The 245,749-nt window shown below is 38.8% G+C and overlaps 6 protein-coding genes and 1 long non-coding RNA gene across 15 annotated transcripts; 3 read left to right on the plus strand and 4 right to left on the minus strand.

The window, feature by feature from the left end:
- Positions 1-41,188: 41,188 nt before the first annotated feature.
- LOC129727442 (uncharacterized) lies at positions 41,189-113,978 on the minus strand. Of its 2 annotated transcripts, XM_055685294.1 has the most exons (3): positions 113,863-113,978; positions 113,022-113,195; positions 41,189-46,433 (listed from the first exon to the last, which is right to left on the minus strand). In XM_055685294.1, the coding sequence occupies exon 3, from the start codon at positions 46,424-46,426 to the stop codon at positions 42,650-42,652; it is 3,777 nt and encodes a 1,258-aa protein (XP_055541269.1). In that variant the 5' UTR covers positions 46,427-46,433; positions 113,022-113,195; positions 113,863-113,978; the 3' UTR covers positions 41,189-42,649. The 2 variants fall into 2 exon arrangements, with proteins under 2 accessions (XP_055541269.1, XP_055541270.1); XM_055685295.1 differs by lacking the exons at positions 113,022-113,195; positions 113,863-113,978 and adding an exon at positions 47,549-47,678.
- Positions 113,979-127,508: 13,530 nt separating this feature from the next.
- LOC129732495 (ralA-binding protein 1) lies at positions 127,509-131,224 on the minus strand. Of its 2 annotated transcripts, none has more exons than XM_055693419.1 (6): positions 131,015-131,224; positions 130,788-130,939; positions 130,595-130,727; positions 129,296-130,138; positions 128,382-128,565; positions 127,509-128,321 (listed from the first exon to the last, which is right to left on the minus strand). In XM_055693419.1, exons 2-6 carry the CDS (start codon positions 130,876-130,878, stop codon positions 127,632-127,634), a joined length of 1,941 nt encoding a protein of 646 aa, XP_055549394.1. In that variant the 5' UTR covers positions 130,879-130,939; positions 131,015-131,224; the 3' UTR covers positions 127,509-127,631. The 2 variants fall into 2 exon arrangements, with proteins under 2 accessions (XP_055549394.1, XP_055549395.1); XM_055693420.1 differs by having other exon boundaries at positions 131,044-131,061.
- Positions 131,225-134,523: 3,299 nt separating this feature from the next.
- LOC129732496 (golgin-84) lies at positions 134,524-230,456 on the minus strand. Of its 6 annotated transcripts, none has more exons than XM_055693426.1 (5): positions 219,583-220,970; positions 219,357-219,531; positions 219,225-219,300; positions 219,077-219,168; positions 134,524-136,582 (listed from the first exon to the last, which is right to left on the minus strand). In XM_055693426.1, the coding sequence occupies exons 1-5, from the start codon at positions 220,764-220,766 to the stop codon at positions 136,538-136,540; spliced, it is 1,572 nt and encodes a 523-aa protein (XP_055549401.1). In that variant the 5' UTR covers positions 220,767-220,970; the 3' UTR covers positions 134,524-136,537. The 6 variants fall into 6 exon arrangements, with proteins under 6 accessions (XP_055549401.1, XP_055549399.1, XP_055549398.1 ...); XM_055693424.1 differs by lacking the exon at positions 134,524-136,582 and adding an exon at positions 186,811-186,972; XM_055693423.1 differs by lacking the exon at positions 134,524-136,582 and adding an exon at positions 230,379-230,456 and having other exon boundaries at positions 215,027-219,168; positions 219,583-220,874.
- On the minus strand, positions 166,499-169,850 carry LOC129732493 (uncharacterized). 2 transcript variants are annotated; one of them, XM_055693417.1, is made up of 2 exons: positions 167,236-169,850; positions 166,499-167,176 (listed from the first exon to the last, which is right to left on the minus strand). In XM_055693417.1, exon 1 carries the CDS (start codon positions 169,848-169,850, stop codon positions 167,529-167,531), a length of 2,322 nt encoding a protein of 773 aa, XP_055549392.1. In that variant the 3' UTR covers positions 166,499-167,176; positions 167,236-167,528. The 2 variants fall into 2 exon arrangements, with proteins under 2 accessions (XP_055549392.1, XP_055549393.1); XM_055693418.1 differs by having other exon boundaries at positions 166,499-167,051; positions 167,110-169,850.
- LOC129732497 (uncharacterized) lies at positions 186,792-187,630 on the plus strand. Its single transcript, XR_008729276.1, has 3 exons — positions 186,792-187,010; positions 187,262-187,369; positions 187,431-187,630. It is a non-coding gene; the product is annotated as an uncharacterized LOC129732497 (long non-coding RNA).
- A 1,485-nt stretch (positions 230,457-231,941) lies between the features above and the next one.
- LOC129727734 (GDNF-inducible zinc finger protein 1-like) lies at positions 231,942-233,868 on the plus strand. The gene is made up of 3 exons (XM_055685844.1): positions 231,942-232,111; positions 232,193-232,316; positions 232,428-233,868. Exons 1-3 carry the CDS (start codon positions 232,053-232,055, stop codon positions 233,646-233,648), a joined length of 1,404 nt encoding a protein of 467 aa, XP_055541819.1. The 5' UTR covers positions 231,942-232,052; the 3' UTR covers positions 233,649-233,868.
- Positions 233,869-241,150: 7,282 nt separating this feature from the next.
- On the plus strand, positions 241,151-243,519 carry LOC129727692 (uncharacterized). Its single transcript, XM_055685745.1, has 4 exons — positions 241,151-241,475; positions 241,539-241,653; positions 241,713-242,504; positions 242,741-243,519. The coding sequence occupies exons 1-4, from the start codon at positions 241,354-241,356 to the stop codon at positions 243,317-243,319; spliced, it is 1,608 nt and encodes a 535-aa protein (XP_055541720.1). The 5' UTR covers positions 241,151-241,353; the 3' UTR covers positions 243,320-243,519.
- The last annotated feature ends 2,230 nt before the right edge of the window (positions 243,520-245,749 follow it).

Raw genomic sequence — 245,749 nt, forward strand, 5'->3', positions numbered from 1 at the left:
GGCTCTTATATAGGCCAAATAGCATGTTTTCAATTGCAAGGTATATGATCCTGTCGACCGTGCTTGGGAAGCAAGCATATAACGACCAATCAGAGGTCGAATTTTTCGTTTTGACAAGGCTTGACTATTTTCAATAGTACAATAGTGTGGAAAATAAAATTACAATTATCTTATTTTGGGAAGAATCTTAGAAGATTTTCCAATCTATTGCTGCAAGAACAAAGGAAATCCATCAAATACTAACTGATATATTAGCATTTGAAATTGGACATATTTTTCACTTTTTTCGGTTTTAGATTTTCATTTCACATCCCTATGTAGCCGAACTTCCTGAGAGAAGTATTCTACTTCAAAATTGAAAAGGTCGTGCTGCCCTGGTCCAGATGGTATACCAGCTACAGTTTACGCTCGTTGCGCTTCAGCGTTAGTAGAGCCTCTGTGTTGTATTTTTAACAGATCGTTCGAGCAAGCTAAATTTCCGACGATTTGGAAGCAGTCGTATATGTTTCCTGTTTTCAAAAGTGGAGACCGTAAGAATGTAAGGAACTATCGTGGTATCACGAGTCTTTCTGCTGCGTCCAAGTTGTTTGAGATAGTCGTAAGCAACTTTATTCTTGCACGAACTAAGTGCTATATTGCCTCCGAGCAACATGGTTTTATTCCTGGCCGATCCCTTTGTACAAATCTTTTGGAGTTCACGTCAACCTGCTTTTCTCACATGGAACAGAAGGCGCAAGTCGATGTTGTATACACTGATTTAAAGGCTGCATTTGATCGTATTGACCACAAAATTCTCTTACGAAAACTTGCACGGCTTGGCGCTCCTCGAAAACTTACGGAATGGCTTAGCCCTTATTTGTGCGACAGAGTCCTTCGTGTGCAGATTGAGTCCTGCTTCTCGATACAGTTTACTAACATTTCCGGTGTTCCTCAAGGCAGCAATTTGGGACCTCTGCTGTTCATATTATTTTTTAACGACATTGTCTTGCTGCTTGGAGTCGACTGCAAATTAGTGTATGATGATGACCTAAAATTATATGTAGTAGTTCAATCTGTTGACGACTGCTTACATTTACAAGCGCTGTTAGACACGTTTGTTGACTGGTGTCGACGAAATCGGCTCGTCCTTAGTGTTCCCAAATGTCAAGTCATGACGTTTCACCGAAAAAGTAGTCCAATACTCTCAACTACCAAATCGATGGGCATTCCCTCAATAGAGTGGAGCAAGTTAACGACCTTGCTATCCTTCTTGATGCGAAGCTCACTTTTAATCTACATCGCTCTGCTGTTATCTCAAAAGCTATACGTCAGCTAGGATTCATTACAAAAATTGCTCGAGACTTCAAAGATCCCCACTGCTTGAAAACGCTTTATTGCTCGTTGGTAAGGCCTCTGATCGAGAATGTCTCTCTAATTTGGTGCCCTCTTCAGCTAATGTGGAGTTTACGTATTGAACGTGTACATAAAAGGTTTCTGCGATTTGCATTGAAAGATCTACCTTGGCGGGATCCTGTAAATCTTCCTCCGTATCGTTGTCGTCTACTTGGCCTTGACACACTGGAACGACGAAAAAAAATTCAACAGGCTGTATTTATTGCCAAGTTAATGAACAACGAAACTGACTTCCCGAAAACGCTGTCCATTTAAACTTCCGGGCTTCACAGCGAACCCTTCGCTCTACCGGACTGCTGCATCGAAACTACATTTGTCAGTTAAATTACATTAAATAAATAAATAAATAAATAAATTTGGGGAAGTGAAAATTTCAAAATATATAAATTCCTAAGAACAAAATAAAGTTTTAGTGTTTTTTTTTTAAATACAAAATTATTATCTGCAATTTTGCAGAGGATACTATACTGAACGGTGTTTAAACACTAGAAATAATATTTTTATCAGAAACTCGAACCAGAAAATAGTCTCAAAGTTTGATTTATGTAAGTACAAAATCCTGAACAACCAATTGCTGGTTTATCTCTTACGTTGAGTGTCTATTAATGATAAACAATATTTTTAGCTTCTAAACAGTTCATTTGATCGACATAGTGTGTTCGGCAAAGTAGTAGTTGAAGATAGACACTTTTAAACAGCAGTCCTAAGTCAAAATGAAGAACTGATGTCATAAAACAACCTTTCTCAAATTCTTATTTACCTTTTTCAGGTAAAACACAAACTTTTTACGTCACCGCAAAGTTCAAAAACATTACGAAGGCCATTCTGTTTTGAAATTGATTGAAACTTGTTGGGTAGGGCATTTTGGTGCTTTAAGTTCCAGTTTTAAAAACTATGTCCATGATTTTTACACATTATCTTGAACCATCAGTGCAGCAAGATTCATGAAGACGTAGCATTGACAGTCGGATTGTACCACATAATAGCTCAATAGTATTAGGCTGACCTGATTTTCTCGGGATAAAAACGGGACAAATGGGTTAAAAAACGGGACATTTGATAAAATTGATTTTTGATAATTTTTACCAACCAAAGCATACAAACAATTAGGTACTCATTGCTTTGATGAACTTGCCCGATCCTGAAGAGTGTGATTTTTTGCAATGAGTTTCTGAAATTTGTCACATGATGATCGAGATTTTGACTAACAATCATCATGGTCTCAACTTTCAATCGCGACTTTTTCATCAATTCACGATAGGGGATTTCCTCCCTGTGGTGCGGTACTGTCAGGAAGGCACAAAACGTACTCAGTAATATTAGAAAATCCTGCCTGCTTGGAAACTTATTTTCCATTTAGAAAAACTTCAATTCAAAGCTCTATTTAAGATTTTCTAAGGAGTATCCGAAAACGGTACAAAATGGCAAAAAGGCGGGACGGTTGAAAACAGTCGAAAAACGGTACTGTTCCGTTCGAATAAGGACGAAGATTTTTCAGGATTTTTCTTTGAAGAGGCACGTCTGTTTGTCTGTGGTTAAAGTTTGACCGACTGAATTTTCGTCAATCTGGCAGCTATTTTAGAATTTCAAAGAACTACCAACATTGCAAAAAATGAAAGTCATTACCTGCTACTCGTATTTTCAGTTTAATTTTTTTTTGTTTCAATTTGTTTTGCTATATGTAGTAGTGAAAAAATGAAATGCTGCTTACTATTTTGTTCAAATCGTACATCAAACAATATCACCGATAAATATCATCGAAGAAAATGGCTTAAGTTTTGTGAATTACCAGAGAATTTTTTTGAAACCAGGAACGACACGTTTTTGTAGCGTAAGTTTGGCGTTTTAAAAATATCAATCCGAATAAAAAAAAATGTTTTGCAGTTCCACATTAATCACGATGATTTATACTTCGCGTCGGAGAATGGAACAACACTAAAAGTTACCGGGACCTGTGTATAAGTTTGTGGCTCAAGTGGCAAGTGAGACACCGGATAATATGTCGATTAATTACGGGCACTCCGAACAAGCTACCCAATGTCCGTTCGAAATTACATGTATCACCAACAGCCGTAGTAACTAAGAATCTGATCCAGTTGTCAACAGTGAGGAAAAACAAAATAGAAAATTAATCGGAAGCAAAAGATCAGAGACAATAGAAAGGAGGTCTATGGCGTTATGATTTCTGTACCATTTAAAAAATAAAATATCGTAAAGATTTTTGGAATTCATTGTTTTATTTTTGTTACAATCGAGTTCCATCTCTAAATTTTTCGCAATTTGATATTGCTAAATCACAATACTTCCCATCTTCTAAGCCAAACTTGACATGTCAAACATTCTTATGTTCGATTGGAACGAGTTTTGACAGTTCGATTGGAACATTTCAGTGACAGTCATCCAAACTTTAACCACAGACTAACAGACGTAACACTGGAACCCAACTCCATCGCCACAAAAAAACGTTCATTTCAAATTTTCAACCGAATAACAGGCATCGCGCAATCTCATACATATTTTATAGTTCCCCTTTTGACACATGCAGAAACGTTGGCGCTGTTGCCGAAATACGAGATACTGCGCGAATACGACAGCAGATGGTGCTAGTGTTACTAACGTAAAGTACTGGAATCATCCTAACGATGATTTTATTGAGAATTTGTTCGAAGTGTTATGTCTGTTAGTCTGTGCTTTAACTCTAGCTTTATTTAAATGGGGTCTTGATTCAAGCCGCCCATACATAACACTGGTCAACACAGGTGTGGCCCTAAGGCTCAAACTAGAAAAAAATGAAAGATAGATTTGTCATTCCTGTAAATTTTGTGCCCCCAGCCACCAACAATTTTTCTGAGACTTAAACTGCCGTTCCAAGCATAGTTGTCCCAGCGTACATGAGGTTTGTATAGAACATAGGACAACTATGTTTGGAACGGCAGTAGATGAGATTTCTCGTAAACATAACATTGAAGCGACGAACCAGGCGAGCAATTACTATGTGTACTCTCACATAATTTGACGGGGTTCAGTAATGGTAAGGGGCACCAAAATCCCCAAAAATAGCTAAAAAGTTATCTAATCTTTCTAAAGAAGCTATTTCGAACTTTAGGGCAGCATTTCTTCCGCTCTTGTCGACCAGTGTAATCAACATCAAAATTAACAATATCAACGAAATCTGTCATCGAAGAAATACTGGAAGAACGCATGCCCCACTCTTTTCAGAGCTACACCAGTCATTAGCGATATAAACCTCTTTAAAAAAAACTGGAAGAATTCATAATAAAAACTGGAGAAAACTAGATAGAGTATCGAACGTCTTCGTCAGTGGTTTTCTTCGGCCTCCTTTTGCATAAGATTACTGCAGAAAAACTGCCGAAGAAAACCACTGACGAAGACGTTTGATACCTTATATGAATCTGAAGCTTTTACAGAAATTTGTTTGATTTTCGGTTTAAAAATGTTGCACCATATTATTGCATGTAAACAAGAAGAAGGAAATAGAATTTTTAATGATCTCCAGTACATGAAAATTTGAAGATGTGAGTGGTGTTTAATAAAAATATAACAACTGAGGAGCATGAATGCACAAAATACTGAGAAGACTAGCGTATTTTTTCTTCCATATAAAATTTTCATATTTTTAAATTAAATGTTTTTTTTCTGCGTACTGCAAAATATACAAAAATGCTTCGATTATCAGAAATCTCTTCTAGGTAATCTAGAAAAAAAAAACATTATATAACAGGAAAAAGATGTTATATAGTTTTCAAACATATTCGTTGTTTATGCCACTTAACGGTTCAGTTTCTGTTGTGACAAATACGTCGTTAATTTGAACAATAAAAATATATAATGCTAAGTGCGGTACCCCTAAATTGTTGATCAAGTTCGAGATATTAGTAAGAGTCATTTTTCCTAGTGAGTTTTTAATAAAAAAACATGGTTCGATAAAATGTAAATCGACATAACGTAGCGAGTTGAAAAAATAAGTTACGTTATAACGAGGAAAACCTGCATTAGGGTGTAATGGGATGTATGAGAAAAATGTCACCGAACCGACCTTGTACATTTTGTTTATTTCCCTTAAAATAAAAACCTGTGCAAAATATTAGCTCGTTCAGACATGATTTAGAGATGCCTCAAAGCTCCTAAAATTTTAGTGTTTTGATCCTCGGAAATTAAGATCCCTAATGATAAATTATGTTTAGGATGCCTAATAAACATTGAAATGATTTGCATGTGGTTTGGTGAATCATTTAATAAGTTTTAGGCATCTCTTACTAGATTTTTTATTGGGAATATCAATTTTCGAGGGTCAAAACATCAAAATTTTGAACACTTTAAGGTACCCCTAAATCATGTCCAATTGAGTTAAAATTTTGCACAGATCATTTTTAAGTTCGGTGAATAAAATGTACATTGTCGGTTTTAGAAATGCGACACGATCATTTACGCTGCCACCCTAACCTGCATTCTCTTCCGTACCTTACGACCTAAGACAAGACGCGACAGCTGGCTTCTTATTTTTCTTTTCGTAACGGCCGTCATTCCCGTCGAAATTTTTTTGAACGTTCCATACCGTTGATGCCAGACTGATTATTTTTAACAACTTCTGCAGGTCAATGAAAATAAAACAAATCAAATTGCAATACATAGGCGAATAACACTCAATTCTTATTTATTATTTTATGTTCAATAAAGCATACTTCTACTATCAAATATTTTCTTCCTAATTTTCTTGGTACCCAATTTTTTTCTCTCTAAGTTTCTTGGACTTTAACCGAAATAGTAATAAACGATTAATCAATGCATTTTTAAAGTTATAACAGTGAAATACATTACTCGGTAATATCATGTACCTTGCATACTTTTGCATCATTATTTATGAACAATTATAATAGCTAAATTATGACTCTCCAGCATCACTGCTTTACAGTGAAAACTAACCTCGTTGTATTTTCTACGTGACGATTGCGTTATCGAATTCAGCCAATCAGCAGCCGGTTCAAATTGGTTGAATGTAACGGTGACCAGCTGTCACGTCCTGTCTTAGCTTACGACCTTTTTCTATAGTATCTCGACTGATATAACAGGTGGCGTTATGTATTTTCGGTTTCATTTCTGCATCCGGTCAACAAGCTTTCATCGCAGTTTATAGAATCCAACTAATCTTTGTTTGAGGGTTTACGTCCATGCTTTTCCGTCATTTCATAAGGAAGAGATAGTTATTACTTGAGATGTCGCTTTTTATATTTGTTTGGTTGGAAAGTGAAATTGCTGTTAAAGATTTTGAAAAATTCGAAACGAAAATAGTTTATTAAAATTTCTATTTCTATGAGGACAATACTATGTTTTTCTTCACTAGACAATAGTACAACCTGCGAGTAACCCAAATGAGCACGTAAGGTTCTAGGGGTGAAAGATTTCGAACGCGCATATCATGGACAGAAGTTCAATCAACAACAACAAAAAAGCAAAGCCTTGGTGCTACATTCCGTATCGGAATTCGACCTTCTGTTTACTAGACACAGACTTCAAGAACAGAATCAAGAACAACATTGATCGAAAATTTCGCGTAAATTTTAAAATAATAATACTTCTTAATCACTTTGCGTTAGTTCCCCAATGTGACCTTATTGCTATAAGAAATTTTTTTCGCAGGTGTGTCATACAATTGAACTGAATGTAATATTTTATTCAAAAACCACAATTTTTATAATATGATAATTATTATCACCATTTCCTTGTAATTCATAGATTAAATATCTCTATACATTATTTATATGTTTAGCTCATTTTCTAACGCAGACATTAAAAAGGTGGGTGGTTCATTAACTAGCAACACTGAAACCGGCATTTCATCGATATCCGGAAAAGGCAAAAAAAAAAAATCTGATCGTGAGACGGTCCCTTTTTTCTGATAAAATTATTGAGGCTAGCAACATTTGAGGTGACAGAATTGCAACATTTTGTACAAAATTTAAAGTGGTCACCTTATTTATGGAAAATCCAGAAGATTGGACATCAAACCTGACTATCTGGATACATGTTCAAAAATTATTTAAAGAGTCATATGCACGTGCTTTTAAAATGTAACAGAGAAGCTCAAAAAAATTGGTAAAAATAGGGAGACTAATCCTGCACGCCGATTGAAAAAAGGTTGTTTTGTTTTGAGTAAACTGCATTTAAATATTTTGAAGTACACAGTGGATTGTAGCAAAGTTGAAAAATAACAAGATACACAGGTGTTAGATAGACGACAGAAAAGTGTGACATTGACTATCAGAGTGGGGGTTTATATTGAGGGGTAATATTTATTTTCAGATCCCATTCTACCAAAACTTAAAGTTTGATATGTCGCAAGCCTGGTTTCAAAACCATTGTGCATATGGTCAGGTTCACCGAGGCACCCGATTTTTGCTTTATTCCAAGAGTGGTAAACTTGGCTGTAGAGCGTGCTCATAGCGGTTATCAGGAAGTTCTGATGGTACGCTTAATTTTAAATGATGCGTCGATTATTCTTGATTCTTTCCGAAAGTTTCATGTTTGAGAACTAAACATTCGGACACATTGTTATCATTTTTCGGATGGCAGCACCGTACAGTCGTCCACATGGATACTGAAAAAAATGTTTCACCTTTCAGCAGTAATGTCTTGGCCTTGTCGTCAGTTGATTTTGACGTTATGTATACACCATATTAACAGTGTATAAATTAGTTCGACTTTTGCTCACGAGCAGCGACAATCATGTCCGATGAATTCTGCAAGAGTCAGGTATCTTGTTCTAGTCATCTTTGGTGTCTTGCTATTGCTCGTCTTAGATTGCAAGTAGAACAAGTAGAAAAATATGGTCGATTTTGGTTCAACTGTAGATGATTCAAGCCTTACAGAAAAAAGCACGTTTCATGATTTGTGAGGAAACATTCTAATTTTCACTCCTACAGATCATCTTCAAGTATTGTCAAAACTTGAGATGCCCTGTGGTTATATTTTTCGATAATCCCAATACAGTCCAAGTCTTCAAAATGGTTGCTAGTAACATAAGTTGCATAAAAATCAATATCTATTACGATTTCCGCTCGTTTTGGGGGGAACTATTCAAGCTTTCATTTGCATATTAAGAAAAAACCACTCCTTGAACATTGAAGGAGAGTAACTCAAAAATTAATCCAACGATTCTTCTAAAACTTGGCTCAGAGGTGTGGTATGACAATACAAACCAACTGGCTTTCAACTTTTGATGGTGTATTTTTTATAATAATAACAAAGGAATAGCGTGGACTTACCTTAATCAGTGATGCGTAGTTATTTAAGTATTTGAATTCCAAAAAGAATCATACACTTATTTGTAGAATATCGAAAACGCACAACAAATGTTCAGGTCATCCTATATCAATGAAACAAGCTAAAAGTTCTTCCAAACATTTTTGTAAGTATATTTTTGTAGTTATTTTAGTTACAAATTACAGTACATACATATTAATATAACCTCAAATATAATATACGTTTCTGTAAAGTTAAGTTGTCTTTATGCCTTCCTCTTAGTCACTTTTTTGCTATTATTTTCGGCTTGTTTTGTATGTTGGTTGCGGATGGTTGAAACTTAAATTTTGTTGAACTAACCGATTCTATTGATTTTATTGACCTGCAGTTAAAAGAATTAAACATACGGAAAGCTGCACTTTGTTGTTAGCACCGTTTTGTGTGACAGCTTCCCGCGATTTTGCTTCTCATGTTAAATAAAATGTTAGTCGCTTGATACATTTGGTAACTGGTTGCATTATCTTACAGGTGGCATTCTCAGAGGTAGTTACGTTTTCACTTTGTTGCTCATGCTTTATTGGCATTTCACCAAATCATGTGTGTGTTTAATGTATGTGTCTATGACTAGTTATAAAATTTCAGAAATTGTGGAATGTTGCGAGGTTTACTGGAAACATTTCTTAGATTTTTTTTTGTGATGACATCTTTCTTTTTCATAACCCTCGGTGCGAATTCAGTTCAAGTCAAAGAGAGACCGCTAGATATTTCAAAGAGCTAACTTAATACGTATGGAATTCAACTTTTCACTTTACGAATAGCGACGAACAAAACGGTACGAGGCAGCTTCCGATTTTTATATGAAGGAATTTATTCCGAGGAATTTAATAAATGTTCCCCTTTGGCATGACTTTTTTTCGATCCCATTCACATATATATATTTCTTGTGGCCCCCGTCTGCTTGAGATGTCACTTACAATTTCCAATCTCCAGGTTCGATTTCCTACAACAGCTACTACAGTGTTACTCGTTCCAGTGGTTTGCTGTTCGTTAGGTAGCTTCGAAATGTACCTGTTGTCTGCAAATGTTTAGCTTTTTATTGGCAACCATTTTTATCTGTTTCTGACATTGCACATATTACATGGTACGTAACGGAAAAAGAGATTTTACTTCGTCGCGCTACCTTTTTTATTTTCTTCGATATTCCGTGCTTCATGTATAAGGGCTCTTGCTTGAAACAGTGCTTTATTGATAAATTTAGACTTTGTGTTTGCGTCATAAATAAAAAGCAATAAGCACAATGTGAATAATAAACAGAAAGAATGCTGTTCCTCACAACAGCTTGGGAGTCGAGCAACGGAAAATAACGCCCCAACTTTCACCGAAGTCATTGACGTTTGTAGAGGATGAACAAAAAGGTTAAACTTTAATTCGATGCACTAATTCAATAAATAATAAAATTATAGTTATGATTCGTACCAGCAAACAAACACGTGAAAAAAATGAAACATAATTCGATTGCCGGTTTTGAGTCCAGCCTTCATTTGATCAATTAAGAGGTACCAGCAATAAAAAAAATCACATTTCTTTTTACCTGCCACCATCTGCTGTCTTTTCTGGTACACTCACAATTAGCAGTTTTATCGTCTCTTCTATCAGTGTGAATGAATAAGTAAATCGAAACACCTTTCTGACCAGCACGCGCTTTCGTCTTCATTTGAATAAAAATGTAATTACCATAAAGGAAGAAATGCTTTTCCAAAACACAAAACCAAAGCACACTCGTACTGAATATAAATAATTTAATAAATTAATGTTACATAATTCAACCAGGTATGAATAAATTGAACTGAATTAAACTTTCGACTAAAAATACGCCAAGTGTCGAATAAAATTAAGGGAATTATGTCCTGCTTTGTATTCTAGGGCACACCAGCAATCCGATGGCCTTTCAGCTACCGCTGACTTAAAGCAGATGTCGCTCTACTTGCCGCAACATCCAATGTCGGCCTAAGAATTCATTGAATCTCTTGGTCACCCTCTTACTCAGCCCCCGCCGGTAAAAGTTGGGGCTGTTTTTCGATGCGAAATCGACGAACAACCGAGGTAGCCGAGCTCGCTATGACTTGTTTCCTATTAACGTACGAATCGCTTTGAATTTCTAGGGGAATATTTTTTCATATTTGGTTTCATAGCCGGTTTAGCGTTTCGCACTGTCTTACAAATGTATTTAAAATCCAATACACCTAAAATATTTTTAGTTTTTTTGTTCACTAAGTACTAATTTTGATTTTGTGCCTCCGATATAATTTTTATCTTTTTACGCTAAGTTTGAATGAAAAATAATTTTATGATGAAACAATTTGGAACAATAAATAAATATAACCTTAATCATTGAATGTAAAATATAGACAGATACTTTTATTCCAGAACTATATGACTTAATATATTTTTGATTAGTTTTTGATTGATTCTAAAATTGGAAGTGGTGAAAATGTTAAAACTTAGCAGCATACCTCACTACATAATTCTGCAAATCAATATACGATAAATCTACACACTCCCATTAACAAGTTTTGATTTTCCGCTCATCTTACATCTAGTTATTTTTAGCTTATATTTTTCACCATTTCAACATTCACAGTCTGTAAAATATTTGTGAGAGAATAATAATTTTTTATTGTAAGTTATTTAAAAAAAAATAATGCAGAAAACGATGGTAGTTAGCAAGTAATGAACAATTCATGTTTACAGTTTTCAGGTAATAATAAACCACTTGGCGAATTCATTTAATTAAAATGTCATTTACTGTTAGTTGTTTCGAGAGAAAGTTTATTGATAGAAAAATCAGAAAACGAATCCGAAATGAATAACTCTGAACCAATAAATGAATCATGCTTTGAAACATTGAATTTTCCGTTAAATGTACATTACAACGTTATTTTTTTTTCTTTCTCGCTGTTTGGCGCAGACCGTTCAGTCCATATCAGTACAACGTTATTTGTCATGATCATAAAACAACGTCAGTTTTTGACAGAAAACATAATAAAAAAATATTTTTAGCAAACTGTAGCTGTGTTTTGATACTAGAAAAATTTCCACATGAGTTTTGCTGTTGAAATTATTATATTTTCCGCTGGTCACAAAGCACTTCCGCTTCGTTTCATGACACTCACTCATTACCGAAACTGTTACATTTTTATAAGCTCTATTACAAAAACATACTCCCCTACATGACGTGTGAGACCGCAAAATGCGTCATTGTACAGCCCAAAACATTTCCGAATAACGTAACTAATTGTGATATTGGGTGTATCTCGGCCATGGTAACTACAGACAGAGTATCAGATAAATCACTAGAAAATTTGTACCTGATATTTCTGGATATTCGCAAAGCAAAAAGTGGAGCATAATTTATCTTGCCCTTGGCTTGTCTTCTTATTACCACAATGAAGTAACGGTAGTGTTGATCTGCTGACAGCCAAGCAAATCAAGCACGCGTCTTAGCCTTCATATTCCGTGCAATTGGCCACGTGCTGCGCCAAAATAACGCTCTTTCAAACCCCTATTGGTAAATTAACCCTTCTTGTGACATACACTGAACATCAATTATTTTCGGATTTGGTTGGGTAAATCGGATTGAAAAATTTCTCTCAAAAAAGAAAAATACTGAACGACAGATGTTCCATAATCTCCTACTACCTCGACACCTTTCCGAAAACTAATCAATAAAGGGTTCACCTCTTTTTTTTTTTTTTTTTTGAAAATATAACTCTTTTTCAAAAAAGCTGAGTCAACCGTAAAAATTAAAAGGGGTCGGAATAGCTATTGAACGTTTTTGACATGTATCGTAAAATTGATATTTATCTTTCACACCGATTGCCCATGCAACCCGTTTTATTTTCCAACATTCTGCTTTTTATAACGAACACTCTGAAGGGTAACTGGCGCTGGTTGAATTTTGAATATTTCCAGAATCCAAAATCAAGAGGGAACTTTGTTTGATTAGCCCTACACACTAGAGCAGGCAAACTGCCGATAAACGCGGGTTCTGTGCTATTTTGGAAATGAAGCGATTCCCTTTTCAGAGGGGTAATATTTCGTTACCCTCAAAATTTTCAGTCGCTTTCGTACATTTTCAAACGTGCGGTTTAAGCGGCGTGTATAATCAGCATTTTTTGGACGTTTTGAAATTTTTATACGTCCGAATTTTACAAATTCTATCGAAATGTTCGTTGAATTGAAGCACCGTTGCCAAAGCGGATTTTTCAAAATTCTTGTCGCTCTGAAAACAGCAGTATTCTAGGGTAAACTAGTTGAAAAAAAAAATCAAAATCGTTTCGTTCGAATCACTCTCATCAGTGTATCGGGCAATGTTTACTGATGGGTGCTAATCCTTTTAGGTCCGCTTTGCAACTGGGAATTATATCACGAAATTGTGCCTAATCTGAAAATTGTTGGTTCGTTTTCTAGCAGTTAGTTCAACACAGCGAAAGCAGAACGCACAGATTTGTTATTTTCAACTGACTTGCTACTAATGTTTTGTTGCGAATAAATCACTTTATTGCAGTCTGTCATTTTTATTCGATTTTTACGACCGACGCTTGGGTTTCTTGGTCACTCACCGAGCGGTTTCACTTTCATCTTCCAGACACGACGTACTGTATCCTACGCATTCTACTGAAGATAATAAGGCAACACCCCTTATCTAAGTGTTATCATATATATATATCACGAAACCTTGCCAGCGTTGCATAAAGAAAGTCAGAAAGCTCCATTTTAATAGCATCGCGCTATTCCGCTCTGCTCTCGCACTTCCTACCAGCTGCAGACTCCGAGCGGAGCGATCAACACACTGCTTGGCCGTAAAAGCCAATTTGAATAAGAAATATAAACAGCATGCTCTTGCTCCTGTTGAGCCGTGACCAGGCAGAGGAAGCGACAAAGTCAACTTCTAAAATATTGTGCGGGTCCGGATCCAACCTGCTATTTTGGACAATCTCATCACGCTTTCGATTTTCCGTCGGTCCAAATTGAACCGAATCAAAACCTTAAAAAGTGCGGCTGCCAAAAGAACAAGGGTGTGAAATTTGCGCAACTTCAACCCCAATTATTGCCACTGTCGATGTAGTTCATGCATGTTACCAAATATGATCTAACCCTATTTTTTAAGGTTCACCCCGATAAAACGTAATTACTGCATGTCAGATTTTTTTTCCATGCGGCTGTTCTATTCTTCTCCCCACTTATTTACTCTGGAGTTTCGACTTTTCTAAAGAAAACAATAAATACAAATTCCGATTCCAGCATGCTTTGGCAACTGCTGTGCTGAAAGCACGTGACAAAAATTTAATGTTTTGTGTAGCACCAGCCCAAAGGGTTTCTCACAGTGCACTCGTGCCTAATCAATGAATTACAATATTTTCAGCTTGAAACTAGAGTTTTATAGATCTGGTCTATGTTATATTGAAAACATATCTAAAAATAACATTTTTCTATTGTTTTCACGACATTTTTGGGAACATTAGATAATAATTAATGACCTATTGAGCTTGTCAACAACTAACAGAGTATCTGACAATTTCGGCAACAGTTGTTACTGGCCATCATTTCATCTTCTAACAAGATGAAGCACCTGCTCATAATGCCAAAAATACTGAAATGACTGTGATAAATATTTGGGATTTATTTTCCAGTCACAAGGCGTTTTTTTTTCTTGAAAAAAATCGACCCTCTGGGACATACAAATTTTTGAGCTGCGGTCAATGGAACGTAAGGGAAAAATTGGCCATCGAATTCTGTTTAGCGGTAGGGCTCAAAAGTTTTCTCTTGTCGAAAAAGGTCCTCATACAAAATTTCAGCTCAATCGACTTTCCGGGACTTTGAAATTTCTGAGCTGGGAAACTCCCACATTTCACGTGTCCTATTCTCATTTTCACTTCACTGGCAATCTCACTTCACGGAGGTAATTTTTGTCACCTCACTTGAGGTGGAATCGGGAATAGGTCTCAAAAAGTGAAGTGAGCGTGAGAGTGAAATATATTTCAATATGTTGCAAACAACGTAAGAGACAATACGAATCGTAACAATCAACATGGACCTAGGCAACGAAATAAAGACTACGATTGGAAACTTGGGACATGGAACTGCAAATCGCTCTGCTTCCACAAATGCGACAGGATAATCTACGACGAGCTACATCCACGCAACTTCGAAGTCGCAGCGCTGCAAGAACTTTGTTGGACAGAACCGAAGGTAAGGAAAAGCGGGCACCGGGCGGCTACTTTCTACCAGAGTCGTGGCCCCACCAGTGGCAGCCGATCAACGCAAGGATGTGCAAGTTGAGAATTAGGGCCGGTTTTTCAACTACAGCATCATCAACGTGCACTGCCCGCATAAAGAAACACCCGTCGACGAGAAGGAAGCATTCTACACGCGGCAGGAGCAGGTCTATGATAGCTATCCGCGACGGGACGTCGCCGTCATAGGAGACATGAACGCTAAGATAGGACGGGAGGGAATGTACAGACCGGCAATCGAATCAGGTAGCCTGCACGCTGGGTCTTATGATATGTGTAAACTTTGCGGTCTTCTGTGGTATGGTAGTCCGAAGTACCTTCTTCCCCCGTAAAGATATCCACAAATCCACCTGGAGATCATCCGACCAACAGACAGAGAATCAAATCGACCACGTTCTAATCGACGGCAGGTTCTTATCCGACATCATCAACGTTCGCACCTACCGCAGTTCCAATTAAGATACGGACCTATGTGCATGCGCTCGAAACTTTCGACGGTGTATAGCATCTACTGAAATCGAACTCTGCGACTTCATATTGTGGGACACCGGGGTTGTACAGGAATACGCGCAGCAGTTGGAGGCAGCGTTACCCACGGAAGGGCAGCTTGGCGTAGCTACTCTTAAAGATGGCTGGATGAGCATCCGATCCGCCATAGGTAGCACTGCTGTAGTGCTACTAGGTACAAGGATTCTGAATCACAGAAATGACTGGTTTGACGGTGGATGCAAGCAGTTAGTCGAGGAAAAGAATACAGCACGAGTGAGCACGCTACAACACCGTACGAGAGCGAACGTGAAATGATACCGACAGGCAGGGAACAGCAAAAACTCAGTCCACCGAGAAAGAAGTGCCATCAAGAGGACCGAGATCGCGTAGCGATGGAAGAGCTGTACCAAGCTAACGACACTCGGAAGTTCTACGAGAAGCTGAACAGCTCCCGTAAAAGCGACGTGTCGCAAGCCGATATGTGCAGGAGCTTGAATGGCAACCTCCTTCCGGACGAGTGTGAGATGATCGAAAGGTGGAAGCAGCATTTCGATGGACATCGGAACGGCGATGCGGTAGAGCGCGAGGACTGTATGGCAACTGATCTTACACGAGCAGAAGACAACAGGATTCCAGCCCCCAAACTCCTGGAGGTGGAGGATGAGATTGGCCGGCTGGAAAACAATAAAACTGCTGGAGTAGACAAACTTTTTTTCAATTTATAAGCTCCACCAACAGACATTTTGAGACTAGTCCTAATGGTTATTAATATATAAAACATTACGAAACAGAGATATAAATTTTGTACGTAGAACTTGATGCGATAAGTGAAAGTCGAAAGCAGATGACACCCGATTGAAGGTTCGTTGAATACCAATGATGGCACTGTTTGCGCTGTAGATGGTACGACGAAAAGGCAGTTGAAATGCAAAAGACCTCCGCAGGGTTCTGGATTGCGCTTTTAGGTTGATCAGGCGAAGAATGGCCGGGCAGTCAATCCGTGAAGTCAAAACATCTGAAACTACCATGGCGCGAGCTGTTTCTCGGCAAAGCTGAAGAGTATCGAGCTGAAGGAGCTGGCAGCGATCCTCGTATCGGATGTTATGCATGGGTTGTCGCTAGCGAAGCATTCTAAGAGCATAGCGTACGAAACGGCGCTGGATGCTTTCAATGCGGTGGATTGCATTATTGTAGTGAGGAATCCAGACAGTAGAGCAGAATTCCAATGAGGACCGAACAAACGAGCAATAGAGTGTTGTTATACATTGTATGTTTCTAAAATCCCGCGTCATGCGGCAAATCATTCCCAGTTGTCTAGCGGCTTTAGCAACAATTAACGATATATGTTGCTTAAATGTCAGTTTGGTATCGAGGAAGACTTCAAGATCCTTGACGTGATCGACTCGCTGTATTGAAGACTCATCTAACTTGTAATCGAAGTGTAGCGGACGGTGTTTTCTAGTAAACGTTATTACTGCAGTACCATGCAGTTTAACTTGCACCATCGTGCGAATATGTTGAGTTGTTGTTGGAGATAAGTGGCGTCTTCCACGTTTTTGATTTCGTTTAACAGCTTCAAATCGTCAGCGAACGCAAGACGAGTGATGTACATCATTTCCAGTGAGTTGTTGAAATACGGCGGAGAAACCCTGGCTAGCGCCGCTCACTAGGTCATTGTCAAGATTTAGGAGGAAGAACGAGTTCCGGAGGAGCGAATGGAAGGTATTGTGGTCAGCCATCTCTGAGAAAAGTGAGTGAGTCCAAGTACTCTTCGGAATATGTTCCTTTGCATAGCTGGATTTCACATTTTTAAACATAACAGGCAAAGTCTGATTGCAAAACAAATCAATAGGGTCTTGTGGGGCAACTGGACCTTCCATTTGACACTGATTTTATGAAAACTGGTTCAGCCATCTCTGAGAAACATGAGTGAGATTAAACAGTCTTCAGAGCACGTTTCTTTTCATAACTTTCGAACCACAATTTCAATTCTCATAAAATTCAAAAGTTAAGGGTTTTTTAGATAGCCCGTTCATTTGGAATCAATTTTGTTCAAAACGGTTTTGTAGTTTCTGAGATAATGGTGTTTCGTGATTTTTACATTTTAATACAAAAACTCTAAACTGAAAATCTGATTACAATAAAGTTGAACTGATTACAATAAAGTTGACCTTTCATTTGCAATTAATTTCATGAAAATCGGTCTAGCCATATATGAGGAAAGTAAGTGAGAATAAAAACACACACACACACACACACACACACACACACACACACACACACACAAAATTAAGCTCCGGATCCATGCGACAAGCCAGTTTCCTGAACTATTAAAATCCTGTTGATAACGTCATAGTGCAGGGGTCTATTGACTTTGTTTCGCAAAATTCGTTTGTGTTTCACAGCAACTCAAGTAAACAGTAATAGCGAATTTGTTTTTTTGATTGCTTTACAGATATTTAGTTCCAACGTTTCTAGTTATAAAAATAAACTACCTATCCTGTCAATTTAAGTCATTAAGCGATGAATTATAACTTGCGATGATATTCGATGTTTGTTTCATGTATTTCGTTTTATTTCGTTATATTTTGTTCGCAAAATTTTATTTATCAACGCAACAAACCGATCGCATTGAAACTTATAATTGCTTACTTGAGAATTTCCAAACAGATTGATTTACGGATTTGAATGGAAATCGAAGTGTTTTATCCAACAGATTGAAATGTAGGTAAAAAAAAGACAACTAAAACTTATGATCTATAACACTGCTAACCAATAGTAAAACAAGCATCTAATTCAAAAATAACCTTGGGCCACAAAATGTGCAAAAAATAGTTTTACCAATAGTTACGAACAATATTTGACTGAGTGTTACGCGAATTAAAACCAACACATGGTGAAAACCCGGTGACTATTGAACATACGAATACCGGGTCCGATGACGAATAGATTTGTCTTCTATTCCAACCGGTATCGGTGAGATGTGGCTTGGTCAAACCACCCATCTAAATTGTATCAATCAAGCATAATAGTGCATGTAACTACGTTATTTGAAGAAGTGCACTGTTCAATTTTATTGTTTTCCATACTTCATCATCACGAAACTCAAATTTTTATAAGTCATGTTAGTGAGTCAAAAATAACAATCAAAGTGAGGGTGCTTCAAGGAAGAATACTCTACGGCGCTAAAAAGAGAGAAAAAGCTAAGAAAATATTGACAAATGAGCATCGAAGCCAACAAACGTCGGCAACCACAAAAGTGCAGGACTCTTGCCCTCTGCATCAGCGTACAGGTTTATTTTGCGAAGGTAACCACCAACACATCCTCTTATGTATAACATAGAGCTGTAACATTTCAGATGTGGAGAAACGGGAAAGCGCAAAAATTCTCGAAATTTTCTAAATATATAATATATGGAGTTCAGTTATCGTTCATACAAAATTTTCTCTCATTTCAGCAGCTGAAATCAAGCCAAGTGCGAGCACACTTGTGTTAGTGGGGGCATTTGTATTTTATTTTACTTTTCTGCTTACCTCCCTCTTGTCTCCTCACTCCAGCCGACTCCTTTTACTACAATTAGATTCGGATCCACCCGCTGTGTCCTCATAATTTTCGGTACCCATCAATATTCGACGGCTGGGAATACAATGGAGCTGGTAGAAAACGCTCACTCTCCCACGTCTCTCACTCATACTCATCGGTTACCCAGCATCGAAGAAAATAGCCCATTCCACACCCGCCATCGTACTCGCATCGCACGCATAACATGATCGGTTTTGATGGTGGAGGAGTATAAGGCGCGTTGAGCAGCCAGCCGGCAATTGATGGGTGGGCGGGGTAGGCCGCAAGCAGCCGAGAGCGACTAACGGTGCGAGTAGTGTGAAGAAAAAAAAAAGTTCGTCCTGCAAGACGGGAACGGAAGGGTCCTATGAAAATTCGTTGGACCAAAAGCGGGAAAATTACTGAACATGCCCAGGGTTCGCGCGAAGGATGAAGGAATATTGATTTTCAATAACGTACAGCAGCAACATAGCACTTTATATTTTCATTTTTATTTATGTGCACGCATTTTTTCTTTTCGCACTCGCTATCGTTCGTACGAGTACGGTGGGTGGATTAGTCAGCTCTCATGGGTTGGCGACGATGGGGTATGCACAGTGGCGTGTATGATTTATTAGAGCACCATCGGTTCAAAAACTTGGGTCTTCAATCGTTCGAAGCACGTGCATGCCTTAGCAGGAATGCAGAATGGATCTGGCATGCAAATCGAGTTGACGAAATTCGCGCTAGAAATATTTTTGAGGCTTAGAATTGAAATTGATCCCTCACGTAATTTGCACTGGCATCATATGTTTTCAGCGACGACCGAATAAATTGCATCCATGACAAAACTAATTACTGATAGCTTTCTGTTTTAATTTTTTGTTTTATACAAACATACATCTACGCCTACCAAGCCAGTTTTCCGCTCATCGTATGTATTGGTGTATAAAATTTAACATTTCCTCGGCTTCCAATTCCGAAACCCAGTGTAAATGGGTGCGATGTGTTAAACACTGCAAAGAAAATTAACAACTGCCTTCCACGTTGAACATCGGCTAGAAGGATACGCCTTGCCTACCGGGGAAGTGGCGAAAAGCGGTCATGCGGGAGCTATTGGAAAAGGAAAAAAACTTTTTCCACTTTTTCCTTCATGTCCGTATATTTTCTCCTTCGTACGCACATTTCAGTCACCAGGAACCGGCAACCGTCCATCTATCCCCATCTATCTTTTCATACAAACCAGGCCTGAATGAGCGAAGAAACACTAACACCAAAGGCGTTCGAGCTAAATTAGACCAGTCAAAAAATTACAACGGAAAATAGAAGAACAACAAGATATAAAATAAAATAAAATGAGTTTCTCTGACTCTCGCACAATGGCAAATAGTCAATAAAACTGGACATTATTTAGCAAATATGGATTTTTCCGTTGTCGTGAAATAATCTTGCATGGGATGAGCTTGTTCCGTTTACTTGAAACTTTGCCCGGCTGAAAGTTTTCATCCTTCTTAAAAGGTACGGTGAGTCGCGAGAGTGGAAGGAAGAAAAAGTTTTCGTGCGAAAAAAACTGGACATACAAGCGCTAGGTCTGAATCATTACCCAGCTTCCGTTTCCAGTGCTCAGGACCGTTGTCGTTCAGAGTAACCATGATGGCACCGTCTAGATGGGTTTCCTCACATACACACATGATTGTCCGAGTTCGGAACACCAACATTCACACGCATAGGAACATTAAAAATCAAACAGCTAGAAGAAATGCGAAGCAATCGGCACTTGACCAAGTGGTGGATACTGCGGATCTAGCTTCTCGCGGGGGAAGAGTGAGGCAAACGTCTCCTTACGTATGACTCACACGCACACTAAAAACTTTTCAACCTATTTCTTAGTTCCTCTCTTAGCTTTTCTCATCCTTCGGATGCGGGGAACATCTTTTATCATTATCACCAACCGAACGGAACGAGTATCCACCCACCCATCGCACCAAGTAGACAGTGTCTGTTTTCGTTGACCGGTCGATCGGCTAAAGTTTCAGCCGTACCGGTTGCCGATGGTTTCCTCTTTACTTTTTCGAGTTTTTTCCCTTCCAACCTCCTCCCGTAGCGGATTTTGGCTTCGGCGAAGTCCGGTTTATTTCTTTTCGTGTCTCTAATAATTTTATATACCTTATATGTGCGGTGCGTATATGCTTCATAACCACTGTGGAGCCGATGTAACGGTTAGCTAGCTTGTTTTTACTTAATTAATTAGACTTCATCGATGGGCAGACAGAATCGATGACTTTTCAATATACGACGACAATCGGTAGAGTATACTGCTTGCCTGATTATCATCCGTCTGACTGTCAGTTTCGTCGGACGATGGCAGAATTTTCATTAAAATATCTAATGACGCATATAACAGCAGCTGCGAAACTATGTTTGGAAGTCTATTCAGATTTGACTGCAGGCAGATATAAGGTATTGTAGGAAAAAAATATTCAATTGCAGTTAAAGTTTATGTTTATGAATGCAAAGAAATATACATTTGTGTATTTCAGTTTTTTATGCGAGATAAAAGAAGATCCCAGCCCTGCATATTTGAAAAACGAAAAAAATTCACGTTACAAATAAAAAGATTGAACTGCAAATATACGCATGCCATGTTTGGTGATGAACGGTTTAGGCGTTCAACAGTTATGATGGAACAAGCCTGTACTATCTCTCCAGTGAGTAAATTCTCGTCGAATGACCGATCGACAAATTTTGATTGATTTCGATTCGAATCGTGAACTTCGTCGCATTAAGAGGCAATCTGTGCATATATTTTGTACGACGAGATTTCCGGAAATACACCTGACAACCAGGGATGCCACATGTACAGATTAATCTGTATTTTACAGATTTTAGGCCGAAGTAACGGTACAGAATCTGTATATACAGATTTTCGTCGAAAAGTACAGATTTACAGATTTTTCGAAATTGACATTAATTTTTATAAACACTACAAATTTTATTTCATTAAATATTAAGCAAATTGAACATATTTTCAACTTCTCACACGTTTTAAGCTGAAAATTTTGTTTATGTACCATAAAAACTTAAAAAATACAAAGTTATTTATGTTTAAACAATACAGATTTTTATAAAGATATTTTTGTTCCAGATACAGATGCTCAGATTTTTTCAAGGGAAAACACAGATTTAAATGTGGTAACCCTGCTGACAACAGCCTGATGACGAAGCATACTCCCAGATCGGTTGATGCTCGGCATTTCTCTCTCATCGTCGATGATCGGTCTTTCCGAGGCCCACACGACGACTCCGATCTCCATCACAAAGTGATAGGAACGATTCGAGCCATACGAGGAGGATACAGTTGGACATCCAGCGGTTGTTAGCTGACGGAGTTGCTGCTGAACTCAACAGGTTGATGAATAGATCGGTGAACCGGTTGGAGGGCTGAACAAACAGTGGAAGCACAATCATGTTACGACCAGCCATACAGCGTGACTGCAGGAACTTTACGTAATGTATGATTCGTTGCAGGATGTCAAGAGGAGGTTAAAAGCAATACCGCGACCTACTTATGAGAAGTAGGAAGCTGTTGATCATGCATTGGAAACAACATTTTTAAGTTTTGTTGACCGACCGAGTACAACAAAGCTTGTTGAAAAGCCACAAAGGACGGCCTACCAACCTAAATTTTAAAGGTTGAACGAGCAGCTGCTAAGTGCAATCGTTTGCAAGTTTTGGGAAATAAGCATGCAGACTCATCATCAGTTTTTACCAAGGTAAAATTTACCTAGCCTTCTATAAATCTTTTATATTTTTTTTTAAATCTTTTACCAAGTTTAAAATTTACCTAGCCTTATAACATATGTATGTTGATGTATATTGATAAAATAGGTAGTTATAGAAGATTGGAGGAAACTCGCTCAAAACAGAGTAATGTGAAAACGAATTAAATTCGGCAGTGGATCAACAACGGCCTGTTGCCAAAAGAATTTCCACACGGAATATACAATGAGAAAAAAATTTCTTTGAACAAAATCAAATTAAATGTACAACTTGAATAACTCAAATAACGAATTGAAATTTTGCTTCGTTTTTCGTAAAAGTTATTACATACATTTTGTAAAAAAAATTCAAATTAGAGGAAAATACGCTGTTTTGTCTAGAATGTTAAATTTTAGAGCATTTTTAAAGTTCCACTTTCTCCCGTGAACAAATTTATTCCGATGACGTAATGATTCCAGTTGTTCATTTCTCATGAAACTATTCAATGAAATATTCCAGAGCACATAACATTGAGTTTATTGAAGGAGACTGGGTTAAACGTTTGAGTCGATATCATCAGCAAAGTTGATTAGTAAAAATATCTTAGGAAAAAGTATTTAATCCCTTAACGCGCCAAGTTGTTCTTACAACATTGTATATATAACGTTTTATAATACAAATATATAACGTTTTATAATACAAATGTTTTTTTTTTTTAAATATAGTTCAGTTATCCAGCCTTCAATATTAAAACTAAAATGGATTCGATTAGAAATCTTTTTTGCAATGTTGTTTTAAAACAACAATACTGACGGTATAATGAAATATATTTGAATTTATTGAAGCATAAGGCCAAAGGCTTGACGAAATGCCAGAGAGTTATGGAATATTGATTACACATTCTGACGAGGTGGTAACTGTTGCTGAAGAATCAAGAATAGGCATATTTTTATTACTTTTTTTCAGAAATTTGATAACTAAGAACTTGATGTTTGATTTCGACCAAAAGAATCGTGTTACATCATCGGATAATGTTTATTCTTGTAAAAAGCTATTTCGAAAAAGTGCTCTTAGACTTAACCTCCAGAAAAAAAATTTCTAAAAATTCATGTTAGAAGTTTTCGCACATAAAAAATAAAACTACCCCGTTTTTTAGGTTCTTATAGTTTTAGTGCTTGTTTTGAAACTTTTCTTGATGCATAAATGTTTGTCCAGTATATTTTTATACTAGACATTATTCTTTCTATTTATTTTAAAGTTCTGCAATTGTCACCATCAAAACAGGCGAGCTGTATGATTTTGCATTGCCGTTATTCGTTTTGGTGTGACACTCCCATAACGATGTGCGCCTTGTCTTCTCTCTATGCATATAGGCTCCCTAATTATTCATGGGTTTACCTTCACACGCACTGACGAAACTATCCATGCAGCATCAATCAAAGTATCCTATGAGTCAGCAGAAATTGACAACTCTATCAGTCGAATCCGAACCGTGATAGCGCAAACAGTGAAACTACTTCGTTCAGAAGTGTGCGCGTTCAAAGAACGGTACCCCGCCACGTCGAAAACGAACATCGTGCGACATCTCGTGCACATCAGATACGCCCGTTCCGGTATCAACAACATCTTGGCGACAAGAAGCTCCGAAAGATGCTGAAGAGGAAGACCGAAGGAGAAGTGGCTATATCGCTGCGTGTGCTTTGCCGGGAGGTCGGTGCAACCGAGTGAAAAAGTACCTGGTGAACATGGCCATATATTTCAGGAAGCGACAATCCCGTTCACAGGTCTTGGAGCTGCAGGCAACGACGCAGCCGCAGCGGCTGCATAAGATAGTCAAATCGATCTTCCTGGTGAATCATGACGTGGTTGTAGTGATGGACGACGAGACCCATCTCACCCTGGATGGCAACGACTACCAGGGCACTTCGTATTTTACTCCCCTCATTAAGAAAGTGAGCTCCGAGGTGAAGTTCATTTCATACACCAAGTGCTGCTGTGGCTGACGGTCAGCGAGAAGGGGATGTCAAACCCGTTCTTCATTTGCTCCGTACTAGCCGTGAACAGGGAAATTTATAGAACGAAGTGCCTGCCGTCGTTCATCAAGAAACATCGTAAGTGCGAAGACGTGGTGTTCTGGCCGGATCTGGCGTCGTCACTACTCGAAGCGATCGCTGGAGGAGATGGAGCGGCTGAATATCGATGTGGTACCTAAGTCGGCGAGTCCCCCAGCTTCAACCCATCGAAAATTTTTAGGCAAACCTGAAGCGTAAGATCTACTCCAAAAATGATGTCGCGAAAACTGAAAAGGAATTGATAAATAAAACCATGGCAAATGTTCCGGTTAACTGCCGGAACACCGCTCGCAAGGGCGTAGCGTTTTTTGCAAGTACGCTAATATAATTACCTTCCATGGAAAATTTATCAAACTCAATTATCTGTCTTAGTTTTTTATCACCTTCCGCAAACTTTTTAAATGCAAACGTTAGTTTGAATAAACCGGATGCCATACGGCGTACTCTTTGCTACCTTTTATCAAAGATGAAAAAGAACAAGATACACAAGTGTGAGATTATCTCATATACCTTGCAAACATCAAGTGATGTAGCGCCCGAACGAATCCCAGAAACATTAATAATAATGAACGTGTGTGTGTGTGTGTGTGTAATGTGCATGAATGTCGTGTCAAACGGGTCAAATCTATAACATGCACACAGCCACAGTTTATGTTTCTTAGACGTGTTGAGGGCGCTTCGACCTTGTTGACAGTCACATTCGGGGAGCTGTTTGTCTTGTTATTGCTCGTCTTATCTTTTATCCACCCTTCTCTACCCATGAAAAATACTTAGTTTTCTAAGCCAAATATTCTAAGCCAAATATTCAAAGGCATATTGGCCGGAAACGCACTGGTATGAAAATATTTTTCTAGCACTCACCTACTTTGCATTATCATCCCGTTACACCGTTGCATAAATCATGGTAACGGATGACAAATAAAATTTTGGATTTTTTAGGGCCTCACATTAAACAACACACACGCTCACAGAGAAAGGAGAGTATTTATATGTGAGCTCTCTTTCACCTTTTTATAGTAGTATTTTTTGTTTTGTTTATACAATGTCAGTTTTGTTCACGATGGTGTCGGAACAAGATGCATTATGAAAATAAAAAAGGATTTAATTCTTTTCGTCGTGACTTCAATAACAAAGATCCAACGAGTCAACGGGATGCTGCAAAAATGTTCAAGTGTACTCACTCAAGAAACGTTGAAACGTGTCGGGATAAAGTGCCGAAAGACAACAAATTTCGACGTTAAAATTCAAATGATCAAAAAGCCGATTATCTTCCTTAAATGTTACTATTTTTTTTTTTTCATTAATAATGAATGTACACTGGGGTCTTCTTTTACGCTTTTTATGCGGTTTTTTTAAAAGTGATTTTTTACAATGACATAGTTTAGAATAAGTAAATCTAATAAAAAGTAAATAAAGTGAACTAAAGTAAAAAAAAATTATCGTTAGGCTGATGAATAAAAATTTTCTGTTCTTTAATTTAATCAATGTATATTTTTAATATATTTGTTTCAAAATTCCTGCTATTATCAAATAGTAGGCCATTTTTGTTGATTTGGTAGAAAGGAACAAAAACAACATTCATAATTGTGTACCGATACGAGTTAAGATCGTTGCGATTAACTTCAAATTAGTAATATTATAATTTATTGTTACCACCAAGTTACCAAGTCAAGAATGAAGCTTTTGCATTTTAAAAATATAGAATGTACTGGAAGTTATAATGAATGAATAATAAAAATGTAAACATGCAATGATTCAGACTTCATGGCAGATGTCACTTTGCGACGTTTTTCTCACTTACGTGAGTCCCATAATAGGATTGTATTCACTTCACTCTGATTTCACCGATTTTATCAAATTACGCGGTTTTTTTCAACGCGGTACAATCAACCGCGTAAAAAAGACGCCAGTTTTCTTCATGAGAAATAAATCAATTTTTCTTTGAGTACATCTACTTTTTTACTTAATGCTGTCAGTAGTAGAAAATTCCAAAACTTTATTTGTCACACGTTATAACTAGTGCAGCTACACTATCAAGCGATATCGCGTCAATTTTGAAACTTCCCAGCTGTTCCAACTTTCACTAGATTGATAAGCCATAACCAATAGGCATGTGAATTGTGTTTTTTAGAACAATACATTTAGTAGTCCACAAATCGACTGCGATTGAATGTCGAATGCCATTGCAGAAACATATCCTGTTATTTTATTTCTACGTAGATCATAGGTGCACCTCAATAAAACCAACTTATCAGAACAAATTGCACCCATCACAAAGTGCAATTCAGCAGCGTTTCCATTCCAGATAATCAACAACACAGCCTGCACTAGCAAGAAAAAAAGTGCAAAACTCAATATCCTCCAGCAAAATCGGTGCAATCCAATTTTGCAAAACGACTTCCTGTGACAGCTTTCACTTTCAGCCTTACTCTGGTTGCACACAACTGGCATCTGGGCCTATCAGAAATTTCATCATTCCGTAACGATGATGAAAAGCTTACGAAAATAAAGAAACAAACACATTTCGACCGATCCATAGAGCACAACAACAGCCCCATCGGTATGATAAAGTATAGTTCTGCATAATTTATCCATCCTTCAAAAATTGAATAAATTTTCCTTTCTGGAAAATTTATTAAATTATTCATTTTACTCGATTTCGTTTAAAAATTTTCTGCTCGGTCTGCTCCAGCAAATTCGAGAGCCAAAAATCCAGCTGGACGAAAAAAAAGTTATCATGCTTCTTGTCTTGCAGAAATTTAATTAAATTTTTATTCAAGCTCCAACACCGACCGAATATCTAAATTTCAGCCTCAATAAGTTTGATCCCCAGCTTCAATATTCTGGCTGTTTTCGAACAACAAGAAAGATCCTTGAAAATTGAGATATATATCAAGTTTGGAAGAAAAACTTCATCACCTGCTTCACGCATTTGGTTTTTTTCCCTGCTCGCTCAACTCAGCTTCATCCACCCTTGCGAAGAATAAATCATCCTTCATTTATCTTGGTCTTTCCGAGCAAATCGCAAGGACAAAAAGTGTCGAGTATAAGTTCCCTTCATCTGCGCTAGGTTTTTTTCCATCGACAAAAAAGAGTGCCTTTCTGTACATACATCAAAACAAGTTTCACTCTTTCCGACTAGGTTTAAGTTTTCTCGTTCGTCGGTTGGCACCTGATGTAAGACGTTAGGGGTGACTTTTTTGAGACGATACATGATAAGGAAGAAGGAGAACCACAGCACTATAAAAAACCTTATCAACTCAAGGAACACTGATGGAATGATAGAAATTTCATTTACTTGTGAATTTTTGTTTACTGCAAGCAGTAGTACAAAAATCGGTGTCACACTCCGCTTCTGGATCGATAGTGTATTGTATTACATGTGAAAAAGGAATCAAACGCAATTAGTTTTTCTCAAGCAAAAAAACAAGCAAAATAGAGATAAACAGAAAATGCTCACAAGAAAGGCGCTTTCGCATCGTTAGATGAATGAGAATCTGCATTTTTTCTAATGCAACACCATTGGTGTGCTTGTTATGCCACGACTCTATGATGAAATCTTTTTTCAGCACAGCGATGTCTTTCATTCTACCGGCTGCCATGACGAACGATCTAAGTATCATGGAGCAGGAGCGAAACCGACCGTTGACGCCAAAAAGTCAAGAGTAAATGCACCGAAAGTAATCTCCGCCATCCAGGCGATGTTTGTGTTATGAACCACAAGCTCACAAAAGTTCAATTTTGTTTGAAAGAAAAAATCCACAGAAAATTGTGCGTGCCTAAACTTACATGTTTTACTGGTTGGATTCGCCCCATGCCTCCGCCCCGACACTGTAGCCAGGTTCCATAATATCGTCACTCTTCAGTAGTTTTCCTTTTTTGATTTCTGTTCAGAGAGCAACATACCGTCTTCTCGGCCGAAAGTATGTTCGTCGTATCGCAGAAGCACAATCACTCCGGTACACGACAGATTCATACCAAACGTGATGTATTTCTCCTTCGCTACTCACAAAATTCTTTAGATTATGATTTTCCCCCTCGTGGGCTCTGCTCTGTCCTGCCATTCAAACCAACCACAGCATCCCCTTCGGTACGATGTCAAACTGTACGTACACAACACTCCCATCGTCGTCTATGTCCAACCATCCGAAGCCAGAAGGGAGTGATGTTTATCGTTTTCGATTTTTCTCTTCACTTATTTCCACTTTGCCACTTGCGTTGTCTTGGTTTTGTCTCTCATAAGAAAAAATATAATACATAGTTGATGAATAAACTCTTTCTGAAGGATATTTTCCAAAGGAATTAAAACAAATTTACCAAATGGAACGAAACGTCGAGCAGTAAAACGTAAAAACTAAACTTGTGCTGACTATTGCAACCTTTTTATGAACCTTGCATTTCAAACAGATTGTTACATAGCAAGCAATGTGTAAACCTACTTCCCACATGTCTTATTTTTTCAAGATATTTAAGTTAGGTCAGCTACATGACATTGTTGAGATGTATTACTACTGCTTTTTTTGCAATTCATATTAAAAATGTAAAAATGAGTTCATACCATCAACTATATTAAACTAGCAGTAAGTTTGAAAGAAGTATTCTAAACATTAAATGATTATCAGCCCTATAATCATATATTCTCCTGACTAAATATTTCGTATAGGAAAATTCAATAAAAAATGAGTTTTAAACTGTACTTCGGAAAAACCTCATTCACGAAACTAAAACTGATAAAAACGCTGTAACTTTAAATCGAAAACGGATTGAAAATAAAAAATTCAGCATTTAAATATCGATACAGAACTATTATTGGTGAGATTAACATCCGCCAAAATGAATCTGCTTATCGATTGTTTGGGTTTCGAATTCAAAACTATGATTACTGTAAACATGATATGCTCTGTTACTTATATGATCGGAAAGTTCCAATATGATTTTAATAGTACACAAAAATATTTGGTTTGGTTTGGATTGATTCACGTGGTTATGCTGTCTAAATAAATAAATGTTAAATTCGAGAATGTGGGAAACAATACCAATTAGTTACTAGTTTTAAAATCACGGTAATACAATCGACTGTCGACAGACATCATTATATGCAGTGTAAATGTATTTTTAATTATGGAGCCTGCCGGAATTAAACTCCAGACGCAGGCTCTTTTGATTTTACGCTCATTTGGTTTAAAGGTACTTTGTATTATTATGTCTTATCTATGCTAGGTTCCATTTTGCGTCTATAACTACTCAATGAATTTATTATAATAGTGTTATTCTCTAATTCTTCTTTGCTGATTACATTAAGTTTACTGTTTTTTTTTTGTCGGGTAATTTAAAAACACTTTCAAGAGGGTATTTTATTACTGGTAACCGTTGCATAGATTTCTGGATACTTTTTCTTTCACATTATTCCTCGTCTCCAAGCTTCTACTACGATATAAATACATTCTGTATGCTGCTCCTAATTGATTGATAAATTTAAATATTTCATTTAAAATGGCTCCATATATAGATATTTTGTTCTATGCTCTGCTGCTTGGGTGTAGTTTTGAACGCCTGAAGATTCACTAAACAAGTACCTTTTGTTATTTTGTACAATCGTTTGCTGTAGTTTGCCTGTCTCTTACGCCCTTGAGAAGGCCTTTTGTGTCGATGTCGGTGTAATCATCTGCTTCTTTTTTTTTTTTTGATTCATTCGAATTTGGCTTAGCTAATCCCTCCGGTAACCGTCAAAAAGATACTCCAGCTATCTGCAGCACACTTAATTTGGATTACGACTTTTTCAGATTATGCATAAATGATTAATTTTTGCTAGAATATCAAATATCGCACCGTTACTGATTGGGATTTGATTCGTTTTGCGTTTTTTTTTTCACTCTCTGCCAAAGTGCCACATTGCACGATGATTCACAATTTTCATCTGTTATTCGCCTCCTCATCATGCTCACAAGCGTACCTATATAAAATTACGTATATGTTCTAATTTGCACGTTATGCGATTGCACCATCCGTTCTAAGCGTCCGGTGAATATTTCGACCCCCGTTCCATAATGATACCCACCAGCTTCGCCTGTCCACTGTTTCATTGTCAATTATTCATCCCCTGGCGGTGCGATGCACGGTCATGGTTCCTTTTCTCAAAATGTCCATTATTATGAGGGTGATGCAAATTAGGGGTACTTTTTCAAATTTGAATTTTGTTCGCATATGCATAAGCAACAAAAAAAAAATGGAAAAAATCGAACCCTAAACCGAATTCGGCACTTATTGATTTTGCTTAAAAATGGAACGAAATTGTATAAGTTTCATTTCCCCTTCCAAGTGAAGAAACATGCAAATTCGAATTCCCAATGAACGGACCAACCGACCGTTGCATACAGAACAATAATAAACGCCGCTAACGGCACGCTTTTACTGAGAAATAATGTCTTTTGGTGAAGATAATGCATGTCCGTTTTGCGGAAATCAGAATGGAAATCAGAGGCAAGCACTTATTGATTTTTTCTAGAATATATTGTAGGGTACTTGCGCTTGTGCTATTTAATTCATTTTTTTATAAATATGGAAAAACAAATATTGGAAGTGGAAACTTTTGTAATTACTTTAATATAGTGTCTTATGCTATATTAGAGAGTTTCGATCTTCTCCCTTTGAAAAATATGTTCGTGGAGACCGAAAATCGAATAAGAAAAATAAATAACATAGATTGCATTGGAGACTAATGGCGGACAAAATTGTGTTCACGAGGAGAACGAGCGATCTATATCCTCAATGTCAAATAGTGAATATAAGTAAAGTCACAGAAACATGAGCGCAAAATAAACTGGCAACATTGTACAAATCTGCAGCATTATAACGTCAACACGTAAACACAAAAGATTCCGCTTAAATGATGCGAAGTTACGAGGTCATTTGAACTGTTTTCATCTGTATTTCTTAGTTTTAGGAATTTCAATTTAACTATTCGAAAACTAAAGAAACTTCTTTAAACAGAAACTTGAAAACTCTTGTGTAATTGTGGTTTGCAGGGTGAATTTGTTTCGCCGAAAATCTGTTAGCGATTGTAACAGAAATCAAACCAATTAAAAAATTCATTTGTGGGATAAATCTACGCAGAAACCGCAGGAAGAAAGTATGCACTAATTTTCTGCATTCGTAAGAAAAAAATGTGTAGAGCGGAGCTAGTTGATAAGTTTTGGTCAAATTGCTCTGTAACTTTTTGTAGGAAAAATTATGACAAAAACTCATTACATAAAAATGTGGTGTTGACTCTATAGCTTCTATGAAAATATGAAATACTCTGAACAGTTCGCAATTTTACGCATATTTCATGTTTTTGAGTGGATGTCAACTAGTCCCTGTCATTGGCCAACTAGTCCCGCAGGAGGGTTAAATTGGAATGTGCGGTAAATTGATCATTTTTATTCCGGAAGGGCAATTCAGTTATGTTCCATCACTGCATTTGCGGCAGCTTGTAGCGTTTCACCGGAAGACAAGTCTCTTCTGGTTTTGACGTGGGACTACGTCTTTGTTTACTATACTGGGATGCATTCTGTAAAATTGGAAATGAAACCGGCAAATGTTGCGTCAGATTTCAAACGTTAATAACAGCATAACCACATGATGGATAACAATAACCAATATGTTGTTGGATAGATAAAATGTGCAACAATTTTATGACACGCTAGTTATCATTATTATTTCACTGCTCAACGGTGAAAATTGATAAAAAGGTACAGGGAAACTTACGCAAACAACGAACCAATTACATGCGAGCATTCCTAGCACAGACGACGTGAATGGACACCATCCGTTCCCCGTGTTATTCTCTGTATCGATATCAATATAAAAATTGACAGAGTCTCCCCGTCCCAATAGGTCAATTTATTTTCGCTTCCATGAGCTTAGACTAAAATGATGTCTCGAAGGTAAAAGTTTTCCGAAAAGTTTGAAACAATCCCCATTCTTGAACGATTTCTAAATCTGCTTTCAAAACCTAATAAAAACTGATGTCTTGAAAGAAAACATGCCGGTAAAAGCAGTACCAGTACCTGTGGAGTAAAGAACCGCAGGTCTCTCGTCGTCTATCATTACAGCGGTACTCTTCTATTCGTACATTTCAGCGGTACACTTCTATTCATACTGCAGCGGTACTATTCGTATTGCAGTGGTACACTTTTGTTCGTATATTTCTATTCGTGTGCAATCGAGGAAAAACGTCAATGCTGCTGTTGATGGTAATTGAAAGTTCATCTCATAAATATGATTACCATAAATTACTCAACAAGAATTGTAAATTTTTGCAACGGATATTTATTCAATTTTATCTTCGATATTCACTAAATAATCGTGACCGGATAGTATCGAAAAAGTAAATTCCACATATACACATTTATAGAAGAGTAAGAGCCTGCGAATGCATGTGAATTTTTGGTTTATTTACTAAGAATCATTAGAATCTCTTTTTAACTTTCAAAATTGTTAGATGATATATTATTATTCAAAGCTTTACCATAATAAACGTATGTATATTAGCAGTTTTGTCAAGCAAAAAAACAAAAATGGAATTGTTGATTGTTACGGGTTTTTGCTGGAACTTGTTAATAATTTTGTTAGACATATCTTCTTATGTTTGCCAATTAATTAACCTTTGTAAGGGCTTCCATATTATTTTGAAAGTAAGATCCATATTATAAATTTGATTTAATCAGAGTTAAATAAGACAAAATCATTCATTATGATAACGTTAGTATTATTGGATTTGGTTTTTGAGGATATAGAGTTAATTCTGACTTTGACGCATCAAGAGAAATTTTTGGTGCTTTTTCAACAAGCACGATATGCTTGTACCTTGTCAAATACATGTTGTTTGCACAAAAAAATACTACAGGCTAATACTAATATCGCCAAATATATACGATATTCTTTCGAGTGTTGTTGAATTTATTTAAAAAAATTGATTTCCAGGGGAGGCTGAAAATAAAAATACGTACAGTCGCTGAGCAAACACCTTGATTCTGTCTGCAGGCTCTGTATTTTTTGTAACAAAAAATCCCCTAATGACAGTGTTTAGTCCCACGTCACCATTTCATACAACCCTAGGGCTGTATACCTTGTAGTATTTGTATATACGTTCGCTTTCCGAAGTCCCAAACCATATGAAAAGTAACTCATAATTGCATAAAAGAAATAGTGTTACTCTTTTATACCTGACGAGAAGTATATGCTGGAATCACATTGATGGTTTGGTTGGACACTACAACACAAAATCATGACAATACGGATTAAGTTGAGAACCGAAACCGAGTTCTAGTTGCGCATCTGCAATCACAAGCATAAGCCATATCTTGTTTTCTTTTGTTGACAGCTAGCACTCGCCCGAAAGTACGTTAAAATTTTGGCAGGTATGAGGTACAGACGATGTTATAAACCCAAATAGTGAGGTCGAAAACTCCAAGTGAACCGTCAAATCGAGGCTCCAAGTGTGCAAAATAAACAAACTCATGCGTGTTACTTTTCGTACAGAATGTGTGTTGCAATCAGGATAAATTCTGTGATGCACGTGCAATTATGGTTGGGACACAAAGTGTATTCGTCATGCTCATATTATGAGTGATGCATTGAAAATTGAATATTTGTATGAACAAGCTTTGAAACTCAATAATATATCCTTACAAAGTTTCGAAATTTCTTTACACTTTCTAGTGTGTATGAAAAGTCAAAATGTAAGTAACGAAAATAAACATGGTTGCCAAAATTGTTTAAATAGAACATTAGCAAAGGGTTGCCATATTTACTGCTTTTCTCTTTGCGTATCACTTTATAACACAGTCTCTAGTATGAGGCATTCGTCGATGCATTAGTGTGCGTTATAATTATTTTAGATCAATGACTCGGCATTGATAGTGTGGAAATATTCATAAAAATGAAAATAAAATGGAGATAAGTTTTACCAAATTGTTACAGTTTCTAATAAATGGTTTTGCAAAACAGAGCATATGCTGTTGAGTTTGCATCACGAAATGCACCGTACCTGGAATTGCATACACTTGCCAGCCAGCCTCTCATGTACTAAATATGAATATTACTGAAAATATGTGTAAATAAAATTTTGACGAAAGTTTGCTTTAAACAACTTTAAACTAATAAAAAATAAATACTTTCATTATGAATGTAACCAGGATTTTTCAATTCGGCTAGCTTTGTTTTAACAAAAAGTTCCAACTTGAAAACCGAGTAGAATTGTTGGCCAATTTGGCACCAACCTGTATTTATTATACGTCCTAATTTGAACTGTACTTTATTTTGTCATTTAGTTTCTTTCGTTATCTGCTATATATCATGATTTTTTTGATGCGTATATTCGAAGATATTCTTATTGACCAACTTTCCCAGATGTCCAACAAGCCCCGCTCTACCCTATTTTGCCCCGCATACGAGATGAAATTGGCATTTAGAGATTTTTTTCCAAAAGGGAAATTCTCATCCTGCAAATACAACTCGAAAAACATTGTTGCAATGGAGCAAATGCAACTCTCAATGTAGCATGCAAAGATTGTAATAATTCGCATCCGTTACTTTTATTCAACTTGTAAATAACCGAAAAGCGCAAGAATTTTATTTATTTTGTTTACCTTTACTCTCATTACTCTTCGGTGATGGTGTCGCGAAGTTTCATATAACATCTTCAAATTTCATTTAGCGGTAAGACTCGAAAGTCTTCTCGAAAAGAGTCCCTATGCAAAATTTCAGCTCAATCGGACTTCGGGAAGTCGTGTTTCATAGCGATTAAAATTGATTTACAAGGCCCCTTGTGAACACGTATTGGACCATTGTTCGGTGAAACGAACAGTCATTTTCAACCAAGTGACGCGCGCGTTGTAATGCTCATAAAATATTGATATATAGTACAAAAATAATTTCATTCATAAGCTACTAGAATATCAATATTTAGAGTTTCAACTATTTTTTTTAGTTTATAAATAAATATTGAAAAATTGTCTTTTCGAACTCATTTGCGCGAAACGCTCCCCTCCCCCTCCCTATGGAATGAGAGAGGAGAGGTGCCCGGAAGGTTTTTTTTTTTGTACCTGAAATTCCCAGCTATCAAATACCGTAAACGGAAGATGTTCATCGCATCTCAGTTAGTTATGCGTAAAAAAATTCTAAAGTACTATTCGATAAATCGAACACCTGGGCCATAATGGGTTAAGCAAGTTTTGGTGTTTAGTTACGAGAATGATACACGTAAGTAACATAATGTTGCTCAATTCATTTAAATTTCTTTAGAAGCTTTTGCACCATGAAAAAAGTTTTTAAACAACAAATATTGAGTTGTCTCATTTCAAAATATGTTGCAGGTGCTGCTTGGGTTTTTGCAATAGTTATGATGCAATAACAATTAGGTGCGTACTTTTGCGTCTCACTACTTTAACACTCGATATCGGCAATTCATACAGCGTTGTTTCATAGATTCGTACCAACAACATCTGATCGAATGTACACTGCCCATAAAAGCATAAAAGTCCCATATGACTTTTTGGCAAATTTGAGTTTATGCTGTCAACGTATCTAATTTTGTTCATATTTTCGTATGCCTTGATAAAATTTGAAACCTTGTTCTGAAAAATATTGGAAAAATACCAAACCTTACCTGTCCCATATTGAAAATAAAAGCATACGAGTCCCATTCTAGGTATATACTCAATTGTCTTATAAAAACAACATTTCACCTTTGTTATCAGTTAAAAGAAAAGTGTTCACATACAAATATCATTGACTTAAATAAATTAAAACACACAGTAAACAATTCATGTTTGCAAGGTTCAATTAAAAATAAACTAGAGACATTAAAAATGAATAAAACTTATGGGTAGTTCCGAATAAAATCGAAAGTTACAGTGAAGTATTTTCTGGTAACTGTTTCCGGAAATTCTTCTTAGCATCTGGGATGGGTAGAAAAAAGTGTTCATGAGTGTACGATCTGTATCAATTTCTTGTGGACTCTTAAGGAATTTCATTGTAGACTCTATGTCGAACGAGTTTTCGTCTATCAGCTGTAGTTGCTCTTTGGTAAATAACATGCACCGCCTTATGGCTACAATCCGTTAAAACCAAATAGCTATATTGCAATTCTATGTTTGATTAAAATAAACTGTTCATATAACAGACACAACAAGAATAGTTATAACTGCCTTAGCCTTCTTAGGATGCGTGGAGACAGATATGCTTTTATTTTTTGTATTTAGAAACAAAATAAAAGCAAACGAGTCCCATCATTTATTTCCAGGCCTTGAATTCATGCGAAAGTTCTTAGGACTCATGAAAGTACCTAATGTTTCACCTCATGAACATATGTACAGTTGAATAAAACATACTTTTAGTTAAATCATAGTTGTTTGCTATCAATTCAAGATTAGAACTTCATTTGCAATTTTCTCAACTGTGAGCATTTCCATATGGGACTCTTATGCTTGTATGGGCAGTACAGCTTTATCGCTTTTAACATACAAACAACATGCATAATAATTGACAAACCATTTTGATCACCGATCGTCAGCCGTCGTTATAAAATACCACAAGCAAAAATTCGAAATAAGGGACTCTTCGTTCGTTTTCAACGCGCCTTTTGAAGAAAACTGTACCGCACAGTACAATGAGCGCCAGCGTTTCCCCGGGATACCGTTTACATTTTCGAACCTCTATTGTTGGAAGAAAAATAAAATCAACATAAAAGAGGAATCCGAAAAAAATACATTAAAATATGTAACAATAAATCGAAATCAATATTCAATTTACTACCGTGCAGTGTCGTTTCGTAAGCGCACCAGCAGAGCATTTTTTTCTATGAATATTTTTATTGTGAACAGGAAATCTATAAATTAAAAACAATAATTACTTACTACAATGAACCCTCATTTCATTGGTCAGTTTCCAGATTTTGAAAGCTACTGTGAAAGGTCTGAATGTTAGTAGAAATTGTTCAAAGCTAAATTATGAACAATGTTTTTTTTTCGTCACTAACACTAAAATTGTCACTCTTGGACCAATCCAGCGATTTAGATTGTTGCATGCATTGAAGCAGTACTCGTGCGTGTTGTATGGCGACGATATAGCGCATGGAATTGTGGAAAAGGAAACCCTCTAAATGCCTAATAACGCCGAAACTGACAAACACACGGGCGAAAATATCGTATAAAATATGTGGGTGGCCATTAGGCAAGCACATACATAAATTTAATCAAATTTATATCACTTCGGCCTTCCAGAGGATTCCCAAATCGACTGTGGAAACACACGCAGCTCGTGCTTTCAAATTACTGTTTGGAACGCGCCCGCTGTATTGTGGATAGCGGTTTCTCTTCTCGCTAATGACAGCCCGATCGGAAAGGGGTGACAGATTTTCCAATAAAAAAAATCCTTCGACCATGTGTAGTCGGTAGTGGGAGCCGAGTACATGCAGGGCACCCCCGAAAAAATCGATGATGAAATAAAAACTTCAGCGATAATGAGTTCAAGATAGCACATACCTACGGCACATTGCTTCGAATGTAGAAAATCGATAGAGATAATGGAACGTGGCATATGCGACAGGGTTTTTTTTATTTTCGTAGTTCAAATTAGAGCCGAATTTAACGTTTGAATGATTTATTACACTGAACGATAATTAATCACTTGTATGGAAAGGGTAGTACTGAACATTGCATTGGTTGCTGCACGATATGGCATTACCGCAGAAATCAAACGTGCCTTCAGTATGGAAAAGTACGAGTTTTTATTTGTTTTGAATACCTTTATTATTTTGTTTTTTTTTTTTTTTTCATTCAAGCAAATATTTTCCAATTGAACAAAAATTTCAATATAGGCGATGAATCATGACCAAAATGAACAAAATTCTAGTGTCTCCAGGATGTTCTTGAGACTCATATTATCGGTATCAACAAGTTTTCCTCTGTGTTCCCTCACAGAATGTTCCATATTTAAAAATAATTTTGTCAATAATAATGATCTTGCATTTTAAAGTTTTTGACCGTTTTCATTTTCATGCCCATTTGTATCGTCAGTAGTTGTTGTATACACTAAGCAAGCAGTAACGATCTAACAATCAGTCGAAATGTTCTTTACAGCGAATCACGGAAAAGTTGAGTTGGATTCACTACAGGGCCGACTTTTGGGAGTGGGAAAATCGTCACTCCGTGGTAGCATGCTAGAATACGAAAAATCGTAAGACATGAAATCCGAAGAACAATGCGGCGGTGGAAAACGAAGACTACAATGTTGAGAACGACAACGTACGGCGGCGACAAAAACAACGCCAGCCCCGGTGATATCAATGTGGTGTTAAATGTTCACCGCTCTGTTCATCCACATTCAGTCAGTCAGTCGAACGAAAAACATTGGAGTCAAGGTTTTCAGTACTGACTACGACAACAATAATGATGACGATGATGATGATACTTACAAATGATTGTTTGGATGAGCAAAAGTCTTTCTCCGCGGAGCGTGTGTGTGTCCTGACGTTTGGAGCTCATGGAAGCGGAAAGCACGATGAGGATACACAACAGATTATAGCGCAGAAATCTGTTTTGCATACTTGATTTAATTAAGTCGTTTGAAGCAGCATATAATCACTCTATTTTATGGTGCCAGCGCAGTTTGCAGATCTTTCATCAACATCCTAGCGCGGACGTTCCGCTTATTCTGCGATTTCCGTAGTTAGCATTTGAATTAGGTGTCTGTTACATAAAATTATCTATCAGTCAGGTTGATCTCCTAACGCAATGTATTTCATTGTCGTATCACATGCGTCAGTTTTCAATTAGAGGTTTTAACTAAGCTCCAATTAAACGAGGCATAAACTCTTGGACTCAGAGCTTGAATCAAATTTTATGTGATTATCCGATAAATAACCATAACTCAGCATTAACGGGTTAATGTTTAGGTTGTGAAATTTGCTGCCAAAAGTGATCTGGACATGAAAGGCGAAATCAGTCTAATTAGTAGAAACGATATTTCGACAACAACAGCAACAACACATCAAAACGCCAAATTCGCTAAAAATACGTTATTATTAAATGGGTAGGCGGTTGATACCGCCTATTGGCACAGCTCTACCTTTAACAAGTATTAATAAGCGCAAACAATAACCGCAGAGTGCGGGTAAACGTCTCAGTATCAACGTCCACTTCTCACCCTTCTGTACCTTATTGTGCTTTACAGCGAAAGCCAGAAAAGTACCCTTTCACCACATTAGGAACATTGCGGAAATCACGCAACGTTCCTCTCTTCAACACTTTTCGCGGTCTACACTGGCACTGTAGTGCGTTTCAGTTTTCGTACACTCTTTAGATTGAACTAGAATATAAGGTGGAATAATTTCCCCGCTATCCATAAATTATATACCCGCGCCGTGATGACAACGAATGGTGGAAGTGATGTGTAGGACGAAATTTCACCAAGGTTTGCTTAAACGGCAACTAGAACTATCACTTAACGTGGCTATAATTGTTTGTTATTGTGAAAGTAACGCTTCTGAGGCAAGATGTCATCGACGATGTTTCTACTTCATAATACTGTTTCCGTGGAAGTATCGGGACGCAGTCAGGTGTTAGTGGGGTCTTGTTATAATCGTCACTCGTTAAGTCATGGTTGTGGGTTTAACGTTAGTGACGTTGTCAGTGAAGGAATACGGAGAATAAGAGTGGCACTTGTTCTATTTCTATTTCCTAGCATCCAGCAGTGTTTCTGGTCTATTTTTGTTTACAGCATGTTTCCTAAGAGCTTCCCCAAGCTCATGCTCTCGCCACAAAGGTTTAATTATAACACTTCATATATCACCCGAGTTAAATATTACAAATATATGAAATATCAATAATTAAAGTAATTGAATAACGAGGCTTCGATCCGTTCACGGTTCAATTGTTTTCTCTATCAGCGAGTGATTTGTTTTTATGTATTGTTTACTCTCAATGTGTTCGATGTTTTATTCACCTTTTACCTATTTTGTCATCAGCAATTGCTAGAAGGCACACAGCGTTTTATAGTTTTATATTGTTCAATAGCAATCGCCGATTACAGTTCACCTTTACCTATGTGTCTGGCGGTTTTCCAATGCATAAATGTCACATATGCTTCTTGTACTGACAATTCCGATTTGATAATCGCTATGCGAAACCATAGGGCTTTGTCCCACCTTCGGAAGAGTGCACATACATTACGACATAGTTTTGTCTTGTAAGCAATATACTACAAACAATAGCAAAAGCAAAAAAATGTAACAAAAAAAATTTGTAAAAGTTATTTGATTGATTATTTTTTATGATTACGACTAGTGACATTCTACATGACTAGAAATGATCTTTACAAACTTGTTTGAACTAAAACTTGACCCTTCCTCATATGTACATCTACTTCTACAATAAAATATAGTTTCCCTATTGTTCAATTAAACTGGTAACTAATTTGCATCTCTATAGAATACTACAATGAATGTAGGGATTATCAGACGATATTATGTCGTCCATGACTAGGTTTGTTCAGTTTATTCTGTGTAGTTTTACGTACTTCAGTGTTATGTTATTTTAGCTTTATTAAATAAATCAAACGTTTGCTCTAGCAGTGACCTGAGGTAATTCGATAGCTCTTTGTAATTCGATTGATTCATTTTAACCTATTTTTGTGTGTGTGTGCTCCAAACATCGTTTTTCTCTAAATTGTACTTTTGGAATCCGTTTCATTGTAGTTAATGGTAACGTCGGGTATCGCACTTTTTATCCGTAAAATGAGGTATCAGTAAATTCCGAATTTGACTAGTTTTGCTGAATCAACTTCACGCAATATTTAACCTTTTTAGACATCTTGTACTTTGTTTAACCCTGAGACTGGTGATTTGGTTCGTTTTATGTTAATATGTACCACACTGGCTATCAATGCATTACTTTTTTGAGCAAAATCAATAATTCTCTTGCGAAAGCGAAATATTAAAGCAGAAAAATTGAAGTCCTTAGATTTTGACATCTTTCTCATTTGGTAAGCACTACGTCACATTGATATCATTCTTCGTTACTGTTTATTATTCCTAAAAAATCTATCATACGTGAAGAGATATTAGTTACTGTTTTGTTTGCTTTATTCATAATAGGAACTTTGTTAAAACATCACCAAGATTTTTTTCTGTGAATGCCTTTATTCATGGTGTGCAACATTCGTAACTAGCAGTTGCTGAATTGTTTGCCAACTTGTTTCTCTTCTTCACCATAGGTTTATTTCTTTTTTAATAAATAAGTTCGATACACTTGACTCACGCTATTCCTTCATTATCATCAATGCTTTTTATCCGAAATTGCTGGAAATTCGTGGTCTGTTAAAAGGGATTAAAAATCAGGAACCTTCTTGCGATTATCGCACTTTACTCTTTTCTGTGAACTTCCATTTTTTCTTCTCTTTTTAATTACAAATGGCAACTGCTAAACCTACGAACGTTAGACCGGACGCTACATTTGCACAGCTATCTCTTCTCTTTTTCATTTTTATTTTTCAATAGACACTACACAACAATACATCTACGGCGATAAACTATTTATACATTTTGATTTTTCTCACTTCTTGCTCTCAAATTTTACCTTTTCTAAGCGGAATGAACGAAATTTGGTTTTTGCTCCGATGCTTTGCTAGTGTTTCGGATTATTGTGTACGTATTTGCGGATTTCTATTAACAATAATTTACTTACGAACCGGAAAGCTGCTCCTGCAGATGATTACTTTCCCGTTACCTTTGGCGAATGTCATTCTAAAGCGCATCAAACAAGAATCATTCACACTTATTACTCGTTCGAGGTTGCCCTCTAGGCGGGACTCAATGTGAACGATATTGTCATCGGAGAAAGGATACGTTCTTTAACAGGGAGGAAAACAACAGCTGGTACAAACCTGTTTCCAGATGGTTGATCATCGACAGTCTTTGAGGTCACCGCGTCGGAGGACTCTTCCATTAAAAAGGACTGCATTAGTAGTGGGCCGGTTTGCTGTGGCAATGCATACATAGCTGGTCGTTGAGTGAGATTTGCCATTTCGGATAAAATTCCACTCGGTTCGGGTTTGGGCGCGGAAAATTTAGGAGATTCCGATGGTGGCGGTGGTGCTAGTGCTAGTGGTGATGGTTCCCGGTCAGGCTGCTGCTGTACAGGGGATGCGATATGGTGCGAACGAGGAGATTGTTCCAAGTTAATCGGTTCTTGAGATATCGACGGAACTGGAGTCGATGCCGGCGTTAAAGATGGTGTTTCCGTAGATGGAATCGATGTTGGAATAGAGAATCGACTTGCTTCTTTCGCGAGCGAAACAGCAGATTCAGATTTGATGATCAGAGGTGACATTGGAGATATTGGGTTATCCTGCTTTTCATCCTCTTGAAAGAGCTGCTGTTGAACAATACTCAAGCTGGTATGTGTTCTTTCATGTATGAATAGTAAAGGAAGCAATGGTGTGGCGAATGGGCAGTACGAGCACTGGTAATTTTTAGGCCCAACGTTGGAATTTGGATGATCTGTTCCGAAAAGTCCTGAGAAAGGATTTTTCATGAGGAACTTTGCGTCTGGTGAATTGAATCCAAACCCAGTCTTTGGATTGAACTTTGATTCTACACTGTTCACCTGCAGGCTTCCATTAGGTATTTTAAGCGAAGGACTGTTTGACTTACTTCCGCTCCCCAGCTTGTGCTCGATTTCGCGTAGCTTATCGACGCCCAATTTACCGTGATCACTTAGCAGATGAGCTCGTAGCCATTTAGCGCTCCGAAATCGACGACTACAAAGAGGACAAACCTCCGTAAAGTGGGAGTAGTATCGATTGCTTACATCCGATATTTCACCCGGTTTTAGTACGCCATCAGTAGAAAATGGTGGTTCTGTACTCTCCGCGGCCGGTGATTCACCATTGTTTCTTGGCTGTGGTAATGGCGCTCCTTCTTCGACTATACCATGTGTGTTATGTTTGTGAACTCGCAAAAAATACTTACTGCACAGTTCTTTGTTGCAGATATTGCACACTACTCCGCCAATTTGAGCGCCATTCTCTATTTCTATACCATGCATCCTTTGCATATGTGTTTTCATAAAATATTTATTGCATAGCTCTTTATTGCAAATCTCGCAGTAGCTACTTGTGGGGGTCATAGAAAAAGTAGGCTTTCTTTCCATGTAACTGGGCCCAGGCGGCATGCTCAAAGTAGGAGTTGTGGTAGGACGGTCTGGAGTAACAAACCCATCCCGCTTCGGACTTCCATTTTGTGCTCCATGAACCTCAATTAAGTGTTGCTTCAACATAAATGCATTCGAAAACTCTTTATCACACTGCTTGCATACTTCAAATTCATTGGGTGATGATGGCATGAGGGCCAAAGCGGAAGGAGATTTTACTCCATTGTTATTCTCATTCATATTGTTATGCTCTTGTATCATGTGGGCATGCAATAAATATTGATTTTCGATCTCTTTTCCGCACACACCGCACGATATTTTTCGTTGGTTGTTCAAATCATTCAGTTGCATTATCATTGATTGCAGTTTTTGTAAATCTACGCTTATGGCTTCAGCTTCTTGCTCTGCATTGGATGTTGCTTGCTTCTCATTTGAGTCCTCCTCGTTGTTCTGAGCTTCCTCGTTAGTTTCATTGAGGTCTGTTCTCTTCAGAAAATCAGACTTTGATAAATCACTATCTGTGTCGCCAGTTAACTTTTTCAATGGTGGTGGAAATACCGGTATTTCATTATTACCAACAATTAGATTCAGTGGACTAGTTTGTACAAAATTCCAAGGACTCCGTTCTTCTTTGATCTCTTCCGGTGGCAAAAAGATACCATGTCGTTTCAGCTTATGAGTGCGGAGAAAGTACTTGTTACAATATTCCTTGCAACAAATTTCACAAAATGCTTCCGGATTGATCACTCCAAGTCGCTTCAGCTTGTCTACAGAAAAATTGGCCTCTCGTGCAGCCAAAATCGACACTGGTGATAGTTTTCGTGGTTGTGGGGTAAATGATGCATCCTCCTGCTCAATCGAATAGTCCTCACGAAATCCTTCAGGGAACCGGAGTGAAGACATATTCGGCAACTCTGACTCTGATCTGTGTTCAGATACCTGTTGATGTTGCAACTGTTGCTGCGTTTGCTGTTGGGGTTGTTGAGCGGCAGTGGACATATCGTGCGCTTTACTACGATGCTTACGCATTGCGCTGAGGCTGCTAAACTTTTTGAAACAGACGTCACAAAATACTGTCGGTTGAATCGAATTAATTGGCAGTTTCGGGGAGGCATTTTGTCGGATTTGAGTCTGCTGTGTTGGTACTTGGTCCTGAGTTTGATTCTGGCTCGAGTGACTAGTTTTCTCTTGCTGCTCTTGAAGAACGGCTTGCTGTTGTTGCAAATGAAATACTTGTGACAACTGGTGCAGAGGATTGAACGGCCCGATACTTGGTAGGGAATCATTGCTGCCACTCTGTGGTTCATAAATTCCGTGTTTGTTCGCTTTGTGCGTTTTCAGAAAATATTTATTGCAAAATTCTTTATTGCAAAGACCACAGTACGCTTCCGGGTTGAATATTCTTAACGGAGGAACATTCGGACGATTTGCGTTATCATTCGCACCAAAAGATGATATGGATGGCATACCCAGAAGAGGGACCTGAGGTAGATATCCCGAAGCAGACAGAGCTGCAGCTGCCTCCGGTGAGAAAGGAAACGATAGTCCTTGTAATGAGAGCCAATCCTCGGGTTTCGCGACGTTAGGTAACGACGAATTGCGAATTTCTCCATCCCATTCAGCATCTTGCAATGGTTCCTTTTTAAAAATCAATTCGCGTGACTTAGATTCTTCCGGTTGATCATCTTTAGTAGGTTTCATTGATGTGTCCCTCAAACCCTCTAAGGGTTCGACAAGATCTTCGCATCGATTATCTTTGATTTCATTTTCGTTTCTATCGAAACTTGTTTGTTCGTCACCATTTATTTTACCGAGATCATCAGTGCTGTCCGATTGATTAGTTTCTACTTGTTGGACCTTTTCCGGCGCAAGATCATTTAATGTCGAAGGTATGCCTAGTAAATTCTCTTGATTTTTAAGAGAAATTATGGAGCTACTTCCGTTCAGTAGCAACTCGCCACTGCTGTCGGCATTTTCTGGTTGGTCCACCAACTGTTGCTGCAGTAGATGCTGTTTCTGTAATTGACTAAGATTCGATAGGAATATTTTCTGGAAGTTGTTCTGCTGCTCTGCAAATGCGCTGGCAATTGTTTCAATTGCATTTGAATCCGCTTTGTCACTTTCATCCTTTTCTTCTTGAACGGCTGGTGTAACTAATTCGCCACCTTCCTGTCCATTTGCGGAGATACGACTGGGCATAGACTGCTTGCGTCGTTTTTTCGATAAGTCCGGTAGGCTGTCAGAACTTAGCTGGGCGTTTATAGCCTGCGGCGAACTCAGGAAGGTAGTCGATAGTGACCTTTTCGAGGCTTTCATCGTAGAATTATTTGAACTGTTGGTTTGTGATGAGTTGGATGTGTCACTCAGCGTAGCTTCTTCGCCGCTGAAATCCGGTGGTGGAGTAGCGTAAACCGAAGCTGCCATGTTTTTTCTGGAAGAAAAACAAAATGTTGAACAAAACAACAGTTGTAATTGAGTTTGTAAGCAAAGCAAATTAGTTTTATGGAGTTTTTTAAATTTTTGACTGCTACGTTAGGAAACAAATACAACATTTTATCGGTACTTGTGTATGCTTGTTTGAATATTGAATACTGAAACTTTTTTTCTATACGATTAAAAACATTATAAAATAAGGTCAAGATAAGAGAAATTGTACTCCACCATCAGTCGCTATTATCGAAACAAGAAACAGAGAGATGTTAACATAAATGAATATGATAGGTACCGAAACGTTACCATTGTTATAATTGAATATTTTTACTTCAAGATAATTTGATTAGTTGATAGAAAAAACTATGAATTTACAATGTGTTTTTTGAAATCAACAAATAACTTTGCATGAATTATCGGTAGTGTAAATAAGATATGTCATTTGGACGTGGTTTGTTAACCAAAACAACATTCACATTTGAAATTCAGCGTAAGGAGCCAATATCCGAATAACGGACTGGTCCAATTTTCCGTCGACAAATGATTAGTTCGCTGCTCTTTACGCGCCTTTCTCTTCGTTCTCAACTATAGTGTTCAATCGCGGCTGACATGTTTCACTGAGCATGATTGCCCATACCTTTCTGTTTAATTATAGTCATGAATATTTCAAACGCGCTGATGGCACCCGGCCCCAAATCAAACGCGACAACGGTGCGACCCGGCACCGCGTTGCTGTCAATAATTATAATCACCGTGGTTGTTTGAACTTTGAAACCCGAAAAATAGGTTCACCCTTTATTCCGCGTGTTTCATTTCACATTACCGCTGTCTCCATATCATAGATTAGGAAAACCTGTTGGGCGCGATGGCATGCAAAGCACATAGAATGTCATTATCTACACAACATCGTTTTTTCATTGATAGCCAGCTGTTAGGTGACTTTTCATTGCAGCACCTGCCACAGAGTATGCCCCACGAACTTTTGCTCTCTGCCTACCTGCTTGAGTATGACCAAATCGAACACTGAATGTTTATATTTATTTATCCCTAAAGTTGCGCAGATCCACATTCCACATAATCAGTATAACATTACTTATTTCAACCAATGTTACTCACAAAATGTTAATAGTTTTCGAAGACAACAAGCTGATTTCCAAACTTTAACAAACTCGCGTCCGAACATATGATTATCTGTGTTTTTCTCGATCTCGATCTACTCATAGCGTGCGTGCTGCATGAAATGCAGTCCTGCTTGATACTGAGAGAATTTTCAAAAATGTATCAATAAAAATCCACACAACAATCACTTTTTCATTTCTCTTTACTTGGTATGAATTTCGGAAAAAAATCTCTTCCCCTCCCTTTTTCGAAATATCCTCTATTTTTTCAAAAATTCTATAGCCAATCTTTGTACCACTATCACGAGCATAACACACATCGTTAGGGTCGCGTGCCTCAAGTTCGCTCTCCTGTTTGATGAACCTCGCACACACACGCACTATCCTGATATAAGAATCCAAATTTGGAAATAAAAAAAATCACCCCTACGAAAATCGAATAGAGCACAGAGAAGGAAAACTTTTTGGATATTATGGTAATTTATTTTTTCCAATCTTGCAAAGCAGGGCGATCGATTCGCTGCTGGTTGTGGGCCTTTCTTTGAGTGCAGCATTATTTGGGTCCTCTTTCCACCCTGTGCAAGTTAGTACGGCCGTTTGAAACTACAATAATTGACACAGAAAACTAGTCATTCTTCGTTACACTGCGTCAATTCAGAATGTTTCCCTATTTTCTCATGTAAATTAGTAACATTTCTGTTCTTGCTTCCCTATTGTATTCACTCTAAATTGAACTGAAAATTTACAATTCTTTTCAACAAGTTCCAGCCAATCGGGTAAATTCCAAAATATATCAGTTCGAATTTGTGTCCCTAATTTTTAACTTTTTCTTGTTCATCAAAGTAATGTTCTAACACAGTCATTTTGAGCTTGATCGTTGATCGCCTTCTACGGAATTGACGTTTACCTAGTAAACGGTAAATGCATTATTTTTATACATGAAATGATAAATAAATTTTTATTTCATCAAAATGTTGACATTTTTTTAGTTACAAATAGGCTAAATTTCGCAACGTAACCTCAACGAAAACTCTATAGCATGCTTTTTTTTAACAAATAAATATCTGTATGGGGTAAAATAGCTCTGTACAAGTCGGACTCGATTATGTATAGTTTTCATTTTTTTAAAACTAGGTATATATAATCGAATCAGAAAAAAAAATTTGTAGGTTTAGCATGAATGTTTAAGTATTTTTGAATAATTAAGAAGAATTTTATAAAATTGATGTATTTAATTGCAATTAAACGCAAAGAAAAATTGTAATCAGTGTATATTGATATGTTCGCCTCTTAAAATGGAAGAACAAGAATTAAACAAGCGGGGTAAAGGTTATTGGAAAATCAATCCGACCGTATTGCAACAGGACGAAGTGTCGGAACGTTTCAATATAGAGTATGAGCCATTGAAAACTAGACAAATTTATGCATATAGGAACTCGTGCTGGAATTTTGCTTTCAAAGCCAAAAAAAAAAAGAAATTTTTACAAATTGGAAAGTTGGAAATTAAGCCAAACTCAAGCAGAGGAGAAAAGTAGACTATATTCGTCGGCTTTGATAACAAGAAAAATAACTGGAGAAAGTGTAGAAGATGAAATTGCAGTGGTCAAATCCAATCCAATGGAAATTGAGCAATATATAATACGAAACTATGAACAGAAAACGTCTCTTGCGGAAGGGGAACGACTAAGTATTTTCCATGTAACTCAGAGAATCAATATCAGAGCATATGAAGATAACAATGATTATCCAAAAGACATGCAAAATATTCCAGAAATGCATAATGATATTCACAGTTATTATAGTAAACAGTTTTCTAATGAACCAGAGAATGATGTTATTGGATTTGATAATCCATTGAACAATATAATTTTGCGTTTAGATGGGTATGATGGAGGTAGTTTAAAGGATCCGGGCGGACTCACGTATGAGTTTTATTTAGAACATTCCGACATTTTAAAAGATGATATGCTCACGGTATTTAACGGTTACCTTGGTGGTGTAATGATATCACCAAAAAAAATTAGTGAAGGTACTATTACTCTTATTCCATAAAAGGAAATTCAATAGGTAGCTTTAATTGAAAATCAACGTCCAATCAGCTTGCTAAACACGGGTCAAAAGCTGTTTACTAAAATTTTAGCAAACAGAATAACAAAAATAATCGACAAAATTATAGGTCCGGGTCAAAGTGCAGTTGTAGAAGACAGAGGTTGTATAGACAACTTGATAATTTGCTCTTTTGCAAGTTTTGCGCAAATAAGGTTAAACTTTGAAAAGTTATCATTTTTGCGAACAAATAATATACGAATAATCGAATGCGGAACCTGAACATATTCCAGAAAACATGGCTTACAAACTCCTTTGTCCTTTTAAAAATTATGGTACGTTGCACAAGTTCTGCCACCAAAAAAACAAACATCTTGCACTAGTGAAAAAAGCTGTTGGTATATTTCTGTAGAATGGTCGAATGTTCAAAATAACAAGAGACCAACTATGCTTAGATCCCGGAAAAGAAGGGTTGAGACTAATTGATCCTGAGTCTAAGTGTCAAGCGCAGTTTGTTAAGAACGTCTTATGGAACGAAAATGGGGAACTTAATGAATACGAGAAACACGAAAACCGGATAAACGAAATTCTGCTCTGAAAACCGCCAAAGCAATATACTGGAAATTGATTGACGATAAACACATTGCTATTGGAGCAGCAAATCGGTTTCCTGGAATCAGGTGGGATATTGTGTGGGACAATTTAAACCAAAATTTTGTTACTGTCGGCTGTTAAATCAAGTGTTTATAAATTAGTTAACGATCTTATTCCGAAGAAAGAAAAACTAGACGAATATAAAATTGGTAATGTAACCAATTCTGACTGTGAAACCTGTGGTGCTCCGGATAATAATTTACATAGAATTCGTGAATGTAAAAAATCAGATGAAATGAGAAAATGGATTAAAAATAGCTTGCAGAAAAGGATCAAAGGATTTGAACATTTTGACCATTTACTTCAATGGATAATAAACGTTTAAAATCAGCAAAATTGCGCAATCTTATGGATAGGAATGCATACATTGGCATGGTGCATTTCAGGGGAAGCAAATGGTAGTTTATTCTTGTGATACCCAAGAATTCTTTGGGGGTTTCTCATCTATAATTACTTATATTTTACCAGACGTCTTGCAACAAAAACTGTATTTTTCAAACGCTCTTTTACACTGCAGTCAAACTTCACATTTTTCCATCGCAATAGAATAAACATCCTCTATTATACAGAATCAGTTATTGGTTGACTTTATTCCGTAAACTCTGCTAGTTTTTCAATTGATATATCGTTTAGGTGGTTTAATTTGCCTCTGTCATGCTTCTGTCATTTCCGCCTCTTTTGCCTCTGGCATTCAAGAATTGTCTTCAGTCTCCTCCTCCGTTCGCTGAACGAATTTTTTCAGGAACTTGACACTACGATCGAAAGTTTTATTCGTTACTGGATCCATAACCGTCGCACGTCCAGCGCTGACCAAAACTACCACAGACTAACAGACAAAACACCTCGAACAAATCTTCAATAAAATCATCGTTCGGATGATTCCAGTACTTCACGTTAGTAACACTAGCACCATCTGCTGCCGTGTTTGCGCTGCGTCGTGTATTTCGACATCAGCGCTAGCGTTACTGCTTGTGTCAAATAGGTAACTACAAAATATGTATGAGATTGCATAACAGCGCCTCAGACGGTGTTGTCGCACGATGACTGTTATTCGATTGGAAATTTAAAATGATCGTTTTTTGTTGCGATGGAGCTAGGTTCGGCAGAAAACGTGAGTTACCCGTTAATACCAATGCCTTTCAGTTATGCAGGTACGATGCTGATGAAAAATCCATCGATACATAATTCCAAGGATTAGTCGGCAGCTCTGTCATTACTATGGGAGGTGGACGGCTATATGCCGTAACCAGCTGACATTCAGGACAACTTTCTACAAATTCTTCGATTTCGATCCATGCCCGGGCATCACAAACTCTGTCTCAATATGTTTTTCATTGTGGACATGCCAGGGTGACTTCGGTGCGTCAGATGCAAAACGCGTGGTAACACCAGTTTCTCCTTCTTCATAAGGATATCTCCTTGCAGGTACAGCTTCTTCTAAAACGGCTGATATTTTTTCTTGACCTCTGATGGCCACTTTTAGTCTGTAATAAGCTAGTCTGAAGCTCAGAATCCTTCATTAATTTTTCTTTCACCTGTCCGCTAGTCAAAACTAATAGTTGGATCATGCCAGGGTTTGCAGTAACCGAACACAGTTTGTGGTCTTCTGCATACGCTTCATATTGAGAATCATCACTTCCGCCACCAATTCGTGAAGCGGCATCCGCTATATTGTCACAACCAGCTACATGCTCGAAATCGTAACAAAAGTGATCCGTCCGAAGCCAGCCTTCTGCTCTGGACATTATTCTTTTTCCTACATCTTTACAACCTTTGTTCCTCATGAACATCAAAGCTTCACTGTCTGAGCGCAATATAAAATGACGACTAAGTAAGTAGTATGCGAAACGTTCCATCGACCAAACAATGGCAAGTGCCTCCCGATGCAATTGAGGATATCGGCTCTCGGCACCCGTCAAGCTTTGAGATGCACAAGCAATGATGCGTCGTCGTCCTGAGCTTCGATCCACCTGGACCAAGATTGCTCCAAGGCCTCAAGGAGAGGCATCCGAGTAAAGTATGGTCGTATCTATTTTATCGAAGTTTCCTCGTTTGACCAAGTGCATCTCCGCTTCGTTTTTAAGATTATCAAACGCTATTTGATGTTTTTCGTTCCACACAAATTTAGTAGTCGATGATATAAGGTCCCAAAGCCGTTAAGTCTTATGACAGAAATTTTTTCGTCAGCATTCCCAAAAAACTGCGAACTTCCGAAATTTCCTTTGGATTTTTGAACAGCCTAATGTCGGATATCTTATTGGCTGCCGGTAGAATTCCCGAGCCATCAATCGTAAACCCAAAGATATCTACCGAAATCTGATTGAATACGGATTTCTGCTCATTTATTGTCAAATTGTTCCTCAAAAGAACACTTTTGACTTTCGCAACAAACATTTGTAATTCTTCTGGAGTGCGCCCAAAAATCAAAATATCGTCCAGATAAATGACTTTGTCTTTACAATCTAGTAGAAGAGTTTCTATTACCCTTTGAATAACTCCGGAGCAAAGGTAATCGTTTAAAACTGTCATAAACGTGGTGAAATGTCTCACTTCTTCATGAAGCTCGACATGAAAATAGGTGTCTTTTAAATCTACCTTGGTGAAGAACATTTTGCTACCTCCGTTCGGAATTTCTGCCTAAATCTTCTCCAGTGACGGCATTGGATAAGGTTCCCGAACTGTGGCCTTATTAACCGCCCGATAGTCCACGACAATGCGGAAATCATTTGTGCCCTTTGGAACCAACACCAGAGGTGACACGTAAGATATGGCATCCTTCCTTATCAGCTCTTTCGATGATCCCTCTGACCTGCATGTTGTAAAGTCTGTCATTCATAGCGCTCTCAAAAGCTTTAGGTATGTTGTATCTTATAATCTGTTTCGGGGGCACGGATGGGTGGATTCGAAAACGAACACCAGCGATTGGAATTTTTAGAAATTCCTTTTTTTCTGTAATTTTTACATTTTCCACATAATTGATTTGCCTGTCATTAACTTGCCATTTTCCATATTTTTAACGGGTTGCTGTTCGCGTAGCCTTTTGTATCACGACATCCTGGATTACAGTTCGACACTTCCGTTTGATCATTTCCCATACATGAGTCGTAACCGCATTTACAGTGGCACCTGAATCTACTAAAAAACATGATAGCTTCCAATCCAACCGTACAACAAACAAATCTCTGATCGGTTAAACCCTTATTGTCCGTCATATTCCCAGTGATTAACTGTAATGACGATAAAAAACAAATATGAGGTAAAATTTTATTTAGAAAGAACATGTATTGTTTGTATTTACAAAATCCCTACTATTCACTTTCATCAATTTCACGAACATCTCCATTAATGCTATGCATCATCGGAATCTTCTTTCTTATCTACCTGATTAATATTTTCTGCTTCTTGTTTCAACTCCTCACGCTTTAGCTCCTTGCGCTCCGATTTCACCCGATATCCGGCATTGGTGTTAGTTGGACCATTCCGCGATGAAAGACAATATTCTGCCCTGTCTTTTGAAAGTTGTAGCACCGAACTTTGAACGCACGACAATCTTTCGGTCCATGAACTTGTCCACACTTCGAACAGCGACGACCAGAATTTCGCTTACGAATTAACTCATTCTAAGGAATGTTCATTTTATAAAACGGACATTTTAAATAGACGATAAAAACTAAACATTAACTCCAAATTTGATGAATCTTCCTTTATCGTGTAGTTGAGTTTGTTGACATTGTGCCGGTGTTTTGGTTTTGGTGTCGGAACGGTTAAGTTTCGGAAAATGGCACGAATCGATCAAGATACTCGTTTTTTGATTGTTCAAAAGTACTGTTCCGAGGGACTATCCTGTAGAAATATTGCAAAACTTGTGAAAAGGTCCAAGTCTACTGTGTACCAGATCATCATAAAGTTTGGAGAATACGATTCTCTTGAAGATTTGCCAAGATCCAAAACCAGAAAAGGTGCGGCTATTCCACAAATCGAGCAGAAGTGTGTGAAGCTTTTACTGTCCAATGAATGTGACTCTGTGCGAAAAATTGCTTAAAAACTCAGAGTTAGTATAGGAACGGTTCAAAATATCAAACGAAGGAATAACATCAGAACCTACAAAAAACAGAAGACACCGAAACGGACCGAGGAACAGCATGAACGGGCAAAGGAACGATGTCAGAGGTTGGATAGGATACTGAAAAAGCAATGAAACTGTTGCATTTTAATGGATGACGAGACTTACTGAAAACTGGACGCAACAACACTTCCGGGGCCACAATTTTTCAATTCTATTGTAGGTAGGGAAGTACCAGATGTAAAACGATCGATTAGAATGGACAAGTTTGGTAAGAAAATGCTTGTATGGCAAGCTTTTTGTTCTTGTGGAAAAAAAAGTTTGCCATATTTCACAATAGGAACCATAAGCGCTGAGAATTACCGGAAGGAGTGCATTCAAAAACGTCTTGGTTCTGTGTATCGTCAACACAAGACCCCACCAATGTTCTGGCCAGACCTTGCATCCGCCCACTACGCTGCTGCCACTCTTGAAATGCTGAAGAAATATACGATTAAATTCGTCGAAAAGGCGAATAATCCACCAAATTGTCCAGAGCTACGTCCGGTTGAACGCTATTGGGTAATTATCAAGCGGTATCTTCGAAAGGATGGTAGAGAAACACAGTCAATTGATGAGTTCAAGAAAATGTGGTCATCTGCAAGCCGAAAAGTTAAGCCAGAAACTGTAAAGAGGCTTATGAGTGGAGTTCGAGGAAAAGTTCACCAGTTTTATAGTTAGATGAACTTAGTTAGGTTTTACATTTTGTACTTTTTGTTGAAAACTAAACCTTCATTTTGCAAAAAACCGTCTAGAAATTGCTTGAAAAATAATAAAGATATCACCAAAACAAAGTGTCCGTTTGATAAAATGAACAGTCCTTACTTGAATCCTGCTGCAGAACAATCACGGAATCGTTGCCAATCTTGCTGACCACGACGCATTACTTGCTTCCGATTGATAACTTTTGCTTCAAGAGCATATGCTGATTACTCACGTGTCGTACTGGGAGACGCGACTGCCTGCGTCTTGCCTTCGTCTATTTCCTCCTTTGTGTAATCCAAATGTTTGCAGTGGTTAATGATGCGCTGCAAATCATTTTCCAGAAAACTTGAAATCTCATGCAGCTTTTCTGCGATCCTTGGCACTAAGCGACTCTTCTGTTCGTTGCTCCTGTCCAAAGTCGAAGAACCCAGCCAACAAAACGTTCCTCGTTGTTCATTTCCCTCTCGCGAAACCGAATCCGTTCCATCGTCGGGTCGCAAGTTTGGCAAGTTCCGAAGCGAGAGCCGCTCTCTGCTGCATTTCAATTACGCTGAGCAGATGATCCCCAGCGAAAATTGTCAATCCTGTGAGCTTTGTATTCGCATCTACCTGGACATTACACGAAACTATGCGCTCGAATTGATCACGATATCGGATCTCCGCGAGTTTTTCCACGGTGAAGAGGTGGAAATGTTTGGAAATGTTTTGCATGCCGATAAGCATTATGAAGCTGAATTTTCGAAAACAGTACTTGACATTACTACTCTCAACTGATCTCGAGGTACGAAGCTGGCCTAAAAAGCCAGTGTCAGTAGAATAACAGCGCTAGCCTCGAAATTGTTCTGTATACTAACGGTTGACCGCGGGGAGCTCCGTAGCCGCAAAGTTACGGAGTCCGCTTTGATATTTGGGTGGTCGTGGGTTTGTATCTTAGTAGAATCAGGCTGGTTGGTTGCCAAAGGACTCTAACATGGGTTTATTCTCAGGTTCCCCACCACATACCTTTCCTTTAAGCTGAATTCTACAGTACCCCTTTTGACTCTCCTCCTAACAAAGATAAGTCCCTTTTATAATAATTAGGTGATATGGGTAGGATGCAAAGAGACTCGGTATAGTAAAGCAGTAAATTTGACATGGAAGGGTAAAACTCACGCACAAGCACGCATATACAGCTCTTCATGAATATCGCGTCAACAGTATCTGAAAGCTTGACTCCATCCTCTGGCGTGCCTCAAGGAAGCAAACTAGGTCCATTACTGTTCGTGATACTTCTAATGCCGTGACAATGCTCCTTGCGAGTGGTGGAATACTTTTCTACGCTGACAATTTGAATCTGATCATACGAAAAGAAGATGATTGCCGGAAACTCCAAAAACTACTGAATGAATTCGTTCATTGGTACATGTCAGATTTCCTGGTTGTGAGTGTGGCAAAATGTTACGTGATCTGAAAACACCGTTTCTGTACAACTATGTCATCGGTGGTCAGATGCTTAAACGCGTTAACGAAGTTGGAGTATTGCTGGACTACCAACTCTCATTCAAGCTGTATTATTCCGCTATAATCAACAAAACCAATCGTCAACTAGGTTTTGTTCTGAAAATGGCGAACGACTTCATTGACCCCATCTTCTTACATGCTCTGTATTGTTTGTTAGTTCGCTCGATACTCGAATTCGCATCGGTCGTTTGGTCGCCATATGAAGCTGTGTGGAAATCCAGAATCGAATCTGTTCAACATAAATTTGTCCATCGCGCGCTAAGAAGTCTTCCATGGCGCAATCCTGACCTGCCCCCTACGAACATCGATGTGCCCTGTTGGGTATGCCCGCTGGAGTCCCATCGATAAATCAACCAAGCTGTGCTTGGCGTCAAAATACTACGCGGAGAAATCGATAGTTCCAGTTTGCTGGAGCGCATGAGAATCTATGCCCCAGAACGAGTGCTACGTCCATGACAATTTATTCTGTCAGAATCGAGGTACAGAAAAAACAACAGTTGACCGCGATGTTGGTGTATAATACAACAGCAGGTAATGTTCCGATTGCGGAATGTATCACCAAGGCTTTGCCTTGATATCAAGAGTGTTCAGTTAAATCAAAGTATTAAGATTATTTTGGTTACCAATTAAATTTTCGAAATCTATCTAAGAAAAGCAAAGCCTAGGTACTACATTCAGATTTGAAACTCGACCTTCTGTTAATTCTTCACAGACTTCTCTACCAACTATGAAATATACAAAACAATTAATGGGCTACAATACTACTGACACTAGCAGTCTCTCCCGAACAGAGTCAAGAACCTATGATGACTGCAAGCCAGTCCCATACCTCAAGACCAGTTTGGAGTTGAGATCTATCTCTTGTTGTTTAATTATGATAGAAGTTAAGTGAAAAATGCTACTGGTGTGCGATATCGCCAGAAGAAAGGAGTTCTACTCAACAGAGAGTTTCGTAAGGTGTTGTGAGAATGAGCTATCAGTCAAATTATAACCAGAGTTTGAGCTGAATAAGAATCTGGACAACATTGGAAGTTAAATAGAAAATTTGAAGATTTTGGTAATCATCTGTTTGGCTGGATATATTATGTTGCATAGACATAGGACTGAAAGTTAATTTTTATAATATAATAACGCTATTTTACATGAAAAAGATGGGCGATAAAAGGTTATGTAAGAGGAATGGAACAACAAAACGCTTGACCTTCCTTCACTTAACCTTCTTATATGTGCCACTTATTTATATCCAATAAAATGACAAATAAGTAAATGAGTAAATGGGTATGAATTATCATATCTGCAGAGTTAGGTGACATTTATGCGCTTTCGTGATCAAATCATTACAAAAATCGTCGACCCTCAGCCAGCAAGCCTTTAACATTAAATTAACAAATCGAATCCTAAGGATTATTCAATAACGAAAAATAAAATGCATAATCAAATAAAATACATTTCACGTCCGTTCACGTTCCAAACCAATTTTATTCAAAACATGAATTTATTTTCTTTTAATTTTGGTAGTTAAAACAAGTTCAAAACAAATCAAAACTTCGCCATCGTTCACTACATCAAACTATTGAACAAACAACAGAGTATTCCGCTATATACCTAAAAGCTAAGCTGATGGGAAAAATCATAAACATTTATTACCGCTTTGCACACGGTTGCAAGACAGCCAGTCTAACCATGTCTTTACATTTTCGAAAGAAAGTGAAAAAACTAGCTATGCGCTGGAGAGACAAAATTATACTATACATGGGCAATAACAGCAAACTTACATTTTAATACGCTGATCATTAGGTTTTTTGCTTCTTGATTTCGTGCATCTATGGTAGGGTACAGTAAGAAAAGCACGGTAGCGTTTTCTGTTTCTACCAAAAGTCAGAAAAAAGCTATCAATTTTTATTAAAAATAACTCGGAAAAAATCGGCTGAAGAAATAAGTACTAGCGAACTATAAACCTGTACCATGTACCGCACGTCTCCATTAGGCTACAGTCATGTGCTTCAATATTTACCCCACTCTTGCTTTTCTACTATTTGGGGACTCCGATTATTGCCGCGTACTTTTTTAAATAAATCACCACGGGAGGTTAATTTTATTTCTGTTTTGAATGCCCGAAAACCACCACAAAGAGGACATTCGACAAATACTATTAACCATCACCCGTCCGTTAGTTAGAACTGCGTTTTTCGTCCCCGCTTCCAAATTGGTTTTACGATCAGCATTCAGTTTTATTGTAAAAATATTTTTAAACAGTTATGCTGATTCCAAATGAATATGTATTAGATGCCGCGACCGCTGTCGACACGAGATACTAGGCATAGGCTACAGAATGCGAACGACAAACTAGAGCAAAAGGCTGTCAAGTACGGGACATAATAGTTTGCTAGTGCACCATACTTTGAACACAGAGAACAGACATTCATGTTCATATAAAGAAATTTGAAAATCGTGTGTAAAAATTTGAATCAAAATACGTTAATACACTAACGACATCTGTTTAATGGTTCCCCAGTTGCACTGCATAAATATTGCTGTATCGATATTTTATCGATATAAGTGCTTGGTTTGCAAGTGACAAAAGCACCACATAGCGGGAGCATTACCACTTAGTGGTAAATGACGGTTGCAAGTTTTTACACATGTTTTGAAAAGAAGATGAACGTCTGTTCTCTGTGCTTTGAATGCTCCAGAAAAACTTCTAAGACACTAAAATAAGTAAATGTGCTAATGAAGCTAATGCACGATGTGTCCGCGGCTACTTTGAACTAAGTTGTGAGAGAACTTCTGGGTAAATTCTCATAGCTATTCAATTTAACAGATCACTTGTAATGTGTTTTGTGTTTAAAGATATCTGAAACAAAATCCGAACAGGAAAAAAAATGCTATAAGCATCATTTGTACTCCCCTGAGCCGCAACTTTTTCAATTGTGCATGATAAACAGAGTATTAAAGCAAGACAATAAACCAGCGACCTACAAATGGGTATTATTTGCTTGCATTTACATGTCAATCCAGGGAAATCTGTCATCCGAATGCAAGCTTGGATAAATAATAGATACAAGCTTTTTCAGAACCCTGTAATAACTTAGATTCATAGTTGTGTAATAGGCTGTTTTTTGCTTTTGCTTAGTTTCTTTTGCCTTTTATAATATGTCAAATGAAAATGTGTTTGAAAAAATATCTATGTCTATTTTATGGATACTCCGTAATGCTTGGCGCATCCATAATCAGAGCCCAATCCTAAAATGTTCCATATTCCAAGATGGATTCCACTTTCTCCGAACCGCTCTCTAATTAAGGGCGAAAAAATCGAATTGAATTGTTCATCGATAACTCCAAGACATAAATTACATTTTTCACAAAAAAGGAGGAAACAAAATCGGCAAAAAGAAACGTTGCTCACACTCACATAAATCTTGACCGGATAGCAAGCAAGCTTTCCAGAGGGGTAAAAGGTCCGCTGAAGTATTGTTTGACACTCACCACTACTAGCAAATAGTGCATATTTCACGCTCCAAATGCCATTCGCCGTGTATCGTACTCACCGGTGGAGACGAATTTTACTTTGGCCTTATACTCCGGTATAACGGCTATGTAGTTGTGCATATTTTTGACCGCCTGTTTGACGCTGCAACCCACTTTCACTCTGAGAGTTTTTCCGAAAACATAAACAGAGAACATTGCTTATAACTCACGGGAGAGTGAGAGCTCTGATGTTCTTTCGTCCTGATTCGGCGTTTAGCAACAAATCTAACATGTGATTGCCGAACATCGCACCACCACTCCTGAAACTGTCGCCTGGACACGTGGATAAAATTGAAAGTGAAGGATACAACATACGACGGTTAGAATTAGGGGTGGTGGAAAATTGTATTGAGTCAATGTCGTTGCTGCTACCTTTGGTCTAGTGCGGTGCGAATACTCCTGTGCGGAATTCAACCTGCCTGGTCGTGACGGGCAGTACCGAAAGTGGAATGAGTGATTCAAAGACGGATACGAACATCCGCCTCACTCCTGGCACGTATAGCAACGTATTACAACATATACGCTCAGAACGTACAGGCAAGAGAAAGCCGGCGGCGAATAAGATATTTCCGCTGGGTGAACGATGGTATCCTAGCAAAGTAGCTCCTTCTTCCTAGATATCTAGAAAGTACCGGCTTTATGCGTACTTTTTCATATTTTATTTTTCTCGCACTCATTTCAAGTTACTTATTGAAGTTTTTTTTTATTTGATCATCAACCACACATGTGTACATTTTACTGCCGGATGCGTGTGTGTGCAATTTGAAGACAGGAAACTTTTGGAGGGGTTGTGTGAATATGTGTAGGAGTTTTTGACGTTGGACTAACGTCTATATCGAAGTTAGGCACCTGAATTTGAAAATCTATTAATTCAACCGGGGAAAACCAGGGAAAAGTGGTCAGGTTTTGAGCGCTTATATATCAGTCATTTTTTTTCAGAATTTCGAGGTTTTGGTATCAACCGATCAGAAATTCTTTTACGGTTGAATTTATGTAACAAAAATAACCTATTGTTCGAGATACACTATTGAAAAATTGATAAATCACATCGATTGTCTAAATCATACCGAGCAACCAATCACCACCTCTCTTCACAAGCACAGTCGACACTAACGGATACAACCGATCTGACTTTGTAAACAGTCTCACAGCTTTCAACCAATAACGAGCTCGCTTTCGGTAGCTGCAACAGGTGTTTCAACACCGTTTTAAAATGCTTCTTTTATCATTACCACTGAACAGATTCTAAACACCAATGGCTTGATTGATGGGGGAAATATTGCGCAAGATTGTCATATAGTAATTTAAATATGTTTTCGATACTAAACTAGTTATAAGTTGTGTTAAAAGTCGTGCACATTCAATCAATCACAAGCTCGCTTCTTGTTTGCTCGCGGATGGATTTTTGCTTTGGGCTATATAATAGCCTGTGTCGTCTCATAGCAGACATCAGTTAACAAGTGAAAGGCCACCAGGCCGGTCTTGTATAATCAGCAGCGGTGGCTGATTCCAGCGGCCAAACTGAGCTGCAGCAGAACCAGAGCGGTGGTATCGGGCAGCAGCGGCGGAGGTAGTGGGAAGCTGCATTTCTTCATTCAGTTCGGTTCTCCTTCGATCTGAGTTGGACCCCACCAGCGGTAATCCAATTCAGATATCGTTGGATGAAAACAGCCAGAAACTGCACGAGCCAGCACCGCCACTAGGAAAGCTACCGCCATTTAGTGTGTGTGCAGTGTGCACATATAGCGTATGTGCATCTGTTTGCTATGCCATTTGCGATGATAGGGATGGCGCTGTTGCGTGTGTATGGCTAGCTATAGCGTGTGTAAGACACTAGCATGTGTAGCATATTATGGCTATTGCGTGTATATCTTCAGCGTGTGTACGGATAGTTATAGCTTGTGTGTGGATAGCTGCTGCGTGTGTAATGATTAGTTATAGCGTATGTATGGATAGTAATAGCACATGGTTGCATAGCTTATGCGTGTGTATAGATAGTTGTATCGGATGTATGGGAAGGATTAGCGTGTGTATGGATAGCTATAGCTACAGCGTGTGTATGAATAGTTTTAACGCGTGTTAAGATAGTTATAGCATGTGTGTGAATAACTATAGCGGGTGTTTATCGAAGATTATTATTGTCATTGAAAATATTAAAACGTCTTAACGAACACAGTTGTGAATTTGATTTTACAGCAGCGATTTTAACTTCTTCAGCCAGTCTTTATTCTTCGAGGAAAAATTACTACCTATGAATGATCAACACTTATTTACTAGAAATTTGATTTAGATCAAAACGGGTTCTTTTGAGTATCATAAATTATTGGTAAAAAGAGTTGCAAGTTTTCTCAATGAGCATTCATTAAATTTTCGTTTTTGTTTCTCGGTGCGCGGTTTTGATTTTGTTTCTCGCACACAGAGAAAGAAACAAACTTGTCGCTATCGTGAAAAATAACAAAACAAGTAGAAATGCTCTAAATCACAACTGAAGAAGTTAAGATATTTTCCTGTCACTCGCCCAAACCTTGATAACAACTACCGAAAAACGTGTGATTGAGCTCTTGCTATATTGAGTTATTGAACCAAACGTTTTTTTTTTTTTTTTCAAATACATGAAGTTATATGCTGGGCTGGAACTAACCTAGCATGAGTTTTATCGATTAAATGTCAAACAATTTTCAAATTTAAAATTTTCGGTTGAATCGTTCGAGCTCCAATTTCAGATAGTTTCGTAAAGTTTGCTTTTTGCTTAGATAGGAAAATTTTACCAATTCGCTCAATTAAATGATTGTCTTGGTAGTGCAGCAAACAAAGGGTTGATTCGAATATGTATGAAATGACAGTGATTAAATAAAAGATATCCATTCTTTCAGTATATATTATTATTTATAACGTTCTAACGTCTCAGCATTCAGAAATGCACTGTTAGATAAAATTGCAGCAAATACTAGAGTTGCAATTCTCTCTATTATTTGTTTTAATGGAATATAAGAATACCGCAGTCCAACGTCATGCGGTCGTGTCTTGAATACCACCCTCCTACTTTTTTCTTTATTTATTTCATATCATCCGAAATCGCATGTAGATATGTACTAAACACTACGATTTGGTTAAATTGCCTGCCCGCAAATTAAGGATATTTCAAAGGCTAAGTAGAATATTTGAATTGCAAATCATTATTTTCAAAATTAACACAAGCAGCGTACATTATCTTAGACAGCATCAAATACACATATGTCAAAACGAAATAAATTTACTTTTTTATGCTCTTCTATGAACGAATGTATAGATATCAAAATTCACAAAAAAAAAACTTTCGTCATATAAAACTGACATGAATTCAATTCCTGTTGTCAATTTTTTTCGTTTTTTACAGAATACCCATAACTGAACATGTGCTATTCCTGTTTGTCTATCTATTGTAGTCAGAAACAACTCGTCTAACTTTCAGGGTAATCGATAAAATGGTTCTTGACTAATCGTGTTTACCGCAACGACATTTCTAAGAAAAATCAACTTTCTTGATAATTTAGTTTAAAGTTACGTCATGCGTGAGATTTTTCAAGGCGTGGGCGCTCAAGGAGACGACAAAATAGATTTTTTTGTCGTAACGAACATTTTCGTATTCATCGTTCATCTAAACAGTTTTATCAGATATTATATTTCACTTCACCACCCTAGGCAAATTACAAAAAAAGCTATATATCGCTAAATGAATGAATAAATTCGCTAAAAAAAACTTGAAAGTGTTGAAAGCCAATTACGACACATTGTATTAGACAAACTAATCCTATGTTGTTTTATTCTGTCAAATGCTTTCGTATGTTATTGTTTATATCTGCAGATTTAATACTTCTGAAAGGAATGTAGCAGTTGCGATTTGGTACAAATCATTCCAAGACTTCAGGAAAAAAATTATTCCATTGAAAAAGCGTAGCGCGTGCTCCAATTCCCTTTTTTAAAAAATAAGAACAAATATAATTATCCAACTGTCGTTGAGATTGTTGTATTTATCTACAAGTTTGTTTAAAGATAGTTTTCAATCAATTCAATGTCATTATAAATATACATCCTTCAACAGTCTTTAGTAAGGAATATTTGTGATGCTTAATTGCAAACATTTTTGTGTTTTGGTTGTGTTGCTGTAACATTTATCTCGATTTGTAAAGAACAAAATTATGTAGTTGTAAATAGTTTGCTATGATAAATTAAACCATTATCAGGTTGATATGGTCGTCGTGCGACCAGACCGAACCAAGCGCCAAAAACATTATTTCGAGTAATCGGCGATTAAAGTTTAACCACCCCGTTTGTTTTCTGCAAGCTGCTGCAAAGAGTTTTTGTTATAATACTATTATAAACTGTTCAAATGATTTCGTTTTTTTTTTTTCATGAAAAATAGATTATCAATTTTAACACCTACTGACTGGCGTTGAAAACTCGATTTTCAAAAAAGTGGCGCTTGGTTCGATCTGGTCGCACGCCGTCCATATAATATTTTATATTAATATTAGGAAGAAAATGGTACATTCATCTCATGATAATTTGCGAAATCGATCCGAGTGATTATTCTTGACAAATTGTAACACGGTATTCAATTGTAGCACCGTTCTTGTGTGCAAATATGCGAACCGATATGCGAAGATTATCTTACTGCTTACACCTCTTTTAACAACTTTCTATTCTCATCTCAGTGCATATATGGCACAACTCTAGCCACGGACCATATTTTAAACTCCCTTCTTTGTTAACCTTGAACTTGAACGTATTGAGCTTTATTTTTTATTCCCGTTTAACAGAAAACGTACGACTGGCTTTGCTTTTACCCAAGCAAAACCCACCTTTTCACATTCAACAAGTTGTTCAATTTAGTGTGTGCGTTTGTGATTTAAAAAAACATTCACCCTACTTTATATGATGAGTGTTTAAAATTCTATGTATAACCCAATCCAGAATCCGACCCACCCTCGTGATCCTTTCCCTATTCAGACATAATAAAAAGCCGTCTCATCCCATTACGGTTTGCTCAATGGTATAGAGTCTTCATGGGCTTTCTGATTCACATAAGAGAAAAACCTGAGACCGTCAGAATCAGAACGGGTGGTAAGTACATATATCTAAATCGTTAGAACGGTGAACAGACGCCGGCACACTTAATATGAACTTAAGCACGCAGTATTTTAATTTCTGTTTTTAGTGGGAAATCAGCAAATTATATTTTCATCTGTAAACAAAACACAAATAGTTCTTCTTCATTGCGTTAATTGCGCTTTCTTGTCACTTATTTGTTATACTCTGGACTCAAACCATCGTCTGGTTATATATCATTTTGTTTTCAACTATTAAGTTAACATGATATCACATAACGATTCTATCAATACAATTTTGAGGCCGATAGCAAAAAAATTTAAACATAATACGATATTGTCTGAAGCAGTCCCATCCGTCTGCGCTCCACAAAATCATCTGCAATCACTTTTATATATTAGGCTTCACTTTACACACATTTTCAGCTGTTGCGTGTTATATATCGTAAGAATAACCTATGCATATAATTTGTATACCAAACTCCATTTTCACAAGAATGAGAACTAAGGAGTTCAATACTTTCGAGCGTTTAGGAAAAAGCAAATTCAAATATCAACGAAATTAGCAATTTTTCGACAGCCTCTAATGATGAATATTGCAAACAGCGAAGAATGTTCAGGACTTTCCTGAAGCAGGTCTTGTGAGAACGAATGGAAGGCAGACAAGTGTAAGGAATAAATATGAAAGCGCTCCCATTTTTTTTTTTTGCTCTACGTCCTTCTTGAAAAATATGCACACAATTTTATCATGCCTCGCCCCTTTCATATTTTTTCCTACTTCAAATGCGGTCTGATTGTGAAAACGGAAAAAAGCTAGCCAGCCAGACGTGCTTTCTCGCTTTCGTGACAAAGTGCGCTGTAAACTGGAAAACATTTAATCTAAATTTTTCTTTCTCCATCGGTCGAACGAATGCTCGTCTTGCGAAATAAATTCAACCAGTTACAAAACGGTGACGCATTTCTTTTCCCTCTCTAAGTAAGAAAATATGTATTGAAATTGGAATGTATGAAGTGGTTTTGCACATATATATACAGAATAAAAACTGTTGTTGAAAATACCCCGTCACACGAACATACTTAGAACATTATTTATTAACGTATTGTAGACTTACGAACGAATTGCGCCCAAGTGCCAAACAGTATTCTACGGTAGAATATATTTTAAAATTTTGTCTAAAATATTTTGACGAATTCGACTGTACTATAGAATGCGAATGTAAGACACTAGTTGATCGCCTAAGCTCAACTCGAACACCAAACAGCTAATACCTAACACTTCCAACCACTCCTTCTAATATAAAATTGCTGCTTTTCACCAGATGATGCATTGTATGGAATTTTCGCCTCTTAGTGATGAAGCAAAGGACATTTGAATGAAGTTGTGTAAGGTTCATAGTTGCTAACAAAGCAGAGGGCACCAATAAATATTTTGGAGTACCTAACGGCTAGAGCAATAGAAAAGCAACTTTTGCCCAAACTTTTTGACCAAACGAGCTGTGCGACGCTGTGACGTACAAGAATAAGACTACATAAAATTACTATTGAGCATGCTTGCTATTTCGACGAATCTTGGTAACTTGTTAACGATAAGTGAAGTTGAAAATTCTATTGAATTATATTGTACAACAAGAATGAGATCTGTTACTTAAGAAGACCTCTCCGTCTCGTTCCTGACGGATTGGTTTCAAAAACCATCTTTACCGGGCTGTCATCCGACATACTTACGATATGCCCAACCCACCGCAATCTGCAAAATCTTGGCAGTGAAAACGACAGAAGGCTTCCCAAGCAGCTCCTGTAGTTCGTGGTACATTCTCTTTTCCCACGTTCCGTTCTCCATCTGCTGTTCACTGAAGATGGTACACAACACCTTCCGCTCGAAGACCCCAGAGGCACGTTGGTCCTCCACAAGCACAAGCTACATTGATGACGTCGGCGAAGCAGAAGAGTTGACTTTTAGAATAGCTATATAACATATCACCCCTTCCAAAGTAATATTAAATAGTAACAGGTAAAAACTAATTGGAATTTGGATTTTTTAATAGCTGTCAAAAAAGATGGAAAAGCTTAAAGAAAAACTGCTTTTTTTTTAAAGAAAGTTAGTAGTAGTAGCTTAAGTATTTATGATAAATATTAGTAAATAATGAGTATGTGTGTCCAATCACAAATGGTGACTTCTCAACACTGTTAGAAATTTGTAATTTTAATTGTTAGGATTTGTTTGCTTTCGCAATTAGGACTTATCATTCATATGGATTTAAACCTACTTGTCAAGAAAGGAAAGTAAACTTACAACTAACTTAAATGCTAACTTATTGGCTATAAAGAGAGCTTATAGTAGCAATTGAGGATTGCAACGATTTTTGTCGAAAATTGTTAATAATTTTATTTGACATAGCTTCTAATGGTTCAACACCAGTAAGTCTATGTAATTCGAGTGTACCAAACCAAGGAGGACGCTTCAAAATCGTTTTCTTTCTTGTTGAACAGCAACTTGACCAGATCGGTACAGCATAAAGCATTGCTGGTCTTAAAATTTGTTTGTAAATCAAAAGTTTGTTCTTTAAACAAAGTTTAGAATTCCTGTTAATGAGAGGATATAAACATCTCGTATATTTGATGCACTTGGCTTGTATACTCTCAATGTGCTCTTTGAAAATAAGATTTTTATCATAAATTAGTCCCAAGTACTTAACCTTGTCAGACCAACTTAAAATAACCCCATTCATCTTGACAACGTGATTATTGTTTGGCTTGAGGAAAGAAGCCCTAGGCTTATGCGGAAAAATTATCATTTGAGTTTTATAAGCATTGGGAGAGATTTTCCACTTTTGCAAGTAGGAAGAAAAAATATCTAAACTTTTCTGCAATCGACTGCATATGACACGAAGACTTTTTCCTTTTACGGAAATGCTTGTGTCATCGCAGAACAATGACTTTGTGCATCCTGAAGGCAAATCAGGAAGATCCGAAGTGAATATGTTGTACAGGACTGGACCTCAGACTGAACCTTGAGGTACACCTGCTCTGACAGGAAATCTATCAGATTTTGAATTCTGATAGACAACCTGCAGAGTTCGATCAGTAAGATAATTTTTTGAAATTTTGATTAGGAAAATTGGAAAATTAAAAGTTTGCAATTTCGCAATCAAACCTTTATGCCAAACACTGTCGAATGCTTTTTCTATGTCTAATAGAGCAGCTCTAGTGGAATAACCTTCAGATTTGTTAGCTCGTATCATATTAGTAACTCTGAGCAATTGATGAGTAGTGGAATGCCCATGGCGAAATCCAAACTGTTCATCTGCAAAAATTGAATTTTCGTTAATGTGTGACATCATTCTGTTAAGAATAATTCTCTCAAACAGTTTACTTATTGAAGAAAGCAAACTGATTGGTCGATAACTTGAAACTTCAGCTGGGTTCTTATCCGGTTTTAAAATTGGAGTAATTTTTGCATTTTTCCATAATTTGGGAAAATATGCAATTTTGAAGCAGCAATTGAAAATTTTCACTAAAAATTCCATTGTGCTCTCAGGGAGATGTTTGATTAGTATATTAAAGATTCCATCGTCACCAGGTGCTTTCATATTTTTGAAATTTTCAATAATTGATTTAATCTCATTCAAGTTAGTTTCAATTATTTCTGCAAGTAAAAAATTCTGGGAAGAAATTAAATCATATTGACGTGTGACTTCATTTTCAATTGGACTCACAAAATTCAAATTTGAGTTATGAACACTCTCAAACTGCTGAGCAAGTCTTTGAGCCTTTTGTTCATTGGATACAAGAAAACGTTCGCCATCTTTTAAAATTGGAATAGGCTTTGAAGGTTTCTTAAGAATCTTCGACAGCTTCCAAAAAGGTTTTGAATATGGTTTCAATTTTTCAACTTTAGTCTCAAAATTTTGATTTCTCAGAAGAGTAAATCTATGGTTAATCTCTTTCTGTAAATCTTTATAAATAGTTTTAAAAACAGGGTCACGAAAACGTTGATATTGACGTCTGCGGACATTTTTCAAACGAATTAGAAGTTGAAGATTTTCGTCAATTATTGGTGAATCAAATTTCACTTGAGCCTTTGAAACAGAATAATTCCTGGCATCAACAATTGCACATTTTAATGCTTCCAAAGCGGAATCAATATTCACTTCGTTTTGCAAATCAAGCTCATTATTGAAATTTCTCTCAATATGAGTTTTGTATCTTTCCCAATTAGCCTTGTTATAAATAAAAACAGAGCTCATAGGGTTTAAAACTGATTCATGTGATAAAAAAAAGTTATTGGAAGATGGACAGAATCAAAGTCAGCATGTGTGATCAAATCACTACATACATGACTTTGATCTGTTAGCACCAAATCAATTGTTGAAGGGTTTCTTACAGAAAAAAAGCATGTAGGACTATTCGGAGACAAAATAGAATAGTATCCTGAAGAACAATCATTGAATAAAATTTTGCCATTGGAATTACTTTGAGAATTATTCCATGAACGATGTTTAGCGTTAAAATCGCCGATTATAAAAAATTTCGAACGATTTCTGGTGAGTTTTTGTAAATCACCTTTAAAATAATTTTTGTGCTCGCGTGTGCATTGAAATGGTAAATATGCTGCGGCAATAAATAAAATCCCAAGTTCAGTTTGAACTTCAATTCCCAAAGTTTCAATAACTTTAGTCTCAAGATAGGGAAGAGCACGATGTTGGATTCGGCGATGAATAACAATTGCAACTCCACCGCCGGAACCCTGAATCCTATCATATCTATGAACCACGTAATTGGGATCATATTTCAATTTTATGTTAGGTTTCAAAAATGTTTCAGTAATAATTGCAATATGCACATTATTTACTGTTAAAAAATTAAAAAGCTCATTCTCATTGGCCTTCAATGAGCGAGCATTCCAATTTAATATTTTAATTGTTTTATTTAAAATCATTGCTAAATTTTAAATTAGAAACAATTTTAATAGTAAAATTTGTGCCTATTTGAATGGCTTCAAACATTGATTTTGCCTGCAACATGGCGTTCATAAGATCGAACATTGCCTGTTGCAAAAAAGAAAGTTTACCTGCCGTAATAGGCCCCAGGCAGTTGACATTAGAAAAAATATTTTCGGCAGCAATATTCTCTGGAGTAATAGGTGTACAATTATTTTCTAGCGTGTTTTGCTTACCCATATTAACGGTCATTTTTGAACTACCAACACTAGGGTAATGTTCGAACTACCTGTAACCTGTGCATAAGTTAAACGGGTATGCAAAGGAGTAGGTAAACTATGCGTCACTGGTACGCTTGGAGAATTTTGTTTTGAAGTTGGTTTTAATTGAGAAATTGAATTTTGTTTACCTTGCCTTGCTTTAACAATTGCTAAACGGACTGGGCATTGATAAAAATTTGACATATGGTTACCGTTACAATTCGCACAGCGAAAATTTTCACTCTCTTTCACAGGACATGTGTCCTTTTTGTGAGAAGAATCTCCACAATTAAGACATTTTTGGTCCATATTACAGAATTTGGGACCATGGCCATAACGTTGGCAAGTACGGCATTGGGTGATATGCTTTTCACCTCCGCCATACTTCCTATAAATTTCCCACTTTACACGCACATTATACAAAGCATGTGCTTTTTCAAAAAATTTTAGGTTGTTCACCTCACTGCGGTTAAAATGAATTATATAATTAACAAGGGAAATTCCAGTTCTCTGACTGTTATCGCCTCGTGATTTTTGTTTCATTAGAATTACTTGGGTAGGGGCTATGCCAAGTAATTCTGTTAAAGTAAGTTTGATCTCATCAACGGTTTGATCGTTGGTGAGACCTTTCAATACGACCTTGAACGGCTTGGCGCTCTTCGTGTCATATGTAAAAAATTTATACATCTTTTCAGTTAAATACTGAATATTTACTCATAACTCCCATTTCACCAGCTTCTTGCTCAGGCAAAATAACAAAAGGATTGTCACTACAGCCACTCGAAGTGTCAGAAAGAGATGCCTCTCTTTTCCTCCCCGCAGCGATGCGAGGTTTCTTTTTCCGTCCAGCCATTTCAGGTGATACGAAAAAAGTTAAAACAAATGTTAAATTCAAAAGTAGGTAGCCTTGAGAAAGACTGATGGGAAATAACTTTCAGGTAAGCTTTAAAAGACACACTGACAAAACACAAACTTTGAAGCTATAGGCAGTCAAAGACCAGTCCACAAGCAACCGAAAAAACGTCTGATCTGTAGGACAGTTCAAGACGCACTGAAGAAAAACTACTTTATTTCTCATGAAGATACATTCATTGTGAACTAACAAAAAATATTAAACATTTGAGAAAGGTCCGTTACCGGCCTCCCGACGATGTTTTCTCATGATGTCGAAACAAGATTCTACCGATCAACTGCTCGCAATTCGTTGATTTCCAGTTATTTTTGCACCGAAGGAACTCAAAATTCCAAAGAAATCTTCGATTTGACGACACTATGGTGGATTCGTTGGGTTGCGTATTTGTCGTACAAATGGAGTCGAATGGTTGTTCAGAAACGTTTGTGTTTTTCTGTGACGTAATGTGATGATATTTTGTCTGGCCAAAACACATACTTTTCATCGGTAAGGTGTTTTGGAAGAAATGGAATCATAATGTTGTTCAAACATTCGTTCTGGTAGGTATATATTTTGACTGATAGCCAAACCACTAGGCTTGAACCATGATTTGACAAAAAGGAAAAATTCCTTTTTCTTCACTATTCTGGCCGGTCTTCCACTACCTGGTGGTCCTGGTTTGTTCAAAAATCCATAGTCGTGCATTATCTGTCATAGCTGGTCTTGATCGGTTGTGTCGTATACCGATTTGAAATCGATGAATAGAAAATGTGTACGCACGTCGTGTTTGCGACATTTCTGCATAACCTGCCAAATCGCGAATATCTGATCCGTGGTGAATCGGGCACCCATGAATCCCATCTGAAAGTGCCCCAGGAACTGCTTAGCAAATAGTGATAGTCGACATAAAAGTATTTGGGAGAATAACTTTCAAACGGTTTATAGCATAGTAATTACCGGTTGACTACAGAACTCCAGCTTGTTTTGTTTTGTGGATGGGACACACAATACCTTCCCACTCCTCCGGTAGCCGTTCTTTCTCCAAAATCTCGGCACTGACCCAGTGTACGACTCTAGCCAATGTTTCTCCACCGTATTTCAGCAGCTCACTAGGAATTAGGTCCACTCCAGCAGCCTTGTCGTTTTTCAGCTGGCCAATCTTCTCTTTCACCTCCAGGAGATCAGGGGTTGGAACTTTATTGTATTTTACTTGTACACCCAGATTAAATGCCATGCCGTCCTCGCGCTCTACTGCATCGCCATTTAAATGCTCATCAAAGTGCTGTCTCCATCTTTTGATCACCTCACACTCGTACGTAAGGATGTTGCCGTCCACGCTTGCGGCGCGTAGCCTTTGCGGGAGCTGTTCAGCTTCTCGTAGAACTTCCAAGTGTCATTAGCTTGGTACAGCTCTTCTGTCGCTATGCGATTTCAGTCCTGTTGTTGACGCTTCTTCCTTCGGAAAACTGAGTTTTCGTTGTACCGTGTTCGTCGGTATCGTCCCAAATTTGGTCTTGTACGGTGTTGCAGTATTTATTTGCATTTGCCTGGGTTTTGAACCGACCAAAACGGCAAAATACGGTTTGTATCGTGACTTTCGCATAGTTTAGCTCAGAAGTTTTAGATATTGTTCCTACTCGCACTAATTCTTCTCAATTTGACGCCGAAGACTCAAAATCATTCTATATAAAGTAAGTAATGCAAGAAAATAAGTTTTCCCCTTTTTATTTTTATCTTCATGTACGTTTCTCAATCAACGGTGCTGTCGGTTTTGATGTTACCTAAGTGTCGCAAATTATGGTATGTGGTGAGCTTATCTCCTTCCTTTTAACAACGGCGTTTGCCTTAAAAAGGCAATCCTCCTCGATACCTTGAATGTCGATACATCAATGTTTAGATTAAATTTCCCTGTTGAACTTCTTAAATTGTGTAAAATAAACAAACTATATGATGTCAAAATATACAAAAAAAGTGTCATAATCATGCTTTTCAACTGTTTAATTCATAGTTCTGTGTAGTATACAATTCGATATAACGTACCACTCGAAAATAGGAAAGTACTTAAATTGGTATTAAAATAAATTTCTTTAACGATCGGCATACTGTGTTCTTTCAACATGCGCTCATGGAAACACCGCTTTTTTCCTCCAAATGAATTAAATATAGATTTATCCCTATTAGACACCACCAAAACATCGCTAGAACTCAGTGTAATGCTGACCATCGTCTCCGGTAGCAAACTATCATCATCATCAGTTATCCACGCTGGCTTAGTGGCACGTTTTCACAACACCACAAGCCAGATTCGTGCGGCCGGTTGGCAAAACTTTACCTGACTATGTGTATTTATATTTAAAACCAAGGAGTGGAGAAATAACCCTCCCAACGCCGTGTGCTGCGACTGCGACGCATGTAGCCGCTTGGTAACCGTACTAAACCAAAGCACTTCGGCGTAAGGTTGCGTCGGGTGGGAGGAGAGTATAGAAAGTGAAAATTAATCCAAGTTTTCTTTTCACCCGCTACAAAAGCAACTGGGTGGCAGTGAGCTCTGCTTTATTAGCAAATTACGACAGTGGTGAATTTCACATTAGAAAAAAAAAACTATGGCTCCGTGGGTGACCGCAGGTGCACGGAAGGTGAAAAGACGATTGAAGAAGGTGCGATATTGAAGAGAGAAAGAGAACCAAATCTAAGAAACACAGACGTTAGACTGAAGCAAGAAATTGTAGCAAGGGAACAGGAATGAGAGAAAGAAGTGTACATTAAATTAATATTTATGTAATTTCTTATTAGGCTCTTATGTGTTTAGCTTAATGTATCCCGTACACATTTCGGTAAACATAAAACTGAATGTGCGCTGTCTAATGCAAATCAACGGGGAAGTCAGGCATTGACACTGATTTGGTGGTGTTATGTTTTTATTTTTGTCGTTTCATTAACTATGCTTCCTATTTCATGTTTTATGTTTTGCGTGTGAACATTAATGTTTAATTTGTCATTTGAATATCATTTAAAAAAGTAGTTGAAACTTTAAAATATACTCAGCTTTGAATTTGTTTTCACTCAAACCAAATTCTAACATCGAATACATCATATACCTACTTTTGTGTTTTGTTTCGTAAAACTTATGATCGATTTTTGCAACAATTGCTTTTCAATATAACCCTACAAAATCTTTCAAAAACTCCATGATGCAGCTGTCTATTGTTAAATTTTATGCAGGTTTGCTGAGCTTAAGTAAGCTTGGATGATACTGCTAATAATACGTACTGCTCCAAGCCGTATGACACCGTTTCTGGCCTTTACATTTTTTGTTAAGAATTAGTTTCCGACTCTACTGCTTGAAATTGTAACTACTGTAGCACTTGTACCAAAGTGATCTCTTACTTCAAAGTCAGGGATTATTAATTTACTCTTTGGCTTTGGCTTTGTCAAAAAGCCATGCCAAAAGTTTACACGCACGTTTTTTTCAAAACGCTGAAACAAGGTAATGTTTGTTTGTTTCAAATGAATTTTGCGGTCAACAATTATAACAAATAGATGCCATAATATAAAAAGTGTTCTCAACACGGAGTTTAGGTTATGAGGCGGTAATCAGAGCTGCTGTCCGAGCGACAGCTATTTTCTTCCAACTCCAACCCTCTAAGCAACAGAACCTTCGGCAGAGTCAGTTAGTGGGTTGGAAAAAAATTATTGAAGATGATGTGCGAACAAACACAAAGCCAGCGTACATAAACGGACCGTTCCCCACACTCTCGGTGCTACCCAAAACTGGCCCGTCATTGTCGTTCGCTACGAAGTCCAGAATGAAGGAAGTGAGATGCACGGAAATGGCAAGAATAAACATTATCAGCAGCCTGTGGTGAAAAAGAATTTATATTTCCGAAATATGAAGTTGAAATAAGACGAAAGCGCCAACGCACGCACATAAGGATACAGCATCTTCTGGGCCGAATCCTTGTCGTGACCCATACACACCATACACTCACACATGTGTGGTTATAATTAATTAAAAATATAATATTTATATAGGACATTAATAAAAACATAAAGGAAAACTTCTGCCCTCTGGATTGTGTTTTCCCGTAAAAACAGAACGGACGAAGAATTTTTTTGCTCTCCCGTTGACGAAGGCCCACCCAACAAACAACGATTCATTCCGTGAATACATATATAGCACTTCCCTTGCCAACGGCGAAATATCGGTTGAAATCAACATTTCAATACGAGGAATATCCTTTGGTAGCCATTCTAACAACCCAAAAGATTAGTCGATTTTTCAGGATTTTGGCATGTATCTAGAAAATATAATTTGATACATATAATGAAATTATAAACTATATATACTAACCGAATTTTCGAGCAAAATGGTATTTTCTAAACAAAATTAAGCAATAATATCTCTCATAAAAACAGTAAACCGGTGGACTATAAAAAATCTGAAACATAGTAACGAAGCTAATATTGATACGTGACTAGCTTATCAATATTACCCTGCAACAAGCTGTGGGCTAGGATGAGTGGAATACTGGACGCTTTCTATTGGAGGTGCAAAGCGCCTTTGCCAAAATAAAATAAATTTGTAGTCAAACGAAAGACACACAAAAACACAATTCTAGAGCAAAGTACTTAGCAATCATTCTAGATATTGGAATGGAATGTGAAAATAAATTCTTAATCAAGACATCATCACTCGAAAGAGTACGTAAACATATTTTGATAACATAGGTAAGTCTCCGAGGGCACATCATAGCGTTAGCCTTCCAATCGATTCCGTGTATTGAATTACATACAACATAGAAACGCACCCCTCTATCACGAGGGAATGTACAAGTAAACTGATTGGTAACAGATATGACATTTCCACGTTGTAGTTCATGTCTCTAAAATTATCCAAATGTTTTTACTACTGAAATATTTTAGCATATAGAAAGTTCGAGTTTATTATTAATAAATAGACAATAACTTTGAAGCAAAAGCTTTCAGAAAATATACTTACAAGTATTATTAATTAATATCTCTATTGAATATTATCGAAACACGTCGTTGAAGCTTAAAAATACACTTTATTTTTAACAAGTTTTGTTGCTCAATACCGTCCCTCTCTTTCCCGAAAACACGTGACGTAGCTCATGGATGCCACCTTGCAACCAGTCATGATGAAAACACTGAACTGTGCTGCCCTGGTGCGGTTTTTGCAGAGAAACACTACACAACGTGTTTTGCAACTACCACTCACACTTAGTGTCAGACAGATGGGCGAACGAAGGGCGACGATTGAAACACCGGAGCCAGTGTCAGTGCTATATTTTCGGCCCCGACGTTTCATACTTCGGTAAACAGCTTCAGCTTCGTGAAAATACTGGTCTCAGGTAAGGATGTCAATAAAGTGAGTATATTTGAAAACGCTCCGCTTCGCGGTGTCTCACGAAGTTTAAAATTTCGGCTACAGTGCTTTCACGAAACTTAAACCATCATCTCCGGTGTTTGCCGAAGTTTGAAAACTAACACTCAAGCTTGCCAAATCTACGGATTTATCCGTAGATCTGCGGGTTTGTTCACTTCTACGGATGTACAAATATATGGGAAATGCATAGAAAAGAGGAAGAAATCGGGGGAAATTTGTAGAAATCCATTGAAATTCGTAGAATCTACGGTTTTTCACGAAATACTTCTGACATCTGTAAGTTACACTGGCATCTGTAAGTTACCTGGTTTCGGATTTCTCAAAATATCTAGGGAAACTTACAAATTTTTTCAGCTTGCTATTTCAGGGTGAGGATATTTAATCAATTTAAAGGAAATTTTTCGCGATTCGATCCAATTGCTAGTAACAATAAAATTACGTACTTCCTCTTCGATTATTTACACAAAACTCTCACTTTTTATTCGAAATTTTACAAAAAAAGAAAAAATCCGTAGAATCTGCGGATTTACACATAGTCAAATATCTTATAAAACCAATATACTTCACTTACGTGAAATCATGAAGACACATTGAAGATGACAGAAGCGCTAGTTACCTTTTCGACCGCTAGGAGTGCCACTTCTGATTTTGTTCTACAGGACATTCGAAAAAGAATCACTTTTGATAATAAAATTACCCAAATAGGTACACTGAAAAAATGCACATAATATTGTGACTTTTATAATGAGAATAAAGTTCGCTTATGTATGAGGCAGTACATGGGTGACGTTTCCCGGTTGGTACGTTTGTTTGTGTTATTGTTTTTGCAATCTCAAACCCAAAACAGAACCGAACACAAAATTTTAATGTCTGCTAAAATATCAAGAGTGGTATTTTATTGTTGTGTTAAGGATGGCTATTCTCGTGATACTGGAGCAACCGATTGGATATTTGTTTTTCGCGCTTCCCCGATCGGGGTTCTATCGAAGTAACGACCTAAACTGTAATCAGCTGATCACAACTGTCTCGTGGATTTTCTTATAATCGTGGAGATAAACCAATTGTCGCTTCTTATGACAAAATAGGTGACTTGTACATCTAATCTGTTCTTCATGTCAAGTGAATATAATAAATGTTTAAAAAAGTGTAACTCGAATGATTAGATGTCAAATTGTGAGTATGGGAGATTTCTCATAATTGTTTTCTTTTTATTTTAAGAATTTTTGAAATAAAAAAAATATATCGCATTATTAGTTTACGCCAAGAAAGTGAAAGCTTAAAACAACAGTATACACTGGGGTTGCTTTTTACGTGGTTGGTTGTACCGCATTTAAAAGATTAGATTAAATATATTCATACTAAACTTATTTGATACCGCATACAAATAATCTTCCGAATCGAGTAAAAATAATCCGCGTTATTGTGAAGATGTTCCGTTTAAAAAAAAACGCATAAAAATAACCCGCGTAAAAAGCGATCGCAGTGTACATATATTCACCATCGTGGAAACAAGGAATTTACAAGTGAAAGTTTCACACGACTTTTAAAAAGTAAATATGGTCGAGATACAACCACATACTCAAGACATACGTAACCCTGACAATTATTTGCTGGTACAAACGTTTCAAACTAGTCGACAAAAAATCATTACTCCGCTGTATTGGAGCGCTAATAAAATCCCTTAAGGAGCTGTGAAAGTATATGCAGCAATCTTCGAGCACGCAGGAAAAAGCATGCAGGTATATTGTTCGTTGTTCGTTGCGGGTGTTTTGAGTATTTGACATTTAATATTAAATCAAGCACAAACTAGCCATGTATTTTCTACTAATTGGTACAAAGCGGAAGATTGCGGGCTCGAATCTCACTACAACCAGGTCATTCGTTGTTAAATACAAGCATATTATATAGAAGATTCAACTAGAGTCGCAGGTTCCTCCTTTCATCTTTTCTAGTCCGGAATTACGTACGCAATCTGTAATAAGTAATCTTTTCACATGATTTGTCATTTTTTTGTAAAAATATAATATTGAGTCAACTAAGTCTAAAATTGAGTATTTTCAGTTTCGTGTGTAAGAATGTGTCATACGCTCACAGAAATGCAACAACATTGCACAGTGGAACTGTAAGGCAATTTAGGCGGACATGAGGTTTTCGATGCGATTTTTTTATTTTAAAGTCAAAGTTTCTCCTAAGAAGTTGTTTCTTATAGCTAGTCCTTTATTTATGTGCAAATGAAAATTAGGGTGGTCCTACAATCGGCGAAATAAAAAAAAAACTTTTTTATTTGCAGAAGTAACTTTTCGCATTCTTCGGCACAGTTGTAGTTTAACTAATTCTGAGCAAAAAAAACCTTTTGTAGCATTAAATTGACCGAAATAGAGCAATTTTACGTGACTGGCTAAGGGGGGGTTCCGAAAAAAACAGTTTTTTGGCTCTATTTTTTCAGTTCAGATTTAATAACAATGTATTATTCGGACCTCAAAAGCTTAAAAATATGTTTTTATTGAACGTTTTATTTAAAAAATATAAACTCTTTACCTATACAACATATCGACAATCATTCGTTGCTTTGCTTTCGTCTCGATTAGACGCAAATTGTTCATCTCCGTTTGAGTTCGCAAAATAACAATACACGAGTTATCGTACGGGTGTTTTTTTTTGTCGATTAGCTCTTGTGCTGCGCGATAACAATAGCCGGCAGTTTATCGGCAGAAACATCTTCTGCACACTGGTAGGGGCAGGCTACCCCGCCAGTGATCTGATACGCAGCTGATATATCAGCAAGAAGAATTTTCCCGCACCGCTGTTACCCCGCTAGCAGCACGGACCACCATACGATCAAGCGAGTGGAAGTCAACTACAAGTGGCATCTACAAGGTCGCGTGTAGGAAACGGCCACTGTGTCACAACACGAAGCTGGATCGTCATTGTTTGTTCTGCGGAGACGCTCGTTTAATCCTATTATCAGCCGTGAGGTCGTGACTTAGACGTTCGGTGAAGTATTCACTTTAGAATTTTTATCATTATTATTAATAGTATTATTATTATTGTTATTATTATAATTATTAATATTATTATTATTATTATTTTTATTATTATTATTATTATTATTATTATTATTATTATTATTATTATTATTATTATTATTATTATTATTATTATTATTACTATTGTTATTAGTATTAGTATTACTGCCTTTTTTTTTATTTTGATCCATTGTAGTTTGAAAAATTGTTTTTAAAATTTAATAGCAACTACTTGACCCCCCCCCCCCCCACATTCGAATATTTATCGTTTGTGTGCGGTAGAGCGTAACGCTCCCGCAAAATGGACGACATGCAGGTGCAACTATTTTTGGATGTGGAAACAAATGGGGAAGAGATTGAGATCTCCCCCATCAATTCCCCTCTACCTTCCCCGCCACCTAGCCCCGTACCAATGGTACCGGCAACACGGGTGAAAGCTTACCCAGATGCTTCGAAAGGTCCGTTCGTAGTTTACTTCAGGCCCATAAAGAAGCCTCTAAATATTATTCAAATCGGCAAGGACCTGGCAAAACAGTTTTCGGACGTAACCGAAATTACAAAGGTTAGACCGAACAAACTGCGAGTTGTTGTGAGTAGCTTGAAGCAAGCAAACGCAATTGCTAGCTACGAGCTCTTCACGAGAGAGTACCGCGTGTACATCCCTGCCAAGGACGTGGAGATCGACGGTGTGGTTACCGAAGGAAGCCTCACGGTCGATGACATTTTGCGTCACGGGGTTGGCTGCTTCAAGAACTTCCTGATTCAAGATGTAAAGATACTGGATGTCAAGCAATTGCATTCAGTATCCATCGAAGAAGGGAAGAAGAAATTCTTCCCTTCGGATTCCTTCCGTGTAACATTCGCCGGATCCGCACTGCCGAACTACATCTCTTTGGACAGGGTTCGTCTGCCTGTACGCCTGTTCGTACCGCGGGTCATGCATTGCCAAAACTGCAAGCAGTTATGTCATACAGCCACCTACTGCTGCAACAAGGCACGCTGCAGCAAGTGCGGAGGCAATCATGCTGAGACCGCTTGCAGTGAGGATACTGAAAAGTGTCTTTACTGCGAGGGAACTCGGCATGACCTTTCGGCGTGTCCCGCGTACAAACAGCGCGAGGAAAAAATTAAGCGTTCCCTCAAGGAACGATCAAAGCGCTCTTTAGCAGAAATGCTGAAGAGTGCTGAGCCACCCTCGACAGGAAACATCTTTTACTTTTTGCCAACCGATGAGGGTACATCTGACGATCCCGTCGAAGGGTGCTCTTATGCCATGCCAGAAGGATCTAGGAAGAGGAGAATGATCAACTCTCCTAATCTTTCTCGCAAAGGTCGCAAGATAACCCCTAGCGGAACGACCAATAAACCAACACAAAAAGGAAGCGGTGAAGAAAAACCGAAGCAAGCACCTCCCGGTTTTAATTTTAAATCAAACCAGGAGTACCCACCGCTTCCTGGGGCACCAAAAACCCCTCGTGCACCCATTTCTCGATCAGAAGATAAAGAAGAAACAGGGTTCATAAAATTTTCTGATATTGTGGACTGGATATTTAAAACATTCAACATACCAGATCCCCTACAAAATATTCTTCTTGCCTTTCTTCCTACAGTGAAAACCTTTTTGAAGCAACTAGCAGCAACTTGGCCCCTCATACTAATACGGCGAAAGAGGTTAGGAATTTTATCACTGTATTACAGTGGAATTGCAGAAGTATCATCCCCAAATTCAATCTATTTTCTCATTTCATAAATACATACAATTGTGACGCATTTGCGCTCTGTGAAACCTTTCTCAATTCAAACGATCAACTCAATTTCCACGATTTTAACATTATTCGTCGAGATCGAGACTCACACGGTGGAGGGGTACTTTTAGGAATTAAAAAGTGCTATTCCTTCTTCCGAATCGACCTCCCCTCGATCTAGCATATTGAAGTCGTTGCCATTCAAACGAATATGAATGGAAAAGACCTATGCCTTGTTTCATTATATATCCCTCCATCCGCGCGGATTGAACAGAGACATCTCACTGATATAGCAGAGTTGCTTCCCGCGCCTTTTTTGATATTGGGAGATTTTAATTCTCACTGTTCGCTATGGGGGTCGCTGTACGACGACAACCGATCTTCTTTAATCTGTAACTTGATCGACGACTTCAATATGACAGTTTTGAATACTGGGGAAGCGACACGTGTACCTAATCCTCCAGCACGTGAAAGCGTGCTTGACCTATCCCTCTGCTCGACATCACTAGCGCTAGATTGCCAGTGGAAAGTAATCAACGATCCCCACGGTAGTGATCATCTTCCAATCGTTATATCAATTGCTAATGGTTCAACTCCCCCGAACCCAATCAATATTTCCTACGACCTTACACGTAATATTGATTGGAAGTGTTATGAGTCTATTATAGCGCAATCTATCGAGACTCACGAGGAACTTCCTCCGGAGGAAGAATACGCGTTCTTAGCTGGCTTGATAATCGACGCCGCGACTCAAGCTCAGACGAAACCGATACCCGGGGTGACGATTAGACAGCGCCCTCCCAACAAATGGTGGGACAAAGAGTGCTCTGAGCTGTACGCGCGAAGACCCGCGGCGTATAAGGACTACCGGGAGTACGGCACTGTCAACCTGCTTCGAAAGTACGAGGCACTGGGCAGGCAGATGAAGAGCTTAGTAAAGGCGAAAAAACGCGGATACTGGCGGCGGCTCGTAAACGCGTTGTGGAGGGAAACAGCGATGAGCACTCTTTGGGATACCGCCAGGCGCATGCGGAACCGTGACGTTTCGAATGAAAGTGAGGAGTATTCAGATCGCTGGATACTCGATTTTGCCAAAAAGGTCTGTCCGGACTCTGTACCGGAACAGAAAACCTTTCGCGACGCGTTATTAGTAACTACGGAAGAGCCTCCATTTTCGATGTTGGAATTTTCAATGGCTCTCCTGTCGTGCAACAATAAGGCTCCAGAGTTAGATAGAATAAAATTCAACCTGTTGAAGAATCTACCCGACTCTGCAAAAAGACGCTTGTTGAATTTGTTCAACAAGTTTCTTGAGCTAAATATTGTTCCGCATGACTGGAGGGAGGTAAAAGTCATTGCTATTCGGAAACCCGGGAAACTTGCCTCTGATCACAATTCATATAGGCCGATTGCGATGCTCTCTTGCCTCCGGAAATTAATGGAGAAAATGATCCTCTTACGGTTAGACAAATGGGTCGAAACAAACGGGTTACTTTCAGATACTCAATTTGGCTTTCGCCGGGGCAAAGGGACGAACGATTGCCTAGCGTTGCTTTCTACTGAAATTCAACTAGCCTTTGCTCGAAAAGAGCAAATGGCTTCTGCGTTCATGGATATTAAGGGGGCTTTTGACTCTGTCTCTGTAGAAGTTTTAAGCGCGAAACTTCATTCGCAGGGACTTTCACCAAATTTGAATAACTTTTTGCTCAATTTGTTGTCAGAAAAGCATATGTATTTCTCACATGGCGATTCGACAACTTCCCGAATTAGTTACATGGGCCTCCCCCGAGGGCTTATGTTTAAGTCCTCTCTTATATAATTTTTACGTCAATGACATCGATGAATGTCTTGTAAATTCATGCACGCTAAGGCAACTTGCAGACGATAGCGTTGTATCCATTACTGGTAGCGAGGCTAGCGATCTGCAAGGATGACACCCCGTTAAGCATACAGACGCGAGGCATACGGACGCGAGGCATAGTACGCTAGGCATAATGGACGGCAGGCATACGGACACGAGGCATATGGACGCGAGGCCGAATGGACGCGAGGCCGAATGGACGCGAGGCCGAATGGACGCGAGGCCGAATGGACGCGAGGCCGAATGGACGCAAGGCCGAATGGACACAAGGCCAAGGGGAAGTGATATGGAATGTGTTATTATCGTCATCATCAACACAGCATTCGATAACATGTATTTCGCTTCAAAGTGTCATTTGAAAAGCAATACACTCGCGGCCTTCGGCCGACTCGCTGTCCGAGCGAATGCTGTCCTTACTCGCTACCGCTCGTTCGGACTTAACTAAGGGAAGAAAACTCTGTTTGAGTAGACCTAGCAAACCAGTAGATCAGTCGTTTGGGTGCGAGAGGCCGCCGCTTCCGACGGCGGGTCGGCGGCCGGCTCGGACTGCGGAAACCACGGCGGCTTAGTGCCGCCTCGTTTCCTTGCCCTCGATTATGCGTCTTCGCCGCATGATTTCAAGAAAGGTATTATACCCAACTTAAACTCTTTAGGAATATAATAACACCTGAACTACATAATTGGATCTCATGCGATCGTACAACATCGCATTCGGCCTCGCGTCCATTCGGCCTCGCGTCCATTCGGCCTCGCGTCCATTCGGCCTCGCGTCCATTCGGCCTCGCGTCCGTTATGCCTTGTGGCAGTATGCCTCGTATCCATTATGCCTCACATCCATTATGCCTCGCGTATGTATGCCTAGCATACTATGCCTAACATCCATATGCCTAGCGTCCATATGCCTCGTGTCCCGTCCCCATCTGCAAGGACCATTGCAAGATACCTTAGACAATTTGTCTGAATGGGCTCTTAAGCTGGGTATCTCTCCGGAGAAAACTGAGCTGGTCGTTTTTTCTAGGAAGCATAACCCAGCTCAGCTGCAGCTCCTACTAACGGGCAAAACGATCTCTCAGGTTTTAGTCGCTAAATATCTCGGGGTCTGGTTCGACTCTAAATGCACCTGGGCTTGTCATATTAGGTATCTGACACAAAAATGCCAACAGAGGATTAATTTTCTTCGTACGATTACCGGAACTTGGTAGGGTGCTCACCCAGGAGACCTTCTAAGGTTATACTAAACAACGATATTGTCAGTTCTTGAGTACGGCTGTTTCTGCTTTCGCTCCGCCGCGAACACACACATTATAAAATTAGAGGAAATACAATATCGTTGTTTGCGTATTGCCTTGGGTTGCATGCAGTCGACCCGTACGATGAGTCTTGAAGTGTTAGCGGGTATTCTTCCGTTGAAAAATCGTTTTTGGAATCTCTCTTACCGGTTGCTAATTCGATGCACAGTTATAAACCCATTAGTAATTGTAAATTTCGAGAGGTTGGTCGACCTTCAATCTCAATCCAGATTTATGACTTTATATTTTGACAATATGGCTCAAGATATTAATCCTTCTTCATACGATTCCTCCAATGTCGCACTTTTAGATACTTCTAATAATGCTATATTCTTCGACACCACCATGAAACAAGACATTTCTGGTATCCCGGATCAATTGCGACCCCAAGAGATCCCTAAGATTTTTTCCAATAAGTTTAAACATGTTAGTTATGATAAAAGGTTTTACACTGACGGATCTTATCTAGATGAGTCCACTGGCTTCGGTGTTTTCCACGAAAATTTTACCGCCTCCTACAAACTCGGTGCTCCTGCTTCCGTGTACGTCGCAGAGCTTGCTGCTATTCAGTACTCTCTTGGAATCATCGAAACCCTACCCATAGACCACTACTTCATCTTCACAGATAGTCTCAGTGCCATTGAGGCTCTGCGATCAATGAAGCCTGTGAAGCACACCCCGTATTTCCTGGGGAAAATACGGCGGTTTTTAAGTGCTTTAACAGATAAAAATTACCGGGTTACCTTAGTGTGGGTCCCTTCTCATTGCTCGATTCCGGGTAACGAAAAGGCTGACTCTTTAGCTAAGGTGGGTGCTATTTTTTTTTCTTCATCTATAGTTTATTTGACACGGCACAAATACAATTCAATGTTTAACGGCGCCAATTATATCTGGTAGCTTACTTTCTAAAGTATCCTAATAACTAAAAGCAAATTTTTTATCCTCGCTGCCGACTACGAGCTGAAACTAAATCTAACTTAAAGCGGAAGGGGATAGGACTAAACTGGGGCGTGGATGGATTTCAGGAAAACGTATATAAGGGACATGTAGGATAGGTCACGGCTCGCCAAGACATCACGAACAGGAACAGCCGGCTGCCTACCTTCGGCCTGCAGGGAAGCTATTAATCTAGACCTGGCGTCACGGTGTACAGGGCATGACCAAACAACGTGCTCTATGTCGTGATAACCTTCACCACAGGCACAGATACCACTCTCCCCGAGCCCAACACGACGGAGATGCGCGTCAAATCTATAGTGATTGGACATAAGCCGGGACATCACGCAAATTAAATCCCGACCTACATCCAACCCCTTGAACCACGGGTTCGTCGATACCTTGGGGATTATGGAATGTAACCACCTTCCCAGTTCCCCCTTGGTCCAAGAATTTTGCCAACTGATGATCGTATTCTGACGTACAAATGCGAAAAATTCATTAAAGGCAATTGGTCTTACATAAATATCACCGTTTGTTGCGCCCACCTTAGCCAAAGAGTCCGCTTTCTCATTACCCGGTATCGAGCAGTGAGAAGGGACCCACGCTAAGGTAATCTGAGTAGATTTTTCGGATAAAGCACTCAGATGTTCCCGTATTTTCCCCAGGAAATACGGAGAGTGCTTAACATCTTTCATCGATCGGAGAGCCTCAATGGAACTGAGACTGTCCGTAAAGATGAAATAATGGTCCGTGGGCATTTTTTCGATAATCCCTAGGGTGTACTGAATTGCAGCTGATTCTGCGACGTAAACAGAAGCAGGATTATCGAGCTTATGGGAGACGGTTAAATTGTTATTGAAGATACCGAAGCCAGTGGACCCATCAAGAAGTGATCCGTCAGTGTAGTACATATTGTCGCAGTTGATGTTTCGATATTTATTGGAAAAAATTTTAGAGATCTGCTGCACGCGTAAATGATCCGGGATTCCACGAGTTTCTTCTATCATGGATGTATCGAAAAACACAGTAGAATCAGAAGTATTTGATAAGTCGACACGATTTGGAATATTCGAAGGAGGGTTAAAATTTTGGGACATGTGATTGAAAAACAATGTCATAAAACGGGTTTGAGAATTAAGTTCGATTAACCTTTCAAAATTTTCAATCACGGGACGGTTCAAGACCTCACATTTGATTAGAATACGAGAAGACAGGCTCCAGAAGCGGGTTTTCGTTGTTTGGTAAAGCCTCATAAGGTCTCCTGGGTGGGCTCCCCACCATTGTCCGATTATTGTACGAAGAAAATTCACTCTTTGTTGACATTTTTTCATCAGATACCTCACGTGACAACCCCAGGTGCTTTTAGAGTCGAACCAGACACCAAGATATTTGTGTACCAAAACCTGAGAAATCGTTTTACCCATTAATTGTGTTTGAAGCTGAGCAGGTTCATGCTTCCTAGAAAAAACTACTATCTCAGTCTTCTCCGGAGAGAATTCGATACCTAGCTGTAAAGCCCAAGCAGACAAATTGTCCAAGGTATCTTGCAATGGTCCTTGCAAATCGGCAGCTTTGGCTCCTGTAACAGAGATTACACTGTCGTCTGCAAGTTATCTTATCGTGCATGAATTTGCCAGACATTCGTCGATGTCATTTACATAAAAGTTGTAAAGAAGGGGGCTTAAACATGAGCCCTGGGGAAGACCCATGTAGCTAATGCGAAAAGTTGCCAAATCGCCGTGCGTAAAATGCATGTGCTTTTCGGACAACAAATTGTGCAAAAAATTGTTCAAAATTGGAGAAAATCCTTGTCGGTGAAGTTTACCCGAAAGAATGTCAATAGAAACGGAATCAAAAGCCCCCTTAATGTCCAAGAACGCAGACGCCATTTGTTCTTTGCGAGCATACGCCAGCTGAATATCTGTTGAAAGCAACGCAAGACAATCATTCGTCCCTTTGGCACGGCGGAAGCCAAATTGAGTATCTGATAGTAGACCATTTGATTCGACCCAATGGTCTAAACGACGGAGTATCATTTTTTCCATCAATTTCCGGATACATGATAGCATTGCAATCGGCCTATAAGAGTTGTGATCAGAGGCTGGTTTCCCTGGTTTTTGGATGGCGATCACCTTCACTTGCCTCCAATCCTGCGGTACAATGTTTTGCTCCAGGAACTTATTGAACAAGTTCAACAAGCGCCTCTTGGCATTGCCGGGTAGATTCTTCAACAAGTTGAATTTGATTCTATCTAACCCAGGCGCGTTATTGTTACAGGACAGGAGGGCAACTGAAAATTCTGCCATCGTAAAAGGTGATTCTATCGCGTCGTGGCCCGGAGACGCATCGCGAACAATGTTTTGATCAGGAACAGAGTCCGGACATACTTTCCTGGCAAAATCAAATATCCACCGACTTGAAGACTCCTCGCTTTCGTTGACCGTTACGCGATTCCGCATTCTTCGGGCTGTGTTCCAAAGAGTGCTCATCGATGCCTCCCTCGACGTCTCGTTCACGAACCGACGCCAATATCCGCGTTTCTTTGCTTTAGCCAAACTTTTAAGCTTGGTATTAAGCTCCGAATACCGTAAATAGTCGCCAGGTATACCTCCCTTCTGGTAGGCCTTAAACGCGTCGGATCTTTGCGTGTAGACATCGGAGCACTCTTGGTCCCACCACGAAGTGGGAGGCCGTTCTTTGATCGTTACGCCGGGATATTTCTTCGTTTGGGCTTGCAACGCGGCGTCGAGAATCAAGCCCGCGAGGAGGTTGTATTCTTCAAGTGGTGGATGATGTTGAATCGACTCGACCGCTTTTGAAATCATTTCCTCGTATAACTTCCAATCGACATTCCGTGTGAGGTCATACGGAATGTCAATTGGTCGCATGCGAGTCGACCCGTTATTAATTGAAATAAGAATAAGCAAATGGTCGCTACCGTGAGGATCAAGGATTACCTTCCATGTGCAATCCAACCGTAGCGACGTCGAACATAAGGATAGATCCAAGGCGCTTGGGCGCGCTGGAGGTTTCGGGATACGTGTCATTTCACCGTTGTTTAAAATAGTCATGTCGAAGTCATCGCAAAGGTTATAGATTAAAGAGGAGCGGTTATCATTGTATGGGGAACCCCAAGCCACGCCATGAGAGTTGAAGTCTCCCAAAATCAAACGTGGCGAGGGAAGAAGTTCTATTAAATCAAAGAGCAGCCGTTGCCCAACCTGTGCTCTGGGAGGAATATATATTGAGGCAATACAAAACTCTTTACCTTGTATTGTCATTTGACATGCGACAACTTCGATGCCTGGAATCGAGGGGAGGTTAATACGATAGAAAGAATAGCACTTTTTAATCCCTAAAAGTACTCCTCCATATGGGGTGTCTCGATCAAGGCGAATAATATTAAAATAATGGAAGTTGATATCAATATTTGAAGTAAGCCAAGTTTCACAAAGGGAAAATGCATCGCATTTGTTTTTATTTATCAAAACTTTAAACGAATCAATTTTTGGTAAAATACTTCTACAATTCCACTGTAAGACAGAGATAGAATCCTTCATATACGCAGTTGAATTAGGCATCGAAGGATACAATCGCTGCAAGAAGGGGCCATTGGGCAGTCAACTGCTTCAAAAATGATCTAACTGTTGGGAGGAATGCTGTAAGAAAAATTTTAATTGGATCGGGTATATTGAAATTTTCAAAAACCCAGTCCACAATGTCAGAAAATTTCACTAATCCAGAGTTTGTTTCATCAACTGGATGTGCAAAAGGAACAACTGGGGTTTTAGATGTTCCTGGCAGTGCTGGGAACTCCTTCTGGGACTTTAAATTTGCAAGCCCAGGAGGAGTTTGCTTCGGTTTTTCCGCAGCACTGTTTGGTTTGTTCGTACTTTTCATTACACTTTGGGAAATCTTAGGACCTTTACGGGGAAGTTTAGGAGAAGAAACATTTTTCCTCTTCCTAGACTCCCCAGGATTGGCATAAGATGTTCCCGCTGATGAATCGTCAGAATCGGTTTCATCGGAGGGCAACAGATCAAAGGGGTTCGATGTTATGGTAGAAGTGGTCACGGTCTTCTTCAGCATCTCAGCGTAAGAACGCTTTGAACGCTCCTTAAGTGACCGCTTGATTTTATCTCTGCGCTGCATGTACACCGGGCACGTGGAGAGCTCATGCTGGTTTTCCCCACAGTGAATACATTTTTCAGCATTAACACTGCAAGAATCTTCCGCATGAGTCTCCCCACACTTGCTACATCGTGCCTTATTGCAGCAGTAGGCGGCTGTGTGGCCTAACTGCTTGCAATTGGTGCAATTCATAACACGGGGTACATACAATCGCACAGGCAGACGAACCCGGTCGATTGAGACGTGGCTAGGGAGTGCAGATCCGGCAAACGTAACGCGTAACGAGTCTGACGGAGTGTAAACTTTTTTACCGCCGACGAGAGACATGGACCGCAATTGATTACAATCCAAAATCTTCGCCTGTGTTTCGGTATTTTTGAAGCAACCGGTTGCGCTTTTAGGATACACTCGACAGACAGACTCGAATCGGTTATGACACCGTCGATCTCCACGTCTCGTGCGGGTATGTAAACGCGATACTCGCGTGTGAAGAGCTCAGAGCAAGCGATAGCATTGGCCTGTGCCAGATCACTGACCACGACACGGAGCTTGTTAGGTCGGACCTTGGAAATTTCGGTCACGGCCTTGTACCCCTTCGTCAGGTCTTTTGAAATTTGCAGTATGTTTAATCGCTTTGAATTCACTCCTGCCTTTGGACGAAAATAAACAGTATAGCTGCCCTGTTGAGATCCGTCCGGGGGGCGAGGGGGCACTGGAGAATGAACAGGGGAGGGGGTAACAGAAGGGTCAGGGGGGTTCGGGGATGGTGGCACGGGAGGCGAGGGATCTATATCCATCGCGCTAAATGTAGCGCACTAGCGAACTAGCGCCGACAAGAACACGTACCTCTTTACTTCTTCCTTCCAGCAGTGGTTGTCCGATCGTTCGAAGCTGCACCCAAAGCAGCCAGCAGCACCAGTACAGCAGCACCAATACAGCCACCAGCAGTGAGCCGGGTGTGAGATCACTCAGCACAGCGACACGGACTCGACTGTCAACTGATGGCCTTGAATAAAACACTCTTTTGTTTGGCTATTCGTACACACGGACCGGATTGTAGTAGAACGACCACTTTGCACGTCCGTTTCTGTCGAGTGTTCGACGCGGAATGATGAAGGTGGGTGCTATTGATGGCGATATTTATGAAAGACCAATTGCTTATGATGAATTTTATAGCATTTTACGTCAGAGAACACTCAACAGTTGGCAATCATCATGGAACTCAGATGAACTGGGACGGTGGCTACATTCCATTTTTCCTAAGGTATCGACGAAAGCATGGTTCAAGGGGTTGGATGAAGGTCGGGACTTCATTCGCGTGATGTCCAGACTTATGTCCAATCACTACACGTTAAACACGCATCTCTTTCGTATAGGGCTTGTAGACAGTAATCACTGCGTTTGTGGCGATGGCTACCATGACATCGAGCATGTTGTTTGGTCGTGTACCGAATACTGTGGTGTTAGGTCTGAGCTTATAGATTCCCTTCGGGCCCGAGGGAAACAACCGAACGTACCCGTTAGAGACATTCTGGGAAGCGGTGATCTCCAGTACACGACACAGCTATACTGCCGCTCATGGCAAGTCCGTCCCAATTGCATTTTTATCAATTTTGAGTTTATTTATGGAATCTATTCCTTTTTATATCTACTTTCGATAAAACAAATATTTTCGAATAGTTCGTTCTGAGGAACTATGAAAAAATAGCAAGTCGGTTTGTCCCATAGTAAAAGTGATCGCAAGTCAGTCCCATTGAAAAAACCTTCGCAATTTAACCCAACAGCCAATAATGATTAAGAAAGTTGTGACGTTTACCACACCTTATGGTCTTCAGGTTTAGAATTGGATGTACCAAGTGATATTCGATGGGAGGTTTGATTGAATTTTACGCGTTCTACTTCGTGTGGCTCTAGCTGATAGTACAATGTTTTCTTCAAAACAAAGTTTCCACCAGTAGCTTCCTTCAGCTGTTGTTTGTTGACAGTGAACGCTTTAGGTGTGTCATTGTTTTGTTAGTTAAAGCATTCTTTAGCAAATACTACTTTTCGTATTTTATCCGTATTTTATGTAAAGATGTGGTTATGAATTGTTCAATTATTGTCGTGAATTTCGTTTTGAAGAATTTGTCAGTTATACCAAGTACTTCGGTACGCTACTTAGCTGTTTTTTAACGGAGCAAACATTTTCCTAAGCTATAGGTGTTTTTTTCATATTTACTTCCACTGCTACGTGGAAGCTGTCCGCCGTCACGAACGTGTGACCGCTCTCAGGGAAATTTAGAACAAATTACCCCCCTGATTTTGTATCAAATGTAAAAACAAAATCTAATTTCATTTTAAGCGGCGAAGTTGGTATATTGTGTTATGCTTCTCACAAAAAACTTGTTTAATGAAGCACGAGAGAAGGTCATTTATGAATTGACCAGCGATGGATTCATTCCAAACGCAAGCTATAGCACCGCCATCGATTTGCAGTAGTTGGTTTTTCATCACCGGTCGTAGCTGGCTATGGGACTGACTTGCTATCATTCTGGCTACGTACCCTAAAAGTAATCGCATGTGAGTCCCAGCTTATGATTTTCAACAAATTTTAATCAAATTTCGGTGTGTATGCAAGTTTTATGATGCAAAAGTGTTAGATTGTCATTGAAGTACTAAATTCTGTTGGTGGTATTGATTGAAAAAGCATTTGAGTGCAAAACTTCACCTAAAGTGTTACGATTTGTGATTGCTGTTTTCTCATCAGCACCAAAACGCAAATGGGACGGACTTGCTATGAGCGGCAGTATACGGGTTTATAAAAAATGCTGGCATTAAAATTTGATTTCTTTTATCTATTTGCTAGAATACAATTTCTGTCACAAACTGAAAGAGAATGATACACCCGGCTGGAGACACTAAAACGAAGACTCGGCATCTCTATGTTTACGCAGACACCTCAGACCAAAACTGCTCAAATAGAACATCACTGGTTAGCCACGTACAAATGAATACATTCTGTAATATAAAATAGTTAAAAACAAAATTGTAACACCCCTCCTCTCACCTTAAATCCCCACTAGCTCGTAGTCGGCCGCGAGAATAAAGAAAAGGCCTCCCTCTTTTCCCTGCTAATTTAGAATTTAAAAAAAATGTACTTGGCTCAGTTAAACATAAATTGTATCGTGCCGTGTCAAATAAACTATTTAAAAAAAAAAACATATCGACAATGTTTTTCCGCCAAAAGATGCGTATTTTTGTGTTCTTAATGTTAACCAAAGAAAACTTTGTTATTACATTTGAACTGAAAAAATAAAGCAAAAAATCTGTTTCATTTTGGAACTCTAGGTCAGTTACGTCAAATTGCTCTAAATCGGTAAATTTGATAGCTACAAAAAAAAACAATTGATTTACAACTTTGCCGAAATGTGTATACAATTATTTCTGCAAATAAAAAAGTTATTTTATTTTGTTTCGTTGATTTTAGGGCCACCCTAATTTTCATTTGCACATAAATAAAGGACTAAGTATACGAAACAACGCCTCAGAAGAAGCTTTTGCTTTAAAACCACAAAATCACATCAAAAAGCTCATGTCCTTCTAAATTGCGTCACTGTACCACTGTGCAATGAGTTTAGTTACCTTTTTCACCACAAGAGGGGGTGTCCCCTATGCGTCTTCTCGAAATTATATGGGGAATTCGAGAGTGAACTATATTGGTATTATAAGATATTTGACATAATAGCTCACATGAAGGAAGACCCGACGACGAGAAGGAAGTATTCCAAGCGCAGCTGGGGCAGGTCTACGATAGTTGCCCGCGGTAGGACGTGAAAGCAGAGCCTGACAAAGTCATTTTCAATTGACAATTACAGGTTACAGTGAATTTGTATCATTTTCGAGCACTTTGTGAGTCATATCAAAACTACTCGAAAGCTCTTGCTTTGATTTTGACAGCTGAACTGCCGGTAACCGTAAGTCAGTCCCATCTGTAAAAATATGAAATCGAGAAAACAGCTTCGAAAGATATTTTATTCACGCTCAGTTATCACTTATTTAACGTGAAATATTTTAACAATATTCATGCTAAAATATAGTTTGCATACTAGCCTGCACTTATTACGTAGTAAAAACCACTGAAATCATTGATTTAATGGTAAAAACCTTGAGTGTGACTGACTTGCCGTTACATACTACATCGAAGAGAGAAGTAACCGCAAGTCAGTCACATTGCCATGTTGATGCTATAGTGCTTGTCGACGTGTTGTTATTCGTTGCCGTGGAAATCCGTCAATCCTTCCAGTTCGGAAGTGTATGTTCATGTGAACAGTTCCAAAAATGTCGATGTTGGAAAATCTCATGATGTACGGAACCGATGAAAGCTCATCCGGTGAGGATTAGGATGAGCTTTCAGCGGTTCCGTACATCATAAGGGACTGCAGTTGGTTCATCCGACAACAAATGTCAAGATGATCAAAATCCGTTTGAGGTTCGAGCATTCGGCTTTTTTCGATACTGAAGATTTTCCGGATAGATCTATTAAGAAGCGAACCAAGAAAAAATGGACTTGAACTCATATTAGCAGCAAATTGCTGCACATAAATTCATCACCATTTCAAACTTAAAAATAATCCCAATAATTGATAATTGTTACTAGATAACTTATTTTCATATAAACGGTCATATTGAACTTCTCTTCCCCACTCCCCAATCCCCATCCATTTTATTTTTTTTTAATTGGGACTGACTTTCGGTTATTTTTCCTCTGGGACTGACTTGCGGTTACTTTTCATAATGGGACAATTCGACTTGGTATTGATTTCCACTTTTGTTGAAAAAACCACTATTTTTTATCGGTACATCTGAAAATACACTCAATGATAGGCCGAAATCCGATGCTAACTCAAAATTGACAAAATTACAGATGGGACTGACTTGCGGTTACCGGCAGTGAAGGGCTTGAAAATAAAAGCAATTATATTCAATTGAAAGCGTAGATTATCACCGTCATTCTCACAAGACGATTCTCAATTGAAAAAAAAAAACAATGAGCGCTAACGAAGACAGGGGGCTTCCAACAGTACTTCACGCATATATAGGGAAGAGGAAGAAAAGAAAATCTCGACGATATGAAACGGAGGTCGCTAACACCAATTTCACAACCTGGAATGGCTATGGGGCGCTAGTGAGTTGTTGCAAAAGAAATCTCCGAAATATTGACCGGAACTTGCCTGACGTATTTATTGGATGCAATCACCTCTCCAACTGCGTATTGCGGTGTTATCGTCAAACGACGCGATGCGGTGCAAGTTTCAAAAGAAACGCTAAAGGAAAGGATAGGGATAGGGATAGGGACATAGTATGCGTCAGTATTTCCGCCAATTGAGATAGTCAGCAGTTGAATGATGCTGTATGGTCTGAATGATCAGAAATGACGCGCTAAACACCAGACAAGAAAGAAAGAAAGAAGTGATCACCAAACGTTGTTTTTTTACGTATATTTCCAAAACAACACTTCAACACAAAATTTTTGTTCTAAAAATGTTTCAAAAAATACCAAGTCTGTTTGTCCCATTGTTGAGTTTCCACGCATAACTGTCTCACTAGAGTAATGTCCACAATTAGTTAACTATACATCATTATTACGAAGCATAGGGTTCATAAATACGTAAACTAGACTTTAAGAACTTTAAAAAATGACGGAGAGGAGAGGAGAGGTGTTATTTTAAAAAAGGGAGGGCCATTATTTTGAAATACAATAGTTATTGTTCGAACAAACTACATATTTTATGGAATTTCAATCAAAACAACGGAATCGGAAAAAATGTTAAACAAAAACACGGTCTACGGATGCTATTTCGAATCAACCTTTGTTGAACGGATGTTCCTAATATTATCAATATACGGTCGAGGGTGAGTCTGGGTACATCAACTGACTGTTAATTTCGTTTGAAAAAAATCAGACGTCTTTATATCAAGCATTTCGACTTCCTTCGTGGCTTTGGCAAATGCAGACGTAAAATCGTCGAAGGAGACCACTGACCACACGTTCATGCCACATCGACTTTTCCACCGCAGCATGGAAGCTGTCGGGAGCCATGAACGTATGCCCTGGCTCAAAAAACTTCATGACGATTTGTTTTAGAGCAGTACCAGTCTTGTTCAGCAGTAGGACAACATATTCGAGCCCCAACTTTTGGTTTTGGGTTGAACAATAACAACAACAAAATAAACAAACCCCAACTCGTGCAAATGATGTTTTAGTTTGTTTGTTTTGTGCGACGCGAAATTCACAGTGGGACTGTTATGCGTGGAATTTGCCAATTTATTCTATGATTATAGGCATAAGAGTCCCACTGAACATTTTTTCTGTAAACGACCATAAATTAAATCCTAAAATGAAGTATTTGATAATTTTCATTGGATATGTTGACCTTTAATGCAATGTCAATCACAAAATTGTTTTTTGATATGCCATTTCGCCTCAGATGGTAAATAATTTTCAAATCTTTAATCGCATTTTCCTCAGTCGTCCGTTTTGGAACATGGGACAGTTATGAGTGGAACGGCAGAGCAATCGATTAATCTGTGATCGATTACCTGCTGTAGCAATATTAGGTACAAGCGCTACGGATCATACAAACGACTGGTATGACGGCCTATGCCAACAGTTATTCGAGGAGAAGAACGCAGCACGGACGAGAATGCAGGAATACAGTACGAGAGCGAACTAAGTTCTAGGAGAAGCTTCCGCTAATTTTACGTGCCGCGAGCCGATATTTGCAGGAGCTTGTACGACAACCTGCTCACGGGCAAGTGAGAGATGATCAAAAGGTGGAAGCAGCACTTCGATGACCATTTAAACAGTGATGCAGTGGATGGTGGCGAACCAGCCTGTGGCTGAAAGCCACCTTAATAAAGTAAAAAAAAGTGATGCAGTGGAGCGCGAGGACGGTATGGCAATTTATATTGGTGCACGAGCAGAAGACAACAGGGTTCCACCTCCTGGTCCCCTGGAGGAGAAAAGGAGATTAACCGGCTAAAAAACAACAAAGCTGCTGGGGGGGACTAATTTTCCAGCGAGCTGTTAAAATACTGTGGAGAAACACTGGTTAGAACCGTATACTGGGTCATTTCCGAGATTTAGGAGGAAGAACGAGTACCGGAAGAATGGGTTCTGCCATCTACAGTTAGAGTGTTGCAATTACTATGCTGAACGCCGCCTACAAGGTCCTCTTCCATATTGCCGTCGACCGTTTTCGTAGCAGCTTGTGGAGCACCCGGCGGATTTATGGGTGCCTACCCCACCACGAATTAGATATTCGCGGTTTGGCTGGTTATGCAGAAATGCCGAGAATATAACGTGCTCGTACATGATCTACAGGGTGTTCAATAAGTTCGAATACACTTTATGTGTTAAAAAGAATGAAAATACAAGATATTCTCTTCTGAGTCAACTTTTATTGAGGAAATGTTCATTGAAAACCTTTACGACATAATATCTACGGGGAGCTGGGTGGCCACAAAATCTTATTGAGAAAATCGGTTAGATTCTCCCGACATCTCGCTTGGATGATATTCGCCGTGTGGGCCGGTGTGCCGTCACAATTGAGACCAGATTATGCACTACTACAGGTTTCCGGACAAACTAAGACGATTGATCAAAACGACGATGGATCGAGTGATGTGTGTGATTCGAGTATCGGAGACACTCTTCAGTCCCTTCGAAACTTGACGGGGTTTACGGCAAGGTGTTGATCTTGCGTGCCTGCTGTTTAATATTGCTCTTGTAGATGTGATTAGAAGAGCAAGGATTAACACGAGTGGCACGATATTCCAAAAACAGGCTCTACTGTTTGGGTTGCCGATAATATCGACATTGTGGCTCGGACCTTGGTGAAGATGGCGGATACGTACATCGAACTGAAGGCCGAAGCCAAATGAGTTGGAATGGTCATTAATGTATCGAAGATGAAGTACATGAAAGGAAGAGGTGCAAAAGAAGAAAGTGCTCATTTCCCAAGTTCAGATTGGTGGTGATGAAATCAAGATGTTCGACAAGTTCGTGTTCCTGGGCTCATTGATAACCGCCGACGATACCCGCAGAGAAATTCATCAACGCATAATGACAGAAAATCGCACCTGCTTTGGTCTCTGAAGGATGCTCCGATCGAGTAGAATTCGCCGCCACACCAAGTTGACTGTCTACAGAACACTGACCAGACCGGGAGTACTTCACCACTATGACATAAGGACTATGCTTGTGGAGGCCCACGTGTTCTTGCGGTAGACTGCAGATGGAGAACGGGGCACGGAACGTGAAGAAGGCAAATAAACCACGAATTGCAGGAGCTGCTTGAGGAGCCATCTACCGTTCACACTGCCAAGATGCGGATCTCGGACAACAGTACGGTAAAGATGGTTCTCGAAACCAATTCCCCTGACGAAACGGAGAGGTGCACAGTTGAATCGATCAGGTAGAAGACAACCTACGGACGGCTCTGACTTACAGCGAGGGTACACTATGGCCTGAGACTCATACTCCACTACTTGTATGAGTATTGAAAAACAAAAGTTAAATCGCGTGGAAATTTATTTGATGCTGCCAAACAGTTCCACTAGTACCTACTTAAAATTTAACACTCGACACTGTTCTTACAAAGAATGATCATACATACACATATTCCGAAGTAATGTACGCACTGATAGGAAACAGAGAGCAGGGAATAGCTGAAGCCAGCAAAAGCAGTGCGAAAGAAAAGCATCCAACAACATTACGGCATCAGCTAGCCTAGTAGGTATTGAAACCTGCAACGAAGGACAACCAACGTGTGCAGAAAAGAGCAAGCTCCGAAAATCACCAAATGTAAGAGATAGTAATAACCAAAGAAGATGTAATGAAATATTGATTATTGTTTTTTTCCGATATTCTTCACTTCTCCTGTTTACGGGGGCAACCAGTGCAAACATCGTATTTTCTCTTATTACCTTTCATTATTTCGAATGATAACAAAATGTGCTAGCCTAATCAGTAACCCAAAAGCAACACACGTAGATATTTTGTTACTTAAATTAGTAGGTTCTTGATTTATACATTTACTGGAGCTGTTATGACACCAAGGATTTTGACATCAGTGCAAATCCTTGAACGCTGAGCCGATCCCTAACAAGAAATAACAGAAAGAAAATTACCGAAGTTTAATCTAATCCAACTTTGCCACACAGGTGTCACGTTGCTACGACGACTAACGAAAAGTGTAAAAACATGATGGAAACACTCGTTTCTTTCACCCTCGGTTTATACAAACTGCTAAGCTAAACTCGTAATCATCGCCGCCGCCATTATCATCATGTAAATGATTACTAGGTTGACGAAAAACTAAAAATGGAGAAATAACATTTACGGCGCTTCGTTTTAAAGGAGCGTGGAAACATTAGTAGCGTAATAATTCCTAAGCACGCGACGGAGAAAACTGAAAGTTTAAATCCCCTTAGAACGCTATTGCATGCACAGTGGCTTTTCCTGCGGTGCGGTGCTGTCTACGAAAACTTAAATCAGTGATGGAGACGGACTCGTTCGAGCGGGATTTATTCAAATTAGGGCTATGCCTGAATCAGGCAAATGACTAAGCACCCCATTAGTCTACAGACATTAGTTCACTCGTGAATATTATGTCGTTAGAAGTTCGATATTGGACTTTGGTTCAATTTTTAACTGACGTCTACGCTCGAACAGGATAAAGTTGACATAAATTATGTTTCTAGTATGTGAATGCAGAGAAATTTGATACATTTTCTGCCTTGCTAACTGCAACTTGTGCATCGAAAGAGTAAATAGCATATTCTGAAGGCCAGGTGTCATTTTTCGTTCAAAATGTTACGAATACAATGTAGCATATACCGTTTATTAAAATCAACTATACAAAAACACTTTGAACGTAAACCAACATTACTAATACGAAAACAAAATCAATTACCAGGGTAAGCTAAATTCTTCTGCTTCTACATAAAATTGAAAAGCTAATTTTGATACAGGCAAATTCTTGGTACGGGCGGCATTTCGCTTTTGTACGCCTCTGGTTTTTTTTTTCAGTAAGTTTTCCATACAAATAAACCACCCGCAAAAGCGGCTCCCACAAACTTGAACCACCTTGTAAAAAAATAAAACATCAGGCGTACACACTAAATCGATACAACTTTATTGCTACACCAACATGCCCCAACAATGATTTATTGATTTGGCAACATCCACCCTCCTCAATAGAAACCCAGACGTGGCCTTGTCTAAACTTTAAAAATATCGACTTAATTTCGTTCTTTAAACTGCTCCATCTGGTCGTTAGTGGTGGCCCTTTAAAATATGTATTTATGCTGACCTAAAAGACAGATTCCCAACACATTCGCACACGACGATTTTGGTATACAGATTATATAAGGACATGGCAGACACTATTGAGTGAAATATCCTTCCGTCAACGTACGTCCATCTATCATTCCATGGAAACAATTTCGATCAGCTTAAAGGAAAACATACAAGCGTCTTCGTTTTTCATTTCCACCACCCCACCCACAGTCATTTGTGCAAAGATTCGAAAGCTACGGAATACGGTAGTTGGGAAAAAGGCGTGATGGAAAGCTGAAAAGAGAAACCAGACCTGGCGATGCTTAGCAAGATGGGAGCGAGATATGCCTCAGTCCGGACCAAGGAATGGGAATACAAGTGCTGGAAAATGGACAGTAGAAAATCATCCCACACACGCACAATACGATGGAGGGAAAGCGGCATAACAACCTCTTGCGAAACCTTACATATAAAGCAGAGGGAAAGAAGCCGGGTCATCATCAGGACGAGGAACTATAACTCATCCTATCCACCCTCGATTCAGTCGCGCCTGAGTGTTAAAGTGACGATGAAAAAATTTGGCCGCTACTTTTGTTGTACATATCGTACCACTACATATGAGCGGACACTAAGACGTACGAAGCACAGGGTACAAATCGTCGTAAACTTGAATGGAAACAAAAAGTATTTCATACCATCAATAACGTTTTCTTTTTCCACGCTTTAGTGTTGGTGTAAGAAAGTGAAAGTAGAAACTTTTTTTTCATTTTAATATTTGCAGCTCGTACTTACCAACTTATTTCTTCTTGTATAATTATATTCATATAAACAATTCACTCAATTCAAAAAGCAAAGCCTAGATACTGATACTCCTTTTTCGGAACTAGATCTTCTATGAGATTAATTTTGCAAACAACCTTTTGTAAATCATTTAATAAACAACCAAACTGCTGTTAATAGCAATTAAATGTAGCGATCTCAAAGTTAATCAAACTGTAGCCTTCATTGCTATGAAAAATCATTGTTAATCTTATTTAACCATAGTTATACTTAAAGTCATACTTGAAACAGTTCCATTTCCCGATTTAACAAAATTCCAGCAGTTTTGCTTAAGTCTTATATTATTTGATTTAAAATTTTCAATTATTTCATATTACAGCGTTCATTACCGGCGTTGATTTGCGAATCTAATTATTTGTGTTTGCTTTTCTGCAGATACTACGTAACCTCATGTCTAGTCAGATTATTACGCTATTCAATAAAAACCGCAAAATCAAGTTTCTATTCAATCGAGAAATCAAATAAAAAATTTCCATCCCAATTCCGTTTGCTCCTTCCACCTATACTCAAATATAATTTCCTTCTCATATATTCAATGACTTGTCCATTTGATGTTTTTTTCACATATCCAATCGCTACTTCTGCTACATACGTCGATAATATTTTCCACCAAAACGTAGCGAGCAAGTCCAATTGCTTTTCCTCTCTGTCCATTTAGGCGCAAATAATCCACCCCAGGCCAAAATCTTCTAATAATGTATGAAAAGCTAGCATTCGGACTGGAGGCGACGTATAGCCGCGTATTCATATATTAGAGCCGTTGGCAAATGTCCTGGTCACAAGTGCTACAAATGAACCCACAGCGAACACAAGAGCGTACTTATACAAACACTGAATAGTGTAGATACCAACAAGCAGGACACCGACCATGGTGGACTTTTCATATTTTCTATTTCCTAATTTCACAAAAATAAATTGGGAGAAAATTATTAATATTTATTTATTGATGATACGATCATTGATAAGACTTTCGGCGTACGGCAAAAGTAGCAGACAAATGTTTGTTAGTGACATGCCGAATGTTCGCCGTTTATACATAAAGACGATGTTTCACTCTATATACCGCTTTCGATTGACCGTTCCAGAGATGGAGACATCGGAAATGTGAACATCGTTCACGCAAGCGATGCTGCAACTGAACTCGTCTTTGATTATCGTGTAGTGGAAACGACAGCAATCAAAGCTTCAACCCGCCCATCTTTACCTGTTTCATGTGTTAGGTATAGTATATGTGACACGTAGTAAAATTCCAGCTATTATACAATTACTTAAACCGATTCTTAGCGGCTGATGCGCATGATACGTTCTATGTTATCTGGATTTGAACTAGAAACATAACATCTAATCTACCCAGTGTTCAGTATTTTAATTTAAAAAAAATAGCTTTTACTATTTAAACGTGACTTAGCAAAAATGTGGTTCAGGTTTTTCAATGTTTAATCAGAGCAGGTATAGTTTTAAATATGCATTTCTTTTTTTCCATAACTTTTAAGCCACATATCAAATTGTTATGAAGTTTGTTATTTGTAAGTTTGAGAGATGACTCGTTCGTATGACACTAGTTATGTTCAAATAAGTCATGTTATCTTTGAGATAATAGACTTTCGTTGTTTTATTAACAATTCAATACATAACGGTTGCTTAAGTTCGATTATAATCAAATGAAATGGGAACGTATAGGGCAGCCAAACTTTGAAACCGCGTGTTCAATCATAATTCATCAGGCAACCCTTAACTAGCCCGCTTATCTGATAATGATTTTGATCAAATCGGTTGTGTAGTTTCTGAGATAATGGAGTTTCGTGATTTTCATATTTCGGTACATCACAGACGAAGATACAGTTAGATTACAGTAAAATTCAATAGGGTGTTATGAGGCAGCTAGACTTTTCTTTTGACACTAATTTTGTGGAAATCTCTGAGAAAAGTGAGTGAGTGCAAGTAGTCTTCGGAACGTGTTCCTTTTCATAGCTGGATTTCACATTTTTAAACATAACAGACAAAGTAGTAGTCCGATTGCAAAACAAATCAATAGGCTCTTATGGGGCAACTAGACCTTCCATTTGGAACTGATTTTATGAAAATCGGTCCAGCCATCTTTGAGAAACATGAGTGAGATTAAATAGTCTCCAAAACACGTTTCTTTTCATAACTTTTGAACTACACATCCAATCTTTATAAAACTTAATAGTTAAGGGTTTTTCAGGTAGCCTGTTCATTTGAAACCAATTTTGTAAAATCGGTTGTGTAGTTTTCGAGATAATGGGGTTTCATGATTTACATGATTTACATTTTGATACATAACCTCTAAACTAAAAATACGATTACAATAAAATTGAATAAGGTCTTATAGGACAATAAGACCTTTCATTTGCAATTAATTTCATGAAAATCGGTCCAGCCATCTCTGAGAAAAGTGAGTGAGAATAAAAATCTGCACATACACATACACACACACACATACACACACATACACACACATACAAACACATACACACATACACACATACACACACACCACACACACACCACACACACACCACACACACACACCACACACACACAGCTCGTCGGGCGGAGTCGAGTGATATATGCCATTCGGCCCTTTGGAGCACTTTTATACTTTCGGTTTTCCAAGTGATTGCTATACCTTTCTAGGAGCAAGGCAAAATATAAAATAACTGGGTTTTTAGTTCGAAAGTTGTACAATGGAACAATTCTAAGAAAAAATTAATATATTCTCAACTTTAAAATTTGTTGGCAAATGAGTTTATTTCATCAATCAAATCCAGTTTATTGATTGTTGGATTTTATATAAAGCTCTATCTTTGTTCGTTACTTTCAATGACGAAGTTACTGATTTAATTAATTTCACCATATACATAAAAGAGAATGGCAAAGTGTGGTGGCAAACGTACGACCGTGCATAACTACAACAAAACGTCTGCTTTAAGCTGACTTCGCTTCAGTGTGTATTTGTCTTCGTCCAAAGAAGAAACCAGGTAAATTTAAAGGACAATGTTAAAATTTACGAAAAACCGTACCATGAAGAAATGAGATCGCAACGATACAAGAAGTTGCTTTCAATTTTCTCACTTGTATGTGCTCGTATGCGGGATCTCCATAGAAACTTGGCCGATTGGTTCTATTGTTCTGAAAAATTATAAAAAGAGACTGGATGATTCAAACACGGTGAAAGTTCTGACATTAAAACTTTAATTCAAGTTTGACGATTATAGCGGACCTGCTCCATTATTCATCTCATTAAGCCGATATTCACGAAAAATGCACGGATTACACACCAAATTTTCACGAAATCATTGAACAAATAAACTAAATATGCTTACGTACTCATATGGAATCGTTTAACATTGTATATTTAGTAAAATTAGCTAGATTTATCCTGGATTTTGTAAAACAAAACCATTTTTCCATTATTCATCTCACGACGCCCCCATATTCATCACACTGTTAATCATGCATGAAACACATTATCATGAATGAACGTTGCCATAGCCCGTCGTAGTAGGTTACCTAGATATCCGCTGCAGTTGTTTACGTGCAAAATTGGTAACCTAGGTAACCACTACAGTGCTGTAGATATATGTCAATTATGTCGAAATAATTCAACATTTTCAGTATGATTTTTTCGTATTAACAGAAACTGATTTGGCAACTTTTGATTTTCTTTAACGCAGTGAAAACAGATGAAAATACATACAGTTAAAATTTAGGAATTGTAGAAATTCATCTTATATATTTCTGCTAATTCAAGCTTGTTTTTGGAAATTTGAGGTGAACATTTCAAAGATTAAAGTATTCTTAGTGTAGTGAGTGATTTTGTTAAGTGATTAAAATAAAAAGTGGTCCGCTAGTGATGAAAAAAACTTTGGTTGGCTGCTGAACGAGTCCCGTTGTAGCCGTATAGAAAGATGCGCGGATTTTGTTTTCTGAGGTAGGTGATTGAATTAAAAGAGCTTTCGATTGCAGATGCCCGATTATAATATCAAATTTAGTGCTTTTAAATGAGTATTTGAGGATTATACTTTATGAGGAATCAAAAGTGAACTAAGAAGAATCTATCCATGGATTAGCAGATTGGTTTAAGAAGAAAATATGCGTTTTTTCCTGTTTTCAATTGTGTTTACATGTTGAATGAGATGAATATACGGGCTGAGAATAATAATGGAGCAGTTCCCCTACTTTAAAATTTGCATGATGGAATTATCATGGTTATGGTTAGAGAACAGATTGGTCTTTAATGCAATACAGTTCATGTCACTTGTGCATCCTAGTTCCTGAATGAATGATTTTCAATGATAAAAAACAAAAGTAAAAATACATGGACTAAGGACTTTTCAAATTATCCGGAATCTCTAACTTTGCAACGATAAAGCACTACCCTAATTCGTCTTCAGGTACATATATTTGTATATTCTTATGCTTATCTCAATTTTGTGAATGGTGCAAATAATGTCTTCGCTAACTTCTTGTGTTGAAGGGATTGTAAAGCTTTATTACATACTGCAACAGTCTTCCATTGCTGTCTCCGTCTGTTTCGTATATTTGTTTTACGCGGAGATACGTACCTCATAAAAAACCGCGTAATTGAAAAGCACGCGTTCATTCGAAAACCCTTGTTAACTCAAAAGTTCTACCTTGGTCCAAACGCTGGCGGACCATGTCTTCTAACTAATCGCCCTGGAGTAATTGAAAAAAATGGAACTCACAATAATAGGAACATACAGTTGAATCCCTCTAAATCGACATTTTTTATAACGACAAATCTAGCTATAGCGACATTCTCAAAGGCCCCTCAGTTTTATACTAAAATTCTTCGTTTTATTGCAACATTTCGCTATTACGACCTTCCTCTATAACGGCATACCAAAACTCATACCCACTTGTCATTCTTTATTGCGACAATAGTACAGTCGAACCCCTCTATAACGACATTGCTAAATCTATAATGATATGCTCAACGGTACCTTCTGTTCTACATATACAAAAATTCTTCGTATTATTGCGACATTTCGCTATAACGACAGTCCCTTGCGATGTCGCTATAAAGGGACTCGACTGTACATTCATAATTAGTACACTTTCTGACTGAGTCTTTTACTCAATAAACACTGAAACAATGTTGGTTACTAAACCGCGTTCAAAAGGCGCGTTAATTCGAAAAACCGCATAATTCAAAAATTCATTTAAAAAACCATCGTTTTAAAAAAATCCGCATATGAAAACCGCTAAGCAATCAACTCAAAAGTGTCAACCCTATCGTGTGACTCTAACTCCGGAGATTTATTCAAATTGTATACAACTGGTCCTAAAATTCAAATGATCTAAAGATTAGTGTTAAGATTTAAAAAATTTAGTGGAAATATTTAAGATGAATTTTTCTTACATCGTATTTCGTATATTGCAATCCCGCGCCGAATGTGGGAGGGGGGCGGGGTACACTCGAGCGGGGGGAGGTACGATCAGCGTTACGTAACAAACAGCCTCTTGTTTACCTCTTCGAGAAGGCCGTAATTTTACTCCAAAAATCTAGCATTTTTATTAAGCAAGGCGGAGCAGAGGCAAATGTACCAACGACTCACATTTGAAAACTGAGCATATGTCTGTGTGTGCTAAAACCCATTCGTTCTGTTCCGGTCTGATTAAGACTACGATACAGACCATCTAGGAAACAAAGCGGTGGACAACTTGTTCCTGGTAATCATAATCGACGAACATATCAGGCCAGTATTTCATGATATTTCATGAATATACGGGCTAACACAGTGCAACAATTTTTTTGCCTTGGCCTCTATGTATGATTTTCTGATGAAGTTTGATGCAAAACCAAATTTCCCCGAGTTTGAACGTATTCCAACTCAAGGGGCAACAATGGCGCCATTTTGAATTTTTGAGAAATCGAAAATTTTCGATGTTTTTTGGACGCCATTTTGTTTTAAGACCAAATATCAAAATTCTAAGAGTTTGTCCACATATTAGCATTTTCTTACCCATCTTTTAAAAAAAAAACCGATCTTAAATCGGACAAAAACTGAGTTCAAACGGTTTTGGCATGGTTTTAGTATATTTTACAAAGCTGAATAATATCGAGTATGTCTTAGCATTAATGGTATTGCGCTAATATCTAAAAGTGCTAGTCAAATTATATCTTATATTGAGTAAAAAAGTCTCAGAAATCGATTGGTAGGTGTCTGATCTAAGTAAAATGTCAGCAACATGTCGGTTTCGCCCCAAATAGGGGAATTGAGGCAAATTGATATGATATTGGAACGAACTGCAGGAGCTGCTTGGGAAGCCATTTATCGTCCACACCGCTAAGATTGGCAGATTGCGTTGGGCATGTTGTAAGGATGTCGGGCGACAGCCCAATAAAGATGGTTCTTGGAACTGTTCCGTCTGTGACGAGACGGAGAGGTGTACAGCGGGTAAGGTGGATCGATCAGGTGGAAGACGATCTGCGGACCCTACGTAGACTGCAGAGCTGGCGAACTGCAGCCATGGACCGAGTGGAATGGAGACGACTCTTACGTACAGCAAACGCCACACCACGGCTTAGGACTATTTGGTAAGGTGAGGGAAGTGAACTTCATTGATATATTATAACATTTGGTTTTATCAGGTACGCAACTAAGTTCTCGCTGAGGTTTTTTTTTTTTTCAATAAAAATGCAACATCATTTTAAAAAAATAGTTGCATATAAATCATTCTTAGTATTATCCATCGCTAGCCACTACTTTGTACCATTTTTGTGATAGATCTCGAATACCATTACGATAAAAGTGTTCGTCTTTTGAGGTTATCTACGAATCAAACCATTTTCCGATGTCTTCACATGAACAAAACTGCTGATCAGCCAGACCACGTGCCATCGAGCGAAACAAATAATAATCGGACAGCGCAATATATGGGTGAGGTAGGATTTTCCATTTAAACGTTTCTATGTATGTTCTAACCACTCTGACAGTAAGAGGCCAAGCGTTGTAACGCAGATTCACTTTTTCATGCCTCTGCTTTTATTGAATCCATTTTTCATCACCCGTTACGATGCGATGAAGAAAGTCCTGCCTTTTTTGCCGTTAGAGCAGTTGTTCTCAGGCGAAAAAACGACGCTCACCGTCTCTTGTCTTCAAATCATGAAAAATCCAAGCTTTTGTTCAACAAAGAATGCAATCGCTTGTAAATGGCTTGACGACTAACTCCTAGTATCCAAGCAAGCCGTTCCTGCGTTTTGCACGGATCCTCATCGAGCAATTCCTCCAATTCAGCGTCGTCGCAGGTTTTTGACCTTCCTTCACGCGGACATCCGTCATTATCATGAATGAAATTGTAAATGACGCAACAATAAAATCACTAACGTGTCAAAGAGGTTCGTCACAGTGCTGAGAATATTCACTGTCATGATATTCAAGCAGCGATTTTCAGCCGCCTTTATATTGATAATCATACTACCCATGCGACCGTTGATATTCATGATACCAAACAACCGGTGAACACCGACAAGATAAACTTTAACACTCGTGTTGAAATTTTGATCGTCAAAAATAAAAATCATATCAAAATAGTGAAAATTAAAATTAACCTTATTCGACCATTTATACTGTACTGGGCAGTGTTCAGCTTCTGAACAGATTTGCACTACTTGGATTGATAATCACCGAAGCTTCTTTAAATATCATTACGAGGCCTTTGATATTCATTCCACTGTTCTGTCATTGAATATGAGTATCAAAATTCATGCATCGTAGCAATGAACATAGGTTACTGAGTTGCATCAGAAAAAAAAAATGTGCTGACACTGAGATTAATTCAATTCATCTACTCATGAATAAACATTGATATTCTAAGGCACTGGTTCGTCGCGTTTAGCATATGTCAAAATTATAATGGTGTTTGGTTTTTCTTAAATAATGCACTTGTCCAAGGTGACCATATATTTTATACAATATGATGACTTTCAAAGAAAGGGAAAGGGTTGTGAGTGCATGTTTAACGGTTTTGAGAACTTTAATGGAATAAAGAATAGTGAATGACATAATTCAAACGAAAAGTCTTTTTAGGCTTTAGTCCCGAAGTTTTCCCTTTCTGAGAAACCTGAAGACGCCTCTATGTGTATAGAGGCTGTCTATAAACCACGTTCTCATTACTGGCCATTCCAGGGAGATATTCCTAGCCTTCGAATTAAACCAGTCATACATTATTTTCATAATTTGTATGAAGCGTAGTTCCTGATCAACCACTTAGCCTTCTGGGGCTAATAGCTTAGTTGAGAGAGTTTGTTATCGATATTGTTTTCAACACATTTTGCATGTGTAGGATAAGTACAACGATACACCGTGCCCCAGTGCTGAGTCGAGAAAATTTCCAGCTCGAAAAGATCCTCGACTCGATCGGGAATCGAACCCGATATCACAACCGTGTGGAAGAGCTAGCCGACCGTCATCGCTAACCACAAAGCCACGGGGACCATAGTCAGCCCTATACATGCTATTTCATAATATCATTCTTGTGTATTATTCATAGATTCACTACTGTCCATTTTCAGGTGTTAAACTCAACCTTTTGTTTTTGACACAATGTCATCCTGTAGAAAGAGTGAGATTGGGCCAATGTTCATGTATTTTTAGTAAAATTGTACTTCATTGTAACTTGACCATATTTGTGGCAGTTATTAACAAGTCGTTTAAGCATGCATTAACGTGCTTTAGATCAAATTATTTGCTCAAATGTGTCCATTATAAGCTAGGTAGCAAAAAACTATACTTTTTGGCAAAATTTCACTGCAGTAGACAGTACCCGTTTTGAAAGATGTTATTGAAAGATCAAAAAAATATAACAGCACCAGCTAGCAATGGGCAAAATCGATCCAATTTTTGCAAAATCGATCTTTTCGGGCTGATTTATCGATTTTTTGAATCGATTTCTCTGCGCGCGATTTTCTACTGAATCGATCCTTTGGATGGCAAGATCGTTTTTTTCGCCTGAAAAATAAATGTGTGCAAAACGAATTGAAGACAATAGTGATTGCATTTATTGTTGCTAACGTAATCTGCGGCCGAATTCCGAGAACACCTTTTTTCGAAGAGAAGAAAATTTCTTAATTGATAGTATACAAAATTTTTTTCTTCTCTCCGAAGAAGTGTGTGCTCGGAACTCGGACACTGATCTGAAAAATGTGTCAATTTTTACCGGGATGACCATAGTTGAAGAATGGGCTAAAGTTCAATAGACATGAAACCGAGGAAAACGCATTTCAAATGCTTATGTTGGTTCAAACAATTGTCTACGTCCATGACAACTTTTTTCATGAGTATGTCACCACCCCCACAAGGTTCCAGAATATCCAGCTTTCTACGAACGGTAATGGCGGATAGGGCACGCTGCCCATTTTGACGTTTTCTGTAGGTCAGGAAAGCTGGATAACCTTGTCGTCGAGCTGAAAAAGTACAATCCGCAGCCAAATTAAGTCCCTCCAGTATTTTTAACGCAGTAACCATTTTTTTGCCTTTGTAAACGCGACATCAATAGACAAACCCGTATGAAATTTGGCTAATACGCATGTGTTGTGAAATATATCAAGGATTAGGGGTTGGTGAAACGGCTCTTTTGCAAGAGCGGCTATGAACTGACTCATGGTTCACAATGATTCACGAGCGTTGACAGTTTGTGTAGTCTCGGTAAACTTCGGGTTCACGCGAACCAAACAGTTTTGCTGCGCCCAAAAAACCGTGGTTCTTTTCCGTGAGCTGTTCGTTCTTTCGCTTTTTCTAAGAACCGGTTCATATGAACGGCTCGTGAGCCGTTCACCCATTCCTAGCGAGGATGAAAAGAACGACGAGACAAGTTTGCACCTCGTACTGAATATAAATTACCGACCACAAGACCACCTCGAAAGTTTGACATATATTGTATACAATCATTACTAACTGATTGGTGTATATTGGGGTGGCAATGGACTTTGACAGTTTTATTTAGAAGTAGTGTTCAATGTTACGCCCTCACGAACAGTTAGCAAAATTTCGATTTTTTGGATAACACCCGACCTCGACGTTTTATACATTTCTAATAACCCGTTCACATGATGTAATATTGCTCATCTTGATTTCAAATCCCATACTCCAATTTTCCGTGAAAACTAGATGTATGTATGTTTCAAGATACGCGATATCACGTGATATCTGCTATAGTATGAACAAGGCATAAGACATTTGGCACAAAAAAAAACTATTACAAACTGTGCTTTTCTTCAGAAGTCGAGAAAGTGAAATTTAGACCAAATACTCCTGAATTCCGATTGAGCTGAAATTTTGCATTACATTGGATATTGAATTTACCATTTTGGATAATAGCCAACATTATTTCATATTTGCTACCTCTGTAAGTGCACTTTTTGAAAATTGGCTTCCGTAGGGACGTTGTTTACTATCGTTGTGGGTGTTTACTATCAAGCACCAATTTTTTGATTTCCGTAGAAAAGGCATATGCGCTTATTTTTCAACTATGAGTAGCGGGGTACTCGTTAACTCAAATATTGCAAAAGTTGAATTAAATGTTCGTGTATATGCCGTGCTGCATTCTGTTCTGCATGGTGTCGCGCTCGCCATTTTTGTTTATTTGAGTTTGTGCTGCGGATGTTCCGATTTTTTTATGAATTGGGTTGTTCAGCCATATCAGTTTTTTCTATCATCTGAAAGATCTGAATTTTCTAAGTAAAACGTGATTTAAAAAAAAATATATCATTATCCTTCGCTTTCTAAATCACAATTTGAAACTGCTTGAAATTCACTCGAAACCGCTACAATGACAGATCGCCCAACTACCAACTGCCATTGTAGCGATTTAGAGCGAATATTTGTTTTTTTCTCAAAAACCGAAGGAAAATGATACAAATTTTTAAAAAATCACGTTTTACTTAGAAAGTTACACTCTTTTGGATGATATATAAAAATCGGAAATCCGTGAATAGCTAAACAACCCAATTATACAGGTTTGGATTGCTCTTAGTGCATCCGAAACAATAGACCATTTCACGAACTGACAGGTGTCACGGATCCTGCTGATTTTGATGATGCTTTCACGTGCATTATGTCAGCGGTTCCAAACTTTCTGTCAAAATTTCGTTCATGAATCAAGTTCACAAACGTCTCGTGAAACGGTCTATGGGATGAGCGACAACGAAAACTCTTAGTAGAAAAAAAAACCGCCAAAAGAGTACACGTGGTAAAAGAAGATGGCAATAAACTAAAAAGGCCGTATCGTTAGTAGATGTTGTGAACGAAAACTCGTTGAACATGATTGATGAACCAGAAAACGCAAACAAAACAAAATCTCCATAAATATAGCCAAAAAAAGTCGTAAAAAGCTTATACCGAACAAAAATCGATTTTTTGTTGAATCGATTTTCCCAACTCGATTTTCTCATGAATCGATTTTATTGATTTTGATTAATCGATGCAGGAGAATCGATTTTTTTTCAAAGATCGCCCATTGCTAGCACCAGCAGTTTCACTATTAAACAACAGCCCTGAAAAAATGTAACTAATGAAAAACACATTTATGAAATTTTATTTCTGGAAACCAATTCGAATCAAGCAAATATGGCTTGAAAAAATTACATTTTCACAAAAAATTAAAATCATCCATTTTTAACGATAGCGCGGATTTAAATCATATAAACTAGTTGAAGTAAGTATAAACTAAAAAAATCGACACCGCATTACATGGAATTAACAACACAGCTCCTGGTAGTAACTGACATTTAAATCTAATAACATTATTGTGAAACAGAGCTAAGGTTAGGTTCGTTTTTGCTAAGTGAAATTAGAATTTTCACATAATAATTTCATTTGCAATATTTAGCACTTGTCCAAGGTGACCATCCAAATAACTCTTTCCTGCAGCTGCCAACAATTCTAATAAATATGAAATTGGATTTTCGGAAAGGGAGACTACATCGCACAAATAGCCATGTGTACAACCACAAGGATCTTTATGTTTCCCCTTCGTTCGTATTATGAGCCTACGGCGCAGCTTATCAAATGACTGCAAGTTTGTGGGGGAGAAATTTGAAATAAAAAAATTCCCAATTGTGTTACATTTGCGTTGTGTCTAATCGATAGGGTAAATGACCTTTTCAATTTCAAAATGAGAAAATACTCTATTGATTATTTATATACTTACTTGAGCTACAAGTTTTCTGTATAAGATGACATCTGTATGTAAATATGTTTCGCAGCACTGATTGAAGTCCTAGGAAGCGCGTACTTTTTGTTAATGGTGACAGACTTCACTATTTTTAACTCCTGCTAGTTTAGGCATATGTATTTATTTTTCTCTAAACTACACTGCGTGTTCCTGGTAAAAATTGTGTTTTAAGTTACATGCACCTGGCGTTGCGTTAATAATAGCTACAATGTAGCTCAGTTTACAACAGAACAGACTAATAACAATGTCATTATAGTTTACTTTTTCGTAATTATTTTAGTTCCGATTTCAATAGAATTAGGAAGAAAAAAAATTATTGAATGTATTTTAATCCAAAATTATATATTCTTTATATACTGACATATACAGTATACTGACTCGTCAATTTCTCAACATTTCGAATGTTACGGACCAGAAAATTAGTTTCAACATATCCTTAGAGCTCCGCATTATGCATTAAACTTCTCCGATAGTACCTCCGAAAAGGCCACTTGCCAAATCGGCCTATCCGAACTGTTGTAATCCTGATAGCTGCTGTTTTTTTTCTATTAGAAATCAATTCTATCAAAATGAATCTCCAAACAAATTTCATATAAAAACCCAACTGTATTTTACTTTCTGTGTAATCGATATTTATGTACTCTAATGTATTCACTATTGAACATTTTCAAAACAAAAACAACACGAAACACGAAATATATTGTTTTCAGTCAATCAAGATGAATTCAGCTTCAAGCATACATGCAAAACAAACATCGTAAATTAATCCTGCCAAGGACACCGGATTACGACACTCTCCGAAAGCGGTGAAACTTACAGAAACTTCACAACGACTAAACACCTAACTATTCATTCCGACACTAAAACGCGCGTAAAACAAGATCTTGGGTAGCCTTGCACGCCGTTCACCGAGGCTACCACAGCGGACACGACTTTTTGTAGACTAACCGATTTTCCTGAAAGGAAAGCGCCAACAACCCACAACCGCCATCGCCAGCGGTAATGAAACGACCACCGACGAAAAAAAGAACACGAATTCTTTCCACCCCGTGTACAAACGAATGGGCATACACATACAAATATTTTTATTTCCATCCACTTTGAAATTTTTTTCACCATTCGGTCTGACCAGTCTGTTTTCGTCCTTATTTTGTTCGAATTTTTACACGAACATGTGTGCTTTGCGTTTGTGTTTCGGTTTCTTTCAGCGTTGTGGTACGACAGCAATAGATTTTCGCATGGTACACACGGCTAAACCAACCCAAAACGATAAACGCAGCAACAACAATTGCCGCCACACCACCATTACCGTTACAACCACCCTCAACAACGATGACGACCAAGGCACCGCTACTAGGACACTCTTCTCCATCATTCATTTAAAAAAAATGTGGTGGGTGGCCGGGAGGTGTTGCAAATAAGCTTGTCTGTCCATCCCGCATACACATATGCGAATTCTCGCTGTCTCCTGTATGTACAAACGCGGCGGTGGCACGGTGACCTGTCGAAAGTGAGAGTGAAGTGGATTGAAATTTTCAGGACAAGAGAAAACCGAAAGTGAATCGCGTACTTACTGCTCATTGCGCCTGTTCTCTCCTTCATTCTTGCAGCTTACCCTGTCTAGTAATGCTACTGAATCCGAGCGGATTTCCTAGGACGCTCATACATCTCTACGTTACGTCTATCCGAAGCCAAGTACGATTGCAACCCAAAAGCTCATATGGATCTCGGAACAACTGAATGCAAGCTCATATCAGGGTAGAAAAACTTTTCACTTAATAGTAATATGAAATATCAAGTAAGAGACATTAAAAAATCACAGGAGGGTTGTGTGCAAAGCCACGACCGCAAGGTTGAAGTAGAATACTTTTACAAGAAAGATAACCCGGTGTCAGTCATTTTTCCTAGCAAATAAATGTTGACTGCTCATTGGCAGTATTGAAAATTTTGTGCTAATGTAGTTGAAGTACTACTAAATTTCAGTTTTCACATAGAAATACGACCTCACTGAACAGGAAAAGAACAAACTCTTTGCGGCGCAAACAAGTTTCAACAGTCAGAGTATATGTACATGTGAATTCAAATTAAGATAATTAACTTTTGGTTAAAGCTCAGAACGAGAAAACATTAAATCTTCAATTCATTTGTTTGGTTGTCCTAAAAAAGACAGTTTGTTGTTGAATTTAAAATATGATATGGATATGACGCTGATTGCATCTCTATGTTACGCCGATAGCGGGAGTTATGGTGAACTTGCGTATGACGAAGGCATCGTATTACCTGGTTCATTGAATGGGAGAAAGAGGAATATTGTAAAATTTTGTAAACATTTAACTCAAACAATATTACCAAATCGTAGTCAGGCACTCTGACAACAAAGTTGAAGGCTGTTTCCACACTGAAAATCAGATAGCCAGCAGAAGTTTTGATTGCCAAAATCCAGAATGCCGGACAGCCGTGAAGAGAGCTGTTTATTTACCTACGGCAAGTTTCTCGCCCGTTCGCGTTCACCATGGCAGAAGCCTAACTGTCTTTGTGAATGCGTTCTAACAGGGCAGTTTGTTATTCAAAGTCGGTTATGCTGATCACAACCTTTGAGCTGCCCTTACAGTGGAGGGTTTACTAAATAAAGCAAGAATTAGGCAACTACAACAGAATTTTGTTGTATCCCGCACAGAATGTCTGCTTGTGTTGATGGCAGAAAATTATTAACCTTTAATTACTTGTTTATTTGCTTTGAAAAAGGCATTTTGCGGTTCAAAATCGGCTGCTGATCGCAACCTTTGAGCTGCCCTGACAGTACACATACACGGACAACATGCACATACACGGACAGCATGCACTATGGAAGCTATTTCACATTCAGTAAATTAGACGGGTGCGACAGATTTAAATTGCTAGGATCCAACACAGAATGCTTGCTTGCGTTGTCAAAAATTATTAACTCTCAATGACTTGTTTATTTGCCTTGAAAAAGGCATTTTGATTTTCAGAATTGGATTTCCTGATGGCAATCTTCATGCTGCCCCAACACGAGGGGAATAATGGCAGTCTGGCGACACACGCTGAGAAGAACCGCGCTGCTCCTGAGACGTGGTGACCAACCAGAGGGCTAGTGCTGCTGCTGCCGGAGGACGACTGCTGTTGTCGCTGTCTAGAACTATTATGAGCGGCTTCAGCTGAAACAGGCTCTTATATAGGCCAAATAGCATGTTTTCAACTGCAAGGTATATGATTCTGTCGACCGTGCTTGGAAAGCAATCATATAACGACCAATCAGAGGTCGAATTTTTCGTTTTGACAAGGCTTGACTATTTTCAATAGTACAATAGTGTGAATAATAAAATTACAATTATCTTCTTTTGGGAAGAATCTTAGAAGATTTTCCAATCTATTGCTGCAAACACGAAGGAAATCCATCAAATACTAACCGATTTATTAGCATTTGAAATTGGACATATTTTTCACTTTTTTCGGTTTTAGATTTTCATTTCACATCCCTATGTAGCCGAACTTCCTGAGAGAAGTATTCTACTTCAAAATATCCAGTATGACGCATAAATTAATGTTGTATGAAGTTTAAAAAAAAATAGCGGCATTAGTCTGACATTACATACTTAAACTTGTCCCGCAATTGTCGTGTATACTACACAATTGACCGCGGAGTCTATGTATAATAAACAGAAGGCCGAGTTCCGATTCGGAATGTAACACCAAGGCTTTGACCAAAGTAAATGATGGATAGAAACAGATGAACAAGAATTTTGTAATTAAAAGCGCAAAACAATTATTTGATCTGCAAGACATTCAGATGAGATTCACACTCCAAAGATGCTATTCATTAGAATTAAAAAAAAAACATATCCGTGAAAACTGTTTATCCCTCTGAGAAACCTTACATATCTTCTGTGCCGGTAACCGCAAGTCAGCCCCATCTGTAATTTTGTCGATTTTGAGTTAGTATCGGATTTTAACCGATAAAAAATAGTGGTTTGTTCAACAAAAGTGGAAATCAATACCAAGTCGAATTATAACCGCAAGTCAGTCCCAGAGGAAAAATAACTGAAAGTCAGTACCAATTAAAAAAAAAACATGCATAATAGGTACCTACAATAAAATGGATGCGGAGTGGAGAAGAGAAGTATGATATGAGCGTTTATATAAAAATAAATTATCTAGTAACAATTATCAATTACAGTCACCGCTCGATAACTGCAAGACTTTTAACAGCAACAACTTTGCAGTTATCGGCCCGCAATCCGTCAAATCTGATGTCAAAGTCACATTTGTCATTGAAGAGACAGATCTCGCGGGGGGATTCTAAATGCATTCGAAAATGAAAATTGTTGAATTTCTAGAAACATTTCCAAAGGACTCTTTCATTTCTCTTTTTTTTCGATTTCGTTTACTTGTTGTCTCTTCATTCTAGATGGAAGATGGAAGAAGATCATCAGTGCATAGTAGATCACAAACAATATTTTGTGACCTAGCGTTGAATAGGCCATTTTACGAATTGACAGGTGTCACGGATCCTGCTGACATTGATGTTGCTTTTACTTGCGTTATGTCAGCAGTTCCGAGCTTTCTGTCAAAATTTCATTCATGAATTGAGTTCAAAACCGTCTCGTAAATTGGTCTACTGTAGTGATGAACTTTATCTTCGCCTTCATATTGGTTATGTAAAGTAGTTACTGAAACGCTATCAATTATAATGCAGAAATATGAATATCAAATCGATTAATCGAAAAGCTTACCTATTTTAGTTACCATCATTCATCATCGACATCATTGAAAACAAAAATGGTAGTGACGGACCCCCCTCTAAATTTTGGCATGTGTAAAGTGTTGCAGTTAGCGAACGGCATTCGATGACTGCAATGAAAACATGTTGCAGTTATCGAACGACGGCTGTATTGGGATTATTTTTTAGTTTGAATTGGTGATGAATTTCTATGCAGCGATTTCCTGTTAATACGAATTCAAGTCCATTTTTTCATGGTTCGCTTCTTCGTGGATCTATCCGGAAAATCTCCAGTACCGAAAAAACTTCCATCAGAATCCAGGGAATCGTTCAAGTTATCTCCAAAGGTGATGCTCGAACCTCAAACGGATTTTGATCATCTTGACATTTGTTGTCGGATGAACCAACTGCAGTCCCGGCTTCAGTTTCTTCATCCATATCCTCACCGGTTGAGCTTTCATCGGTTCCGTACATCTCGAGATTTTCCAACGCCGACATTTTTTAAACTGTTCTCATGGATATACACATCCGAACTGCGAAGTGACAGCTTTTCACGGCAACGAATAACAACACGTCAACACGCACTATAGCATCCACATCGCAATGTGACTGACTTGCGGTTACTTTTCTCTTGGGTGTAGAATGTAACGGCAAGTCAGTTACACTCAATGTTTTTATCATGAACTCAATAATTTCAGTGGTTTTTGCAACGTATCGAAGCAACGAGATGCGATGATTTACAGGTTGGAAGAAACAAAAGCAACTTTACACGGGTTTACATGTTTACTAGTGTGCGTAGGTGAAAAGTCACTTATCTCTATAACGCCAGTACTCGATGTTACTAACACTTAGCACCATCTGCTGCCGTGCTCGCGCAGCGTCCTGTTTTTCAACATCAGCGCTAGCGTACGTGTATGTGTCAAATTGGAAACCACAAAATATGTTGTCGCGCGATGAGTTATTCGATTGAAAAATTTAAAATGTCCATTTTTGTGGCGATGGAGCTTGGTTCCAGTGTTACGTCTGTAAGTCTGTGCTATAACCTTCCAGTTGGTCTCGAGGTACGATGCTGTTCTAACATGACAGTCGTCTAAGGTTCCAGTGTTGGCTTGGGAGGGACTGTTGGTGTCAGTAGGATTGTGGCGCTAGCCCCACAATTGTTCTGTACATTTAACAATTGGCTGCCAAAAAGCAAAGCCTTGGTGCTACATTCCGTATCGGAACTCGACCTTCTGTTTACTACGATCCTACTGACACTAACAGTCTCTCCCGAGCCAGGACTCGAACACACGACCTTACAGGCTCGCATCGTACCTCGAGACCAGCTGAGAGCGCTGCGAAATCTGTGTATAATAAACAGAAGAAAATCGAATACCCGTTAATCGAATACCGTGCGGACGGTATTCGATTAACGGGTATTCGATTTTTTGTAGTAGAGTTAAATGGAAACATAACCTATTCTCAATAATCAATTCCATTCTACTAAGACGCTCAAAAAGAAATTTATTTAATAAACAGCAGGTCAAGTTCCGAATCGGAATATAGCTTTGCTTTGCTATTCCTAGAAAATTAACCAATTTTTGACCAACAGATCAACTGATTTGTAATCAAATGCGTAACTATTGTAAAATTGATGAAGTTTCATCGAATCAATTTTTGAGATATATTCAGTATCGTATCGTAATATGTAATAATATGTAATAAATCAACTAATCAACACTTATCAGTTGTCAATTAAATGGAGTTGGTTTTTGAAAGCTTAGAAAATGTATTACAACATTCAAAAAAATAACTCTAATAAAACTTGAAAACTATTTTTCGGTTCGCCAATAATTATAAAACTATATCAACACTTTTCTGTCGACGATAGGAATGACATTTTTCACTGTGTATGTGTGCACTATACTGAGAACTAATAATACATTTCATTTTTATCGCGTTATATTTTGGGGGTGAGCCATCAGTAAACATATCATGTGATTGACGTCTTATTTTATTTCAAATAGTTTGTCGGTATGTGTATTTTTTTTCTCTTCCTCTCATTCTTTTTTTTATGTTTCCACTCAAAACGTACCTTCGACCTATGCGCACGCACTCCTTCAACAATCGGAACCAACCTAGAACTAAGCTTCTCTTGGCATTCTCTTGGAAACCTTATTGCACATCGCATCTCGGGGTACTAATGTGAAGGCATAAAAGATAGTGTAATGATTTGAAAGTTTCATCTTTGTTTTACGAAACATATATTATTGACATTCTGTAAAAATATCTATTAAAACGTTTATGTGTATTAACAGCTTTTCAAAAAAGCAATGGACAATCTTGGTACTCGTTATGTTGATACTGAAACTATTAAATAATTGTTTCCAGACACGCATCCGGCCCTTATATCTTTGCAGACTGTGACCGTTAATGGCTTCTTAGTGCCATTATTGTGATGTACGTTCACCTGGCGCATTCGTACCATGTTTTTATTTTCAATGATTAATCTAAACCCGGGTAACGTGTCTGTTTTATCTTCATCACTGTAAAAGGTAAAATCGGTACGACCCCAAAGTCCGTTTTCGTTTTGTTCCGATTCGAAGTCTGACTTAGAGCGTGGGAAGCTACCAGTTATTAGAATAAGGCATTTTTTTGGATGAATCAATGGCAAAGCCTTAAATTGATATTAGAAAATGTCAAAATATATCAGAACAAAACGTCTCTAAATCACAGAGCATTTTTTCTGATAGGGTAGAGAACCTATTTTAGGCAGTTTAACAGCCCCCTGTGTTTTGAGAGGAAATACTTGAAATGTGAAAAGTGAAATACAAACAGAGCTATAATTACGATTGTGGGGGCCGGGGTCAAGCCTTGTGTGGGGGCCCAAAATAATGTGTGCATTTAAAACCTTTATTTATCTTTGAAAACCTAACAAAAATTTGTCACAAATTGTTAGAACATCTTTTTATGAGAATTCTTCGCTGAAAAAACTTGTCAATTACAAAATCAACACTAAATTTTTTTCAGTATATCGTATTTGCAACTTCATAGTGTTAATCAGATTCATTTTCTAAAAAGACAGTTCACCAAGCTGTGTTCGGTATTTAGAATACATTTAGCATATTTAAAAGAAATATTCTTTAAACTTTGAAATTGCTTAGTAAGCGAATTTTCTTGTTGGCGGTCGAAAAGTTTTAAAATTTGTTTTTATTTGGAAAAAAATATTTTTTTCTTGATCCTCTCAATATGTGGGGCCCGGGCTGCCTGACCAATGTCAAAACACGTCAACTTACGTCAAAGTGTCGCATAGTTATTGCTCGCCGGGTTCGTCGCTTCAACATTATGTTTACGAGAAAACTCATTTAAGTCTCTGAAAAGTCTCTGTGCTTACTTATAATAACTGTAAAACATTACTCTACACTAAAATAAGTCTCCATACAAAATGATTCAAGTAACACATTTTTTTTATAATTGCGAGAGAGCGATTTTCTGTCTGTTATTATTATTATAGTCACTGTTATCACAGACTTACAGGCGTAACACTGGAACCTACACAACAAACAATTTTGCAATTTTGTTGATTTACAGCTTAATAAGCTATTATTCAACGGATTTTGGATGAACTATAGCTTAACAAGCCGTTATCCAACAAAACTGTTTGCTGAGAAGCTCCATCGCTACAAAGAACGATCATTTCAAAATCGAATCAAAGTCATTGCGCGATAACACCGTCTTGGGCACTATCATTCAATCTCATGCATATTTTGTAGTTTGTGTTTAGCTGTCTGGATGGTTCTTTGGCAAAATGTTATATTTCAAAATCCAGAAAAACTGAACCCTTTTTTACATTTTCCTTTATTTTTCCAGTATTACTAAAAATACCCGCAAAAAATAGTTACTGGATACAGAAAAAAAATCAATAGCAGGTTGAAGGAATATTGATGGATTTTATTGTTGTACATGAATTCTGGCATTTCCAGAATTTTTTTTTTTTTTGGTGCGAGACCTGGCCAATACCCATTGAAGAGGCATATATTCCGAACAAGAAAAACGAAACAAAGCCTTGATATTTCGTTCCACTATCGGAACGCGACCATCTGCAGCCAACTGTTGAATGTACAGGACAATCGCGGGGCTATTGCTACGATCCTACTGACACTAACAGTCTCTCCCGAGCTGAGATTCGACAATACGACGACTGGCTTGTTAGCCATTATCATACCTTGAGACCAACTGGAAGGCATATCCAGCTTTTTACGTACCATAATGGTGGGTGCTATAATGCGCGTTCGTAATTTCAAGACCTATCTTTTGGTATCTTCCTTTTGGTTGTTACTTATTCGTACGTAGCATAAAATCAAAAAAATAAAAACAAAATGACGTAGGCACCCATTTCAATACAAAAGTGGTGACAAATTCATTCGTTTTTGGGCCGTACTGAAAAACTGACCACTGGGATCTACGTCACAATGTCATATCACGGCAGTACAGGAGTCATATAAAACTTTTCATCGTTGTGTAGGTGAGCACCACGAGCATTCTCTGTATTGCTATTAGCACAGATAACAGACATTCAAGCTAATTCTGTTTCATGTGTAAAAAGACGCAACGGTTTTAAGTATGTCGCAATACGCAGTATGGTGGCGCTAAGAACACTTAGTGGTCAATGATTCGATAAAACCGATAGTTTTCCAGCTCTAATCGATCTTATTGCAATAAAAAGGGTTTCCGGTTTTTAATGTAGAAATTTTGAGCAGTCGTAATTTGTACATAATCGATAATTTTATTCAATCCCAGTTTATATTTGCGATAAATTTGTTTGTTTTAGCGTTGATATGAAAAAAAATATACAAAAACCTCACAAAAACAGTGTTATATCGTTGCAAAAACAGCGACTCTATAATCTGTGAGAATTTTCATGCGTCTGGCAGCTTTGACTATAATCCAGCGCTGCCATCACTAAAGTAGTTGAAGTCTAGGGATACCATCCGTCCTGATTTAGCAGGACATGTCCTGATTTTGAGACCCATTTGGAGTGTCCTGATTTATTTTTCATATTTTAGCATTTGTCCTGATTTTTCTGAATGATGCCGGATATTCAAAAAAGGAGCAAACTGTTCAGTACTTTCATCTTGACTCCGGGAAGAAAATTACGAACGAATTTTTTCTTTGGTTCAATCTTGACGAGAGAAATTGTTTAGTCGTTAACCGTTAAACGTTTTTTGACAATTGTTAAGTTTATTTTAAACAGTTGACTAGTGTTGCATATTTTAAGTTATCTACTAACGCTTAAAAAATCAAATTTGCAAAATTGAACCGTTAGAGAAATACGTTGAATATGAGTCTTTTAGCGTGTTTTCAAAAGCAGATCTCAGGCGGGGGCCTAGCGTGGTTGGTAACGTCTTCGCCAACCACGCTCAACGCCTGGGTTCGAATCCCACCGCCGACATAGGTGTCGATGGTTGTGAGGTGGCGTGATCCACTCACAACCAACCCAACTGGTCTAGATTCAATCCTAGCCGACATCGGGAGATTTTCTGAGGCGAAAAATCTCTGGGATCACGCCTTCCATCGCATGAGGAAGTAAAGCCGTTGGCGCCGGTCCGTTAATAAACGGGTCGTGAGTTAGGGTCCTGGGTGTGGAGTCGCCTCCCTGGGCGTCGGTGATTGGCCACAACAGTGGTGGAACTAGACCGACGGAAAATAAGCGAGAATAAAAAAAAGCAGATCTCAAATTACCTGTTTTATTTATTATTACCACAAAAAATGACAATAGCTTCGATAAATTTTTTGCTGGAAAAAATTTGTCCTGATTTTTGTCTCCGACCAAATGGTAACCCTATTAAAGTCGCAAGTTGCAGAAAGATGACGTTAGCATTCCAAACGAGTAAGATTTTGAAATCTTACACACGATTTCTGGAGTTTTTTGTTCTAGCTTGGATATCTGTTATCTGTGCTATTAGTGTCAGCTTGAGCCTCATATAAAGCTCACATAAGGCTAACTTTGTTGTTTACCGCGTACGATGAAGGAGTACCGCGACGTCGTAGTAAAGTTGTTTGCGAGAGGTGAGCGACCCAGCGTCATATTACGGCGGTTGAAATTCCACTGGGTGAAGCGGCATTTCATCTATACCACCATCCGTCGGTACCGGGAGACGGGCTCGTCCAAAGACCGTGCGGGATCCGACCGGCCCCGTTCGGTGAGGACGCCAGTAGCCATCGAGGTGGTGAGGGAGCGGGGTCGTCGAAAAACTAACCGCTTCATCCGGAAGACCTCTGCTGACCTGGATATGTCGATCCAACACCAACACCTGCCAACATTATCATGACGAAGGATCTGTGATACAAGAAACGCAAGGTTCACGAGATAACGGAGGCCAAACTGATACTTTCGCGGCACACAGGTCAGGAGCTCTTTTGGGTGAAAAACTTTTCGTCTTGCAACAGCCGCATAATGTCCAGAATGATCAACTGCGGGCGTCAACGTTAGCCAGCATCACTTCGTTTCCCTTTGAACATCGCGCGATTCCAGAACACCGCGTCGGAGATAGTTTGGAGGGCCGTGCCCAAGCCTGGGAAGCTCCCAATGGTGTTTATCGAGAAAAACAATAAAGTCAGCGCTGCATACTATGGACCAATTTGAGAAGCTGATTTCCAAGTTCTGGAACGAAATGTCAATGGACCAGGTGCGTGCCGCATGAGACTCTTATGAAAAACGTCTTAAACTCTTAAGCTTAAGACTTACTCCCAGCCTATATGCTCTAAAAGTTTTTAATAAACATTGCCTCAGTCAAAGTTGACTCAGAAAAGGATATATTGAATTTTCATTTAGCTGTCGCGAAGCAAACATAAAATAGCGTTTTTACAGGGAACACATTAACTATTTCTGAGTCTTGTGCATTTGAAATTCGAAGTGGTGGCCATTTGTGGTTTCACAGTTTCACCTTAACCCTTTATAAGGCAGTGCCAACTATATTGCCACCAACAACTTTCATTTTTTTCTGCAAAATAATTACGAGCTATGATCAGTGATCAAGAATAAACAATAAAATTCAATAACATTTTTTAGCCTCGGCCCGTTAAAGGGTTAAAGTGTATTCGAGCTAGTTGAACATCAGTATCTGAAAAATACTAAAGCCTGAAGTACACCCTTTGTCTAATGGTCAAATATTTGACCTTCTGACATAATGGTCAAATTTATTTGACATCATGGTTGTTGTTTGCCCATGTTTGCCCCATGTTAAATTTTTACCGACCAAAGCATACAAGCAATTATTCATTGCTTTGATGAACTTGCCCGATCCTGAAGAGTGTGGTTTTTTGCAGTTTGACTAACAATTACACTGTGCTACAAATGAGAAAAAAAATGAAAGAACTTCTGAAGTGCCTTAGTGTAGGTTTTAGGTCTTGTTGAGTATAACATTCGCTCATACTAGAAATTTTCCAAACACCCCCAAAATCTGAAGTTATGGTCAAAATACGGTTTTTTGGACATCAGCGCATATAATATTTTTTAACTCAGTCATTTGTCAACCGATTTTTGATATTTAAGCAGTTTTAGAAAGAGAACAAATAGAGCTTTCAAAATATATACAGGTTTTTACTAACATCAATGAAATATGTTGAGTTATTTGAGTTTAAATCTAATTTTTTAGATATTTTCACGCAATTTTTCAGTTTAATTTGAAATTTGCTGCCTACTTTTGTAAGGAACATACCACAAATATACTATAATTTTGAAAGTATATTCAATTCCGAATCAAACGAAAGTAGTTTTGTGGAAATCGGTTGATATTTGGCTAAGTTATATATTTTTTAAGAAAACCAGAATTTTTGGCTTCTCTCGCACAATTATTTCACGGTGCTACAAATGATGCAAAAATGCAAGAACTTTTGATGCGACTTAGTGTGGGTTGTAGCTTTAGTCAAGTGTTACTTGCGCGTTTACAATTGAAGTTTTTCAAATACCCCGAAAATTATAAGTTATAGAAAATTATAACTTTTCCTCGTTTGTTTATGTTTCGTTTCTCATGATAAGGAATGTCTCAGTTTTAATTGTTTCAAATTGTGAGACGCTTTTTGAAGCACGAATATGAATAGCAAGGTATGTGGCATTGTCAGATTTATGATTCAATTCCATCTGAATGATATATCTGATGATGCGAAAATTAGTATGGCAGTGGTTGTTCATAAACAAACATTATCGTTTCGATACCGTCCAGTAGCTATCGTCCTTGGCAATGACGATAATGTCTGAAGACGTTAGCGTCATCGTCGATAACGATAACAGACGGTATCGTCATCGGCGTTTACGATAACTTATCGATTAACAACCTTGGTCTCATTCATCAGTTCACGATAGGGGATGTCCTTCCAGTGGTGCGGTACTGTCAGTAAGGCACAAAACGTACTAAGTAATATTATAAGCTTGGGCTGCTTGGAAACTTATTTTCCATTTAGGGAAAATTTCAATGCAAAGCTTTATTTAAGATTTTTTCAAAGAGTATCAGAAAACGGTACAAAATGGCAAAAAGACGGGACGGTTGAAAATAGTCGAAAAAACGGTACTGTCCCGTTCAAAACGGTACGTCTGGTCAGCCTAACAAGTTGATAGCGGAGGGATCACTCTAGCCTTCTGAAAGAAAACCACGCTTGGGAGAGTTACTAAAGCTGAACCATTACCAAAATGAAAAGACGCTCCGGAAAAACAATAAAAGCAGTTAGGACCTTTTGAAATGTTTATCTAGAGTTGTCTTGAGTTCCGATTTTAGTAGAATAGGCCATTCGATGTCAACGGATATAAGCATGAGTTTTTTCTCAAGCCTCGATAACTACCTCTTGACGCGAATAAGTCTCTCTTACAACAAAACTGAACAGAAGGACATTCAGCAGAAATTTCTTCAGGAAATTACAATTAGTAATGAAATTGACAGGAGGCAATGGGGCTCAAAGAAGCAAGCGTAAAAGTAAGGGTGAAAAAGTATACACAGAAGCACAGAAATACTATAAGCATATCACTTACTCTTAACAGCAATATAGATCATTGCACGATGACGTCACAGAAGACATAAATTCGACAGTTGTAGCGGGTTTGTTTACATAGTAAAATTTTCGGCTCGAATTAAAATGCGGAAGTGTCTTGTTGAAAATTGTGTTTCCAAGAATAAACGAAAAGATTACAGTAACGATTTCGCATAGGTGGAGAGTTTTTTTTTTCGATTTCACTCCTATCACTAAACAGTGAATGGAAAATTTCTAACATTTTGTAAACAAACCCGTGGGAAATGTCAGAAAAGTGAGATTATTTTTCGTGTGCAATGATCTATTGTTTATAACAGAAGCAGGCCTGTTAATCGTCACCCAAGATGTGTATGTATATGCTTTTTGAAAACAAAAAAAGAAAAATATTATCTACAACTTTGCCGAAGACGTCACACCGATCAAACAAACCGTTTTGGCTTTAAAAATATTGCTAATCATCGATACCTTCCCAAAATATCATTTTTAAATAGCTTCTCAAAAACCAGTCGTGTTCCAAAAAATTAAACCAATAATAGCACAAAATGGCATCTTTTGCCCATAGGAACATCATTGCAAAGCTTCAGCCAAATCAAAAATGGTCGATAAACCCTCTCTCTAGAGGTCAAATTGGTTGCCCGTTTTTTGTGAAATTGTACGTCTAGGACTGCATACTTAGTAGTATTTAAGATAATTCTTATGAAATTGAACGTAAACAAATCTTGAGTTTATACTGTCACATTAATAAACAACACATTTATTGAATAAATAATACAATAATGTAATTCCACTACGATAAAAAGAGAGACAGATTGTGTGACATATATTCAAAAAGTTCATTTGTTTTATATTTTGTAACGATTCAGGGCAAGTTCCACTTGCATCTGAATCAAAGCTTGATTCTCTTCGAAAATTTCCTTTGCCAATATCTGCCGTTTTTGTTCTAGTAGAGCATTTTCCTTTGCATACTGCGCAACCAAACGTTCATAGTCTCCGTTATCACTTACTGTACAGTCCAAGCTGCTTGGTCCATGGGTAATTCCGTTATCGGTAACTAACAACCGTTTCATACGAACTATTTCTGTTCGTTCGGCGTTGATACGTGCCTGCAACTGGGCTTTCCAATTCAGCAACTCTTGATTTTCTAATTGTAACCTAATTAACGTTAAGTAGTCCGGATGATTTTCTGGTAGTAACATAAATCCATTATCAGTAACAGTAACCTGGTCGCTTATCTTCACTGTCTCAGTACTTCCAGCGACGCACTTTGACGACTGATCGTTTTCAGGTGATTCAATTTCATTGATTTTCTGTTCAATCAACGCCACATCCTCTGGGGTTTCTTGAGGAGTATTTTTCGCATCTGTATTCGTAGCTGATTCTGTCGAAACACCAGTAACAGTTTTTATGGAAGATTCGTCATCGGAACAAGACAGTTTTGCTTTATTCAGATCAATAGACATGTCGCCATCTACAGTATCATCCAAACTTTTTTGTGTACAGTCAGGCTTTTTTTCAAATACCCTTAATTTACGCTAAAACAAGGAAATTGCATAGTATACATCTGTATATTAGCCAACTGCAAAATATGTCACCTTCAGTTGTGTGATTATTCGTTGCACTTCCCACAGCTGTTCTTCACGCTTCTTTGTAACGAAACCGGCGTTCATCTCTGCATGAATTTGTGCAAGTAAACTTTCCTGTTTTTTTAACTCTAAAGAAATCTCATCCGCTGTTTCTGGTAAGTTTGGGCTTGATGCAGTGATTGGTGGAACATATCTACAAAATAAAACTTATATTTTTTTTAAACACTAGTCAGAAGCTACCAAATCACTTCATAAAAAATCTTGACAACAAGGACAGTTTATATTTCCGAATTCGCTTCATGAAAAAACGCTGCAAAAACCTAAGCCACTAATATTGCCCCTGCCACATATAGAAATATAACTGCGCTTCTTAGATGAAGCATGCAGAACAATCGAGACGATCACTTCGAAACGAGCGAACGTTATCTTTATTTGTACAAGTGACGATATGTATACTGCAGATCCATCGGTGAACATTTTATCTTTAAATTAATTAGACAAGCAGCATCTTGTGTATCACTTGCGAAAGATAAATTCCAGGAAATTTTTTATCTATGATAAGTCCATGGTACTGAACATGCTCTAAAACCTAGAAGGTAATGCAAAAATTGTACCCTAATTCTTGATTTACACGATACGAACTTTACGTTTTGAAAAAATAAAAAGGTTAAAAACCGTCAACAGCTCAAATCAGTATGAAAAAGAAAGCAAATAAAAGTCTTATACTAATTTAATAGAGAAGCAACCTTGAAAACATCCACCAGTTATAACAATCGAGAAAGTTCCAATTTTATTATATTGAAACTGCATATTAACTCAATTTGTCAATGCAGAGAAATATACTCTTTCAGTATAATGTGGTCTTAGGCTTGTTTCATTTATTACGTTTTGTGGTAAATTTTGGGTTTGAAATTTATACATACTTGAGCAATTCTGTGTCAGCGAAGAGATTGTTGCAATGACAGAGTATAGCAACAAATAATCGATGAGACATTTGCAACGTCGGGCTAAGCAACATCGCCGTATTCTGTGCGTTCATTTTTGTATGAGTTTCGTTCTGAGTCACTGCATCTAGATGAAGTATTATCCACGCTAATAGTGTACGATTGCAACTGGGCAGCTGCTGTATTAAGCTCACAAGCTCTTGCTCTTGTTGCGAAACTTCTGAATGTGAAGCTACTTCTTCGAACTGTGTTGATAGATCGGTTGTTAGAATAGGCTCTGGTAACTCCTTTAAAAATAGTTTTAACAAACTACATGCAATTGGCACATCAAACTCATCGACACAGCTTCCTTCGCGGCTATTATAAGCCTTTTTTAGCTGCTGCAATTTAGTTTTCACTGCTTCAACTTTATATATTTGATCGCTTTGTAATCCATGCTCTTGTAAATAATCAATGCAATCGCGAACTACTAAAGGCAGATTAATTGTGTCATGACATCTACTTCGTTCTACAGCTAATCCCAATGACACTCCAAATATAGGTTGCACGTCACCAAGGTCCAGCACTTCTTCATTGACACTTGCTTGCTTCAATTTTTTCTCCTTTTTGTCCTTAGATTTTTCCTTCTTGTCTTTGTCCTTTTTATCTTTCTCTTTCTTTTTGTCTTTATCCTTTTCTTTCTCTATTTTTTCTGGCTGTTTTGCTTCCTCTTGCTTACTTGTTTCTGGTCTTTCTTTTTCCTTTTCACGCGATTTTTCTCGTTTTTCCTTACTTTTTGATGGGAACTTAAACGCTTTTGTTTTTTTAGATTTTGATGGACTTCTAAAATATAAATCTCTTTATTATTGTCGTTTTAATTACGCAATGTACTTATTTTATTAAAAAAGATTTAGGAACTAATAAAATAAGATATTATTTTTTTTGTTATCTGCTAACAATAACTAATAAAGTTATAGAAGTTGGCATTTGTTTTTAAAAATTGATTAATAACCAAGCACGTATATCTTGCTTCTTCCGTTGGTTTGAACTGAAAAATAGAGCAAACTAAAGGGCTATTATGTGACCAATATATATTAAAGGAATATTAAAATAACACAATGTTGGTGATGACATTTTAAATTCAGAACTCTAATGTTAACTTGCAATTATAAATTTCATCAAATCATGGATGAGATCAGTTTTTATCAGTGTTAGTTTTTTTACTGCAATGTTTGGTCTTAATCTGCATTACATGACAAATGTCGTTTAAATGGCATATGCAATTTAATTTATAATTACTTAGTTTCCAGGTCCTCCTCTGGTGAACTCTCACCCTCCAATGTCGCATAAGCACTCTTTTTCTCTTTTTTATCTTTTCTACGGCCGATTAAAAGTTCTTTTTTGCTGACCTTTTCAGCTTCTGCTTCTGCAACTATTGATACAAGAAAAATAAACTGAATAAAAAACAATGACTCTCGATCAAAATACTTACAATCTTTATCATCCTTTTTACTCCTGCCACTACCTTCAGGAGCATACAGTCCGGGAAAATCTTTTTCCACGTCCGGACTATCAAAATCCATTGAATAGTCGAATTTTTGATTGCGGAAAAAATATTATCTCAGGTTCTCACAACAAAACTGTCTAGACGACGTAGTAAAACAAAAACGAAAATTTGTTCAATGCGCAATGTTTGTTGCACACATCAGTATTAAATACTTTTTGTTTTGTTTTGTTTTGTTTTTTACCCGTAGGTGTTCCGTACTGTCAGGCTGTTCACAACATGCGACCCATCTCGCCAATGTTTGTTTACCTTGTTTACTCCTTGTTTGACAAGCTCAACAGAATGTCAATGGTGCCAGATAGTTTCAGAGTACATCAGCTTGAAAAATCCAACATATATCTGTGTTTAATAAATAGGATTCACTCGAATTCGATTTTCAGAAAGTTAGTGCAAATATGACGAACTATGAATCAGCACAAAATCTGAAGTAACTGAGAATATTAGATAAAAATCATAAAAATATTCTACGCAACTGTAAAAGTCTTTGATTTAAACATATCTGCAGATGCTGAATGATGAATGCTATAAAAGATGACAGATGACCCCTGAATGCTATAAAAGATGACAGATTTTTTCTATAGAGAACACACATTAGAGAGGGGCAGAATAGCGATTTGTACTAAACAAGCCAGGATGCCAAATATACAGACAAATCTGTATTATGCGATCGCATTATCAATAACCTTAAAACCTTCGTGTGACTATGAATAGGTTTATGAACAATAATTAAATTTAAAAACTTGGTCTAGAATGAAAACATAAAATTGTTGTCATTCTGTGTCACGGTAGTATTCTAAAACTCGTCAGATATGTTCCGTTTTAATTTTCGAAAAACGAAATTTTCCAAACACTACACACTTAAAATAAAACACCGAATTCGGTAAAATTTTACCGGAATCTCAACAGCTGAACGTTCGGTGAAATCTTCGGTGTTTCCGAATATTACCGAACAGTTTGTGAAACCACCAACCGAGTGGTCGGTAATTTTCGCAGCTTTTTTGTAATGTTCCAAACCGAGCAGCCAGTAAAATTTACCGAAAGAAACTTTAAAAATGAACAAAAATACCGAACACACTTGTAAAAAATACCGGTTGCAGAAAAGTCGGTTATAAATGAGCCTGCCGGTAGCGTCTAAAATCAAACTAAATCAACCAGATCACTTACGAAAAATGTTAGCGACTCGTACATCCATTAACACTTTCCAAATTATAAATATCCTATGTTTACACACAACAAGAACTAAAACAAATCAGCAGCACCAGTAGAAAATATTCGCGTCTTGCACGGTTGCACGTATGAAAAAAATGGCCACCACATTCGCAATTTGGCATTTTTACAGGTTGTTCGGTAAAAAGTTATACAAATTTCGGTGAATGTAAAATTAAGCAAATATTTCGGTAACAGTTAACAGAATTTGGTAAAACTTACAGATCTTACAGAACAGTCGTTAATTTGATGCTTTTTTGCAGGAATACCGGTATTATTACACTTTACCGATGGATTATTGTAAAAAAAATTACCGAACGACTTTTTTTGGATTAAGTGTGTATGATTCAGGAGGGAAGTAGAAGTGTGGTCTCAATCTTAAGAAAAAGTCCTCCTTGTTGGAGCAATTTATGTTGTTAAGTTCAATATACTATTTCATGGGAAAGCTCATGAGAAAACACGGTGTCTCTGGTTGAAGAACTTATCCAAACAAAATTAGTATCGCTTTAATACTCGTCATTCGAAAGCTTGAGCTGTCCCCTTTAATATCCTACCAAAATTGAAATGTTCTATCGGGGGGTCTAGAACAATTTGTTTCCGAACATATATTTGTAATTGAAAAACTAGTGAAATGGAAATAAATAATATGTTTCAGAAATACAAAAAGTTATCAGGGTTGTCTGATCGTACTAAAATATTCAGGGTTGTTTTTATTTATATAACAAAACAAAGCTTTACATAATATCAGATTTTTTGAAAAGTGGTAAGTGGGGTAAAAAAACCCTTGAAAATTTGGAGTCGAAAATCAGCTGAAAACAAATAAAATGTTGTGACTTTGATTAAACTGATTCAGATTGATGATTTTAATTGATGATTGATTTGATTGATTTCTTCAAAAATCGACATTCTATCCTAGAAAGAAAATATAAAATGCCGGTTGTTAAGAGTTGCTGTTGTGGTTTCATTATAGGATATTTGCAATTTTCTTCAAAGAATGGTGATTATTGCAGCTCTTTTTTGCAACAAAACTGGACCCTGTATATAAGCTATACGTTTTATAGAGCAACTCAAGAGCTTTCATTTGATGTTATTAAAAAATGCGCTGTTTTAGTAACGACCGAGAAAATTTTATTATTCATACATGTTTTAAATCATTATTTAAACCCATCGTGTCAGGAGCGCAACTCCGTTTTGCATCGATGTCCCCCAACCGAGCTTAAATTTCCAGGGTTTGTTCATCCATGAAATAATTTGTACATATAAGTTTTTTTGGGAAAGGAGTTAGTGGGGTGAAATGCAGAGTGGGATTCAGGTGTTGGGGGCCCGGGACAGAAATTTTCGTGGGGCCTCTTTTCTCAAAAAAATTAGTTGAAATGATTTAACGCTTCGCTGGAAGGTGACGAGCAAAACAAAAAAAAATCTCCAACCTGTATTCACGTCTGGTCCTAAGACAAGACGTGACAGCTGACTTCTTATTTTTCTTTTCGTAACGGCCGTCATCCCCGTCGAAATTTTTTTGAACGTTCCATACCGTTGATGCCAGAATGATTATTTTTAACAACTTCTGCAGGTCAATGAAAATAAAACAAATTAAAATTGCAATATATAGGCGAATAATACTCAATTCTTATTTATTATTTTATGTTCAATAAAACATACTTCTATTATCAAATTTTTTCTTCCTAAGTTTCTTGGCACCCAATTTTTTTCTTTCTAAGTTTCTTGGACTTCAACCGAAATAGTAATAAACGATTAATCAATGCATTTTTAAAGTTATAACAGTGAAATACATTACTCGGTAATCTCATGTACCTTGCATACTTTTGCATCATTATTTATGAACAATTATAATAGCTAAATTATGACTCTCCAGCATCACTGCTTTACAGTGAAAAGTAACCTCGTTGTATTTTCTACGTGACGATTGCGTTATCGAATTCAGCCAATCAGCAGCCGGTTCAAATTGGTTGAATGTAACGGTGACCAGCTGTCACGTCTTGTCTTAGGTCTGGTCTAGAACCAGGGGGGTCCCTCGTATCGTAAGGCCCGGGGCATCGTACGGAATCCATATATTGTCACACATGAAGAACGCATTGAATCTGTCCAAAAACAATTTCTTTTGTACGCGCTTCGTATGCTAAATTGGACAGCATTTCCCTTACCATCATATGAAGCACGCTGCATGCACTTAAATAACGCCGCGAACTTTCAATGCTTTATTTTATCAATGACATTATTTCTCAACGCGTGCAATCTACTAAATTATTATCACAACTAAATTTTTATGCACCCAGTCGTCAATTAAGAAATCGTAAAATATTTTCGGAAAATTCTCACAGAACTAACTACTCAAAAAATGGCCCAGAAAATCGCATGATGCGTAACTATAATCAGCACTGCGAAAATATCGACATCACCATGGGCAGAAATCAAATAAAAAAATAATGAAAATAATGTATAGAATATAAGAAAACATTGTATTAAATTTATTTCCGATATATTTTTTACACTTGAATCGCTAGAATAAGTTTGCACTTCCAGTGAGCATCTGCTCTTTTAAGGAAGTGCGATACGATGTTGTTAACTACAAGTTGAAGCTGGTGATGATACTTGACGACAATTGTGGGGTGGTGCTGGTGGTTCGCGCGTTGATGGCGTTGCTCTGGTTTCGGCGTACGGCGAAGGTATTGGTGAGTAGTGTTTTGTAGTATTCGGGTGTAATCCAGAATTAGGCTAGATACTGTGGTATTTTCGTTTTGATGATAGCTCGCAAACGACGTTTGAAGATATATGGTCGTTAAACAGTTTGCTACCAATGTACGACATTTTTTTGCGACCGTATTCCGTGTTTAATCGTGGCTAATATAGGTGACCAGTTTGTCTGCTTGAGCGGTTTTCGTGCATTCTTCTTGTGACAAGGACTGTTGAAGTGATGTTATTTCGCAAGTGGATCAACATTTGATACTCCTGGAGTGCGCGGATTGGTAGGGTTGAGTCCCTGGGATCTTCGTATAGTAGATGAGTGGGATACAGATGAGGTTTCCGGAACACGGCTTTTAAGCTTCTGTTTTGTATCACCTGTAGCTCTCTTAAAGAAGATTTGCAAGCCAGTCCCCACGTTGCAACTAGGTACTGGAGCCGAGAATGGATTAGTGAGAAGTATAGTGTTTTCATAGTCGCCAAAGGCAAAAATGATGGAACCTTCCTTAATATACCACATAGTGATGTTAGCTTTCGCTTGAGAGACTCAAGATGGGCCTTCCAGTTCATTCTATTGTCTAGCGTTAGGCCGAGAAATGGGTATTCAAATACTTCTTCGATGACACGATTGGCAATTTTAATTGGCTCGCGAGCCGGGAGTTCTCGGCGGAACGAGTGAATGAGCATATACTTGGTTTTCGATAGATTCATTGACATCAAATTAGTTTGAAAGTAGTCATGTAGAAGAAGGAGGTCCCGTTCGATTTGAAGCTGGATAGCGGTGCATTCTTCCAGTTTATCAACAAGCATTTTGTGGTTTATTGTATCGAAGGCTTTTTTCAGATCGATGAACAGAGATCCTACTATTTTTCGGTTGTCTAGCGAGTCGGTTACACCTTCTACAAGATCACAAGACGCACTAAGCGTGCTTAAGCCATGCCTGAAGTCATACTGTTTGCTGTAAATGAGACGATGCTGATCGGTGAAGTTGACAATCCGGTTAACAATGAGCTTCTCGATGATTTTGTCGAGAACAGATAAGCAGGAAATAGGACGGTAGTTGGTTGGATCCCTCGTATCACCTGATTTAAACACGGGGGATACGCGGGCAATTTTCAAGCAGTCAGGATATATTCCTGTTTGCACAATTTCATTGAATATGTTGGTTAATAGTGGGGCAAAAACATTATGGTTTCACAAAACTAGCAGGAATATTATCCGGACCGGGTGATTTTTTGATAGACAATTCATTAAATAATATTGTTACTTCATTCACGGACGCAGGATGCAGGAACAAGGATGACTGGTATGGTGCTAGCGTGTTAAATTTGTGAATGTTCCTATCACTGTTTATTGAAGCTGCTAGTGTGGGTCCAATGTTACAAAAATGGTCGTTAAATATTTGGCAGATTTCATTCGTATCTGTGGTGATTCTCCCATTCGTTTGTATCTCTTTCGGAAAGCCTCGTTGGTCCTGTTTTATAAGTATTCCGTTGATTAGTTTCCAGGCCGATTTATGATCGCTTCGACTCAGAAGATTGGAGTAGTAATTCTTCTTGCATGCAGCTTTTTCTTTTTGTAGTTTTTTTGAAATATGCACCAAGAGGTCATTCAGACGTTGCTCGGATTACGTCGTGCAGATTTCAACGTTTTTTCTTTAATTTGAATAAGTTTCCACAAGTTGAACGTCATCCAAGGACAATAACCTTTTATACTCGCCCGTACTGTCACTGTTCGCGTGCACTGCTGACGTAGAGAATTGTAGCAGTTGATCACATGTAGCAATTTTCCTTCAGCTGAGCGCAGATGAGGCAGCCCTGATAAGGATTCAAGGAATCTGTCATTTAGAAGCTGGTGATTTAAAATTTGTTTTTCCAAGTTACGTTTTATAGGTGGAGACAGCAATTTGAAGGTAGACGAAATAAGACAATGGTCGCTAAAGTCGTTCAGAACTGTTTCGTTAACAACATCATCAGCTAATGATACACTGCATACAACATGATCCAGGATGTTACCGCTTGCTGGTCGCGTTACATCAGTGTTAGTTACTATCGTGTTGTAAGACGTCAATGTTCGTAAGTATTCCTGCACTATATTGCTACTAGTTATATTAACAGGAATATTCATATCACCAAACAAAAAATTATTATAACTGTAGTCTATTATAACTGTAGTCTACATTTGCTTGACAAAATAAATAAATAAACGAAATTTTTCCGATCAAACCCGAACCCGAAAATTTTATTTTCGGGAAACCCGAACCCGACCCGAACCGGAAGCTGTGAAACCCGAACCCGAGATTGTTTTTTTGGAGGTCAATTTTTTTAAACCAATTGGAGACTGGGATGTTATAGAGCTATAGCCTGCTATAGCCAGCAAATTAAATCTAGGTACAAAATGGAGTTGCGCTCCTTGTGTAACAGGTTCAAATGATGGTCTAAACCTTGTTATGAAAAAAATCGATTTTTTTTAAACGATGCACTTTTTGAATACGTCCAATAAAAGCTCTTGAGTTGATTTATAAAACGTATTGTTTAATTGTAAGACCTAGTTCTGATGACAAAAAAAAACTCAAAAAATCACCATGTTTTTGAAGAAAATGTAAATATCTAATTATGTAACCTCAACAGCAACTTTTAATAACCGACATGGTATATTTTTATAGGATAGAATTACCATATCAATTTTCAGAGATATCGATTCAGCGTACAAAAAGTTATAGCTTTTTTTGCCTTTATTTTTTTATTTACACTTCAGCTAATAAGATAACAACTAGAACATAGATAGTACATTTCTTTGTCCCGCAGAAAAAAAAGAAATATTCGCACAAATTGCTCTAGATCTTTTTGAAGGAAATTAATTTTTTTCTCAGCATTTCCACACAACCGAATCAATCTAGTTCGGCAATTTAGTGACAATGCAATAATTCCGAAGTTCTTAAAATCTCCTTCGGGAAAATTCTCAAAAAAACTGCCGAGTTTTTCTAAAAACGTTCACTAAACATCTGAGTTGTTCGGGTCTTAAGTGCAATTAGGTGCGTAAGATTTGAAATCAAATAAGCGGCAATCCAGAGCGCATTGAAAATAATTTCGTTGATCCGCAAAAACTCGCGACTCGCAAATTACCTCCGAGACCCGGAAGCTTCGGACGAAACTCGGAGAGGGACGCGGAGCTTTTTTTCATCGGTTTCCGGAAGACCCGAGTGTTTAAAGAAGGAATGAATGTTGTGTGATGGGCAAGCATAGTTGACCCGTAATCCGAGTTTCTCAAACAGCAGATTGCATACAGCATGTTATAAGTCAACATTCGATTTGCTTACTACCGTCACGTACCTAGGCATATATAATAAGAAAAATAAACGAAAAATTTGCTTAGAAAATAAGGACATTTCTTTATGGTTTGCCAGGCACCAACCTCTCCCATTCCGTCTGATGGTATTTTTGCCCCAGGACAGCCTCTCCAGCGAAAGAAATTTAAGTCCAATTCGTGTAAACACTTTTCAAGTATTGGTACCTACATCGTGGAATTTTTCTATTGTAGAAACCAACTCAATTGAAATTACCTTTTTGAATAAAAACCATGTCCAGTTCTGCTTATTTAAGGAGTTATTATTATTATTCTTGATATTTTTCCTTCTTTTTAAGTCATCAAAAAATATTCAAGAACATGTGAAAAAAAAGTTCGATGGAAACAATATTTGAAAATATCTATTTCAATAGAAAAATTAAAATTTGATACAATGAACGAGCGGAAGACAAATATCCGAATGAGGAAAATCAACGGATAGTACGATCGATTTTTTTGAAGATCTTTTCTTCTTTTAAAAAAGAACGTTCCTCTCATCAGAATTTTGACGCTCAAGAAGTTTGCCACTTTTAATTGAAATGTCTATTTCTTAAAGGCAGTCAGTTCTTGTTATATTGTTTAATCGATTATTGGTTTTATACTTTTGTTGGAAATTTCTTTTTTTAAACATAAGCTGTTCTTTCGAGTGGTATTACAGTTTTGAGTTTTCAGAAATTCAAACTATTGATGGAGATTTTTTCACAACATAGATGTAAGTTGTTCTAATTAATTGATCATTCGGGTATTTATTAAAGATCGTCGCGGAATGTTCAAATATGGAATAACTGTTCCTATAACCACAGTAACTGTGTTTATTTTTAGATGTGTTATAAATTGCGAATAAATTAATAACCCAACTGGTTGATTTCTTGGCAGATAAATTTTAACCCACCCCCCAGGGTTGAATATTCGTAACAACCATGCCCATAACCGCATTACAACTTGGACTACAATCGTTATGATAAATCATATTATTTGAAAAGACAACAATAAAAAATTCACTAAATTCACTGTTTCACTTAAAATATAATTTTATAATTATCATTAATTTACCAAATAAGAAGTCGACATAAATAACAACTTTATTATTGTATACCTAAATAATATAACAAAATTGAAGTTGAAAGTTTTCGGATACTGTTTTTTGTTTGTAATTTGAACACACATTTTTCGTTTATAGATTATATTTCTACCTAGTAAATAACATAAAACATTATGTACAATTATCATCTAGTTTGATCTTTACAGTAAATGTTGAAAAAAGATTGACAAATAGTGGCACTGACAGAGATAAAATAACAAAAATTACTAAATCTGCAACCAACCAAATCATTTTCCACCTAAACAATATCGCACGCTTAGCCTTGGGGCTAATAGCGGTCTCGATCAACTAGATCAGTTGAGAGAATTCGTTATCGATATTGTTTTTGGCACATTTTGTATGTGTAGGATAAGTACAACGATACACGGTACCCCAGTGCTGAGTCGAGAAAATTTCCAGCTCGAAAAGATCCTCGACTCGATCGGGAATTCAAAAAATTAACGAAAACATTTTTTTAAGAAACACTGAACAAGTTTAATCAAAATGCCATTTATAAAGCAAAATTGCAATGTCAGTGACAATATTCAAGTTAAATAGATTAATTATTTTCTATTATTGTCCAACATTCCATGAAAAGGTGTCAAATTCCTATACATATCTCTTTTGGAGCGCACTTTCATACGAAATCTGCAATTTTTCGATGATTAATTAACCGAGCTTTAAAACTGGTGGACAGATGTCGAAGGCGTTTTCAGTACGTACCGATACGCTATAGCAACTGATTTACTTCAATGAGCCGCCGACATTCTTAATTTTACCAATCTCTGACATGCATAGATATAAAAAGGACTAAAATAAGCGAGATCTCAAAATTTTAGATTTTTAGCAACTTCAATAAAAAGAAATCGAGAATAAAAGTTTGGGCAGTTACTATTCAAGAGTTAATGGACTTAGATCTTCAATTGTTGCCTTAATTTAGACAGAGGAAAAGTTTGTCCTCCACATCGACTATCACATTGATTTCTTCAGAGTAAAAGCAGTAAATGCATTTATGGGAGGTCTGGAAGAGCCTTTGTGTCAACTACTAAAAACTAGCCGAGAACTTTAAATAAGGCACATCAATTCTGCTTGAATTATTCTAACATGGATACCAGACAGGCCCGGATTTAAGAGGGGGGGCAATGCTCCGGGCCTTTCGAAACGAGAGGCCCTCCTAGTCCTGGGCCAGATATAAAGACATAGCGGAGACCTTTTTTTGCTCATCACCTTTCAGCGAAGAGTAGAGTCCTTTCGATAAACATTTTTAAAAATCACGTATTACTCAGAAAATTACACTCCTTCAGGCGAAACATGAGAATCAGCAAACCGTGTCTAATTTTAGGACTCTTTTAGTCAGGACATCAAAAGACAGAATCACGAAATAAATCAAGGACATGTTAAGTAATGGACAGATCAATGCTCCTTTCACGATATTCAACCGATCGTGGAATAGACGCTGACGCCACACATTTCAGCCTTCAGGGCATGGATTGTTACATTATTGGACACCGAAGACCGTAAGAATCAATTTAGCACTTGTCGAGGTCGTGTTTCGCAAACCGTCGCGCACCGAGTGCAGCTGACATTTGACGCCGCCATCGTCATTCAAGGTGGTGGGGAAACACGTGCTAATAGAGAGTGCAGAGGCGGACGAATTCTCAATTGAGGAGACGGTAGAAAGCTTCTATGGAGAAGTTAGCGGCCGGAAAAACTGAAAACGGAAAAATACTCGTCCAAACAAAATCTATGGCAGCCGCCGAAAATCCAAAAAAAAAATGAAAGACTAGGTGAATACAAAGTTATAGTCTCCTGCGGGCGAGCAATCATTTCAACGGTAAAAAATGCAGGTAAGCTAAAATCTCAAGGAATCATCGATGTCAGACGTGTGATGCTAAAAGCAAATGGTAAGCTAAAAAAACGAGTCTTCTTGCACTAATCATTGACAATCCGAACGAACCTCTGTGCTCCTATGTGCAGCGAACCTCAAAGTAGCATATGTAAACGATCCAATGCGGCCATACTACCCGAAACTACGACGCGGCTTTAAGTGCCTGAAATACGGACACATCGCAACTGGCTGTTCCTCTGAACAACTATGCTGGTGATGCGGAGAACAATGTCATGATAAGGGAAAATACGACATGAAGGCAATGCGTCAATTGCAAAAGCGAACAACATGTGTCTACTAGTAACAATTTTCCAATCTGACAGAACGAGAAAACAGAGCAATAAATAGAGCCATAAGGCTGAGAATGAGCCAAACCAGACTCACAAACGGCCACTACGCAAAGAAAGAAGATACCGCTATATGCCCGACCTGCGGCACTAGGATAACAGTAGAACACATTCTTACCGAATGCCGACTTTTTTGCACAGCAAGAAGAAACTGTAGCTTAATCACATCGATACATTATTTATTATTTTACTGGGCGACGGCATCTGCAATCTACAGTAAACCATAGACTTCATAAAAGCAACAAATCTACAGGCATTGATCTAACAGGCGCAGCAATATACAAATCAAACACGACTAGAACCAACATCAGCTTTCTTATCGAATACGAACATTCTAACTTCTACAACAACCATCAGTATCAACTAGCAGCACAACCAAGCAACCAACTCTACAACCAAATTCCGGCAACGACAACTCGCAGCCAACGACCACCAAGTAACCAAGACGTTACCATCATCGAGATTCACTAGGGGTCTTCACATCGAGCTCGTATACGAATACCCAGCCGTAAGCTGGGTATCTTCCATTACTCGTCAATGGAGGTGAGAATTTTTACGGATTGGTATTTGTTTACGAGCTCGACATGAATACCCATACTAAGTACACACTGGAATATTAGGGGACCACGACGCGAGCTGATACCTACATCTGAGCACTAATATAGTGATACGGAAGCAGTGGATGATCCAGGCTATTAAAGCAGCCAGGGTAGCCGCTGCCATTAAACAAGTATAATCAACCATAGAAAACACTGACAGATGCATAACAATCAACTGTGAAATTATATAAAGACCCGAATGACCACGATGATAGAAAGGTCTATAATGAATAAACATGAATGACGACAGTAGGGGTTGCTCGGGCCGTTCGCGATAGTTATGTGTGACTCATACCAAGTGAAATCTTGTGTGAGAGAAATTACTTCTGAAGCTCTGCAAAATGGCCGAAAATTTCGACCTACAAGCTATGCTGAATGAAATAATCAGTTTCGAGTAGTGCGTAAATGCACTCCAGCTCCTGTTGCATTCAGAGCAGCTGCAGCAACAAAATGCAGAAAATGCTGTCATTGCAGCACCTGCACGACCGGACTTTTTCAGAATCCAGAAATTGAAACATTTGATGGCAATAATAAGCAACTAAATTCATGGCTTACAACAGTTCAAAGAACTCTATGTCAGAGACGGAGTTTGTAATGAAGTTTACAGTTTGTATAAACAAACTGTAATAAATAAAACCGAAGGAAAAGCCCACGACACTATATGTGTTAACGGTGACCCCGAAGGAATAAAACTTCAATTCAAAAAAAAAAACAAAAACAAAAAAAAAATAAAAATAAAAAATTCAAACATAAGGTGGAAAAGAAATCACTATCAAATACAACAATTCTGGCAAAGATTGAGAGATGAATACCTTCATCGATTAAGAGACTACGCGGAGTGGACTCGTCGAAACCGCAACTTAAAGGTTAGGGAGATAGTACTCATTGGCGATGATCACGTTCCGATAGGAAACTGGCCTATCACGACATTAGTAGAAGGACTAGACCTCGTCAGGGAGAATATAAAAACGTAACGTGAGGGTGTTATAGCATCACTACCAACAGAATCAGGAATGTTAGCGGATGCACCAATTGAAGAAAACAAAGAACTATCCAAAAAGCAGAAGCGACAATGCAGGTTGATGCATCAACTAAAAGATCCAAAACCATCCTTCGCGAATCAAACGAAAAGTAACAAGATGAGCCTCCGAGAGCTTCCGAAACGATTTGAGACAGCAGGCTCTGTCCCGAAGGGAGGAGAAAATGTTAGTTTGCTAAAAAAGCGCTTTTTAATGGTCTAGGTTTAGTCTTAAAGATATACCGAATAACAAAAAAACGAACAAGCGATTCAAAAAAAATTCAGCCCCACGCGACAGATTATCAACAGCACGCAAGAAAATCAACTCACAACTTATTACTACTGAAAACTCGACGCCCAAAACCAGAGTAGATTGAGAATTTTTTAATCTAATTTTCAATACAGAGAGCGTAATTAAAACTCTCGAAGATGTAGAAATACCATAGACACACAATTTGCCAACCTCGATATATAGAGGCACAGATTGTTAAAATACTGAAAGAACTCCCAGTCCAAAAGGAGTCAACTGCTTGAAAATGCCGATTTCACTCATACAAACAGTACAAGAAATTTTCCAAATTTTTTTCCTGGAATATATTTGCAAAAGAGTTATTCCAGAGGTCTTATTAAAAGATGTTCGGCTAAAAGAGGATCAAGATGCCAACATACGGGACACACACCAAGTCGCTCATCGTGGAGCCAAGGAAAACAAGATGCAGATTCTTCAGCGCTATTTCATCCCAATTTCAAAGAAAAAAAAATTTTAGTGACCTGCAAGAAAAGTAAATACGACAGAAGCTCAGCAAAACAAATCAAAAGAAGCACTTTTGGAAAAACTCCATTTAACAGATTTCATAAAGACATTTCTTTCATGAGAGGAAAGAAATGGCTCACCATCATTGTTGGGTTTTACGTTCTTTGCCAAGACAAGAAAAACAGTTCCGCACAGCAGTTTTACTTTAAACAGCTTCAACTAGAATTAGTTTTATTTAATCGATGAATTGTAACAAATAAATTTAGCTTACAAATCTAGTTTTTCCTTGCATGCGATTTCCTCAACCTTAAACTGCCTGAATTATTACCACCGACTGTAATTAAAAATACAATTAGGTATCGGTATCACTTCTCGCTTCTTTATTCGCTTACTGCAACACTATCTTTCACTTCCAACTGATCTATCTTTCCGAACTTCACTTCTACAATCAAATTTTCTACTAATTTCCCGTAAACTCTATACAAAACCACGCCAGAATCTCTTTTTACCTTCCTGCTTTTACAGTATCTGTTTGTTTACATTTTTTTCTATGCTTCTATGCTCCAACACTTTTCCTTCTGTCATTTCTACGCCTTAACCCACTGACATTTCTTGGTATTCAAGCATGCAGCGACGCGGCTGAAACATAACCAGTGTGGCCAGAACATTCCCCGGCCCTGAACCCTGTCCCGGGAGTGCTATCCGGCTCAGAGTTACCTTCTTGAATCTCCATCACTGCTAGTTTCGCTGTCGCTCGCTTGAACCTTCCGCTTTTCGTTCGCACCCATGCCTGTCGAACCCGTCCGTCACCTGACACGATGGGTTCCTCCACCACTCCTCGAATCCAGCACTTTCGGCTGTTACCTTCCACGACGTACACCAAATCTCCAGATTTCAACGGTCTAGTCTCGCCGAACCATTTTGTCCTCTGATTAAGCGAGGGGACATACTCCTTTATCCATCTCTCCCACATCACGTTGGCTAACTGCTGTGAACGCTGAAACGCGTCCCGAAGTGCTTTTGCTGTGTGTACAACTGGTGAACCTGCGCAAGGCTGGTTCGGTGAGGTCCCCTCAAAAAGTGGTTCGGGGTGAGTGCTTCAGCTTCCTCTGTCTGCTGTGAAACGTAGGTGAGCGGACGGGAATTTATTATGCCTTCCGCCTCGACAATAGTTGTTTGCAGAATCTCATCCGTTACACGCCTACCGTCGTCAAGAGCCGTCAGCATCTCCTTCACTGAACGTACAAGACGCTCCCATACGCCTCCCATATGGGGTGTTGCTGGCGGATTAAACGTCCACTTTGTCCGAGCGTTTGTAATTTGATCGGCGCAGTCGTCTCCTATTCCCCGAACAACTTCTAGCACTTCTTTGCTAGCTCCTCGCAGATTGGTTCCGTTATCGGAAAAGAATTCGCACGGCCAACCACGACGACCCACGAACCGATATACTGCCATTAGGCACGACTGAGTAGTCAACCCATGTGCCACTTCCAAATGCACCGCGCGTGTTACCAGACAGGCATCCACGTGTGGAATGTAGTACAATTGCCTCAGCTCGTTTTTCACCGCCTGGCGGTATCCATGTCCACTCCTCTCGTGATAATGTTGAACAATCAACCACGTAATTCTATGATTGTTCGGCAGAATCGCTGGAAAACGTAAATCAGACGGAAGAAAGTCTGCTCGCTCAACTCTTCCCTCCATGCGGATCAAGCCACTCTCATCGAGCAACGGAGTCAGTTTGTACAACGGACTAGACCTTTCGATGGTTATCCACTGATTAGTCGGACGATCCCTGTTTCGTTTCAGTACCGTCAGCTCATCGATAAAGTTTTCCACCTGCGCCATTTTCAACAAAATAGTTCCGCTTGTTGGTACTCGCTTTGCTGAAGCGGCCGCCTGATCGACGCGCCTTTTCTTAACTTCAGTACCTTCGCCTGTTTATTCGTTGCACGCAGTACCTCAATCGGCAACCCGGCAACATTTCTTTTACAGTTCGACACGAAACGAAGTACGCACGCCGTAGTTCGTACTAACACCGTCCATTTAGAGAAGCGACCAGGATCCACGAGAATGTCCGATCCTTTTACCTCATGCAGCAATAGATGGATCCTCAGTTCCTCTGTCGTGTTTGCCGGCGGCAGTTCTCTTTTTGGCCACCCTCCGCGAACCCACGAACTGTTAGGATGCATATCCGGATCCTTGGCCCACTTCGTAAGCTGGTCTGCAACGTTAACTCTCGGTCGGTACCCAGCGCCAATCGGTCAACCTCGTCAGAGTAAGAATCTCACCAATCCGGAACCCCACGAACTGTCTGTACCTTCGCTGATCGGATCGAATCCACGATAGCACTACGCTCGCGTCGATCTAGTAAACAATTTTCCCAATAACGATGTTGTGGTTCTCGAGCACAGCCCGCGACAACCGTGCTCCCAAAACAGCAGCCAGAAGCTCTAGTCGTGGGATCGATATCTGCTTCAGTGGTGCCACCTTAGATCGACTCCTGACCAACGCACACCTTACTTCTCCTTGTACGATCGCCCTGAAATACGCTACACACCCGTACGCTGTCTCGCTAGCATCAGCGAATACGTGCAACTGCAGATTCGTTATTTCGTTAGACTTTGCACCTCCAAAATAACTCCTTGGCAGCTTGAACGACCCAACGTTTCGCATCATCTGTATCCAGCGCAGCCATTTCTGGAACGATACTTTAGCATCCCATTCACAGCCATTTCTCCAAAGATCCTGGACCAACATTTTTCCACATACGGAAATCGGTGTGAGAAATCCCATGGGATCAAATTGAGCCATCACAAAGCTGAGAACCGCCCGCTTCGTCGGATGTTCCTCGCCATCGAGGATTCTGAGGAAATCCGTCTTTGAAGCGGTAGCGAAACAAAAACTATCGTCTACCGGTTCCCAAACGATCCCTAGAACACGCTCGTACTCCGTGCCTTTGTCTCGACTGAAATGCACTGCTGTGTCTGCACTACGTTCGCCGATTCTCTGCAGAAACTCCTCCGAATTCGACACCCAGTTTCGTAAGTGAAATCCTCCCTTCGAGTGAATATATTGCACTTGCCTTGCCCGTTCGACTGCCTCCTCGACGGTATCTGAACTGTCGTAGTAGTCATCCACGTAGTGCTCCTCTATAATGGCTACCGCCGCCTCTGGGAACTCTTTTTCGAACTGTTTCGCGTTTAGATTTTTAACGAACTGCGCTGAACATGGCGAACACGTTGCACCGAAGGTTGCCACGTCCATCACATATACTTGCGGTGCTCCAGTTGAGTCACTGCCAAACATGAAACGCAGCGCTTGCTTATCTTCATTCCGGATTTTTAACTGGTGATACATCTCCTGGATGTCCCCTCCGAAAGCCACCGGACCTTGTCGAAACCCGCAAACGACTTTGGGAAGTGGTACCAGCATATCCGGTCCCTTCAGTAACGCTGAGTTCAGCGAAACACCTCCAACTGACGCAGCTGCGTCCCAAACCAGGCGTACTTTACCAGGTTTCCGCGGATTTATCACCACGTTCATCGGTAGGTACCACACCGTCGAGCTTGGAGTTTTTACGATCTCTTCTGCAGTTATTTTATGAGCGTAGCCCTTCTTTTGGTAGTCCACAATCTGCTGGCAGACGTTCTATTTCAACGCTGGATCCTTCTCCAGCTTTCGTTCGAGTGCTCTCGTTCTCCGAACAGCCATCGGATAGCTGTCAGGAAACCATCGCTCATCTTTTCGCCACAGTAACCCTGTTTCGAAACGATCGCCCACCCTCCTCGTTGTCGTTTCGAGAATTTCTCGAGCACGTTTCTCGTCGACCGGTTCCGGCGCGGTGAACGGTGTAACCGCTGTCTCATCCATCTCATATTGTTTCCGAATAAGGTCGTGCAGCTCTTGGTTGCTCACTCGAGCCACTGAATGCAGATTCAGATACGTGTGGACACTGGTCTTACGTTTTTCCGACCCATAAATCGTCCAGCCGAGCCTCGACCGTACTGCGATAGGTTCACTTGGTTTACCGATGCGCGACTCCAATGGCGCGAATAGATATAGGTTGTCTAAACCTATAGGAATCTTGGGCAGCTCCGACGGATAATCCTTAGTTGGTACTCCAGCCAAATGCTGATACCGTTTCGCCACTTCCGCAAGCCGTACGTTTTGCTTCGGCAACTGCAACTCCGAAACCGTCCTAATATTGAACAGCGGGAACTTCTCCTTCGAGCCTTTCGCGGATATCATTAATTCCACCCTCCTGGACAGCGGATGATGGTTGCGCTGACAGTTCCGAAAAGTGCACCGAATCTTCGACACGCATCGCCCATTACCGTGTTTATTAAGGCATAGCCCACACAGCTTCTGCCTCTCAATTTCCCTCAGCCGCTCCCCCACATTCATTCGTCTGAACCTTTCGCATGACTTGATCAGATGATCTGGCCGTTTACAGATTCAACATACCTTTCCGACTATGTCATTCTTATAACCGTCATTACGCTCCTCCGAGTCGTGCATGTGCACAAACTACTTCAGCTTTGGAATACCTCTACTAGACCGCGCATGTTCATTAACTGACAGCATTGCAAACTCCGTAACCTCGGACACGTCAGACACGATCTCGTTCGTAAAGTTTGTGAACATACGAAGTGGACTGTCTACCTTGTTCCGCTTATACCGGACCCAATCCAGCTTGTAACTAGGCGGCAGCTTATCGACTAACTCCGATACCAACATCGGGTTGTTAAGGTGTTCATTCAAGCGAGCAGCTTCGAGATGATCGCCCAGCTGCTTTACAGTAATCCCGAAGTTGATGAATGTTTCCAAGCGATCCGCTCTCGGTGCCGGTGCATTCCTTACCTTCGCCAACAGGGTCTTGAGCAGCTTTTCTGGTTTCCCAAAAGGGTTCTTAAGATCTTGGATCACGTCCGGTACAGAATCCGGTATCACTAGCCGACTCCTTACAGCTTCAAGCGCGTCTCCCATCAAACAATCCTGCAATCTCTTCAAATTTTCCAAATTCGAGAATCCGCAAGCTGTCGTCGTGTACTCGAAACTGCTTATAAACAGCGGCCACACTTCCGGTTCTCCCCTGAACTTTGGCAGGTTATGAGATACCGCTTTCCGAGCAGCCAACTGGTCTCTCGAAATCCTGTTAACACAGCGCCCCGGCCCATTTTCGACTTCCTTACTGCGCACACTGTCGTAAACGCTGTTTTTAGGCTCCTCGAAAACGTCACTGTCAATGCTCTCTGCATCTTCGCTTTCCTCTATTTCGCCACCTCCGATTCCGGATGTATTCGATCGCTGTGTTTCCATTTCACTTCCTCGTTATTCGCCTTTCGGTCTAGCACCGCGATAGTCTTTTGCTACCGATCCCGCACCAAATTTTCTTTGCTCTTGCAACCAATCGTTTACCTTCGACTTCGATTTCGCATCCAGAGCACCATAGCTTTTTCTCCCAACCGCGTCCTCTTGCCTTTTCAAAGCGTTGACTCGCTGAATACTACATTCTAACTGCTTCCGAATCGTATCCCGCCTTTTAACGGAATTTCGTTCCGCAGCCAGTTGGCATTCCAACATTTTTTGCTCGTGTTCTAACTGCTGCTCTTCCATTTCTCGTTGGAATTGAAGCTCCTGTACGCGCGTTTTCCCGTTTTTGCTGCATTTGTTCTTCGTACAAAGCCTTCTTTCTAGCGAGCTGTATCTTCCGGACCTCAATCTGCTTCGCAAAATCCTGCCTCATTCGCTGTTCCTCTTCCGACTGCTGCTCAGTCGAACCAATGACGAAACCAGCCCCTTGCTCGGATCCTGCATCGCTCTTCGAGCCAGATTTCTTAGCACGCTTCTTACCTGCCTCCGGTACCTTCAACGGTTGATCAGCAGATCTATCGCATCGCGGACAGTACCAATCCTCAATGGCTACCTCCTGATCCACACCTGCGCAAGAAAAATGTGCCCATTTTCTGCACTCCGGACATTGGACCCAGTCGATATCGACAGATTCATCCTCCGTTTTCCGGCAAAACAGACACCTCTCGTCCTTGGAAAGTGATGAGCGCATTCTCACAGGTTATGTTCTCCGAAGTAGATTTTTGAAGTTTGTTGGGTTTCACGTTCTTTGCCAAGACAAGAAAAACAGTTCCGCACAGCAGTTTTACTTTAAACAGCTTCAACTAGAATTAGTTTTATTTAATCGATGAATTGTAACAAATAAATTTAGCTTACAAATCTAGTTTTTCCTTGCATGCGATTTCCTCAATCTTAAACTGCCTGAATTATTACCACCGACTGTAATTAAAAAAAAAATTAGGTATCGGTATCATTTCTCGCATCTTTATTCGCTTACTGCAACACTATCTTTCACTTCCAACTGATCTATCTTTCCGAACTTCACTTTCACTATCAAATTTTCTACTAATTTCCCGTAAACTCTATACAAAACCACGCCAGAATCTCTTTTTACCTTCCTGCTTTTACAGTATCTGTTTGTTTACATTTTTTTCTATGCTTCTATGCTCCAACACTTTTCCTTCTGTCATTTCTACGCCTTAACCCACTGACATTTCTTGGTATTCAAGCATCCAGCGACGCGGCTGAAACATAACCAGTGTGGCCAGAACAATCGTGGACTGATTTTCAAAATTCGCTAATACTATACCAGTACCGTCGCGGAAATCCATTAAGCGAGCTGCTCAAACTCAAATGGTACAATAGAAAGACTCCACTCGACCCTTATAGAACTCTACCGAACCTCACAGCATGAATACAAAGATCTTTAGGCGATCAGACCAACATCCTTGCTGATGCGTACATATACTGACTACTATTACTGACGTGAAAACACAGTAATAATAAGTTTGGTAATCCAAAATAACCCGCGTTCCGTAGTATTTAACACCGTAAATACCACTTGCACAGAAGAAATAACACAACATTCCAATGAATTACACTCTGCATTCGAGATCGAATTAAATAAACGAAAGCAAAAATAAGAAGAGAAATTAAAGAGAAAATAACTAAGAACCGGAAGATGAACCCACAGGTATTCTAAACGCAAATAATATAACGTACGATTGGCCCGAAATTAAAGAAACTCGATCGAGACAAAAAAAATTAAAACATTGGATTTCGAACTTACGTCTGAAAGCCTCAGCAGTTATTACAGCCGAGTGAATTAACTGCTTGCGTCTATTATCGTGCAAATTTAAACAGACGAGAGAATGAGTCAAAATGCCGACTCACACACTACATATTTTCGTAAAAAAAGCATTAGATTCATTCATAAGAGGATTGGAGAAACCTCTCAATGTCTTATTGAAAACTGCTACGCCAACAAGTTTGGCAGCAGCATACCAATTTTGTATAGAATTTTACAACATGGATGCGAGAAGCGCACCACTCAGAAATGAGCATTCTAATTATTCGATTCCTACACCTGGAGAGCTAGACATGCAAAGAATTCCACCACATAACCAAAATATTCCTTACGAGAGAGCTACCCTGATAACCGGTACGAACGGAAAAACCACTTTTGTATCCAATAAGCGAAAAGACGGCTTCCGAAACCAACAATCAACGCCAACGTGCCACACATCGATCGAGCCCATCGACCGATGAACCGTGGAGATGCTGACTAGAACAAACGACACCAACACGCCACATATCGATCGAACCACCGATCGACCGATGCAACGTGGAAGCGAAGCAACACGGGAACACCACCGAAACTACTGATTGTTGACCAGATAGTTTTTAGGCAAGAAAATTTTAGGTATAGAAAAAGAATTCAGTCTGAAGTGAGCTATTGAACTGTAGAGATATAGTGAAGAAATGGAATATTTTTTTATCTCTGTTTTAACGAAAAAAGCATTACTGGCGCAGTCGACGACAAGTGAGTGGAAGTAGTATCGCGATTTTTTCTAAGTGCATTTTCACGAGAGGACTTAATACAAAGTGAGTGCTGAAGTTTAAAGAAAAAACACAAGTCCGAGCAAAAATCGAGACTTAACAATAAGTTGAACAAGTGAAGCGTACACCACAGAATATCACAAAGAAGCTGAACTTGATGAATATAAGCGCAGATTCAACCGAAAGCACCTAGAAGAGGAGCGATTACGAAAATTCAACCCGAGCATAATTCATCGAGAATTACTGGATCGGTCGGTGACACCGCCGTTAGTGAGCGAATATCACTTAGCTTGTGTGATTCGGAGCGAAGCAAGAAAACCACCCACGGCAACCTACCACTTACAAGAAACCACAGGACTCCGGATGTTTCTGAAAGCACTTCTGTAAGTACAAAGAAAACCTTTTTAATCAAAATACAACTAACAAGTGAAAAATACTAGGGTTGATAAGTGACAACTAACAGTGAAAAATACTAGCGTTTCATAAAAGACAACTAAATACTAGTGTGAAAAATGGCCGAGCGCAACTTTAGAATCTCGCCACAATTCGCGGCACCAGAACTGGATGATTCCGACCATGAAGAGGAACCTTATCCAAAACCCGTACGAGCACAAGTTACAATCGAAGGCTTGCTGGAACAAATTAAATATCTGAAAGAGAAGGCTGACGATCCATTTATGTAATTCAGAGGCCAGACCCAATACAAATTTTTACCACCTTCAGTGGAAAAAAGAGACACATGCTTGGCTAGAGGATGCCAAGAACACGCTCGATCTCTTTAGAAATTATCGAGACGAACCAGTTTACTGCCAACTAGTCAAGGCAGTGAAAAATAAAACTACGTGAAGCCAAGGAGATACTAATCGCCGCAGGAAACCTGAACAACTGGGCCGACATCAAAGAAGACATCCTTAATTCATACGGAGATAGACGTGATCTAACGTCACACATTCAATCTCTATTGTATATTACTCAGGGAAAGAAGACCATCCTCGAGCATTATAACAGAATTAAAACGACAGACACCACGATTAAATCTACCGCGGCAACCATGGGAGACTATCGCGATGCAACAAAAGCTATCAACAACTTAGTCAGCCTTATGACGCTGACCAGATTCATCGATGGGCTAACAGATTACCTGTTGATGCATGTAAGAAGCTATCGTCAAAAACCCCTAGAAGAGGCGTACGCAATTACAACGCAATACGCAAACGCCGCATACCCGAAGAAATTCAACAAAAGGCCAATAAAAATCCTAGCTCGAGTTCAAACAATAACTCATTTAATCAGAAAACTAACAATTCGAACAACAATGGTTACTATTCAAACCCAAAACCATCTGGAAAGTTCAAACCAAGACATGTCGATGAGAACAGCCAGGTCGAAGACACAGATAATTTGAAATATTGCGACACAGAAAATGGCATTAAAGTTACAAACACTAACGGTACACACAACATTAAGCATTCAGTATCATTCGACATATTCCAAGTTAAGGAGAAAATAAAGTTCATCGTGTTCAAATTTCATGATTTTTTTTTACGGTTCAATAGGCTACGAATCCTTAAAAAACCTCAGCGCACAGCTAAACATTGGGAAAACCACTTTGAAAATTGGCAGAAAGGAGTTCAAAATGAAAAAGAAATTTTCGGAAGTTAAAAAAATCGACGCAACCGAACAAGAAATTCAATGCATTCCACTTAAAACAGCAAAAGACGGTGACTTTCTGATATCAGAACAGGAAGATTTCGATAATTTCTCAATTTTACCATGCTTATAAACAAGTTCCAATTATCAAGCGATTATCGCTATTCAAAATCATCTCAGAGCTTCCATAGAAATTAACACTAATGAAATCAACACAAAATTTGAACCGTGCGACATTGTCAAGTCACCGGAAATAGACAACGCATCGCAAGAAATATCTTATGAATTGAGGGATGATCACATGAACGATTTAGAAAAATTAGCCCTGGAAAACGTCATCAATAGAAACAGAAACTACCGCGTTGAATTTGAAAACGCCACACTCTAAACTCGTTAAATGGAGACTGCAACTAGCTGAATATGATTTTGATATAAAGCATCGCTCCGGCAAACAAAATGTCGCCGCAGATGCTCTGTCTAGAATTCAACCTGAAATCAATTTACATGAAAATGAATCCGACAATAGTTCAGTTGCGTTTATAATAATTCGATTTATTCTAACATAGGTTTGAAACCACGAGAAGTGTTTTTTGGATTGAGAAACAGCGAGGAACGATCCTTGGACCCGGCACAAAACATGGAACACAGCAGGGAAAATTTATGATGAGGCAATGTTAGCAGAAAACACAATCAAGAGACCTTCGATCCCACAATAGACGAAGAGAGCCAAAGCCTGTACTAGAACCAGATGAAATCGGCAACGGATAAAAAGTAAAACTAATCCCAGGTTCAAGCCATGTAAGGTCGCCGTTAATTTCAGAAAAATCTTCCAGGACCGAAACAGGAAAAAAATCATTAATCAAAACCTCGAAGACAACGCACAGTCTGGAATTTTGTTGCTTAATCATTAACACACTAAATTTTCTTTCATTTTAAATGATCGGCTTCGTAGTCTTACGTATTGGGCTGACGCACGGGCTTTCGTACGGCTTTCGTACGGACAGAAGTGACGCTGACTGACCTGACCAGGCATCCTGGATTAATAGCATTCAAGGACCGTGAGGCAAACATCATCAAATCACACCATATTCACTTACATACAATTCAATTAGAGACATTTCAAAGCTGTTTCGATAATTTAGAATACACTTTGGAATTTCTCGAACATAAGTGAATAAATTTGATTACACAGAACCAAAGAACGAGACGGAGGTTGTGCAAATAAACGATTACACAGTTATTATTAAGAACGCTCTCAATTCTGTTACGATAAACTCAGACGTATGCGGCTTAAGCACTAGGCAGATTACGGGAACATTAATGATCACAATTCAAAAATGCCCTCATCACACGGTACACAATACCGTAGGAGTGAAGGTCTTGTAGGTTTTGATAGATAAAATAAATTCATTCTAGTGGTAACCGCCAAGTAAATCAGTCTAGTATTTCCAAAAACCCAATTCTGTTCTTTTATTTAATTCATATATATAGCTGACACCGCTACCAGGTGCTAGGTATTCGATAGATGCTAGGTCAGCATTTCCTAGGGCCTATAGGGATGGGAAAACTATCGGTAACTACTGATAGTTATCAGTAAGAAAAAATATCATTAAGGGAACATTCATAAATGACGTAGCATTTGAGGGGGGAGGGGGGTTTGCAGTTTTGTGACGAAATGTGACGAGGGGGAGGGTGGGGGTTCAAGCCAAGCTACGTAGCAAATATGAAACTAAGAAAAAAATTTGGATTTTTTGTTATTTTTTATCACTGTTTTGTCTGCTTAGGGTCATTTTTATCCCTTCCTTGTCTTTTCTTGTTCATTAATGACTCAAGGTATGTTTTAGATAATAAAATTTGCCAAAAAAAATTAAGTGGGGGGGGGGGGGTTGTTATAAAGCTACGTAATTATCTAGAGGGGGGTCCTGACTTTGTGACGAAATGCAACGATGGGGGAGGAGGGGGTCAAAAAAACCTAAAAAAAAGCTACGTCATTTATGGTTGTTCCCTAACTATCAGTAAAGTTTTTCTCTTACTGATATTGGCAGATATTTTGTACGAGAAGTAGATACTCTACAGTCACATAATTTTGACATGGGCGCAACTAAGAAAAAATTTTAGGGGGGTTATTTTTTCTAACTTTTCATTGAAAAAATATCGATGAAATAACGATTGAAAAATATATCGATTAACGCTTAAAATGCTTTTTTAATTCAATATTGTGTAATAACGTATCATAACAAAAAAAAAAAAAAACAATACAATAAAGAAGATCATTCCAATCGGGATTGAATCTCCGAACTAATGGATTGAAGCGTCAACGCCAATCTCTTTCAGCAAAGCTGATTTAGTATTGAGTAGAACTAGATATGGTCGGTGTTAAGTCAGACCGGACCAAGGGACATTTTGATCATTTCGAGAAAAACGAGTTTGAAGTTTGTTGCTCTGGGAATTTTGAAGTTTTAATATTTTTGCGCAGTTTTGATGTTATAAGTTGGAGTAACTCTCTAACTGTATCATGCAATGTGACAATTAAAAAAAAGGAGTGCCGTGAGCTCAAAAAAAAAAGGTTTGTAACTGATTAAATGTACTTGGTCCACTCTGATTGAATCAAAGAAGAATCATTAATGACTTGGTCCATTATGACTGAACAATTGAACAAATAATTTTAGTCCATTGATCGTCTAACAGTCAAAAAGTCAAACTGTGTTTGTTTCAACAAATCAATGGTAGGAGCGGAATGTTTTAATGGTACAAAAATATGGTTAATTCACTCAATTAAGTTATTCGTAATCATCCACTTTCTCTGCAACTTTGGCCAAAATTGCCGTAGAATTGATAATGGACTCGATGGTTTCCTCGTGTTTTGGTACTGGAATTTCTGTCACGTTTGGATGTAGTGCTTCAAGGACAGCTTCATGAAAAGTTGGCTCAGGCTCTCCATTATTGATTAGAAAATAATATTGAATAGATATTGACAACATGGTTTACACACTTAAATGTCAATCGAGTCAGCTTCTTCTTGTATTAATATGAAAGGTCTTCTCCAAACAATCGCTTGTATTGCCTTTAGCTTCGTAATTTCATTACGGGCATAAATCTAATTAGCTTGCATAAAACAGTAACAAACATACACTTACCACTTATTTCAACCTCCTGAGGATATAATTCATTGGTAAAATCATCAAGTTTCAAGTCAGTATTACTACTGTAACTTGAACTTCTTTCTGAAATTGTGGAATGTTGTGTCACCCGCACAAGTGACTAACGTTTTTTATTTACGTGTTCAATCAGAGTGGACCATGTACATTTTCCTCATTTACTGGTAAAGTATACTTTTTTGACTAACGGGCAAAGAAGCATTCCGATAAGTTGCCTGATAGTGTTGAAATTTATCTATGTTGACTTCAAACCGATGCTGTAAATTCCGATAATTTCAACTTTTTTCTGCTTAACATATGGTTCACTTTGTCTGCACACTATAAGGCATGATATCAGGTCATGTTAGTGACAGCAATAAACGGTCCAAAAACACATTCAAAACCACGGCAGTGCGTGAAACTTCACAGATTCCGATGGGGGAGTGAGTGAAAGAGTTCTCTGATACAAAGAAATCCATAAAAACGCTTGAAAATTCTTCCGTTCGTTCGCTTTCATCAATAGCTGACCGAAGGCAGTCTCCTGGAAAATAAACACTTGGTCCATTCTGACTGAACACTGTAATCGCTTTTCATTAGTCATGCAGACAAAAATCATGCTGTTATTTCTGCTGTTTTAGAGATAAATAAAATCTGATTGTTGTGTGATGTAGCTTAAGAAAATCTTCATCCAATACTATCGTTAACTCGTTTTTTTCCAATTTTGCGACTTGGTCCGGTCTGACTTAACACCGACCATATGATAATCTATTCGCTTCTCTAGATATGATACTGAAAAGCTTCTCTCCGCAGGTTGAGAAGAAGTATGAAATGGACCTATGGGGCCGTTCATAAACCACGTGGTCATGTTTTGATCACTTTTTATACCCCCCGTACACCCCCGTGGTCTTTCGTGGTCTTTTGGCCAAACAAACCCCCCCCCCCTTGCGACTTTAACCACGCGGCCTTTTAATTTTTCAAGTGCCAAAATTTCACTTATTTATTGTTGAACTTTCAGTACATTCTATACAGTCGAATTCCTTTATAGCGACATCGCAAGGGACTGTCGTTAGAGCGAACTGTCGCAATAATACGCAGATACAAAGCAATATGTAGAACAGAAGGTACCGTTGAGAATGTCGTTATAAATTTAGCAATGTCGTTATAGAGAGATTCGACTGTACTATTGTCGCAATAAAGAATGACAAGTATGAGTTCTGGTATGCCGTTATAGAGGAAGGTCGTAATAGTGAAATGTCGCAATAAAACGAAGAATTTAAATTAATAAATTATAAGTCAGAAAAAATAACACGTGGTCATTTTGTTAATCCCCCCACCCCCGTGCGTGGTCTTTCGTGGTCTTTTGACAAACCCCCCGTCCCCCTCTTTATGACCACGTGGTTTAGGAACGGCCCCTATGTAGAATACAACCTTTCTGTGAAAAATTCTGAGTGGGGACTAGACAATTTCTTGTGTGAGATGGGAGCTCTTTTTGCGAAATTCAAAAGCTCTTATGTCCGAAAGCGAATTAATATAATTTTTGGCGATTGACTAATTTTTATCAAAATGAACAATACAGATTGGATTGGATTTCTCTAATGTAAACCTAAATCACCAAACATATGCAATATTGTCAACGAAAAACAATGTCGAGCGAAGCTGAATTAAGCAACGCTAACAACAAATGTAGGAAGCGTTGATAATTTGCTTAAAACTTAAATGCAAATTACTGATATTTAACTGATAGAAATCAGTAACGAGTTAGAAATTACTGATAGTTATCAGTAAGAATTTTTAATGATAGTTTCCATCACTATTAGGGCCAATGTTAGGTAGTGAGGCCTCTGTAACACTTTGTAAAAATCTGTCTGAAGTGAAGAGTAACCGAGTACGGTCTAATAAATAATTTTTAAAAAGCTAAATTAATTTGATGAACTTTTAAGTGGCGCAGTCGGCGCGGATTATTGACTTTGATTAAAAACCGCATTTAGTGCATCCGCGAGTGAACGTTGTGCGATTAGCGTTTCTAATCACGAACAAAATCCGCGAACCTTTTTGAGTTCCCGCGAAAGGATATCGTGGACACGGAGCAACATATAATATCGTAAGTAACTAATTGTCGTATACTAACTCTTTTGTACGGCATCGTTAATCATAAACAAACAAATTTCGAATTAAATCATTGACCCGCGCAAGTAACAAAAAGCAAAATGCAGCGTTGCAATTTTGATGCTCGTTACTCCAGCTGTTTCCAGTAGGAGCCCAAGTTGGCCATACATGTAAATACACACATAGAATTAAGTATTTCGGCAATTGCATTTGCCTAAAAAAGCGAATCGATTTTAATAAAGAATGAGATTAATTAATTAGCATTCCGCAGCCACTGGTCTACTCCAGTTCGTCTCACCGGAAAAGCTATAAGAACAAAGAGGTCTTATCATTGCGAACGGGTTGACTTTCGTCGACTCCGTCACCGCTATTAGAGGAACCTCCCGAAGTTCCACCGGTTGTTCTGCACCAAGATTTTATAATTTAAAAAGTTATTAAATGGCGACCGTTAGTGAAAAGCCTGCAATCACCGAATTGCAGAGAAGTCCGCGATGCCGCGTAAAATGAGATACCAGTACTAGTAAAACAGTAGAAGTGCAGAAGTTCGCGACCAAGAAATGAAAAGTGAAACAAAGTTATAACGAACCAAAGTGAAAGCTCAAATATACGACGATGGACACTTTAATCCAACAATGAACGACGGCATCGGTACATAGAACGTTGAGACAATAAATATTAGCGATGAAAAGAAAAAGAAAAAGGACAATGCGTAAGTGCGAAAAATGAAGGAAAAATCAATTACAAAAGTTTACATGGCAAATACACGCGATCTGAACAGTTAGAAGCAAAAACTATTTGAGACAATGAAAATTTTGCAGAAGCATAGTGATGCCATCGTGGCCCTTCGAACATTGTCCCATTCATTGCACTACATGAAGAACAATTGACGAAAGATAGGCATTCATTACTGTGCCAGAAGTGAAAACCGTTGTGTGAAAAACAGTAACTGAAATGTGCAATAACGAAATATAAAAAGTGTTGTAAGGGCAACTATCTCGCCCATTTAAGAGATAAACAGTGTCTAATAAACATAAAAAATCATTCCGCGTCGAACACTCGACAGAAACGGACGTGCAAAGTGGTCGTTCTATTACAATCCGGTCTGTGTGTACGAATAGCCAAACAAAAGAGTGTATTATTCAAGGCCATCAGTTGACAGTCGAGTCCGTGTCGCTGTGCTGAGTGATCTCACACCCGGCTCACTGCTGGTGGCTGTATTGGTGCTGCTGTACTGGTGCTGCTGGCTGCTTTGGGTGCAGCTTCGAACGATCGGACAACCACTGCTGGAAGGAAGAAGTAAAGAGGTACGTGTTCTTGTCGGCGCTAGTTCGCTAGTGCGCTACATTTAGCGCGATGGATATAGATCCCTCGCCTCCCGTGCCACCATCCCCGAACCCCCCTGACCCTGACCCTTCTGTTACCCCCTCCCCTGTTCATTCTCCAGTCCCCCCTCGCCCCAGGCTTTACCCGGACGGATCTCAACAGGGCAGCTATACTGTTTATTTTCGTCCAAAGGCAGGAGTGAATTCAAAGCGATTAAACATACTGCAAATTTCAAAAGACCTGACGAAGGGGTACAAGGCCGTGACCGAAATTTCCAAGGTCCGACCTAACAAGCTCCGTGTCGTGGTCAGTGATCTGGCACAGGCCAATGCTATCGCTTGCTCTGAGCTCTTCACACGCGAGTATCGCGTTTACATACCCGCACGAGACGTGGAGATCGACGGTGTCATAACCGATTCGAGTCTGTCTGTCGAGTGTATCCTAAAAAGCGCAACCGGTTGCTTCAAAAATACCGAAACACAGGCGAAGATTTTGGATTGTAAGCAATTGCGGTCCATGTCTCTCGTCGGCGGTAAAAAAGTTTACACTCCGTCAGACTCGTTTCGCGTTGCGTTTGCCGGATCTGCACTCCCTAGCCACGTCTCGATCGACCGGGTTCGTCTGCCTGTGCGATTGTATGTACCCCGTGTTATGAATTGCACCAATTGCAAGCAGTTAGGCCACACAGCCGCCTACTGCTGCAATGAGGCACGATGTAGCAAGTGTGGGGAGACTCATGCGGAAGATTCTTGCAGTGTTAATGCTGAAAAATGTATTCACTGTGGGGAAAACCAGCATGAGCTCTCCACATGCCCGGTGTACATGCAGCGCAGAGATAAAATCAAGCGGTCACTTAAGGAGCGTTCAAAGCGTTCTTACGCTGAGATGCTGAAGAAGACCGTGACCACTTCTACCATAACATCGAACCCCTTTGATCTGTTGCCCTCCGATGAAACCGATTCTGACGATTCATCAGCGGGAACATCTTATGCCAATCCTGGGGAGTCTAGGAAGAGGAAAAATGTTTCTTCTCCTAAACTTCCCCGTAAAGGTCCTAAGATTTCCCAAAGTGTAATGAAAAGTACGAACAAACCAAACAGTGCTGCGGAAAAACCGAAGCAAACTCCTCCTGGGCTTGCAAAGTTAAAGTCCCAGAAGGAGTTCCCAGCACTGCCAGGAACATCTAAAACCCCAGTTGTTCCTTTTGCACATCCAGTTGATGAAACAAACTCTGGATTAGTGAAATTTTCTGACATTGTGGACTGGATTTTTGAAAATTTCAATATACCCGATCCAATTAAAATTTTTCTTACAGCATTCCTCCCAACAGTTAGATCATTTTTGAAGCAGTTGACTGCCCAATGGCCCCTCCTTGCAGCGATTGTATCCTTCGATGCCTAATTCAACTGCGTATATGAAGGATTCTATCTCTGTCTTACAGTGGAATTGTAGAAGTATTTTACCAAAAATTGATTCGTTTAAAGTTTTGATAAATAAAAACAAATGCGATGCATTTTCCCTTTGTGAAACTTGGCTTACTTCAAATATTGATCTCAACTTCCATGATTTTAATATTATTCGCCTTGATCGAGACACCCCATATGGAGGAGTACTTTTAGGGATTAAAAAGTGCTATTCTTTCTATCGTATTAACCTCCCCTCGATTCCAGGCATCGAAGTTGTCGCATGTCAAATGACAATACAAGGTAAAGAGCTTTGTATTGCCTCAATATATATTCCTCCCAGAGCACAGGTTGGGCAACGGCTGCTCTTCGATTTAATAGAACTTCTTCCCTCGCCACGTTTGATTTTGGGAGACTTCAACTCTCATGGCGTGGCTTGGGGTTCCCCATACAATGATAACCGCTCCTCTTTAATCTATAACCTTTGCGATGACTTCGACATGACTATTTTAAACAACGGTGAAATGACACGTATCCCGAAACGTCCAGCGCGCCCAAGCGCTTTGGATCTATCCTTATGTTCGACGTCGCTACGGTTGGATTGCACATGGAAGGTAATCCTTGATCCTCACGGTAGCGACCATTTGCCTATTCTTATTTCAATTAATAACGGGTCGACTCGCATGCGACCAATTGACATTCCGTATGACCTCACACGGAATGTCGATTGGAAGTTATACGAGGAAATGATTTCAAAAGCGGTCGAGTCGATTCAACATCATCCACCACTTGAAGAATACAACCTCCTCGCGGGCTTGATTCTCGACGCCGCGTTGCAAGCCCAAACGAAGAAATATCCCGGCGTAACGATCAAAGAACGGCCTCCCACTCCGTGGTGGGACCAAGAGTGCTCCGATGTCTACACGCAAAGATCCGACGCGTTTAAGGCCTACCAGAAGGGAGGTATACCTGGCGACTATATACGGTATTCGGAGCTTAATACCAAGCTTAAAAGTTTGGCTAAAGCAAAGAAACGCGGATATTGGCGTCGGTTCGTGAACGAGACGTCGAGGGAGACATCGATGAGCACTCTTTGGAACACAGCCCGAAGAATGCGGAATCGCGTAACGGTCAACGAAAGCGAGGAGTCTTCAAGTCGGTGGATATTCGATTTTGCCAGGAAAGTATGTCCGGACTCTGTTCCTGAGCAAAACATTGTTCGCGATGCGTCTCCGGGCCACGACGCGATAGAATCACCTTTTACGATGGCAGAATTTTCAGTTGCCCTCCTGTCCTGTAACAATAACGCGCCTGGGTTAGATAGAATCAAATTCAACTTGTTGAAGAATCTATCCGGCAATGCCAAGAGGCGCTTGTTGAACTTGTTCAATAAGTTCCTGGAGCAAAACATTGTACCGCAGGATTGAAGGCAAGTGAAGGTGATCGCCATCCAAAAACCAGGGAAACCAGCTTCTGATCACAACTCTTATAGGCCGATTGCAATGCTATCCTGTATCCGGAAATTGATGGAAAAAATGATACTCCGTCGTTTAGACCATTGGGTCGAATCAAATGGTCTACTATCAGATACTCAATTTGGCTTCCGCCGTGCCAAAGGGACGAATGATTGTCTTGCGTTGCTTTCAACAGATATTCAGCTGGCGTATGCTCGCAAAGAACAAATGGCGTCTGCGTTTTTGGACATAAAGGGGGCTTTTGATTCCGTTTCTATTGACATTCTTTCGGGTAAACTTCACCGACAAGGATTTTCTCCAATTTTGAACAATTTTTTGCACAATTTGTTGTCCGAAAAGCACATGCATTTTACGCACGGCGATTTGGCAACTTTTCGCATTAGCTACATGGGTCTTCCCCAGGGCTCATGTTTAAGCCCCCTTCTTTACAACTTTTATGTAAATGACATCGACGAATGTCTGGCAAATTCATGCACGATAAGACAACTTGCAGACGACAGTGTAATCTCTGTTATAGGAGCCAAAGCTGCCGATTTGCAAGGACCATTGCAAGATACCTTGGACAATTTGTCTGCTTGGGCTTTACAGCTAGGTATCGAATTCTCTCCGGAGAAGACTGAGATAGTAGTTTTTTCTAGGAAGCATGAACCTGCTCAGCTTCAAACACAATTAATGGGTAAAACGATTTCTCAGGTTTTGGTACACAAATATCTTGGTGTCTGGTTCGACTCTAAAAGCACCTGGGGTTGTCACGTGAGGTATCTGATGAAAAAATGTCAACAAAGAGTGAATTTTCTTCGTACAATAACCGGACAATGGTGGGGAGCCCACCCAGGAGACCTTATAAGGCTTTACCAAACAACGATACTGTCTGTTATTGAGTACGGGTGTTTCTGCTTCCGCTCCGCAGCAAACACACATTTGATCAAACTGGAGCGAATACAATATCGTTGTTTGCGTATCGCCTTGGGTTGCATGCAGTCGACCCATACGATGAGTTTGGAGATCTTAGCTGGAGTACTACCATTGAAAAACCGCTTCTGGAGCCTGTCTTCTCGTATTCTAATCAAATGTGAGGTCATGAACCGTCCCGTGATTGAAAATTTTGGAAGGTTAATCGAACTTAATTCTCAAACCCGTTTTATGACATTGTATTTCCATCACATGTCCCAAAATATTAACCCTTCTTCGAATATTCCAAATCGTGTCGACTTATCAAATACTTCTGATTCTACTGTGTTTTTCGATACATCCATGATAGAAGAAACTCGTGGAATCCCGGATCATTTACGCGTGCAGCAGATCCCTAAAATTTTTTCCAATAAATATCGAAACATCAACTGCGACAATATGTACTACACTGACGGATCACTTCTTGATGGGTCCACTGGCTTCGGTATCTTCAATAACAATTTAACCGTCTCCCATAAGCTCGATAATCCTGCTTCTGTTTACGTCGCAGAATTAGCTGCAATTCAGTACACCCTAGGGATTATCGAAAAAATGCCCACGGACCATTATTTCATCTTTACGGACAGTCTCAGTTCCATTGAGGCTCTCCGATCGATGAAAGATGTTAAGCACTCTCCGTATTTCCTGGGGAAAATACGGGAACATCTGAGTGCTTTATCCGAAAAATCTACTCAGATTACCTTAGCGTGGGTCCCTTCTCACTGCTCGATACCGGGTAATGAGAAAGCGGACTCTTTGGCTAAGGTGGGCGCAACAAACGGTGATATTTATGTAAGACCAATTGCCTTTAATGAATTTTTCGCATTTGTACGTCAGAATACGATCATCAGTTGGCAAAATTCTTGGACCAAGGGGGAACTGGGAAGGTGGTTACATTCCATAATCCCCAAGGTATCGACGAACCCGTGGTTCAAGGGGTTGGATGTAGGTCGGGATTTCATTTGCGTGATGTCCCGGCTTATGTCCAATCACTATAGATTTGACGCGCATCTCCGTCGTGTTGGGCTCGGGGAGAGTGGTATCTGTGCCTGTGGTGAAGGTTATCACGACATAGAGCACGTTGTTTGGTCATGCCCTGTACACCGTGACGCCAGGTCTACATTAATAGCTTGCCTGCAGGCCGAAGGTAGGCAGCCGGCTGTTCCTGTTCGTGATGTCTTGGCGAGCCGTGACCTATCCTACATGTCCCTTATATACGTTTTCCTGAAATCCATCCACGCCCCAGTTTAGTCCTATCCCCTTCCGCCTACATCCAACCAAACGACAAGAACACGTTAAGACCCCGGATCCGGAAACAGCAATCAGACCCGCACGATACTCTCAAGGCCCGATGGAAACAACCCAATATGCCAGTCCGTAATATCTTGGCCCAGCAGCGGTACAAATTCAATATGCTGCTTACCTATGGCAATGAAAACCATCAAACAGCAAACCTGTGCTTTTAATGCAAAATATTCTAGCTTTAAGTTAGATTTAGTTTCAGCTCGTAGTCGGCAGCGAGGATAAAAAATTTGCTTTTAGTTATTAAGATACTTTAGAAAGTAAGTTACCAGATATAATTGGCGCCGTTAAACATTGAATTGTATTTGTGCCGTGTCAAATAAACTATAGATGAAGAAAAAAAAAACATAAAAAATGGTGATCACGAAGTGATAATGAATAACCAAGTGCAGTGCGGGACGACAGCGAAGAATAGAAAGTGTTCAACGACATTAAAAGAAAAATATATAAACTATTATTATTGTTTAAAACCAAAGATAAAAACAGCACCAATAAAGCAACAACAGCAGCAATAACAACATCACAGCCAACCAACCAACGAGCAAGCAACACTCCCCTCCAATCAACACAGCAACAGTGGGGAATTCGACAAGTACTAGACATACAACGCATACAGGAACTCGCCAGACGGCTAAAAACCACCAAAAGAAACCCGACAAGAAGGATACGGTACCACCAACGTCAGTGAGAGAATAAACAAAGTACAACAACAGAAGCAGAATTAGCCCCAATAACAATAGAAGTAGTAGCATCATTATACACAACAGCAACTACAACACCTATAGCAACATAATCAACAATATAATCAGCAACAAGCAGCAACATTAAGAAACAGCAACAACTATGATAAGTAGAATTTTTTTTGTACTAAATGACCAAGCAAAGACTATAAGAATTAGTCATTAGCAATAAAGAAATAGCAATATTTGAAGTAACAGCTTTTAAAATTTTACAAAAATACTATATGTGTTATTTAACTAAAATATTAAAATTTTACGATAAATCATTTAATTATTCATTCGAAAAGGGCAGTATGAGTAATAGACATTACTACGCCTATATAAGCAAAAAGTATAGCACAATTATAGCACGTACACAATCATATTAATAATATTTTTTTGAACTGTTTAAAAAAATACTATTTTCTATGACTTTTGCTTATAATAACAATTTGCTAGTTCAATAGCGTAACTCAGTTTCTGTTAAGAATTTGTACCATGAAAACACTTACACTTGTGCAAAGATTGTATTGAAGAAATTTTTTTTAATGCATTACAACTATTTTTAAAAATCATATTACCAAAAATTTCTCTAATACTTAGTAGAACAAAAATTTAACCTCGAATCCTACCCAACTTTACAAAATGGTTTTACACAACGAAACCCATTTTTCATAACTTATACCAGTAAAATAGTAAATAAACATTATAACAATACAACGATTCCTTTTTCCCGAATTAAATTTTCTTGATGTTTGGAAAATAACAAACAAAATGGGTCTCAGTGCGATACATAACGTACTATCGCAGCTTGAGAAAAATAAGGTGAACCCGATCGCAGTCGAAAACTCCAATGAATTAAAACAACTAGTTTATTCACTAGAAGAAGAAAAATTATTACGAATCATAAAAATTAATAAAACGTCCATAATAATGAGAGCAACAAAAGAAGCCTTTGAATTCATCATACTTTTCGGAAAAAGGTCAACCACACATAAAACGCTACATAGACATGCCTTAGAAATTATGCCAACTGTTCGGATAGAATCGAACCACTTTTTTGCAGCAGTGTTGATTTGCACAGCTCAAACTAGAAGAGAATTTATTTACAGAAGTTTAGTGTTATTTTTAGTTTCCGTTTTAAATATTTTTAAAAGCTTACAATAAATAGTTTCGCCTATATTTTCCTTCTTGCACGCCACAAGTTCCTCTACCAATTTGCGATCTTCCAAATTGCCTATCTCAGCGCACTGTTTTTGCCTGCTATTCGAATCCTGTTATAGTGCACTAATTAATCACTGGTTTTTATTTCAATTATTTCGGTTTACTTACGATCGTTTGTGTTTTTTTCTATTTTAATCTCTTCTTTTCAGGTTACATACAACAGGTGCTGCGGTCGCTGTGGGTAAGTACACGCGTTTGTTATTATGTGTCTTCTAATATTTTCTATCTACTTACAGGTGAATAAATCTTCGACTACTATTAACTATGTCTTCCGAACTACTTCTGCTTTGCAAACTAATGTGTTTTAATTTTAATTTGCACTAATAATTCGCAATATAAATTTGGAAATCTTAAAACTTTCTCACTCACTAATGAAAACTGGTTGCTTATCTTCCTCCCTATTGTTCAAATCTCGCTGTCAGGCAGCTGCCAATCTAGAGGGTACATTCCGTCTGGCCGTCGGCGCTTACACCGTCGGGCCGCACTGTGGGCGCAACATACCCCAGCCCGTAACATCCGGTGGGTCCTCAAGAAGTCTCGGATTTACCGTCACGTACCTCGAGCACCGCCAAGTTTGCTACTGCACGACGGAATACTCCTCCGGCCGTTCTGACGTTCGCTTGCCTGATCCGCCCGTCCGTTCCGCTAAACACCTGTTCAACGATACCTCTGGTCCAGCACTTCCGGTTTTTCCCGTCGACGATGAACACCAAATCGTTCACTTCCAACGGCTTCTGATCGTCGAACCACTTCGTCCGCTTGTTAATGGGCAAATATTCCTTGGTCCACCTTTCCCAAGTCCGGTTAGCTACGTCTTGGGACCGCTTGTAGGCATCTCGCAGGGCTTCTGCAGCATCGATGGAACTATCTACTCTCATGTCCGCTATTGTGACCGTTTCTCGGAGAAAATGGTTCGGGGTGATCGCTTCTTCATTGCCTGGCTCTTGAGGCATGTACGTCAACGGTCGAGAGTTGATTGCATCTTCCGTCTCCGCTAGAACCGTTAGCAGCACTTCATCCGTGAGGGTTCGTCCATCGTCCAACGCCTTCAAGCTTTCCTTCACTGACCGCACCATTCGCTCCCATATTCCGCCCATGTGCGGCGTTGCTGGTGAAGTGAAATGCCATGCTGTCGCTACACTACCTATAGCCTCTGCACATTCATAGTGGATTTTCCGCATCTCGTTGGCGGTACCTCGGAAGCACGTAGCATTGTCCGAGAAGATTTCTGCCGGTGCTCCGTGCGCTTTGCTGAACCTTCGGATGGCCATCATGCAGGATTGTGTAGTGAGTGTATGGACGACTTCGAGATGCACTGCGCGTATGGCAAGACAGGTGAAGACTGCGACCCACCTTTTTACCTTTTTCCGGCCAATGACGACTTCGATGGGACCCAAATAGTCTATGCCCACCGCACTAAATGGCCGAAGATAAGGCGTTGTTCGCTGTATCGGAAGCGGACTCATCCGCGGAGCAACTGGTAGACATCGATGCACTTTGCACCAAGTGCACTGTCGCGTTATCTGAGAAATCGCACTTCGGATATTTGGGATCCAGAATCGCTGGCGAAGCTCGTTTACCACGGTCTCCTTATTAGCGTGTCCGAAGTTCGCATGATAAAATTGAATCAATTTCCCGGTCAGCCCATGCTTCCGCGGTAAGATGATGGGAAATCTCTTATCGAACGGTATGTCAGTCGACGTTTCCATTCGACCGCCCATTCGCAGAACACCGTCCTGATCCAGGATTGGTGTGAGCTTGTAGATGCTACTGGATTTACCTATCTTTTCGGGTTCCTGTCCCGGCTTTAGTTCAAGGTTCGTCATCAGTACACTCATTTCGTCTGGAAACTCATCGAACTGCGCTTGTTTCCACAGAACGATCTCGGCCTTCGCTAATTCCTCCTGGCTAAGGGGTTTTTGGACCGAAGAACGCCGAGCTTTGATCAGCTGCAGTTGCTTCTCTGTCGCCTCCGTCGTGATGATCGGTACGCTATTTTTCCTGCGAAAGCAGTTGCTTATGAAGCGCAATGCGTATGCTGTTCCCCTTAACAACGTAGTCCACCGGGAACATCTTTTGTCTGTGATCACTTCGTGAAACATTACAGATCCTCTTGCTTCCTCGATCGTATCATCAATCTGCGTGTCGGTAATCGGCCATTGATCTTTTGACTGGTACAGGAAAGAAGGGCCAGTGAACCATTCACTATCGCTTTGCAGAATCGGGTCTCGACTCCATTTGGTCAAAACATCGGCTATGTTGAGCTTTGTTGAGATCCACCGCCAATCTGGTGCCCGTGTCAGCTCCAGAATTTCTCCGATCCTAAATGCGACAAATTGTTTGAATTTGTGCTGATCCGAGCGGATCCAACTGCCCACGGTTCTGGAGTCTGTCCAGAAATAACACTGGTCGATTTTGAGAGTGTGCGTTGTGAAGATAGTTTCACTCAACCGTGCACCCAAGACAGCGGCCATCAGCTCCAGCCGGGGGATCGATTGGCGTTTCAGCGGGGCTACCTTGGACCGAGACATGACCAGACTGCACCGCACCACTCTTTCGACTACGACACGCAAGAACGCGACACATCCGTATGCATGTTCGCTGGCATCGGTGAAGACATGCAGTTCAATCGATTCGACCTTAGAAGATAAAACGTCTCCGAGATAGCAACGGGGGACGCGAATGTTCTCTACGTCCGACAACAAGCCTATCCAACGCTTCCACATGTCCCAGCAGTCGCTCCTAATCTCTTCGTCCCAGTCACAGCCGCTTCGCCATAGATGTTGGACAAGGATCTTCCCGTGAATGGTGAATGGTGAAAGCATGCCCAGCGGATCGAAAAAGCTCATGACGCAGCTGAGTACTGTTCGTTTAGTAGGTCGTTTGTCTCCATGCAAATAAGGAAGAAGCTCGAAAACCGATTAAAACGGACATCAGAGGTACAAGCATGTCTGGTCCCTTCAGCAATTTGGAATTGAGGGACACCCCGTGTACTGCAGCTGCAGCATCCCAAATGAGCCGTACCTTCTCAGGTTTTTTTGGGTTCCGGACAACGTTTAAGGGAAGATACCACACTTTACCGGTTTCCGTGTTGGCGAGTTCTTCCGCCGTTGCCACGTGAGCGTACCCCTTCTCCAGGTACTCTTCGATTTGTCGGTGGACGTTTTGACGTAGTTTCAAGTCCTTCAGCAGCCTCTTCTCCAGCTGCTTCATCCTTTTCAAGGCCATCGGATAGCTGTCGGGAAACGTCGGATCATCTGTGTTCCAAAGAAGTCCAGTCTCGAAGCGATCCCCGATTCGTTTGGTGGTTAGCTCTAATATCTTCCGCGCTCTTTCGTCTTTAACAGATTCTCGCGGCACGCTTACCACTGATTCCTCCAACGCGTAGTGGGATTTAAGGAGGTCGTACAGGGTTTCGTTGGTGACGTCTTGATGCACACCTAGGTAGGCTCCACTCGCTTCCGCAGTATTTGTTTGCCTCGGGCCGTAAACTGTCCAGCCGAGTTTACATCGCACTGCAATCGGATCCGCTACTGAACCAATCTTCGCCTCAATCGGGGCGAACGTGTGGATGTTGTTCAACCCGATTAGTATTTCCGGCCGTCCGTTGTACGACGGGATAGGTAGTCCGCGCATGTAGGCGTACTGGTCCAAAAGTTCTTCAGCATCCAGTTTTTGTTGTGGCAGCATCAATTTCCCAACTGTACGCACGGTTTTCAGTAAAAGCTTTTCATCCGCATCTAACGCCGACACCCAGAGGTTCAGCCGCCGGGACTCTTTCTCCACTCGTGCGATATCGGCAGTCCATTTAATCGTGAGCTTCTCCGCGACGCCGACAGCTCCCAGCCGGTCCACCAAGCTTTTCTCCACTAGCGTAACTGATGCTCCCTCGTCTAGGAACGCCAAAACTGTAACGGTCCGTTCGCCGCAATGAAGGTTCACGGGAATCATCCGGAAAAACGTTACATTGTCGGCCCGAATATGAGCGCTCACTACGCCTTGCACCGGATGTAGGAGAGGATTGTGGGCTTCTCTGCACTCACCGACGTTGCATCGCAGTTTAAACTTGCACTGGGCAGTTCCGTGATCGTTGAGGCACACCTGGCAAAGCTTGAAACGATCAACTATCCTCTTCCTATCAACATACAGCAGCTTCTTGAAGTCTTCACAGTACCGTAATCGATGATCCGTGCGCTCACACACCCTGCATGGCTTTTGCTTCTTCCGCTCTTCGTTGCCGGCCCCACTCGTGTACTCGCCATGGTTGTAGACCGCACCTTTCTCCTTGACTCTTCCTTTTCCTAGCTGAACTTCCGCAACGGGTTTGCTCAGCGGCTTGTAGTCCAGGCACACGTTTGCTGCGCAGGCCTCCGCAACAATTTCCGAAATAAAATTGGTGAAGGTCCGTAGTGTCACCCGCTTTTTGCCACGTTTGTAGCGCACCCACTCACGCTTGTCGTTGTCGGGAAGTTTATCAACTAAGTCCTGAATCAGTAGTGGATTCACCATATGCTGCTTCAGCTCAGCTGCTTCCAGATGCTCGCAAAGCTGCTCCACTGCGGTCCCAAAGGGAACGAAGCTGGCCAGTTTTCCCGCCTTCGGCGGCTCTAACTTCCGAACCTTCTCAAGATGGCATTGCAGAAGTTGTTCCGGCCGACCGTACAAAATGCGCAACTTCTCGACGACTTTTGGGACCGATTGCGGGAGAAGTAATTGTCCACGTACCATTTCCAAGGCTGGACCCTTCAAGCATTCTTGAAGTCGAACTAGGTTCTCAACATCGCTGAATCCGCACGCTTCGTTGGAAGCTTGGAACGAACTGTAAAACAGCGGCCATTCCTCCGGTTTTCCTGAGAAAGTGGGAAGTTTCTTAGTGACCCCACTTCTCGCCGCCAGGTGAGCTTTAGTCGGCCCCGATCGCTGCTGCCCCCGCCTATTTCGGTTCGTTTGGTCTGTTTTGTCCTTCGGCTTGATCTTTTCAGGCTTTTCTTCCTCTGCATCTTCGCCGTTTTCGTCTTCTTCTTCTTCACTGGAACTTTCGTCTTCACTGGAGGCATCTTCTTCGTCGTTTTCGTTTTGCTCGGTGGACTGTTGTTTTCCAAAGGCTTTCGGTATCTTCAACGGATTTCCGGAACTGCTTGGTATTGGAACGACCGAAGACAACGATTCGACCATTTTCCCAGCCGCATTCAGCTTTTGCATCTCTTCGTCTAGGCTTGCCATCTCGTTCCGGAACTCCTCATGTCGTTCTTTCATTCGCCGAACCTGCATCCTTCTCTCCATTAAAACTCGTTCCTGGCGAGCATATTCCTCTTCTTCTTCCTCCTCACGAAGTTGCTGTTCGAGCAACAGTCGCTTCTGTTCCAGAGCTCGCTTAATCTCCCTTTCTTTCCTCTTTAGCACCGCCTCCGCTTCCATTTCTTGTTCCAGCCGTTTTCGATTTTCCTCCATCTCCTTCAGCTGTTGTTCCACGGATTTGGCGATTTCGGGATTTTTCTTACCGCTACCCTTGCCCCTTTTGATTTCCTTCTCCTTCCTGTATTTCAGAGCAAGTGCTTTGCAGGACTCAGCCGTGCAGAACCACCTTTTATCCAACTTAGTCTCGTCGACAATACCCACACAGCGGTTGTGGTACCAAGATTCGCAGCCGTCGCACCCAACCATCCCCTCATTGGATGTCGAAATCTCGCCGCATGCTGCGCACGGTGTTTGCGTGAGGTCCAGACCTGGCTCGGCAGATTCACTCATGGTGATTTGAAAGACTTCTGATCCGTTTCTCTTTTTATTTATTTTTGAGACAACAATAACAGGAATATTTTTGAGACAACAATAACAGGAATACTTCCGCGCGCAACCGTGAGCGCCTGAGGGCAACCGTGAGTGTCGCTGTGCTTATAGTTAAATTGAAAAGGTATACATGGTGTGGCATGATCGTTTGGATGTTTACATTTCGTAAGCCACCGGTCGTTCGACGACTTACAACTAGAACGCAAGGTTATTGTTTTAAACGATTCATAATGAGGATGTTTTGTCATTTATCGGTTTGGCCAACGATTAATAATAAGGAATGCTCTAGAATGCTATGTTATTGCAAGGTGTTTTCTGCGTGTTAAGTAAACCCTGTAGCAAGCTAATGTTCCAGTTTACTTTTTATGCCAACGTGACGAAACATTGGGTAATTTTCTTGGGGTGTTGCGTCACACTTCTGATATCAACCAAAAGAGGGATAGTAACGCACCACACAGCCTATGAAAGGAAACTGGGTGGTAAAATAATAGGCTGTGTTTACTAAAACCCAATAATAGATACCCAATAGCATGCTCAACCTAAATATATAAAATTATTTAACTTCACAGTGTTACAAAAACTCAATAAAAAGTCGTTTATAACTAATCTTTTATAAACAATACAAAATAACGTTTAAACAACATGCAAATTAACCAGTCAAATAAATTCAAAATCATTTTTTAGCTATGCAACAACTGATCAGAAAGGTCGACTATCCAGACAATTGTTACTAACACACATATCAATTTCAATTTCATCCAAGTCGAAGTGCACATGACTGGAAATGAGATTTGCAATATCTACCAAAATAAAATGTAGATTTATGAATAAAAAAAAAATTTCAGCGTATAATATAAGAAATATATTAAATCCTTAACACTAATTATATAGAGCATTCATAAATAACATCTAGAATTTTAAACTGTCTCATCAACCCTACATTAATCAAATTACAATTCATTAAAGAGCACATAAAAATCTTATCCTCACAATCAAAATCAAAAATCACAATCAAAACATAAACAGAATCTTTTCATAACAAACACAATCAAATTATAATAACACCACAAAAACCAAATTACGACCAACAGAAAAACATCCTTTTTTAAGCATCATTATACACAAATATTTGCAAGAAAAAAAAAGTGTTATTTAATTATTTACATTATATGAATATCAAAATTTGTGAGAAGCAAAAGGAGACAGACGTTTAGTTTCTAGAGTAATTTCATTGTCATAATCTTAATCTCGTAAAGAGGGATTGTTGAGTGTAATGCAACGATTGGTGCTCGATTCATACAGCACGCAAAATGCAAGTATTTCGGCAATTGCATTTGCCTATAAAAGCGAATCGATTTTAATAAAGAATGAGATTAATTAATTAGCATTCCGCAGTCACTGGTCTACTCCAGTTCGTCTCACCGGAAAAGCTATAAGAACAAAGAGGTCTTATCATTGCGAACGGGTTGACTTTCGTCGACTCCGTCACCGCTATTAGAGAAACCTCCCGTAGTTCCGCCGGTTGTTCCGCACCAAAATTTTATAATTTGAAAGTTATTAAGATTAACTCTAAGACGAGATAAGACGAGTAATAGCTTCCTCGAAAAAAAAAAATAAAAGCATTACTTCGATTCATTATTTAACAGTGAAGTGTAGTTTATGTAGAAGTGATGAGCAAGTGAATCTTGAAAAAGCGTGAAAGAATTTTCAATCTTTGAACAAATTCAATCAAAACGAATAATATTCGATAATAATGGCCCAATATGACGGCAACCGCGATCTCGCAGCAGCAGAAAACGAGATGCTGCGGGCTCGATTAGTTGAACAGAATCAACAAATACAGCAACTCATGCTGCAAAACAACGAGCAGGAACGACCGCTCGACCGAAGCACGCAGGAAAATTCGATGCAGACACACCAAATTCTGAGGGATCTGCCATGTTTCACCGGGGACACAGTGAAGCTAAACAGCTTTTATAAAAGCCATCGACAATATTATGCCGCTATTTAGACAAGTAGAAGGTACACCTGTCTACACTGTCTGGATGTAGGCGATAAGATCAAAAATTATAGCAGAGGCCGATTCAGTCTTAGAACTGTACGGCACCGAAGCAAATTGGGAAGATATAAAAAACACACTAATAACCCACTTCAGCGATAAGAGAGACGAAGCCTTTCTTACAAAAGCACTTTTCAGAGTGAAACAAACCGGTACCGCAGAAGAACTATACGGCACTGTTTCTCATTACCTTTCATTACTGCTTAATTTAATGCATCTTAATGAACAAAATGCAGATGTGATAGCAGCCAAGAAAACGTTCTTTCAAGAGCTAGGCTTAAAAGTTTTCCTAGCAGAATTAGTAGAGCCCCCTGGGCATATTTTCAGAGCACAATCACCTAAAACCCTTAGAGAAGCTTTGAGAATATGTCTAGATGAAATAAATTTTACTTCACAAAGAAATTACAACCGTGCGATTCCTCAACCAGGACCCTCAAAACAAACTCCTCCACTACCACCCAGAAAACTTCGTATGTAACAACAATTTCCAAAATTCCATCAGCAACAACCGTTCCCAGATTTCCACAATTTTTAAAATTCCAACAATAACCGTTTCCCAGATTTCCGCAACAATTTCCAAAATACCAACAGCAATCGTTTTCTGAATTTCCACAACAACAATTCTCGAAATTCCAACAACAACAACCATTTACTAGATTTCCACAACAGACATTCCCAAGATTCCAACAACAACCATTTTCTAGATTCCCACAGCAAAATCAATTCCAACCAAACCCGAATAACTAAAATGTGTTCGCCCCAAGACCAAGCTTCGAACAAAAACCAACACCAATGGAAGTAGACCACTGTATACGATCTAGAAATATTAATTACATGAAACGACCTAGCTTCCACATGAGAGAATTTTGCTCCAAAACCATTTTTTAAAAACCCACTACCACTAACCCAACCAAGACCACTTCCAAGAATTTTCTTATCAACATCACCTCCAGAACCGCTTAAAACCGCGGATGTTGACCAGAATAGATCAGTACGCTCAAAACTTGTAAACTACATGAATCGACCCCAGCCTTCACAAACCAATTTATCTCAAAGAAAACCATTCGGCCAAAGAACTCAATTCACACCCTCTACTCGAATAAATGAAATCAGAAATATGAAAGAAACTTACCCCGAATCGTGGAAAAATAAGACATGTTTTTCTTATCCCCAAGATTATCATTACTACCCTGAAAGTCAATCATACTATCAGGACAACCATGTTGAAAACCCGAAATAGATGAACAACCAGAATCATCATCTGCAAAAAAATCAAATGGAAATCCAAGAATGTGACGATAGCCCAAATTTTCAACTGACAGTAAGCCATCAATTTCCCGGGATAAACCTAAAGAAATATATCCCATTCATAAAGTTACCAACATGTCAAGGGTTTGAACTTAAACTCTTGATTGATACTGGCGCAAATAAAAATTATTTATCCCCTAATTTAATTAACAAATCTTCTAAACTACCAGCACCTACAATAATTTCAAACATATAAGGAAAACACGTTAGGTCAAACAGAAAAAAGTTTTAAATTCCACGTATTTGATTTTCTTACATTTTTCCACGGCCTGATTGGATATGAAACTCTTCAAGAACTTGGAGCAAATATCGATGCAACAGATAACACCCTCACAATTTTGGGAACTAAATTTCAAATGCAAAAGAAATACCCAGAAGTATTTTCCAAAACAATCGCAGAAAAGTCCATTTGTCACACATAAATACCAGAATCCGAACCCACTGGTGAATTTTTATTAGAAGAAGATTTCGAAGTCTCATCTAAATTGCACATATGCGCTGGTCTTTACCAAGCCAACAATCACAAAGCCGTAGTTGCTCTACGCAACCATTCACCAACGTGCCAGACTATTTCACTTGATTATCCATTTGAAATATCTCTAAAAAATTTCGAATCCAGTGGAAAACGAGCTTAATAATATTGAGATACACACAATAACGATCGTTTCCAAAATCTAATCAATCAAATTCGGCTAGAACATTTGAATGACGAAGAGAAAATCGAGTTTTTTTCCTGTGTGGACTCATCACTGCGACCAGAGATTAGATCTATTGTGATATTGCCGAGGTGTTTTCTGTACTCCGCACTTTATATTATTGGCGGTATCACTATTGAAGTAAGTGATACGCTTATCATTCATATCCGTGCTTGTGTGTAAGTTTTACCTGTCCGTTTCAAGCTTACTACTCAACTATAACGAGCCTCTGTCCATCCTAACAATAGCGCCTAATTACAATTCCCTGGAGAGAACTTTCATACGTTACTCACCCCAGTTTTATTATAATAGGGAATTATTTTTGTTAGAAGGAGAGTCAACAGAGGTACTGTAGAATTCAGATTAAAAAAAGGGTACTAGGTAAGAAGCCTGAGAATAAACCCATGCTAAAGTACTTTGACAACCAAATGGCCTGATTCTACTATGATTCGAACCCACGACCACCCGCTTACCAAAGCGAACTCTGTAACCTTGCGGCTACGGAGCTCCCCGAAAACCAAGTTACTCTCCGTCATCAAAGAAAATCAAGATGCTTTCCACTTTGACAATGAGCCACTCAGCGCAACCAATGTAGTCAAACATAAAATTAGAACAAAAGAGGAAATACCAGTATACCAAAAAAGTTACAGGTATCTCCACTGCCATAGAGAAGAAGTCTGCAAACAAATTCAGAAAATGCTCGACGAAAACGTTATTCGGCCATCAACAACCCGTTTGGAATTCACCCATCTGGGTTGTTCCAAGGAAGATTGATGCTACCGAAGTTCAAAAATGGCGAATTATCGTCGACTACTACTAGAATTACTGAGCCTTTGACGCAATGCCTTAGAAAGGACGAAAAGGTAAAACATACACCGGAGTTCCTTAAAGCCTTTTATGAGTGCAAAGAAATATTGAACAGTAGCGCTATTCTACAACATCAAGACTTCAACTGCCCTTTGATATTAACAACAGACGCATCTTATTATGCTATTGGACTCAGAATTTTCAAGAATTTTATGGATCCGAAACGTATAAATTGTATTCTCTGTCCGAAAAATATATTAAACTCCCTCCAGATGGTTTATAAAAACTATTTCTTTTATTCTCGAGTTGAAACATTCAAAATAGTAATTTCAAAAAATTACTAATCGATCCTGAAACATCAGAGAAACAGAATGAAACCATAAAAGATACACGCTCAAGAGCTCATAGAAACAGTGAAGTTGCAATCAGTAAAAGATACTTTTTCCCAAATATGAAGAAAAAAATTAGAAAACATTCTTCTATGCGAAAACTGTAAATCAGCAGAATACGAAAGGCATCCTTCTCTAGTCTAGTCTAGTCTACACTAACACAGCCAGTACTTGAATCCTTGTAAAATAAAACTAGCAAAAACACCAATTCCCAAAAAACCCCTAGACATCACCCATATTGACTTCTTTATCTGCAACCCAACCATCTTTTGGACTGCCGTTGATAAATTATCGAAATGTAGAATATTTATTCCAATTAAATCCAGGTCATTCCCCGACATTCGTTCAGGGTTAACAAAATTAATCTACCAAAACTATCAAACAAAAGCGAAGTCAATGGCACTGTCGAGAGGTTTAACTCAACAGTGAGCGAAATATTCAGATGTATACGAGAAAAACTTAACTTACTTAAACATAACCAAAAAGAAATTTTTAGAACAAGTGTCGCTCTTTATAACAACACTATACATTCTTCAACAAACTAAAAACCCAAGAAAATATTTTTCGGATTCAAGGAAGATAAAACAAGATCACAAAACACAGAGTAATTTATAGAACAGAAAAGAAATCAAACGTATAACGGAGCAACATTAGCCCTGCGGAAGAAGCAGAACAAAGATTTAGAGTTTCATAACAGGAACAAAGAGAGCGACTCCCTTTTTGAGCTCGAGGGCGTCGTCTACGTATTCAGGCAAGGCATCAAAAGCAAAACCAAGGACAAATTCAAAAGACACAAGGTAACAAGCAATCAAAGGCAAACCATTACCGATCGATCAAATGGGAAGGAAGATACATAAAACCACACTAAGGCGTAAACGGACATGAACCTTCGATTCGGTAAACATTACATTCCACCCAATAAAGCAGGCCTGTCCAACCTTTATAACACGCGGTCCAAATTTCACAATCCACAACAGCTGTCGGGCCAAAATTTGTAAAACTTTCAAATTTCAGCAAATTTTTAGATTTGTTTCGTTAACTTTGATCTTAATATAGAAGCAGTCCGTTTTAGATTGAAGAACCAAAAGCGATATCTGTTGAAACTTACCATAATAAAAGTAACCTTACATGTCAGAGCCATAACAAATAAGGAAAACAAACAATGTTTTTTTGGAATTTTCCCTATGGTATAACAAGATTTATATTTATTGTTGTCAGGTTTTAAAATTACATGAATTTGGAGAATTAATAGGAAACTTGAAACTATTAGTTTTTTGTTCAAAACACGAGCCATGTTCATATCAAAATCTGATACCGAAGTCCGCAAACATAATTCTAAGCTCTCGTTTTTTTTTTATTACCTTCATTCTTTTGAAATCGTTCTTCATTTTTCAAATGCTGATGCAGATTGAATGTTTCAACACACTAAAAACAGGATGTCATTACTCGTGGAATTTAATCTTATACAAAGATGTTTTTTTATCAAAATTGCAATTTTGATGCTCGTCACTCCAACTGTTTCCAGTATGAGCCCAAGTTGGCCATACAATTACACATATGTACACACATAGTATTAAACATTTCGACAATTGCATTTGCCTATAAAAGCAATTAATTTTTTAACAAAGAAATCAATTATTATATAGCATTCCGCAGCGACTGGTCTACTCCAGTTCGTCTCACCGGTTTCGCTGAAGGTACCAGTAGACTCTTTATTGTGAACAGGTTGACTATCGCCAACCTTGTCACCACAAGAAAAGAAAGTCGCAAGTCCTCCGTCTCCCAGTCCGCCGGTAGTTCTAATCGTTCCAGGGTCTACCACTGGCGTACGACAAATATAGTAAAGTAACGAATAAGTTTGACAGCAATAGAAACATATCAGAAAGGCAAACGGAACAATCCAGCGGGAACTGAACGTTCTCGCTCAAAAACTTCATGAAAAAGAACAGCAGCTGTCCCTTCTAACACATCAAGGGCAAAGCAAGAAACTGCAAAATCACAAATTTAGATGGCTGAAACGCCGGAATTTCGCGATTCCACACCCGAAATTAAAAACGATTTCGCGGTACAACGTACGAGAATTTTAACCAGTTGGACATGGGATCTCGTCCTGTCGATGGGCAATATGTAGCCCGAAACCAGTAGACGAAAGGTAATTATTATATTATCCTTGTATATCTGTAAGAGCAATAAGAGTCTTGTCTGATCACTCGTCGTGTTCCGTTTATGTTCGCGATTATTGTGCTAGTTCTTACGTTAGCGTTAAATCATTGTAAAGTGACTTATTATACACCTTCTAATGAAAGTTAGGTTAACGGTATTGTTGAAAAATTCCATTCGACAATAAGCGAAATCTATCGCTGCGTACGTGAAAAGCACGAAGAGTTTTCACAGAAAGAAACATTCCGATTAAGTGAAGGATATTATAATAATACTATTCATTCCAGCACAGGACTAAAGCCAAGAGAGGTGAATAGCCGAAAAATCTACGACGAAACAATGCTATCACTGCAGAAAAAGCAATAAAAGGACCTTCAGGGGCACAATAAAAATCGAGAGGTTGAACCATGCTTGCAACCTGACCTGAGACTGTGTATGTGGCACGGCAAGGAATTAAGAGCAAAACCAAAGCAAAGTTCAAACCTTATAAAGTATTCTACGATTACAGACAGACTTTCCAGGTGTTTTTAATGGATCACCTAAGTATTATCGACATTAGCTTCAATGGCATACAGGTCGACAAGAGGGTCTGGATTACCAACCCGAGGTAGAGGTAGAATGAATTCAATTCGTGAGGCTTACGCTTATTTTAAAGATATCAGCAAAACTGATATTGGGTTGACTTCTTTCTTGGAAGCTCAGGATCTCATAATATTTGTGTTTGTACTATTCACGAGAATACTGAATTGATGATACACAGTCTAAAGAAATATTCATTCCAAAATAATTCTAAATTTTACTTTGAACAACTATTATGTAGCTCAACTACACGATCCAAATATTGTTAACTCCGCAAATGTGAATATTGCCCAAGCCGTTTGGATTTTGAAAACAGTGTTTTCAAAAAACTTGAGGAACGTTGTGTGAGTGAAATACCTTTCGAACAGTGGATTGCAACAGATCGGTTTATTATAGAGACACTTTTGAAACCAATTGATGAATTTGTATCTTATTTTTGCGAAAAGTTCGAAAAGTTGATAACCCACGATTACATAAAAACTCAACAGTCGACTTACATGAGAGAAGCAAAAAATGATTTGAAAGATGGTGAAGTTGTTATAGTGTGTGATTTCTCAGAAAACTATTCATTTGTTTTGCAAGTCTTTGCAAATTCAAAACAAAATATAACGTCGATGCAGAGTGGCATTTTTTGCGACTTCTCATGGTAAAGGCCCATGCGATGCAATTAGTGGCACATTGAAGGAATGGCAAGAAATGCAAATTTAGCTAAAGAACATGAACATCCCATTACAAGCGCAAAAGAATTGTATAATTGGGCTAATCAGAAAAGTAATGCAAATTCATCAAAAGTTTCATTTAGTTGGGTATCATATGAAGAATATGAACAAGGAGTAATAGAATGCACAGTGGTTTAAAACGCGAAAAACGTGATCGTCAGCCTTTTGAGTATAAAAATGCCATTTAAATGCTACAGTGTATTCGACAAAGTTTTTGTAGATCTTAAAGGGCATCTTTTGATGTAAATATATTTTTGATTAATTCACCTAAAAGTGAGATAAAAATTTTATTTCTTTATGTACTTATCAAATCAAAAAGAAGTGTTCAGCAAGATTTGCTGAAGACACTTTGGTTCTATCTCTTGAAAATCGACCACATACAGGTAGTTTTATACAAAGACATCCTTAAAGTTTCTAAAAATCGAAAAATATCAAATAACTTTTTCTGAAGTGATTCCTGGGGTTTCTGGGGTACAATGTTTCGAATAAAACCTATGCCAAAAGGCATACGCCCTTTTAGAATAGAACTCATGGGTGTAAAAAATCTCTCCATCTGTGAAAAATGCTCAGTTTGCTAAGCCAAATACGTGTACAAAGTTTCATTCAAATCAAAAATGGTCGATTAAATTTTCGCGTATTTCCAAATCATTTGGCATGATTCTGCTCATCAATCTGTTGATTCAACGTTTTTATTTTCAACGAATAAAAGCTAAAGTACGAGAGTATATTAAGCTATGCGAAGTATGTCACAAGAATAAATATGACAGACATCTCTATAAAATTGCACTAGGGCGCACTAATAACCCAGAAAGTCCTCTAGACATAGTGCACATGGACATATTCATCGCTGAAAAACATTATTTTTTGTCAGCGATTGATAAATTTTCTAGATATGGAACACTGATTCACTTCAAATCCAGCAATATCGTAGACATAAGATAAGGAATAATTAAATTTTTGAAAACATTTGAAACTCCTCGTTTAATAGTTTGCGATAACGAGCCTGCATTTAGATCAATCGAGGTACGTGGTCTCATACATGATCTCCGAGCTCAAATATTTTTCACTTCCCCAAATCATAGCGAAGCGAAGGGGCTAGTGGAAAGATTTCACTCCACGATTAGTGAAATTTACAGGTGCATAAAACCCACAATTTCAACCTTAGGGGCGCAGGAAATTTGGCGTATTTCGTGCACCCAATACAACAATAGTATTCATTCAGCAATTAAATTTAAACCTAGGGAGGCTTTCTACGGATTAAAAGACAATAAGGTAAGACCTTCTCAATGTAGATACAATGATTGATGATGATTGGTTCAGGGACAATCACAGAATAAGAACTTAGAGTATCACAATGAAAAAAAGGATTACGCACCAGATCTCCCAGGAGAGCAAGCAGCCTTCAAAAGAGTGCAAGAAATTAAACGAGAAACTCAGCCCGAATTCTCTCCGATTACCATCGCGGATGATCAAGGCAGAGTCATCATTGACAGCCATGGCAGAAAAATACATAAAGACAATATCCAACGAATGCAATAACATTCTTTTCTTTTAGATGACTAGAAAGCAAACACTTTTCAGTGTATGCTGCACAACACTATACAAACTGAGAGACACATTCCAGCAAAATAATTACGAATACTCTAAGGAAGAGGTGATAGCATGGAACACCGTGATCGAGAACTTGGTCGACTTGGCCACAGTAGCCGCTCTTCGTGGAAGTCCCAAAGGAAAGAGTGAACACAATGATCGAGATGGTTGATACTATGTGTCATCAGCTCAAGCAAAAAACACACGCCTTCAAGCGTGAATCATATTTCAAAAAAAAAAAACAAAAAATTATATTATTTTACCGAAATCATTCAACCATATTTCCTTTATCTTCTAGGCGACGAGACGACGAAAATGAACTTCTTTTTAATATCCTCCACATATCCAACATCCATCCAAATCAACGATATTACAAACAACGCAGGAGCGTTGATTCTCAAAAAGGGGGAGGTAGAATTATTTCCGGTTATGACTGTCAGTAGCTTTTCAATTAGATTTATTTCTCGAAAAATTAAAATCAATCGAATACGCAATTGTTCTGTCAAAAATCAATATTATCACCAAAGAAATAGACACCACAATTCAAGAATTTAATGATCAGGGAAAAAAAATTCAGCACCTAGACGATGCGAGCAACTTTCCAACAACCACCACGATCTACAGAGAAACATCAATCATCGTATGTGTTAACATACCCAGATTTTACCCAACCACCTACGAGAAAGTCATCATCGAAACCTTACCAGTCATTCAGTCAAGTTGAGATATGGAACAGTATTCATGAATCCGAAAACCATTCTAGCCATCAAGTCCCAATGCCAAGAAAATAATCGAATCACAATTACGAGAGGAGGCAATTAATTAAAATCAACGATAATCTTTGCGAAGTCCCACTGCTGAGAAACCATCAAGGACAATGTCCTTTAGGGAACATTCATAAATGACGTAGCATTTTAGGGGGGAGGAGGGGGTTTGCAGTTTTGTGACAAAATGTGACGAAGGGGAGGGTAGGGGGTCAAACCAAGCTACGTAGCAAAAATGAAACTAATGAAGTGTTTTTTTTTTCTAATTGTTCTATTTTATCATTGTTTTGTCTGTTTAGGGTTATTTTTATTATTTTCTAGTTTTTTCTTGTGCATTCATGTGTTTTTGATAATAAAAGCAGGCAAAAATATATCACGAGAGGGAGGGGGGTGCTATAAAGCTACGTAATTATTTAGAGGGGGTCTTGACTTTGTGACGAAATGCTACGATGGGGGAGGGGGGAGTCAAAAAAAAACCTTAAAAAGCTACGTCATTTATGGATGACCAGAAATTCATCTGGCCACATTTCATAACTGCTCTTTGTATGTGAATAATGAACTTTACGAAAACTATGAATTCAGGTTTGACCACCCATCAATACTACCAATGCAACTAACCGAGATCAAAACGTTGCATATAGAACGGCATGTCAACCTTTCAAAGTTGCATGAACTTCACCTGAAAAATAGACAAAACTTAGAACTCATGGACTTCAAATACCAACTTGGATTTGCATCGCTCAGCACAGTCATTATTCTCATTGATCGCATGGATCGTTTTCGGCATTTTCAAATATCGACAATTTCAAAAGTTGAGAAATTGCTCGGGACGAACAATTCTTAAGGGAGGGCTAGGTAGAACCGATTTTTCCATAAAACCAACAACATTCTGTTCGCGCCGCTTACCGATGCAATAGCACCAAGACTTTCGAGTTAACAGAATGCGCGTTAACGACCTTTGCGATTGACCATTTCGAATCAAAAAATAAATCATTCCAGTTTGAGCAACGGCTCGACAGAGTCGCGCATGAAAATCCTACGTCGTGCGTAGAAACTATTTTAAAATCTATGTAGACACTCCAAATTCTCAGGGTTTTTCGGGCGATACAGTTAAGTTAAACAATTTTATAAAGGCTATCGACAATAGCATGCCTCTATTTAGACGGGTTCAAGGCACTCCTGCGTACACCATTCACAGGTCCATCTATGCATACAGGCGATTAGATCAAAAATTGCCGACGATGCCAACTGAGTCTTAGAACTGTGCGACACAGAAGCAAAGTGGGACGATCTTAAAACCAGACTAGTAACCCATTTCAGTGATAAGAGAGACGAAGCCTCTCTAACAAAAGTATGTAACCTTTGGAAAAGTTACAATCGGAAAGTTGAAGTTTTGGTCGGAGGTTGCTAATAAAAAAAAGATCTAACTAGAGATCGACTCTGTGGATAAATGTAAATATTCACGCAAAATAACCTTTGTTGCATTATATAAATAGTAAACAAAATTTCAGTATACCAGAATTAATAAAATGGCAACCATGTGTGGCCTGGCGTAGCGGGAAGTAATCGGTTTCCACGTCAGTTTTGAAAAAAAATGTCATTTCAAAATATGGGCAGCGTAGCAAAAAGACCCGATGTGCTACCAAATGGGACCATTTACATCTCCGTACGTCGATTAGGAGCTAGGTAGGGTTGAACCAAGGGGTTTCCAATAGCATCGATTACTGATCACTGTAAAACTTGTTACTGTAAAATTACAATGATTATTTCACAGTTATCTTGATTAGTTTTGTTGGAGACTTGTTACTAAGATTACTCTGATTACCAAAATGTTAGCTCTGATTACCGCCAGTTACACAGGGTTATCATTGATTATTTGGTTGTTTTGGCGTTCTAAAGTATTTTCCAGTTTTTGTACCTCGATAATTTTGTGGGGACATGATCTCCGCACCTGATTACATACATAATATTGACCTCACAAAGATGCACTTCACGCAAACGAAGGTGAAAGAGATTTTCACGACTGTTCGCACCTACGCAAATTCTCATAAGGATTGTCAAAAGCAAGAGTAGCCCGAACTTGAATGCTCATTCACGTTGTGTGTAATACTTATAATGACGCAACTCTTTACTCAGCATGAAGTCATATAGGGAAAAAAGTGTTCGTCGCTCTTCAGTAACTTGTAGTGTTAGCTTGTTTGAGAACGTTAAAATGCATACAACGTGGATTGTGGACCGTTTTTTTTCATAGATAGGTTTTTTCATAAATATTATTCGTTGTTATTGTTTTTGAAACGTTGATGGTTATACTAGAAATTTAATTAGTTTCTTTCTAGTTGGATATATACGGTGATTAATAATTTATTTGTGACTTTGAATGTATGGTGACCAATTTTTATTTTCGCGCAGTAAAATGAACCAGGATAAACAGCACGGTTCGATGACAACCAATAGCGCTAATTTTATATGGGATGTTTTAGAAATTCAAGGACCTGTACCGGAGGCTGTGCGGATGTTTCTTACTAACACTGGCTATGATAGTTACATAGCACTTCGATCGATTACGGACACCGATCTTGCTGATCTCGAGAAAAATTTCAACCTACTTCCGGGGCACCGAGCTGCCATAAATGGATATCGAGTATTTGTGCAAAATAACGACTGGTGCACTTTAATTAAAAAATTGCAAAAGCCAACATTTCCCCATACAAATTACGGAACCCATACAAAAAAATCAGGAAATATTCATCCAATGTGTGATACTCTTGTGGAAAAAATTGTTTTGCGTTTTAAGCAGCGGCTGACTCAATTTGTACGAACGAGTGGATTGAAGGAGCATTTTTCAATAGTCGAAACAGATTTTATTATAAAAGATATACCTGTAGTGGGACTGCGAAAATTTGGTGCAATATGTCCATTTTGTCAACCAGAAAAGGTTGTAAAGTTATTTTACAGTTACACTACTGGGGAAACTTTCCAAGTTACAACTGCGAATTTCATAAAACATTACAACACTGTTCACATACCACTACCCAAGGTTTCAATCAGCAAAAATACTAAACAACCACGGCTGAAACAGTTGTTGCATTTCTCCTCCGGGTAGCTTGGGTCTGCCTGTAAAACATCAAAAAAGTCAAAGTCCTTGATAAAAGGTACATTTTTAGCAGCGTGTGCTTTGCAGTTTCAGTTGCTATATTTACTTAGACAACTATAGTTTTTTTTTTCTTGAATACGGAGTATCGTATTTTCGATCAAATCTAATTCGATCGAGTCAGTACAAATTAAATTTTGCTGTTGTATCCTAGAACACTACATTAATTCGACAGAAACACCGATACTTTGTATTCAAGCATCCTTATTGCTGAAGTGAAAGCTAATTTATTTTAACTATATGTTCCAACAGTTGGCCCATCTCCAGAGCTTGGATTAGAACCAACCAGTTTGACTACTGAAGAGTTTGAAATAGTGTCAGAGTTTGGATATAAAACATCTTTTCCGGAGCATTCCAATGGTGGTTTTTTAACATTATAAGGGTTGAATCAATAATTATTTTGTATATATTATATTCACAGGTTCTTTGGATGCAAATTTTGACGGTACTTTGGAGTGTCTAGATGAGCAATACGACAATAGTTCAGATGAAGAGTCTGTTTTGCATTCATCAATATCCCCAGAAAAAAGTAATGCAGACTTCGAAGGTACATAAATTTTGTAAAATTAGTCGATGAATATTACATATATAATGAATAACAGTGTTGTGTTATTTGATAGAAGCTCTATTAAACATAAAATATGATCAAATTGTCAAACTATTTTCTGTTTTATTTTTGCAATAAAAGTTTTGTTCACTTAGTCTTGTGTTTCGTAGGTCAAATAAACCTTCAAGTATCGGCGATGAACGCTGCTGAGAGCAATAAAGCAAGTACTGTATCAATATTAGAATCAAGAAAACCAAAAAATAGATATAAAGAGCGCTTACGCAAAATAAATTCTTTAGTTGATATGAAGCAAACCGAAATAACAAAATATTGTAAAAATTCGAAGATTCGAATCTCTTCAGTCAAGAAGACCATCCATGAAAATTTCAAACAATATTTTACAGAAAGGTATAACGCAACATGGTGACAGTCCTGGTAACGATTTTTTCGATAAGCTAGTTGAAATTCATAAAAAATTAAGGATGGCAAGAAAAACAAATATTCAGATTATATAAAGAGATACGCGATGTGCACATATATTACTGAAGGTCGCGCAAAATACATTCAATTCATGAAACTTCTTCCATTACCAAAAACATCTACGTTGTATTCGTTTTATTCCAGTCAATTGGATAACATATCAGAGAGTCATATAAGAATCAAAGAGCTAGTGACTTATATCGAAAACTTCAATCTATCCAGATTTGTATGGATTTCTGAAGATGCAATGGCTATTACAAGTAAAGTAGAATACGATTCCAAAGCGAGAAGAATCATTGGAAATATATATAAAGAACATATAGCAACGGAACTGCCAATATTGACCAAATCTCAAGTTTTTTCTGCAAAAGATGTCAAAGAACAGTCATTGGAACAGCAGCCAGCTACTGACCTTAATGTCATAATGTGTACGGGTCTGTCATTAAACTCAGCTTCATTTTGTCTAACAGCCTACGGCGTCGGAAAATCAATGAAAGCAGAAGCATATGTAACTTGCGTACGGTATATTACTGCCGAATTAGCTAAGCATGGTATTATTAACCTTGGTTGTTCATCTGATGGTGCATCAATGTTTTATCGCGGTATGAAAATACTTTCCGGTTTGGGATCTGCGACGGATGATGGAATTCCTAATGATTACACATCATTTTTTAAAAGTAAACAAACAGGACCTCCGTTTTGTGTGCAGGATACTGTTCATATTGGGGGAAAGTTGAAAAACCGATTTCTGCATATTGGAAAAGCCCATCGAATTGGTATTTGTGAGAAACTTGGATGTTTATCGTTCCTTAACATAATTTATTTTACAGGAAATTATATTGCCATAGTTGGCCATTTGTGCATTCTTGTGCAAAATCGTCCTATATCAGAACATGGATTGTCAATAGGTGAAATTACCACGGCAGATCGGATGAACTTCAAAATTGTTGAAAAAATGATCGATGAACGAGTCACCGATGCTTTGAAAATGCATGTTGCGCAAAGTGACAGTACTGTATTATTTTTGAAACTTTTGAGATATGTTGTTTCTTCCTTCATAGATAACAATCTAAAAGTTTTGGAGAGAGTTTTTCGAATATGGTATGCAGTTTTTTTTAAGGTTTTGGCACAGCTGGTTGATTCAAAACAAATTATCTGTTGAGGATAATTTTGTGACACTGAATTCATTATTCTGCATTGAATTGAACGCGCATGAGTTGATAAAAATTATTAATTACTGTCGTCGAAACGAGTGCCCACATGTGTTTCTACCTACTTTTTTCAATAGCCAGTGGAATGAGTCATTCTTCAGAAAACTAAGATCAATGAGTTCTTCGTTTTCGACTATTGTCAATTTTTCAGTTATGCAGGCGTTGCAGCGCGCCAAAAGGGTAGATTTTCTACTTCAATCTGAATCAATGCTACCTTTTGAAAAATGTCAGAAAACCAAAATGTGTTACGTGCCATCGGAAATGCCTGCAGATATAGATATAATAGATGTAATTGAATCAGCAAAATTTGATGCAATGACAGATTTGAATTCAATCGGAATTCAATGTGATCTTCCCGCCACGTGTAATATTCAACCCGTAATACTAACAGAAGAAGAAAATTCTGATCAGATAGGTGATCAGGAAAAGGAACTCGAAAGATGTAATGAAGAGGACACTGCTGACTCTAATAGGGATGGTGCAGAACGCTTTGAGGAAATAATTGATATCAACGACCTTTTCAAAAATCTTGATTACGATATAGATTTAAAAGATTATTCTGATCAATATGGTAAGATTACTATTTTTATGTGTTTTGATTGAATTGATTTGTCGGTTTCCTGAGATTTTAAGGAACAAAGAAAAGTTTGTCAAAATAAAAAAGTTAAATGGACAAATTGCAGTGGTAAAAATATCGACTTTGTTATGGATGTTTGAGAAGCAGCCCGGATCGATTGAGACGAAACATAAGAACCAATAACGAACTAACAGATGTTCACAGAGGACTGGGAATTTACAACACAATCACTATCGGAGATTGGTGCTTTTTCAGATTGAGTGCACAAGTAATCGTTGGTCAAGTTTTGTGCTTTCAGTACAACGTTTCGAGACAGCGTTACAAACCATTTCGATTTGAAACAGCTCCTATCGAAGCACCAGAAAACCAAAAAGAACTAGTAGTGATCTCCAGTTGGTTTAAAGTTGACTCGAATGCAATTTTGGTAAGCCTGAATCAAATGCAACCGTTGCGTATTGAATGTTACGAGGGTCACATCAATCGTCCTTCAAAATCGAAACTAAAACAACTGAAACTGGATAAAGAAACGATTTGCATGACGCGTGACATTGAGGAGAATATAGTATCAGAAATGGAAACGTGAATGAGAAGAATAAAAATAATTATTTCTCAATGAAAAAAACGTTGAACTTAAATCATTGATTATAATTTGAGTATAATTAGAGACGAATTACTGTTAATTATTATTGATTATCCATGATTACTCCAGATTACTTTGGATTACATATGATTACTTGATTATCTGATAAATTGAGAGTAATCACTAGTTACTTGTCAGTAAAACGCTTGTTGGAAACCCCTTGGGTTGAACTGGTATACGCAAAGAGAGATGTGAGGGGACTCTACTGGCTGTACGGAAATGCCGTCAGTCGAGACGTACACCAGCCACTTTTGCGTTCGAGAGAGAAGCCTACATCAAGGAGGGAGAATATCGACGTGCTGTCTTGCGATTGGTCCGACTACACATTAGTCGAGCTGTGACACCAGACATGCGGCCTCAAGCGTGTATAAAAGGACTGCGAAGCCGCCACGCGGCATCAGTTCCTGGGACAAGTTTAGACAACGGCAGCGATTGCCTTTCGCGCGGTACGAGAAAAGAAAGATCGTAGGTAGTGTTTCGAAGTTACGCCGCAGTTAATTGGATTCCGCTCCGCAGCCCAACCCGGATTAACCCCGAAAAATCCCGTACGGTGAAATTAAGCTCAGTGACCCAGTGATATCAGCCGTCCGTCAACATACGGCTAAAGACGTATTGGGCCATAGTAAATCGGCCAGTTCAGATACCGCACATTCCACCACCCGCTGCGGTCAGTACGCGAGTGCCCTGTTCTTGGCCGTTCGTCAACATACGGCTCATGAACCCGTGTCGGACCATATTACTCCGGTCCCGATTTGACCCCGCTACGGTCTGTACGCGAGTGTCCCAGTTCCTGGCCGTTCGTCAACACACGGCTTAGCATCGGGAAAGTCCCGAGAAGGGCGAAATATTCGAGCCAAGGCTGGCCGAACACGCTCCGGTCATAGCTACATCACCAGCGAGTATCTACGAGGGTATCTACCAGCAGCAGAAACCGGCGGACGCGCCGGTGCGATTCTTCAAGACAACGGTACGAGAGAGCAACTCGACAGTGTCAGCTTCAAGCGGCGGCAATAACGGACAGCAGTGAGTCGTAAAGCTTTAAGAAAATAACTAAATAAATTCCGTAGATTTTCCCTTAAACTTTGACTTTAACATAAAAGTTTTCCTTTTAAATTCAATAAATGCTGTGGTTGCCAAATGATCAGTTTCTTGGGTTTTGCGTGAGCCGAAATTTCGATTTTAGGTTGTGACTGATCTGAAGCTACATAGGAAGGTAAGTTTCCTTGAGCGCATTTTGCCGACCCTGTAAAAGAGAGTGACGCCGGGCAATCAAAAAGTAACAATTGGCGATCCTCGTAAAGATATATAATAAAATGTGTGGCTTCACCACACATTTTTATTGTGCTTAAGGGAGACTCACGATCCTCCGTAGTTATCGTGATTTGTCCAATTCCAACAATAATTTTTCGCATTATTGGCTCAACAGCAAAGTTCGTTTGACGATTAAAAATAAGATACGATATACAGTTGAGTGCTTAGATTTTGGTGTGGTATTAGAAACACGCGGTTGGTGCCTCTATAGAAGAAGGCTATTGTAAAAAAAAAGTGCTGTCGATTAATCAGACGAAACTGGTAGGTTTGCACGCGTGATTCCAGACAAATATAATTACAATGGAAAGTGATTTCAACCAAACGATTAAGAACGTAGAAGACCTACAAGGGTGCTTCGAAGATTTACGGGTAGATTTTCTGTACGAAGACGAGTTAGATTACGAACTGAATCTGAGGGGAATAAGATTTGAAGGAGAAGTAGCAATGGTTAGGAAACGGGGAAGTTTGAGAGAGGCTTTAAAGCATGAGAAAGAACAGAATATGCCATTTGAAATAGTCTATGATTTTGATCCTTTGTTAGACTTCGAGTTGTGTGCAGATAAACTACAAAAGGTACACGAGAGTTTGAGTAGCTCGACGCAGCCCTCACCACGTGGCCGTTCGATTTTATTACATCTGGGAATGAGGATGTATAGGTTGCTAGATCGTTTAGAAGAAACTCAGCAAACGGTTACTAAAGGCCTGCTCGACAGGGTGATTGAGCTGTTAAATACTTACTACTATAAAAAAAATCAGCACTTGGCCTTCCCCCAACAACTCAACCGTCGAATGACCAGCTATTAGATAGTGCCGAGCCTAGTTTGGGGTTAGATGAGGAAGACCCTGAAGAAATACCTGATTCAAGTGAGAGGGATTTAGTGGAATGTCTGCGGAGATTAGGGTTCTATGACGGAACAGCGTTTGACTCAAGAACAAAACTGCGCAATGGAATGTTAGCTCTCGAAAATGAATTATATGCGCTTCGTAAATTCAAAGAGGGAAATCAAAACCCCGAAAGGTCTGCAACCGGGCAGATCACAAATATAATAACCTCTATACCTAGTTCAATTTCTTGCTATTCCCACACAACAGTTGTAAATGCGAACACGGCGCCCCGACTGGCGACCACCGTCCATCAAAGTCGGGTTACAGGGCCTGCTTACGATGAAAGGTATCGGAATAATGTACGCCACACTGCACCGGCCCACCCAGCTTATAGTGCTGGAGGTGCCACGATAGTGACAGCGCCTAACTGCTTGACGTGGCCCGCGTCCAATACACACTGTTTTACTTCGGCTTACGGATACAATCCATGGTTTCCGGGACAAAATACCTCTTCTTCAACTACGATCTTCCCGCCACAACTGCTTAACCCGTATCCCCATTTACTTGGAGAGGCCCCACCAGCAGCAACAGCTGGGCTCACAAATCCTCAGACGGGATATCCTTATATTCCAATGGGCTTTACCGAGTGTGGCCATTCCTACGCCATATACTACCTTTCCACCTCCGAGGGTCCATAAATCCTTGCCGGTATCTCAATGGAAATTAGAAAAATATGCTGGAACTGACCAAGGGAGTACTCTTAATGAATTTCTGGTGCTTGTGTAGCAACTCTCACTGGCCGAACGGGTGTCGGAATTGGAGCTTTTGATTCGGCGTTTCATCTGTTCACTGGGACGGCACTCAATTGGTTCATGTCGATGAGTTCTCGAGGGTTGTTGCGTGATTGGAGTCACCTAGTACAAGAATTGAGAAAAGCATTCGTTCATCCCGAGCTCGACTCACTGGTTCGATCAAGAGTCCAGGAACGTCGTCAGTAGAAAAATTAGACTTTTCAAGATTACTACTACGATTTAGAAAAACGTTTCCGATCGATGACGTATCAAATGAGTGACGCGGAAAAGCTTGATATATTAAAACGTAACATGGAGCAGATTATAAGAAATGTTTACTTTGGAAACCAGTAGAAAGTCTGGAACAATTAGTTGATGCCGGTCGGCAAATCGATGCCTCTAATTTTTCGATTTACAACAAGTTTTTTGGTTCGGAAAAACAGACTAATGTTTTGTCGATAAATGAACCGAACAAACGAGAAGGTGAAAATAATAATACACCGAGTAAGCCAAAATGGGATGCCGGGAAATCACAGCCAGCTAAAAAAGCCTTCGATAAAGCAGCCGGCCACCCCACACCGAATAATAAAAACCCCTCACTTACCACCAAGCCGAAACCCCCGCAGGACGACCCCAAAGAGGGGCCCTCTCGACAGATCCGCACACTTCACGAGATAGTGGCGTCCCACAGGCCACCGGATATAACTCAATGCCTTTACTGTCGTTTGACCGGTCATACCCTCGAACAATGTCGATCGGTACGAGGACTGATTTGTCGAATATGTGTATTTAGAGGTTTCGATACTCAAAACTGTTCGTTTTGCAAAAAAACGGATCGCTGACGGCCGAAAGTCGCCGGTCGTCTACCCCAATCGCATAAGCACCGGGAACGAAAATGTTCTGGTGGATTATTGGGAGGTTGCTTCCGAGACCCTTTATGAGAAAACCCATATCGAAATATGCATTATAATGGAACCTTAACCACATGACAATCGACCCTATACTCGAGTCTCGAGTCAAATTGTATAATTTACCGGTTACAGGGTTACTCGACTCGGATAGCAATCTAACTTTAATCAACCGCCATATTTACGAACGATTAAATAAACCCAAACTGCACCCTTACGAACCCACGATAGAAGTCCGCACCGCTAGCGAAAGTAAACTAAATATATTAGGAAGGCTATTTATTCCTTTCGCGTTGAAAAATACAACTCGGATTATCTCAACCTTAGTAGTGGAGGATTTAGCAATAGTGTATTTTAGGGATGGGTTTCTGGGACCGCTTCCATATAACGCCTTCTATCTTAGAGTGCGCCCTAGTGGAAGAACAAACAGAGGACCAGGAACCAGTTAGAAAAATCTTATCAACCCGTTAACAACAACTGTTGGAAGAAATCAAAAGGCAATTTAAAATTGCCACCGCGGAAACTCTATCGACAACCCCTTTAATAGAACACCAGATCAAAATTGGTGACGAGTGGGTAAATAAACCTGCTCCAAGGCAGTATAATTATACCCTTTCCCCCAAAATACAACAAAAAGTAGCGGAAGAATTGGATCGGATGCTACAGCTCGGCATAATCGAACGATGCCAGTCAGACTGGTCGTCAAACGTGGTGGCGGTTACAAAACCGTCTGGAAAAGTGCGACTCTGTCTCGATGCACGAAACATAAACCAACGAACAGTAAAAGACGCTTACCTTTTACCTCACCCTGGACGAATTCCTTCCAACATATAAAAGAAAAGTTAGTCACAGCCCCCATTCTAGTTAGCCCCAATTTCGAGCTGGAGTTTTGTATACAGACCGATGCCAGCGACATTGCAGTGGCCGCGGTCCTTACTCAGAACCAAAGCGGCTCTGAAAGGGTTATAGCCTATTTCTCTCACAAATTGACCACACCTCAGCGTAATTACCACGCGTGTGAAAAAGAGACATTAGCCGCACTGATGGCAATAGAAGCCTTCAGAGGCTATGTCGAAGGCGCCCATTTCACGCTGGTGACTGACTCATCAGCGTTATCCCATATTATGACCACTAAGTGGAAAACAGCTTCGCGTTGCAGCAGATGGTGTTTAACACTGCAGCAATATAACATGACTATCACTCACCGGAAGGGAAAAGAAAATGTGGTGGCAGACGCGCTCTCTCGTAGTGCCCTGGTGGCATCGGCACAATCATCTCACTGGTATCAAGAAACCCTGAGTAAAGTGCTTGAAAACCCTGACGATTTTGTTGACTTTACCGTTAAGGACGGTACACTGTGGAAGTTTGTGTCCAGCCCCAACCTACCGTACGATTACCGGTATGAGTGGAAAACAGTCCCTCCCCCTGAGGACAGAGAATCCATAATTAAAAAAAACCACGATGAGGCCATGCACCTCGGTGTAGAGAAAACCGTGGATCGAATAAAACTGCGATATTATTGGCCCAAACTATCTGCTGAAGTTCGTGCTTATGTGAAGAAATGCACGACTTGCAAAGAAGTCAAGGGGGCAACCGGTCCTGCGGTTCCTTTAATGGGGGAGCAGCGAATCACTCGCCACCCTTGGCAAATCATAGCCGTTGACTTCATCGGGCCGCTTCCAAGAACAAAACCGGTCATCAATACGTTTTGGTCATTGTCGATCTATTCAGCAAATGGGTAATGCTGACCCCAATGCGAAGGATTGACAGTCGCTTACTATGTACGGTGATTCGGGAGCAATGGTTTTTTAGAAACTCAACACCGGAAGTAATTATATCAGACAACGCAACCTGTTTCTTGTCAAAAGAGTTTAAAGCACTCCTAGACCGATTCAAGGTAAGGCATTGGTTAAACGCGAAGTACCACTGCCAAGCCAATCCGGTTGAGCGGGTTAATCGCACGATTAATGCCGCCATCCGGACATATGTAAGAGCGGACCAGAGGCTCTGGGACTCAAAGCTAGCGGAAATTGAGACAGTTTTAAATTCGTCTGTTCATGCCGCTACTAAACTCACACCTTATTTTATCACTCATGGTCACGAGATTTTTCTAAATGCCGCAGATCATGAGGAACCTATAACTTATTTAAACCGTCCGGGAAATAATATCCAGGCACAGCAGGAACTGTTTGAGGATATATATGAAACCGTACAAAATAATTTAGCAAAAGCCTACGAAGAAAGTAGGAAACGATACAATTTACGCAATAGGGCACACGCTTCAAATTTCGAAGTAGGACAGATGGTGTACTATCGGATCATGAAGCAGTCAAATGCTGCCCGAAATCATAATGCTAAGTATGCCCCGATGTATCTGCCGGCACGTATTCAGGCAAAAATAGGTTCATCAGCCTATGAAATCCAGGATCTCACGGGAAAATCAATGGGTGTATGGCACGCATCCAATCTTAAGGCTGGGTAAGCTAACAGCCTAACTCCGATAGTTGCTGTTGGGGGAATAGCTGGGTAATAATAACCCCAGTCCTCATGCATAGTAGTGGAGTAGTTCACTGCTTTCACTGTCACAGACCGTTGGCTGAGTACAGTTTTCACTGTTTAGGTGAGATTTTAGGCTCCGAAAAGGAGAACAACAGCAAAACCGAGGTATCGGTGATTACAGTTTGCTTCATAAGAGCGATTATCATGCAAAATTATCCTGCAACGAAAGGAAAATACAAAACCTTTTACAATAAATTCATTATACTTACCATACCGCGTGCATGGCTATGGGACTTTGACGTTTGCCTATTCCAGCGACAAAACTAACGTCAAAGTGTAAGCTACTCATTGGCGGAAAATCGCCTAACATCTCGATTTCAAGATTGATAATGATGAGGTTGAGACAAAATAGACTTTATCACCGGCCGATGACAGTATCGTCTCGAGCCAAGAAAATATATATTATAGATAGGAGTAAATAATTCGATGGTAGTACTGGATAGGTTAGCGAATGATAGACGGGTGTAAGTTGTGTGATCGAAGGGGGCCCCACTGAGTGAGAGTGTGAATGAGATTTCAGTAAAAGAAAATGGAATCACGGTTTAGGAGTTAGGTATAGTAAGTAAGAGTAGCGAACACCAGAGGGTTACCGAGAGCATTTTGGTAATAACACGGCAGTTTTTAAAAGTAATTGAATAACAAAAATCTGCAAATAACAAGGTCTAAGCACTTGGCAAATATCGAGAAGAAGACCAGGTCCGAGCTAGCTGTCCCCAATAAATGGGAAGATTACGGCTGGGTATTGAACAACACCTTAACATAAGGAAAAAAATACACACGCAACTGTGTATTTTTTTTCCGAGGGAGGTGACAATGTAACCTTTGGAAAAGTTACAATCGGAAAGTTGAAGTTTTGGTCGGAGGTTGCTAATGAAAAAAAAAGATCTAACAAGAGATCGACTCTGTGGATAAATGTAAATATTCACGCAAAATAACCTTTGTTGCATTATATAAATAGTAAACAAAATTTCAGTATACCAGAATTAATAAAATGGCAACCATGTGTGGCCCGGCGTAGCGGGATGTAATCGGTTTCCACGTTAGTTTTGAAAAAAAAAATTCATTTCAAAATATGGGCAGCGTAGCAAAAAGACCCTATGTGCTACCAAATGGGACCATTTACATCTCCGTACGTCGATTAGGAGCTATAGCCTATAGGTAGGGTTGAACTGGTATACGCAAAGAGAGATGTGAGGAGACTCTACTGGCTGTACGGAAATGCCGTCAGTCGAGACGTACACCAGCCACTTTTGCGTTCGAGAGAGAAGCCTACATCAAGGAGGTAGAATATCGACGTGCTGTCTTGCGATTGGTCCGACTACACATAAGTCGAGCTGTGACACCAGACATGCGGCCTCAAGCGTGTATAAAAGGACTGCGAAGCCGCCACGCGGCATCAGTTCCTGGGACAAGTTTAGACAACGGCAGCGATTGCCTTTCGCGCGGTACGAGAAAAGAACGATCGTAGGCAGTGATTCGAAGTTACGCCGCAGTTAATTGGATTCCGCTCCGCAGCCCAACCCGGATTAACCCCGAAAAATCCCGTACGGTGAAATTAAGCGTGACTGCCCGACGTGAACAGCCAGACTACCCTCGTCCCCAGTGCGCGAGTGTCCCAGTGATATCAGCCGTCCGTCAACATACGGCTAAAGACGTATTGGGCCATAGTAAATCGGCCAGTTCAGATACCGCACATTCCACCACCCGCTGCGGTACGCGCGTGCCCTGTTCTTGGCCGTTCGTCAACATACGGCTCATGAACCCGTGTCGGACCATATTACTCCGGTCCCGATTTGACCCCGCTACGGTCTGTACGCGAGTGTCTCAGTTCCTGGCCGTTCGTCAACACACGGCTTAGCATCGGGAAAGTCCCGAGAAGGGCGAAATATTCGAGCCAAGGCTGGCCGAACACGCTCCGGTCATAGCTACATCACCAGCGAGTATCTACGAGGGTATCTACCAGCAGCAGAAACCGGCGGACGCGCCGGTGCGATTCTTCAAGATAACGGTACGAGAGAGCAACTCGACAGTGTCAGCTTCAAGCGGCGGCAATAACGGACAGCAGTGAGTCGTAGAGCTTTAAGAAAATAACTAAATAAATTCCGTAGATTCTCCCTTAAACTTTGACTTTAACATAAAAGTTTTCTTTTTAAATTCAATAAATGCTGTGGTTGCCAAATGATCAGTTTCTTGGGTTTTGCGTGAGCCGAAATTTCGATTTTAGGTCGTGACTGATCCGAAGCTACATAGGAAGGTAAGTCTCCTTGAGCGCATTTTGTCGACCCTGTAAAAGAGAGTGACACCGGGCAATCAAAAAGTAACAAGTACTATTCAAAGTGAAACAAATCGGCAGCGCCGAAGAATTATATTGCACAGTTTCTCATTACCTATCATAGTTGATCAACGGGATGAATCTTAACGAACAAACTGGATGAATCTCAATGAACGAAAGCTAGACAAAAAGTTTTTCTAACCGAACATGTAGAACATATTAGGGCATGTTATCAGAGCACAATCGCCCAAAAATCTGAAAGAGGCTTTGCTAATGTGTCTTGAAAAAAATAATTCCACCTCAGGTAGAAATTACACTCTCTACTCCTCCCGTACCACCCAAAAACAACAACTGTACCCAAAATTTTCACAACAGCCAACATTTTAACCAACATTTCGACCAAACCCACTACAACAAAATCAATTGCAATGTGGTGGACGCTCTTGATTGGGTCGTCCGCCGGGGCGCGGATTGTTTATGCTACATAAGCATAAACGGTGCGCGACACTCCGGCATGCGGAAATCATGTGCTTGAAAAGCTATTATTGCTGTGAAATATAATAAGGATATAGTTGGCAAAAGAAAAAGAAAAATATACACCTCTAGAAAAACAGGTATAGTTAAACAAGCGGAAGAATCCTAACGCGAAAAGTGCACCGAGCGGAAAAGTGGTTGTAAATGGTGAGCCAATAGAACTTTACAAGGTCACGATTAGTTAAAATGGGTTGATTTTCGGCCGATGATCGCGCCCGTAACTAACACGAATAGCAGCGAGCGAAACGAAACCGCAATCGCTGTAGCAGCCTGCGTGCTAGCGGCCGTCGCGGTAAGCTATATCGCGATAAAATTGCTGGCCAAACTGCATCGACAGCAAACCGAACGGGTTGCTGACCGTGCGGTGCGCTTGAATAACACTGTTGCGCAGATATGAACAATAAGTGATAAGTCGCGAATGTATTAACAGTAAGTGGAAAGTGACAAAAACGGACAAAATATATATAAAAAAAAACAAAAAGAGCCAAGCAAGCCGACACGGCTCCAATGTGCAAGTGCTGGAACTTTGCGACAATATCCTGGCATATATCGACGAACAGATGAATGTTCAGTTACAACGGAAATTGTTCACACTATGCTAGGATCATCAGCACCTTGTTTGAACTGGCAGCCGGAGCTGCAGTGGAGAACCACGAACCTAAGAGAGTTATGGACGAGCTGGCACGGTACAAAGATGAGCTCGACACTATTCTCACCTGGAACCGGGATAATCACTAAGTTAAGAAACAATATCTTCTTTTAGGGAACAATTATGGAGTAGCAGATTCAAAAATAAAAATTGAAAAATATTGTATAGCTATGAATCATGTGAGTAATAAACATTATACTAGCATCAGTTAGATGAACCTATAAAGCATAAGTTAGATGGACAATTTTTAAAGTCAGGAGATTTTCTAAGCAAACTCCTGACTGATTTAAAAAAAATTAATACCTACACTGCGCAAACGCGCCAAAAGGAAATCACAGATGTAAAAAACGTTTTAAATGAAGCTGAAGAATTTATAGAAAAAATCTAAAGGGGCAAAATACGAACAGGAATTAACCACGAGATATCTGACCTTGAAAGGGATAGCAAGGCAGTGTCTCAACTAACTACATACTGACCTCACACAGGACGAACTGCAAAATATAGAGAAAGAGACGGACGACAATTACAAAATGACCTCACGTTTAGATCTGAGTTTAGCATTAAAAGTTGTCAAACCATTTGATAGTTCGGCAGCTGAGTTGTTACGCTACACGGAAAGTGTAGACCTCTTGAAAGATTACGCTGAGGGAGTGGAAATCATAAAATTTCTAAAAATCATGTTAACGGGAACTGCCCGAGGAGCGCTAGTTGAAGCTGCTGCTAGCAACCTAGTCGAAACGGTTGCTGTACGCACCTTCATCGAGGGACTGAAGGATAGCTCCACACAGTTCCTACTAAAAGCTAGAAACCTGCAGACGCTTAACCCTCTAGTGCCCAAGTTAATTTCCAGACGGACTTCGAAAAAATCACTATGAATCTTTATAAATATTTTTTAAGTATTGATTGAAGCTTTTTAGAGGTGTAACTGAAGACCGTCTAAAGGCGGCACTGGACACTAGAGGGTTAATAAGGCGATCTCAGACGCACTAGAATGTGCTCCGGGATAGTCGCGCGGAAGCGAGACAACCCTCTGGATAGCAGGCAATAACCAGAGAGGTCAACAACAAAGGGGTCGTAATCGACCCTGGAGAAATAGAGGAAACAGGGGTTTTCGCGGTCGTGGTAATGGCAACTATCACCAAAATAATAATAACCATAGATACTATCCAAACAATAATTTTGATAGTAGCAACAATTAAATGTAATTTAAATTTAAATTTAAGGCTAATATCCAAACGGCAGAAAAATACAATATCATTAATTTGAAGGAATCCAAATCCAACAAAGATGAGGCTAGAATAGAACAACTCCTATAAGAGTTAAACTTAAACCATCTACCAAGAAAACGAACAACAGATAATGAGCAAAATTTGTCTGAAATACTCGGACGTATTTTGTTTAAAAGGAGATAGACTAGAAACCACGCAGGTTTATAGTCCCTCCTTATCTGTTAAATTGAACGCGCAGCCTGTCTATCGTTACGTTACAGACTGCCCGTTTCACAGAGAACCGAAGTGGACAACCAAATAAGTAATAGGGGTAATAGAAAAAACCAGGTCCAAATGGAACAGCCCGATCCTTCTAGTGCCTAAAAAATCGACCAATGATGAGAAGAAATGGCGACTAGTAATCTATTATAGGAAACTAAACAATGTATTGGAAGACGATAAATTCCCACTACCCAACATAGAAGAAATAATCGATTCGTTAGCAGGTGCAAAATACTGTAGCCACCTTGATTTATCACAGGGATACTATCAGTGTGAACTCAAACCAGAAGATAGACCTGTGACAGCGTTCTCGACGCCGACCGGTCAATATCAGATGACCAGGTTACCCATGGGCCTAAAAACAAGCCCATCTAGTTTTTCGCGATTAATGACTGTCGCAATGTCTGAATTGAATTTTGGTAAATGCCTAGTTTATCTGGACGACATCGTCATTTTCGGACAGACTTTTGAAGAACACAACAAAAATTAAATTTAAGTTTTTGAAAGGTTGAGAGAGGTAAATCTTAAACTCAACCCACTGAAATGTAACTTTCTCAAACAAGAGTTACTTTATTTAGGACATTATATATATACAGAAGGCATCAAGCCTGACCCTGCGAAAACAGAAGCAGTGGAAAAATTGCCAATTTCTCAAACGCGGACGAAGTAAAACGTTTCGTTGCTTTCGCGAATTACTATCGCAAGCACATAAGGGATTTCGCAAAACTATGCATCCCACTTAATCGGTTAACGAGAAAAGGTATTGCGTTTGAATGGAACGATGAATGTAACAAAGCATTCGAAAAACTAAAACAAAGTTTCATCCACCCACCGACCATAACACTTTTAACTTACATACCGACGCATCTGGGAACGCGATTGGCGCCGTGCTATCCAATAGCAACGGAAGACCCGTAGCATATGACAGTAAGTCGTTGAACAAAGCAGAAATTAACTATAGTACCATTGAGAAGGAGCTATTGGCTGTGGTGCGGGCTGTTAAACACTTCCGACCGTATCTTTATGGAAGAATGTTTACCGTCTACAGTGACCATAGACCATTAGTATATCTTTTCACATTAGCAGACCCATCGAGTAGACTAACTAAATTTAGGTTGGCACCCGAAGAATATAATTTCTAAGTAGTTTACAGGAAAGGAAGCGAGAATGTGATAGCGAATATCGATTCAAGACCTGAAAACACTATATAATAAGACAGTTCTGGTAGTAACCAGAGCGTCTAAATTGAAAAATGAGCAAGCAAATGACATTAGGCCTGATCAACCTACGTCGGAGCTTGGAAAATACACAAAATTGACTACAAATGCGAAAATTAAAAATATGAAAATCTCCGAAGAAATTATTAAAATTCCTGCCAAAAGGACACCAATTGACCTACGGGCAAGGTTGTCAAAAGTTGCGGAATTCTCAAAGAAGAAGGGTATTAAATACATAATAATAAAAAATGGCAAAACAAACAATGATATCATTAAAACGTATGAAGAATATGGTCGACCACATATGAAAACACAAACATCAGCATTAATACAAGAGTCATTACCCAAGTTAATAAAAATTGGAGAAAATATCAAGGAAGTGGAAGACGAGAAAACAAAACTCTTAATAATGAACGACTTCCACTTATTACCAACTGCAGGACACTAGCAACCATTAGTAAAAAATACTTCTGGAAAAATATGAAAGCGGACATAGAAGCTTTCATTAAAAAATTAGTATATCTTTTCACATTAGCAGACCCATCGAGTAGACTAACTAAATTTAGGTTGGCACCCGAAGAATATAATTTCTAAGTAGTTTACAGGAAAGGAAGCGAGAATGTGATAGCGAATATCGATTCAAGACCTGAAAACACTATATAATAAGACAGTTCTGGTAGTAACCAGAGCGTCTAAATTGAAAAATGAGCAAGCAAATGACATTAGGCCTGATCAACCTACGTCGGAGCTTGGAAAATACACAAAATTGACTACAAATGCGAAAATTAAAAATATGAAAATCTCCGAAGAAATTATTAAAATTCCTGCCAAAAGGACACCAATTGACCTACGGGCAATGTTGTCAAAAGTTGCGGAATTCTCAAAGAAGAAGGGTATTAAATACATAATAATAAAAAATGGCAAAACAAACAATGATATCATTAAAACGTATGAAGAATATGGTCGACCACATATGAAAACACAAACATCAGCATTAATACAAGAGTCATTACCCAAGTTAATAAAAATTGGAGAAAATATCAAGGAAGTGGAAGACGAGAAAACAAAACTCTTAATAATGAACGACTTCCACTTATTACCAACTGCAGGACACTAGCAACCATTAGTAAAAAATACTTCTGGAAAAATATGAAAGCGGACATAGAAGCTTTCATTAAAAAATGCAAGCAGTGCCAAGTGATATGAATATATCCTAACAACGCAATGAGAGTTGACGAAGTTTATAACTGCAACTCCCATAGTGAATAAATCAACCAGTACAGTAGCTAAGGCATTCGTGGAGCATGTGATCCTGAAATATGTAGTCCCTAGACGAATCGCATCAGACAGAGGTACAGAATTCATGTCTGGATTGTTTACATCTGTTGCGAAAGAGTTGAGTATCGAAAAACTTAACTCTACCGCATACCATCACGAAACAATAGGTTCTTTAGAGAACACGCATAAAAATTTAGGGAACTTTCTAAGAATATACTGCAATGAAAAATTATTTTCATGGATACACTGGATATCATTTTACACTTTTGCGTATAATAATACTGTTTATTCAAACTCTAAATACACTCCGTTTTATTTGGTGTTCGGAAGAGATAGTAATATGCCAATGAATTTAACAAACGAAAGACCACAAACAATTTATGACTTGGACAACTACAGCAAACAACTAAAAATAAAGCTCCAAGTATGTCATAGTGAAATAAGAGAAAACCTTCGGGTCGTCCGGCGAGGCGCGGATTGTTTATGCTACATAAGCATAAACGGTGTGCGACACTCGGGCAAGCGGAAATCGACACCGTACATAGCAGCTATAATAGACAAAACTCTTTAAACCAACCGCTTAGAATAAATCAGTTCAATTCAACCTCGAAGTAGAATGTACTCATTGAGTGAACGAAAGAGAAACTCCCCACAGCACCACTAAGAATATCGGAGCAACTAAATCGGAGTCACCAGAAAGTTTTTGTCCCAAAGCCAACTAAAAACCCGCGCCGGTGGAGGTAGATATTTCAATCCGATCTAAAAATATTCGCTATATAAACCGTCCTCACTATCAGCTCGAAGAAAAGTCATATCTAGAAAATGTTACCGATGAATATCCCGAGTATACAGAAATAGTCTACGATAAAAGAACAATCGATAAACCTGTTGCCTTCGCTTTGCTTCTGACGAGAACAGAGTAAAAATACTCACTAATTGAGACAGAATTACGTGCTATCTTCTGGGCCTGCAAATACTTCAGACCCTATTTGTTTGGGAAAAAATCACCCTTTTTACTGATTGTCCTACATATTCAGCCTCAAAGACCCAAATGATAAGATGATTAGATAGCACCGCGGGCTAGAAGAGTTCGATTATGAGGTAAAATATCGCCCCGGAAAGCAAATGACCTAGCCGTCGTATTATCCAGAATTAAGACAAGTGGGATAAATGCTAATAAACTTGAAAAATCGTTCGATGACGCTACTTACCGCAATTCGGCCGATACGGACGACGGTGAGTTTTTAAGCATAACATTGCATCCACATAGAATATAAGTTTGTTGGATTAACTACTTTTCGAATCAATTGACAAAAACGAGTATAAACAGGTATTTCCCATCGGAGGATAGTCACACGTGTTTATGTTACATGAAAATAAATCAGAAAATTTTAACGGATCTCTGAACTGCGGAAGAACAGAATGATATTATCGAAAAGATTCATACTCGTACAGGGTATAGTCGAGGTATTCCAGAAAATATGGCCCAATTTTGCAGAGAATACTATTTTTCGAATATGAGTGAAAGCGTCAGAAGATTTGTTGTTATGCGAAACGACCTTATAAACCTTCCTTGGCCGAGCGATGAAATCAGTAGAAGTGCGAGGTATGCTCCACGAGTCTGAAGTCGAGATCTATTATACATCGAAGTTCTTGAGCAATCAGTATATTTGGTCCAGACATCTACTTGGAAAAGCCCAATTTTCAGAGTCGCAAACAACACTCCCCAAGTCGCCTCAGGGTACTATGACGCTATAGTGTATCCTACGAATGACACGAGGGTTTTACGCGGGTACACCTTCGGTTTCAATGTCAATCATTCGATACCAACCTTTGGAACGACCCACTTCGGCTTTCAGGAGATATGTATAGTGGATGGTCCCAATAACATGTTCTGGTTTCAAGGAGACTTATTAGGGAGGCAACAAAATACCTGTCAGTTAGCCTAATGACAACCCATCCGGATCCCGGTTCTTTATCCCATGATGAATTTCAATACTTCATTCCGGAAGATACAATAGAGTTTACTAGTCCTTGGAACTTTTAACACATAGGTCTGTTGATGGGTGCGCTTTTGATTTTAAGGATCTTACATGCTTATGCAGAGTCCCTTCCGGTGGACTCTGCCAGGATATGTGATATTTTAGCCACGCGACGGAACAACTAAACTCGTATATCCTGTACGTACGGTCGGACGGACCGTACGGAATCTCTATTACTTCATGATTTCAATCGTGATATTTGTCTCCACCGGCGCTAAATACGTTCCTTGCGCCGGTACTCAACCACATCGTGTGGTCAAAAATCAGTGCCCACACGGTTGGAGATGGTCAAGCAATCACAGCATTGCTACAACTGCCTCCATAAGGGACACGGTATCATGGAATGCAAGAGCACCGGAAGATGCAAGGAGTGCAATGGTAAACATCATTCCTTGCTCCACGAGAAGTGGCAACGTAACAGTGACAAGAAGCCTAGCAATGCAGAAACGAACGAAAAACAAGCACCAACAGCGGGAAGCAGTCATGCAAAATGACTAGAAACAAAATCAAATTATGTCTTCCTCGCTACCGCAATCATATGGGTGGGAGGAAGCCATGGAAAGTGGCATCAATTCAGAAGCATCTTAGACTTCGGTAGCCAAATGGAAACTATAACGGAAGAAGCAGCGAATCTACTGGAGATACCACAAAAAAGAAGCAATGTCAAACTTATCGGCATTGGAGGAACACTTGCATTGGACCGAAAAATAACCGCCAGAATAGGCTCAATGCACACCAATGTTTTCATGGATATCGGCTGGTGATAGTTTCCAAAATATTAGACTGCCAGCCAAACCAAGAAATAAATCAAAGCGAACTAGACATACCGGACGGAATGCCGCTGGCAGATCCTGAATTCTACGTAACAAAACCGGTAGAAATACTGTTAGAAGCAAGAGTTTTTTTATTCCGAATCAAATTCGAATCGGAAAAGGACCAACATTTCAAGAACCAGACCTGGGATGGCTAGCAGTCGGCTTTCTATCCGAATCACAAAGGAACGAAACATTTACTTATGCCGGAAACTATTCAAAAAACTACTGTTGCAAACGAAGAGTTCCACCACCTCTTCCAAAATTTTTGGAAGACTGAAGAAGTGCTGCAAGAAGAGGAAAAAATCGAAAAATCTAGAAGAAGAAGCGGAACAACACTTAGTAGAAAACACGTCAAAAGATGCAGAAGGAAGATTCGTAGTAAAACTTCAGAATGGATCATCAACAATTAGGAAATTCGTTTGAACAGGCCAGAAACCGATTCCTAAATTTATTAACCAGTGAGCAAAAACACAACGAATACAAGAAATTCATGGAAGAATATGAAGGAATGGGACATATGGTTCCCATTTCAGCAGGAGATCTTCACAAGGTCAAATACTTCAACTCGCAAGGCGTCGTAGAGAAACCCGACTCGACATCAACTAAATTACGAGTGGTATATGACGTAAGCGCAGCGACAGCAAGCGGAATATCATTAAACGATATTCAACTAACTGGTCCAAACGACCAGCGAAAACTGATTGATATCCTGATTGGCTTCCGTGGTCATAACGTAGTACTCGTGGCAGACATTGCAAAAATGTATCGCCATGTAAAAGTTGCCTACGGCGAAGCTACCTCATCATTTCTACCATGTCGCAAGGGAAGAAAAAGCAGATTGTCCGACGGTAGCAGAAGCAATAAGCAATTACTTCTACGTAGACAACTTTATGCTCGGAGCTCCAACGGTCTCCGAGCTAAAACATTTAAAGGAAAGTGTGACAATCGCACTAGAAAAGAGATGCCTACCACTAAGGAAATGCGCATGGACAGTTGGTGTGATTCGCAAGTTGCCTTGACGTGGATAAGGTCTCCATCGTCAAGATGGAAGATCTACATAAGAATCGGACAAAAAAGATTCAAGACCTAACAGCCATCGAAAATTGGCATTATGTTAGATCAGGCAGCAATGCAACCGACCTAGTGTCACGAGGAGTTACCGTTGGACAACTAGTTGAACAACTAGTTGAACAACTAGTTGGAAACTCGGAGAAAGCAGCGAAGCACTGGAAGAGGAAGAACAAACTGTGACTATAGCAGCTACAAGGGCTGAACCGACGGAAGATTACATAGAACATTTCAAATACCACAACTTATTCAAGAAAACGCGCAGACATTTTGCTATCATATACAGGGCTATTAATGATTTTATGGGCAGATCATCGAAGTTAAAAAGCAGAGGTTTAGTTGCTGAACGGAAAGTTGGTTCTCTGTCAATCAAAGATTTAGAAGATGGACTAAACCTAACCATTAGAGTAATGCAGCTATGCATGGCTGACATGCCCAGCTCACAGAAAGCACCAATTCTACTGCCGAATTCTCACCCATTCACCAAGGTGATTATTCGCTAAGCACACGAAGAAATGCTACATGCAGGAACTGATATGATATTGGTTCAAATGAGAAGGAAATACTGGATGCGCAACATGCGCAAAACCATTCAAGGGATACTCAGCAGATGTATACTATGCAGAAGAAATCAACCAAGACAACTAGCCCAACAAATGGGCCGACTACCGCACCCGAGGGTGAACCCATTACCCCATGTTCACACATACAGGGGTGGACTTATGCGGTCCATTTACCGTGACCGCAAGCAGTAAACCAAAGACGAAAAGCATAGTCTACGTATGCATTTTCGTATACCTAGCTACAAAAGCCATACACTTGTAAGTTGTGGAAGATCAATCAGCGGGAGCATTCATAGCTGCTCTCATTAGATTTACATCACTAAGAGGAAGACCACAAGTCAAATACTCAGATAACGAACGCAATTTCGTTGGAGCGTGCAGAGTTAACTCAATTATGGAAGATATACAACAACGAGCAATTCCAGCGCAAAATAATCAATATGGCAGCAGACAAGGGAATCAACTTTTCATTCATACCTCCGCGAAGTCCCAATTTCGGCGGGCTTTGGGAAGCCAATAAAAAAAAACGGCCAAGCGCTTGTTCAAATGCGCCGGATCAACTTATCAGAGCTACAAACGCTCTTCCATCAAATAGCAGCAATAATAAATTCCCGGCCACTAACAACGGTCCACAAGCTTAGATGCACTGGAGTCACTCACACCAGCTAATTTATTGATCGGCAGATCACTATACGCGATGGCAATCCCAGTGGAAGAAAAGGGCTTCTGCAATCTGAATGCAAGATGGAAGCGAATATATCATTAAGCACAACAATTTTGGAAGCGTTGGAGAGACGAATATCTTCATCAGCTTCGAGACTACGCTAAGTGGACTCATCAGCATCGAAACTTGGAAGTATGATCATGTGCCAGTAGCAAATTGGCCTATGGGCATCGTAATAGAAGTACACAAGGGCCCGGACGACATCGTCAGGGTAGCAACAGTTCGCACCTCAACTGGTGGACTTTATAAGCGAAATGTGAGAGTGCTGGCACCACTGCCAATAGAACTAGAGATACCTACAAACAGCCCAGCAGAAGAAAATGAATCACAACTTGGAAGTTAATCGGGAGCAACAATGCAGGTGGAACAGCCAAACGAAGAAAGGGAAGTTGTTCACAACATATCAAATGGAAAAGAAGAAGACGAGCTCGGCACTATTCTCACCTGGAACCAGGATAATCACTAAGTTAGGAAACAATATCTCCTTTTAGGGAACACTTATGGAGTAGCAGATTTGGTATTTGTTAAAAAGTAGGAAAAGAACGCATAAAAGAGCTAATACCTATATCAAATCAAACCATGGAATTAAACGACACCAAACCATACGGCACAACAAAACACTTAAGGTTCCTCTACTAAAGGAGCACAAAGCACAATCAACAATCAACATATTAAAAGAATCGTCAGCAAAAAATGTGCCATCGAAAAATAGTCACAAGGCGATTCGGACTCAAAGAGCAGTCCGCGCACCAAAAAATGATTGCGTACGCACTAATTGCAGTGCCAACGCCAATGCGCCACATCGAACCATCATTCAACAGTAACCGCAAGTAAATATCACACGTAATCCGAGATGTGGCCCTTTACATCCGACACTGAACTAGCAGTGGAGAACAATATCTCCACACATGATACAATGGGATACGCCATAGACGGCGTATTCCTCATGGTGGCGATCATCATCGTCATCATTTGGAAGTGGCGACGGAACGCCAGGAGGATCAAGGAATTGGAAGAAGCAGCAACAAAGCTGCAACGCAAACAAAATAATACAGTGGTATGATCAAACTCTGTAGCTATTATAATATATTTCACTTCATGTTCAGCAATTCAAAGGTTAAGACGTTCTCTACTCGATGATGACATCCCACAGCTAACAAGATTCAAAAAAAAAAATTGTATAGCTATGAATCATGTGAGTAATAAACATTATACTAGCATCAGTTAGATGAACCTATAAAGCATAAGTTAGATGGACAATTTCCTAAAGTCAGGAGATTTTCTAAACAAACTCCTGACTGATTCAAAAAAATCTCAATCGCAAACGCGCCAAAAAAAAAACACAGATGTAAAAAACGTTTTAAAAGAAGCTGAAGAATTTATAGAAAAATCTAAAGGGACAAAATACGAACAGGAATTAACCACGAGATATCTGACCTTGAAAGGGATAGCAAGGCAGTGTCTCAACAAACTTCATACTGACCTCACACAGGACGAACTGCAAAATATAAAGGAAGAGACGGACGACAATTACAAAATGACCTCACATTTAGATCTGAGTTTAGCATTAGAAGTTGTCAAACCATTTGATGGTTCGGCAGTTGTTAGTGGAACGGAAAGTGTAGACCTCTTAAAAGATTACGCTGAGGGAGTGCCCGAAGCGGAAATCATAAAATTTCTAAAAATCATGTTAACGGGACCTGCTCGTGGAGCGCTAGATGAAATCACGTCTGCCGCTAGCGTAAAAGATACGCTAAACGCCAAATTTGGGGTAAAGTTGACCCCCAAAGCAGTCGAAAATGAAATGACTGCTGTACATCAAAAATCAAAAAGTATAACTGATTTCGCCCCAAGTAAATTAATACAGAGTTAAATCGCCCCAAGTAAATTTTACTGTAACAGATACTACAGTTCATTTTATAATAGACAGTGGAGCTTCATGCTGCCTGTTACATAAAAAATATTTACCCACCAATATACTGCCGTGAGATGACAAAGTGACGTAAGAGCCACTTTCTCGAATATGAGTTTTTGATACCAATTTGTTCATTATTCGAAGACCTATCTTTTGGTATCTTCCTTTTCGTTGTTACTTATTTGTACGTTGCATAAAATCAAAAAAACAAAGTGACGTTGGCACACATTTCCATACAAAAGTGACGAAGAATTCTTTCGTTTTTGGGCCGTACTGAAAAACTGATCACTTGGATCTACGTCACAATGTCATCTCACGGCAGTATATGTGTGGATGAGAGTGACATTATAAGCATAAGGGGTATAAACGGAATAACCGCATCATTGGGTTCCGTTGATACCGTATTACATTTCAAAAATTATAAATTTAGGGTGAAATTTAATGTAGTGGATAAGCTGCCTAGCTACGTTGCAGGTTCGCTGGGCACCGATTTTCTACCTAATCATAAGGCAGGTATAGATTTTGATGCCCTAATATTGTCGTTACACTCAGAAAATAATATTTGTAAAATCCCGTTTAGTGTGCATGATCATCTCACGTGTATTATACCAGCACGAACGGAGCTGATCAAGTACATTACCACTAATATAAGCGATACGTGTGTGGTGCTACAACAGCAAGTAGTGCCGCATGTGTTTATAGCTAACTCTTCAGCTACACTCATAAATGGTACGATTCCTATTCGTATCGTGAACCTAAAATATAAAGCTGTAAAAATTGATAATTTTAAGGCCAATATCCAAACGGCAGAAAAATATAATATCATTAATTTGAAGGAAGCCAAATCCAACAAAGATGAGGCTAGAATAGAACAACTCCTATAAGAGTTAAATTTAAACCATCTACCAAAAAACGAACAACAGATAATGAGCAAAATTTGTCTGATACTCGGACGTATTTTGTTTAAAAGGAGATAGACTAGAAACCACGAAGGTTTATAGTCCCTCCTTATGTTAAATCGAACGCGCAGCCTGTCTATAGTAAACGTCACAGACTGCCCGTTTCACAGAGAACCGAAGTGGACAACCAAATAAGTAAAATTATGACGGACGGGATAATAGAAAAAACCAGGTCCAATGGAACAGCCCGATCCTTCTAGTGCCTAAAAAGTCGACCAATGATGAGAAGAAATGGCGACTAGTAATCTTTTATAGGAAACCATGTATTGGCAGACGAGAAATTCCCACTACCCAACATATAAGAAATAATCGATTCGTAAGCAGGTGCAAAACACTTTAGCCACCTTGATTTATCACAGGGATACTATCAGTGTAAACTCAAACCAGAAGATAGACCTGTGACAGCGTTCTCGACACCGACCGGTCAATATCAGATGACCAGGTTACCCATGGGCCTAAAAACAAGCCAATCTAGTTTTTCGCGATTAATGATTGTCGCAATGTCTGGATTGAATTTTGGTAAATGCCTAGTTTATCTGGACGACATCGTCATTTTCGGACAGACTTTTAAAGAACACAACAAAAATTTAATTTTAGTTTTTGAAAGGTTCAGAGAGGTAAATCTTAAGCTCAACCCACTGAAATGTAACTTTCTCAAACAAGAGTTACTTTATTTAGGACATTATATACATGCAGAAGGCATCAAGCCTGACCCTGCGAAAACAGAAGCAGTGGAAAAATTGCCAATTGGGTTGTTTAGCTATATCAGTTTTTTATATCATCTGAAAGATCTGCATTTACGGAGTTAAACGTGATTTAAAAAAAATTTTCTATCGTTGTCCTTCGCTTTTTTAATCAAGATTTAAAACATCTCGAAATCTGCTCGAAATCGCTACAATGACAGTTCGCCCATATACCAACTGTCATTGTAGCGATTTGGAGCGAATTTTAATTCTTCATTTAAAAATCGAAGGATAATGGTATAAAGTTTAAAAAAATCACGTTTTGCTCAGAAAATTACACTCTTTCAGATGATATATGAAAATCGGAAATCCGTGAATAGCTAAACAACCCAATTTCTCAAACGCGGACGAAGTAAAATGTTTCGTTGCTTTCGCGAATTACTATCGCAAGCACATAAGGGGTCATCCACATACCACGTGGACAGATTTTCAACGAGTTTTCTGGGATGGTTTGGATACTATCGTAAATTTATCCGCGATAAAAATTGTTCATGATGAAGAATTTTTAACATACTTCAATGACTGTAAACGTATTTTAACTTCAGATCCAATCCTCAAGTATCCCGAATTCGAGAGAAAATTTATTTTAAAAACAGATGCCAGCGACTTCGCACTTGGCGCTGTCTTATCTCAACGTTTCGAAGACGGTAAGGAACACCATATTGCTTACGCATCCAGATCACTAAATGACACGGAAACCGGGTACTCAGCAACAGAAAAGGAATTGCTATTAAACATTTTAGACCATATATTTTTGGTACAAAATTTGAAGTTAGAACTGACCATAAATTTTTGGTTTGGCTCAGACAAAAACAACAGTAGACTCTTACACTGGAAACTTGCATTAGAGGAGTTTGAATTCGACATCAAATATAAGAAAGGCTTATTGAACAGCAACGCAGACTCTCTTTTTAGAATTGTAACGGAGATTAATGCTAACTCTAGCAGTGACAACATGACGCAACACTCTGCAGACACTGATGACAATAAATTTATACCCTCAACCGAAAGAACTTTGAACGAGTTTAGAAACCAGATCGTACTAGAAATCAGCGACGAGAATAGCAGAGAATCTCTCAACCCGGAACCCAAAACCGGAACTTTCAGCCCCGCAATTTTAATTAACATACTTAAAGATTATGCTTCTACAACATGTAGCAATGGATTATATTGCAGTGAGAGAATACTCTTAAGTCTACAAAATTATTTTTCTAGAGGCAAATCTATTGAACCAAACCTATTTGGACTCAAAAAATGTTATAAATGTTACAGATATTACAGATGATATCGAACAAGACCAAATCATTCAAACACAGCATGATGCAAACCATCGAGAAATCAACGAAACAACTAAACACATTGCTCAGAAATATTTCTTCCCAAATCTAAAGTCAAAAGTAACCAAATATATCAACATTTTCAAATTATGCAAAAAAGCAAGTATGAGAGACATCCATACAAACCTAAATATAAATTTACACAAACTCCCTCAAGACCTATGAACATCGTTCACATGGACATATTTATAATTATTAACAAACACTTTCTTACCTTTTGTAATAAATTCTCTAGACTAGCAATGGCAACTCCAATTAGATCAAGAAACACAATTCACATCCTTCACGACACTTATGGCACTGCTTGGAAAACCTAATCTATTGATAACAGATTCTGAAGCATCCTTCACTTCCGCAACAACGCGTCAGGTCCTTGAAGGAAATCAAATTCAATATCATTTTACAAGCTTAGGTCAATCTTCATCAAACGGAACAGTAGAAATTGTCCATCTTACATTGAGAGAGATTCATAATATTCTTTCGAATAAAGAGTCTACTAAGGATCTTTCGGAAACCACAAAAATCAGTTGCAATTTACAACGATTCAATTCATTCCCAAACTAATATCACTCCAAAAGAATTATTTTATAGGTATCGAAATACAGATACCATACCATATCATATTCAAATGAAAGAGCAATTCTACAAGAATTTCAAAGACCGCGAATTACAACGAAAGCAACTATAAATCGAAAAACTTAACATAAACAGAGAACAACCCGAGACCTTTCTCCCAGGTGACATCGCATATGAAAAAAAAGAGAAATAACCTAAAACACCAGGAGAGGTATAAAACATTCATAATTAAAGAAAATAACGATGTTAACATACTTGATAACAAAGATGGGAAAATACACAAAACTAAATTGAAACGAAAAAGTTGAAAAACAAAATTAACACTAATACTTTTTCTCACTTTTTAGTTCTTTTTATTTCAGGTAACAGAAGTACAACCCGAAAAACAACGATACACTAATTTTGCTGCGAGGAGCTGTGTAGCCGCAAGGTTACAGAGTCCGCTTTTCAAGCGTATGGTCGTGGGTTCGAGAATCTTAGTTGAACCAGGCCATCCGATGTCAAAAAGGACTTAAGCGCATGGGTTTTTTCTCAGGCTCCCCACCAGTTACCCTTCCTTTACGCTGAAATCTACAATACCTTTGCGTGACTTCCTCTTAACAAAAAATAAGTCCCTCTTATCAATGAAACTGGCCAGAAGGACGCACGACGGAGTTTCTCCAGGGAATTATAATTGGTGATATTTGGCAAGAGGAACGAGTATCGGTATAGTAGAACAGTGAGCGTGCAAGGAAGAGTATCACATTACACAAAAGGACAAATGAAGAATAATAATAAGCATGCCACTTCTCAATAGCGGTATTGCTGTTAACAGAAGTGCGGGATACAGCAGACATCCGGGTATATCTCACAATAGATCTACGATTCTAGCCGCAGTGAGGAAGTCCATACAGGAAAAAAATTTGCTTGATTTACTTTTCAGAAAATGCTGCCAAAATTTTTTATCTTCATAACATTCTATTTGGCCTCCGGAGAACCCAATCCAACCAAATCATCCCACATGGAAATCCTTGACTTGAACCGTAATCCCGGTATCCTTGCCTTAGAAACCGGTCAAGTTTTTATAAAAGAAAGTTTTCACAACCTAATACACAAATTTAGCCTTTATCCATTCAAAGTAATACTTACACAATACAAAACCATGGTTGTAAAACTAGAAGAAAACCCGAATATTATCGAGATTGTTAACGTAATCAAACAAAACCAGAACCAGGCTTACCTCACATTAGAAAACCTCATACCCAAACGTAGATTGAGAAGGTCTATAAACTTCTTAGGATCAGCCATAAAAATGATCACCGGAAACCTTGATAATGAAGACTTAGCAAAAATCGAAAATCAATTTGAATTACTACAAAAATCAAATAATGCTTTTGTAACTGAGAACAATGAACAAGTTATTCGAGAGCAGAATGAATAATCTAACCAAACTAGCTTATAAGCAATCAGTAGAAATTAACAATATTTTATTGCAAAACATGTTAGGGCTAGACAGATCAGTTGGCTGGGACCACCTAGCGAAACTACAAAACGCTATCTTTAATATCGACGCAGTACAACACCAATTGGACATTATTATTGAATCTATGCAACTTTCAAAGTTGGGCATCATCTCTGAAGCATTTCTGCAACCATCAGAAATAGAAATCGCTACACATCTACTGGAATCTCAAGGTATAAAAATTGACAGCTATGATGACGAAACTTTCGAATTTCTAGAGCCAGTGACTTTCCATAATAGCTCCGATATAATATTTCTCATAAAAATCCCAAAGCTTCAACGAGGCAAAAAACGTACATCTTCAATTGGAAACAATTCCAAAAAATGACAAAATTATTTTGATAAACTCAACAAGCGCTATGATTGGTGGTAATGAATCATATTTAATTATCAATGCGTGTACAAACATAGAAAAAGCACTCATATACGACATACAGAAGTTACCATTGACTTTACAATGTCTCGGCATGATCTTAAACACTTTTTTAGCTCAATACGCAATCGCAACGCTTATTGAATAAAAAAATAGTTTGTACGTAAACATTGTATTGGAATATTAGAATATTGTATATTGTCTACTTCTGATTGACGGAATGAATAAATGATACTCAACGTATCAACCGACGGATGTCTACATCCAATATTTAGAGGAAATCCTGAAAATTGTACCTTTACTGAGACATCAACAAAAGCAGAAATCAAACCAATCAGCAGCTTTGGAGTACTAATTAAAAATTCCGCAGAACCTGTTACAGTATTAAACGATTACGGATTTTGACCAAGAAACCTAACCGAAACCTTGCTCATAACGCACGAAGGTTGTTCCGTCGTTATTAATGGTAAACAATAAAAAACAACACACCAATCAAAGCACAATCTAAGCCAAGAATTCTTCCTCTCCTTTCGGTCTAAATCAATGAAACGGACACAGAACTGAAACCATTAGAAAATTTAGAGGAATCACATGTACAAAACCGTCACAAGCTAAATCAACTCGCAATTACCAGTAACAGAACTAAAGCTTTTGGATATGGAAGTATGACATCGATTGTACCGTAAGGCGTCCTAATTCTGCGCGGTTCTTAATTCTGCGCACTTCGTATTAAAATGTTAAACAAATATCAATTAAAAGCAGATTTTCAAATATGAAGTTTGGAAGTGATTCCCTATATATTAACTGTTAACTTTCTGCTTGTTTCCTTTCTTACTAAACGGCATCAACATTTTGGTACGAAGTGCGCAGAGTTAGGAGCCGCGCAGAATTAGGACGCCTCACGGTACTCATTATCGTAGCGTATGTTCATTCTTCTCCTACAAAAAGTACAGAGACTTCAGATGAAACTTCCAATAAAGATACCACAGTCTGAATTGAACCGAGACGGTTCAATCTAACATGGGGGAAGTTATGGAAAGATACGCACTCGATCCAGAATCCTCACCACATGGATACCACGCGACGAAGGACAAATATCCTGAACCCAGCATAGATACAACACATCGGCGATGACAACGTGCCCGGATACGAACACGTATGGACCTGTATTCCTGAGTTAGCAGAACGTTGCCAGCCAGACGTCACAGCCCGGCAACAGCAGTATGGATGGACTTACACGGAGCACATTCATTTCTGAAATCCTGACGATGCAGAATTAGTAACAGCATAGGGTTCGACAGGTAGTTCACTGAGTGAATAGAGTTGGTCTCGATTAGGATTCCAGTCAGTGCAGTACAGTTCAGTTTAGTGTAATTTAAATTGTAAATGAAAAAGTGACAGTTAAATGAAATTTTTTTTATGAAGCTTCGAGCTTAAACTACTTATTTAGATATCAAAAGGTCTATGCTCGAAAAGCAACAATATATTTATACTCTTCATAGGAAAAAAAAAATTTGACAGCTTATACAGCAAATTGAACACCGTATGCAAATTATTGCATTACGGAACGAATGTATTGAAAGAACCTTTTGGAAATCGACAAATCATGCATCATGACCAATGAGACAGACCACCCGTGTTGTTAACCAGCTGATCAGCACAGAAACGCAAGTTGTTTTAAACAATTCCAAAAAGGCACTCACTCAATCAAACAAACCGTTACTCCAACGAAGCGTTCGAAAGACTTGGCATTACAATGTTGAATTTCGAGGATAATTAAATTGAATAAACTCTATTAGATCATATTTAAACGACCACCGACAAATAGAAAGATTCAATAAAAATAGTATTTCAGTTATTCACGACTTACATCGTCATAACGTTAACATAGGAATTCGCAGATAACTAACGCGAATCTTGAAAGTTTACTTTCGATGTGACATAACTTTTCGTAAAATGCTGGACAATTGTTTAAAGACACAGATTTTTGTGCCAATGATATGTTAGTGTTTGTTTTTACTAATCTTTTGGTCTGTTGTTCATGACGGTGTGGAAGACAACAATACAAACATCACCCACAAGTGTAAAACTGCAACATATACAATAACTAATATTCGTATCAACGGATAACGACGCAAAAATACTCCCAGTCGTATACCTACTGAGTCTAACGAGGAATATGCTCTTTTTACTCTTCTGGCTACTTTGTTATCAAATGGGTTTTCTACCATGAAATTTGGCACTTGGGATTTGGCTGAAAATAGGTATATAAATTTCAAGTTAGTTTAACTTTTAAACCTTACTACTAACCATCATCAGTTTCATTGGTACTCATGTAAGATACACGCTGTTGCCGAATTTGCGAGACGGTACTACGATACTGTGTCTAAAAGAGAAACAATTGAGTTTGCGAACAATCTTTTCTAGAAAAAAATGCATCACCTCCAATTTTTCTAACTGAAGCCGAAGTGCATTTCTTTCAGCCGTAATAGTTTCAAGTGTGGTTTGCTTGTGTACTAAAGATTGCGTTAGTGAGCTTAAGCGCTGTTCAAGATCCAGTGAGGGACTGGTTGGAAGTTTTTGAACTTGGTTTCGCAGTTTCAAAATTTCGGTATCTCTGAAACAAATAATATTGAGTGTAAAACTTTCAATTGAACCAACCACATACTTTTCATGTGTTTGCACCGAAAACGCAGATCGTTGTCTAGCAATTTCTTGTCTCGTGGATATCAGTTCTTTTTGTCGAATATTTAGATCATCTTCAAGCTGCAATGTCTTCGTTGATTGGATACTGAGATTTTGCTGTAAATCATAATTTTTCTTTTCCAATTCATGTATAGTTTCCTTGAACTGAGACTCCATGTTTTGCCAGAATGTTTTAGAATTTTCATACTTTTTATTTAGATTCAGAATTTCATCAAGAAGACCGTGCCTCTCACTTTTTAACTGCTCAAGCTCTATCTGATCAATTTGATTCGATTTGTCGTTACTATTGATTCCATTTACCGTTTCGTTGTTCTTTAGTTGCTCAATCATTTGCTCTTTGAGTTGAAGTGTAGCATGAGCTCTTATACGATACTGTTGCAATTCCGTTGTAACATTATTAGTTTCCATTCTTGCCATTTCTAGTTTCTGGCTCAGCTCGTGCTCAGTTTGCAAATGTTTTGAAACTGTCGACTCCAGTTCTGAGATAGATTTGATGTATTTCTCATTGGTTTCCTCTGCATTTAAAAGCCTCATTTGCAGATCACTTTTTTGCTCGAACAAAACCTGGTACTGTAGTTCTAATTCTTCTAATTTTGCCTTAAAGTTGGAATTGGAGAGTTGTGTCTGGACACTATCGAGTTCAACTTTCAACTCATCTCTTTCTGATTTAATTTGCGCCAGTATAATTTTTGTAGCAGCTAATTCTTTTTCTAGAGAAAAGCTATCCTGAGCTATATTCTTCAAAGCAGACTGCGCGATACACTCCACAACAGTTCCATCCTTTTTTGAACTGAGTGAGCTTCTACGCGATGAATTAAGTCTGTCTGATTTCACTGACACGTTTTCCAAATCTGTTCTATCATCAAGCAATTCTTTTTCTTGGGACGCCGTGGGCGAGCATCTAATTAAATCTCTTTTAGTGCTAAGCGACATTACTTTGACCGATGGGGATTTGATAATGCTAATGGAAGCATTCCTGTGTGAGTTATCCAAATCGCTTGTTACTTCTATCAATCGGCCTAGATCGTCAACATCAGCATTTTCTTCAGACAAAAGAGACGGCTGTTGAAGCACTGTAGCTGCATTCTGATCAATTCTGGTTAAAATATTTTCTGCTTTCCCAGCTAGTTCTTGAAACCACGACATGTCAGGTTTTATATTTTACTTCCCTACAATTATGAATTTCAACTCTCTTAATTTTTACACCAACCTGAACAACGTATGAGCAATGGAAACAGCACTGTCAGCAGACAACTGGAAACCGAAACGTAAACAAAATAATCTCTAATCTACTCATGGAGTGTTCATTCTTCACAAAACCGAATGAATCGTGAACAGTATATAAAGACTTCTTCCTACTCTGCTTTGATTAGTTAGCCTATACACCATAGGTATAGGTTCCCTAGCTTTGATACATGAAATCTGCCCCAGGCAGGGTTGCCACACTAAATTCTGTTTGTTGAGTTGAAAAGTTTTCAAAGGACTGGCAAGAAATTTGATGCGCCTCATCTTGGAATAAACAGAATATATTAACTATCTTATAGAGCTTTAAACAATATGCATAACATCGCGGAAATTTCTCAGAATTATCAGAAATGCAAACAATAATTACAGACAACATTTGATTGTTTTGCCCGAACCACCAGAAGAAAAGGGTAAAGTGTCCATTTTTCGGGTGCCAGTGCCGTTGAAAACGCGTCAAATGTATGGTGCGGACAGCGATGCCATTCCCATGAAATTTTTATCATCATCTGTAGCTAGCGAACCTATACATTAGAGAAATGACAAGACACTCACCGTTAAGGCAACTGTCAACATCAAAACGGATAACGGCAATGCAAAATTATACAGATCGCCCGTTTGGATGTTGACAGCTGCCCTCACGGGGAGTGTCTCGGCGTCTCTCTGGTGTATAGGCTGACTATCTGTACAGTGCTTTTCAAAGGATCGCAAGTTGACTGTTAAAACACGAATTCGCGTTGACGGTGTTGCTGATATTTGTTTGGTTTTTGCATGCGAAAAAGAAGGAAGGAAATATTTTTGCTTTTGTCATCACGCACATTTTGACAATTGCATATGAGAGTTCACGTAGGTGCGAACAGCCTTGAAATCTTTTTCAACGCGAATAACCCGAATGCGAACGCCTTCCGCAGTCAACTTGACTGCTCGATATAGTCAAGCGATCGCCCAGAGAAAAACCAGTCAAAGTAAAGTTGATCGTTTTTTTAGTTTCTAGGTGGCGGTCATTCGCTATGGCAGCGCTCGTTAATTACGTTCACTCTCCGATTATGTGTACGTGCAAGACACGAAGTGAATGAGGGCGGTTGGTATCATTCTTACTGTTTCGTTTTGCGTTTGTTATCGTATTTGTTTTTTCATGTCGGATTGGATTGGAATAGAACTTTGAAATTTGTGTAACATATGACTAATGCATAAATCGGTACTTAGGGTAGAGCGGGAAAAGTTGGTCATTTTTGGTAAAAATGTTCCATTACTTTATACCGGTAATACAGTCATACCTCGATATAAGGCAACTTTATTTTCATTACCGCTACGTTATATCGAGTTACGTTGTATCGAAGCAAAAAAATTTTTTTTTAAATTCATGCAAGAATGTTAATGATTACTCAAAGATGCGCGAAAACCTATTTTCCATCACCTATCAGTAATTTTAAGCAGATTTAAGACAATTTTTCAACAAGTAAAATAAAAGTTTTTTAATTGATGCAAGACTGTTGAAATGCAAAAATGCGCGGAAACCTATTTCCCATCACCTACCAGTGATTTGAAACCTTTCTTATGCTTTTCTTTAGAGAAAATTTCAACAAACAAAAAAAAAAGTTGATGCAAGACTGTGAATTGTTACTGAAGGATGCGTGGAAACCTAATCCCATCACCCATTAGTATTTCAAAACCTTTCTTATGCCCATTTGGGACTTTCGCATTGGTTTCATTGGTTTCAAAACTTACTACATATTTTCGAAGCAATTTATACCCCAAAAACAGTTGCTATATCATTTATATTCAATATCAATACATCTTAAAAAGTTACGTTATATCGAGGTAAAAGTTACGTCATATGCGAGTATTATGCGAAAATATGAACTACATTAAACAGCTCGCAATTTTGCGGATACACTAAAGTTTTTTTTTACGAGGAGACACGTAGCGCGGAGAAAATCCGCGTGAAAAACGCGTAAGTTCCAAAATCCGGGTAAAAAATGGCGTTAATTGTAAGATATGCGTAAAACTTCACGTGAATTCCGAAGTCTGAGTGAATAAACTGGTGATTTCCAAAATTCGCGTAAAAAACGAGAAATTTCTGAAAACCGCGTAAATTCCGAAATCCGAGTAAAAAACCGCATGGATTAATACCGAAATTCGGGTAAAAAAACCGTGAAAACTCTGAAATCGTAAATTGGGGTAAATAAAACGTGTAAATTCCGAAATCCGCGTTAAAAACGCGTAAATTCTGAAATTTGCATAAAAAACAGCGTAAGTTCTGAAATCTGCGTAAATTCCCTAATACGCGTTAAAAGGCTTCAGTGTATTTGATCTTTTTTGAGCGGTTTACAGATTGGCCAATTAGCTCCTCAGGTAGGGTAGAAGTTGATCAGCGAGTGGGGTAAAGTGACAACTTTTATTTCGAAAGGACAATTCAGTTTTCCTCCACCAATGCATCAACGGCAGTCTGTAGCATTTAGGCGGAAGTCAAATCGTTTTCAGTTTTTCGCTTAGACGTTCGCAAAAGCTACTCATTATTGGATGAAAAAGTGTTAATCTCCCTTGCTTGACGAAAAGTTCACTAAGGTCGCCTTTTTTTACAGTTTTTTACGCAGGTTTTTTTTATGTGGTCATTTTTACGCGGATTCCGGAAATTACGCGGTTTTTTACGCAGATTCCGGAATTTACGCGGTGTTTTTTTCTTATGCGGATTCCGTATTTTTTCATTTCGGAATCCGGAATTCACGCGTTTTTTCACGTAGATTCAGGAATTTACGCGATTATTTTTTACGCGGTTTCCTTTTACGCGGCACGTATCCCCCGCGTAAAAAGCGACTTTGGTGCATACGTTGAAATTACATTGATGATTTGAATGGACACTTGACCAAAGGAAACACGTGTTAAATTGAAAACTCGAACCGAATTCCGCAATTCTAAAGTTTTTATGGTTTTCTGATTGTTATAGATCAGCTGAAAGAGAGTAATTTTATGAGCAAAACGTGGTTTTTGAGAAATTTTTATCGTTGTCGTTCGTATTTTTAATTGAATTCTTGCTCAAACCTGCTCAAAATCTGTTAATGAGCGAATTGTCATTTGAAAACGGGTGTTTATTATTTTTTATTTATAAACCGACGGACAACGATAAACATTTTTTTAAATCACAATTTGCACAACTGCACTTTGTTTTGTCATTTAGTTTCTTTGCTTATCTGATTATATCACCCATATAACCCATATAATTTTTTTATATAAATGATATGTGAAAATAAAACACAGTTTTTTCGATGCGTTGGTTTGATGTAATCCTCATTGACCAACTAACCCCGTAACCAACTAGCCCTGTTCTACCCTATCTTCTTCCCGCCGATGTTGTGAGAAAAACTACACTCAAAATAATTTTCACGTTATGATTACCGGAAAAGTTATGTGAATATTTTCCACTGTCATTTTCCCGTCGATTTTACGTGATTGTCATTTGAGTTCACCATGATCTGTCGAGATGATTTATCCTGTGAATATTATTCAGTACACATATGCGTTTCATGTGATTTTCACGTAGAATTTAACTACCGGTAAAGTGAAAAGCATAACGGATAGCTACTACGTTTTATAAAACGTATAAATTTCGATTGTGGTTTCCCAAATTCTTAAGAGAGAAATTAGATTTCAGAATTTTTTGAAATATGTTGCTAGTCGCACGGGCATGCAAAACTTCCAATTTGAAAATGGATTGACAAATATAAAGACATTTACCGTCGATAATTACTGTTAGCTGCTACTGTTTATGTTCAGGTAACTCCTGGATCTTTGAACTGAATCTGTGCAAAATCTGTAAGCTAAAGATTCCATGTCGAATTCTTATGGTTTTTCTAAATCTCACTCATTGGCAGGCCATCCATGAAATCAATTTCAATCAGACCGAATTACACAACAGCTTCGCCTTTTGACGTTGCCAAGTTCACGTAGATACTACGTGATAAAACATAGTATGCATGTGATTTTCACGTAGATGTTATGTTTGTCACATAAATCATGAAAAATGACAGAAAATGAATAAGTTCAGGAAATTTCACGTCACAATAACGTGAAAAATATTTTGAGTGTATCTTACTCATAAAGCCATTACCACGTGGCTTGAATGATGGTTATATTGAATATCACTCACAAACTCTACTGCTAAGCGATATTCGACGCAGATGATTGAAGTAAGCGTTGGTTAATTCATTACGAATGAGGTCCCGGTTAGTAAAAATTGGTACTGTAGGTTCAACAGTACCTACTAACCAGCACATGAGCCTCAAACGTAAGAATGCTTCAAACTGATTGACTGTTTTTTCGGTCGATCATGAACGCAAACGAAAAATGGTACGTGACTGCCGACAGAAGATTGTACGACGGACTTGAACGCCGAAGCGGCGGTCCTTTTGCGGAAAGCAACGTTGCACGCAGCTCGTTTCTTATTCACTCTGCTTTCAACCGTTCGTTGAAATTGAAAGTGCTGCAGGTACAAGTTGAAATTGAGCGAAGGATCGCACAAAAAGGAAAGCTTGTAACTGATCGCGAAAACGTTCAAGCGTCTTTATAGAAAAGGATTTTTCAAAGCCCTGTCTGTAGCCAGGGGATGGCAACCCTGTCAGCTGCCAGACATTTCCGGAGTGATTTGCGATTAGGGCGCAACGGGCGCAACTGGCAAAAGATAAACATTGAGGAATATCAGTTTGAAAATTTGCAAGTACAGTAAAGACCATTTTACGCGGGGGATACGTGCCGCGTTAAAAAAAAACCGCGTAAATTCCGGAATCCGCGTAAAAAAATACCGCGTAAATTCCGGAATCCGCGTAAATTCCGGAATCCGCGTAAAAAAACCGCGTAAATTCCGGAATCCGCGTAAAAAAGCCGCGTAGAAAAAAACCGCGTAAAAAGCGACCTTAGTGTACATTTTCAAATCGTAATTTCAAAGGAAGTGACTAACATTAATATCAATACCAAAAATCGACGTAAAATAAACCTGTCTTATAGTTTCCTAACAATACTACATTAAATTTGTGCATTGATGGCTGAAATCTGCGCTTTTCTTCTACCCCTTATCAAATGAGCCTTAAAGCATTCTGACAACGATATTCGCCCACCTTTATTTCGCCTTGTTTTTATTTTTTCCCTCAGTTGCGCCCTTTCAATTCGCCTGTGTTTTGAAAACATAATGTTGATCCGCCCTTTACTATCGCCTGTTTACGAAATATTTCACAAATAAGCCCGTTGCTTCAAAACAACGAAAAAAGCCCATTTCCAAAGTATCTTTTGTTTTGGGTGAACTGTTTTGTTGCCCTTCACTAAAAACTTGATTTGAATAGTTGTATCGATTACTACAAAAGAAATAATTCTTGCCATGAATTTTGTCAGTCTTTTCGAAACCAATGGTGTAATAAAACGATTTTTTTACATTTTGTTAGTTGCGCCCTAATCACGAATCACTCCGGATTCGACCAGGGATTCCAGAAGTTCAGATTTCTCGCTGAACATGTGTAAAGGGCCCATGTGCCATATGTAAACAAGCCACAGTTTCACGTTTTTCAATGAATACAAGCTTATTCTACTCGTACAAATAAGATTTTTTGATAAAGGGTGAATTCTTTTATCAATGAATCTTATTGGTAAGAGCAGATTTCGCTTGTATTGATCAAAAACCGAGAAAATTTGGCTTGTTTACATATGGTACATGGGCCCTTTTCACATGTTTGGCGAGATTTGTCTACAAAACGCAAACGTTTTTTAAAAATCACGTTTTGCTCAGAAAACGCGGCTTTTTCAAATGATATATAAAACCGGTATAGCTTTAGCGGAGTCTATGTGTATATAGAGTCCCGCAAAGAGAAAATCTATCGTTTCGGCAACACAGGTTTTGTGCCGTTCGTTGCCAAGAATATACAGTTCTGTTTTTCACCATGCATAAGAGAATATTATTTTTTTTAAATTCTTCACAAGGTACACAGTTTTGAAAGATCACACCGGTGATGTTTTGTTAAATTTAAGTAAACCAGTGTACAGGTTTAATGTTGGATTAAATGTGTAAGTAAAACTTCGGAAAAACACATATTCTTTATTACGCTCAATTACAACACTTCTCATCCACTCCTAACAGTATCACCTTGTTTATTTACATTGCTCGATTGGTACCCTCGTTTGACACTGATTTCCTTTAGTTTCATCTTTGCGGGACTCTTATTATAAACATAGACTCTGAGCTTTAGGACCCAATTGCAGTTTTTGATATAGTTTCTGTAGCTTTTTGTCAAAGCCTCCCTATATTTTCGCAGACTGACAAAATGCGTGCAGATTTTTTGCAGACTTTTACCTGCACGAGCGAGTTTTTTTCGAAACGCGGATAGATATTTTTCAAATCGAGCCGATTTTTTAGATTTTTTCGATCAGTTGCAGACATTTCACAAAAACATCTGGCATCTCTGTATCCCTGTCCAGTTAGTGATGGGAAATATCGCCCAAAACGGACATCAATAACAATCGATAATTTCGGGGATATTATCGATAATTTGACAACTAACGTTTGCGGTAAAAGAATTTTTTTTAGATGGTGATGAAAAAAAAAACTATTTCAGATGGTGATGAAAAAAAACTATGACAGATAATTGAGTTGGATAAAATTTTCAATGGAAGGTTATCATGTTAGCTTCCTCGTAAAAAAATATTACGTCCTTGCGTGCGGCCTTCCGGCAGTTAACCGGAACATTCGCCATGGCGGACAAAAACATGCGTGTAGGCATGTTTTTAAGCTCTTTTTTCTTTTTTTTTTTTATTAATTCCTCCTCCGTTTTCGCGACAAAATTGTTGGTATAGATCTTGCGCTTCAAGTTTACCCAGAAATCCTCGATGGGAAGCAGGTGGGGGACATTGGGCGGATTCGCCGACTTCGGTACCACATCGATATTCAGCCGCTCCATCTCCTCCAACGATCGCTTCGAGTAGTTGGCCGACGTCAAATCTGGTCAGAAAACCGTGTCTTCGCGCGTATGGTATTTCTTGATGAACGACGCAACTTCTGTCAGGCACTTCGTACTATGAATTTCCCCGTTCACGGCCAGCCCGGAGCGAAAGAAGAGCAACTTTGACATCCCTTTCTCGCTGATTGTCAGCCACAGCCACACCTTCTTGGGGAACTTGGTCTGTGAAATAAACTTTACCTCGGTGCTCACTTCCTTCGTGGGGGAGGTAAAATACGAAGAGCCCTGCTAGTCGTTGCCATCCAGGGTGAGATAGGTCTAGTCGTCCATCACCACTGCCACGTCGCGATTCGCCGGGAAAATCGATTTGACCATCTTATTCAACCGCTGTCGCTGCGTCATTGCCTGCAGCTCCGAGACCAGTGGACGGGACTGCCGCTTCCTGCATGTATGTCCATGTTCTCCAGATACTTTTTCACTGTTTTAGAGCATGCACCAACCTCTCGTTAAGTGCACGCAGTGATTTAGCCACTTCTCCCTCGGTCTTCCTCTTCAGCATCCTTCGAAGCTTCTTGTCGCTCAGGGTCGTTGGCCGTCCGAACCGGGCTTTCTTTCGATGCTCTGATCGTTGTCCAATAGTGCAAGATGTTGTAGATGCCAGAACCGGCATACCCGACGTCCACAAAGTGCCGCACGATGTCCGTTTCTGACGCGCACTTCTGAACGGAGTAGCTTCACTTTTTTCGCCATCACAGTTAGAGTTTGACTGATAGAGCTGTTAATTTTTTTTGCTAACTCATGGGTTACTATGATTGATGATGCATGAGTAGTTTCGTCAGTGCGATTAAAGGTAAACCCATGAAAAATCGGCAATTTTTGTCCATTTTTTTTAACGCAAACGTTATTCGACAAATGCAATTTTGCTATATCAATTTGTTAAAAACAGAGACAATGATGGCCCATATAGAATGGATACGTTTGCGTTGCGTTGACGTCAATTGGACAGTAAATGTATGGGCTAACTGTCAAATTGCCGCAAACGCAGCCGCAACGTATCCATTGTGTTAAGGCCTTGAATGACAAATCTTACTGTGAATTAGATACTGTGAATGAAATTCAAACAACCGAACGAGTTAAACAGTTTGTTTTGGAAAGTCTTCGGGTTTTACGCCGGGAGTACTTTTCAAGTCGAAGTTCATTTTGAAGGTTGCATAATGAGGGAAATAATTGAAGCAGGCAAAACTCTGTCAATGGCCAAAACTTCACGAAAAACGAATCAATTCTGACAAAACAGGTTTCATTTTACTGGAAAACGGTCCTAGTTTCCTAGTATTACTTGAGAACTGGACATGACCAAGGGTCACTAGAAATGTTTCGGATTTCCGGAGTGTGTGCCAAAGTGTACATTTTTGCAACGCGTAGAACTTTTTCTGACATTCTGTTTCACTCAGGTTTATATGTTGTCAATAAATCAAAATTTATTTCGGGTTCATTGGTAGCCAAAGATTGAAAGTTCGCCAAGGAATCATCGAGGTATGAATTTATTAAGTATGGAAGTTGATTTTGGTGCTTTTTTCCCTGTTGGGTACTAATTTTCTTTGAGCTTGCAGCACTCTAGCAGAATTCAATCGAACATTGTGGGTGTGTAGGTCTTATTAAAGCAAGCAACTTTGCAAACTCGCGTTTGAAAATTTATCTGGATTAACATTTAAAAAGGTCAGATTATTTCACGCGGATTTTCTCTAAAAGGTTATTTATGCAGATTTTCAAATAAACGTGGTTTTTTACGCGAATTTTTTAATTAAAGCGGTTTATCAAGCGGATTTCTAAATTAACATGTTTTTTTCACGAGGCATGTATCCCCCGCGTAAGAAAGCCTAACTGTATTTGAAACTTTTTCTTATGAATCAATATATCTTAGTAAAAATTATCTGAACTTTCCTTCAAAAATATAAAAAAATGAGTTTAAGACCCTTCTCTGAAAAAATATAATTTTAAAAACAAAAAATTATTTTAGAATAAATCGGTGATCTCAGATTTTTTTAAATGAAGTATTTTAGATAGACAATTTAGTTGCCGTTCTATGCGTTGCAAAAATGTACACTTTGACACACACTCTTGAAATCCGAAACATTTTCGGTGTAGGTTGGTTACACCAAGTTCCCAAGTAATACTAATATAATACTGTTTTCCAGTGAAATAAAATTCCAGTTAAAATTCGAGAGAATTTTATTATCTCAATTATTTTGTCTACCCCCTGTATAAATCAGCATACTTTTTTGGCGCAACAATTTCGTTGATTTGGATTTTTAGTGGAACTAAAAATTGGGTAACAGATACTTTAAACTTAAACAGTTCCAAGTTGAACTAAACAATTACCAAAGAATTACCAATAGACTGCCGCTACGCATGTCCATCATATTATAAGAGTTGGTAAGCCAAAGAAAATGCGTTTTATTACAATTTCGTATCATTGCTTTTTATGAGATGGTGCAAAAAATTGGGATATTTTTTTAAAGTTCTCCAGTACTAAGTTGTCGAATTCATCTGTTCTTAGGAAACTAAAAACTATAAATACCTTTTTAGTTACCATTATTTCTCAGAAACTCAGTGACACCTGGGGCGAACCTTTACACCACCCCCAACAATGCTAAATCTTGTCGAATAACAGCACCCAACAAATATTGTGAGTTTCACTGAAACTTATTCGCCGCGCTATAAACCGAAACTCTGAAACCAAATGCCCTTCTTGGTTGCCGAATCGATTTTATTTTCCTCGGGACACTGTAAGCAACAGCCAAAATTAAATCTACCTGTCTTGGCAACCCTTTCCAAAATCAAAACAAACTTCGATTCTGGCAGCACACTGAATGCGGCGTCAGGGGTGCCATTTTTACAGATTACTCTAATATAGATTGATATCATAATGCTTAAAACAGAAACAACGAAGTGAGTATATGATCCAATAGATTTTCCTCTGGTGATTAGTAATCCTTTTTAGTCTCCACTGTCTCCAGCAGTGATTTCTTCAAGGATTTTTCCGATTTTTTAACAATGAAGGTTGATGCAATTAAAAACAGCATACATCTGGCAACTCAGCGCGGCCTTTGATTCAAGCGCGGTGTTTGGATTAGGGACGTTGCGATACCATTAAACATCGATACTTAGGATCGATACCTGTATCGAGAGCAGGTACTGATATTCCGATAGTATCGAGGCTAACGTATCGATACCTAAATGTATCGTTGTGCGATACCAATGCATTCAAAATATAAGTCATAATTTTTTTTATTATTTATTCCTCAAGATAAAACGTTTCATTCAATTAAACCATTTATATAGACCATTTTACGAGACGTTTCTGAACTCAATCTATGAATGAAATTTTGACAGAAAGCTCGGAACCGCTTACATAACGCACGTAAAAGCAACATCATCAACAGCAGAATACGTGACACCTGTCAGTTCGTAAAATGATCTATAAATTAATGAATCTAGAAACACCAGCTTCTGCAGAAACTTAGTCAAAAGTCGATTACGCTTTTCCTTAATAATTGATCCTGTTTTCGAAAAGAGCCGCTTGCATGGCTCTGTAGATTTTACCTTCGGATCTGCATGACCGTAGAAAAGGATCGTTCTCGTAGGTTAATCTACAGAAATTTCTGTTAAATTGGCATTGCCGATGAGATGGCATGCATGCATACGATGCATCAAAATGGCACAGGAAACAGCAAGTTTGCTGCTTCGTTCGTTCTTCTTTACAGGGTTGTTTTGAGTCTTTTCGATACTGAGAGGTGTGTATCGATATTGATGAAGTATCGCTGGTAAAACATCGATACCAAATATCCGAGTATCGGAAGCAGAAGGATCGATTCTGTATTAGCATCGGTGGTATCGCAACGTCCCTAGTTTGGATTAGACCGCGTTCAGTTTTGGGCAAATCTCTTAATACCTAGCGGCAAAAGCAACTCCTGGGGTAGGGTAGGTGAGGTCTCCTTCTTTTGGGTCTCCTCCAGTAACCAGCCGCACTGACTTGTGCTCACCCTTATAATATCGATAATTATCGTTAACGTAAGAAAAATAACGATAATATCGATGTCCAGCATCTATCGATATTATCGATAAGTATCGATAAGTTTCCCATCACTAGTCCAGTGCATGAATATAACATGGCGTTGAATATAGTTCGATTTCGAACTTAACTAAAGTTTGACCCATAGAAATTATTTTAGATAACTAAATTAATAGTAAAATGACAGAACTGTGTTGTAAGTGCAATCTACCAAAGGAATCTCCTAAGGCCCACTACGGGTAAGCCTATAAATTGTACAGACATAATCTTGTTTTTGCCAACGACAGTCAACAAGTATTTGTGGTGGAATTTTTGTTTAGATCAGCATCATTTCGTTACATTTGCCGCCTGTGCTTGATGCGTGCCGAAGAGGCTGAGCCAATATTCATACATCCTGGCGATAGAACGTTGGCCAACAAAATCTTTGCTTGCACTGGTGTGGAGGTAAAATAGACGTTTTCTGCAAGATAAACATGTACCTATAAACAGCCGGCTACGCTACATTTTTTATGATGCACTGTCATTGAATTGCATAAAAAATGTTTACATTTTCAGATAGATGAGAAAGCTGCCGTTGGACCGAGCGCAATTTGTATTTCTTGTAAGACATCTGTGTATAAAAGTTATCAGTTTTTAGAATTATGCCAACGCAACAATAAAATCATCCAAAATTTACTTGCTAACCATGACACGTATAACAGCACACAGCAAAATGAACTACGTATGGTTATTCGCCCTGGTCAAACAGCGGCTAATCAGCACAAATCAAAAAGTCGAAGAAAACGAACGCTGTCACGCAGAAAATCAACACGCAGCAACATGCAATCATCTACTAGTACTAGTGATATTACTTGGAGCGATTGTGAGGACGATGAAAACGAGTGTCACGCTTTTGATGAGGACGAAATAATCCCTTATCGTCAACTCGCTTACGAAACTGATACCCAAGAAGAATCTCCCAAGCGGCGGCGTTTAAACGAGGCAGAAAATAAAGTCCCAGCGTTAGTAATACCGTTGGCTCGTCTCAATGGTTTTACAGGTACCTTGCAATCGGAAAGACGAATATCCCGCCATTCTATAATTGATCAAACGGGAGAAAATGATTTATTTCAGTGTGAATTTTGTGACGGATCGTTCCCCTATCGTATTCAAATTAAGCAACATATCGATCTTTATCATGCTAACCGGAAACACGAATTAGCTTGTAAGTTTTGTTCAAAAACTTATTTTACAACTGAAACTTTACGACGACATATAGCAGAGAAACATGCTTCAACAATTTTAAGAGAGTGTAAACTTTGCGATAGAAGTTTCACTACTGCCCAAGGTTTGCATCAGCATTATCGTACAATAATGCATCGAGCAGCCACAGGTGAAGCCGTTTATCCGAGAAGGCGCTATTCCTACCAAAGTAATTCTAGTCGACGAAATTCGGTTTGTTCCAACTTCAGCGAAAATGATTATCAAATTTCTGAAAGACGCTCAAGCCAAAAATCCCAGTCGAGTCGCATGAACCAGGATGACAATAATCCATACGCAGATGTCTGCTACGATGAAGTAACTACATACAAATGCGACTATTGCGATGCGTATTTCGATGATGAAAAAACTCTAGCAAAACACACCGCTGTTCAACCGTGTCGTATAGAACTAGAACCACTAGATCTGGATTTGTTGTTAGAGAAAATGGATCTTGATGAACTACTGCAACCACTGAATAACATCGATGATGTTGCAATAATCGAGCCACCTATCGAGATAGTCGACCTTACCTAGCATACTGCCAACGGCAGATGTGGAAATGCGAAGCCAATTATCCTACGCATCAAATGTACCAAAAACGTTAAACACTGTAATCATTTAAATACATTATTAGAATAGAGATGAATATTGATTTTATTTTTCAATTATCGAATGTGCAAAAATGTTTCCCTATATGAATTTTATACACAAACTCAAATTGCCTTTAAATATATTTTTGGATTCAAAGCTCAAATATCTTTTTCATTTCGTTATTTTATTTTGGGCCCATGACCATGAGACCAGTTGTTCGTCGAAGCTTCTGTAATACGGCCCTTTCTTCCCAAAAAGAAAAACTGCCTTATTTAGAAGGGGAACTCGTAACCTCATGGTTACAGTCTTTTTTGACAAGCGTCATCAGTTCGAATTTCATAGTGAATTTTTTATTCCACTGGCCCAGTGCAAATCTACTTAAGGAATGAAGAAACAACATCGCGATTTACGACGCAAGTAAGATAGAAGAAATGCCAGATAATTGTTAACAAACTAAGCACGTGCGGTGGTGGGCTAAAACTGACAAGTTTTCACGGTGCGCTTCGGACAGCACGCCAGGTCAATACTAGAGTCACTGTATATTTTACTAGTCTGGCGGAGTGAATTCGGGAACCATATAAAACTGTTATAACGGGCGGTTTTTTTTACGCGGATTCCGGAATTTACTTTATTTTTTATTTTTTTTTGCCCGGAATCCGGTTCCCCTTCACTCGGAATGCAAAATTAACGATGGTTTTTTTTACGCGGGTTCCGGAATTTACGCGTTTTTTCACGCGGATTCCGGAATTTACGCGGTTTTTTTACGAGGATTCCGGAATTTACGCGGCACGTATCCCCCGCGTAAAAAGCGACTTTAGTGTATAAAATAGCGAATTTCTTTATTCTACCAGCGCACCTCGTTTTGACCTGGAAGCGCACTAACTGCTGTCAAAACCCCAAGTATAGATGACAGTTCTAAAAGGTATGCTATTCACGTCGATGCATTAGTATTAGTGATCGTTATGAACTTTTTCCAATTTTGTATGAAATTTGAAATGATTTTGCATTTTAAACTAAACTTATAAAACATATTTTACTGAAAAGTTATAGGAATGATGTTGAAACATGTTTTATTTGTGGGGAATACATAAACATGCTGCGGTTTAGGTAAAATATGCTGTTTTTCATCAATTTGCCGGTAACCTTTTTGCACTTTTCGTTTTTTTCTTGTACTCTAATAGCGCTTCAAAATAGAGTCGCTTATGTTTCATACAGTAACAAAAGTCATGAGCTATGACAATGACTAAGATTATGCTCCAACTATTAGAAATATAGCATTTTTATATATTTTATTTCGTCATATTGTCGCAATTTTTCACACTAAATCTGAATTAATATCAATTTCTAGTGTGTTTCAACTGGAGATTCACTCTCCAACCAAAAAAATCAGATATAAAACAACATAAAACGAGAAATTTCCAAAAATGTTCCGAATTCCATACAAAACGCGAAAATTTTCATAACGAGATTTGTTTGTGTGCGTGGATAGACAAAAATGTAGCATACCTTGTAGAACTGTCATCATACTTGGGTCAAAAACCTTCTTTATTCGCTCGATTTTGACCCAGTTCTGACCTGCCGTGCTGCCCGAAGCGCACTGTAAAATTTGTCAGCTTCAACTCACCACCGCACGTGCTAAGTTCGTAAACAATTATCTAGCATCTCTTTCTCACTTGCGTCTTAAATGGCGATGATGTTTCATTATTCCTCGACAGTTTTGCCCGCACACAGTGGAATAAAGAAATTTGCTATAAGGCACATAACGTTAATACATAACAGCATTGGGGTTGCCATAATAACCTAACAGTATCCAGCTTTTTACGCACCATAATGGCGGGTGCTATAATGCGCGTTAGTAATTAGTGAACCTCTCTGTTTACGTCAGATTCGTGATTCGGTTTATTCGCGTTGAAAGAGATTTCGAAGGCTGTTCGCACCTACGTGAACTCTCGTATGTAATTGTCAAAATGTGCGTGAAGACAAAAGCAAACATATTTCCTTCTTTCTTTTTCGCACGCAGAAACCAAACAAATATCAGCAACACCGTCAACGCGAATACCTGCAGTTTTGACAACATTATTGTTGACAGATTAATTGTTTTTCTCGTGAAACACATGAAGAGTCAAACTGACGTAAGCAGAGTTGTCAAAAGGGTAGGTAACATATTACGAATTTTTCATTCGGGTTATTCGCGTTGAAAGAGATTTTGAAGGCTGTTCGCACCTACGTGAACACTCATATCCAATTGTCAAAATGTGCGTGATGACAAAAGCAAAAATATTTCCTTCTTTCTTTTTCGCATGCAAAAACCAAACAAATATCAGCAACACCGTCAACGCGAATTAGAGCGTCCGCCATTATGGCGCGTACAAAGCTGGATAGTATTCAGCTTTTTATGCACCATAATGGCGGTCGCTATAATACGTGTTCGTAATATGCGAACCTCTCTGCTTACGTCAGATTTGCGATTTCTGAAAAATTGGCAACACAAATGTTGCCAGATATATTTTTCTTTTGATAAATTGTATGAAGACTTCAAACTGACGTAAGCAGAGTTGTCAAAGGGTGCACGCTCACTCTGGATAACTCAAAACTGAGTCAAAACCTAATCAGTTTCGATAAAACCGTATGTATTCAAAATTGAGTAGAAGTTGTTTTACTCATTTTTGAGTACCACCGAATGTTATAAAAATTGAATAAATATTACCCATATTATACCTGATGCGCGATGCGTAAAAGTTACTCATTTTCGACTCAAAAATGAGTACTTTAAGCTTCAATGAGGGAATTTCGGAAAAATTATCATTATTGACTCGATATTATTATACTTTGCATTTTGAATCAATTTTATTTTAAAAAAGGCTTATTTCAAGAAATTTACCTTTGTTCGCCGGGACACGGGAGATCTTTGAATTTATTCGCCGTATATCCAACCAACGAGTCCTGGTGAAAAAGAAAAATTGGCATTAGTTGCAGTCAATCATTTCAAATTATGAATTACCTACCGATAACAACTAATTTCAAACATTTCTATTTCCTCAGTTTTTCAGACGGTTCGCTGTTTGCTTTTAATTGCAAAAAAAGTTATTAACAACACGCAAGCACCAGTTACCCAATTTTGAGTAAATTTGCCGCCATGATCAATTTAATTCTACTCATTTTTTGACGTCTTCGAACAACTGAAAAAAATGATTAAAATTCAACTCAGCCGTTGAGTAGCCCAGAGTGAGCGTGTGGGTAATTTATTACGAACTTTGCATTATAGCGTCCACCATTACGGCGCGTAAAAAGCTGGTATCCTTATTACTTGGTGACTTTACTATTAGGACCATAGTAACGACCTTGTTGATTATGCTAAAGATCAGTGGTGGGCACCGCTAACCGAAAATTTAGCGACGCTAATCGCTAAGTCGCTAACCGGAAAATCTAGCTCGATAATCGCTAAACGCTAAACGCTAAACCCACATTAGCGGAACTTTCGCTAATCGCTAATCGCTAACTTTTTAATATGTAAATAGTCATATCGCTATATTTATTACTCGTGTTTTGTAAGATTTGGACCACTTTGATCTGTTTTGGTTAAACAAACGAAAACAATTACTTTTTAAAGCTATTTACAGTAAGAGGTTCACGAAACGGTATTCATATTTGATTTTATAAAAACAAGAATAACAAAAGTTATTTAGCTTGCATTGAAAATAGATACTCTTAAGAATGCTTTCATGAAAATTCAATTATTATCTGAATCGAAAAAGTAGAACCAAACTTGTCATAATTTCAAGCGCATTGCAATTTACCAAAGTTCTTGGTGTACCAAAAATTCAATCTAGACCTTGTGCTTGTTCTTCAAAATGCTCCTGTGGCTTGCACGATAACTGGAACTCAATTCTAGGGTAAAACACTGACAAAAGTAACTTTCGCAGTAAAGTATGTTCATCTTTCGAAGCAATTTACGTACGCCATCAGCAATTCACAGTTTTTCTAAATATTTCTATTGTCGCTTCTCCACAAAATTTAGCGAATTAGCGATTAGCGTTTCGAAGGCCAAAATTTTAGCGACGCTAACAGTTTCGCTAACCAGCTCAAAAATTAGCGAAATCGCTAAATCGCTAACTGAATTTCAGCGTCGCTAATTAGCGAATTAGCGAATTAGCGGAATGGTGCCCACCACTGCTAAAGATACATGAGCTATCCTAAAAATCAGCCTCTTTCTACTTCGGATTTCACAAGAGGTAAGACGTCTTCCTTCTCGTACTGCATAAGCTGGGTGATTCCTCTAACAAAATATCGGATTTTCACAGTTAGGTTGGCTATGCCAGCTTCAACCACCTCTTTGGCATCACGCCATATTTCAAGGGCTAACATCTCAACATATGTGTAAACGAGATAGCATATCACCGCTTCTTTTCATACATCTTTATCTTACTGCTGACAGCGGGCACAAATTGATTTGAGCCCAGGACATGAGTTCATTGTCATTCACTGTTACTCGGTATAGGGATGCCAAAGACTCGGATTCAACCCACCACCGCACGTGCTTAGTTCGTAAACAATTATTTGGCATCTCTTTCTTACTTGCATCGTTAATTGCGATGTCGTTTCTTTATTCCTCGATAGATTTGTCCTGACTCAGGAGAATTAAGAAATTCGCTATAACATACATATAATTATAACAGGTGAAATTATAAAAGAAACTATAAATCAAAACATGAAAACATGTTCAGCAGCACTGCAAAAATCAAAACGCCAGGGATACCAGATGTGCAGATTTGTCTGCAAAACGCAGATTTTTAGAGTCCGTGTGCAGATTTTTATTGATTTGCAGATATTCACAGATTTTCCATAGTTTCTGCAGATTTTTGTCAGAGTCTCCTTATATTTGCGCAGTTTTTCTCAAAATGTGTGCAGATTTTTACAGACTTTTATCAGCGCGAGCGAAATTCTTGCGAATCACGAATAGATTTTTGTCAGATTTCAAGCAGATTTTTCCGGTTTTTCGAGCAGTTGCAGACATTTCTCAAAAACATCTGGCATCTCTGCAAAACGCACTCGTACTGAACGTACTGAACGCACTCGGAGTTTTCAATTTCAGCCTATCAGTGAGCGGTTTCCAAAGTGTCTCCCCGTAGGGTTTACCATGTCATGCATAGGAAAATCAATCTTCTTACACTCAGATTTCAATGCCAAAACACGATCGATATGGGTCGACATGCTAAAATGATTGTGTTGGTACAGCCGAAATTCGTTGGTTGGAACACAACTGCCACCCAACTAGCGAATCGTGTTCGTTAGTTGGATGAACTGGAAACTGGGCAAATTTTTCAAAGGGGGGTGCCGATTGCTTGTTTTCTTCCTGCTTTGGAAAATTTCCTAATTTCATTGCGGTAAAACTATGCCAAAGAAAATTAACGTTGCTCATCTATCTTGCTGCTGTAGTAAATATTTTATGTATTTGGTCAATACTTTTTCATGCGAAAATTCCAACGAGAAGCAAAATGATAAAGCGCAAGCACATCACTCTACTTCTTGCCTGAAAAATGGAGGATCGCTACGCTGGATACTTCCGGTGAAGGCCTTGAAGAAATAAAAGAACAAACAACCGAACAGGAAACCTCTAAATTACACACAAAATGTTGTAAATTTATAACATGTACTTTTCACATTACGCAATTGATTATGCCAGAGATGATCTGCATGAAGTGTCCAGTTAATAGCGCTGAGAAACAAACTTATTAGTGCTGAATGGATTAAGCGTAATAACTAAACATGTTTACAAATTTTTTACAACAATAAATAATAATTTTACAACAATAAATAATATAAATAATAAATAATACTAAAATAATAATTTTATTTTAGTAATATTATTATCACTTTTCGGACCCCTGAAATGCATTTGAAAGACGTTGAATTCTAATATTAGAGTGCTTTTTAGTTGGGTGACAGCCCAACTAGCGAACAACCAACTAACGAACCTCCAACTAACGAACATCCAACGAGCGAATCATCGCTGTATACATGTGTGAAGAGCGTTTGGTATGTGAGCTTGTGATTTTTTTCAGTGTTATTATCCGTAATCTCGTTTATCACAAGTTCATTCCTATACCTCTCTATAGATCACCTTGATCAACATTCTGACACTGAAACATGCATGTATGTATTAGTAGTATTAGTACATATATAAACATGTTTTTAGGACTGTGAGAATCAGGGTTGCCAATGTTCCAGTTTAAACTGGATTCCTCCAGTTTTTTTCAAGTGATCCAGTCAAACAGTTTATTCCCAAAATCTTCCAGTTTTTTAGATATTTGCCAGTTTTATCCAGTTTTTTATTCACTGAAGCTCCGATTGATTTTCGAAAAAAATTTTTAAACGTGAATATTGTAGATTGAAAATTATTTTGACAATTCTTAACAGCATTCTCAGTATGCTATCTTCTCGCACGAAACACGGTCAAATTAGAGACTGCATGACATGGTTGAGACAAAACCAAACAAATAGATTATACCAGACCATGAAAAAAATTTCTGTTTATTTTCTGTTGCGTAGCAGTTAAAAATTTTTAGAAGAACTAGATACCGAAAGATAGCGAAGTCAGAAATAATTGTAATTTCAATGTCGGATGTAACAGAAGAAAATGTTGCTCTATTTTCTTAATTTTGAGATACAGTCAGGTTTTTTTTTTACGCGGGGGATACGTACCTCGTAAAAAAAAACCGCGTTAATTCATAAATCCGCGGAAAAAAACCGCGCTAATTCAACAATCCGCGTAAAAAAAACCGCGTTAATTCAAAAATCCGCGTAAAAAAAACCACGTTTTTTTTAGATCCGCGTAAAGTAGTCCAGCAAGAAGGGCTTTAGAAAAAAACCCTAGACGCTCTAGAACCAGTATTTAAAATTCCGGATCTTTCGGTGGGCGGAGAGTATTTTTTGGACTAAGTCTTTTACTAAATAAACAATTAAACGTTTCTGGTTCCAACCCACGTTAATTCGGAAATTCGTGAATTATTTTTTGAATAAGCGCGGTATCGCGTAAAAAAAACCGCGTTAGTTCAAAAATTCGCGTAAAAAACCGCGTTAATTCAAAAATCCGCGTAAAAAAACCGCGTTAATTCAACAATACGCGTAAAAAAACCTCGTAAAAAAACCGCGTAAAAAAAACCTGACTGTAGATTGATTGCGTAATTTTGAATTGCGCTGCTGTTAGAAGAAATTTTTCAGTCCATAATTTTAACAAAATGTAAACCCAAAACAAAACAGTTCTGATTAACATAAGTAATTTTTTGCGAAGAGGTATCTCTTTAGTTGCTTCATAAAAAATTGTCACTGAACTCAGTCCCCATAACAGAAAAGCACACTCAAAATCATTTTTTTGCTTTTTTTAAATTTATTTGGAATCCAGTTTTATCCAGTTTTTTCTTCAGCCTTTTTCTAGTTAAATCGAAAATTTTATTGGCAACCCTGGTGAGAATGTGTAATTTTTCAGCTAAAATTTTCTTGCGTAAAAAGTATATACCTAGCGGCTTTTAGCATTAAAAGAAAATCATTCACAGTTTGTTTCTATTTCTGCTGGTTTATAAAGGACTACAACATTGTTTTCACTTCTGGAAAACAATTGTCCAATTCCAAAACAAGCGTAAACGTTAATATGGCAAAGCGAGGTAAAAAAAGAGCAAAGACTGCTCGCAAAACAGAAGTAAATGTTGCTGCAAGTTCTTCAGCAGTATGTGCCCCTCAAAAAGTTCATCCTGCAAGAGACGATTGTTACCCGTGAGTACATACAATTAAAATAAATAGTATTAATAATTGCATAACATGTTGTGTATATCTTAGGTTAAACAAGTTGTGCCGTTTATGTTTGTTGTCTAATATCAACATGGAGCCCATTTTTGCTTATCCCGGAGACAACAGACTCTCCGAAAAAATTTTTGAATGTACTAGTCTTCAGGTAACTTATTTTATTTCTCATAAGAGAATTATGTTTACTTAATTGAACAAATATTTCAGATCACTGAAGCCTGCGAACAGGGAATTCCCACATCTATCTGTGGTCAATGCAAGAAGCAATTAGATCAATGTCACGAATTCCGTCTACTTTGCTGGAAAAACAACGAGGTTTTGCAAAATTTGCATGCCATTTTAAACCCAAAAAGACAAGTTCAACCGAAAAGCTGGTCAACTCCTGTTATTCAATTAACAAAACTCGATATCGGTATGAGCTCTATGCAAAGCGAACAAATAGATTTGTCTAAGCTTTACACTCCTCCTCGAGGTGGTAGAAGAGTTGCGACAGCTAAACGCAATTTTGGAGAAATTAATTTGGATCAGTTGTATACTCCCTCCCGTCGAGGTTTCAATGCATCTAAAGCTTTTCCTCGCTTCTCTAAGGAATTAGTGGTACGTCTAGTTCCCATGTCTACTTCACTTATTAATAAGTATCGCAAAGCCACCATAACAAGGACAAAAGCTGCAATGAAATCATTTTCACAGTCGAAAGTAACGCAATCAGGACATTCAAAAAAATCAACAAAATCAGTTGCAAAAGCTAGAACAGAAAAACGAAGTTTGTCAGTGGTAAAGACAACTCCCACTAAGCCTACTAAAGTTAACAAAACAACGAAAACAGTTTCTCCGTCGGTGAAAAAACCTAAAGCCAAACAAGCTGAAATCTCAATGCCTCCCAAAAAGAGGAAGGAAAATTTTCCAACACCAGTGCCAGCGATGGTAACTTGTTTACTATGTAGTAACACATTCAACAATCAGAAAACCCTGAGTCGTCACATGAGTGCACATGAGAATGTAAGTTTTGTAAGACTGTGAATGTTTAAGTTAAGTTTTTCGTTTAAACATTAGGTCATATGAACAAACAATTTATTTATATCAACATATTCTGACGATTTACAATGCACCAGTACCTAATCACGTAGTGTTAGTTTTTATATTTTAAAAATGAAATACTTATTGATTTCTCAAAAACCCAATCAAGGTCAACTTGACGGTATGATACAATTTAATACCTTGTTTATGCTTTACAGAATCGTAAACAAAACCGCGTGTTTGGCTGTGAAATTTGCCAAAAAGAATATTTGAAGCCAGCTCAACTGACAGAACATCTACAAAGCCCAGAGCATATTGCATGTGCTGGACCCTGTGAGTTAGAAGAAGCCGAGGTATCAATTCTTCCAGATAACGATGACGAACAATTACAAATAGCCTCTGGAGAGTTATCTAAAAGTGTGTCTGTCAATGCTGCAGACGCAGAAGAAATCACGGTTCAACCAATAATTCACTTATCTGAAAATCGGCAACCATCCCCAGACACGAACGACGCTTCTCAGCATGGTGATGATCATGATGGAGATCCAAATCCGGCTGAAGAAGCTCAGATAGTAGCGGACATCGAATCTTCAGTGGCAAACGAAATTCCTGTTAATCGAGATGCCAGCCCTATACCAGTGGATAGTGAATCATCGATTTCGCGAGATGGAGGTGTACAGTATAGTGATGTTTGTTCAACAAACAATGCAGAGAATTTGTTCAATGGTAGCGGAACTGATTCCTTTAATTCTTCGCGACGCGTTACCTTCTCCGACATAACTGAGGTTGTAGAATAGTTTTCGCTTTTGAGAGGTGTGTCATACGTTTTTTTGATTGGCTAAGGATACCGATCTTATTCTTTATATGTTTTCAAATGTTTATGATGCAACATTTTCGCAGGTAATTTTAATCTCAATAAACAAGTATCGTAAAAAAACTTTAAGCTAATCAGGCAGCCAATAAAATAAAAAAAGTAGAATATAAGCAACTTGAGAAAAAAAAATTATTATATTAATTTGATGACATGAAAGTTATGTATGTATTATGCATTAAGTTGAAAATAGGAGTTGTCGACTAGCGACATTCGATTTTACTCTCATACCGTACATTATACTTAACGTCGGAAGTAGTGCGCTGTATAGCGCATCTGATTTGCTATACAGCGCATTGCTTCCGACGTTAGGTATAATGTACGGTATGAGAGAAAAATCGAATGTCGCTAGTCGAAAACTCCAATTTTCAACTTAATGCATAATATTACATTCAATTTGAGGATGCCACATGCGTGTGTCACAATATGGGCTTCCTAGCAAAGATGGCTAGAACAAGACTCCTGACTCTTGCAGTATCCAGCGGATCCGATTGTCGCTGCGCGTGAACAAGAATGGAACTAACTTGTATACTGATGATGACGACAAGGTGGCGAAAGGTGAAGCAATTTTTCTTCGATATCCTTGCATGGTCCAGCCATCTAATTGTCAATATCCTTGCACGGTGCGACCATCTAATTTTCAATATTCTCATATGGTGCTGTTATCTAGTTTTCATTTTCATCTGGCGAATCATGCACGATGAATCGATTTTGCTAATAACCAGTTTTATGCGAATTTGAGTCATCAGATGGCAGCACTAACCGTTGTAAAGGTGTCGTGGGCAAAATGTATGAAAAAACTGGAAGTCAGGTATCTTGTTCTAGTCCTAGTCATCTACCGGAAATCATTCGAATGAGAATGGTTAACAACATTTTTCATTCGTTATTTATTTTTGTGATAAATAGACACTTATTATCTCAGTCCGCTTTGACTTTTGGTGCTTCTTTTGATTTTGATTATGTGCTATTTACAAGTACTGCCATTCCAAGCATGACTGTCCCGCCGTGCATAAGGTTTGTGTAGAACATAGGACAACTATGCTTGGAACGACAGTATAGGCAGGGAAACCAGATGTGCAGATTTGGCTGCAAAACGTAGATATTTAGAGTCTGTGTGCAGATTTTTATTGATTCACAGATATTTGCAAATTTTCAATAATTTCTGCAGATTTTTGTCAGAGTCTCCTTATATTTGCGCAGATTTTCTCAAAATGTTTGTAGATTTTTACTAACTTTTGCCTACGCAAGCGAAATTTTCCAAAAACATTGGCATTTCTGAGTATAGGAAACAACCAAAAATAACGAAAATATTCTTAAAATAGAGAAATTTTGGGATACCTTGAAATTTTCTAATTTTTTGAGGAAAAAAGGGCCATTACGAATAACGACCCCCTGTTCTCATTTTATTTTTGTTTTACTTTAAAGTTAACAAAATCAATAATGAACAGTTTTTTAAACGTTCTCTAAAGGCTTTCTAACTTAAATATGCTTTGGTTTAAGCCTTTCAACATTGAAATCGGTTAGGTCGTTGAAGCAGAATCGTGTGCGGCGCATAAAAATACTTTGCTTTGAGAACCCGGCACACTTTCTCGAGTAATACGTTATGACTCCTACAATTAAAATAATGGCCCCTACCACAGAAGATTATGGTCCCCGTGGTTCTGTGGTTAGCGATGTCGGTCGACTAGCTCTGCCACACTGTTGTGATGTCGGGTTCGATTCCCGATCAGGTCGAGGATCTTTCTCGGAAATTTTCTCGACTCAGCACTGGGGCACGGTATATCGTTGTACTTATCCAAAGATGACTCGAACAAGATACCTAACTTCCAGTTTTTTCATACATTTTGCCCCAGGCATGAGGAAAACACAGCACACCAAAGCGCGTGGGGCCCATCTGCTAAAAACACACCACGCAGGGCTATTCGTATTACCCTCCGTCGCTAGCTAAAGACAAAACACTGGAGAGCCATTCTTGAACACGCGAGCCGAGGGTTTTTAACTTCGGCACATGAGGCAACCGAGGGCTCGCAGTTTCGGGGAACACACAAGCATTGGTCACCACGACGAGATCGACAATGTCATTATATTGGAAAACTTGACGGTAGTCAACGCATAAGACCACCTGCAGAATTTTTTTCATATATACTTTTGTAAACATGATGCGTTTGAGAAAACACGTGTTAGCAAGCGGGCTTCCGAGGGCTCACGAATTCGGGAACACTCGGGAATGTGTTTGCCGAAGCTTCTGAAGGGCTGTTTTATTTAGAACACTGTGGGTTTCCGTTTTGTATAAGCACTGAAGGGCAATGAAAATACCCTCCGTGGCATCGCCTAAAACACACACGCAGAGGTGTTG

The sequence above is a fragment of the Wyeomyia smithii genome, chromosome 3, assembly GCF_029784165.1.
Source record: "Wyeomyia smithii strain HCP4-BCI-WySm-NY-G18 chromosome 3, ASM2978416v1, whole genome shotgun sequence".
NCBI classification, from domain to species: Eukaryota; Metazoa; Arthropoda; class Insecta; order Diptera; family Culicidae; genus Wyeomyia; species Wyeomyia smithii.

Coding starts and splice junctions, on each gene's coding strand:
- LOC129732493 (XM_055693417.1), bottom strand. CDS start 169,850: ATGAGCTTTTTCGATCCGCTGGGCATGCTTTCACCATTCACCATTCAC.
- LOC129727734 (XM_055685844.1), top strand. CDS start 232,053: ATGACAGAACTGTGTTGTAAGTGCAATCTACCAAAGGAATCTCCTAAG. Junction 232,112..232,192: donor TCTCCTAAGGCCCACTACGG/GTAAGCCTATAA, acceptor ATTTTTGTTTAG/ATCAGCATCATTTCGTTACA. Junction 232,317..232,427: donor TTGCTTGCACTGGTGTGGAG/GTAAAATAGACG, acceptor TTACATTTTCAG/ATAGATGAGAAAGCTGCCGT.
- LOC129727442 (XM_055685294.1), bottom strand. CDS start 46,426: ATGGCAGCTTCGGTTTACGCTACTCCACCACCGGATTTCAGCGGCGAA.
- LOC129727692 (XM_055685745.1), top strand. CDS start 241,354: ATGGCAAAGCGAGGTAAAAAAAGAGCAAAGACTGCTCGCAAAACAGAA. Junction 241,476..241,538: donor GCAAGAGACGATTGTTACCC/GTGAGTACATAC, acceptor TGTATATCTTAG/GTTAAACAAGTTGTGCCGTT. Junction 241,654..241,712: donor TTGAATGTACTAGTCTTCAG/GTAACTTATTTT, acceptor CAAATATTTCAG/ATCACTGAAGCCTGCGAACA.
- LOC129732495 (XM_055693419.1), bottom strand. CDS start 130,878: ATGGATTTTGATAGTCCGGACGTGGAAAAAGATTTTCCCGGACTGTAT. Junction 130,728..130,787: donor TAAAAAGGATGATAAAGATT/GTAAGTATTTTG, acceptor TTGTATCAATAG/TTGCAGAAGCAGAAGCTGAA. Junction 128,322..128,381: donor GAATAATCACACAACTGAAG/GTGACATATTTT, acceptor TCCTTGTTTTAG/CGTAAATTAAGGGTATTTGA.
- LOC129732496 (XM_055693423.1), bottom strand. CDS start 220,766: ATGTCGTGGTTTCAAGAACTAGCTGGGAAAGCAGAAAATATTTTAACC. Junction 219,532..219,582: donor TCGGTGCAAACACATGAAAA/GTATGTGGTTGG, acceptor TATTTGTTTCAG/AGATACCGAAATTTTGAAAC. Junction 219,301..219,356: donor TTCAGTTAGAAAAATTGGAG/GTGATGCATTTT, acceptor TTTCTCTTTTAG/ACACAGTATCGTAGTACCGT.